Source organism: Anolis sagrei, chromosome 4, assembly GCF_037176765.1.
Source record: "Anolis sagrei isolate rAnoSag1 chromosome 4, rAnoSag1.mat, whole genome shotgun sequence".
Lineage (NCBI taxonomy): Eukaryota > Metazoa > Chordata > Lepidosauria > Squamata > Dactyloidae > Anolis > Anolis sagrei.
Window position 1 is genome coordinate 100,478,387 of NC_090024.1, and position 239,995 is coordinate 100,718,381.

Here is a 239,995-nt window from a genome sequence, read left to right on the forward strand (position 1 = left end):
ACTAGCCATCCCCTGCCACACGTTGCTGTGGCCCAGTCTGTGTATATGTGCTTTGTGTGTTTATATGTATGTGTATATATTTGTGTATATGTGTATATATGTGTGCTTGCACATATATGTGGTTTTGCGCATGTGTTGTAATTTTTTTTTGGCTTTTTAAGTCTCTTTCACTGTGTTTTCCAGTGTTTTTATGAGTGATGGTCACTCATTGGTCCGATACGTGTGTTGTGTTCAAATTTGGTGTCAATTCGTCCAATGGATTTTGAGTTATGTTAATTGCACAAACGAACATTTTTATTTATATAGTTACACACACACACAGAGAGAGAGGCTTGTTGTGGAAAGAAGGATTGTTGAGAAAGCTCCAGTAGAGATACCTTTTCCTCATGATAACTCTTTCAGGAGTGAATTTCCCTCCCGACGGGTCGATTTCTCTCACTTCCTGCGCTCTCACTCTTGTTTTTAACTATGAGTCGTTTGTAAATCAGGTGTTTGTAACTCAGAAACTGCCTGTGTTATGCTATGCTATGATGTCTTGCATTTCAAATATTACATATACTGCATATAAATCCACAATAACCCTCTGTCTGAAATGTGGCACAAATAGAGCCTGCCAGTCACCCAAATCAAAATACATATCTATAGATCCCACCACCTCTCTATGCAATTGTTTCCCATTCTGAATTGCTCCTACCAAAACCAGGGCTATCTTTAAACCAAATGAGGCATGATGCTACTTTACCTCAACTACTTCAGTATGATCTGGTTCTGGTAGACAGCTGTGCAGTTTGCCTGGTGTGTGTTATATCTGTTGTACATATACCTGACTATGGATGTTGCTATGGCTGATTGCTAAAAATGGCTACCTATTCCATGATGAAAAATTGGAATACCTCTCTAGTGGTTTTTTTCCATGGACTGTTTTTTCAGAGACTGTTGTCATTGAAATATAAGAAAAATATATGCATGAGACATGATCTGGGCCATCCGTGAATGGACTGCTCATGTCATACAAATTTATCATAAGATGAAACTGGAGAAAGTTTAAGCTTCTTGCATTCCTAAAAGTATGTTTGTAATTCCTTTAAATCCATTCATTCATGCAGCATTACAATGAAGTCACACCCTTTGAAGAGAGGGTTAAGTGTGTTTGAGTCACCTTTATATGCACAAAGAATACTCATAAATTTAAAGTGGCATGCCTTCAAATCTGTGCTCAATTTGACTGCTCTTGTTCTGGAACATATATGAAGAAATAGGGAATCAGGACATGGAAATGCGGAGGCTTATGTGAGTTCCTCCCCTGCTGACAAGCCCAACTTCTTTGAATATTCACAATCCATTGAAACAAACAAAAGAGTTGAAGGGGAGCTAATACCCTATCCACATTTCATTGAGATAGAGTTCTTTTATTCAGCAAAAAGTCTAAGTACATATATACATGATAAGTGTAAGCATTTTGCCTTTGGAAAATGTATGGAAGAAAAGCACATTGGTTGAGAAACTTTTTCAGTAAAAAAATAAAATTTCCCCATGTTGACGGACACTTTTGACAAGGACAAAAGATATCCAAATTGTGCTCTCAGAGGGCCCTTCCACACAGACTTATATCGCAGAATATCAAGGCAGAAAATCTCACAATATCTGCTTTGAACTAGAATAGCTGAGTCCGCATTCAGATAATGTGGGGTTTCCTGCCTTGATATTCTGGGATATAGGGCTTTGTGGAAGGGCCCTGAGACAAAGACAGATAATATAGATTAGACAACCTATATAAAGCAGCGGTTTGCAACATTGAAGCTTCAGCTGTTGTGAATTACAAATTCAAGAATCTCTAGCCAGCATGGCTGAGACCAGGGCCGTAGCCAGAAAAAAAATTCGGAGAGGGTTGAAAATTTCGGGGGGGGGGGGTTGAAAATTTCAGGGGGGGGGGGTTGAAAATTTCAGGGGGGGGAGTTGAAACTTGCCTCCTAGCTCACTCTGAAGCAAAGAGCACAGCAGGGGGCAGAGCAGCCTTCAATAGCCTGCAGCTCCGCCCGTCAACCACCTCCACCAAGTCTGGCCTCCTTAATGAAAGCATTCAACACCCCCCCCCCCCCACACACACACCAACTTGGTTGCTTCGCTACATCGGCTATTGCTGCAAGTAATTACAGTGTGAATAAATTGTCAATATTTGCTTGAGATAGTGCTTGCAGTTCTGGAGGGACTCTAATTTTTTGCGTTTCATAGACTTTGCATGGGGATTTGGTTAACCAGTTAAAATTAATGAGTAAACCAGGTTTTTTTTTTTAATCTGAAAAATTTCGAAGGGGGGCTGAACCCCTAACCCCCCCCCCCCCCCCCCCGGCTACAGGCCTGGCTGAGGCCAGTAGGTTTCCATAGCTGGCAAAGGATTCAAACCCTGGTCTCCAGAATCATAGTCCAAAGCTCAAACTATTACACCCCTCTGGCTCTCCTTGCAGCTAGAAATGCTGGCAAAAATGTTTCTAATAGGCCTGTGCGCAAATCAATTTTAGTCATTTTCCTTCAACCAATCCAGCTTCTTCAGCTTGGTTGGATGACCGTAAAGGCAAGGGCCCAGCCATCATGGTTTCCCATCCATAACGACCACATGGCAGCCAATCATGGCTCGTCCTCCCCTTTTTGGGACATGAAAGATGTTGCCACATACTCCTCCTTGCACAGGGTTTCCCTGTGAGCCCTGCCTGTTGAGCCAATTGGAATAGAAGAATGCTGTGACATGTTTTATGCAAGCTAAGTCTGCTTCCTTAACCCCAATGCTGAAACTCAGGCTCCCTTGAAGGGAAAAAAGGAAAGGGCCCCAGGAAGGATGTTTCCTTAACCTCATTGCTGAAACCCAGATTCCCTTGAAGGGAAGAAAGGAAAGGATCCCAGGAACGGAAATTGGCCGCATCCCGCCATATTTTCTGGCTGCAGAACGAAAACAGTTATCCAGCTTCCCACCCATTTTTGAGAGGCGCATGAAAACAGATATGAAGGTCTACCAAAATCCGGCCAGCAGAAACAGATCGAGGTTCAGCCAAAATGCAAATGCCTAGTTTCTACCAAGTATTGATTCAGGGGCTTAATACATGGATAGGGTTTTTATTTTATTTTTTGTCACAATAAAACTATTTTGCATCCTCTTAGTTTTGAGTGTCTCATATATATCATGTGGTAACAGTGACAATTAATATATTGTCGAAGGCTTTCATGGCCGGAATCACTGGGTTGTTGTAGGTTTTTTTGGGTTGTATGGCCATGTTCTAGAAGCATTCTCTTCTGACGTTTCACCTATATCTGTGGCAGGCATCCTCAGAGGCTGTGAGGTCTGTTGGAAACTAGGAAAATTGGGTTTATATATCTGTAGAAAGATATATAATTGGGTTTATATTTCTACAGATATATAAACCCAATTTTCCTAGTTTCCAACAGACCTCACAACCTCTGAGGATGCCTGCTACAGATGCAGGTGAAATGTCAGGAGAGAATGCTTCTAGAACATGGCCATACAGCCTCCAAAACCTACAAACAACCCAATGACAATTAAATCCATTTCACTTCCAGGCTGTACAACAATAAAATGTGGAAAACTGCAAAGCACTATATAAGAGTAATTAGAACAATTAATATTTACTTACTGACATCTCTGTGGAGTTCTGTGGTTTAGAAAGGCATTTAGGTAATTTAATTTTGAATTTTCTGAAAATGCTACATGTTCCCTGTAAATTTTGCATGAACAAAAATCATTCGTTTCTTAATAGTTTCTGCTAATGCTTCACAAGGCTTCAGAAGCTGCATACAGTATCACCAGGTGTCTTATGATTCAGTACGTGCAACACACTTTTCAAAGAAATTATTCCTATAAATAGAACTGTACTAACAGACTTTATGAATGTTTCATGAACATTATTTAACTCCCTCGCAATCAGCTGAACAGCAGCTTTTTGTAATTTATTTGGCTGCATCTGGGTACATAGAAAGCACACAATATGGTTTACCTTCCAGTCAGTACAGGAAAAAGTAACACATTCTTGTGAGCCAGAAGTCAGCCTTGTTCATGTTCAAGTGTTTTTTTTTTTCACAATTGAAAATGTTTCAGGAAATATCTGGCAGACTGAAATAATGGATGGCGGCTACCACCATTAAATGAACAGGATATTAAATCAAATGAACAATATATACAATGCATTTTTTCAGTGTTTTGTAGCATTAATTCCACAGAAGCCCTGAGCAGCCAACATCTTATTTCTATTTGTCAGATGGGAAACTGAGGTTTGCAGCTGCTGACTTGCTCAAGATTACCCTGTGATTTCCCATATTAACAAGAATTTGAATTCAAATAGTATGAAAGGCATTCATGGAGTGGCAGTGATGAGAACTAGTTACGATCATGGTGATTTGTTTTGGAAGTACAGTAGAGCCTCACTTATCCAACCTTCGCTCATCCAACGTTCTGTATTATCCAATGCAGTCTGCCCGCCGCCTGAATCCACAGCTGTTTCAATACATTGCAATGTTTTGGTGTTAAATTTGTAAATACAGAAATTATTACATAACGTGTACTGAACTGCTTTTTCTGTTGATTTGTTTTAAACCATGTTGTTTTGGTGCTAATTTGTAAAATCATAACATAATTTGACATTTAATAGGCTTTTCCTTAATCCTTCCTTATTATCCAACATTTTCGCTTATCCAACGTTCTTTATTATTTATTGTGTCAGGAGCAGACAAAACAGTTGTGTTGCATTTTTAACAAACAAACAAAACACAAAGTTTGCAAGCTTGGTAGTTGATTAAATGTCCCATTTATTTTGGATAAGCGAGACTACTATAATGGGGGGTTGTCCTTTTGCACAGTTATCTGCAATTATCGAAGGAAAAGAACAGAAATGTATCTGTTTTATTTTTTTTCTAAGATATGTTGTGTCTTGGACCTAGGGAAAAGGCTACATATTTATGAAAACAACATCAAAAATAATATAAACAAATAATCAAACAGGATCTTCTAGCTGAAAAAAGTGGAAAGACCATAGGAGGCCATCCTGCTGTTGGATCATAGACTAATTGAACCATGGAGTTGAAAAAGACCACATACATCATCCAGTACAACCCCATGTGATGCAGGAAACACAATTAAAGCACTCCTGACAGATAGACATCCAATCTCTCTTACATACCTCCAGAGATGGACGCTCCACTCTGCTCTTTGGATATCTAAACCCTATTGCTTGAAATGCTGGAAGTTGTTATGATGCTCGAAATTTGGAGCCTGAACAAAAACCTCATGGGGTGGACAGAATTAGTTTTTGGTGGAGGGGAACAGTGTCTTCTCTAGCTGAAGCTGCTTCTCCTTTTCAACATAACACACCTCCTCCAGGTTGTTGGTCTTAATTCAGATAAATAGGAAAAAGTCTCGAGCAGGGCAGAAGACCTTGTGTCTGCAGATAGCCAAATTCATGGGTGGACCTCAGGGCCAAACAAGGCCTTTAGAGAGCCTAAGCCCTTAAAAGATCCCATAGACATCTAACTCACAGACATCTATTAGTTAAGACAACTCATCCCCATAGACATCTAACTCAAGATATGTACATCAAGAAGCCATAAAATAAAATTATCTTTCAAAATGAAACAAAACCTAACAGGAAGACGGAAATAAATGTTTATTTTTGTATATCTTTGCTTTATATTTGAAACATGTTCTCCTCCTTCTCTTTAAGTGCAAAGTCTTTCATTGCAGGGGGCCTTTTCTTGTGGAGCCTAGTTCAGCTGCACCATTTGCAGTTTTGTACCATATGATCCATGGGGAATCTGTCAGTGAGAATCAAGAAGCCTTCAAAATCCCACTTAAGAGTGAATCACTGTCAATTTAAGGCAGGCTCCATCTACACTGCTTTATAATCCCGTTTCTGAATCCAGATTCCACTATGTAACAAAATTTGAAATAAAATCTGTTCTTGGTTTGAAAGTGTTATTTCCTATTTAAGTATGTAGTACTTACTTTGAAAGTAGGTGTTATACTCCAGCAACTTTGTTTTTGTGGCTGAGAGTAGTATTATTATTTCCTTCAGTCTGGGCACTTTGTTTGTAATTTTCCTTAATAAAACTAAAATAAAAATATATAATAAAATATATATTTAAACTTTTCTGCAGTTTAATAAACTTTCCTCCCGTGTTTTTATGATAGAACCAATTAGGAAATGACATTTATAACCCAGCAACAAAAAATATGTTATTTATTTATTTATTTACTTACTTTATTTGTATACCGCTCTTCTCAGCCCTTAGGCGACTCAGAGCGGTTTACAACAGTTTGGGTATACACACTACAAAATCATTAGGCATTTAAAAGCAATAGCATTACAAATCATTAAACATCAGCATCAATACATCAGTACATGTTACATAGGCCCCATCTACACTGTTATATAAAATCCGGACTATGGGCTTTGAACTGGATAATATGAGTCGACACTGCCAATTATTTTTACCAGTGGAACTCTCTGCCCTGGAGTGTGGTGGAGGCTTTCAACTGGATGATATACACAGGATTTTTAAAAATCCTGTGTATATTTAATCCTGTTTTAATGTTCATATATTTGCATATTTTAAATGGTTATGCTGATGCTTTTACCCTTTGGGGAGAGATAAAGCGGGGTATAAATATAATAATAATCCGAAAAGCCATAATTTGGACAGAACATTGATCTACATGCTGCAGAAGGCAGAACTTATTGAAACCGTGAACATTCTGCAAAAATACCTCTAATATCCTTGACCCTTGGGAAGAGCCTGATAATCAGACACAAATCCCAGCTTGGACCTATTATACATGTGTACTGTGTTATTATGTACAAATAAATCTATAATAATAAATAGTATAATATACTGGTAGTGTATTATATATATTGTTGTACAGTACTAGTGCAATACTTCTAATATATATTACATGCAATATTGCTAATAATGGGTTGTTGTAGGTTTTTCTGGGCTATATGGCCATGTTCTGGAGGCAATTTTTTCTCCTGACGTTTCGCCTGCATCTATGGCAAGCATCCTCAGAGGTAATGAGGTCTGTTGGAACTAGGAAAATGGGTTTATATATCTGTGGAATGACCAGGGTGAGACAAAGGACTTTTGTTTGCTGGGGCTAGCTGTGGATGTTTCAGCTGATCACCTTGATTTGCATTCAATGGCTTGGAAGCGCCTGGGGGGAATCTTTTGTTGCGAGTGATTTCATGTGCCTGTTTGTTTCCCCTCTGTTGTTTTGCTGCTGTAATTTTTGAGTTTTTTTAATACTGGTAGCCAGATTTTGTTCATTTTCATGGTTTCTTCCTTTCTGTTGAAATTGTCCACATGCTTGTGGATTTCAATGGCTCCTCTCTGTGTCTGACATGGTGGTTGTGAGAGTGGTCCAGCACTTCTGTGTTCTCAAATAATATGCTGTGTCCAGGTTGGTTCATCAGATGCTCTGCTATGGCTGATTTCTCTGGCTGGAGTAGTTTGCAGTGCCTTTCATGTTCCTTGATGCGTGTCTGGGCATCTGGGCATTGCTAATAATATTGAAGTATAGTAGTATAGTACAATATAATATATAATATTAATATTGTGCTATGCTAATAATGTAATATATTATATATACATATAATATTTTAATAATACTGTAATATAATACAATATAATACTAGTCATAGAATCATAGAATCATAGAGTTGGAAGAGACCTTGTGGGCCATCCAGTCCAACCCCCTGTTAAGAAGCAGGAAAATTGCATTCAAAGCACCCTTGACAGGTGGCCATCCAGTCTGTTTAAAAGCCTCCAAATTAGGAGCCTCCACCACACTATGGGGCAGAGAGTTCCGCTGCTGAACAGCTCTCATAGTCAGGAAGTTCTTCCTAATGTTCAGATGGAATCTCCATTCCTGCAGTTTGAAGCCATTGTTCCACATCTAGACTCCAGGGCAGCAGAAAAAAAAGCTTGCTCCCTACTCCCTATGACTTCCTCTCACATATTTAAACATGACCATCATGTCTCCTCTTAGCCTTCTCTTCTGAAGGCTTAACGTGCCCAGCTCTTTAAGCCGCTCCTCATAGGACATGTTCTTCAGACCCTTGATAATTTTAGTTGCCCTCCTCTGGTCACATTCCAGCTTGTCAACAACTCCCTTCAATTGTGGTACGTAGAATTGGACACAGTATTCCAGGGGTGGTCTGACCAAGGCAGAAAAGAGAGGTAGCATGATTTCCCAGGATAATAATAATAATAGATTGTCAAGAGATGTGCAGTCTTAGGCCCTTTCCACACAGCTGTATAAAATCCACATCCTCTGCTTTGTACTGGATTATATGGCAGTGTGGACTCAGATAATCCAGTTCAAAGCAGATAATGTGGATTATCTGTTTTGATATTCTGGACAGGGGGAGTGTGACTCTGTTGGTTCTCTTGGATATCTCAGCGGCTTTCGATACCATCGATCATGGTATCCTTCTGGGTCGCCTCTCTGGGATGGGTCTCGGCGGCACGGTTCTGTCGTGGCTCCGGTCCTTCCTGGAGGGACGATCCCAGATGGTGAAGCTGGGAGACGCCTGCTCGGATCCCTGGCCTTTGACTTGTGGGGTCCCACAAGGCTCTATTCTATCTCCCATGCTCTTTAACATCTACATGAAACCGCTGGGAGAGGTCATCCAGAGTTTTGGAGTTGGGTGCCATCTCTACGCAGATGACACACAACTCTACTACTCTTTTCCACCTAATTCCAAGGAGGCCTCTCGGGTGTTGGACGAGTGCCTGGCCGCTGTGACTATCTGGATGAGGACGAACAAGCTGAAGATCAATCCCGACAAGACAGAGATCCTCCTGGTCGATCGCAAACCGGATCGGGGTATAGGGTGGCTACCTGTGTTGGACGGGGTTATACTCCCCCTGAAGCCACAGGTCCGTAGCTTGGGAGTCCTCTTGGACTCCTCGCTCACTCTTGAGGCTCAGGTGTCGGCGGTGTCCGGGAGGGCTTTTGTACAACTGAGACTTGTGCGCCAGCTGCGTCCGTACCTCGCGAAGGCTGATCTGGCCGGGGTGGTCCATGCCTTGGTCACCTCTAGATTGGATTACTGCAATGCGCTCTACTTTGGGCTGCCCTTGAAAACGGCTCGGAAATTCCAACTGGTCCAATGGGCAGCGGCCAGGATGTTACCCGGGGCTCATTACAGAGAGAGGTCAACCCTCCTGTTTAAGGAGCTCCACTGGCTGCCGTTTATTTTCCGAGCCCAATTTAAGGTGCAGGTGCTTACCTACAAAGCCCTGAACGGTTTGGGACCACCCTACCTGCGTGACCGCATCTCCGTCTACGAACCCACACGCTCACTCCGGTCATCTGGAGAGGCCCTACTCGTGATTCCGCCCGCGTTGCAAGCGCGCTTGGTGGGGACGCGAGACAGGGCCTTTTCTGTGGTGGCCCCCCGACTTTGGAACGCCCTCCCGAAAGATCTCAGACAGGCCCCTACATTGGCAGTCTTCAGAAAGAATTTGAAAACCTGGCTGTTCCGACGTGTCTTTTCAGATTAGGAACCTCCAGCACCAAGTCCTAGAAGCACTTTAGTAGAACCAAGATCACCACACACTGCACACTGCACTTACTTTATAATCCTACATACCTCCTGCCACATCAGCACTTTTAATCCTGTACCCCTACTCTGGCTGGCCTAGTTTTAATAGTGTCTTGTTGTATTGTTACTGTTATTGTTTTTCTGCTTAACTGTTTTTAATTTGCTTTAGTTATTGTTTTGTTGTATTGTGTTTTGGGGCTTCGGCCTGTGTAAGCCGCATCGAATCCTTCGGGAGATGCTAGCGGGGTACAAATAAAGTAATAATAATAATAATAATAATAATAATAATAATAATAATTCTGTGTGGAAGGGGCCTTCACACGGTCTGTTAAAGAGTGCTGGTGGTGCCTCCACAAATTTCAACCCATAGTGCTGGATGGCCATTAAGAGTGGTGTGGAATCAATTGTACAACCGAAATTCAGCCTTTTTTTTACCTCAGTTCTTGTGGGTTTTTTCGGGCTATATGGCCATGTTCTAGAGGCATTTCTCCTGACGTTTCGCCTACTGGAATTTTTTAATACTTTTTTTACCTGTTTGGAAGTTAAGAGAAAGAGGAGGAGAGAAAGAGAGCAGCGGCTCGCGCGCCTCCCGCCTCGGGATTCCAAAGAGGCGCTGCTGGCTTGGGATTGGCTGTGGCGTCTGAGGGGGCGTGGCTTTCGCCACTCTCTCTCAGGGGGACTCCGGGGAACAGCGGCAACAGCAGCAGAAATAGGCAGGAGAAAGGAAGGGAGCCAAACAGCCCAAGCCCCTCTTTGGGCGGACGGACGGGACGGGGCGGGGGCGCGAGCCTGTGCGCGTGCCATCCCTCCCTGCTCAGGGAAACACAGGCAGGCACGCACGCGCACACCTTCCCCGTCTCGCGCGCGGGTCGAGTACCTCAAAAACTTGTGTGGGAGGAAGGACGGGAGAAGAAGCCATGCGGCGCTGAGGGAAAAGGAGAGAGAGGGCGAGCTCGCCTGAATGAGCGCCTGCGGAGCCCTTTGGCCGGAGGAGAAGGGGAGCCAGGCCGGGCGGGATGGCGAGGGTGGCGGAGAGAGGGGCAGAAGCAGCCGCCAGGCCCTGACGAGGGCCCGGGCCCCCTCCGCCCTCCCGCAGCCACAGCAGCAGCACTTTTCCTGAGGGGAGGAGGTCGCGCGCCAGCAGCAGCAGCCATGGACAGCTGCTTCTTCTTCGCGGAGGTGAGAGGAGCAGCAGGGGGCACGCGCCAGGCGACCATTGGCTGGGGCGGCTCTCCGTATCCGCGGGTTCAGCATCCACGGCTTGGAAACACCCCCTCCCCCCATAATTTATCCTTTCAAGAACTTTGATGTTTTGATAACTTTCCCAACATGTCTTTGACTTCCTGCCTCTACTACTGTAAAACTTACACTGAACTGGATTATATGGCAGTGTGGGCTCAGGTAACCCATTTCAAAGCAGATATTGGGCCCTTCCTCTATATCCCAGGATCTGATCCCAGGATTTCTGGGATTATTTGGCAGTGGGGACTCGTATAATCAAGGTCCCATTCACACATCAGAATAGAATCCCACATTCTATGCTTTGAACTGGGATATATGGCGGTGAGGACTCAGATAATCCGGTTCAAAGCAGATACTGGGTCATTTTGGACAGGCCCTCTATATCCCAGGATGTGATCCCAGGATTTCTGGGATTATTTGGCAGTGGAGACTCGTATAATCAAGGCCTCTTCCACACATCAGAATAGAATCCCACATTCTCTGCTTTGAACTGGGATATATGGCAGTGTGGACACAGATAAGCCACTTCAATGCAGATATTGGGCCCTTCCAGACAATCCTCTATTTCCTAGAATCTGATCCCAGGTTTTCTGTTTATCCCAGATTATTTGTCAGTGGGGACTCATATAATCAAGGTCCCATTCACACATCAGAATAAAATCCCACATTCTTCTTTGAATTGAGATATAGGGCAATGTGGACTCAGATAACCCATTTCTGGGTTATATGGTTGTGTGGAAGGGCCCCAAGTTTAAAGCAGAAAACCTGGGATCTGATCCTGGGATATAGGATTGTCTGGAAAGACCCATTGTGGATTTTTTTTTGTCATGTCAGGAGCGACCTGAGAAACTGCAAGTCGCCTCTGGTGTGAGAGAATTGGCCACATGCAAGGATGTTGCCCAAGGGACGCCTGGATGATTTTTGATGTTTTATCATCCTTGTGGGGGGCTTCTCTCATGTCCCTGCATGAGGAGCTGGAGCTGATAGAGGGAGCTCATCCGCTTCTTCCCAGATTCGAACCTGCAACCTGTTGGTCTTCAGTCCTGCCCGCACAGGGGTTTAACCCACTGCACCACCAGGGGCTCATTGTGGATTGATATTCTGGGTTATATGACTGTGTTGAAGGTCTTCAGTACCCACAACAAAAAGCAAATACAGGATCCTTCCACACAGCTATATAATCTATAATCTAGAATATCAAGGCAGAAAACCCCACAACATCTGCTTTGAACTGCATTATTTGAGTCCACACTGCCATATATCCCTGTTCAAAGCAGAAAATGAGGGATTTTGTTTATCTGTGTGGAAGGGGCCTTGATTATATGAGTCTCCACTGCCAGATAATCTGGGATAAACAGAAAACTTGGGATATGGAGGGCCTGTCTAGAAGGGCCCAGTATCTGCTTTGAAATGGGTTATCTGTGTCCACACGGCCATATAATCCAGTTTAGTGTGGGTTTTATACAGCTGTGTAGAAGGGGCCTACACTGCCATATGAAATCTAGATTATCTGCTTTGAACTCAATTATATGGCAGTGCAAACTCATATAATCCAGTTCAAAGCAGATTGTGTGGATTTTATTTATCGTGTCAGAAGTGAAATGAGAATACAGTTATAATGTATTTAAAAACAAAAACAAAGTTTAAAAACTTGGCATTATATTAAATGCCCTTTGACCAGTAGCTGGCCACTTGGAGTGCCTCTGGTGTTGATATAAGAAGACCCTCCATTGTGCATGTGGCAGGACTCAGGTTGCATTGCAGTAGGTGGTCTGTGGTTTGCTCTTCTTCACATCCACATGTGGATTCCGCTTTGTGGGCCCCATTCCTTAAGGTTGGCTCTGCACCTCGTGGTGCCAGAGTGCAGTCTGTTCAGCGCCTTCCAGGTTGCCCAATCTTCTGTGTGCCCAGGATGGAGTCTCATCTGGTATCAGCGATGGATTGTGTGAATTATTTGCTTTGATAATGTGAATTCTGTGTCAGTGTGAAAGGGGCCTCACTGCCCTGTCCACTCCTGCTTTAAAGACCTGGAGGTAGGGATCCGGAGCAACTTGTTGCCTCCCAAAAGGGCAATTTATCCAGAGAGAATAGCTGGCCTGAAAAGTTCACTCGCTCTGCACGCGATGAGAAGTTTGGAACAGGTTTTGAAGTAAGCAAGAAGTTTGGAGAATGAGCATCCCTATTGGCAGGTGACGCCCCCAGGCTTTGGAGGAAGGCAGCCCCCAAGCCTTTAAAGTGAACTGAAGTATGGGATGTGGATTCCCAAAGAGGCGGAGGAGTGTGATTTTGTGTGTGTGTGTGTCTTTCCTTTGTATATCCCCTTTGATCCTGAAGGTGAGCTGCCTTTTGTGTGGACCCGCCTCCATTGTGTGGCAGCACCTGGCATGTAAAGCCAGTAAGCCTTTCTTCTCGCTTTGTGTCCTTTCTGCTTCGGCCCACTAGGAGCACAACCAGAAGTGAAGCGCTGCCTTTGAAAACAAGGACCTGGAATGTCCTCTTGCAAAAGATTTCCTGTGGATTGGCACCGGCATGCCTCTCTGCAGGGGTCCCACAAAAGGGCCTCCTTAAATGCCAGCGGAGCAGAAGGAAGAAACAGATGTGTCCCTGGAGGTGGAGGAGAGAGCGAGGATTTATTTTCATTTTTGGTCCATTTCCTCTTTTGTCTTCGCTTGTCCGCTGTCTAATGCGGTCCAGATGTTGCCCCCTTTTTTCTATTGCGGCTTACAAGGAGCCGCCAAAAACATTGGTACGATCTACAATCCCGAAAACCCTGTACCGGAACCGTAGCATTTGTTTAAAACACTTTTCATGTGCATTGTGTATGGTTGTGAAATGAGAGACATTTTATTTGTTTTGTAAGTAATTCCTTAATACCTTTTGGAGATGTCAATCAAATAAATTCATTCTTGCGGAAATTGGGAATCGTGGGTTCCTTTGTTGCTGTTGTTTTGAAATGACTCACCTTGAAGCTCCGCTGACCAAAGCAAGAGAATTGTGCCCCTGTTTGAAACAAACTTTTAGTAGACTTTCTGTGCCAGAATGGTCTCTGAGTACTTAACTGTTCACAGGTATGCTACACTAAAAATGCCCTAAAACATTTAAGTTTGCCTGCTATTTAATGTAAAGTTGGGTTTGTGCATGTGTTTGCTTACTCTCAGTTAGGAATTATCTCTCAACAGAACCGGTTTACCCTGAGGGTTTGTGATCTTGTGGAAGTTTGAATTTTAACATCAAGATTTCAGAAGTGGAATTGAAAGCCTACTTGTTCTCAAGGTCACTTGTCTCTGGGATAGATGGTATGTGAATAATTCCTCCTTTGGTGTATGATTGGTTGTAAAGATGAGGTAGTGTAACTAGTGGAAATTTATAGCACTCTGTTAAGGTCTGAAGTAAACATTAGCTTTTTTGTTTCTAGCTGCCTGAAGGAGCCTTGCAGAGGTAGATATTCTTGAGCAATGTCTTTACAGCTGATTAAGTGTTCAATAAGTGGAGCATGTGACATTTTGTCAGTACTCTTTTCAGGTTTTATGGCTGTGGATGATTATGACTAAGGACAAGCTTATTGCAAGACTGGTTCTTGACTTGTGTGCCTGAGTTTGTGTGTGAGAGAGATTAAACAAATTTACTTCTAGAGCAGGCCTGACAACCTTTTTCCACCTGATTTTGACTTTTATGTTTGTACCTGAGTTTGTGTGTGTGTGTGTGTGTGTGTGAGAGAGAGAGAGAGAGAGAGAGAGAGAGGTTAAACAAATTTATTGCTAGAACAGGTGTGGTGACTTTGTTTCCGCTTCAAATGAAAGTCTTATTTTGAAAAGGTGTAAAATTAGAGGAAGAGCTTTTCTTTCAAGGAAGCAGCTTTGGGCACAACCAGGTATTGGGGGATGGGTTGGTCCTCCAAATCCTGGATTACAAACACTACTAGTCCTTGACAGAAAAGCCAATGGTGTGGGGCCTTGTGATCCCACAGCATTGGAAGGGCTAGGCATTAAGAAGTTAAGAAGGTGTGGGTGGGCAGGGAAGCTAAATAAATGGTATTGGTAAGGTAAAGGTTGATCCAAAATGATGGACAGCAATTTTAAAACAAATTCAGAAACAACAGTTTTGAATTTAGTCAGTACATGTAAGTTAATATTAAGATGATTTTTTTGATTTAAAACATATTATACGATCTGAAGAGAAAACATATTTAAGAAATAGACAAAGTATTTAAGGTATTATCAAAACCATTTTGGAGGTTGGATAAGTCCTGCTTAAAGGATGTAGACCCAGTGTTTCTGTCTAGTCCATGACAACAAGTTGTTTTTAAATTATTCTTGTTGTTAATTTAAAGCATTTTTTATGTTATCTTTCAACTAGTAATGTACCGGGCATTTCAGTTAACATCATACAATAAATGTGTGTCCTTTATTGAAGATTTTACATTTCATACCAAATAAGGCTATTTTAGTTTTCTTTGAACTTTGAACTGAATGGTATCTTTAGAAATGATATGGTATGTTCAGATATAGCTGGCAGGAGGTGTCTGAATTCAGAAAGCATGAGTGCTAAAAAAGTAAAGGTTTCCCCTGACATTAAGTCTAGTCGAATCCAACTCTGCTAGTTGATGCTCATCTCCATTTCTAAGGTGAAGAGCCGGTGTTGTCCGTAGACACCTCCAAGGTCGTGTGCCCAGCATGACTGCATGGAGCGCTGTTACCTTCCCACCGAAGCAGTACCTATTGATCTACTCACATTTGCATGTTTTCAAACTGCTAGGTTGGCAGAAGCTGGGCCTAACAGTGGGAGCTCACCCCACTCCCTGAATTTGAACCACTAACCTTTCATGTCTGTAGAAAGCTAGCATGCCAGGGGGAAAACATCCTCTCTAACATGCTGCTATTGTTGGTGTTGTTGTTTCATATCAAAAGCATTGCATAAATTTGCAACATGCTTACTTTCTAGGACAAAGGAGTACATAACATCCCACCTTTCTGAATGTGTAACATGCTTCTGTATGTGAGAAGATGAGATATATCCCTATACTGCTAGCTACTTTCTTGGCCTTCCTTGTTCAGAGTTCATTTATTATGGAACAACTGACTTTTGCATTTGAATAAGCAGGAGATTTTCCAGTTATTTGAACAACAGTTCTGTTTGAGTAGCTGAGTAGTTACAAAGATAAGGACAACTGTGGCCAGGTGAGACCGGATTCGTCACTTAAAGGTCCAGACTTTTGCAAACCTTGTCACCTTCAATACATGCCTTCAGTAAATCACCTGTTCTTCCATATGTCCCCAACCAGGAAAATTACAATTTTTCTCTCAATTTGGAGCAGTTGCAATTTGTATTTGTAACTACAAGTTTGTTATTATATTGTATATTTATTTATTTACTTACTTACTATTCTTGTATACCACTGTATCTCAAGCCCGAGGGCGACTCACAGCGGTTTCCAGACAGCAAACAACAAAGACAATAAAAACAGCAATAATTAATATACCATAACAGTTAGATTACACATTTCCATTACTAGCTAATAAACAAACATCAATACACAGTTATCACAAAACCCACCCCCGATCGCCTCATCATCCAAGCGTGATCCAAATTCGACGTCCATTGTTCCGTTCCTATGTTCAAATTACCAGAATTGCCCTGAATTACTCAAACGCCTGCACAAACATCCAGGTCTTCAACTTTCTACGGAATGTCATGAGAGATGGTGCCAGCCTAACATCTACAGGAAGGGTGTTCCACAGCCGAGGAGCCACCACCAAGAAGGCCCTATCTCTCGTCCCCGCCAACCGTGTTTGAGAGGCTGGCGGGATCGAGAGCAGGGCCTCCCTGGAAGATCTCAAAGTCCGGGTGGGTTCATAGGCCGAGATGCGGTCAGCTAGGTATCTTGGGCCGGAACCGTTTAGGGCTTTATAGGCCAGTACCAACACCTTGAATTGGGCCCGGTAGCAAATCGGCAGCCAGTGGAGCTGGTGCAACAGGGGGGTTGTGTGCTCCCTGCGCTCCGCTCCTGTTAGAATCATGGCTGCCGCGCGTTGGACTAGTTGCAGCTTCCGGGCCGTCTTCAGGGGCAGCCCCACGTAGAGAGCGTTGCAGTAGTCTAGGCGGGATGTGACAAGAGCGTGTACCACCGTGGCCAAGTCAGACTTCGCAAGATACGGGCGCAGCTGGCGCACGAGCCTGAGCTGTGCAAATTCTCCCCTGGTCACCGCCGAGACCTGGGACTGTATGTGTAGTGTACATATTTTTCAGGTGTGGTTTATCCTGAAATGAAAGATGTAGAGTAAATGCAAGATGAATTGAGAATTATGAAAGCGTATAGATGTTTAATCATTGCTTCACGCATTTCCAGTTGAGTCATCATGGCCTAAGGTTACAGGAAATGTCACCGTCTACCTGGCAGTTTCATCTCCACCCTTTCTTCCTTCCTTGCAAAACCCAACCTTTGCTTTTAAAAACCTAATTGTTTTTCAAGACATGCATCCCTACTCAAGACATGCATGGCCTACTCTAAGTTGTCCCTTTTGATTTCACTTTTTGTCTTCTACTACTATTTCTCTCTGCTCCCAGAATGTAGAATTTCCTTCTGTTGGGGTGGAGTGGGGATCTTCCTCTAACTTTTCACTGATGGACAAAGATCTATTTCTATAGGCAGGCTCCTTCACTCCTTCAGCTTTTATATGGCAGCGGCAGAAGGATTTTTTTTAATGAAGTGTGTGATCTTTTTAACTTTACTATACTATACTCTGAGAATTTCAAACAAGCAGACCCCAAGTTATGAGCAAGATAGGTTCTGTAGGTTTGTTCTTAAGTTGAATTTTTATGTAAATAGGAACAAATACATTTTGTAATGTAACTCCAGCTATCTGTTTATCTATTTTTGGATAGCACAGGGAAGGGTTAACATCCAAGTGGTGTTCATTTTGCTGTATGTGCCACTTCCTGTCCCTGTGATAATAGGATTTTGAAAAATTTGGCTTGTTGTGGAAACAAAGATTGATGAGAAAGTAATTTTTCTTTCAAATAAAAACATAGATGCTAAGATGTAAAGTAGTATGTTATTAACAAATGTGAAGTTATTTTAATGTTCAAAATGCTTTACAACAGCTATCTCAAAGTCCTGCAAAAAGGACCATATTTTTTCCCCTATATTACAGAGCAGGCACTAAAGTTGAGAGAACAAAGGCTTGCCTAAGGCCACAATCATGTTAATGACTGAGAACTGACCTGCAGTCTCCTAGGCCCACAACTCATGTTTGTTGACACTATGTCACACCATAACTGTCACATATGTTCACATTCCTGTCTTTTTGTCCCTCCGTGTGTGGGCACACATGCATTCACCCACCCACATGGCACAGTCTATTCAAAGATAATAACTTTTCTCAGCCATTTCAGTATGATGGATTCAAACATGTACTTCGACATCAAGAGACTTAAAAGTACACATCTTTCATTGAATTGTTCTCATAGTTCCTTACATGGTGCTCAGCAACTTAAAGGTGTAGGAGGAATAACATTACAGAGTTTTCTAAGATATTTTCTGCCTAATTTACTGTGTCCAAGCCTTGAAAAAAATCTCCTAGAATAGTGGTTCTCAACCTGTAGGTCCCCAGATGTTTTGGCCTACAACTCCCAGAAATCCTAGCCAGTTTACCATTTGTAAGGATTTCTGGGAGTTGAAGGCCAGAACATCTGGCGACCCACAGGTTGAGAACCACTGTCCCAGAACTTTCAGAGTTCCATAAAGTGAGGCTACTGGTGTGGCTGTTCCTAGTATTAAGAAGACATAAAAATAAAAGCTGAATCCTAGGAGTTCTTCTGTCTGTGATCTTTCATCTGAATCTGGGAGCCTTTGTACTCACTTATAGGGCAGGTGCTTGTAAGAGAGATATGGAGCTCAGGAATATTTTTGCACTAATGAAAATGACTCACCTGAGGCAAAGTGCGGTAGCCTTTCAAAGGTAAATGTTGATTTATGGTTTCTGAGTGTGACTTTGATGTCAGCTAAAATCTTTTGGCCTTCCAACACTTGCTGTTCATTTAAAGATCTTTCTACGTGTGGATAGTGCTTTGCCTTTGATCAGTATCCAAAGTCCTACTGCTGAGTATAAACATTTTTTGTTTCTTCAAACTAGAAGATAGCAAGGAAGGCACTGGATTTCAGAGCAGCACTGTCCAAACAGCGTAAATGCAGTTCCCTTAATGGTTACCTAAGAAGATGTCTTGTGTACATTTCATAAACATGTCACACACAAGAGTCAGTCTTGCTAACTGACTCTTGTGTGTAGGAATACTATCTTTAGCTTGGGAAGCTGACCCCAACATGGCTACTGATTCAGACTTTAGGAGCAAATAATTGCCTGCCTTGTATTGTCATCCTAGTGAATTCTATTAGGGCTTCAGAAGTAAAACACCAAACATTCAGTGTTTTATGTTGCTTTGATAAAGAAAAGACCAAGCACATCCTGTTCACAATTGATTTGCTGTTCTGTACCCCATACAACTTTTCCTAATTTCTTTCAGTAAGTTAAATAGCCCTGGCTTTATATGAGAGTCTTTTGGCAGCCTTAAACTCAGAGATTTAGAACACTTCTTTAAAAAGTACTTTAGGTACAACACTAATATGAAGTGCCTCTATTGAGAAACATTTTAGAAGTTATTTAAAATTGTTTCTGATTTCAGGAAAATGGCGACAGCTACAGCTACCTTTGCAAACATAAGCTGGTTTTCTTTGTCACTGTGTTGTTTTTGTAGATTTCACTAATGTGTTGTGAAAAAGTTAGCAATTTGGACACAGTGTGTCTTTGTAAACATTTCTTCACCAATTTAGTAACATACAGATGCATAAATATGGGAGGCAGGAACACAAGGTGCTGTTTCACACCACACTATGGTTCTGCTTTCGCTACCATGGCCATGTACTGGGGAGTCCTGGCTCCATAGTTTGGTGACACACACTATAGTTTTGTGGCAGAAAATTGTAAATGCCCTCCAGAAACTGAAAATCCCAGGATTCCAAAGGATATAGTCATAGCAATTGAAATGAAATCATAAGTGCTATGTAGTGTGAAAGAGTTCATCTTTTTCTTGCCCCTTCCATTGTCATAAAAATCTCATATACAACACTAGTTTATCACATAGAAATTAACATTCTCTGCTGCTGGTGCTTATTGATGAGAAAGGGGAGAGAGGGAACTTAAGATGTTGAAGACAGAGCTGGTCTCTGCTACAAGGTGAAGAGAAGAGTTCACAAGTTCTCTCACAACATACTGCTCCACCTGATGGGGTACAAAATAATGATGGGGTGCAATGACATATAGAAAGATATAGTCCTTCCAGTAAGCTGTTTAGGGCTTTGAGTGCCAGCAACAACTCTTATAAGTCATATCTGAGAAGCCATGTTAAAGTGCTTTTAGTTGCGAGTGTTTTGCAAAAGCTACTGTAGTGGCGATGGCTAGTCCTTTGTTCAGGCTGCTTAGTAGACTAACAAAGTAAGATTTCTGACAGCTGTTCATGAAATGATGCCTGCTGAACTTTGGCCCATCACTATCGTGTGATTCAGCAATTTCAGCCTCAGCAGTAAATTGTGTCATGGACCAGAGATTTCAATGTGTGCCTATCACTCAGTTCTGTTTTGAGGCAAGATTTGCTTATATTTATTTACCAGCAAGATTAGCCCAGTTATTGTCTCCTGGGACATGCTTTTAGTATTAGCCACTGTCTGGCAATTGTGTTTACATTTAAGTTGTTGGAGGTCCATGAATGTTTACAATTAGAAGCTAGTTAGTATTTTATTAGTATACATTTTATTTATTTGCAATGTTACAGACTGCTGTAGAACAACATTCACAGGGCAGTTTGCAACAAGAAACATAATTGACAATTCAGTAACAATGACAATGGTACAATTATTAATATACATGTTTAAAAAATCATAGAGGGCTGCTTAAAACTTGGCAGATGGCAAAACACTGGCATGATGTGCTCACATCCGTCTGCCCAATTATTAGTCTTGCATCTGTCTTCTGAATTAGCTGAGCTTTCCAGTAGCTTTCAAATGCAGCCTCTTGTAGAATGCAGAGCATTAATCCAAAGTGTGTTCGTCAGCACATAACCTGTCATCTTTGTGTGATTTTTAGCAGGCCTCAGCAATGAGACAAGACTTAGGTTGACTGTTTTAAGCACTTTTTCCATGTCAGAAGTGACTTGAGAAACAGCAAGTCGCTTCTGGCGTGAGAGAATTGGCCGTCCACATGGACGTTGCCTAGGAGACACACAGGTGTTTTACTATCGTGTGGGAGGCTTCTCTCATGTCCCTGCATGGGAAGCTGGAACTGACAGGAAGCTCACCCCATCTCACGGATTTGAACCACCAATCTTCAGGTCAGCAGTTCAGCCAGCACAAGGGTTTAACCCATTGCATCGCCGCAGCTCTGAAGCACTAAAAGAGCAACAATTGTAATACCATTTTCACTCGCATGATTCTATCCTGAGATTTGTAGCTGATGAAAACTTTGCTGTAGATCTAGAGTACTGGGCTGGATTTCTCATGGAGAGAAGTCTAAGTACCTCAAAAGATTACAAATTCCAGGTTTCTGAAGGATGAAGCCATATAATGTGAAATGGAATCAAACTGGTATAACTATAATTATTATGAGATATAGTCTGTCAATAGTAATAAATTCAAGCCTACCCAAATATGTGTATTTAACATGAAGTGCATTCCTACCTAATTCTGCAATATTTGTATAAATCTTGTAAAGTAAGTCCTTGAAATGTGCAAAATTTATGATGTAGAAATAATCTGTGGTGACCCTCTTAAAATTGTTTTGTACACAACACTTTTTACTTTTATTATTTGGATTTAGGGGAAAGCACAGAAAGTACTGGTATACAGTAATGATGAATATGCAAGTATTATATTCTATATAAACATATGATATTCTTGCACTCTTGTAACCTGCGGTGCATACACTGAATGTTGTGTGAGAAAAGCATGGAGAAATTTTTTTAAATGATTTTGGCTTATTATGGCATATATCCCAAATTTGGACCCTGAATCAAGCAAGACTGCCTCTTCTCTTAGTCTTTGAGGGCTACTTTGAAGATAGAGATATATCATAATCGCTTGTGGGAGTAACTGTCTACTGATTTACAAAGGTCAGAAAAACTTCCAAGTAGGGGGAAATTGCATCAGAATGAACACATCTATCTTGATCATCTGTTCAAGTGTCAGATGAAAAGCTTTGAAATGGATCTAAGACTAAAGGCTGGGACTCTCACTATATACTTTGCAACAACGAGCAGCAGGAACACCTGGTCATAGGACTTCCAAGATGTGTCTACTAGATTTACAGAAAAGATGATTACAAAGTGTGCTTGCCATTAGCTCCATTATTAGTAATCCCTTAGTTTTGAGAAGGTGTAATCACCGAGTTAATTTGTTTTGCCTTCCTAATGTGTAGTAAACTTTCTAGAACCTGTACAGAGATGTACCTTCATGGAGGACTTGCAGTGTTGTAATAAATTCACTGTCCCACTGACTTTGTTTTTAAAATGTCCTTAAACATTTAAATTAAGCATGTAATTCTGTTTCATTAATATGCAGTTTTATAACTAAAACATTTATTTTATGATAATCGTTGAGGAGCCGCTTTATGTATTTCTTGTTGATTGGAACAATTACAGGCTGAATTGGTTTTCTAATTCATGTAATGGTATGTATTGACAAAATATTATTTAAATAGTCTAGGAAAAAGCCAGTGTTGCAAGATGAAGGAGTTCAAGTGGGGACAAAGTAACAGCAGTAGGCCTAGAGTGTCATATTGGTTTTGTGGTTTTGTGATGAATTCCAGACCCACATATTTTAATAGTTTTTTTGGTGTTTTGTAACTAACCTTGATTATTTTCATTTTGAGCCTTAGAATGCATTTTATCTTAAGGAACATTCAGATGTCATGTCAACAAGCTACAGCCCTTGGGTTATGTTGTTCCTTGTTTGAAATCAGATGGAATGATGGAAAAGGAGGACTTTTCTTTTTTTCCATCCCCTCTCTTTGAGTTTTTGTGGATGCATGACAGTTGTATAGTTATTACAACAAAGTGGCACAGCTTTTCTTGAAATGTACTACTTAAAGGTTGTAGATAGGTGAAGTAGTAAGAGAATATTGGTGTCATTTCCAATGGGAGCCGTGAATCAAGGAGTGCATCTACACTGTAGAATTGATGCAGTTTGACACCACTTTAAGTGCCATGGATCAATCCTACGTAATCATGGGAGCTGTAGTTTTACAAGGCCTTGCATCTTCTTTGTCAAAGAATGATGGTGACTCACCAAGCAACTCCAATGATTCCATAGCACTAAGCCATGGCAGTTAAAGTGGTGTTAAACTGCATTAATTCTGTCATATATGTGCACCCAGAAAAAGCTAACTGAAATCGTTATCCTCATACATTGGAATTAATGCCCTGGATGCTCTAAAAAGCAATAGCATTGTGATGCCTCACTCTCTTCAAAGTAGCAATCTTATGCACCTCTACTTCTAGTCTGATTGCTGCACTATGTTAATGGTGCTTAATCTTGTCTGGCTTCAGAGGTAAATAGGTTAGGTTTTGGATGGAAGACCATGAGGTCTTCAAGTAGGATTAGGAAAGAATCCTCCCTGAAGCACTTGAGAGCCACTACGTGACAGATTTGACAGTACAGAGATGAACCCTTGGTATAAAGCTTCCTATGTAATCCAAGAATACAGTGCCATTTGTTTTTGTGGATTGAGGTCCACTAGCCATGTGAGTGAACAACAGTAGTTGCCCTTGATGTCCTTTCTAAATATTCAGCATGTGATTTGGCATGATTGTCTTGTGAGTTTTGCCACCATTGCTTCATATGATGCCAGTGGGTATGTTAAAATACACAATGTTGACATGTGATGAGCATTCCTACATGTTCCTGGGAACTGCAGTAGTGGATTTGCCTCAAACATGCCATTTTTAAAGTTTATTTCTCCAATTCCTTTTAAACTTCTTTTCAGATGTCTATATATTTATGTTACAATATCTGCAAACAAATATTTGGTATCTGAATATTTTGTATTTACATAGAAAAAAGGGGATAAATGGGGCATTTGAACCGAGGCAAGGAGAAATATATTTTGTGGCTTTTGTGTTGTTCCCCCCTACAGTGTACACAAGAAAGAATGCATTTTTAAAAATATGGGAATCACATTGTGCCATGAAATTCGAGCTCTGTTTATGGATAAACAAGAAAAGAGATGGGCTTCTTTTAATAGATAAAATTAAGTAGTTTAGCTGTGTTCTCCCCCCACCCCAGACTTTTTTTTGTTTCTAATACAGTATATTTTACTTGAAACAACAAGAAAACTTGGAGCAGATGACAGATTTTCTGGCCAGGGGACCCAGGAGAGAAAGATGGCTGCTTTGAATTTTTTAAAAGCTTCAGAACCATTGCTATTTTTAAAAAATAAATGTTTACAAAGAGATGGGGGAGTCATTTATTTACTTTTGCTTACTTAGGAGACATGGATTCAGGGGCTTCTCATACACCAGTGTTTCAGTTACTGGAGAAATCACAGCTCCTTTTGTGCTGTGCAGAAATGTATGTATTTGTGCCTTCCAGTTGCCAGTCGACTTATGGTGACCCTATGGATTTCATAGAGTTTTCTTAGCAAAGAATATTCAGCAGTGGTTTTGCCAGTTCCCTCCTCTGAAAAGTAGTAGAAACATAGCCATGGAAGCTAGTGAAGCAGATGTTACAACACCCTAAAAATCTTGTGTAAGTCATGCCAGTAATACATTTTTTAGCATTTCTGGCATTGAGAAAATGGAGGAGGCTATCTGGAAAAAATAGACATTCGTTTCTAATTTCAGTACTGTGTTCATAATAAATAATGCAATAACAGTTAAGCTGGTAAAGATGGGAATTCTAATTCTAACTCGTTCTGCTGTAGCTGTGCATGCCTGCCTATAACAGGCAATATATCTGCCTCCAGAATACTTAACAGAGCATGGGTGAATAGCAAAAGAGAGAGAGAGAGAGAGAGAGAGAGAGCGCACATAATCCTGCCTTACTATCTACCCCCAGCATGTTAAAACAATACACTGCATATATCTATAAGTTTGGCTACAAAAAAGGAAATAATCGGGAATAATGTTTGGCAAAAGAAAAGGTCATTTCTAGATGCATTTGGAATGAGCTCTTAAGTGGTCTTTAGAAGGCTAATTTTTTGTTTTGTTTTCTTATGCAAGGCCTACCCAAAAATAATTATCTGAAACCTCTTGAACTATTCTTTTTTGTTGTTGTGTCAGAACCTATATATTATTTCCATGTTTCTTTTCTGTTTCTGGTACTAAATATTCCTTTAAAGAAGTAAAACCCAGGAACACATTGACTTGATTAACTGTGATATACCTTTGCTTCTCTGGCTTTATGGAACAATGCAGAGTTTGTTCTCAGTTCTCCACCCTTCTGTCTTCTGCAACATGTAAAATTATAAAAATGAATGGTAAATCAGTTCTTTTTGAGGTTTGAGGCATGATGTAATTCTAATGGAGGTGGAAAATATTCATATCTTTTTAACCTGAGGAAATAGGTATACATTTCAGAGATCAACTTGGCATGAAGAACTTTTGCTTCTTTGCTTGCCTTATCTATGGATAGGAATAGACAATACCATGTCTATGGATAGGAAACTTCTTTAAATAATAGTTTATAAAATAGAGAAAAGGTATGATTTATACTAATGAAAATTTGAGGCCATTATGAAAGATGCTATTGGAAATATTTTTAAATAACTTTACATCTAAGAAATGGATATTCAGTTTTAAAAGAAATAATAAGATGGTTGCAGGTTTTCAAATATTACATTATAATTTAATGCCAGTTAACATTTTTGTACTAGATTTTTGAGACATTTTTAACATTTCCCCTATGAACTTTAATTTTCACATTTCCCTTAGTGAAATCTATGTTAGAAAGATGCCTCTTTGAGGAAAATAGTTGAAGCCTTCAGGGAGAAGGAGTAAGAAATATAGTAGGCTGCTAGAGTGTAAGAATGCTGGTGTGGAAATAGGGTTCAAAAGGTTCAAAAGAACCTGTTTGTATTCCTGTGTTTGGAACATTACTTTTAAGAAACTCAGGTTATAGAACCATTCTCTTTCAAATAAAGCCTGGCAGATTATTGAAACCACTACGTATCTTTACTGTTCAAGAACCAAATAAACAACATATTCTTGCTTCATTTCACCTGAAGAGTTTGTGTGTCTTCTTAAACGTTCTGGCAAGGAGGTGGCCTGTGAAACAATAGGTGACAGCAAAAGAAATCTTATTGAATATTTTGTGGCAGAAAAGAAAAATATAATATACAGTGATGCCATCCCACTGTCCTGCCTTGTGTATGAGGGTGTGTGTGTCTCTTCTCCCTCATGGCCTTGGCAGACCTATCTGTCAGTCATCCCGTCTTATTATTGCAGCAAGCATAGAAAATATCCCCTTTTGGTTCTTTCTCTTCTTTCTTTGAATCATGGCTATCCTGATGGGCCATTATGTAGGTAGCATCACAGATGTGGTCTGGTGAGAAGGTCCAATTAAGTCTAGTAGGAAAGACTTAAAAGGTGCAAATTGCTAGAAACTTTTATCTCCCTTCCCTTTTGATCCTTGGAAATTAATCAAGAGCACATTTTCAAGATGTCATGGCCCTTTGTGATGTATCTTACCAGTCCAATTTAACTAAACCAAGGTTGAGAATGGTGTAGCATCCATATGCTCTTGAGTTACAACTCTAGTCTGTCCTGAGTCAGTATACAAATTGTAGTTCAGCACTATCTAGAAGTCCAAACTGTTCCCACTTCTGAACTAAACCATGTCTTACAATTTTTAACCTTAAAATTGTGCTCAAAAAGTGTTTCCTGGTTCCTAAAACAAACTGGGAAAAGAACATGAATAAATCTCCTGGAATATTTGGAGGAGGGGGGATTAAATGAGAGGTTTAAACACAGTTGGGGAGGTATGTGGCCCTCAATTTCCCTGCTCCTCTTCCAAAACAACCGACACTTCTAGAATTCTGCCCAAAACCATGTAGCACATCATTGATGAGAAGCCTCCAGCTTGCTAGTCGAAGATGTCCCCTAAACATTTGTTATCCATATTGCAGATGTTGTCTACACTTAGTTCTGTTCAGAGTTGAGCCCAGAAAATTGTTGCATGGAACAGAGTTGTGATGTATAAATCAGAAGGTTGGCACACTTGGGCTTTCGCTTGAGAAGTCATACCTAGAACTTAATTGTGCTTTGTATCCTTGATGCGGAAATTTCTAAATTGGTAAGAAGTATATCGGGTCCTACACTGTTTGCTTTAACCCTGTTCCTTAGCCTCATCTACCTTTGGAATGTGCTTCTCTAAGGACACTTCCTAGCCTCAAGGGGAACTGAAGCAATTGCCACCTCCACTGTTCACTCTTTTTCTTGGATACTTGTGGTGTAGTGTTAGAATATAGAAAGACTTTAAAATTGCATAGTTTCAGTTGTGTGTATGTTCAAGTCATATCCAATTTACATTGACCCTAAGATGAACCTATCATGGGGTTTTGTTGACAAGATTTATGCAGAGATGGGTTTACCTTTGACTCCTTCTGAGATGGAGAGAGTCTGACATGTAGGCACCTTTTTCTGTTTGTTTGAATTAAAAGTGTAAAGTAAACTGAGGCTGGATCTACGCTGCTCTATAATCCAGTTTCAGAATACGGATTAACTGCATTGATCTGGATCTGAAACCTGATTGTAGGGCAGTGCAGATTCAGCCTGAAGCATTGAAAATTAACAGGAAAAGTGAACAGGTCTCGGCTTGAAATATAATATTGGAAGAAGCTTAGCTAAAGAACATCCATATGGAAACAAACATTAGATGGAAATGAGTTAAGTCATATGATGGAGCAATGTTTGGATTTTTTTACAGTGTGATAAAGATTGAAGTTTGTAGCTCAACTTCTTGAGATCACAGTGTATTTTAGAAAAAGACTTGTTCAGGTGTTGTTTCTGTGTCCATTGCAGATGTGCAAAATAAGATGAGATCTTGAAAAGTTCTGCAAAATGCAATTTTCAAAAGACAAAAATAATGTCTTTGTAGGAACTTTTTTTCAAAGTTATTGCTATTTAGAATATGTTGCTCCCTAGAGTGGAGCAGAAAGAAAAGTATAAAGAACTTGTAGGAACTTGAATGTATATCTGTACTTCACTGCCATGGGATCGTGTTTCTCGCACTTGTGATAGCTAAGGTGCTCTTTCCTCTTGCTTTATCCCCCCCCCCCCTTTGCCAAGAGATCAATGAATTTAAGATGTAGGCATTCTTCATTTTTATAAGTATAAATGTTAGTAAAGGAAGTATAAATTTTCTACTGCCAGCTTGTGCCGGAGTCACTTCTAGAAAAGTTTCCTTGCCGAAGTGCAGTGATATGTACAAACTTGCTTAGGACAGATGCCTCTGGGGATAGATGCTGCTGCATCATGTCTGCATTGGGAGTAATTGAACTAAGTCACTCCCTGTGCAAGTCTAATACAGGTCTAATCCAGCTGCCTTCTCCTCATAGAGGAGAATCCACCTCGTCCTTTGCTTCAGGCAGCAAAATGTTTTGGGCTAGTGAATAGTTCAGGAATAAGTACTTCAGAAATGTATGGCGGTAGTTTAATACCAATGTTTGTGGCAGAAAAGCCACCAAACAGTTGCTGTAAAAAAATACTTCAAGTTGCTGTTTTATAAAAGAGAGAGGATAGAATGAGTTTTGCTAAGATTTCAGTGTTTATTAATATAAAAATCATTAAACTCTTGGCTGAGTCAGTGTCTAGCATCCCATCTAAATTGGTTTTAGAGTAGGGCTGTTGAAAGAAGATGGTTTCATATTTGTTTTGTAAATTTTCACTTCAACTGTTCATGCACTTTTTCTATATGCAAATAAGCTGCTAGTATTCATATTTTGTAGCATGCAAAAAGCTCTGTTAACTGAAGGCCAAAGGGTCATGTAGCAGGGAACATGCAATTCTTCAGAGCGACTGCTAGTCAGAGCAGACAAAATTGGGATAGATAATGTCACCTAGTAAATGGAGTCTTAAAAGATTTTTTAACAAATGGTAACTCCCCAAATCTCATGGGCCATTGTCCACATATTTGCTGAGCTTCTGAAAATTTTATTCCAAAACCAGTAACTTTTCAATGGACTGCAGCTCATTCAGCAATCTTTGCTTGTGTGTTTACGTTTCTAGTTCTGTTCTGCGCTACCAAATATTCCCTGTTGAAAGAGAATGCCAAGTCATGATAAATCTTCTATCAGTGAAGTGTTAGAAATTAAAAGCAGAAGAATAGTAACCCCATTATCTGACATGCAATACCAATGACAGCCAAAGATTCTGACTGTGTGGAAACACACCTAAGATCTTGTGTTGAACTCAACCCCCACCTGATCCCACGTTTTCTCCTCTTCCCTGACTAACTGCTCTGTTTCCTGTCTACAGTATGTTGCCTTTATATGCCATCTGTTACCAATTAATTCAGTGGATTGGCCACACAAGGAAACAAACAACTTCAAATTACTGCAAGCATGCTTGTACACAGGCATGGGTTTAATGGTGTGTTAAGCATAAAATATGGATATGTTCTTGTCTTGTTGGTGTTTAACTTGAGTGAGTAGTCAAGTGCAGAAGAAATACATTCAAAATGCAGACCATAGTTTGACACTGCTGAGTTTTAGTGTAGGTCTGTAGTCACGGAATAGTAGGGGTTTTTTTTTTTTTCATGTCAGGAGCAACTTGAGAAACTACTAGTCGCTTTTGGTGTGAGAGAATTGGCCGTCTGCAAGGACGTTGTCCAGGGGACTTCCAAATGTTTGATATTTTACCATCCTTGTGGGAGGCTTCTCCCATGTCCCCACATGAGGAGCTGGAGCTGACAGAGGGAGCTCAACCCGCTGTCCCTGAATTTGAACTGCTGACCTATTGGTCAGTAGTCCTGCTGGCACAAGGGTTTAACCCATTCTGCCACAGGGGGCTTCAGGATAGTTGTGCTTTTTTCCGTGTCAGGAGCGACTTGAGAAACTGCAAGTCGCTTCTGGTGTGAGAGAATTGGCCGTCTGCAAGGACGTTGCCGAGGGGATGTTTTGATGTTTTACCATCTTTGTGGGAGTCTTTTCTCATGTCCCCGCATGGGGAGCTGGAGCTGACAGAGGGAGCTCATCCGCGCTCTCCCCGGATTCGAACCTGCAACCTGTCGGTCTTCAGTCTTGCCGGCACAAGGGTTTAACCCACTGCGCCACTGGGGCTCCTAGGATAGTCATAATAATCGGGTTATTAACACATATCTGTAAGAACAGCATCACAGGCACCTATTGAAATGAATGGAAAGTTGTTTCTTCACTTCAGTATTTAATCTTGCCTTTCACTTGACTATAAGTGAGCTGATAGGTTACAGCAAGGGTGGCCACTTCACAAAGAAGTGGGTTCTTCTGTGCCTTTGACAGACTTGTGAAAGAGGTAATGACAGCAAGTGGCACGTGGCCTCCTTTCTTGCCATTTGATGAAGTCTGTGTATGACTTCATATTGTTCTCATACTCAGTTTTGTTCCCCATAGCAAAGCCTTGTAACCTGCATATTTTGCTATTTCTCTGGTATAAAGCAATGCTTCTCAAAGTGATGCTGGTCCCTGAGCCAGAAAATAAATAATTGTAGTCATTGGGCATATTAGAAAGAAATTGCCAGACTTCTACATCAGATAGCCTGAGAAGAACTCGTACAAGGTCTGATTTTTATAAAATCAGTATGGGAGTGAAATGAATACTCAATTAATTGCCATCGTTAAATGGCATCTGCATCCCTTTTAGGACTTGGGTCTTTAGGTATGTGTGTACAAAAATTAATGTTGGCAATGGCCACTTCCTTTTTTTAAAAAAAAATCGCCCCCTTTTTATTACTATAATTGAAATGGGTTTTGCTGCCACTCCTGTGTTATAAATGAGCAAGACAGGAAGCCTGCATTACAATTGGTTTTCTGTGTTGGCTACATAAGGGTCTCTTTGTTATGAATGCTTTACTGATTTTTCTTCTTCAGCTTTCCAGAGACCTTTTAGCCCAGTTGTCTTTTGGTGCCGTTTTCACCATGTTGACATTAGATGCTCCTTTTGTGGCAACAGTCTGTCCCTGAATATACTGCAGTGCCTCCCTTAATCAAAAGTTCAGACCTCCTGCTTTTTCTTAGATTCTGATCAGTGTCATTTATCTGAGTGAGTTAGAAGCATTTCTAATTAGTTTTTTGTGTACTAATTAATAGCCAACCCATTGAAAAGAAAATTGTACCTATTAGAAAAAATTACAGCACCATGAAACTGTGAGATGGATCTTGTTTGTGGGAGGAAGAAAATAAAAGTAGGATTTATTTGGGCTCTGTATAACCATCATCTGTGATTATTGCAAGTTGAGGGATGTGAAAGTCTTATGTGAAACATGTTGAACTAGATATACTTTAGGCCAAAAAATCCAAATGAGTTTGCTAAAGACATTTTAATGCCAAAGGCTAGTCATAAAGCACTGGTGTTACGGCATGCAACACTCCCATGTTCGTCTCCGAAAGCGTTAGCGCTTATCTTCAATCTCTATGATTCATAAGCAGAATGATACTTGGAGTAAGTTCCTCAAGAACAAACACGCTGAAGAGAGAATTGTGTGTTGTGAAATCCTTCCTCCTTTCTTTTAGTTTCTCTTTGTTATGACGTTGGTGGGGGCAATAAATATTGGTATGGAAATCTACCTTACTGGCATGCTGTGTACATGTAGATCCCTGTTGTATTGTAGGCTCTGACAGGTGGCTGTCCTCTGAGAATCTTGTGGCAGCTTGCCAAATGTTGGGTGCACAAAAGTGACATGATTCAGCTGGATGAAAAATAGGTACTTGGAGAACTCGTGCCTTGATTCTACCTGGGATGTTGTTGCCTTTTTTTTGTTCCTCCTCCCATTTTCGTCTGTGCAGTCATGAAGTCAAATTGCATTAATACTGCATTGTAGATGCACCCTAAGTGGTTAATCATTAAGCCCACTATAGCTAATTTTATGATTTGAATGATCATTTAGTATGTTAGAACAAGTCTGATCTGATTCATAATGCTTAATGTCAGAAGATAGATCCTTTCTATACATTTTTAAACATTTACATAGAAAATCAGGCTTGAACCTGAATTGTCTGGATAGCGATGCTGATGCTTCACTTTAAAGAAATACACTGTTTCATTGATTCTAAGGGCCCTTCTACACACGGCCAAAGACCTGGAAGTAACAGAGATAAAAGTGTGTGTGTGTTGGGGGGGGGGGGTGTTGCTAAATGGTGTTTACGGTAGCCAAAGTGTGGGCGGAATTGGGTTAATACCAAAAAAGCATGTGTTAAAAAGGTGCAATTAAAACCTGATTTTGCAACCAAAATGTGCACCTTTGCATGTCTGTATATCCCTGCAGTCATGCAAAACACATTGTTTACTTCCCCTCCCCCTGTATGGACTGCTCTGGCGCATGTGCATGTTTTAAAAGCCTGAAACAGCTGTCAAAAAATGAAGACATGGACACACAGGTGGCTAAAAGAAGGCAGAATTGGAAAGCAATTAGAACTCTCTGCAACCATTCCTTTATTTAGATCTTTATATAATATTAAACATAGCTTGAATTAACAGTTGGGTGAAAAGAGAGAATAAGAAATCAGCTTGTGTTTACACTTGGATCATGTAAGATCCAGTGCATCTCAGAGAGATTTTTTAAAATATGGATGTCCCCGTCCACCCTCCATCTTGATCCACTTCAAAGGAAGGTGTGAGGATGGCAGGGGACCAATTCCCTGGGTTGACCGGTCTGTGAGTAGACTTGCTATCAGGTCCAAGGATTTTTTGCCCTACTTTTAAAACTCACATTTTGGTGCTGTCTGGAAGCACCCTTAAATACGTTTTTCCCATATAAACATCTGTAAAAATGGGGTGCATCTTAGAATTTCAGGTTCTTTTACTTCCCTGTGTATGTATGAGAGAGAGAGAGAAAGAGTGTGTGTGTGTGTGTGTGTATATATATATATATATATATAGAGAGAGAGAGAGATTTCTGTCAGCGTTATTAAAATTAGTGTGCATCTTGCAATTGATGGTGACTTAGAATCTAAGAAATATGGGTAGATAAAAAATTTAGAATAATCTTACATTAAATTTAGATTTTTCTTTTAAACCATGTTTTCCTTTCAATTCAATCATGAGGGAAACTCCTAAGAAAGGTAATTTTGTTTTTTAAAATAACATATACCTACCCATTTTGACAAGATTCCCTTCCTTCCTAATCAATATACAGACTCTGTTCCAATCAGCAGTCTGTCATGAGCCCTTTGATTTTGAAGGTGGTTGTCAAATAACCATTTTTTTTATTTCATTTATCTTGATAGCTGCCAGTACAGTTTTCTCCTTTGACTTGGCAGTAAGAATGACCTTGTAGCTTTGGATAACAGCCTTTGCCTAGAAGATCAATATGGACAATTTCATCCTGTTGATTTGCTTTGATCTCTGTGCAAGCAATGACATATTGTTGAACATAAGCCATACATTGACAGGGCGATGGGACCTGACAGGTAACATTACCAAGCACCTGGCAGTTCACAATCTAGAGTTAGTATGCTTAGCTTGTCTTGATGTTCATTGGGGTGCTCTGTGTGCTTTAGAAGCAAATAAGCATAAGATGAAAGCAACACGTGCATGTTTTCATGATCGTATGGAAGTATTACAAATGCATTTCATGAAATGCTCATTCATTATGTGTTTATTGGGGCTTCTGACACTTTAAAAGGTTTTAGGATAGTGTATGATGAAAAGACATACTTGTATTGAGAGATAAGGAAGGAAAAATAGGGAAGGCAAGTGTAATGATATAGCTTTTCCAGAAAAATAAAAACTGGGGAAATTTCCTGAAAAAATTTCAATGCTATAATCAATGTCCACTCTATCATTTTTGGTTTAAATATTATATTCAAACATATTCAAAGTTTGATGATGACATTATTTTATTGTAATATTTGAAGTATTGCAAGAGGAATAGCAGATACTACACTTACAACTACAACTGGGGGGAAAACCCAGAGAGAGCTGTACTTGATATATCCAATATTAACAGTTTAACTGTAGTACCTTCAGCTTTAATCTTTCTCTGCACTACTTATGAGTTGCATTTGAAGTTGAGAAAAAACTTGAGTCAATACAATTGATTGAACATTTTATTTCTCTAAAGAATGAATGTAATAAATAGTGCACTTTTTCACTATAACTATAAAAGTTTCTAAAATAGAGAGGAGAGGAAAATTGCCCTTTGCCTAGATCCAAGATAGTGGTGCAAACAACCCAAAAGATTGGAATAAGTAGATACCAAGGCAACAACTAATACCAACAACTTTATAGCGATAAATTAAACTTCTTAAGACCAGTCCTAAGGAACCCATATGTGGGAGACTACAACCCTTCAGATTGTCTGGATTACAGGGGGAAGTGGAACATAATAGACTTATTATAAGAAGAAACATGTGCAGAATTGACACGGATAGGAAATGCAGCAAGCTGTTCATCTGTATTCTCAGTGTAACCTCTCAGTCTCCTCATCTTCCTTTTGTTCTGGTTCATGTCCTAAAATGAATGGCTAATCATAGTAGGGTCATCTTAACTTATTTCCAAGTTTCTCTCATCTCTTTCTGAAGCTTGTTTAATTTGCTACACAAATTGTACCAAAGGTTAACTGGAAGTGCTTTATTAGGACAAAGAGGATGAAATGCCTTGTAGTAATTCTTCAGAACATTTTATTTGGTAGAACTTTGGAATTGGATCCTTATGTTGCTAATTGCAGATAAGTCATTTTCAAAAGTAACTGCATATATTTACCAGGCTACTATAGACAAAACCAATATGATTTGTCACACAATTAATACAGCATAATAAAGTGAAGACAACTTGTTTTATTTGAAAGGCTTTATAAACTCTGAAAGTAGATAATAGAACTTAGGGCTGATTTATGGGCCAATATTAAATGAAGAGACAAAAAACATGTCTTAATAATCTTTATGCATCCAAGGTAGTCAAGTTTGTGTCTGTTTAAAGCCTGATATGAATATTGTATGTATGTGCCTTCACAACACGTTTTGACTTATGGCAACCCCATAGGGATTTTGTACTATATATAAAATTCTATATATAAAATTCAACAAACACATATTAAAATTCAGTTCATAAAAGATATAGATCAAAACATTTCTGTAAAATACACATTAATCACACAGGACAGAGACCAAAATACATGATATGAGTTTAAAATGGACTACTGCAATGCGCTCTACGTGGGGCTGCCCTTGAAGACTGCTCGGAAACATCAGTTGGTCCAGCGGGCAGCGGCTAGGATGCTAACTGGGACTCATTATCAAGAGAGGTCTACCCCTCTGTTTAAGGAGCTCCACTGGCTGCCATTTATTTTCCGAGCCCAATTCAAGGTGCAGGTGCTTACCTACAAAGCCCTAAACGGTTTGGGACCACCCTACCTGCGCGACCGCATCTCCATCTACGAACCCACACGCTCACTTCGATCATCTGGGGAGGCCCTGCTCCTGATCCCACCCACGTCGCAAGCGTGTTTGGTGGAGACACGGGACAGGGCTTTCTCTGTGGCGGCCCCCGACTTTGGAACGCCCTTCCAAAAGATCTCCGACAGGCCCCTACCTTAGCAGTTTTCAGAAGGAATTTAAAAACTTGGCTGTTCCGCTGTGCCTTCTCAGAATAGGAATCCCCATCCCAAGCCTTAGTAGCACTTTAGCACAACTAATGTCGCTGCACACCGCACTTTCTATCCTACGTTCCTCCTACCATTTCAGCACTTTTAACCCCTGTACCCCATTGCGCCGGCCGAACCAGTTTTAATAATGTCTTGATGTATTGCCATTGTTGTTGTTTTGCTTAATTGTTTTGATTTGCTTTGTTTATTGTTGTGTTACGTTTTCTATTGTATTGTGTTTGAAGCTTCGGCCTGTGTAAGCCGCATCGAGTCCTTCGGGAGATGCTAGCGGGGTACAAATAAAGATAATAATAATAATAATAATAATAATAATATTCATTCTTTCAACTGACTGGATAGGCCTTCCGGAAGAGATAGGTTTTTTGGTGGTTCTGAAATTCTGACAGCTGATCTTAACGGTCAGAGCTCTTCCGGCAGGTCATTCCACAGCCAATGAAAAGGTCTGCTGGGTGACGGTGGCCAGTCAAATTCTGGCTGGTTGGAGTAGGAAGTTACTGGTGTTTTATGTTTTTAATGCTTTTTACAGGGTTTTTATAATGTGTGTTAATTGTGTTTAATTTTGTTTTAATTTTCCTTATGTTCATAATGTCATCGAATCATGCCAGTGTAAGCCTCTGTGAGACACCTTTGGGCTGAGAAAGCCAGCATAGAAATGCAATAAATAATAGATGCCCCCCAAGACCTAAATGTGTGGGGCTGACTGTATGGGAAAAGATGATCCTTTAAGTAACCTGGACCCAAACCATGTAGGGCTTTAAAGATCAAAATCAACACCTTGTACTTTGCCTGGAAATGAATCGGCAGCCAGTGGAGTCTAATACACTCACTCCTAGATATTCCTGTAACCAATCTGGCCTCTGTATTTTAAACAAATGGGAGCTTCCGAACTTGGTGCAAGGGTAGCCCAATGTAAATCGCATTGCAGAAATCCAGCCTTGAGGTTACCTGTGCATGTACTACCATCTTCAGCTCCTCCAAATCTAAGAAGGGGTGCAGCTGGCGGATAAGCCAAAACTGATAGTAAGCACTCCTGACATCACATCTGCCTGGGATGACATTTGGAGGGAAGGATCCAGGAGCACTCCCAAGCTGCGAACACAATCTTCAGGGGGAGTGTAACCCCTTCCAGAACTTGTTGAAACACTTCCATCCCCATATGAGGACCCTTGATGGCAAGCACCTCTGTTTTGTCTGGAATCAGTTTCAATTTGCTTTTTCTCATCCAGCCCATTACCTCCTCCAGGCATTTATTCAGAGGAGACATGCTATCCTTAGCTGATGCTGTTTTTGAAGGCACCGAGAAATATATTTGGGTGCCATCAGCATATTGATGACACCCCGCTACATGCAAAATTATTATGGAAAGCATCACAGTGAGCTACTGAAGGTTCTAACAATGGGTTTGAAGGGGAGGGCACCTGGATTAAGCCTCTCACCACTCTGAACAGCTCAGTTGGATATGAATCCACAGGCGCAATGCTTGCAGACAGGAAAGCTTTCTTCACTGTAAGTATTGCCACTTTATAGGTGTGAAGGTGCCCTCTATACCATGTCTTGTCACATAAAAGTTGAGTTTCCGGCATCTGCAGCCTAGTCATCGTCCTTCAAAGTACTAACTAGGGGATCTAGATTACAAGATCAGATGGGATCTGATTCTTTAGGGCTGGTCTGTACAATCCGTGGCCCTCCTGGTCTTATGGACTTCTGCTCCCAGAATTTCTAGCCATTGTACAAGCTGGCTAGGGCTTCTGGGAGTTGGAAGCCCAAACATCTGGAGGGACATGGTTGTGGAGATCTCCTTTAGGGTATTAAGGCCCTTAAGACAAAAGTTTGCTTTAAAAATGATGTAACCAGAAATATTTACCTCATGTTACATCAGTTTTCAAGCACACTTCCAAACTAACCAAGTGTTTTCAACCAAAATGCCACTGCGATTCATTCTTAGGTGTACAAAGGTTGAAATTGGTTGCAGATAGACTCCCCTCATGCAAACAGTTTCAGGTACTTAGTGACCAGTTTCTGTTCCTCTTCTGCCCAATTTTCCTCTTCCAGTGAATTGGTCAGCAAGGGATTACAGGTGACTGTCATGACTTTGTTCTTTTCATTCAAATAAGTAATGAATTATTGTCCTAGGCACATCTTTTGAAAGAACAGCATATGGTTTATTTTAGGGCAGAGGCCAAGGAGGTCAATGAGGGACCAATTCTTTTGGTTAATAGTGCTCCATTGTAGTGCTTAAGTCTTCTTTTACCTTGTTTGGTTGAGTGGGAAGTTGGTTTGAGCATATGTTTATTTATTATTTATTTAAAACATTTATATTCCGCCCTTCTCACCCCAAAGGGGACTCAGGGCGGAGCACAGCATATACACGGCAAACATCCAGTGCCGGGACACAAATTCACATACAATACATAAACAAAAACATTTATCAAAATATTAAAATACACAATTTAAGCCCGTCCTAGTCATCCGCGTCAAATCAATTGGCCTGGTCATCTTTCCTATTGCCGTTTTATTGCCCTGTCCCAAAAGCTTGGTCCCACAGCCAGGTTTTTACCATCCTTCTAAAGGACAGGAGGGAGGGGCCGACCTGATCTCACCAGGAAGGGAGTTCCATAGCCGGGGAGCAATCACCAAGAAGGCCCTGTCTCTGGTCCCCACTAATTGCGCCTGTGACAATGGTGGGACGGAAATCAGGGCCTCTCCGGAGGATCTTAATCTCCGCGATGGTTCATAGGGAGAGATGCGTTCAGACAGGTAATTGGGGCCGTTTAGGACTTTATAGGTCAAAGCCAGCACTTTGAATTCTGCCCAGTAGCAAACTGGCAGCCAGTGGAGCTGGCGTAACATGGGAGTTGTATGCTCCCTGTAAGCTGCCCCAGTTATTAACCTGGCTGCCTCTCGTTGGACTATTTGAAGCTTCCGAGTAGTCTTCAAAGGTAACCCCACGTAGAGTGCATTGTAGTAGTCTATCCTAGATGTTGATTCATAGAATGGCCTGGACTAAAAAGTTTATTTTCAGACTCTAATTGGCAGATACATCGGCTGACTCATCAGATAATTACTCAGTGAGTGCCTGTGTTGATAGGTCAGGGCACATTTTAATTGGCAAGGCTGCTAATTTGTGCTGCATTTTGTTTTAATAGAGAAAGAAAAAGCTATATGCTGGGTTTTTGCTTGATGAGTTTCATAAAGTTTTGAATCAACACATACTACCTTGATTTGGTTTTGATAAGGTGCCAATTTATTTACAGTCTGTTCTAATACTAAAATTCTTGTTCATAATTCTTGACAGCCGTGGCAAAAGGCATAGTGTTTAAATTTCTAGAATACTTTTAAATCCTGGTACATTTATCTTTGGGCCAATAGTTACTTATTTATTTCCCATTGTCCTAAGCAAGTGAAGAAATTTTCACAGTCGAAGTCTTACTGGGTTTCTGAAATGCCCTGCACTCCCCACTTGGCTTCTCATTGCCTTTTCTCAGAGGAGGAGCAGCAGGAGGAGGAAAGCAGCAGCTTGTAACTCTTTATTCTCCTCTCAGCAGGCAGCGTGCTTTATTTGCCATGAAACCTGGTTTCCATTGGTTCGCTATACAGCATGCTTCACACCAAAGTTACAGACATGGTGTTAATATGGAATGTGTCCGTCCTAATGCTTTCTGGAATTTCCTGCCGCTATTCCAAGAGTGCTGCTGTAAAGTGACTCTATTATTCTTCTCTGTTTCCAAGTGCTCTTGTAGTACAGCATGGATCCCGCTATCTCTGGCCCGTGCAGTTTGCTTCAGTTTTTTTCCCCCTGGGCTAGGATTTACATGGTTTATTGTGTCAATGGCAGTGAAAGGGACAGAGGGCGATTTTAATCTCTCCCAAGCATAGCATATGATGGTCACGTTAGCAGATTTTAACGTCTCAAAAAGTTGCTTTTTGAACTATAACTTTTGGACTACAATGACTTTTTTGCTATGTCATTGTGTAAAAATGAATTCTTGCCCTTTTGCAAACTTGATGGCAGTGTGCTCTCTAGGTACTTGGAGACAGGCATTATTAGAAAGGCTTTAAAAAAAAGAAATTAGTAAGTCCTTGTAGTATGCCATATTTATAGAACTAAGCAATCTGTGTTCTCCTGATTCCTAGGAATTTATTGAGGGCCTTAAATTGTGGCTTGCCTATTTAATACAAATGGTTAAAATAAAATCAATACAGGAGCGTGATGTAGAAAAATTACCTTATTATAATAGCCACAATACTTTGGTCATATGTGTATGAGAAAGGGAGTGAAAAATATATAGTTTATAAAGTATGAGAGACCTATTTCCTACAAGGTCTGAGACATATTGTTACATATGGCATGTGTCTGAAGGCTAGCCAGTTGGATTAAGGAATACAAGAAATCTTTCTGAACACTTTATTTATACTAGAAGTTAACAATCAAAAGTTCATGCTGGGTTTTTTAAAAAATTATTAAATGAAAACACAGTGCACCATTGTACCGCACAGACTGGTAAAACCTATAATCTGATTCTAAACCAGAAAGCAATTATCCATGCTTAACTAAATAAAAACGGTTTAAAGCATTAATATCTGACAAAATCTGCCTTTATCCCAGACATAACTAGTGGAAAATGTTACGAAGAACCTTGGAATGGGGAAGAACAACTGTGAAGCAACTGTAATAATTGTCATGGAAATGAATTCAGTCAAGATAGTGATATTAGTATTACTACTCCTTCCTACTGCTGTTTCTATTCACCAACTATGAAATATATTGTATGTGTAGTGCATGCTACTATTCTACCACATGGAGTTTTAAAAGGTTTCTGAAGCTTATTTTAATGGTATCAGTGCAGTGTATTTTTTAAAACTTTTCTTTGTTAAGGCTCATAACAATATAAAGGTAAAAGTAAAGGTTGTCCCTTAACATTAAGTCTAGTTGTGTTTGACTCTGGGGGGTGGTGCTCATCTCTATTTCTAAGCCGAAGACCCAGCATTATCTGTAGGACACCTCCAAGGTCATGTGGCTGTCATGACTGCATGGATCACCATTACCTTCCCACCAGAGCAGAACCTGTTGATCTATTCACATTTGCATGTTTTCATACTGCTAGGTTGGCAGAAGCTGGGGCTAACAGCGGGAGCTCACCCCGCTCCCTGAATATGAACTGTTGACCTTTTGGTCAGCAAGTTCAGCAGCTCAGCAGTTTAACCTGCTGTGCCACCAGGGGCTCCTTTCATATCTAGCACGAATAATCACTCCAGGAAGCCTTCTATAGCCTCCCATTTTGTTTGAGCCAGGAAACTATTATTACCAGCATTTGAGTATCCCACAATATTAAATCATGGTCTGAAATCAGTTTAATATTCTGACTTGATAATAGTAGTTTAAATGAAACTGTAAACCTCAATAAATTACAGAATTTCCAATTTGATTGCACATGTTGTTTAAAAGGCTTGTCCTGAGATGCAGCAATCTGATGTGTGAAAACATCATGCATTAATTTGTATCATAAGGAGCAATGCTACTCAAAGTGATTAAACCATTGCTGATTCCCAAACTATTGGCAGCCAGGCCCATACAAATTTTCAGAAACATTTTTAGCCAGTTAGGAACAAGTATGGTATGGAACCTTGACAGATTGGAAACAATCCTAGTTTCCATATTAGATAATTTACTGTATGTGTGCATATATTAAACTATCTTCATCTAGGCGGGAAACATGTAGACCTCAAAATGTCTTGGACCAGTTGATGTGAGTTGTAGCACAGTAGCCTGGGGGGCACAGGTGGGGCAGATGTATTACTTGGAGCCATGGACTACTTCTGTATTTTTCACATTTCTATCGTATCCAAGCAATCTGAAAGAGTAGGCTTCCAGATAGCAACTTTAAAGTTGCTACCATATAGCCATGAGTGGGGACTGAATGTTTAACTGCAGTAGGCCCTCGACATAGACTAGGGTTTGGTTCCAGGACCTCCCATGGATCCTGAAATCCCTGGATGCGCAAATCTCATTTCGTACAATGCCATAGTAAAATAGTGCCTTTTACATAAATTGATAAAAAAACTCAAGCAAGTGCTGGAGAAACGCTGAGGATCTATGAAATGGTGGGAGGATATAGCCATATACCTATACATCAGTGTAGTGCTTGACATTTGGCAAAATCAAGGCCTGCTTTTTGGATTTTTTTTCTTAATATGTTTCAAGTCATTGTTGGGTGAATCCATGGATGTAGAAAATGTGGGTAAAGAGGGCTTAAATGTATTTCATCCACATGTGCAAGAACAAATAATTGAAATAGTTTTCTTCTTGCTGTGGGAAAAACAAACAAACATTTTTTACAATAGTCTGGAAACCCTGTTGAGAAGAATATGGAACCACAGGGAATTTTATGCGATTATTTCTTGATATTTGTCATTTTGAAGTGTTGCCCAAATGATATTGTATGGATTAAAAAAAATAAAGGGATTAAAATGAAATAACAGGAAAAATGTTGTCTGCATAAGCAATAGTTTTTTGTGCACACTGCAGAGGAATATTTGGTTCTTGACCCTGGTACAAATAATTATGAATATTCTTTTAGTCTCTAGCTGTGAGCCTTGTGTGTGTTTACCTTTGGCAATGGCCAATTTGTGTAAAGTTAACGTGCAACCTTGAAGTCCCTTCTAGTATTCAGTCAATATAGCTTGATGATAGACCAGCCAATGTAGGACAGCTCTTCCTTTTGCCCGGGTTACATTTGCATGAGACATGGGTAGAGGCAGTGCCACTGCAAGTGTTAGCCACACAGAAGGGCAATGGAGGGAAAGGTCAACGGTGATTTGTGGTTAAGAGGGCAGAGGGGAACGATAACATAAAATCCCACAGGCTGATCTGCCTTCTTAACCATGGGTAAGGGATTGGTCCCATTACATCTGCTTTGGTATTGAGAGTGGGTGAGAGAGAAAGTCATTTCTGAAAATGGACCAAAAGATTTTCATTGACTATGTCATCGCGCAGGGGCATCATTTCAGAAAAATAAAATGCCATATGCTGATATTGAGCTGGATTAATGCTACCACCTCCCTTTATAGGAAAGCATCTGGTGATGATGGAAAGGGGAACAAAGCAAATGCAGGGCACAGATTGTTGTTGTTTTGTTACATTGGTTTTGCGATTTTGCAAAAATAATGGGGATGCTCTGATGCTGATTGGAATATGTTCACTAAACATTGAGCAAAATCTCCCTTCATGGTAGATTTATTTTTGGGGTCGGGATTAAGTTAATGAAGATAGCTTCAAACAGTTATCTACCTTCACATGAGTAACTAGTGTATCCAAATTTTGTTATGTATCCATATTTGATTCAAATGAGATGTTAGAAAAATAACACTTTCTCCATTATGACTTCCCACGGTCATTCTCGTTTATCAAAAATATGGTGACCAATTCCTACCAAGAATATTAGGAAAATCTGAAGAATTAAAATATAAAATATGCAGTTCCTTCTAAAGTCTGTATGACTTTCCCTCACCAATAATAAAGCACCCAGAATTGGAGGCTCACGTCATATTGCTTAATAACCTACAACAGAAAATTGATGAAATCCAAAGGCCAAACCAGTTCTCTACAAAAGCCCAATGTCTTTGTGAAACATTTTACCTTTATCAGTTGAGACACATTAAAATACATTTTATACAAGAAGAACAAATTAGAAGTTGATGTCTATAATTCCCATAAATTGCACCTATCCCTCCTCCTCACCCTTCTGTTTCAGACATAGTGGCTCCACGAACCTGCTCTGTTATTAGGAAGAGGACAGTCTCCGGTTTACCGTTAAATAGTGACGTTGTCATTCATTACTACATTTTTATCACAGTTCAAGCCAAGGTTGCTGTTGGATTGTCTGCTACAGTCACAAGCATTTTGAGGTCTGTCTCCAAGACTCTGAATGACTATTATTATTACAAATTGTAGACCCATATTTGCGAGAGGCACTGGGATCGCCCAAGGCTGATACTTCTCATTGTCTATTTACACTCCATATATATGTTAGTTCAGGTAAAATATAGCTCTTACTATAGATTGTGCCATGAATTTGCATGCCTTTTTCTCCTAGTAATTGTATTTTCCAGATTTTATCCAAAAATCTATTGCTATAACATCTAATGGACAAATTATTGCTTGTACCTCACCTTCAAGCTATAACTTGTAACCCAGTTCAGATTGTGGCTTTAATTCCTGATTTGGGAATTATGGGGTAGCTGTGAAGCATAATACATTGAGATACTCAAGCAAACTTTATCTGAAACAGGAACAGAAAGAAGAGGAAGCTCACATCATTGCTACATGTGAACCAGATGCTTCTTTCCAATCAATAAGAAAGTAAGCAAGTAAAGAAATAAATTTTAAATACTTATTATCTGAGTGTTTGATTTCCACCCCCACCCCTTCCCCTTTCAGCAGGCCGGTGTATTTGGGGCTGAAGGATTTCAGTCATTGACCAAATTAGTTGTTTACACATTCTGAGTGAACGAGGAACATGTATTTGTTCTCACATGGGGTTTCAGGTTTTTCTTTTCTTTTTAGTAAAATCTGTGTTTTGCTTCCCAGTGCAGAACACAAAGCCTGAAAAGGATTTAGTGATAACAATGTGAAGCTGGGGGGAAAGGCAACAGCTGTAGCTGACAGCCAGACGCTCAGCGTGAGCCAAAAACATTCTGACAAGGTTCCAAGGCTTATATTTGGTGAGACCAAACAGACAGAGGATTGAGTAGAAAAACTCAGCAAAGGAGAGCAGCAGAAATAAAATAAACTGCTAAACTCATTTGAGGAAAAGAAATCCACACTGAATTCAGTCATTTTTGTTAATGTTATTTGAACTTGAAGCTGCAAAGTTGGCAGAAGGGTTACAGTTTAGGGTGGGCATTTTGAGACTTCCATCCTGAGTTTTGTTGATTTCATTTATGAAAAGTGAAAAGTTCGCATTCAGGAAATGGTTGGTTTTGATTTTACTATTGTAGATGACAAAGGAAAGTATGGGGCTTCATCTAATTGCTAATTAGGATATCAGCTACATGAATAAATGAAACATATTTAATGCATTATATTTTGGAAACTGATGAATCAGTATTATTCACTGAGAAGGAAGGAAAGAAGTATATATTTAGGCTGCCTTGGGAAAATGATTGTATTTCAGAGGGTTGAAATATAATCTTTTTTTTTGTCATGTGGTGGCAAATACTTATGTTTACTATATTGTATCATTTTTGCTGTAACCATTTAAAAAAACAAAACCACGAGTGAAACATTGCTTGGCAAGACTAAAATGTAAAAGAGAAAGAGTGAGAGAGGTATAATGGTAGTTGTTATCAGTGAGACTTTTTAACGTGACGGTATCATGTTTTCAGATTTTAATGTGTAATGAAAATAAATGCTGTGCAGAGTTATGAGTTTTATTATAACACCCAGATTTGTGAGATTTTGGATAGGCCACCTGTTAGATTACTTAAAAGGGAAAACTTTTGCCCTTGCTTACATCTGTACAAAGTCAGTTGTTTTTATTTGGTCTACCCAGGAAACCAACATTTAAGCAATAAAGGAAAATATTCTGATGTATAAAGCTAGCAAATCATTACAGCTCCTGCATGAGGAAAAAACAGTCTACAAGTTTACTTTCTTGCTACTGGGAGAAAAGTTTTATCTGGAGGTTTGTTTAAAAGACCTACATCACAAATACCTTTGTGGGTTGTTTTTGCAAAAACAGAAGTGTCTCACAGTCTGCCAGGAGGTCATCATACAGTAACCATGTTTTCAAAGCTTGTATTAGTTTATAACGGGCTTCATTTTGTTATGAATTTGGCAAACAGCACACTATCCCACCGGAAACTTAAAGTAAAGGGTGTCCGGTGTTAAGTTCCTCAAAGAAAGTAAACATCCTTGTGTCTCTCCCCTTACCAAAAGACAAAGAATGATTATCTTCATGTACATATGAATGTGTATATTTTAATATCAGTAGGCTTTTAACATTCTATTTCTGGATATTCTTTGAACGGTAAATGATTAAACAAACAACAGATATTACAAATTACTGAAAATAGATTAGCTAGAATAGCACTGGTGGTACAATAAGACTACATTTTGCTGTGAAGCATTTTGAGACCCACATACATGCACCAGGCCATCTGATCTAATTTGGATTCCCCATTTGAACTGATGGAACATCCATAGTTACGACAGTGTATGACTCTATGTTACATGGCATGTTCAAATATACAACTGCAGGGCAAGCTATTTTTATGGCCTTCAACTCTTTAAATTCTCTTAACCACTTTTTTTCTGGTCAGATAAAAAAAATGAACTGCCTCACATGGATGCCCCAAGGGATAGTAATTCATCTCTTAAATGCAGGGACTCTCTATTGATTGATACTTAATTTTTTTCATTTTTTCAAAACCAGGAGTTCTGGTCTCTTCCAGGCTTGTTTGATTGTTAGGGAAATATGTTATTGACACACTTTATGGGCCCAAGGCAGAAAACATCCTACTGAAAACTTGTCACCCTAACACCTTTTCTGCGGGTGTCAGACCACAACTTTTAGTCTCTAAGAAGTTTCTGACCTGCTTAGATTGGGAAGATCAGAAGGTTTAGGGCTGGACTTCACTTCCCTCCATCAAGGATTGCATTTTCTGATGGTATAAACTGATTGAAACCACATGCTGATGGTAAATAGGATCAGATACCAAGGAGTGGCCCAAAGGGAGATGGACCACTCTTTCCTCACCCTTGTCTCCTCACACCCTTTCTTTTACTGTCTTTCTCTTTCCTTCTCTCTGTAGTGGATTGCCAAGGAGGAGAATAATCACTTTTGCACTTTGCTTTCTCTAAAGAGAGAAAGATAGACTTTGAATTAAGACCAAGGTGTTTTTTTAAAAAAAAAAAAAAGCTAGAGGATGCACACCCCTGGTTGTCCTCAGATGATACTGAGTTCCAGGCAGTGGGTTCCTTTTTGGATTGCTTTTTCTTCGTGCATGATTCTAGTGTTAGGGACATGTAGCTTGAGAGTATTTCCCTATACTTGCTGAATTAATGAATGGCAATTAAGGAATGCTACAGCACTGCATCCGTTGAAGAATGCGAAGTATCTAAAGAGAGAAAGATCATACATACACTCAGAGGACAGGAGATTGGAAGGTTTAAGAATCAGTCACTCTTCTTCCTGGTGCGTATATACACTTATGCCTGGTATGTGAAGACCACCCAATCTTCCAAAGGCATCTCCCCCAATAGTAGAGAACTTCGAAATGTACTCATGGGACACAGGGAGTGCACCATTCCTCCATTTCCCCTTCCTTTGTTTATTATCTCTGCTTCATTTTGGCATTTACATCCTGTTTAAACAGTCCTATTTCTTGCTCATATTTATGGCATAATCTCTCATTGGTCTATTTACATTTGCCTTGGCATGGAGCATGTGGATGCAATTTCAATACCAGTTGTTATTTACTATGCCCCAGTTATTAACTATACACCAGCAAAGAGTATATTGCTCCTAAAGGCAGCACTGTTATGTTCAGTATATAAATAATTTTACCTGCTGTCATGCAGCATACCCTGATTGTACCTCTGCCTTGGGTGATGTAAATATAGATAGCACACTAGAGTATAATACTGATGTAGATTCTTTTAAATGACATTTGTTCTCCATCTGGCTTCACAGTCTCTAAATATCTAGAACAGTCCTGTGGAAACTGTATAAACTAGTAAGTTTACAAACCAGGGTCTTAATCCGTGCTTGATATGTCTGAGAAAGTATAAAACTTGGATCCTGTGGTATATGCAAATCTTCTTTTATGTTGAACATCTATGAATTAGAACCTATTAGAATCAGATTTGTTTTTCAGGAGCGACTTCTGCAAGTCGCTTCTGGTATGAGAGAATTGGCCGTCTGCTAGGACATTGTCCAGGGGATGCCTGGATGTTTTGATGTTTTACCATCCTTGTGGGAGGCTTCTCTCATGTCTCCACATGGGGCGCTGGAGCTGACAGAGGGAGCTCATCTGTGCTCTCCCTGGAATCACATGAAAGAATTTATAGCATCTGTTTAGTGTTATTTAAATTAAATGAGTTGCAGTTATCTCTAAATTAATAACTGATTCATTAATGTCCCTTTGTACTTATGTTTGTTAAAAGCTATCAAGCCCAGGAGGGCTTTTGAAGTTGGGCCGGGGGAGGGGGGGGTGTTGAGAAAGAAAGTGAATGCATGTGTGTGGAGAGGAGATTTTAAATACAATTGTATTCCAATACAAAATTCATTTATTTCATATTGACCACTGCAGGCAATGTTATGCACAATATTTTTAAATATTGTCGTATTTTTGGATTGGGGATATTCCATTTGTATACTTATATGTGATATAAGCATACATATATAAGGTTCCTTCCACAAATCCATATAACCCAGAATATCCTAGCAGAAAATTCCGCAATATCTTTTTTGAACTGGGTTATCTGACTCCACACTGCCATATATTCCAATTCAAAGCAGAAAATGTGGGATTTTATTCAGCTGTGTGGAAGGGCTGTCAGGTCTTCTATCCCAGGATCAGATCCCAGGTTTTCTGTTTATCCCAGATTATCTAGCAGTGTAGACACATATAATACAGTTTAAAGTGGAAAACCTGGGATCAGATACTGGGATATAGGTTCTGTCTGAAAAGGCCCTGAGAGAATGCGACTTGGTCAAGGTGTAATGATTTGAATGCTGGATTAAAATGCTGAGAGATCAGAGTTCAGCCACCATTCCTCAATGGTGATCTCTCAGCATTTTAATTGGGCATTTAAATCACTACACCTTCTTGACTCACTACATTACTATTTACTTCCACCGAGCCATATAATCCAGGAAATCAAGGCAGAAAATCCACAATATCTGCTTTGAACTGGATTATTTGAGTCCACACTGCCATATAATCCAGTTCAATGTGGATTTTGCACAGCTGTGTGGAAGGGGCCTTAGTGCATTTCTATTTACTAAAAGCAAAAGAAGCCGGATTGAGTTCAAGGCTAGTCAATGGCTGTTGTTTGAGTTTAAGGGATGAGAAAGCTGGCAACCTTTTAATGAGAGGAACTGCAAAAAAAAAAAGTCAGTTGATCTTCAAGGACATTTTTAACTATGAGCATCTGCATCTTCTCTTGGGACTGAAACCAAAGTCTTGAGGGCCTCATCACTTTAGAGAATGAATCCACTTTAAATCTGGTTGCTGCTTCCTGCATAATTCTGGGGTTTGTAGTTTAGGGAGAAGGCTTTAACAGCCTTACTAAACTACAAGCCCCAGAATTGTGCAGGAGGCAGAAACCAGATTTTAAGTGGATTTATTCTCTAGTGTGATTAAGTAGTTAGTTTAGTAATGGGAAAGTTCTTCCTCAAAGGGTTTCCCCTAACTGGGATGAGCAAGCTATGGACTTCTGTTGTGATTGGAGAGAAGAGGACATTTAAAGATTTGGTGTAGAAATGAGCTCTGGCTTGCAGGAAGAAATGGTGTGGCATGAAACTTCCTGCTCTTCACATGGAGGTAAGCCATTGCGCTAGGACTTGCTCCTGAATCGGCATGCTTAGAAATCAGGGGTACTTGATATGTTTTGTGGCACAATGCCTACCTTGGAAAGATGTTTGGACTGGATGGCCCTTCTGGACTCTTCCAACTTTTTGATTCGAAGATAACGATAGACCTATAAACAAGTCAACCTTGTATATAAGTTGATGACAAGTTTTGAAGTCAAAATTATAGATTTTGTTATGGCCCATGGCTAAGACAAAGAGAGGAAAATGCCAGTACTGACTCAGAGGACCAGCCATCCTTGGTCACAGCAATTATCTCTACCTGGCATTCAAAAAGGCCAGAAATTATGTCATGGTGGAGAGATTAGAGGCAGTCGGTGCTTCTTTTAGCTTCTTCTGGGATGGATAAATCTCTTCCTTTTGCCACCTAAAAAAGGGAGTAGCTCATTTTTTATAAGAGTTAAGTCGCAGTACTTACATTGACCCATGGATAAGACCAATGGATAACCCACTTTTTGGGCTATTTTTTTAAAAAAAATATTTATACGTGTATGTATATGTTTGTGTGTGTGTGTGTGTGTGTGTGTATGCATCTGAACTTGACTAATATTTTTGCCCTCACCCGTGTATTTATGTAATTTTGCTGCAACTGATATAGAGAAGAAGAAAAAATAGAATACCCTGCTATATACTATCACTGAAGAAAAATGTTGAAGAATGAAGGGCATTTTTGGTCTTAAAAGTCAGAAAATGGAGGTCTGGGAACAGCTCTTGATAGCTTATTCTATAGAGCCTCCGGTTCGCAATGGGTTAAACCCTTGTGCAGGACTGCTGACCAAAAGGTTGGCAGTTCGAATCTGGGGAGCAGGATGAGCTCCTGTCTGCTAGCTCTAGCTTCCCATGGAGGGACATGAGAGAAGCCTGTCACAGCATAGTAAAACATCCAGATGTCCCCTGGGCAACATCCTGGCAAACGGCCAATTCTTTCACACCATAAGCGACTTGCAGTTTCTCAGGCCACTCCTGACATGAAAAAAGCTTATTCTATTGCCAAACAGTCAGTAAGCTTTCGGGACTCTTGATTCGGCAGGGAACTAGTTTCAGGCCCAGTGATCGCAGACATTGAAAAGAAAGGCTTTCAGGCAAAGATTAAGAATTGTACAGTGTTTGTGGGTGGTTTAGTTTTTTTATAGCTCTACTACTAAATTTCTTGGAATTATAACAAATGTTATTCAATAAGAGCATTTATATCACATGCATACATACATACATACATACATACATACACAAACACACACACTTGTCCAGGAGTAGATTCCTTTGAGAAGTTAATTAGACTGTTTTTTTCTAAATATTCATAGGGCTGTGTTGCATAAGCATAATGAAGCAAACATGTTTTAAAACTTTGCCTTATAACATTTTAAAGTGAAACATATATTTCTTTACTGCTTGGCCTGCTGCTCTTACTTATGATATACTGTACTGTAAATGGCTTGAATATAAGGCATTCCATTTACAGCAAATTGTAATTTAGTGTGTGCCATAAGGATTTTAGTGAATGCTGTTCTATATTAACCCCAGAGCAGCTGTCATATGCCAAGTGAAAAATAGTATTCACATTAGCAGGGATGGAGTGATAGCTCAGATTCTTAGGCATGAGCATCAGGTTAACAAGTATCAAGTATTCTTAGGCAGCAATTTCAGATGTTGGAATCTAAGCAGCTAGTTCCCTGGATTTTCTAGATAACTTATTTGTTTGGGGGGGGGGGGGTTCTCTTTAAAACTGAATAATTTAATGATTTTAGTATTTGGAATATGAAATTGTTCTGCAGTGCAAGAGTCAGGTTCCTTCCACACAGCTGAATAAAATCCAATATCTGCTTGAACTGGAATATATGGCAGTGTGGACTCAGGTAACCCAGTTCAAAGCAGATATTTTTGGATTTTCTGCTTTGATATTCTGGGTTATATGGCTGCGTGGAAGGGCCCTAAGATACAAAAACAGAGGTATGGCAGTGATTGGGATACAGCAATATTACAATATGTTGGAAATGTATTCTGCTTATATGGCGCCTGTTTTTTCAACCAGAATATTTGAAAAATACAGGGAGTTTTAATGCAGACTGGATAATTTTGAGTTATTTTCTGTGAATTCTAAACATTCTTGCTTCTTCACATGACTGTAACCAGAAACAAATGTTTTACCACGCTATGGTGAACATATTTACATTTAAGAGATTTGTGATTTTGTTATTTTATTGAGCAACTGAACAAACATCTGCAATGTGGTTAGTTGCATGGTAAGAAAGAGCAACACAATGATTAGGTTTTCACTTTAAAACAGCAAAATTAAAGTTTTGAACAAAGGACAGCAGTCTGTTTATTTTTAAATTAGCATTCTGTGCAATTTTTTTTGTACATATATACAAACATTCCATAGGAAAAGAGAGTCTACAGCTGAGGTTGCTGACAAATATGAATTAGTTCTTGTTGCTGGTAATTCATTCTTCCTTTGCAACCTTGAAATTAAGGCATGGTTTCTATTTTGCTATCTGTTTGTAGTCTTCAAGGCAGTGAAAGTCATCAAAGGAATAGTGAGTTTGTTTAGACTTAAAGTCTAGAGAAAACCAACATTTTATCCAAATCTGACCATAGAAAGTTTAATATGTATTTCAGGTACAAGTTTTTTGGATGCATGTTTTATTCATTTCACCAAAATCCTGTTTTATTATGGAAAACACAAACTATGCTCACAATGTGTGGACCAACTTTGGGATATATGAATTATTTTTATTATTGCTATTATTATTACTATTATCATTATAATCAACTGTGTTTATACATCACCTTTTTCCTTGTGAGGATTCAAGACAGCTAACTATCTATACTAGTCCAGTTCAAATAGTGCAACAAACAATTAAACAGTAACAATATGGTAAAAACAGAATTAAAATACAACAAACACACTAAAATGGCCTTTAAAACTCATGCCCCCCCTCCAATCTCGCCCATCCTCCCCAGAAGAAGAAGATGTGTGTGTGTGTGCCTTCAACTCATTTGTCACTGTATGGAGTTTCCATGAATATCATATGGTCTTCTTAGACAAGAAATAATCAGAGCTGTTTTTGCCAGTGCTTTCCTCTGAAAGTATACCCTACAGCACAATATTCCTTAGTGGCCAAGATACAACATGCCTTTTCATTAATGTCATTTTGGGTTCAACTTTTACATATACATGGTGGCAGGCTAATAGTTTGCTTCTATGCCAAATCCTCCTTTTGCCATCGCTAGAAGAAACCGTGATTTATATCAACTTGCTGCAGGTTTCACTCCATTTTTAAAAGGGTGTTTTAGAAGACCATTTGGGCAGGTTTTGGTTTTACCATGACCTCTGCTTTTTTTCTCTTTTATTATAGGGGAATATCAGTTCTGAGGAATGATTATTTAGACAGCATTTCCTTCCACTTCTCCTTCTTTCAACTTATTCTAATTAGAGTGAAAAATCTTTTTGCAGTAAGGGTCTTGCCATGTGCTGAAAGTCTGTCTGCCTGAAGTCCTTCCATTGTATAGCTGAACAATTTTGCCCCACAGCCCTTGATCCCTCCTCTCTTATTCTTTTTTTATCCTGGGATTTGAAAGATGCTTTATCTAAGAGTTTTGTTCCTTGACATCATTGTTAAAAGAGGCTTTGTATATATATGCACAACTGAGTAGTGTTTCTCAGAGTAAGACTCAACATTGTTGGGGCCTAAAGCCTGCAGAAGCTTTTCAGTCCAAGCCTACATTTACAGCCCTAGCTAAAGACCTGGAGTGGAATAGAGGAAAGGTACCAAATCCAGGTCAATGTGGAAGAAATATGTAATAATGATTGATTGAATGCTAGTGGAAGAATGAAGAAGAAGGAACAGCTCTTACAGGTGTGAACTGTCTTTTTAATGTGCTTCTACTTGAAAAATATCAAGGATCCACAGGCCTCTAGTTTGCATACATTGCCTTCTTTTAAATCTCTTGCAAGACATTTGTGGCCCTATTCTTCTGCAGTATCCAGGGTGATATCTCCCAGTTTCCCATTGCATTTCTTATTGGTTTATACAGTGTGTCTAGAGGCAGCTACACGTGGCAATTGTGGTGTTTATGCATTTGTCTTCAAGTCACCAGTCAACTTATGATTACCCCATGAATTTCATAGGGGTTTCTTAGGAAAGGAATACTTAGAAATAGTTTTGTCAATTCTTTTCTCTGAAATGTAGTCTAGGGTACAGGTAAAGGTCCAGTCATGTCTGACTTGGAGGGTTGGTGCTCATTTCCATGTCTAAGCTGAAGAGTTGGCAATGTCTGTAGACACTTCCAAGGTCATGTGCCTGGCGTGACTGCATGGAGTGCTGTTATGTTCCTGCCTGAGTGGTACCTATTGATCTACTCACGTTTGCATGATTGCTAGGTTGGCAGAAGCTGGGACTAAAAGAGGGAGCTCATGCTGCTCCTTGAATTCGATCCTTCGACCTTTTGGTCAGCAAGTTCAGCAGCTCTGTGGTTTAACCTACTGCACTACCGGGGGCTCCCAGAAATGTAGTCTACAACACGTAATATTCTTGGGTTGTCTCCCATCCTATTACTAGCAAAAGCGGACCCTGTTTAGCTTCCAAGATCAGGAAGGAACTGATTCCTTTAGAGGAGTTTTTGTTGTTTTGGGCCCAAAAGTTACAAATTAATTAATCGCGTATTACTTCCATAATGTGGAACTTTTGCCAGGTGCAACAGTTACTTCACTAAGATCTGAAAAATCTTGTATTACTTCAAGAGTTCTGAACCACATTACCATGCCTATTAGCTTTCCTGGACAAAATAAATACTTTCACCTTTCCTTCTGTTTTAGTAAATTTAAACTGATAAGACTAAGTGAGATTAAAAATTGCTTAAGGACACATTCAAGTCAACCACTTAAATATTTGATAACATTTTTCTTCCTTAAATAGTGTAACTTAATAGCAGCAATGACTTGACTAACGTGCAGTGGCAGCTAGTGACCCCCATGTGGAAGTCATATAAGTGACAAATCTTGTTTTTGTCTTTAAAAGGAATCATCCAAGGTGCTGAACCCAACCCTCCAGATACACTCAGTGACTTGCATAACTCCTTGTATTTAAACCCAGAATTGATTCTCATAGGAACCACTACTGCCAGCTTGGCTTCCAGAGTGAAGTTCTTACTTTCTAATGAGAAGAGGTTCGGCTGATCATAACCCTGAATGGGAAAGCAGGGATTGTGTTGAAGGAGGCATTTATCTCTTTTACAAGAGGAGAGCAGGACTGTAGGACTAACTTCATGAGGAAGTGTGTTTTTGACCTTGCCTCTTTGTGATAGAATTGCTTCCTTGAAGCCCTAAAAAGGAGAAAAGTCTTTTGTTTGGAGCAATGGATGGTCAGCAATTCAGAAAAAGTGCAGTGATCTAAAAATGATGGGGGGAAAGTCTGTGTTCTTTCCCCATTCATAGTACCTCAGAGCAAGAGGCAGCTGAGGTCCAGGTGCATGTGTTGTGCTCCAGGCAAAAATTACTTTTAAAAAAAAAGCCACTTGGCAAAAAAGGACCTGGCTGTGTCTCCCAGGCAGCAGCTGTCTCCTGGGAACAGAATTGGCCAGTCTTTGACAGGCAGCTACAAGTGTCAGTCAGCTTTATCCCTCCAGCTTCTACTGCTTTCCCTAGCAACCCTTCATCAGGCAAGGTTGTCTGAACTCAGAAGGAGAGTATTGAGCAGATGGAAACAATAACTCAGTCTATGGTTAAAAATTATCTGCACTCATGCATATGTAAAAGTGTACACGTAGAATGTGTGTGTTTGGCCTGATGTACTCTATAGGGCAAAGGAAACTGTATCGGCATTAAGAATGCTTGCTGATTAAGGTCAATTTGTATCAACATAGTCTTATTCCACTTGCAGTGCTTTAGGTGTGTGTGTGTCAGGGGCGACTTGAGAAACTGCAAGTCGCTTCTGGTACGAGAGAATTGGCCCTCTGCAAGGATGTTGCCCAGGGGACGCCCGGATGTTTTGATATTTTACCATACTTGTGGGAGGCTTCTCTGATGTCCCCGCATGGGGAGCTGGATCTGACAGAGGGAGTTCATCCACGCTCTTCCCTGATTCAAACCTCCAATCTGTCAGTCTTCAGTCCTGCTGGCACAAGGGTTTAATGCATTGCAATACCGGGGCTCCTAATGCTTATAGTAATATACATGATTCCCCTTAGAGAAATAGGGCGGCCTATAAATAATGATGATGATGGTGATGATGATTCCCATTCCCCCTCAAAATTGTAGGAAATAAATAGATTATTTATTTCCCCTTCATTTGTGGCTTCCCTGCTTCATATACATATACCCTCTCATATAACCACATATAGTTCTTCTGTTGCTTCTGCATTTATATGTGTTTTTATTTCATATCCATAAATATATTTTCATGCTCGCAGTGGGCATATCTTTGTACGTGCATAATTTCCTCCCTTGCCTCACCTTTTTCTTTCACCAGTCCCTGTCACACCACCATTAGTAACCTCTCCACAATCTTCACCTTTTGGTTTCAGTGGATAGGAATGATACGGCATCCTCAAGATGTCTCTGCCTCTTCCAAGGAGCCTTTGACCAAAGCTTGCTCCACACTGCAGCTAGCTGAATATTCATGTTATCACAGTTCAGAGGAGAACATTGGAGTGTGTGGTGTCTGAGTGACAAGACAATTCTCACATTTGACATTAATTTGAGATGGAAAGGTTCTTCAGACCTCTGCCATTTCATTTTCTTCTCCTACTTTGCATAAATCCAGTTTGTGTCTTTTGTATCCATATGTAGACCAGTGCATATGTACAGGTTCTTCTTAGCTGCTGTGTTGAGAATTTGATTCTCTGTAATAAGTAGATAGGTCTTAAGTGCATATATATCTTTTAAAACAATAACAGAGCCTATTACTGCTACTGCTACTACTACTGTCCCCAGTGGTGCAGTGGGTTAAAGCGCTGAGCTGCTGAACTTGCTATCCAAAAGGTCGTGGGTTTGAATGCGGGGAGTGGTGTGAGCTCCTGTTGTTAGCCCCAGCTTCTACCAACCTAGCAATTCAAAATCTTGCAAATACGAGTAGATCAATAGATACCACTCTGGCAGGAAGGTAACGGCGCTCCATGCAGTCATGCTGGCCACATGACCTTGGAGGTATCTACAAACAACGCCAGCTCTTCGGCTTAGAAATTGAGATGAGCACCAACCCACAGAGTTGGACACGACTGGACTTAATGTCAGGAGAAAACCTTTACCTTGCCTACTACTGTTACTACTACTACTACTACTACTACTACTAATAATAATAATAATATCTTCAGGTGGATTATTTCTGCCTGTACCCTTTAGATCTAAAATGTACCTTTTGAATTAGATATACCCTTTCAAACATAATAATCCTTGTTTTAGTTACCAGCTATCTTGGGACCTTGTAGCCAAGAGAAGGATATTCAACTCCCTCCAGTACTGATACTCAAACCTGGGTAGTTGCACCATCTCATCTCAAAATGACAAAGATGAACCTGGCTCTAGCTGAAGACCATATTTCATCATGTAATAGTTTGACTTCCCATTCCCCCCTCCCCATTTTGGGGTAAAAAAAAGGGAACAGTGACTATTACACAATGGTGACTATAACTCAGTGAGTAAAAAAAAACATTTGAGGGGCTTCTTTCATTGTGTAATAATAGTCAGTTTGAGGACACAGCTTTGCCGGCAGGTGATGCTTCTGCCACCCATGCAGATGCACCTTCCAAGGGGACAACTGCATGGGCGAGTGAAGCATCACCCACCTGCACAGGTGCTCCATTTGCGGGTGCAGCCGAGCAGGTGAGTGGGTGACATTTCACTCACATTGCACTTTCACATTGCCTACCATCACTTGACCTTGAGGCTGCCCCCTTACTAAAAAACGAAAGATGTCAGGATGGAGGAGTAAATTCATCCCCCTCCCCAACGCAACCACTCTCTTTCTCTTTTGATCGTGTGAGGTTTGACTTGGCGGGCAGCAGAATCAAGCTACACAGTGCCAAGACAATAGTTGCCCGGGCGAGTGAACTAAGGATGCAGTTGTCATGCGGGGAATGGCAAAACTCCATTTTTGCCTTCCCCAAAAGGGTTTTGTGACTATTATGTGATGAAATATGGTATACTACAAATACTTGTTAACAACTCACATTTTTCTTCGTAGTATTACTCATTCTTAATTTGTGCTTTGAGGTCTCTGTGGCTCTCACACAAAAGGACCATCTGTATCTTTTGTGTGAGTTTGCAAGTGACCACTTGAGGAATCACAGTTACTGGTATGCAACCTGTTCTTGTTGTTTTTTCCCTTATTTTATCTCCTCCAGTTCTCGTTCTTATTTTTTATTTGTTAGCATTTTTTTTTTTGTTTTCATTCCTCCGGGTGCCTTATTATCATTATTTATGACACCTGCTGGCAGCCCTCCTATAAGCCTATTAAGGAAACTATTTTTGCCTGAAACATAATTAAAAATAAGCAACCCGCTGAATCTGGTTTTGTAACAACTGACCTTGAGATCTGTGGAACAAATTAAAACTAAAATATAAATAAAGTTGTTCCAAATATTTGTTCACCTGGCAAACTCAGACAAGCATCTCAAAGGACAGACAATGGATCTTGAGAATTTCCAGAAATAATGTCAAGTAATTAAATCAGCTCTTTAGAGAAAATGATATGGAAAAGTGTTTGGAGTTGTTTGAAGTTAACAAGAACAAAACTCCATCAGGATGTTGACTCTGTTCTTTAGGCAGAGGGATGATAACAAAGTATATGTCCAACCTGTTGGATGCAAGTCACAGCATGCATAAGATATGCTGAAGGGCACTTATGTATTAAATTTACACCCAAAAGACAAACAAAGTCTACCTTTTCTTAACTGTTAAGATAATAGGTTTCTAAAAGAATGAGTTACAAATTAATACTTGATTTCCTAAAATGTTGTTACAGCAGTAGATATTGTACTAGTGGTATAGGGAAGAGAAAACAGCGAACAGCACAATCTCGTGTACCTTTTCAACACAGTGCATGGATATTTTCAAGATACCTGCCTCATTCACGAGAACTAGAAACTTCCAGTATTCCTTTAAAAGCATCCTGCCAATGTAAATTATTGTAAATAAAAATGACATTCTGTAAAGAGCAATCCACATGTTGGTGATCAGCATCCAAATAGCTCTCTTTATGTCCAGCTTTGTTTTCATTTAAATAGGGGATTGAATAATGGGATTTTGGCCTGCATAAGTAGGAGTACTGTGTCTGGATCCATGGAACTCATGCTACCCCTCTATTCTGCCTTGGTCAGGCCACACCTGGAATACTGTGTCCAATTCTGGACACCACAATTTAAGGGAAATGTTGACAAGCTGGAATGTGTCCAGAGGAGGGCGACTAACATGATCAAGGGTCTGCGGAACAAGCCCTATGAGAAGCGGTTTAAAGAGCTGGGTATATTTAGCCTGAAGAAGAGAAGGCCAAGAAGAGACCTGATAAGAGCCATGTATGAATATGTGAGAAGACGTCATAGGGAGGAGGGAACAAGCTTGTTTTCTGCTGCCCTGGAGACTTGGAACAATGGTTTCAAACTACGTACCGGAAAGGAGATTCCACCTGAACATTAGGAAGAACTTCGTAACTGTGAGAACTGTTCAGCAGTGGAACTCCCTGCCTTGGAGTGTGGTGGAGGCTCCTTCTTTGGAGGCTTTTAAACAGAGGCTGGATAGCCATCTGTCAGGGTTGTTTTGAATGTGATTTTCCTGCTTCTTGGCAGGGGGTTGGACTAAATGGCTCACGAGGTCTCTTCCAACTCTTATGATTCTATGATATATTTTTTCAAGTTACATTTGTTTTGTAACTGTGGGCAATATAAAGCTACACTTTCCTTGGTAGACAACAGTAGATTTGTCTTACTCTTGTGCTAAACCACATGCCCTGCTTTCTCCTTTACAGTTTTTAAAGAGTGGTTAAACAAGAAGTAGAGTATTCATTCTCAAGATGGAAAAAATTAAACATCTCTTGCCTCACTTGGGTTGCATGGAGGTGAAGTTATTGCTTTGCACCTTAATGAAGCAGGAGGCAGTTTTTATGAGGGCCTGCCAATTCCTTGCATTTGGAGAGTGCACACATTGTGCCATAAATCTGAAGGTCATTTGCAATTTTATATAACTTATCAACTATGTGACTCAATGAATTAGATTCAGCTGTTGTCGTGGTCATGCAGACACTTTTTATTTTCAGAAGGAAAAACTTTCAACTTCTTTTAAGATTATAACTTGAGTAGAAACATACCATATGATTGCTGAGAGACAATCTCTTACCTGTTCTATTGTTCCCCTTCACATACTTGATTTTGGCTATGTCTGTTGCATACAGGAAATACAACAAGAAAGCTAGTTAAGATTGCCGTTCACTTTGGCAAATAAGTAATACATTTAGTTATATTTGTATTTATATGTTTGTTTGCTTTTATTCCAGGGAGCACGGGTTTGGTTGCGAGAAAATGGCCAACATTATCCAAGTACTGTACTTTCCTGCGCAGAGGGAGTTGTTGTGTTCAGGACGGATTATGGTCAGGTAAATATATCACTTCAAAATACTTTCGAGTTACTGCTGTGGCATCATTCATCATGGCAAATACATATGTTGCTATATTAGTTTTTAGTAGTAGGTCAGTTTGAAGTATGTATTCTCACACTTCGGTGCTGTGATAGAATAATGAGTTCTCTATGAAAAAGAGATAATTAAAGGCTTTTGTAACTTTGAAATGTTCAGAAAAGAGCCTGCCTGTTGTATCTCTGCATGCTCTAGTTGTTCTGAACTGACTTTATTCTACTTCTTCTGTATCAAATGAGATGAGTTCACTCAGTCACTTCTACTGCAGACAAATTATCTGCCTTTAGAAGAGGCTGCCTGCTCTGCTTTTTATGGGTCACTGCTGTGAGATTGTTTCTTCCCAGTCAGAAGCACAGCAGTGATTCCTACTCTTACACCTCTTAATATGTATCTTCCAATTTCAATTCAGGCTTTACTATAAGAATTTATCCCATATGTTTCTAATTTCTGTGTTTTAGCTTTTGAGAAAGTTGATCCTGTAAATCAGAGTTTCTCATACTGTGCTCCTCCAGATGTTTTGGACTTCAGTTCCCACAATTCCTAACAGCTGGTAAGCTGCCTGGGATTTCTGGGAGCTGAAGTCCAAAACACCTGGAGAAGCACAGTTTGAGAAACACTGCTGTAAATGATATTAAACTACTTTTCAACTTTTAAGGCTTTCTAAAAACTAACTTTCTCCGTTTGTGATCTCGGTTTTTCTTTGAATATATTTCATCCATTTGCTATTTGCTAGTGACTGGAATTGTGGGACTGAACGTTGAAAACCGATAACAGGCAGCTGTTCCCATTGCTGAGGAAAGAACTATATCAGTGTCTTATCGCCCTTTCAGCGCTCTAGGAAGCTTGAATGTGTTTAATTTTTAATCTGTCACCACCTCTAGTTGTCTGCAAATAACTGCTCTTGGCCTGGTGTGGAATGGTCTGTATCTGGATGGTTAGGGATATGTTCTCCTTTAATCTTGTGCATTCTTTTGGGTGCACCAAATGGTAGCTTTGTGAAAATTAACCAGTAATGCTCATATTTATTTATTTATCATGTCAGAAGCAAATTGAAAATAGTTTTTTTTAATCATGTCAGAAGTGACTTGAGAAACTGCAAGTCGCTTCTGGTGTGAGAAAACTGGCTGTCTGCAGAGACGTTGCCCGGGGACACCAGAATATGTTTCCATCCTGTGGGAGGCTTCTCTCATGTCCCCGTATGGGAAGCTGGAGCTGACAGACAGGAGCTCACCCCCCGTCTTGCTGATTCGAACTGCCGACCTTCAGGTCAGCTGACACAAAGGTTGACCCCATTGTGCCACCACGGTTCCTAGAATACAGTTATAATGTATAGAAAAATCACAAACAAAATTAAAAAATTGACATTATGCTAAATTTCCTTTGACCAGAAGCTGGTCACTTTGAGTGCCCCTCGTGTTGCTGTAAGAAGGTCCTCCATTGTGTATGTGGCTGGGATCAGACTGCATTGTAATAAATGGTCTGTGGTTTGCTCTTCTCCACACTCACTCATGAATAATGCTCATGACAGCAGGGGAAGGTTTAACAGCTGGAGTCCAGCGCATGGGACAAGGAATAGGTTGAGTGCCAGTACTGCATTCTGTTCTGATTGACGGTACTATGTTCAGTAGAGAGCTGTTCAAACTCTAAGAAGTATTGTACTCATAGTCTTAGAATTTTCACAAGGATTATAAATTTGTATGGACTTAGACTTGAGACTGTTAATTACTTTGGCATTTTGGACATATTGATAATATAAAGGGGACATCATGGCTACTAAAATTCAGATCAGAAAATCAAAACCAGGATTTGTTGAATGAAAATACAAATAATCCTGATAGTAACTTGATAATTAAGGAATTATTTTTTCTTTACCATTACATATAAAAGTGGGGTATTGTTGTTATTAACATAAAGTATACCCATTTTCTTTCCAAGCAGGAAATTTGAGTATCATATTAGACTTATTCAACAATGACATCTCTGCTTTTCATGGCATGTTACTGACATGCATCTCTTATGAAAACAAAGAAAATGACATTTTGATTACTGCTTGCTGATCTGTTCTTTCAGTTGGGAGACTTCAGCATGCATGACTCCTTTTTAACTGTCAAAATGCCATAGCCTATTGAAGTATCAACCATTAAGTGCACTGAATGTTTTTTTTTTAATATATGTGTTTTGAATCTTAAATGATGATGCCTGATCAATGTTAAATGTCGGCTTGGAAATTACCTTTTTAAAGTGTAGGTGTATCTACTCAGAGGTAATACCCACTGAATTTAGCAGTGCTTCCTCCCAGGTAAATGACTGTAGGATTGTAGCTTTAGTCATTAATATTGTAATATACAAGCTGCCATTTTTAAATGTTATTTAATCTAGTCAACAAAACGTACCAAAGCAATTTGAAATATATTTTAAACACATTCAAGATAAATCTTAGAATCTTAGGGTCGGCTTTAGCACAGCAGGTTAATCACCAGCTGTAGCTGCTGTAAAACTTGCCAGCTGAAAGGTTGACAGTTTGAAGCCGGGTAAGTGTGAGCTCCTAACCTTCAGCTCAGCTCCATGCCCACCTTGCGGATCGAAAACAGCGATGTGAGTAGATAAATAGGAACCACATTAAGCTGGTGTTTCAAACAGAAAAAAGGAGCAAAATTTATGAACAAAGAAAGCTCTTTGGCAAGGAGATGGAATGACAGCAACCCCCGTGGCTGGAACCGTGCACAGTCTCCAAAGATGCCGAAAGATGTGGGGGGGGGGAGCTATATAAATACCTCTATCTGTTGTCTGTCTTGTCATTGTATAAATGGCACGGAATGTTTGCCATATATGTGTTCTGTAATCTGCCCTGATCCCCCTTCGGAGTGAGAAGAGCAGAATATAAATACTGTAAATAAACAATTTTTAAAAAGAAATATATCTTAAAATATGTTTAATTCAACGTGACTGCTTAGCAACATAATAATACAAATGAGTGGATAATACAAATCTTTAAAAAAAGCATACAAAGCCAAGTTAGTGGTTTGGATATCTCATAACTGACTTCTGTGTGTGTGTGTGTGCGTGCGTGCGTGCATATATATATATATATATATACAGTATATTCTGGCGTATAAGACTACTTTTTAACCCAAGAAAATCTTCTCAAAAGTCAGGGGTCGTCTTATACGTGGGTGTAGTTTTATGCATGGGAGTCGTCTTAACTCTATATTTTAACTGGAAAAGTTGGGGGTCGTCTTATACGCCCAGTCGTCTTATATGCCGGAATATACGGTATATATATATGTGTGTGTGTGTGTATATATATATATATATATATATATATATATATATACACGCACACACACACACACATATATATATAGAGAGAGAGAGAGAGAGAGAGAGAGTCCTAATTGCAAACATTAGAGTATATATATATAGAGTCCTAATTGCATATATATATATATATATATATATATATATATGCACGCACGCATGCACACACACACACACACACATATATATATATAGAGAGAGAGAGAGAGTCCTAATTGCAAAAAGGCTAGAATGGTGAGTGACTTTGGTATTGTGGTTCTTGTAATAAATAAGTTACTTTCTCATCCATTTCCAATATATTTCTCTCTTCTAATAAGGAAACTAAATACTGTTTTCTAATATTCAAAGACAAATCCTCCAATACTGCAAGTCTACACATATGCAGTCTATCTCAGACTGGAATACCCGGAAATGTGCCTTGTTGAGTCATTTGTTAGATCTGTTCAAAGTTATGCCAACTCCATTCCATAATTCATTTTCATAGGAAATGACAAATTATGCTCCTGGAATTCTGGTGTGCATATCACACATTCAATCCATGGATACAGTGGATTCTAGAACCTATTCAAGGCCACCTTCCATGGTTAATGTAATCACCTTCCTTACTTCAAACCTGTTCTAGAAATGTCAATGTAACTGTCTGCAGAGAGGAACCAGTTCCTATCAAAACAGTTCCAAACTGATCTCAGTGGTCAGTGTAGATGAGCTCTAGGAGATCAATTAAATTTAGACTGGAAGATAAGAAGCAACATGTTCAGTATTCTCTCCCTGAATTGATACTTCTCTCCAGAATATAACAGATGAACCAATAAATGCCACTTGCTAGATCCATTAAAAAGTTAGTACAAAAGTTAGTAGGGCCTTTTCGGCACTTTACGAGAGATTTAGTACTGCCCACCTATCTTAAAATATCCAACCTACTTCCCTGGACATGCCCAGCATTTTAAAATTTTAATTCTTACATTTGGCCCTGCCACAGGTTTTTAATTGCATCGTGTCATTATCGTATTGGTTTGCTTTGTTATGAGTTATTTATTGTTGTATTGCTGTTGTTATGTTTTATGATGTATTTGGGCTCGGCCTCTTGTAAGCCGCACCGAGTCCTGCGGGAGATGGTAGCGGGGTATAAATAAAGGTTTATTATTATTATTATTATTATTATTATTATTATTACATTGCTCGGAAGATATTGTTCCACACAATAGTTTATATATGTGTGATCCTTCACTGGTCTGTGTGTACACGTACACACACTAAGGCATATAGCCATGTGTAGAGAATAATTAGCTGTCTTGACACCTAATGTTTATGCTCAGTTTCCTCTTTTAATTTTTTTTTAAAACAGCCATATCAGAAAAAAGTAATCACTGTAACAGATTTTACCCATTCCAAGAATAAAAAACATCAATGTAACAAGACATGAAACAAAATAAAATAAATAAATGTGACATGGAAGAACTAGTAACCTCGCTTTGACTGACATGACCTCATTAGCATCTGTAACATCAAACTGTAGGATGCCTAATTGTGTATTCTAGTGGACTGAAGTGGTTGGGGGTGACTAAACCTTTCAGACCCCTCCCCCCCCCCCCAAGCACAGATGGTAAGTATAATGGGTAAAGGCTTTGTCATTCAGAGAGACATCCCTGAATTATCTTAACAAAGAAGTAATTCATGATGAGGCATTATGCCATAAAGTAGTAACCTCTGTTTTAAATAACAGATACCTATAGGTTGTTTTTTGGTCTGTCCTTTTAAAGAGAGGGTTCCTCCATTCCACTCTTTCAAACTTAAATGCTTCTACCCTGCCAGACTGAAATATATATTTCCTCATTCCCCCAAAATATATATTCTATAGAGTCTTCTGCCTTTCCTTTTTTGCTCACATTAATGGGAGAGAGTAAAACAAAATGCATTGTATATTCAGGAGAACTCAGTTATATTTTTTGAGAATTCATATTTGACGGGAGCTTATTCACAAAGACAAGTAGATGCATTAGGCTACTGTGAAGGCAAATCCTATGTGAATGAGAACTCTGAGAAAGAATATGGAGGTATTTTGTTGAAGAGCATTAGACAGCCACCTTGAGATTATTTATTTGAGATTATTTTTGGGGGGACGGGATGCTAATTCCAATTCTACAGTATATCTCTCTCCTATCTAGCTTGCAAAATTGCCAGGGTGAGAGAAAACTATGGATGGAGAGAAAGATTAAGTAGGATGCTGGATGTTAGCATAACAATTTCCACCATCAGTTTAGAGTTTCTACCTGGCCAAAAAGGCTCCAAAGATACAGTATAGTAAGCTGCTGTTTCATTTTGAGTTTTGTTTAAATAGGCTTCATAGATTATGCAAAATTGCTGGAAATAAGTGCAGAGGTTTCCCTTGTTTACAGTGATTGCAAGATTTATACTTCATTTCTAACTTTTCAAATTATCCTATAACAGATTGACCCTGAAGACCATGTTTTTTAATACTGACCTACAAATTATATCCATGCCATTTATTTATATGGCCACCGCCTTACCTTTAAAAAAAACTACATTTAACCCACAAAGACTTTTTGCATAATATGTGAATAGGTAAAGGTAAAGGTTGTCCTTTGACATTAAGTGCAGTCATGGCTGACTCTGAGGTGTGGTGCTCATCTCCATTTCTAAGCCGAAGAGCCGGTGTTGTCCATAGACACCTCCAAGGTCATGTGGCCAGCATGACTGCATGGAGCGCTGTTACCTTCCCACCAGAGCGGTACCTATCGATCTACTCACATTTGCATGTTTTTGAACTGCTAGGTTGGCAGAAGCTAGAGCTGACAGCGGAAGCTCATGCCGCTCCCTGGAATCAAACCTGCAACCTTTCAGTCAACAAGCTCAGCAGCTCAGCGCTTTAACCCACTGTGCCACCGGAATTATTCTATTCTTTGTGAATATAATAATAATAATAATAATAATAATAAAAGGTTGCATAATGGGTTAAATTGTTGAGCTGGTGAACTTGCTGACCGAAAGGTTGGCGGTTCAAATCCATGGGATGGGTGAGCTTCCACTGTTAGCCACAGTTCCTGCCGACCTAGCAGTTTGGAAACATGCAAATGTGAGTAGATCAATAAGTACTGCCTCAGCAGGAAGGTAAATGCCGCTCTATGCAGTCATGTTGGCCACATGACCTAGGAGGTGTCTACAGACTTAGAAATGAAGATGAGCATCACCCCCGCAGAGCCGGAGATTAAGGGGAAAGCCTTTACCTTTATCTATGTGTCAGTGTTTCATTGTTTTGAGGCACTGAATAGTTGCCTTGTGTCTGTATATGCTGGAATCTGCCCTAGGTCCCCTTGAGGAGATAGGGCGGAGTACAAATAAAGTGTAATTATTATTACGATATTATTAATGAAAAAACAATGCATTGCCCATACAGTAATATTTACAGGTAAATATGTAGAAAAGTCTTTCAAACCAATTATAAACATTTCATTTTGTGTTTTGTTACCAAATATTAGGTATACCTTTAGATAGATCACCAGTATATTTTACTTTAAAGATCTACCTAGTGCTGTAGTGAAACAGAGTTGACTATTGGAGTTAACTAGGCACTGCATCAAGCATGCATTTCACAATGGCCAAGAACATATGCTTCCTTTCAATCAGTGGGAGTAACCTTTTGTGGTTAATAGTACATTCTGGGCTTAATGGTTCAGAATAGCATTTAAAAGGGATAAAAAGGCCTGTTCATCACTTCCCAACCTGTGGAGTCATGACCTCTGAAGGGGTCATGGAGAATGAAGAAGACAAATTATATGTAGTGGTCTTTTTGTGTGAATCATCCCCCTTTCAGAAAGCAACTCCTTTGAACAGAATTTAGCCACTCTTTCAGATAATGTTGATACAGTTGAGCTTGAATTCATTTAACTTCATTTCTGTCTTATTGAATCCTAATGAACATCATACCGAGGCCACAGATATTGCAAGATAGTTTATTCACTACTGATCTTTCTATATATAGCTGCTCAAACAGCAGTGATCTTGAGCCTTTTCAGTCTTCGGACCCATTTAAAAAAATAACTTGTGACATACGCTTTCTGTTTTAAATCGTCCCTCTTCCAGTCCTTCTCCTTACCTTCATGTTTAAATGTGAGCACATCAGATAGGAGATATTAATAGTGGCACTGTGATTCATCTTGTATTTGTTGTTTTAAAAGGGGCTGTTTTAAAATGACTCCTGCTGTTTTGTGTTACAAATATGTATTATCTTTTACAAGTAACTTGCCTGCAAGCTAATCCAAACACCTTTATGACTCTAAAGAGGAATGGAAATGAAAAAAACCATAAATGTTCATGTTTCATATGACTCTTCTACCAAATTTAAACTGGAAGTTTTTATGGCCAGGTCTTCCTCTGCTTATATTGTAGTGCCAGGAAAGTTGATGAGACTATGTAAGTCAACACCCGCAGTGTAACCTTATCTATATTCAGAAGTAAGACCTAAAGTTTAGTGGGGGGTTACTCCAAGGTAAATAGCTTTAGGACTGCTGCTGAAGCGTTTTGCTAAGTTTGAACAGTTGTGTAGGCTTTTCCAAATTGAGATGGCTCGGTGATATACTGTTCTATTTAATATATTGTTTATCTTTCAAGACTAGCAGAAGCATTCATTGCTTACTAATAAACATTATTAAAACATTAGTTATCTTTGGAGCCCCCGGGGGCGAAGTAGTTTAAACCGCTGAGCTGCTGAACTTGCTGATTGAAAGGTCAGCGGTTCGAATTTGAGGAGCGGGGTGAGCTTCTGCTGTTAGCAGAATGCGAGTAGATCAATAGGTACCTCTCCAGCGGGAAGGTAACGGTGCTCCATGCAGTCATTCCAGCCACATGACCTTGGAGGCTTCTATGGACAACACTGGCTCTTCGGCTTTGAAATAGAGATGAGCACCACTTCCCAGAGTTGGACACAACTAGACTTAATGTCAAGGGAAAACCTTAATCTTTACCTAGTTCTCTATGTAGGTTTTCTGGAAAAGACACCTAGACCTATCTGTTCTGGTCTTGAGCATTTCCTTATTCTACAAAAAAGTCAGAATTGCTTTTGTGTCAAGATTAAAACAAATGTACGCAGACTGCAGTTTAAATACCATCTATAAGATTTAGGGCAAGTTGTAGTTTCTTCTGTCTAGCCCTTCCCTGTAACTCTCTGTAATGATTGTTATCATCTGTTTTAATGTTAAGCACAGTTACAAATTTCCTGTGAAACAGGGATCAAGCTGTTTAGTTTAGAGTCCTGAGTCACTGAAGCATATAGCTCACTTTAAACAGAGCAAAATTACAATGCCTTGCCATTTGCATAAGGTAGTATTTCTGGTATTGTTCAACTGACATGAGTTAATGTTTGGAGAAAATAAACAAACATCTGCATTAAGACTGAGAGGTGCATAGTGAAATGTACAGGACTTTTTCATGCAAAGCTATTAGTATGTGATGCTAAATGGCTCAGGAACAGAACAATGTTGGAATGGATGAATTACAACTTCCAGGAAACCTTGGTTGGTTATTTTCCATGTTGGCTGGATTTTTGGGTATTGTGGTTTAGAATATAACTTTTCCAAGATCTCTCATAAAAGTGGAGATTTTCTTTGTTCACATCACCATTTTTACATGAACTTGATTGAAATTGGTGTAGAGGGGTTTTGAGGAAATAATTCTTTAGGTTGAAGTGGTATATGGTCATGGTTAAGAACATAAAGAAAAAGGATCCTACAGTCAAAAATCCTGCAGGATGTTTAAAATCAGTATGTGCTTGCTTCTACACCATGCAGCTTGGCTTGCTGTAATGTATATCACAATTTTGTAAGGGAATCCGTATGGTAATTGTTAATAGAAATTCAACAAATCAGAGTGGGTAAAAAACAACAGGGAAGGAATCAGTATGGATGGGGAAACCCAATTCTTTATAGAAGCAAACCATTTTTTAAAAAAGAAATGGGAAACCTTTTCCAGGAGCTTCAGTATGATGAAGATTGTATTCTGTAACCGGTTGTTTGAGGAAACAGAAAATCCATGTAGGATCAGAAAGCCTTTCTTTGATTTCTTTGCAGCATATAGTATCTTGGAAGAGAGCAAGGCTAGTTGGCAGACAGAAGCAACCTTGTGTAGCAATAGGATTTTTTTTTTTTTAGAAACTGCAAGTCACTTCTGGTGTGTGAGAATTGGCTGTCCACAAGGACGTTGCCCAGGGGATGCCTGGATGTTTTGATGTGTTACCATCCTTGTGGGAGGCTTCTCTCATTTCCCCGCATGAGGAGCTGGAACTGGTAGAAGGAGCTCATCCATGCTCTCCTCAGATTCGAACCTGTGATCTGTTGGTCTTCAGTCCTGCCGGCATAGGGGTTTAACCCACTGCACCACTGGGGGCTCTGTTAGAAATAGGATGATGAATCCACAGTGGGATTTATTCAGAACTTTAAGGAACCTGTCCCACGTGCTGAAACATATCCCCACAGTATCCTCTAAAGTTCGGACTGAATTGCTGAGTACATTAACTGCCTCAGTGGCATGGGAATCATCATCCACCACTGTTGTCAAGTACCCCCCACTAGCAACATACCTGGTGGGAAAGGAGCATACATTGAATTTTATGTTGCAGCTCCTACTGGTAGCGCTATCTTCTTCTCACGTACCTCCAACTCCGAGCTCGTCTTTCATTTCATTGTTCCCCTTTTACCTTTATATCTCCTTTCCCATCCCAGAACTTTGTTTTGTTTGTCTACTAATCCCTCAGAACTACCTTTGTTAGGTCTTTCTGTCTAATGCATCACACAGTGGCATTTGTAGTCCAGTCAATCACTACCAGACACCTCAGATCTCTTAATGTGGGTCTCTGTGTGCCCTCAAGTTGTCTATTAACTTATGCAGACCTCATGAATTTCAGAGAGCTTTCTTAAGCAAGGAACACTCAGTTGGCTTGCCAGTTTCTTCCCCTAAAATACAGTTCACAATAAAGCAGGAATGCGGGATCTTTAATTGCCTGCTGCAAATATTTCAAGTGTGAGCTACTAAAAGGTGGTTGTTAAGGTGACCTGTAATTTATACTTGGAGGCACTATTCATTAGTGGCAACATAAGAAGCTCTCTCTTTCTTTTTCTGTTTGTGCCACTGCCCTTCAAAATAATCCTTGCTAGAAAGAACATATAACAGTAAATGTTCAATGCTGCTATACAGTTTTATTTACATTTTTAAATACGAGAGCAGGAGGTGGAATTAGTTGACAAAGGTCTATAGAACTGCAAAATAGTTTATAGCTGAGAGAAAAGGTTTTAGGTGAGATCATTAACTCATATTTTCAACAGAAAATTAGATGACTGTCACGTAAATTTTCCAAAATTCACAGCAAGGTCTGAACATAGGCTTTCATTGTTTTTCAAAATGACTTGGAACTTTGGAAACAACCACATTTGTTTCTGTTTTTCCCATTGTGAAGGATGTAATAATAAATTTACTCCAGGGAGAAGTGAGTGTCTCATTCAAGTGACCAAGTGTTTGTTTAAGGAAATGTTGGTAATGTGATTTTTATTTATTTTTTATTGAATTATGTACAACATATGAAATTTGTATGTTGGATAGGAAAAAGAGATTGAGACTATTGCAGTTCCTCCTCAGTGCCCTTTAGTACTATTTTAACATGGCAGCTAACTTCTTTTTTATTGCTTTAATTAAGTTCAAAAGGCCCTTTGAAGTGCTTGTGTTCTGGCTAAATATAAACTTTTAAAAGCCTGTATTAACAGGTTGCTCTTTTTTCCTTTCATTTTCATTGAATTTTGCACACAGATGGGAAAATATGATTTATGTGAGCAAACTGTCAAAAGCTAAACTCATTAATTGCAAGACATCATAATCTAGATGGAGGATTTGGTGTTTAAACCAAGCTGCTCATAGCTTTCATGACACAGTCAGGGAGGAAAGAGTGGTGACCTTCTGTGCCAAAATAGTGCTTCATGTTATTTTTGAAATGGTGAGAATGTATGATAATGTGGAATAAAATGGAACATTTTATATTAATCTTCTTGGATTGCAAAACATCTGTGCAAAATGTGGTGTTAAATACTGTGTAATCCAGGACAAAATTGGATTTCTGAAAAACTAATAGGATTTAGACAAATACTATTGCTCTCAAGTATTTGCTGCATCGTTAAGTGTAGGGCAGAGGTCTTGGTGAGGGCAGATTGGAGGAAATCCGCAACTGCCTGGTTGTCTACAGTGTGACTAGTTTAACAGAATATTGTATAGCATCAGCTATATATCCTGGTGGGGTTTTTTTATGTTAGGAGTGACTTGAGAAACTGCAAGTCGCTTCTGGTGTGAGAGAATTAGTTGTCCGCAAGGGCGTTGCCCAGGGGATGGCCAGATGTTATGATGTTTTACCATCTTTGTGGGAGACTTCTCTCATGTCCCCGCATGGGGAGCTGGAGCTGACAGAACATATGTGTGAGTTTTGCGGGCCCATACAGGCAATCCTGTAGGACCTGTAGGTTTGTTCTTAGGTTAAATTTATATGTAAGTTGGAACGGGTACATTTTTAAAGGTAACTCCAGCCAAATATATATAAACTTTGGATAGTATAGTGAATGGTTAACACCCTTGTGGTGTTTGCTTTCCTGTCTGTGCTTCTCTTCAGAAGATTTCACCTCACTTTCTGTCCCTGAAATAACTGGATTTTGAAAAAAATTGACTTATTGTGGAAACAAAGGTTGGTGGTAAAGTTTCAGTTGAGACACCTTTCCCCCATAACAACAATTTCAGGAGTGAATTTCTCTTCCAAGGTGTAGATTTCTTTTACCTCCTGTTGCCTCTCCCCAATTCTTAACTATGAGTCATTTGTAATTTGGATGTTTGTAACTCGGGAATGTCATGTACTTGAAAAATAGTGTGGAGAAATTATTCTTTTACCACTCCGCTTGAATTTTATGCTACTTGCAAAACTATAGTGCCAGGGGAAAATCTAGAATAGACCTCTTTCAACTTGAGTTTTTTCAGACCAAGTGGAGTATATATTGGACTGCTGGATTAGGACTGAGGAGACACAGCTTCAGATCCCCATTCAGCCACTGGGACCAGTCAGTCAATACCTCTCAGCCTGATCCCCTCCTTCACAAGTTTGTTTTGTGGACAAGAATGAGGTGGAAACCAAGGTTCCTCCCTTGATCTCTGTGGTGGAATGATGTGATAAAATTAAATAAATGTACATAGATATTGCTAGTAAGTAAATCTAGTGGAACATTTTGTGTGAAAATGTTTATTTTACTGTGATAGCTATGACATGACCCCAGTCTCAATCTGAAATGATATATAGTAGACCCTTGGTACCTGCTGAGATTTGATTACAGGATCCCCTTTGGATGCTAAATGCCATGGATGCTCAAATCTAATTATATACAGTGTACAGTGTCATATATGTGTGTGGGTGAATAAAATAGCAAAATCAGTGTTTGCCTTTTGGAGAAAAAATATTTTCAAGCAGTGGATAATGGAATCTGTGAGTGCATAATTCGTAGATGCAGAGGAAGACTGTACAATCTCCTATAACATTTTTACCACATGCTGGGTTGTGCTTGTATAGATCGGTTCTGTCGTATATAACCCTGAATTCAGTTCGGTTTCCGGGTACAAGCAGTAGGGATCAACAACCTAATCTCTTTTCCATGGAAGTGAGCTTCTTTTTATGTCACTCTCTGATCAAAAAGATCAACAGTTCTGTTTAATCATCTCCAGAATACAAGTGTGGTTTATTAGTTCTGTTTTCATAAAACAAATAATAGGTTTTGCTCACACTTTGTTCCTGCTCATTCCTCAAGTAGGTTTGATATGGCCTATCTAGAGATGGGAAGGCCTGGAAAACAGTGGAAAATGGGGGGGGGGGGGATGACATTTTTTCCCAATGCCATTTTTTTCCAGGAACAATTGAAAAGTGTATAGAATATTTTCTTTTCTAATGATAAATAATATATCTGTGACATGGTATTCAAACTATATAACATGAAGCCATTTATGAAAAATTTATGAGAACTTTTGTTTCTACATACTTTTTTCCAATTTTTCCAGAAGAAAGGCTTTGGAACAAAATTAGAAAAACCTATTTTCACCCTATTTTGTATTGGTTTTTTCCAAGACTTCCCATCTCTAGGCTTACTCTGAACTATCATCACAATGTTCATTTGTCTTAATTACCTACAAGACTTCTGAGGTCTTTCAGAAAAAGGAAATCAAATACAATGCTCAATTGAAGTGTCTTTCCCTATGCTAAACTCAGATCATTTGATATTTGACCTTTCTTTACCAGGATCTTTGCAGGATCTGGCCCAAACATATACCATTATAAACGTATGTACCTCCTCAGTTTATTCAGTCACATAAACACTGACAGTAGTCTCCTGAGAAATTGGCTCTCAAACCCTGGCATTACCCAGCCATCTTCTCATTTTTTTAGTTCTGGGAATGTATTTTAGGATTTGAGATTACAACCACAGAGTAATGTAAGCCTTTACCCCTTTCACAGATACTCACCTTAGTGACACTTATGTTTGGGCAGCTGCAAAAATAAGTACTTTGTCCTAACAACAAGATGTAAATATTTACATTTCACTCCTACTTCCTTGAATGTTTGATTGCTTTAATTAATTCACTAGAAGATGGAAAAATCTGAAGAGTGTACTTGTAGATTTGCTTTCTCTGCCTGATATTGAGGCACTGAGTCAGAAAAAAGAAGCAAAATAGTTCTCCAGTTGAATCTGCTTGTTGTTACCTGTTTGCTCTGTATCCTGACTTTTCCCTTCAGAGAAAAGACTCCCAGCTGTTTACAAGGTTACCTTTAAAAAATGCAGACAGAAAGACAAAGTGATACAATATTAAACATACTATAAATCTTCAAGTATAATATGTAATAAGTTAGCTAGGCAGTCTTGGAGGATGAATGAGAAATGGCAGTAGCTCTTTCCTTGCTGGAAAAGCAAAGACGAAAGAGGACTCCGCAGCTTCAGGTGCCTTTGGCAGTTGTCAAGATGCCAAAACTACAACACTGCTGGCGTAACAGATGTCACGCCTGCCTTAGATAATATTGTCTGAATTATATATATTGATTGATTGAAATGCTGGATAGAAATCTGTGGGACCAGGCATTGGGCTTCATATGTTTGCCCTTTTTACCCCAGATCCATCTAAGTTAAATTGACACCATCCTTTGTAGGGAAAATACCATAAATCTAGCAAGCTGTGGTCGGATTTCTGTGTATACTGACAGTAAGATTAAGGAAATTTTCTTCTGGAATTGAGAATACATAGTGTGGATTCGTACAAACATTTTATTTCACAAATATGGTTGGACCGTGGTGTGTTCCATGTGCATCTTGTGAAACTTACTATGAAAAGATTTCAGACATTACAAGGCAGAGGTAGAAAAGTGGTTTTCTGAATCAATCCAATTGTTTTAAATTCAGAGTATCTCTGGAAAAGGAAAAAATTCTGGAAGTCTCAAGGAGTTTCCCATTATTTTTGAGTGCACCTGATTATTCAAGAGTTAGACCCAGTCTCCTTGAAACATGTCAGGTTTCCCTCCCTCCCAACTCCCTTGTGTCCTTTCTCCTCTTTCTCCCACCAATCATGTGTCATATCTAATATTTCAGAAATTGATTTTCTGCCATTTCTACTTCCTCTTTCAAAAATTATTATTCAGGCGTTAGAGCCAGAGTGCTGAAATGTGTTAGTAGCATTGCACTATTAAAGCACCAGGATCATTTTGTTTTTGTGCTACTCTTTCCATCACTTGATCTCTTTTGAATCTGTGTGCTGTGTTGAATCTGTGTTGACATTACTATTTGGACAAAAATGGTCAGGGATCTCAATTTCAGGACAAGAACAACAGATACGTTTGCAATAAATCCAGCACACTTTTAAGAAAACTAAGGTTTCTTAACTCCTACTTAACAGTATCACATCTGTTATGGTTAAATAATTCCCCCTTTGAAATTACTGTCATCTAAGTGACTTGTACTAATTTTGAAATTATTACATCGTAAAAGAACTGTATCTGATTTGAGAGAACATGACTCAAATAAATTTTATTTTCTGGCATTTTGGACCTTTTCTTTCTATGCTTCCTTCTTTTGACAAATTTATTTAAATTAATGGTTTATTTAAGAAATAAAAGAAATGTAGTATTATATTGTAATGAGTTCATTAAGAGAAATAGAATAGAAAATTGGACTGGGATTTGGAAGCCGTGTAAGGCAGGCATGTAGCCGGGCTTCAGCCCCTCCCCCCCCCCCCGAAATTCTCATGGTGGTCCGCGAGAAGGCCTTACTGGTATATTATTTAAACTGTTATGTTTATTCATATCATGATCTGATCACCATGCTCAGTATAGCCCATATGCATGGGGGTATTGGGATAACGATACAAAAGGTTTGCTAGGGTAGACCCTCTTTCACTCAGACTCGCCCCCCCCCCCCGAATCAAACTCAGCTCCCCCCGAAACAAAATCCTGGCTACGGGCCTGGTGTAAGGGTTTGATTTTGGAGGCTGCCATGCCATCTGGTTCTGGCCTTTGATTCCAAGAATCCTGCAGTACGATTTGATATTTAATAAACCTGTGGGATGTTTATAGAAATGACAGGCTTTCTGATATGAAGCAGGCTTAAGGGGATAGGAAAGAAAAATCAAGGTAAAATAGAAGGATTAGAGAAAGGACCTAACTAGAAGGATGATAAAATTAATGCTTCCAATCTGACCCAGTATCCTAAATAATGTGTTAATCCTTTCCTCTTATTGGATCCTGATCTTGCAGATGTACTCTAAAGAGGATTTCTCAAGGGTAACCAAACCTTGGTTATCTGATGTGTTGAGAACGTCTCTTGGCATCTCTCTCTAGTTTTGTCTGCAGCTTGGCTTGTTTTGCTGTCTGCTTTAGCAATGATAATATTATTTTTTTTAAAGAACCGTAAACAAATCCGGTGTGATTTTGCACTGTTGGTTGCTTGAAAGCAAAAGAATAACAATAAAGGAAATACTTCTTTTCTGTAGAAAACATTGTGGCAGTTTTGAAAAAAATAATTGCAGTTGTATAGGAGTCCCCGGTGGTGTAGTGGGTTAAAGCGCTGAGCTGCTGAACTTATTGACCAAAAAGTTGCAGGTTCGAGTCCGGGAGCAGTGTGAGCTCCCGCTGTCAGCCCGAGCTTCTGCCAACCTAGCAGTTTGAAAACATGCAAACGTGAGTAGATCAATAGGTACTGCTCTGGCGGGAAGGTAAGGGCACTCCCTGCAGTCATGCCGGCCTTGGAGGTGGCTATGGACAATGCCAGCACTTTGGCTTAGAAATTGAGATGAGCACCACCCCCCAGAGTCAGACATGATTGGACTTAATGTCAGGGGAAAACCTTTACCTTTACTAGAATCATAGAGTTGGAAGAGACCTTGTGGGCCATCCAGTCCTACCCCCTACCAAGAAGGAGGAAAATCACATTATATTTCTTTAGATTCTGTTCAGATTTGACAGAGACCTATGATTTAGCACAGTGTTTCTCAGTCTATCTGATATGTGGGACAGCAATTCTTCCTTTTCAAATGTGCCCATTGGTTCCATTCCCCCCACCCCCACCCTATTTTTCAACATGTGAGAGACCAAGAGCCAATGGTTCAGGCACTTGCACCAATCCAAGGCCCATCATTTGAGTAGCAATGTCTAGCATGAGTGTAGAAAAGATGTGGCTGACTAACTGCTGGTGGATTGTAATTTTCAGTAGCCCTAGCCACCATAGCCAATGATAAGAGGAGTTAAAGTGGAACAAAATAAGAACGGCCATACGTTCTGCAGCACAGCTTTAGTATTACATGAGAGAGCCTCAAGAACCCTTTTTCCCATAAAATATTAAGTGCTTGTTTGTGGCCAACCATTGCAGCCAGCCTCTCAATTTTGAAATAAGAAAATGGGTTGCTGTAAGTTTTTTGGGCTGTATGGCCATGTTCCAGAAACATTCTCTCCTGGCATTTCACCTGCATCTATGACCTCACAACCTCTGAGAATGCCTGCCATAGATTCAGGCAAAACATCAGGAGAGAATGCTTCTGGAACATGGCCATACAACCTGAAAAAATGCACGAAGATCCTTTTGGAATATGCTTTATTCATAATATTTATGTTTTTATCTGTTAATTCCAACAGAATTTTCCTAGTTTCCATCAGACCTCATAACCTCTGAGGATGCCTGCCATAGATGCAGGCAAAACGTCAGGAGGGAATGCTTTTGGAACATGGCCATACAGCCCAAAAAACTTACAGCAACTCAGTGATTCCGGCCATGAAAGTCTTTGACAATACATAAACCAAGAAAAATTTCACCTTTTCTTGCTTTGACTGGGATTCTTTTTCTCTTTCCCTTCTTTAGAATATATCTGGAAGCTTTATCGTTTCATCAAAGAATACGAATGCTTACAGAGCAGTCAGAATAACCTAAATACTATGAGTCTAAACTAGGAGATCCCAGGGTGAATCAACATGCCTTTTAATTAGAATTGCCAATTTTCTCTAATGGCCCTGCCGTCATGTTTTCCAGAGTGACTTTGAATATAGAAATTAAAACTGATAATATTTTTCCTGTTCTGGGAGATGCCTGATAGATCGCTTCTGCTGCAGTTAAAGGTCAGTGTGGTTAGACAGTTTGGACCTTGAACTAAAACTTTGGTAGACCAGGGTTCCATTCACCGGAAAGAAACCTAATTGTTTGCTTTATCTTCCAAACATGGAAGAAACCCACTGGTGGTCCTTGGGCAAGTGACAGATTGTCAGCCTCAGAGGAAAATGGTGGCAGACCCCCCTCTGACAAAATCTGCCAAGGAAAACCAGTGATAGGGTCACCTTAAGGTCTCCATAAGTTAAAAATGACTGCAAGACAAAAAACAACAAGAGGGGGCAATTAAAAAGTTGTAATTATTAAGTTGTTCCTATTTATTTATTTTCAAATATTTGTACCCCTCCCTTCTCTACCCCCAAAGGAAAGCAGTTATGCTATTTAGAGTGAGTGTTTTTACTCCATGTTTGGAAGATAAAGCAAACAATTGGGTTCCCAGTGAGTCCATGAATTGGCCTCTTCAGTAAAAGCTTTGGAAGCTTGGAAGGTAACATGTTTAGTGAAAATTATGTTCTTTTTTAGATTTCTTATTGGAATATGTGACCTCTTTTTACTGCTTCAGGTAGTAGTGGGAAACACTGGTCTTGTTTTAGCATTTCTCTATCTTGGGTTTCAGTTACATGCATCCGTGGCTATAATCATGGTATTCTCTCTTGATAGATGTAAATTACTTAGGCAGAATCTTCAAGGCAAACTTTTGCTCCTTCCTCTTATAAAATTGCAATTGCTTTTGGGCAATTGCAAAAAAAGAGGGGAGTTAACATTGAATGATGTTATTTTAAAGAGTGCCTTGGTGAGTGTCTCACAACCTTTGCTCTTGTATTAGCCAGCAAGAAGGGATGCCTGATTTTAATCAGTTTCTTCTAGCTTTAAAGTGTTCTCAGTGTAACATGCTTGGATAATCTAACCATATTTCCTGTTGAACTTAAGTTTAACCCTTATTATTTCAAGGAATGCAGACAGGGGCTTTTAAGGGTTTCGGATTCCACAGATTTGTGGGGATAAAGGGTTCACATATAGCATATATATGTTTGAACCAGAGGGATTTGCCTTTGCTTTTTATTTTTTCTCCCATTTTGTGCTGATAATGCCTTTTTTATTTACAGCTGCTTTCTTGATCACATTCCCTGTGATCTCAGGGGCTTTCCTACGATGCTTTAGTTCATTTTCAACATCAGAAGTTACCCCAGCATAGTCTTTTCTTGTGATGTGTCTTTCATATTTCTGCTAGGTTAGCATTTTAGGGGTACATTTAACTCTGATGACTTAATAAGTCCTAGGATGCTGTTTTTCATTCATTTGATGAATCAGCTTTACATGGGGTCAGATAATTGATTGATCTAAGCCAGTAAAATCTATTTGAATTGGGAACGCCTTGGTGATTATCTCACAACTTTTGCTCTTGTGTTAGCCAGTAAGAAGGGGTTTGTTTTTGTTTTTTTTGTTTTTTTGTCGTGTCAAGAGGAACTTGAGAAACTGCAAGTCACTTCTGGTGTGAGAGAATTGGCTGTCTGCAAGGACGTTGCCCAGGGGACGCCCGGATGTTTTGATGTTTTACCATCCTTGTGGGAGGCTTCAGTCCTCCCGGTCTTCAATATATCTATAAGGCCAACAAGTGACCATCACTCATAAAAGCACTGAAAAACACAGCGGAAGGGATTTTAAAAGCCCAAAAAGCAAAAAGCTGCTACAGTGCATGCGCAAAAACGACTCCCCCTGGCAAACAAAACACACAATAGCATATCCGCACTCTCTTTTGGACTACAGCTCCCAGCATCCCCTAGACCAGCCCCTTTAGGAGAGGAGGATGATCCAAATGCACTGCTTCCAAGCTGCAAGTTTCCTTCTCCTTGGATTTCTTTGAGAGCATCCCAATACCTTCATATTTCCAATTTCCTATTCCTGGACTGCAACTCACAGCAATCCTCCAAATAGATAGACTAGATATAGATAGATTGGTAGGTAGGTAGACAGATCAATCAGGAGGACTGCTGGGAGTTGCAGTCCAAGAATAGTTAAGAGAAGGAGGAAAGGGGAGAAAGAGGAAAGGGAAAAGGGCGAGGAAGAGAAGGAAGGAAGGACAGAAGAAAAGAAACAAAGGGAAGGAAGGGGAGAAAAAAAGAAGGAAAGAAAAGGGAAGGGAAGGTTGGCCACAGCAACGTGTGATGGGTACAGCTAGTCAGTTATAGAACTTCAGTGCTTCACTAAACTACAAATGCCAGGAGTCCATATGATGCTGCTGTGGCAATTAACGTGAAATATGGTACGGTATTTTTGTAGTGTGAATGCCTTTCTTCATCTCGCAACAGGTTTACTTTGGACAAAACAAACAGTGAAGAGACAGTAAAACAGAAAATATAGTTTCAAAATGAGATATGGAAGAGTTTTAAAAAGTATTGTAGTGGTGGCTGTCAACCATAAATAACCCTGGCCTATATATTATCTACTAGATCGAAGATTTCCTTGCTATAGTATTATGAACCAATAAAAATATTTACAGGAGTATCCGGTACAATGTTTCATGATACATATGGAAGAGTGTTTGGGAAAACTGCCTGCTCTAATCAATATTTCTTTTGTATTCTATGTTGTGGTTACATATCCAGACAAAAGCTTATAGAGTTAGGTAAGATCTGCTCAACAGGAGACTCAATACGAATAATCTTTCTATAATCCAAACCATCTACCACATATGGAATGCAACATCATATCAGTAATGTGGCGTGGAGCACTGAAGTGTCATTTATAGTTTAATATAAACCGCAGAAAATTCACTCAGACTGAATGCAGTGTCTCCCTTATATATTTTCTCCATTATCATGTAGTCCTTATAAAAAAAACCCCCATCAGTGCAGAAAGAAAGAAATATTTCATGCATTTATTGTTAATTGACCATTGCTAAAGTTTATTGAAGAACATTGCATTATATTTTTAGTTGCCAAAAGTTGAAGCCATGACTTTTTTTTTTGTCTGCTGTAAACAATGCCCTGGTCGAATGAAACAGTAGATGTAGACACAGTAGAACTGTAATATCTCAGTGGACTCGGAGGTTGTAAGTTACCATTTTAGAGTTGGAGTGAACATATTGTATCATTAAGGCAATACCCTATTCTCTTGGTCGAAAACCTTTTAAGAATTTAGTATGACTTATCTTTGTGTTAGCTTTTATAAGACTGCACTCTTAGTGCAGCTTTGTCCTTTACATTCCTAAAGACTCTTGCCCAAATTTTTCAAAATACTCAACAGAGGGGATTTCACAAGCTCCCTGTGCCCATTAATATCAAGGAGATTATTTTCCCCCCAATGTGATCATTTTGACTCTAAGACTAAAAGCCTAGAATGTAGTCCTAAAGTCTCTGGGCCATAATCTCATCTCCGCCATCTGCCTCTTAAAATATATATTTGGCAAAAACAGTATAATTAAGAGCAGCTTTATCCATATGAGTTGTTCTATATATAATATATAGTATAGTGTTGCTATACGTTGAAAGATTGCATGTTGTAATGAGTTGAAGATTGTAGTAGTGTACATTGAAGATTGCATTGCCATCTGAGATGACCTGTAATGGTTCAACCGCACCCACCCTCTAGATTGCATTGCAAAATAGTAAAAAGTGAAGAAATAGACTGTTCTTCCAATGGCCAGAATAGCCCAGATGGCAAAGGTTCGGTGCTAGAATGAGTTGCTAAGAGAGTCTAAGGATCAATTAAGGCAGCGTTTCTCAACCTGGGAGTTAGGAACCCTGGGGGGTCGTGAAGAGGTGTCAGAGGAGAAGGAGATAGGGCCTTCTCGGTGGTGGCTCCTCGACTGTGGAACACCCTTCCCGTGGACATCAGACTGGCTCCTTCCCTGATGATATTCCGCAGGAAATTAAAGACTTGGTTGTTCAAGAAGGCGTTCGAACAAGAAGTGCAATGATTGGTAATGACTATAGGAATGGAACAACGGAAAATGATACTGGATTGTGGATTGGATGATGAGACGACGCGGAATGGCTGTCGTAGTAATGGTGATGTTTTTGATGATGTTTTTTGATGATGATGTTTTTTGTTAATGCTGGATTGTGGATTTTATATTGTGTCTTGAATTTTGAACCTTGTTCCTTCTATGTTGTACACCGCTGTGAGTCGCCCCCGGGCTAAGAACAGCGATATATAAGCAAAGTAAATAAATAAATAAACAAAGACAATCAGGAAACACAGTATTTTCACTACCTCTGAGGATGCTTGCCATAGATGCAGGTGAAACATCAGGAGAGAATGCCTCTAGAACATGGCCATATAGCCCAAAAAAACCTTACAGCAACACAGTATTTTCTGTTGGTCATGGGGTTTCTGTTTGAGAAGTTTTCCCCAATTCTGTCATTGGTGGGGTTCAGAATGCTCGGTGTACTACAAATTCCAGCAACCACAACTCCCAAATGTCAAGGTCTATTTTCCCCAAACCCCACCAGTGTTCACATTTGGGAATATTGAGTATTTGTGCCAAGTTTGGTCCAGATCCATCATTGTTTGAGTCCATTGTGCTCTTTGGAAATGCTTTACTTACTTACTTACTTACTCTGGATGTAGGTGAACTATAACTCCAAAACTCAAGGTCAATGTCCAGCAAACCCTTCCAATATTTTCTGTTGTTCATGGGAGTTCTGTTTGCCAAGTTTGGTTGAATTCCATTGATGGTGGAGTTCAGAATGCTCTTTGATTTTAGGCTAATTCTAAATCCCAGCAACTACAACTCCCAAATGACAAAATCAACCAAACCTCACCAGTATTCAAATTTGGGTGTATCGGGTATTTGTGCCAAATTTGGTCAAGTAAATGAAAATACATCCTGCATATCAGATATTTATGATTTATAACAGTAGCATTACAGTTTGTTACAGTTATGAAGTAGGAACAAAAAGAATTTTATGGTTAGGGGTCTCCACAACATGAGGAACTGTATTAAGGGGTTGCTGCATTAGGAAGGTTGTGAAACAATTAAGGAGTTGCTTTCCATATCTCTGCTCTTTCCAACTATGGACTGTAAGTATGGTCATCGGTGCCAGGTAATTCCGCTCCAAATGTGATGGGATCGGTTGTTCCTGTCTAATGGGAATGCAGCAAAATTACCTGGCCTCAGCAGATGTGACCCTCTTATGTTGTGTCCAGGGAATATTGGCTTTACCCTCTAAGTCAAATTAATCATCGCCAAGTTTCTTTCAGTTCCATGCAAAACACTCCCATTCTTTTTTCTGTGGAAACGTAAGTGAACAAGGAGACTGCTTTGGCATTGCTACGGTTTGGATTCTTGAAGAGGATATGCATTTACTTCTTCCCCTGTGAGCAACCAAGGAAATACCTCCGCTCCTTTCCCTTCCGGTTGAAATTGCTCTAAAAGCAGTTGCTTGCTTTTCTTCCCTTTTAGTGTCCCCGGGGGAGGGTTTTAACAAAGTTGCATGGAGCAATTCACTATTTTTGAAATTAAAAAGTGCTACCTTTTGAGAGTAGGTTTTCCCCTCCTTCGCCCTTTCTCCACAATCTTAAGAAAACTAGGAAGGGAACATGGACAACCATATAATAATGCCTGTAGTATGAAACGCAAGAGGAAGGCTGTTTTACCCATCACATTCACCAGATAAGAAAGACATGCTGAATATTGTGAAAACATTGCTGTATTTCTGTAGTTTTGTGAACTTGACACAATTAAATCGGCCTTTTCAGCTTGGTTCAGTTGAATCAGCAGAAATATCAGCTAATTCTTACATTTAGACATTCTTAAGGGTGAACTTTTTGCGGGATGGGCACAAGAAAAGTGTACCTCCAAGTTTAATTTAGAAACACTTCCTCAGCTTAAAGGGATTTTGGGAAGTTCTGATTTAGTCAGCAGTGTGTGGTGGCTGTGTTTGACCTTCTCAGTTGGCAGTTTGTAGTAAGGAAAATTGGTTCATTGTTCTACTCTTGGCAGAGCATAAAACGTTTCACATAGGAAATTCATATTTACAGGATGGTTGGTGGCAGTGACAAAACACACCTACTTTGATCAGTGACATGAAATTTGTTCATGTTATCTTACAAAAAAAGTTGTACTCCAGATTTTTATATTTTTCAGACTATATATCAAAACATATGCTTCCAAAGAAATACAATATGTAACTATGACAAAAGGCGTTTACCTTCTTTAAAGAGTATATTTCAAATGTCCTTCATATTCAGGATTGTGAAATGGTTTGAAATTCCTTTATAAGGAATGACAAGTATGTGGGAGAGGACGCACATAATACAAATCATTGGTAGCCATTATTTTATATATCGGGATGGGTAATTGCAAAGGGAGTGGGGAACCCTTCCCCTGCTTGTGCCCTAAATGGTGCTACAATGCCTGCAAAGGTGTTTAGTTTCTTTCTTTTCCCATCTTTTCTTCCTCCAACATCTACTTTCAAATATACATTAGTATAGGATGCAGTGGGTTAAACTGCTGACCTGCTGAACTTGCAGACTGAAAGGCCGATGGTTCGAATCCAGGAAGCGGGGTGAGTTCCTGCTGTTAGGTGCAGCCTCTGTCAAAGTAGCAATTCAAAAACATGCAAATATAGGTAGATCAATAGGTACCACCTTGGTGGGAAGATAACGACACTCCATGCAGTCATGTTGGCCACATGGCCTTGGAGGCTCTTTGGCTTAGAAATGGAGATGGGCACCCACCTCCCAGCGTCGGACACGACTAGACTTAATGTCAGGGGAAATTGTTACCTTTTATAGGATGGAGCTTAAGGAAAACTTACTTCGGGATGGACACATTTCATAGTCAAGTTACACATGTCAAGTCAACCATAGCAGAGTACTTGATGAACCAACCTGGACACAGCATACTATTTGAGGACATAGAAATACTGGACCACTCTAACAACTACCATGTCAGACTACACAGAGAAGCCACTGAAATCCACAAGCATGTGGATAATTTCAACAGAAGGGAAGAAACCATGAAAATGAACAAAAACTCTAAAATCATAACAGTAAAGAAAGAACAACACTAAAAAACAGGAAACTCCAGACAAGAAACAAGCAGGGACAGCTAATCACCTCTCAACAAAGGATTCCCCCAGGCAGTAAGAAGCCACACCTTAAAACTGCTAGGCCATTAAATGCTAGTCAAGGTAGCCAGTTTGAAACATTCACACCTACCTCCAACAGACAAGAGTTCTTTCTCCCACTCTGGGCTTTCCACAGAAATATAAATCCCATTTTCCTAGTTTCCAAGAGACCTCCCAACTTCTGAGGATGCCTGCCAAAGATGCAGGCGAAACGTCAGGAGAGAATGCTTCTGGAACATGGACATATAACCCAGATAACTCACAGCAATCCAGTGATTCCAGCAATAAAAGCCTTCGACAATACATTGACACATTTTATAATTTTAGTGTTGTTTTTAGTATTATAATTTATTGGTTTATGATTTTGATTTTAGTTATTTTTAATTGGACCTCATGCAGGTCAGTTTCTAAAACGGTAGTATATAAATACCTGCAAGAACAAAGGAAATATGAGAACCATAGAATGTTTTAAAAGCCCTTAATAGCCCTTAAATGTTATCACTTGCGGTGATAACATTTAATCTTTCACATGTTTTGCTCACTTGAGTACAGTAAAGTTTGGACTGCATACTTTTTGATAGATGATTTGCCTGCTTGATTAGCTTACCCTTCTAGATTAACCCGCATCTTGAATTTGCAAATACATCTCATCTCCATGAACCCTTTCTTAGGAAAACAGCAACATTCATACATAATACAAATCATTGGTAGCCATTATTTTATATATTGAGATGGGTATAAAAAGTATATGCTATTAGATTATCCATGATACCAATTCTTACACTAATATTTATGTTCCTACATTGCAAACTCCCTTTAAGTCTTTTTTTTTTCATTTGTGGGTATTGCATTGGATCTACTCGTATTAATCAGCAATGCTAGTGCTTAACTTCATCCTATGGGACTACAACATTGGACTCAATTTCCTAATATCATATTTCAATTTCTTCATTTTATCTGTTGTTTCTCATTTCTGAAGTGGCCAGTGGTTTGATCCATGACATCCACCATGAATCTGTTCACTGTTCATATAAAGCCTACCCCTTGAACCAAATGAAATCAATTTGTCTATTGCTGAACTTAAAGGATTATGCTGCATTTTTCCTTACTAGCTGACAACTGAATAGTCAGTAGTACCCTGCAAGTTCAGGCCTTTGAAATAAAATCATTCCTTTAGGAAAAGTAGCTTGATAATGAAAGATGGAAGTTGGAAAGGGGGAGGTGTGGACGGATGATAATAGACCTGTAAAGTGAGCAGTTGAGAAAGACATGTTGGGAAAAGGGACCAGCTCGGGATTAATTTAGGTTTTTTTTTAATGAAGAATGTTCAAATACAATAAATAATACACAAAAAGAATAATACAAAGTTAAAAGTCAAAATAGGAAGTACAAAAACAGTGAAAGATGAGAAAAAGAAAACAAAGGAAAATTACCATATATACACATTTGACTTCCAGTTTTCTGTACAATAAAATAAAACTTTAAAAATGCTCACCATGGGGCCCCCTAGTTAGAAAGTTTATTTTATTTTAAGGTACTTTTTAATTGTATTTTAATATTTATTTAAGTGTACGTTATGTTTTAAAACATTGAATCATTGACTGTATGTAAAGCCGTCTTGAGTCCCCTCTGGGGTGAGAAATGCGGGGTAGAAATGTTGTAAATAAATAAACAAACATAGTTTATGGCAGCCAAAAAAACTAAGTTTCTGGAGTATAGTACCTACTTTCAAAGTAAGTACCGCTCAATTAAACAGAAATAACACTTTCAAACCAGGAACAGATTTTTTTCCCCAAATTTTGTTACATAGTATAATCTGCATAAAATAGTTAAAGAAGGGAGCAGACCTATATTGTGGTTTGATGGTCCTCTTGTGAGTTTTTGAAGTCCTAGTCAGGAAGCAAACAAGCATCATGCATGATTAATGAGCTGTGTCCATCTTTGTAGACAAATCTCTTTTGCTGAAATTTCTAGATGAGATTTGCTATATATTAAAAAATACCGAAGAATAGAAATCCCCTGTTTTTCATGAGCTTATGTACTAGCTACAGCTGGTTTGAGCAATCTAATTGATTGATATGCCAGAGACATATTAACTGGAGATGACCAAGATGACCCAGTACAATATGACTGAAATAAGGAAGAACCATCTGTAAGACAGACATTTTTGAACTGGGCAATCTGTTGGCTTTAAATTATTGTGGCTGATACATCTCAGTAAAATAGAGCATTGTCTCAAAAACATTCTGGCCTTCCACACTGGCTTAGAAAAATGCCAGTGTGGGCTTGCCAGACCAGAAGAATGTGGGCTTGCCTGCAATAGAAAATGGGATTTAAAAGATGGTTAAAATTACAGAAATTGACAAATAAAAGTTAACTTAATTAAAAGTTAGCGTCTCAAAAGGTAACTTCTCAAAAGATTAGGAATCATTTTTTAAATTTAAATAGGTGTTTGTTATATACATATCAGGCCCGTAGCCAGAATTTTGTTTTGGGGGGAGCTGAATTTGATTCCGGAGGGGGGGGGGGTGAGTCTGAGCGAAAGAGGGTCTACCCTAGCAAACCTTTTGTATCGTTACCCCTATACCCCCATGCATATGGGATATATTGAGTATGGTGATCATATCATGATATGAATAAACAGTTTAAATAATGTACCAGTAAGGCTTTCTCGCGGACCACCATGAGAATTTCGGGGGGGGGGGGGCTGAAGCCCCCCAAGCCCCCCCCCCCCCGGCTACATGCCTGATACATATGTATTATATTGTGGTGAGAAGATGGCATTTTTTCATATAGACGTCTTTGAGCTAAAGGGTAGGAAGCCATGTTTATATTTTTTATGTGGGGATAGGAAGTATAGAGGATAGTGTAATTAGTACTTTTATTGTTTCATTATATTTTTAAGAAGAAAAAAATAAGAACATTTCTTATTACGTAAGAATTGCTGTTTTCCATTCTGGTTGTCTTCTTCATCCTCCTTTTCTTCTTTGGGAAAACACTTCTAGGCATAAAATGACAAAAAACGGATTTTAGACTTAACATCTTCTCACTGAGTCACTATATGTACTCATATATAAGTCAACCTCATGCATAAGTTCAGGGGGAGGTTTACGGTGGAAATACAGATTTTGATATGACCTCAGGATAAATTGAGGGCAATACTTTGCACTGGGTATCAAAGGATTAAAGGACAAAGCAAAGGAAAACAGTGCCAAAGAACCTCCAAAGATACAGCAGTCATAAATGTTAACACAAAGAGTGGGTAGATGAGAAGGGTGGGTGATTAGTTTTCACTGTGCAATGTGTGTGGGAGGCAACCAAGCAAGGACAGGGTTAAGAAAATGTGTATCCATTTCATGGAGAGGCAAAAGCACCAGTTTCGCCTCTGGGCCAACTGGTTATGACAGCTGCCATTTTTCTACCTGGGCATTCAAAAATATTTGAGGTTGCACTTTGGCAGAGAGTAGAGGGCATTCGTTTTCTTTTACATTCTCCCAGGATGGACTAAGCTCTTGTCTTTTGCCATCCTATTCACAGAAGTGGATTATTTCTTTTTTTCACAAGAGTTAATTACTGTACTTTCATTGAACCATAGATAACTTGACCCAAGAACATACATTTATTTACTTGACTACATGACTACAGCATAGTAATTCTCATGTGTATGACCTGTACCATTGCAGCCTAGAGATGCAAATTCATATGACTACCTTCATACAAAAAATATCCTTCCACATTTGAAATTCGTATATCTGGGGGAAAAAACAGATTAGAACCCTCTTCCTTTGTATGTGTTTGTGTGTATTTGTATGTGTATATATAAACACACACACATACTGTATATGTGTATATATGTATATATACTGTGTATACACACACCGTATATGTGTGTGTGTGGGGGGGGGGGCAGTGTATGTGTGTCTGTAGGAAGAGTCCCCAACTGTTTAAGTGTGCACCTATGCTGTAGAATTAATATAGTATAACACAACTTCAACTATCATACCTCATTTCTATTGAATCTTTGATGTTGTAGTTAACAAGATCTTCTCTGCCAAAAAGTGCTGGTGTCTCAGCAAACTACAGTTCCCAGGATTCCATAGCATCAAAGCATGGCAGTTAAAGTAATGTTAAATTGCATTAATTCTATAGTATAGATGCACCCTTAGCTTCTACCTCCAGTCTGAAGAGGTACAAGTAAGACAGGCATCTACTACCATAACAAGAATCAGGTTTTAACTGCAAACATTGTGTTCTGTTGTATTTTAATAGAACCGTTCTCTGCCATTTTTCACTAGATATGAAGTTCTCTGAGAACCCGGTCTAGTACTAACTATCCTTAAAGAGTGTTATCGGGCATGATTTAATTGCTTCAGCCTATAGCACACCTTTTACATACACAGAGCCTTTTGTCTCCAGCAGTATCTATGACTGTGCAAGGTTTTTGCAGTGTTCTTTATAGTCTGCCTCAAGAAAAACAGCCATAAGTAAGCTGAGAAATTAAAACAGCAAATGACGTATAGAGGCTAATGGTTTTCTTCATTCCCAAGGAACCTGTAGAAAAGCAATGTAGCCAAGGTGTGAAAATGGTTTCCTTCTCAGTACTGCAATATGCAAATCCTGCACAATATTTTTTTATTATTACCAGTGAGGGCAGAAACAATTCTGTTTTGCAGGAAATTGTGTTTTTGCTAGCCTGCCTTTTAGTGTTGGTATAGTTTTTCTAATCAAAAGAAAGCACACGAAAATATTATGGTTTACATTTTTTTAGGGAAGAAAAATGCATTTTGAAATTGCATATATTTATTTTTCCTCTTCAGTGAAGTTGCCCATAAGCCCATAAATTGCACTAGGGACTCCTGTAATTGATTAATGAATGCTTTATCCATATGAAACATTTATAAAAAGGAGGAGTTGGCTACATTTGCTTGGCTAGCTTTGAGGGCTCCTCCTATTATAAAGTGGTACCTACTACTGACAGCTAAGTAATCGTCCCATTATTGTACACTGCATGGATGTAGCATAGATAGAACACAAGCAAGAACCCTAAGAACATTCTGGCACTGTATAAAGTGTAATCTAATTGGTTTTATATGGCTGAGTTCTCAGGAGCAAGAGCCCAGTTTTCTACTCAGTCTCTCCAACTATTCAGATGGAAAGTTCTGCACAGCTGTGGCTATTGGTGTTCACTCATTTCTACCACCCACTGTGTGTCTAATTAGAAAAGGCTGAAAAATGCTAAAATTGGGAATAAATGGTCATTAATGTGAGAACTGGAAGTAGGAGCCAAATAAAAATTGGGGAGAGAGGACTGGATTCACATGGTATGTCACTAGCAGACTTCTGCTGAAATTTGATGACTTGTGAAGGATGTGACCTGAATGATGGAAGTTGCCGTCTTTCCATATGAAATGAAATTTCAGTGTACACTTTGGCAGAAGAAGGGGCCACCATATCTTGGTTCCTCCATTACATTGTGCACATGAATGTACCACACACGAGTAAGTGTATGTGTTTGTTTGATCTTCTCCTAGGTTATCTACTGATATGTGAGCAGAACAAAACTGCAGCCAATCTATGAATACTCTTGTTTACAAGGAACAACCCAGCTTGGGTGACTTTGGAAAACATATTGGCTAAGGAATGGAAAAACAGCTGCTATTCAGGACTTGATCTTAGATTACCATGCTGACATGTGTGTTAAAAAGACCTAAATGGATGAGTCCTGAGAAATGTGTGTGCTAATCTCTCTTACTATTGTCCACCAGAGTTCTCTGTGCAGAAGCAATAGAACCTGAGGGGCAAGAAGGTAGCATTGTGATCATATATTAGAATTTCATCCTCCTAATCAAGTGCTCTATATAATAGTTTACTGGTTTCAAATGTATGTACCTGAAATTTGGTGACTGTGCTGCTCGCCCTGCTGTTGAAAGACCTCCCTTCTCAAGCTAGCAGAGGTGGTTTTGAAGCTAATGTTGGAGTCTCCATAGATTATAGTGCTGTGAAAAAAAATCACATCCACACTAAGACTGCCCTGTGAGAGTGGTTCAAAACTTCAGGTCTATTATGACAGCCATGGGACTCCCCCAAGTGGTTATTTGTCTCTACTCATACTGCTGGATCTCCTTTTTTGGTGGAGCAATGTGAGAGTTGATGAACTTCTGCAGGTCTGTTGTCATGGACAGCATGGTGGTAGTTTACACTTACTGGAATTCAGAATCTGCAAGGTTCAAGCATCCATTAATAACTATCTGCCCCATTAGGTTTATGAATCTAGATGGATTTCTGGTTGGCTTCTGGGATGTGGAAATAGCCAAGCAATGTATATAATTGCTTCCAAGTATCTCCTCTCTCAGAGTGTAATCAACCCTATTCTGAGACCTTAAAGAGTGTTATCGGGTGTGCTTTAATTGCTTAAGCTTTATATATACAGAGCCTTGGTGATGATGCAACGCATAAAAGGCATGTTAAATGACGTTGACAGAAGAACTCAGAGTTCAGTAGCCATGCATATTAAGACCTATTCTATGGCAATACATGCAACAATGATAATTGTCTTTATTGTCTCTATTGACAATAGAGATATTGACTAGTTAGAAGGTGTCTAGAGGAGAGCACCTACAATAATCAAATGTCTGGAGACCATACCCTATGAGGAACGTCTTAAAGATCTTTTATTTAGCTCACATTATCTGGCTCAGTTTTCCATTAAGTAAACATGGAGTAAAATTAGGAAGGCATGAGAACTACAGGTATCTTTTTTTGCTTTTTCATTCTTCAGTTGCTCCCAGATATCCACATATCTTTTCCAGGGTGTCCTCAGCCCAAGAATGTTGCCCCATCTGGAAGGAACTGTAGATTATCAAGCATCAAGTTCAGCAGGGAAGAGGTTTGAATACCAGCTGTCCTTTCAAGGATGTTAGTTCAGTAGAAGAAAAGAGGGCCATACAATTTTTTCTAAAAATTACAACTTAGCAGCCAAGATTTCACCTCAGGCAAAAAATATCAGTAGCCCATTGAGCAAGACAGCATCTTATTTCCTCCCACTTGGGAATCTGCTTACAGTCTTCTTTCAGTTTAGATTCCAGCAGCTCAGGGAAGAACCAGTTAGATATTTAAAGCTAACCAGATGTTGGCTATCAAAAACTTGGTACATAAAAGTATCTTCCCTTCCTCCTGTATAGTTGACATTAATCTTCTAAATTGCAATGCCAGTGAAATAGTCACTCTCTGATTCTGAAGCTAAACTTTTGCTGTCCTTTCATTTCCTGGATTTGTGCAGCCTGACCAGATGAACTCCACTCTAGTATTCTGATTAGTGAATTTTGCATCAATTTCTATAGCAGCCTCCCCCCCCCCCCCCTCTCTCTCACACACACATATCCAAATGATTTTGCTTTCGGATCTTCTGGTTTTTAAAAACGTGTATATCATGTCACATTACAAGATCAGGGTCAATGTCATGACTTCCTTGTTAATTTGATAACCATGGTGTTCTCTGAACATTCATTTTGTCTGTTGTGCAAGAGGCTTCAGAATGAAAACTTGCTGTCATTAATCATGGAAAATTATAACCACTTGTACAGTTCCTAGATGATGTGGGTTGCAGTTTTGCTGTTTTGGAGGTATCTCTTGGACTGTTTCAGACCGAAGGAAGCCCTTTGACAAAGAAGTAAACACAACACTAAATGACAAGCTATGTGTGTATGGGGAAAATTAATATTTTCAAAAAGAAAAGAAAAATTAGGGTGGGGGAGTTGCATGCAGTCAGTGAGATGCACTTTTCTTTGTACCAATGTATACAATAAGAGGGGTAATGACAATTTCCACATTCCAATAACAGTAAGATATCCCAGTTCAGCTTGTATTATGTATGGGTTAGGGACGAGTGCAGTCATATGATGTGAATGCAGACCCTGCTCGACTCTCTGGGGTAGTAGTTCACAACTTGTGAGTCCCCAGGTTTTTTGGCCTACAACTCCCAGAAATCCCAACCAGTTTACCAGGGGTTGAAAGGGACCCACAGATTGAGAACTACTGCTATGGGAGAGGGAATAATGTTTTTAAAAAGGATTATAATCAAAACTAAGAACATCCAGTCAGTATTCTCTTCACCTCAATGCCTTTATATATATTTCCCACCAAAATCATTAACAGCTTTTTTTTTTGAGTAATTGACACAGCATTCAAAAATTCTCAGTCAAGCAAATATTGCTTAAGTACTTTAGCTCTTCTTTCTAGAAACCCTTTTATCACTGTATTAACTTATAGTCCAGTGGCTAATTGTGTTTTTAAATTCAGAGTTAAAAATACTTCTGGAACCATGCCACTCATTTATGAGCAATAGAACCACTCTGAGTAAAATATTTGGGTCAGTAGCTTATTCTTCTCCCTGACGATTGGAGTCAGAGTTATGCATTTGATTCTTCCACTTTCTGTACAAGAACATGAAATGCATAACTTATGTTAGCAATTATTGAATGTTCATGAATTCTTTAGTTTTCCAGTGATTGCAATCCTTAAATCGGAAGAAAACTTTCCAAATACTTTGGAAAAATGAGAAGTATTTTGAGAAATGTTTCATGTTATTAAAACCTTCTGTGTTAAAACAGTTCTCAATTTCTACAATGTAGAGTGTTACCAGTGAGTAAGTGCCAAGTTGTGTAGGCTCTGTGCTGAAAAACAGCAACTCATTTATAAACGTCGTATCTTTGAAACATACATAGGAGTAGGCATTTAAGAAGTGAATTGGGAATTACTTGAAGGTCACTGGAAATTACTTGCAGTGTCTCTGTGATGTATAAGGATCTCCTTTATGTAATGTGATGGTACATTTGACTGTCTTCGGTGTCTGCCAGGAGCCCCCGATGGTGCAGTGGGTTAAACCCCTATGCCGGCAGGACTGAAGACTGACAGGTCACAGGTTCGAATCCGGGGAGAGCATGTATGAGCTCTCTCTATCAGCTCCAGCTCCTCATGTGAGGACATGAGAGAAGCCTCCCACAAGGATGGTAATACATCAAAACATCCTGAGCATTGCAGACGGCCAATTCTCTCACCAGAAGCGGCTTGCAGTTTCTCAAGTCGCTCCTGACATGACAAAAATAATTGGTGTCTGCCAAATAAACAAACAGTGTAATTGAAAGATCAGGTGTTCATAGAATCATAGAATCAAAGAGTTGGAAGAGACCTCATGGGCCATCCAGTCCAACCCTGCCAAGAAGCAGGAATATTGCATTCAAATCACCCCTGACAGATGGCCATCCAGCCTCTGTTTAAAAGCTTCCAGAGAAGGAGCCTCCGCCACACTCTGGGTATTTTAAAAACCAAAGAAACACTTCTTCATTTAAGGTATAATTAGCCTGTAAAACATACTCTCTAAAATGTTAGAATGACCAAAAGTATGAATTGTGCTTTTTTAAAATAAATAAATAAATAGGAATTCCTCTAACCATGTGCACTGGCCATAAAAACTTCTTGTCAAGAAAGTGTATTCTTTGAAGTACTACATAAAAGTAGTAGTGATAGGGGTTAGCAATTCCAGTTGTGACTTGCTTTATAAACTTGCTTAAGGCATAAAACCAATAGACAGCAGACATTTGAGCAAGATGTTCCATTTTTAACCTGGCCCAACATATTGCTCTTTTACATTCCATGAGATCCATGTACCTTTTCTCTAACATGTAATTACAATCCTCTAGCAACATAGAGTCTTTAAGCCAACTCATGCCCTTGAAGAAATGCCAATACAATCACAGCCGCACCCAGATTCCCTTTTCTGCTGTCTGCCAGAACAGGGCACTTTGGGTAGCCAACGGAGGAGAGTAAGAAATAGTGGAAGAAGTAGGAGCTCTGGCAGTGGCAACAGCAAAGAAATTGTTTTGAGGAAAGCTTTACAAAGTAGGTATACCATTTTGCCCACTGCTTGATACAATTTCCTCAGAACACTTGCCTGGCAAATAGGGTGACCAAACCAAGTTTTGCACTTAATATTGATTTATAATGGTGGGCATCTAAACAGGTAAGACATATAATAATAATAATAATAATAATAATAATAATAATAATAATAATATAATCATAATAATAATCTTTATTTATACCCTGCCACCATCTCCCCAATGGGGACTTGGAGTGATATTTAATATTTCTTTGTTATTCCTCTAAACATTTTAATCGATCTGTTGTAGTTATTACTTCATTTCCGGATTTCTACATAGTGAGGTACCTCACAGAAGGTGATTGGTTGGTAGAAAATTGGGACCCATGGTCTACTCCTAAAATCACTCATTATAGAATTTCAAAGAAAGAATATTGGCTAAGTGTATTTTAGGCTTCCGTTACACTTAACACTGAATGGTGATACCCAACAATTTCCTGTTAATTTGCTTCAGTCTGAACTAGGAGCACTTTATGGAAATCACATTTGTGGGCATAATTTCAGATTTACTTATATAGTCAGCCCTCCATATTTGTAGATTTGATTATTTGCCGTTTTTCTTAAAATGTTCTGCTAGGAATCTCTGGGTCATGCAGTGTGAGAGCATTTCTCAAGGGATTTTTAGATGCTCCAGTGAGATTTTGTAGTTACCTTCCAGAAGAAGATTTGTGGGTTTTTTAAATTATTTTTGGCATTTTACTTTCCCAGTCATTCTGGGTCCTTAAGTCCAGTGAATGCATTAATATTGTCTTCTCTAGTTGTTTTATAAGATCTAGAGTTGTAATATGTGTAGAGGTGGTTTTGGTTGGTAGAGGCAGTGAATTACTCTTCAAAGTTCAGTTAAGACTCACAATTTAAAAAAATATGTACTTTGTATTTGAGTATAAGATTGTTTTTTGGAGCAAAAATGTGAAATATATTGAAAGAATCATCCATTTTTATTGGGCTTTTCTTTTTTTCTTTTTCAGGTATATACTTACAAACAGAGATCCATTACACACCAAAAAGTTACAACTATGCAGCCTACAAGCACAGAAGGCCTGGAAGACATGGCAGCACTGATAGACCTCCATGAGGGTGCCATAATGCACAACCTATTCCAGCGTTATCAGCAAGACAAAATTTATGTAAGTTGCACTAAACAACTTACATAAACAATGCTTAGTGAATATTTTGGAATATGGAATGAATACTTTGCATGGCTAATAATTTCTCCAGATTTGAACATTGTACATGAAGAAGGAGAGAAAGATGGTGTGTTGGACTAATTATAGTATTAATCCCAGTTAGAGTAAACTGTCAAAATGAATGAGATTGGTTGGTAAATTTAGTCTATTTTGAGTCTCTTATTGATATAATTAATAATGCATGTAATCATTGGATTTTAAAAACCAAAATAGTTGCTTCAAAGGTTGTATGTAAGTTGCATGGTCCGATACCAAGAAGTAGATGAAATATCCCACCTTCAAGCCATATGATGTCACACAGTCTTGCTTGCTCCCGGGTACGCAGCGAAGTCCCATATTTACTTGAGTCTAATGCAGCATCAAGTGTAATGAACATCCTTTAAAATTGCTGGGAAATGTAATGCGCCAGCAAATATTATTGTTTATTGCCTATTACCCTTTCAGCTGCATGCCACCCTAATACAACCTTACCTGCAGTATTGGCCTTGTTTCACCGTTGAATCTAATGTGCATCCTAATTTGGGTTATGTATTTTAGCCAAAAAGGTGTTGTTTGGACTTGAGTAAATATATTAAGTAACTAAAACTGGCAACTAAGTCTGTATTGGGTCAGTAATGGTTAATGAAAACATTTAGAAACACGTATGGGAGTCTTCATGCCTGTGCAAAAACCCTCTTTGGAAATTTGTAGTGCTATATCTCTTCAGCTGCAGTCCTGATTATCCCCTCTGGAACAGTTCCTGCTCCAACTTCCTCAGTATTTATTTTGTTTGCGATTACAACTACATCATGGAGAACTTCGTATATTAGCTACTAGGCTTATGCAATCTAGATAAACCTTGACCCATTTCATGTCCTGGCTTTTGGTGGGGACCTGGTCCGTTTTTTGGAAGCCTTCGAAAATCGGGAGGGCAGATATCTGTTTTTGCTCTGAGGGTGCCGAAAGATCCATTTGGAAAGAAGATCCCCAGAAAGATCCTGTGGAAAGAAGATCCCCAGATGGGCAGTCATTCTAAGTACTTCCTTTGCTTATAAAAAAGCTCATGCTGTGCATAAGTGCACCTACTGTAGAGCATGTTCCCATCAGGCCTGTGGGAACAGGGCTTTGTGTCTTAAACTCTTCTCTGGGAGTTGCCTATTAATATGGCCACTGTTTTAACATTACCACTCAAAACAGGCCTCTTTTCATGGCTTCTGCAGACATTATTTCACCCTTTTCAATAACATTGGCTTTGCCACCCACTGTACAGATGGATCACACTAATATTGATAAAACTGCACTCATTCACTGGAGAACCTCAGTACCACCAACTCTAGATCCAATCTGGCAGTACTTGAAATTACTGGCACTATGCAAATCCATGCAAGCTCTGTCTAAAGCCTCTGGTGCTTCCAATAAGCAAAATCAGCATTTCAGTTATTCTTTGGTTCATAAGAAGGAATCCAAGTCTGCTTATGTTCCTGTGGATGGCCCATTGTCTCATCAGAAGAGCCATAGCCATGTCTGCTCATGTACTTCTGATTTTTCCAAAGGATTTGGAAGTCCTAATGATGGCTAATACTGTTGAACTGACAGTGTTTATCTACTCCATTTCTTCCAGTTGGTGTTAGTTCTGACATTATGAGGTCAGCACTATCTGTGTTTACCTGTTCCTATTCTGGAATTCAAAGAGGAGGAGGAGGAATTATAGATTGATTTTTCTCTTAAAAGAGTCTCAAAGTGGCAAACAATGCTAAAAACATAGATCCCTTTTTTTCTCCTGGAGCTGAACCTGAGAACACATTTGAAGAGTGAATTCACACCTCTGCATTGCAGGGAAAAGGTGTTCTACTACTTCTAGCTATCATCTTACGCAGCCAGGTCAGCAGTTTGCCTAACACACTGCTTCTTAAACTATGGGCCATGACCCCAAATGGGGTCCCCATAGCATAATACAGGGGCTCAGAAAAATTGGGCAACAATAAAAGGTTTCTGAGTATCATCATGTGGCTGTTTTAGGCATTTACAGTAACCTGTTGTGCAGTGTTTACAGTGAATTCTGCAGAATATGCTTCAGCTGTACTTCATAAAAAGGATAGTCATCCTGTTTAGCAAGCCTTGCAAATACATCCCACCTGGGGTCACATAAACATTTCAAGGGGTCACAAGTGGAAAAGTTTAAGAAGCCCTGGCCTAGCACACTCATCAACACCATCCTCTTCTCCCACCTCTACCAATACAATGGCACGGCAATAACTATTGTGAATTATGATGGCACACTGAGAAGTTTGTGTCTTCATTTTCATTTTGGATGGTGTCCTTAAAGCTACACTGCCATCACTGCATTCATGTGACAGCTTTCAACAAACTCTGGTGGTGCCTTGACCAGGCGTGATTAAAGGAGACTGTTATTTGATATAGTTCATCTGCAGCAAAGCAAAAGAAATACAGCGAAATGGCCATTTGAAGGCTATAATTTTTGAGTATTCAAAAGCTCAAATCCAAAATTAGATTTGCCTGTGGTATGTTGGTTTTGTATCTTCTTTTATCAAAGAGATGGGAACATGTCCCCAAGTTTTGTAGAAATGATCCTTTCTTGGGACAGTTTGAGCTTACATGGAAAGTTTTGAGAAAGAAACCTTAAAACCACGTAAGTACATATGTGATGTAGCTAAAAGCAAGAGCATTTAAATTATGGTGTTGGAGTTGGCTTTGACTGGATTTGCCTCCCACACATCTCAGACAGTTAACTTTTTCTGGCAAATGTAAGCCAAAAAGAGGTCAAAACAGAATGAAAGGGGGCTATTTAAAAACGGTGAGGGAGAGCTAAAAATAAAACCATTAAATAAATACGTAAACTCACATGAATCCTCTGTGATTTAGTACTGAAAGCATTCCCATTAACACATGTGCTCTTTTCAGCATAACGAAATTTGTTCAGCGTTTTTTTCCCCTTCCAGAATGTGCTCTAAAGTAGTTAGATTTTATTTTGCTTGTGGGTATACTTCAAGGGCTTCCAAAAGCACGTGGTGGTGATTCACTTACCAGAAATTACTTAGTCCTCTCAGTCAGCATTAATATTATAGGTCAGTTTTCTCTTGTTTATGACATTTACTCAGTAGGGATATTATTTGGGAGAGATCATCTGGAGTTTCGGGGGTTCGGTGTTATCTGTATCCAGATGATGTCCAACTCTGTTACTCCTTTCCACCTGCTACTAAGGAGGTTGTTCAGGTCCTGAACTGGTGCTTGGCTGCTGTAATGGACTGGATGAGGGACAACAGATTGAAACTAAATCCAGACAAGACAGAGGTACTCCTGGTCAGTCGAAAGGCCGATCAGGGCATAGGGTTACAGCCTGTGCTTGACGGGGTCACACTCCCCCTGAAGGCGCAGGTTCGCAGCTTGGGAGTGATCCTGGACTCATCGCTGAGCCTGGAACCCCAGGTCTCGGCGGTGGTCAGGCGAGCTTTTGCACAATTAAAGCTTGTGCGCCAGCTGCGCCCATACCTTGGGAAGTCTGACTTGTCCACGGTGGTCCATGCTCTGGTTACATCCCGTCTAGACTACTGCACCGCTCTCTACGTGGGGTTGCCTCTGAAGGCTGCCCGGAAGCTTCAATTAGTCCAATGAGCGACAGCCAGATTGCTAACAGGAGCAGGGTACAGATATCATATGGCCCCTCTGTTACGCCAGCTCCACTGGCTGCCAATTAGCTTCCGAGCACAATTCAAAGTGCTGGTTTTGACCTATAAAGCTCTAAACGACTCCGGCCCAGTTTACCTGTCCGAACGGATTCTCCCCTATGAACCATCAAGGTTATTAAGATCTTCCGGAGGGGCCCTGCTCTCGGTCCCACCACCTTCGCAATCTCGTTTGGTGGGGACGAGGGACAGGGCCTTCTCGGTGGTGGCTCCTCGGCTTTGGAACTCCCTCCCACTAGAGATTAGATCTGCTCCCTCCCTCCTGACCTTCAGGAAACTAACAAAGACCTGGCTTTGGAACGTGGTATTTGAGGACTGAGTCTATAACCTTCGTCTACATGGAAGAAGGATGATGAACTGTGACTGTGACTGTATTGACGACTTGGCTTGTGTAATGTAATGATGATGTTTTTATTGTACTTATATTTTAATGTGTAATGATGATGCACTGTGTTGTTTTTGTATATTATTGTATATGAAAACATGTTGTGAAGCGGCCTGAGTCCCTCCTTGGAGGTGAGAAGACCGGTATATAAAACTTCTAAATAAATAAATAAATATTTTGCAATAGGTGAATGAGAAAACTTTTGAATAATTTAAATCTCCTCTGTCTTTCTTTTGATAGCAAATTAATCTCCTACATATCTTTGCATGCCTATTTTATGCTGCTGAGTTAGTTGAATTAACAAGTTTATAAGAAACTAAATGGACTGAACATCTGTATCATTCTTGTCTCTTAAGATGTATCCTAAGAACACAATAAGGGAGCCGCCTCTTAAACAACATTCAGTCCTGATTAATATCTTTGGATGGGACACCACCAATGAATACCAGTTGCTGCAGCCTTTATTTTAGAGCAGTGGTTCCCCAGATGATCAGTGGTTCCCCAACATGTGGGTCCCCAGATGTTTGGGCCTTCAACACCCAGAAATCCTTACAGTGGTAAACTGGTTGGGATTTCTTGGAGTTGTAGGGCAAAACACCTGGGGACACACAGGTTGAGAAGCACTGTTTTAGAGGAAAGTACTGGCAAAACCACCTCTGTGTATTCCTTGCCTAGGAAAATTCTGTGAAATCCATGGGGTTGCTGTCAGTTAACATGTAACTTGAAGGTGCATATGCATGAATACACACATCCATATTTTTCCCTAAGTTCTTGGCTTGGCTTAGCGAATTTGCCATTTGGCAGGTAAAACAAGGAAGAAAAGAAAGGCAACAGGGAGAGCAATGGCCAAGAGAAGGAGGAAAAGATTGTGGAAAAAAGAACTCAGGCAGTAAAACATCTTGGACCAGCCCTACATATTAACCCCCCCCCCCCCACTTTTGTGGTTAATTTTCTAGTAAATCACAATTTTATTTCAATGTTTTAGGAAGGAAGTGCTTTATTTTTTGATATCAAGAAACTACTGTGGAACTTACACTTGGAGCATTCAAATAATGTATTGGAACAGTTTTCATCAGATTTAATTGGCTCTGCAATTGCTTTATTTCATCATTTTGGTTCAGTAAGCTTCTCTAATAACACTTGATCCATCTAATTATAGCATACTTTTCTGTCTAGCTTTATTCTCAAGAGATCCATCAGGGAGCTAATGGCTGCGCATTAATGATCAATAAAACAATGAATTATTTTGCTCGCTCTTGGATTCTAGCCAGATGCCAGAAATACTTTAGAAATGCAGGTCAGTAGGTCTGTTTCCCTAAGCTGTTACATTTTTATAGAGTATCCAAGTTCTAGATATTAGTTTAATCATCTTATTGGTTTGGGTTTTAGCTACATCGTTGCTTCTTAATCTGTGCAGGACTGTCAGCCATGTTTGGCGCACTGGCTAACATTGTATATTTCTTTCCTATTCATGGTCAGGCAGCAGATTAGGGACCAACATTGGTCCACAGATAATCACTTTTAGTAACATTGAACTAAATGATAGCAATGTGGCTTCTTTGAAATTCCACATCTCCTTCTAAGCTATAGTTTAGGGCAGGGGTCCTCAAACTAAGGCCCGGGGCCCGGATGCGGCCCTCCAAGGTAATTTAACCGGCCCTTGCTCAGGGTCAACCTAAGTCTGAAATGACTTGAAAGCACACAACAACAACAACAACAACAACAACAACAACCTTATCTCATCAGCCAAAAGCAGGCCCACACTTCCCATTGAAATACTAATAAGTTTATATTTATTAAAATTGTTCTTCATTTTAATTATTGTATTGTTTTTACGTGTTTTTTGCATTACAAATAAGATATGTGCAATGTGAATAGGAATTCGTTCATTTTTTTTTCAAATTGTAATCCAGCCCTCCAATAGTTTGAGGGACTGTGCCCTGTCCTTCAGTTTAAAAAGTTTGAGGACCCCTGGTTTAGGGAAACCTGCAGTTTTACTACTGAATATCTCTCCTGCCCTCTCCTGTGGCCTGATATTTACAGGTCATCCCCAAGTTACAAACATGACAGGTTCTGTAGGTTTGTTCTTAAGTTGAACTTGTCTGTAAATTGGAACAGGTACATTTTAAAGTTGAACTCCAGCCATATCTATCTGACAGCAAAACAAACACCACAGGTATGTCAACTTCTCTATGCAATCCAAACATGATAGACAGACAGTTATTACAGGGACAGAAAGTGAGGTGAAATTTTCTGAACACTTTCTGTCCCTGTAATAACTGGATTTTGATTTAAAAAACAGGCTTGTTGTGAAAACAAGGATTGGTGATAAAGCTTCTGTCGAGACACCTTTTTCTCATGATAACTCTTCTGAGGGAAAACTTTCTCTCACTTCTTGTTGTCTCCCCCCGGCGCCCTCCCCCCAATTCTTTGCCTTAACTCTTTGAGTCTCTGTTGTTAGTATTTTAGGTGTCTAGTGCCGCATCAGATGGGTAACAGTAGGAGAGTCCCTATTATCTGACATTTTCGTTTATACAACGTTTTGTTGGCTCTTTTATATAGGATAAGCGAGAGTACTATATTTTTATTACATTGTACTGTCAGTAAATCACACTGTATCATGCTGGAAATAAAGAATGAGGTAACTTTTTCCAGTGTATATTTAACAACTCAAGAAGAGCAACTACTATAGGAATGGGCCCTAAATCTTTCAATCCAATTCTTTAGATTGTTTGCTCAGTTTGTTATGAGTCTGTATTCTACCATGTAAATCTATCTTGGCAAATTCTTCACTGAAATTAGGCTCAGCCAGGAGATATTGAAGGACTTGGAGTATTGACAAGAGTATAGTATGAGCCTTAATCTTTCTGATTTGCCAAAGTGTATGTAACTGCTATATTTCCCCCCAAATAAGACCGGGTCTTATACTGATTTTTGCTCCAAAAGATGCATTAGGGGATGTCTTATTTTTCATTTCTCAAGTGCGCACATTATTTATGTGTTGTGTTTTTACTCGGATTGATCGTTTGGCAATAAATTTCAAGTTCATCTGTTTACATAAGGTTTACCTCTTGTCCAAAGGCACCCACTTGGATATTTACAAACACTGAATTATAATGTGTGTTATCATTTATTTTAACTATTAATGCCAGTAATATTATTAATTTATATTTAATTATATTTCAATATTAAAAATAAAGAATAATATTGCTATTTCATAATTCAATATGCTTGTATGTGTTACAACAGGATGTACTACTGGTAAATTTGTCCGTCTGGCTAATGATCCTAATTGGGGTTTATTTTGGGGGTAGGGAATACATTATGAGCATTCTGAAAAAAATCATGCAAGGGCTATTTTCCAGTTAGGCCTTTTTTTTAGGGAAACAGGGTAATGAAAAGAAAAACCCACTATTCATATCCATAATAAGAACATGAAGAATGACTCATGTTAAGTAGGATTCCATCCAAAAACAGAATCTGAATCCAAATTTCAAATCCTAGTTGCCAGGTTAGTGTTGATTATAGTTAATGTTGAGATTAAAGGTAACTGGTTGCTAAGGAAACATAAATAGCTGAAGTTGAATCTGTGACAGTATTGTATGCTGGCAGTCTGCTGTGGGGATGGAATAAATCTGGCCCTGTTTAAGGTTCTGGCTACCTTTGCAACCTCTGACCACTTATGCCTCCCCGGTGTCATCTTTTTTTCTGACAAAAAGGGAGTAAATTGCATTCTCTGGAAATGAAGTGTGTTAATTTACTTGCTTCCTTTCAAACAATACATAGCAATTGTGTTTTTTTGTCAATCAGTCTCAGATGTTTGCACGGTCTTATAAACGTTCTCTCTCATTCTGAATTAAACAATTAGCCAAAAATACAGTAAATTTTCCCCACCAATCCAATTGTTGTTGTTATTTATTTTTATTTATGTCCTGCTTTCTTCTCTCCACAAGGAGATTCAAAGTGAATTAATCTAATCTGTTTCTGCTTCTATTAATACAACATTACATTTGGATTGGTGCTTGAGAAGTTACTTTTAGAGGTAAAGAATTATATTTTAGACTGTGTTACTACAGTGACCCTAATGTGAATCTATCACAAGGTTGTTGTTTTTTTGGGTAGGATTTGTTTAGAGGAGTTTTGCCATTTGCCTTCCTCTGAGAGAATAGGTTTACTTGCCAAGCAGTAATTCTAACCTCAGTCTCCAGAGTCATGGTCCAATAGTCAAACCATTGTACTGTTCTACCTTCATATTTTTAGATACTTACTTTAAAAAAATCTGAATATTGAAAGATTCTGGGCTGGTAGTCCAAAGAAACTCTCCAATAATCTGTATTGGTGTTTCAATACTTTCAATGAAGCGTAAATCATCAGAATAAGAAACATCATGAACCACTTCATGACATAGTCCTCTTTCCTTTTTTCGTGTAGCTGCATGACTGTAACTATCAAAGTAATTAAACAGTAACAAGTACTCTGCAAAAGGATGAAGCCATCCCTCAATATAATATGATGGAACGATACCATTGTTATTGGTATAGGAATTAATTACACATTACTTGTTATTTGCCAGTAGTTGTTTCCGGTGTTTGATCTAGATTACTTTTGTGTGAGGAATAAATTCCTTGCAACCTTTATTCAGGCCTTCTCTCCTCCATACATGCACACAAACAAACCCCCTTTTGCCCTTTTGCAGAAGCATGTCTTTGCAACCAGCTGCAGGCTAGAGCGATGGGAAAGAAAACACATTCCACTTGGAACAAAATTAAATTATCTTTTGTTTGCTTTTCAGTGAAGATTTTCAATATGTTGTGTGCGCTGTATTGGATGATGAGATTCAGCGAGCTCTTGTGTGAACATAAAGTGTGATTACAGGGTTTGACATTTTCATAACAGAAATGATATGACTGGGTAGAAGATTTCTTGGAACACATAATCACATTGACATGTTAAACTGTTGCTTTTGAGAAAAAATGTTTGGCCTCCAATGTTTAATGTATAATTTAGGATGAAACCTGAACCCAGTCCGTTTCAAATTAGCATGTAACAAGCTGAAGTGTAGACCATGCTGCCCACAATTTTGGTATATCATGGCTAGCAATGTATGTGCCCATCAATTATGACTGTTTAGGATAAGACAAAAAAAAAGCAGTGCGCTGAATTGTCCTGCTGCCTCGGGTCTTCTTTTGTGCTGACTTCTGTTCCTTTTGCTGACCTACTTGGCTTATATCATGAAGCCAAGGGAAGACAAAACAATACAGTAATCTTATGGTAAAGAGTCTGAATCGGAAGAGAGAGAGAGGGAAAGCTGGGAATTTCCGCACAATAAACCAGAGCTGCTTAAGCTAGTGCCAGATGTTGCCTTTTCTGCCTAATGGGCCACAGATTGGTAGAATATTTGTGCCCATTGGCGATAATCTTTTATTTCCTGGAAACTCTACAGAATCCGGCAGCTAATAACACATGGACCATCATTGGTCCATGGACCATTATTTTCAGCAGTGCTGCAACATTGCCGGCAGCACTGCAACAGAGTATGTTTTATCAATGGCAGTTATATATAATTGTTAGCTACAAATATGGTACCTCCATGTGCAGACGCAGTTTGATTCCAGGTGCTAGGAAGTAAACAATAGAGCATTTATATTACTTCTGGGTCTTGTTTTGTGATTTTCTCAGAGGACCAAAGTGCAGAATAAGATTTTAATTTTGTTCAGGCTGCCTCAAAAAGCAATTGGATAAATTGCTGGCCCTTTCCACCCCACCCTGTATCATATTACAACTTGTTTTGACCCTCTGCTTGGTTTCAAAAATAGCTTGCCACTTAGTATATGTGTCTGTGCGGTGGATGGTAGGAGGCTTTTGACAGAACAAGTTGAGTGGTTCTTGGGATTGTGGCCAAGGTTCTGGTCTTGATGAATCAGTGATCTGATCCAAGTAAGGCACTGAGTATGTCTTTGAAACCTTTTGGCAGATGCCAGAATCGAAACAAACCTATTACCATTATCTACAGTGTTTTAAACTTGCAGTCATTGGTGTTTTCAACACATGTGGCAAACGTCAGCTTTGAGTATATATGCCTATTTGAAATAGAACTTCTAAAGAGTTTCCAAAGTGAGTCACTTGTAACACAATACACAGAATCCTCTAAAAAGCTGAAGGAAAACAAGAGACTTACAAGTAACATCTTTTTATAGTCAGCAAACCACCTTCGTGAGTGGATAAATGGATTGGAAAACACAGGGCAGGGGGAAACAGTGTGAGTTCCTTTTGAAAGTGTGTGCTTCTAAAATGTATATACTATGAGGGGAAATGAAGATGACAGTGTGACTACATTCCTCATAATAGCTTTGTTGATGCAATTGTAAAAAATATGTCCTTCCCTTGAAATGGAAAACATTGTTATTTGTTTATTTATTTATTTATTTAATACATTTGTACCCTGTCCTTTTCACCCCCGAGGGGGGACTATTGTATTTCTTTAACAATGCAAATATAGTATGACCTCTACCCACTAAGTCCTCCAGGTGATCCTCCTACAGTGGGTATATCTCAGGGAATTTTCTAGGTCCTATTCATTTTAATAGGGTTCACTATTATCCACGATTCCATGGTAAGTTCAGGAATTTATCTCCCATCTATATAAATAAAAATGTAATGTTTATTTGTGGGGTTAACATAACTCAAAAACCAGTGGGTGAATTGACACCAAAATTAGACACAATATACCTATCAGGCCAACAAGTGACCATCACTCATAAAAACACTGAAAAACACAGCGGAAGAGACTTAAAAAGCTCAATAATAATAATAATAATAATAATAATAATAATAATAATAATTTACAATGCATGCACAAAACCACATATATACACATACACAAATATATACACACACATATACATACACAAAACACATATACACAGACTGGGGCACAGCAACGTGTGGCAGGGGACAGCTAGTTATATATACTGTAAACTATGTGGTTGGTGATCTTTTAGTTTCATATGTCTTACAAATAGAAGGATCATAGAACCCTTGCTTTTTTCAGTATGGCATGTGTAATATGGTGTAATGGTCGACGTTTTTGACTGGACTTGCAGGATTCTTGGAATTCACTATTATTATTATTATTATTATTATCTTTATTTGTACCCCGCTGACATCTCCCGAAGAACCCGAAGGACTTACAAAGGCCAAGGCCTCAATAAAACAGCAATACAACAATACACATAAACCATAAAGCAAATCATAAGATTAAAGCAATAACATTAAACAGTAAAAACAGTACACCATAGTACACACTATGTGATCTTGGGTCACTTTCTGTCATCACACTATGGTGAAGACATATGGAGTAGTAGGAAAGATATGAACTCGTTGAAAAAAAGGTACAATATAAATGTAACAAATCATCATCATAAATGTAAGGGGGAGCAGTATATCTAATACAGGATTAGGTGATACATTTGTCAAATGTGAAAATGAATGACTGTTCAATGTCTGTTTTGCTTTCTGAGTACTCATAATGTCAATCCCAACACTTCTGATAGAGTACATTGCAGAATTGAAGCACTTATGGTTCACTTTCAACTGTTTGTGATTGTTCCCAAGGAATCCTACCTAGTGTCGTTTGGTGAGATACTTGAGCTCTCCAATGGAGAAGTCTTTAATACCCCTTCCTAAATGACAAATCCCAGGATTCCACAGGATGTTCCCGTGTCAGTTGAAATGGAATGATAGCGCTATAATTATGTAGTGTGAAAAGGCTCCAGGACTGCTGGAGAGTTCACAGTACAACTGGAATCCTGTTGAGGTTCCAGTTGGATAAATAGGAGCAACTAAGTTATCTGGAAAAATAGTTATGTGTGGAGCTATTGTTAAATTCACAAAATAATAGTGATCAAGTATCTACCACAGCTATTGTGGTTTTCATGAGTGACTCCTCTTCACAATCTTGGCCAAGTTATGACAGCATGTGTTCTTAGCAGACATCTAACAACATGGAGGAATTTTGAGGAAGAAAATGAAAAATTCTGTTGTTTTTAAGAAAAAAGTGAGTATTTTCTTGCAGTTCTTTGGGACTTTTTTGCTGTGGCCAAAATCTCTTCAGATTTAACATTAAGCCTCAGAACCTTTGAACCACAGGTTTGTGTCCTGGGGGGAAACCACTAATATAAACACAGTGAAAAAATCAATCTCTTATCAAGACACTGTAATAATCAGATCTTTTTTTTCATGTGTTTTCATTTCATCAAGGGAGCATGTTCTTAAATGATTTAATACCTGCCTGGATCTTTTTGGCACAGAACTTTCAAGTCACGTATACTCTGTGTCTTGAAGGAAAGTATTTGCAGATTATTTAAAACTGTTACATTTCTATTTTGGGATGTTGATGGGACTGAGAACATTGATCATGCCTGATTCTTTTGTCAGATGTATATTGAACCTAAGAGGAAATTGGTGAACTGATAACTATTTAAAATTCATTTTAAGTTTTTTTAAAAGACTATACCTTGTCTAAGCAAGATAAGTTTGTTAAGTTTGGCATCTGTATATTATCTATTATCTATTGAATGCTTTCTGTGAGCCGCCCCGAGTCCCTTCAGGAAGATAGTGGCGGAATACAAATAAAGCTTTATTATTATTATTTGAAACACAACAAGATTAGGACACAGCAAACAAGATCACTATGCTAGTTGTTGTATTGGATCACATGTCAGACACTTCCCAAGTGTCTAGGATTATGTGATGTATCAGCGAATAATGCGTGCAGATCCCAGTAGGGTGGCCTTTTGCAGCTGATAGATAGTAATTTTGTCAGTGGTGATTGTGTTTAAGTGCAGACCAAGGTCTTTAGGCACTGCACCCAGTGTGCCAATCACCACCGGGACACCTTGACTGGCTTGTGCCAGAGTCTTTGCAGTTCGATCTTTAAATCCTCATATCGTGTCAGCATTTCCAGTTGTTTCCCTTCAATCCTGTTGTCAGCTGGGATTGTAACATCGACAATCCATACTTGGTTTTTTAAAACGATTGTGAGGTCAGGAGTATCGTGCTCCAAAACTCACAGTCTGAATTTGGAAGTTCCAAAGTAGCTTAATGTGTTCATTTTCTGTAACTTTGTCAGGCTTGTGATCCCACCAGTTCTTTGTCGCAGGCAGATGGTATTTGTGGCACAAGTTCCAATGAATTTGAGCAATGGTGTTATGCCTCTGCTTGTAGTCTTAGGACTTTTGATAACTATACATACATAAACAGTAAAATGTATTGCAACAAACAGTTTAAACTCTAAAAATGTGTATGTGTCTATGTGAGTACATAAAATTCATGTTACTAACACTTAGCTAACGTGTTGATTTAGTTATTTTATGTCCCACCTTTCTACCAACCTGAGATTTCATGGACAGTGTGACCCTGTTCATCACGAGCTGAATCCCTGTTCCCTGCCCTTCCTCTCAAATGTGTTTTGTATGGATTAAGCATCACTGGTATAGAAGAAAAACAGCTTACTTTGAGTTGGTTGGAAACCCTCATGGTGATACTGAACATCAAAACTTTGGAAACCTTTCCCAGTGGGTTCACATTATGTTAAATAGCATGAGGAGCGAAACTGAATACCTGGAGTTGTGCGGATACCATATTGTATAAATGCCAAATCATCAAATCCTGTGTCCTCATTCTTTTTCAGACTTACATTGGTTCCATAGTTGCCTCCGTAAACCCCTACAAAGCCATCCCTGGCCTCTACGACCGCACCACTGTGGAAGAATATAGCCGACACCACTTGGGAGAAATTTCACCTCATATTTTTGCTGTTGCCAATGAGTGCTACCGCTGCCTATGGAAACGCCATGACAACCAATGTGTTCTCATCAGGTACCTCACTGCTGCTTTAATTACTTCAGCCTTTGTTCTTGAATATTATTTTTTTGTGGAGATTGGGAGGGCAACACATTAGCAGAAATAAGGAAATAAATTAAGAGGGCATGTTTTCCTCCTTTCCCCTGTAACTCTGAAATTGTGATATATTTGAAAATGCTACCCTTAATAATTTCTCTCTTTTGAATGGCAAGAGTTCATTCAATGTATATATACTGTTGTCATATAATCTATCTGTTCAATTATCTATCTACACATCACATATTCTGTTTATGGCCTATTCACATAGACCTCATTTCACTCTGATTTCCCCACTAGGTTATGTCTTGTTGTGCTGCAAATTAATTTGTCCCCACTAGTCTTGAATGAGCATGTCCATCCAAAAATGGAAAGAAAGACCTTTAGAAAGCTTATAAATAAAAACATCAACAATTAAAGCTCTTGCCTGTGCTGGTTGGCTGAATCTGCTTGTCTGAACTTGATTGTTTCCGCTGTTGTTTCTCTAAACTGTATTTCCATTTAATGAGGCTAAAATAATGTCCAAGGTCATCTCTGGTGTTTGGTGGTGTTCTGAGTAGTGCGGCTTCAGTGATTGTGTATTACTAGCGATCAGAGATCCTCTCCTCCTGTGTTGCCTTCCTACTTCTCTTCCCAAGTGCCCTGCTATCACCTGATCTCAGTGTAGGCCCATATAGTTGAATTCAGCAAGGTTAAACTACACTACACTGACCATATAAATGCAGCTCCAAACTGCATTATCCAGACCATATCACATCACAAAGCCTCACATCACAATGACCAGTGCTAAAGGAGAGAGCAGTATAGTGCAAGCTCAGCTTTCGTGCTTGCCATTATTCTTCCTAGAAACTAATTTATCCCTGTTTTTGTTGGCTGGACAGGGTCTTTCCCTCAACTGCTAAATCCCTTTGTTATGCTGTGCTATCTGACTACAGAGTGTTCAAATTTGATTGTCTGGGAGCCTGAAGTGTATATTTATATAGCCAGTGTACGTTTCCAAACTTTTGTTCAAAGCTGCAAAACATTTTGAGGAACGAGTACTTTATAGAAGAGATGCAGGAAACCGGAGAGGGCATATTTAACCTTATGCTGTTCTTCCAGTGCTGCATCTGTGACTAGTATTTGTTAATGAAACCTGGCAATCTGTCATCTAGTTCCACTCTTAGGTTTTTAGGCTTCCAGCTGAGGAGACGCTGAACCGTTCAGTAGCCTTAACTGTATTCTTTTTGACTCTCTAAAAACTTACCATATGGTTCAACCTACAGGTTTATTTTGAAGTAGAGCTTCTTTTTTTACATTGATATTTTAATTAAAATATAATTAATATATGTATTACATCAATAGGGAATAGTATATACATACTTCAGTTGTAGGGCTTTAGCACAGCAGGTTAACCCCCAGCTGCAGTAAACCTTGCCAACCGAAAGCCCGGGTCAGGGTGAGCTCCTGGCTTTTAGCCCAGCTTTTGCCTACCTAGTAGTTTTGAAAACAGCAATGTGAGTAGACAAATAGGTATCCTTAAGTGAGAAGGTGTTCAAGGCACCCATAAGGAAATGCCAGAAAAAATGCCGGCAATTCAATCAAAGAAAAAGTTTATGATCAAAGCTCTTTGGCATGGAAAGTGGAGCGACAGCACCCCTCCTTCCCCCATGGCCGGAACCAAGCACAGCCTCCAAGATGCCAAAGATGGGAAAGCCTATATATACATCTCTATCTATCTAAAGCTGACTGCCTTGTCAGTGTATAATGGCATTGAATGTTTGCCGTATATGTGTGTTCTGAGTCCCCTTCGGGGTAAGAAGGGCAGAATAAAAATACTGTAACTAAATGTCTTTAAAGTGGAATATGAGAAAACAATTGTAGGGAAGGTAGTATTTTCTTTCTAATGTTTCTCAAAAAAGTCACTAGTCCATTGTACCATGGGCAGTTTATGGAAGCATACCAAAATATCGTATCTAAAGTAAAAAAGAGATTCTTTACAGGCATTCCCAAAGTTACAAATATTAGACTTACAAATGATTTATAGTCAAGAATGGGTGTAAGACGACAGAAAGTGAGAGAAATCTACCCGCCGAAAGAATTATAATGGGGGAAAAGTGAAGCTTCATCACTAATCCTTGTTTTCACAGCAAGCCATTTTTTTTTCAAAATCCAGTGATCACAGGGGCAGAAAGTGAGGTAAAATCGTCTAATCAGGGGCACAGACAGCAGGACAAACACCATGGGGGTGTTAACCCTTCCCTATTCTACCCAAGGCTAAAAAATATGTATTTCTGGCTGGAGTTAACAGTTTAAAAATTATCTAATCCAACTTACAAACAAATGTAACTTAAGAACAAATCTACAGACCTTATCCTGTTCACTACTTGGGGGCTGCCTGTAAATTGGGATTTATAGAATTTCTGGAAAGCATCTTCAATATTATGGCTTGTCTAGATTAAATTGGTCTTGTATCACTGAAGACATCTGTTAGATTTAGTGGCAATTTCTTATGGGTACTCCTCTATGTATTGTATTAGTGTCTATGGATCGGACTAAAAGGCTTTCACCTCAATAGACAGCAATGCATTGCGGGTTGGGGTGGTGGGGTAGTAATCACCAAACCAGAAGAATTGAGGCAAAGCAAGTTGCTGCAGAGAATAGGTGTAACTATAAGTAGGATGGATCCCTGGCAAAAAGAGATGGGTGTGGGACAAGATCCTTGGAACTGTCAGATTCGTGCAGTTTCTCATCACAGAGACAGCAGGAAATCCTTTCGACATTAGTCACGTTTTTGGCAATGTGTGATGAAAGCCGCTGCGCTGTGCCAAATACAGTAGGAACTGCATGTCTTTCAGCATTCTCTCATCTCTGTCCAGTGACAGTTATGATCATGGGTTGTACTCTTGGCTGTTATGAGTTCTAATAAAAATAGATAACTTGGAGTTTGTGTTGCTAGTGTGATTGGTTGCCTTCTCTTCTCACTCTGCTGCACACTGGAGGAGCTGGGGAAAGGGCCAAGTACACTGGCTGATTCTTACCTTCTTTTATTCTAAATGAAATTATTCTGGAACATAAGAGTATTAAATGTTGTTCTTGCACAGATTCTTCTTTTTTGTTCGTTCCTCTCATTTGGGCTGTATCAGGAATATTTGAAAACACTTTGAATTGATAGGATTTTTAAAAGGTTAATTCCATGCCTGTATGTTGGTTAAATGGAATCAATAAGAATACTATTATCCAAAACAGAATCCATCCCATTGCTGTTAGTGGGTAGGAATAATGCTGCTGTTGAAGGGTATCATGGCTGAAATCACTGGGTTGCTGGAAGTTTTCCGGGCTGTAAACTAGCATCAAACTAAGTTCTTTTAAAAGAATGATTTGTTGCTCCCACCCCTTTTAAAACTCCTTGGCTTTGTATCTGAAAATTTGGGTGTGAACAGCAGCATTATTGGGTTGCTGTGAGTTTTCTGGGCAGCGTGGCAATGTTCCAGAATTATTCCCTCCTGATGTTTCACCTACATCTGTAGCAGTCATCCTCAGAGGTTGTGAGGTCAGTTGGAAACTAGGCAACAGGTTTATATATCTGTGGAAGGTCCAGGGTGAGAGAAAGAACTCTTGTCTGCCTTTCAAGTTCCTTGATTCGTGTTTGGGCGCTGCTTTTGGCACTGCAGACTAACTCAACCAGAGATGTCAACCATAGCAGAGCACCTGATGGACCAACCTGGACACAGCATATTATCTGAGAACACAGAAATGCAGGATCACTCTACCAAACACTGTCAGACAGAGAAGTCATTGAAATCCACAAGCATTTGGACAATTTCAACAGAAAGAAGGCAATCATGAAAATGAACAAAATCTGGCTTCCAGAATTTAAAAAAGTCTAAAATCAGGACAGTAAATAAATAGGAATATTCAAAAAATAGAAATTCCTGACATGAAACAATCAGGGCCAGCTAGCATCTCCTAACATAGGATTCCCCCAGGCAAGAAGCAGCCAGGCGTTGAAACCTCAAGACCATTAAATGCTAATCAGTGTGGCCAATTGCAACATTCACACTTGCCTCAAGCAGACAGGAGTCTTTCTCTCATCCTGGACTTTCCAAAGATATATAAACCTCACATGCCTAGTTTTCAATAGACCTCATAACCTCTGAAGATGCCTGCCATAGACATGAATGAAACGTCAGGAGAGAATGCTTCTGGAACATGGCCATACAGCCCAGAAAACTCACAGCAATCCAATAATGCTGCTGTTCAAACCCAAGTTTTCAGATACAAAACCAACGAGTTTTAAAAGGGGTGGGAGCAACAAATAATTCTTTTAAAAGAACTTAGTTTGATGCTTGTTTTAATTTAGTTTTTTAGTGATTCCACTTAAACGACCAGGGCTGCGTTGCATGGGATCTTGTGTTTTCCAGTTTAGGAGGCAGAGACTGGATTCCATCGAATGGAAGCATTGTTTTTATAGTGGAATCATAGTGCTTTGAACAGTTCTGTGAGAAAGCCGTGGCTTACCTTGATCAGTATGCACCATTTTACCATTCTAAGGTGTTGTGAGGGATTACTGTACTAACTTTGTATTTGTCTTGTTTGTAGTTCATAAAGATAGTATGAAACTTTTTGAGCACTATTTTTGTAGTTTTGTTTTTTGAGGGCATCGCACGCCCTCTAGTGGATTGCCCAATTATTTCTTGATTTGTGTGGTCCCAGGAATCTGAATATAACATAGAGTGACTGTAATATATATGTTTTTTTCAACTAGAAAAAAATGGGGAGTGTTCCATAATAAATTCCTTTACACTTTAAACAGATAGATACTAATACAGTATTGATGGTCATGTGGGTTCTGTGTCGACAGTTTGGTCCAATTCTGTCATTGGTGGGGTTCAGAATGCTCTTTGATTGTAGGTGAACTATGAATCCCAGCAACTACAACTCCCAAATATCAAGGTCTCTTTGCCCAAACTCCACCCGTGTTCTCATTTGGGCATATAGAGAATTCATGCCAAGTTTGGTCCAGATCCATCATTGTTTGAGTCCACAGTGCTCTTTGGATGTAGGTGAACTACAACTCCAAAACTCAAGGTCAATGCCCACCAACACCTTCCAGTATTTTCTTTTGGTCATGGGAGTTCTGTGTGCCAAGTTTGGTTCAATTCCATCATTGGTGGAGGTCAGAATGCTATTTGATTGTACGTTAACTAGAAATCCCAGCAACCAGAACTCCCAAATTACAGAATCAACCCCCTCCCCGCAACCCCACCAGTACTCAGATCTGGGTGCATCGGGTATTTGTGCCAAAATTGGTCCATTGGATGAAAATATAGCCTGCATATCAGATATGTACATTACAAGTGATAACAGTAGCAAAATTACAGTTATGAAGTAGCAATAAAAATAAGGAACTGTATTAAGGAGTTGCAGCATTAAGGTTGGGAACCACTGCTCTAGGTCCTCCAGCACAGGTCTATGGTCAGCTTTTGGCAGAAGTTGAGCAGAGTCGCACTAAAGGATTTAAAAAGAAACCACATTAATGAAATCTGCTAATAATCACATCCTCAAAAGTTAAACTTGCAAATGTGGAGGGCCGACTTCAGTGATATATTTGTAAGTCAACTCTTATACAAATACTGATGATTCAGTGAGAAGGCTTGGATTTGGACTTACGGATAGGACCCAGGCCTCTGCATGTTGCTAAGATCTTTGAAACAAAGCCATTTTATGACAGAGCATACTGGCAGCTCTTCCTCTTGCTTATGAGAATTTTTTTATAGTTGCTACTAGCAACTCGAGGTGAAACCTGCAACCCCTCAAACAGAATATTACAGTTTTAATATTCTGGTATAAAACATGTAATATGAGGAAAATAAACCCCTCTCTCATTTCCGATTCTTTGTATGTAATGATTTCAAAGCAGCTGAGATTGTTGTGAATGTAGTCAAAGGAAAGACTGTGCCTGAGGTGTGAAATTCATCTACAATTGGATTTTTAGCTTTAGCATCTCCAGTTTAATAGACACATACATTGAGCTACCATTTGCACAAGCACCAAACTTCTGATGTAGAGATTTATTCAAGATGAAAGAAATCATTTGACAAATATGTCAGCTGTTAGACCTTTATATTTCATCTATTGTGGGAGATAATACAGCACAGAGACTGAACTGGAGTGTGTTTGAAATATATTGATCTGTTGCAAACCAGAAAGGTGCAGAAATACCAAGACTGAACATTCACATCGCACTTTGAAATTAGTTTCTCTACAGTTGGTTTCAGCAACTCAAAAGGAGGAAGGGAGCACGAGTCGTACATAATTTAGGCTTCTGTTTTATCACAAGGCCTGAGAAGGACATTCTCACCCTCAACCCCAGCTATATTACTACTGAGGCATTCAGTCCAACTCAAAACATTGTGTAGTCTTTTCCATTCTTGCAACTGTGGAAAATGTATTTTTTGGAAGGCAGCTGCCATCATATCCCAGTAAGTGTGATCTTTCATAGTCCAAAAAAAGTTCCCACTGCAGTCCCAAGAAGTAATTTTCCTTGGCCCTGTCCCTCCCTCAGTGCATCTCTGTACTGAGGACTGTTTGTGCTTGACAGTATGGTATAGTAATCACACAGAGATATATATTTGTGTTACCCTTTATTCTCAATGCCACTGGCTTTATCAAAATCAGTGCCTCACTCACTGTTTATTCTTGACAAAGACCTACCCTATTACTGGTCAAGCTTGGCCGTAACAGAACTACTCCATCCATAACATGTTGGGTGATGTGTCAATTCATATGGTATTACTCTACCAAACAAGATTAGTAGACAACTTGATCATTCATTATGCAAAGTCTTGGATTTCCATTGTTCCAGGCGAAACTGTATCATAGTTCCCGGAAACCATGTTTGTGATTTATTTTATCCCATTTATCAAGCCATTATTAACGCTAACATAATGTTTTGGTAAATCCATTAAGTGTGAACATAAGATTTACAAATTATTTTTCTGTTTAATTCACTTACTACAATGGACTCTTGTAGTAACTAACACACACACATATACATATATTTATATAAAGGTAAAGGTCTCCCCTGACATTAAGTCTAGTCGTGTCAAACTCTGGGGTGGTGGTGCTCATCTCAATTTCTAAGCCGAAGAGCCGTAGGCACCTCCAAGTCATGTGGCTGGCATGACTGCATGGAGCGCTATTACCTTCCCACAGAAGCGGTACCTATCTACTCACATTAGCATGTTTGTTTATTTTTACATAAAACAAGTTTAATATCCGGTAGGGGTGCACAGAGGTCATGGTGCATCCAACTGTTCAGGGGGGGCCAAGAAAAACACATGTATAGGGAGTCATGGCCGAGAGAATGAACAAAACCAGAAAGAAAGGGGGAAGGTAAATCACTTTACACCAAGCCAAAGGAGCTGAAGATTAATTTAGAGGGTGGGAGAGGGAAGGGGGAGGTAGGAAGATGGAGAGAGAGAAGTCAATACATATTTGCTGGAATAGGGAAAGGGGAACACATACATGTTTTACATGCTAGGTTGGCAGAAGCTGGGACTAACAGCGGGAGCTCACCCCACTCCCCAGATTTGAACTGCCAACCTTTCAGTCAGTAAGTTCAGCAGCTCAGCAGTTTAACTCGCTGTGCCACTAGGGACCCTACACACACATATATAACAGTTAACAGCATTTCAAAAGCATCCAAAATATGGCAACTACCAGTTACGTAACAAAAGTATTTCAATAAGAGTCAGTCACCAGCCTCTGGTAAGTTCTAATTTTTTAAAGATTTTTGGTATGAATCACTAATTAGTCTTATTATGCTTTTGTATTTCAGTGGTGAAAGTGGTGCCGGTAAAACAGAGAGCACTAAGTTGATCCTCAAGTTTTTGTCTGCTGTGAGCCAACATTCACTGGAACTCTCTCGTAAGGAGAAGACCTCTAGTGTTGAACAAGCAATTTTGGAGAGCAGGTATTGCCATGGATGTCCCATTTGCAGAGGACAAATTAACAATTAGGAAAACATGTTGATGTAAGATATGCCAAAGCAGATGATATCTTGCTTAGCAGTTAGGAAACAAAACTCTGCAGCACCTGGGAGTTGCAAATAGCCTAAAGCACTGCCCATCACTTTTGGTTTTCCAAATTAAACTGATAGTTTCTAAACGTAGACTATTTTTGTTTCCCTGATGTGTTTAACACACAAGTGTAGACTTCTGCATTTGCTAAACAGGTCATTTAAATCTCAAACACAAGATACCTGTTTCTGTTTTATTTTTTTCCATAGCTAGACAAGCCACAAAACCGGTCATGGAAGAACTGGTTTTCACAGTGGTCATCTCAATGGTTCTGGGAAGCTCATAACTAGGGCACAAAAAAAGTAATTCACTGCAACTGGTATTCAGAAGCACATTGTGTGATTAGATCTTTCAATTAGTGTAATATATGAATACAAACATACATATGACACAGCCAGATTATTCAGATGGCTTGGCTTGTTGGTGTAGGGAATGTCTGTGGTTATCCATTGATCATATAAGCCCCAAGTTATTTCTTTTTACCAACGTACTGATTATGGAACCTGTGATTTTGCTTACATGTTACATGTGTTTCCTTACATGTCCCTTACAGATGTTTTTCTTACATGCACGTAATTTAGGATTAATTTATTTTACATTGCTAGGTACATGAAATTAGATTTTCTTTATTCGAAGAAGTTTGCATTGTAATTGCAATTTTGATGAGTGAACATGGCAAAAAGAGAGGCATTAAGAGTGCTGTGGTGGTCGAATCTTTTCACAACATCCTTGTACAGTTTAATAATATACCCGTATATTTGAATATAATCCGACCCAAATATAAGCCGAGGCACTTAATTTTACCAGAAAAAATGGGAAAACTTATTGACTCAAGTATAAGCCAAGGGTGGGAAATGCATCAGCTACTGATAAATTTCAAAATAAAAATAGATACCAATAAAATTTCATTAAGCAGGTTAAATGTTTTTGAATATTTACATAAAACTGTAATTTAAGATAAGACTGTACAACTCTGATTAAACCATTATTTAACCTTCTTTAATGTAAATGTGCTTAAGTATCCTTCCAATAATTATAGAGCAAAATAATGGAAATATAATAATAACAATAATCGAGTAAAATAATAAATGTATTAATAAAAATAGAGAATAATAATAATAATAATGGAGCAAAATAATAATTGTAATAATAACAGCAACAAAACATAGTAAAAGAATACATAACTTTGATTCGAGTATAAGCTAAGGGGGGTTTTCAGCCTAGGAAAAGGGCTGAAAACTCTGCTTATACTCAAGTATATATGGTAACTGGTTGGCACTAGCTCTTTCCTTTTACTGGGTTGGGAGAATGTGAATACCAGAGGTGATGGGGACAAGTAGACAAATGGATGTGTTCAGATTTTAATTGTTAGTTTCTAGTGAAACTATTTATGGGTGGGATTACTGTTCCACCCTCTAAACTGTACCTTGATGAAATTTTATTTTAGTGCAATGTCTCAGACAGACTTCTCATCCATTATAAATCTTGATAAATGTGTATCTAATGTTCTAGAAGACTTCAGATGAGGCTGACCCTATTATTCTTTTCCCTCACAAGAGTCCCTTTCCCCTTTCTTGATCTCATACCCATTCCCCTTCTCCTCCCCTCCTCAATGCCTGCAATCTTTCATCTTCTATGTCCAATTCATACTTTTGGTGTGTATGTTAATTTTCCCACAGTCCAATTATGGAGGCATTTGGCAATTCAAAGACTGTTTACAACAACAATTCAAGCCGCTTTGGAAAATTTATTCAGCTAAACTTCTGTCAGAAGGGCAACATTCAGGGAGGTAAAATAGTAGATTGTATCCTTTGTTTTTTGTGAGTGTTTTGTAACTGCATGTATGTTTAGAAAGCAAAGGGAAATCTGTCTATATTTCTGTCAACATTCCAGTAGTTTGGATAATCCCTTCTATCCCTTTGTAACAGAATGCTGTGCCTAAAGAATAGTGTTTACTTTTTAAAAATCTAGGTATTGCTTTTTCTGACAATTGTAAAACAAATTTTTTGCCAAGCAAGTTTACCATGAAATGTATATGTATTGAGTTCCCCTACCTCATACCAGTAGAACCAGTTTATTCCTTGACTCATCTTTCTGTAACCTACAAAAGATTTATTAGAAAAGGTAAGAAAATATTTTTTTCCTAACATTTAAAAAAAATAAACAGTTTTGCCAAGAATATGAATTATACATCACTAAACATATTTTCTCTCCTAGAATCGAGTAGTAAGGCAAAACCCAGGAGAGAGAAATTATCACATATTCTATGCCCTGCTGGCAGGGATTGAGGGGGAAAAAAGAGGTGAGTGCTTTTTTTTTAACTGAATAATTTTTAAAGTCATTTCTCAGAGATGATTCTACCTCCCATTTATGGTCCCAGGCTTGTTAAATAACTCGATAATATGTGTATATGCATGTGTACAAAGAGAGAGAGTATAGTAAATATAGATAATGAACACACACACACACACACAAATAGAATAATATTCATTACTTTGGTTCCTACATACTAGTCTCTGTTTCTCACTCCCTTTTCAGTCTCAAAAATTATGTCCTCATAATAATAATAATAATAATAATAATAATAATAATAATAATAATCTTTATTTGTATCTCGCCATCTCTCCAAAGGGTCTTGGGGCAGCTAACAAAAGCACTCCAAAGTGCAGTATATAACATAACATGGTACATAAGTATAAAACAATAACACATAAAATTATAACAACAACCACTACCAACACAAATAACAAAAATTCAAATTGCTCAGTTTTAAAACACAGAACATCTGTAGATAAAACTACCTGCCAGCAACAATTCACAAATTAGAGGGCCAGAGTTTCAACCTCATATAGACCCATTACAGCCTACTCAAGGTCAAAGGTCTGTTTGAAAATCCACGTTTTAAGGCTGGATCAGAAGGATTGGAGGGTGACGGCTGACCTAATCTCTTTTGGGAGGGTATTCCGGAGCCAGGGAGCCACCACCCCCTCTCTCTCTTGTCCCCACCAACTGTGCTTGAAACAGTGGTGGGACTGAGAGATGGGCCTCCCCTGCAGAACTCAAAGCCCGCACTGATTCATAGAAAGAGATGTGAATATAGGTTGGACCTAAAACATATAGGGCTTTATAGATAATAACCTGCACCTTGAATTGAGCCCGGAAACTAGTCGGAAGCCAGTGGAGCTGCTTTAGTATGCTCCCTATAGCTAGCCCCAGTTAATAATCTGGCAGTTGACCTTTGGACTAGCTGCAGTTTCCAAACGTTCTTCAAAAGTAGCCACAAGTAGAGTGCGTTAAAGTAGTCCATTCTGGATGTAACTAAGGCGTGGACCACCGTGGCTAAGTCAGGCTTTTCAAGGTACGGTTGTAGCTGACACACACGTTTTCACTGTGCAAAGGCCCTCCTGGCCACCACTGACACCTGAGTTTCAAGTGTCAACAATGAATCCAGAAGGATGCCCAGACTGCGGACCTGTGACCTCAGGGGGAGTGTTACCCTCTCAAGCGCAGGCTATCCCTATCGGCCTCACGACTGACCAGAAGGACCTCTGTCTTGTCTGGATTAAGCTTCAGTTTGTTGGCCCTCATCCAGTCCATCACAGCTGTCAGACACTGAGCCAGGATCTGGGGAGCATCCTTGGAGTGAGGTAGAAAAGAGTAGTAGCGTTGTGTGTCATCGGCATAGAGATGACACACAATTCCACTTCTAGAAGAGGGAAATTCCTGCCAGTCCCAACAAACATGGCAAATGATAAAGGACTGTGTGAGGTATAGTCCAAAAGACTTGAGGATCAAACATTCCCCATCCCTAGCAGAAAATTTAAGTTGCAAAGTTTGCAGTCAGTCTACGTCTTTAAAAAGATGGGAGGAGGGAAGAAAGAGAGACACATAGCATCAGGCATTCCGGGATAATGGGGGAAGGACTTCTCTTTGCTTAACCTGTTTCTTGCCTATCTTTTTGCTCACTTAAAGTTATTGACTTGAGTGGATGTGGTTTAATATTAACACAGAGTCCTGTGTGGTTTCATTGTTTAGGGATTTTGTGTACATTTCTTGTTTATGCAGACATTTGTTATTATTAATATTATTACTGCCTAGTGAAATTATCCATTTGTTGAAATACTGATAAAAGTAATAAATATATGTCAGACAAAGTGACAGGCAGAGATGTTTTATGTTACCTCTCTTGTTTCTGTAAAGTAAGTTACCTTTCCATATTTTATATGCAATAACATGGCGCCATTGCTTTCTCCTGTATCTAGATGCATTTTACTTATCTGCACCAGAGAACTATCACTACCTGAACCAGTCTGGATGTGTAGCGGACAAGACAATCAATGACAAAGAAACTTTCAAAGAAGTCATTGTGAGTTTGGCGATGCCATTCTTTTCAGCATGGGATGCCTTAATCTCAATCCACCACACAGCATCTAGTGGAAGCTCCAGCACAGTCACAATCTGCCTTTCCTTCAGGAACTGTTAGGTACCACTTCTTGGATGCACTATGAGTGCCTCTGAAGAACAGCATCTTGTAGTTCACGCTTCCTTCCTCTCAGCCGGTTCCTTTAGGAAAAAGCTGGCAGAAGGAAGTATTGGCTGCCATTTCCACAAAGGACTTCCTTTCCCTTGAAGCTTCAGTTCCCCAAGGAATACAGAGACAAGACATGGCAGGAGCATAAGCAAAGGCACATATTCCAGGAATATGCTCCACCCCAGTTGACTTTTCCTGTTGTTCAGTTGCCTTCCTTAGGTCCTCTTTCTTTGTTTTATATCTGTAAACAATATTCAAAGTGAAGAAAACATAACATTTATATCTTAGAAGCTTCCAGGACTGCCAGTTCAACTGCTCTGTTTGGCTTAGAAGTACTGAAAAATAGACATGGACTTTGAGCAACTTTCACATTTTGTTATTTTGGAGTAGGGTGATCCCTTGTGAATACCAGAGATATAAATTGTCCCCTAGACTCACTGTAGTTGTCTATTCTTGCTGTAAATTAGACTTGGATAGTTTCCTTTCACAGGCATATTCCTGTTCCTGCCACGCACACATAAAAAGACAAAATATTTCCATTTTCTTCTGTAGTATCCTTCAAAATAGTAGCTGAAAGTCAAGTTGCGTTTCTTCCTGTTACCATTTTAAGATAGATTATAGGGGGAACAAGGAGCATTTTAGGGATTGTGGCGTTTGCCTTTGTGTGCTTTTGTGTATTTGCCATGTGCCCTGTGTTGTTTTCTGGCAAAATTGAATGAAATTCACAAAAAATAGGTTCATTCCCATCTTACTGGGAATGAACCTCTGTGTCTACAGCAGTATTGAGCAATATGGTATATAAACTGTGCCTTACAAATAGGTAATTTTATTAATTTAAATCTTCCTCACAACTCGTTCCCAATATTAGCACTGGTACTGGAACAAAGTTATACGCTTCTGATGCCATGCCAGATCTTAAGAAATGCATCCCTCTGATTTCCTGTGTCCTATGAATTATGTGAAATTGAGAAACAATGAGAGTATCCACTTATTACAATCTATAATAAGTTATATAGTTGTTGCTTCTGACTGTATCCCTAATTTACAGTTTAGGTGCAGTGTATTTTGTGGGAAAATGAAACTTGCAGAGACAGAAAATAAAAAGATATCGGGTCAAACAGTTCAGGCTCTCAATGACATTGTCTCTTTCCTTATAGACGGCTATGGAAGTGATGCAGTTCACCACTGAGGAGGTGCGGGATGTTCTTCGACTTCTTGCTGGCGTTTTGCACCTTGGCAACATTGAATTTATAACTGCTGGTGGTGCACAGGTGTCATACAAAACAGGTGGGAGAGATGGCTACTCATGAGAATCATTTCTTTCCTCCCTTTCTATATTAAAATTTGAATTACAATGCCATCTCCATAGCTGCAGCACCTGTAGTCATTGTTTCAGCTACCCACATCCAACAATATATGTATTTTCTAGAAGTTTTGTAGGATATCTAGGCAATATTTCTGCCAGAAATTATTATAAAGACGTAGCAAATTTTTAGAGGGTATACCTTTCTAGAAATTTTCTATATCTGGGATGACTATAGTAACTTTTGGCGTTGCTATTCATTTCAACAGGGTTTGATATTAGCATGATTTTCTATTTCTATGGTAAATTCAGGAAATGCATATTTGGTTCACAATGTATTAGCAACATGCAAAATACAGACTCGTTCTTCTTCAAATCCCTATATGCAATGTTCATAATTCGCAAAGATTGCCTTTGAAAATAAGGGTATATAATAAACTTGAATATGGCATTAGTTAAGAAATGCACTCAACTGAAGGGAAATAGAATTTGTGAAACATTAGCAGATGTTATGGCTGTCTATCATTTGATTTTTGCCCCATAAGTGACTTTAAGTTTTAGTTGGCATCACAGTTGCTGCTGCTGTGCTTTTGGGTATTTGCTTGTACTCATTTCTTTCAATTATCATTTTGGCTTGTTGCTAGCTCTGGGTAGAACCGCAGAGTTACTTGGGCTGGACTCAACGCAATTAACTGAAGCATTGACACAGCGATCAATGATACTCAGGGGAGAAGAAATATTAACACCTCTCAGCATACAGCAGGTAACGTCAAATTACTCTGGTTAATATATTTTTAATTATTTGTGGAATTCCAGATTTCTATCATTTCTATACTTGGCTTCTTGACTGTATTATAGCTTTCTGACTTCTAGAAAAGTATATATTACAGTGGGAGATCAGGCATGACTGAAGAAGCAGCAACCTTCATTTTCACAGAAGGTGTTAGGCTTGCTTATTACATCCTCAAAGCAACAGCACTAAGAGACAAATCAATTTGCAAAGAGGATTTTTCCCATAACAGATGCATCTCTTAGAGGTGGTTCATCTGATTGATGGGGCCTACACTACCATGGTAACTAAACAGTGAAAATGAGGCACTATTCTGTATCCATAATAAAAGTAAAAATATGTATGTGTGTGTGGCTGGGGTGCCCACTTTCATGGACAGGTTCCCCCTTCTACAAATAGCTATAACCCTCGCCTGTGAGGAGCCACTAAAGGCCCTCCCTCCAATGACATTGCAGATTATAGTGAGTTCCATGAACAAGTGCCAGTGTCCTCCACAAACACCATACTGCCCACCACCTGAGTAAAGGCTTTCATACAGGAACAATATCGTCCTAGATTTTATGTGTTTCTTCCACCACAGACATCTCAGTGCTTCCGACTCAATCCACTACCTTTCCCATAACTTTTTCCTTCTCTTTTCTGTGGAGCACAGCAAACAGAGTGGAATTGATCAACAATTGAGCATACTGTAGGGAGCTGGGGAACTGACTCAACATGATGGAAGTTGTAGTTCACCCTGCATCAAGATAGAGCTTTGTGGCCCCCATCAACCACAGACAGCCACAAAATTGGTTGAGACTCTTTGAGATATTCATTGAAAAACTTTAGCAAAATGTGCTACAGAATGTCTCACAAAAACTTTTCCATGTTTGTATGATAGAACCAATTAGGAAATGACATTTATCACCCAGGAACAAAAGCTGGTACATAGTGTTATCTGGCTTCCTTGCCTTTTGAACTTTCACTGCATCGGTAATCATTAGAATTCTATTCCTTTTCTCAATCTTTTTGTGCAGTGTAGGATACTTCCAAATATTTCAAGTTTTTGGATAAATGTTCAAATATTTGCTAAGATTACAAAATAAAGGTAGAAAATACGTTTTCTAACATCTTAATTGAGCAGCAGTTGGAAGGACAGAAGAACCTATGTTAAGGAAACAAAGGAAACATCAATATACATTTATATATTGCACTACGTTGTCAAGTCCTGTGTCCTGTGTTTTAAGTTGTACTGCAAGAAAGTCATCCCATTTAAAGGGCGTTTCCTGATGAAAATGTATTTCTGTGTTACCTCCTATCAGGCAGTAGATAGCAGAGATTCGGTAGCTATGGCACTTTATTCCCAGTGCTTTGCCTGGGTTATTAAAAAAATCAACAGCAGGATAAAAGGCAAAGATGACTTCAAGACCATTGGAATTTTAGACATCTTTGGATTTGAGAACTTTGAGGTATGTTCCAAACATTTTCCTTTGCTGATGTTATGATGGTAGGTTTTAAATGTAATTATAATTGTCTTTATTTTAGTTTAATTGTAGTTTAATTTTATATCCACACACAAATACTTGTTTTTTTATTTTTGTATTTGTATTAAATTGTTATAAGATTGTGTGGTTGCCTTGAGTCCCTGTGGGAAGAAAGATGGGATATAAATAAAGATGATGAGGATGATAATGATAATGTTTTGACTTTTGTCTGCTTGTTCTTGCACATTATGAGTCAGATTGTCATTTACTGAAAGTAGGATTTGTTTATACCTTGTCTTTTTCTAGGTTAATCGTTTTGAACAGTTTAATATTAACTATGCAAATGAAAAACTTCAGGAATACTTCAACAAGCACATTTTTTCATTAGAACAATTGGAATATAGTAGGTAAGATTTACAAGATTTGCATGTGCCTGTGTTTCCTGTCATAGTATTAAAATGTTTTTGTTTTTAATTTTGATACTCTACTCCTTTAACACATATCAGATTATCATTAAATCTCATTTAACTATTATTTTAAATTATCAGATTTATCCCAAGTTTATCTGTCAATTTACACAGGCAGGTAGTCCTTCTATTGAGGCCAGTGACAACTGGGTTTTTTTCTGTCATTTTTCTTTGAGGTCTCAGTGACTCGCAGATGTGGGTCATTCTGCACCTTGGTAGAAATCTTCAAAAGCTTCTAGCACTGCATTTTGGCAATAATACCAGCCCCTTACCCACATGCATATAAACCATATGTTCTCACTGAAAACCAATTCCTTTTCATCTATCATTGGCCAGTCTTCTAAAAATGACAAGAAATTAGAATACCATAATTTGCCACATAATATCCACAATTTATATCCCTTTCTTGTTGGAAAAATAAGGTGTGACTGTTATGAGATAAAAAAAATGTCTCTGAAAAACAAATCAAATCTGGCTGGGGCTGAGACTCTCCCTCTCTTACCTCCAAAAAGAGAGGACCCCATCGGTTGGTTCATTTGTTTTTTAGAGATTACCCCAGCAGCCTTTTCTCTTGGTGGGTGTCCTTTCCCTTCTGGCCACCCTGCACATAGGGCTGAGGGAGGGCCATCAAAGTGCCTCTTTACCAGTGTACTGGCTGGGCTTTACTCTCTCCTCTTCTGTCTCTGAGCAAAAGAAGCGCCTCTGGAAATGGGAACTGGGTAATGAGCACTTTCTTTTTCTCTGAGGTGGAAGAGGAGCCAGTGCTCTGGCATTTGGGGTAAGGCGGCACCTTGGATGTGCCCCCACCACCAAGGTGCATGCCTACTTCCACGTCACCCCACTAGCCTTGGCCCCTGGGTGCTCCCCACTCACCTCTCAGTAGTAAAAGAGGGAGAGTCACAATGCGATCATTAAGCAAGGAAAGGCTAGAAGCTAACTGGGGGATCTCAAAAGAGGGTTATGAATGCTAAGTGGTGGCTACTATCATGCTGTGAATTAAGTGATAACCTCAGGATTGGTGCAATGACTAATGTTTTATGTGCCATGTCCTGTCTATTCCAATGTTTTATAGTTTACTGGTTTTAATTCATAGTTTTTTGTTATTTTAGATCTGTGATATATTTTACATTTTATGTGAGACATTGCATTTTGCCATTTACTTTGTTGTGAATTGCTTTGAGTCCCCATCCCCGTCCCCGGGGTGAGAAAAGTGGCATAGAAATAAATAAATTCAACATCCCTAGAATTAATAAAATCTCTGTCTTTGGCTTTGATAGAGAAGGACTCTTATGGGAAGATATTGACTGGACAGATAATGGGGAGTGCTTGGATCTTATTGAAAAAGTAAGTTGCAGCACAAATATTGTATGTATTGGTTTTATTGTTAATGACATCAAAAGGCTTTTCACTGTAAATTTGAGACGGTGGTGATGATAGAAGAGGGAATGAGACAGCTGTATGTATTTTACAGTGTTGTGAAATCAAAAATATTGCCATACATGTTTTGTTTTATTCATTAAAATGTATTGTCCTTATGGAATGTGGAAGCTTTCCCTTTTTGAGCCTCTCGAACACTTTGGAAATAACACTTGTCTCCTATTAGAGGACCTATAAAGTATCCCCATTTATGCCTAGAGACATACATTATGTCAGAGATACTGCTGCTGACATTGGCAATATTTGTCCAACTCCACCCTATAGAGATTTCAAAGATTTTCAGGTGCACAGTTTGCAATGTGACACTAATCTGCTGTATCATTTTCCACCCCATCACTGACTACTGCAGACAGAGGAAAATGGCAGGACAGTAAATAATTTCATATCATATATTGGTAAATGCCATAGCAAAAACAAAAAGAGAAAATTGTGTTCTTGATGTTAGCCCTACCTTTGCTAAAGCATTTTGTTTCCTGTCGTAGTCACTGTGAATCGTACATTTGGTATCCCTGCGCTTGCGCAATACAACTTTTCGGAACCTTCTAGAAAGAAAAAGAAACTTCCAGCCCTCAGCTAGGCCCGCCCCTCCTCCTCCCGAGTATATATAGCCCGAGGGCGGTACTAGCCGTCAGTTCTCTTAATCCGCTTGTGACAGCTTTGAGAACCTTCTTGACTTTGCGATTCTCTATATCTTTTGACTCGGTTTTTTGGACTTTGGATTCTCTTTTTGACGATTCTTTTGCCTAAGCCCTCTGCTCGACGCTCGGTTGGACTGATTATAAGGTACTTGACCCGGATTGGACTTGACAAATCTCTTTAGTAGCTTCTCGCTATGGCTACTACCTCTTTTAAAAAGTGCACTAAGTGCCCAAATATCCTGCCGGATACAGATGGGCACACGCTGTGCCTTACTTGCCTGGGGGAGGCCCATTTGACCCAGTCTTGCGCCATATGCCTCTCTTTCACTCCTCAGACGAGGAAAAATAGAGTGTCCAGACTTCGGGCGGCACTCTACGAGAGGGCTCTCCTGCCCCCCTCTGCCCCAGCGCAAACCATCGAGCGGCCAGACTTACCTTTCTTGCCCGCATCCACCGGCTCGGCTAAGAAGAAGGCCAAGAGGCCTAGGCCTAAAGGACCTCAAGATGGCGGCCAGGCTCCAACACAAGGAAGAGCCTTGGAGGATAGAGCGGGAAGACCGCTCGAGGCCCGCCGCGCCATGGCGCCTTTGCCGGCCCCCGAGACTTCAACTGAAGCGGTGCGCCCTCTGCAGGCAGCCGAGACACTCCGGGTGACGCTCTCGACGTCGACCCCGCTGCCTGCGCATGCGCCCGCCATGGCGCCGGCCTCCCTGACTCCTCCTGCTATGCCGACACCGATGCTCTCGCCCCCGCCGCTGAGCCGGGCTCGAGAGTCTGTGGCACCTCCGGTGTCGGCGGCGGCTGCTGCGGAGCCCGAGTTGCTATTACCGCCGCCGGTTCTGCTCCAGGATGGAGCTCTCACAACCCCGCCCCCCTCGGGCTCGGGGGGGGCGGTCGAAGAGCCCTCCCATCGCGCCCATACCGCTGAGGGCGCTCCGAGAGGGGAGGACCCTGGAACAGAGGGAGCTCCTGATGCGCCGGTATCGGCGATGCCGCCTCAACTTTGGCAGAGACCTCCTTCGCGGCGCCGCAGCGCGAGGCCCCGGCAGTCGAGATCCCCATCCAGGAGGAGTGCGAGATCGCATAGACACCGACGCCGATCGGCTTCCAGGCGATCCCGTTCCTCTTCAACTTCCTCCTCTTCGTCTTCCTCCTCATCGACCTGCTCCAGGCGGAGCAGACGTTCCCGAGCCTCCAGGCGTTCCCGCTGGCACCGCTCATCCATGGCCCCTCCTCCCTGCCCGGGGTTTTGGCAGATGGGCCCTTCAGGCCAGTTGGTGTTTGTGCAGGCTCCCCCTCCTGCCTTGCCCACCACGACGTTCCCGGTAGCGACGATCTCCAGGGCACCACCTCCTCCAGCTGTTGGCCCTCCAGTGCCTAGTGCCCAGCCTTCCACTTCTCAGCATGACTCCGGGAGGGCTCCTCCGTGTGGAGCCTCTTTCGTGTTGAACTCTACTGACTTGAACTTACCTGGTGCATCCTGTGGGGCAACATCGTCGCACTCCACCTTGGCCTTGCCTGCTTGCAACCAAGGTGACTTATCTGGCACTGCTGCGACCACCCTGGCTTTCTCCCAGGGCAACCTGCAAGGTGATTCTACTCCTATAAGACCGGCAGGGGCTTTGCTGCCCGAGGGCCCTGATCAAAGGGCTCCTGACTTGGATGGCTCAGATACGGATCAAGATCCGGCTGACATTGTGAACCATGGGGAGGGGGAAAACACCTCATTTATTCACCCCGCGGAGGTCAATAAGTTTGCTGCACTCATTGATAGAATGATCAAGGCATTAAACATCCCCGCCCCCAAACCTCCCGAGCATGTGGAGGACCCGATGTTTCCTTCGGAGGAGCAGGTCATAACCCCTGCATCTCCCCTGCCCGTGCTTCCCTACCTCCTTAAACTAGCAAGGGTCTCCGACATGTCTCCGTCTCTGGTCCCAGCAATCCCCCGACGATTAGATTTGTTGTATAGAATTGATGTCTCGTCGGCCAAATGGGTTTCGGCACCTCCAAGACCTAATACGGTGGTCGCCGAGGTGGCAAAGACCAAGAGGCCTAAAAATTCACTCACGGCCCCCCCTGACAGAGAGGGTAAGAAAATCGATGCTCTAGGCAGGAAAGCACATCTCTCTGCTGGGTTGTTCACCCGGATGGCCCACTATGCCACATACGCTAGTGGTTATCAAACGTTCCTGTGGGGAAAAATGTTGGAGTACATCGAGCTGCTACCAGCTGACCAGCAGCGTTTTCCTAGAGCCATACATGGGGAAGCGCTTGTGCTGTCTAAGATGCAGAAGGATGCAGCCAAACATATGGCTGAGGCTGCAGGTAACCTATACTCCACTGCAACCTCACTGAGGAGACACGCGTGGTTGCGTGCGTCTAATTTGTCCGAGGAAGGGAAGGCCCTCGCGGAGGACCTTCCCTTCCACGAGGAGGGCCTTTTCAACCCACAGACGGATGACAGGCTAAAACAAAAACAAGACGTGAGACAAGCCGCAGGGAAATTCGGGTATGCTTGGCAACCCTACACTCAGCAACGCCAGAGGTGGAATTTACCTTCCTCTGGGTTCCGTAGAGGTTACGGAAATTCTTATGGTAATACCTTTAGAGGTAGGAGCAACAACTCCTCTTCCAGGTTCCAGGGGGGTCGGCGAACCCCCTATTTCCCCAGGTCCCGTAACCAGGGGTTCGGGAATAAGTCCAAGGCTCAACAGGGGCCAAAGAAGCGTCTTTGATGTAGGGGATTCTGTTACTGCTTTTGGGGAATGTGATCCAGTTTTGCCTGTTACAGTTAACCTCAACCCTGTTGTTCAATTTCCCCTACCTGCTGCCCCTCCAGTGTTTGGTGATAGATTGTTTCCATTCCGCCATTCATGGTCTGACATCACCACAGATGCTTGGGTGCTCTCTATTGTTACTCATGGTTATGAAATTGAATTTTCCGACTCACCTAGGGTGGGCCTTGTCCGATGCACAGCGCCATCGGCTCCTCTGTTACAAGAAGTACAAATGTTGTTGGAAAAAGGGGCCATTTCACCTCTGGATCCCTCTTTTTACAAATACTGTTTCTTTTCCCGTTACTTTCTGGTTTCGAAGCGCGGAGGTGGGCTGCGTCCCATCCTTGACCTGAGACACCTTAATAAACACATTCGGTCAAAGAAATTTAGAATGGTCACTCTTGCCTCCATTTTACCATTGCTGTCTAAAGGGGTGTGGTTTGCTACCATCGATTTAAAGGATGCGTATTTCCACATATCCATTGCACACCACCACCGGAGATTCCTCGCCTTCATGGTGGGAGACAAAGCTTACTGTTTCAATGTCCTCCCCTTTGGGTTGTCCACGGCCCCCCGAGTGTTCACAAAGTGTATGTCGGTGGTGGCCGCGTACTTACATACGAGAGGCGTTACGGTGTACCCCTATATTGACGACTGGCTGATTGTGTCGAGGTCGAGAGAGCAACTCCAGACTCAAATCTCTTGTGTTCTATCTCTTCTCCAGTTGCTCGGCTTGGTGGTCAACCTCGACAAGTCGTCCCTGTGTCCCTCTCAACGGATCAGTTTCATCGGTGCCATGCTGGATTCGGTCTCCCAGAAGGCCTTCCTGCCACCAGACCGCTTCAACAACCTGAGGGAGATAGTGCTACAGGTCATGCGCTCCCCGTCGGTGTCAGCCAAACAGATTCAGATCCTGTTGGGACACATGGCGTCCACCACGTCTGTTACCCCGTATGCCAGGCTGCGCATGCGGCCCCTCCAGTCATGGTTTGTCTCAACGTTCAACCCGCTTGTGGACAACCCTTCCATGCGGCTCACGCTGCCGGCAGCCGTTCGTCATTCCCTCTATTGCTGGCAGGATGCGCTGTGGGCCTGTGCGGGGCTACCTTTTCATCCACCATGTCCCACTCGGGTGATCACTACGGACTCCTCCCTCATGGGTTGGGGTGCCCATTCCGAGGGGCTCATCGCTCAAGGCGTGTGGGAAGGAGAAGAAAACACCCTTCACATAAACATGTTAGAGCTCCTCGCGGTCGAAAGGGCGCTACTTTCATTCGAAAAGGTCATAAGGGGCCAGATAGTACAAATCCTCACCGACAACACCACGGTGATGTACTATCTCAACAAACAGGGGGGCACCCACTCTCTTCCCTTGTTGTCTCTAACGATCCGAATTTGGGATTGGTGTCTGGATCGAGGAGTACATCTCTTAGTAACACATCTTCCGGGAGAGCAGAACTTGCTGGCGGACACGCTCAGCCGGAGTCCTCTAACACACCACGAATGGTCTCTTCACCACGAGGAGGTCCGGAGGCTCTTCCTGGCGTGGGGCACTCCGGAGGTGGATCTCTTTGCGACTCAGGCCAATTCGAAATGCGACCTGTTCTGCGCTCGGACCCAGGCCTCAATAGAATCAGGGTGTCTGGGGGATGCCTTCCTCCTAGACTGGTCGACTCGACTTGTGTACGCGTTTCCTCCCTTCCCCCTTCTTCTGAGGGTGGTGGCCAAGATCCAAAGGGAAAACGCACGGTGCATTTTAATAACCCCGTGGTGGCCTCGCCAACCCTGGTTTGCCCCACTCCATCAAATGGCGAGAGGAGTATTCTTCCGTTTTCCCGACAGGTTCGACCTCCTGACTTCGCAGAACGACCAAGTTCTGTACCCGGAAGTGGACAGACTGAAGCTCACAGCGTGGAGGATCCTTCCCCTTCCCTAGCTTCAGTTGGGACATTATCCTCTCCGGTGCTAGCAATCATTGATGCTGCACACAGGCCTTCGACGAAACGCTCTTACGTCTATAAATGGGCGAAGTTTAGCTCGTTTGTCCGCTCAAAGGGACTTGACCCCATCACTGTTCAGACTTCTGTAATTTTGGACTTCTTGGTGTCCCTAGCGGATTCGGGACTATCTCATTCTTCGTTAAAATGTTACCTGGCGGCGATTTCCTGGTTTAGAAGGAAATCGGGTTTGCCGTCATGTTTCATGGACCCTTTGGTCAGGACTTTTTTGCGTGGATTTGCTAACATCAGGCCTGCGGTGGCTCCGATCGCTCCCTCTTGGAGCTTAGAACTTGTGTTAAACTGTTTATCAAAACCCCCTTTTGAACCATTGGCTAGGGTCGACCTTTCATTTTTGTCATGGAAGACAGCCTTTTTGGTGGCAATTACATCTGCCAGACGCTCTAGCGAGCTATGTGCGCTACGAGTAGACCCACCCTATCTTAAGTTTCATGGTGATAGGGTGGTCTTACGTACAGATGTGGGGTTCCTTCCTAAGGTGGCTACTCGTTTTCACATATCTTAGGAGCTGGTGCTTCCGGGGTTCTTTCAAAACCCGACTACGCCTGCGGAGCGCGCTCTGCATTTAATTGATGTACGCAGAGCTCTCGCATTTTATGTGGATAGGACAGCTCCGTTGCGAAAGACTCCTAGATTATTCATAAAATATCGTAGTGATGCCATTGGTCTTCCTTTGTCTTCCCAGAGGTTTTCCTCTTGGATAGTTTCCGTTATTCGTTTATGTTACCGCCTGGCTGGCAAAGATCTGCCGTTGCAGATACGGGGTCACTCCACCAGGGCTGTGGCAACGTCAACAGCCTTTTTACGGGGAGTGTCTTTGGATGCCATCTGCCGGGCCGCTGTTTGGTCGTCCCCTTTGACCTTTGTGTCACATTATAAGGTGGACGCTGTTTCTCAAAGGGACATGGAATTTGGTAGAGCGGTACTGTCTTCGGCGGTGGCATGATCCCGCCTGCCAAGATGGATGCTCGCTAATCTACCAAATGTACGATTCACAGTGACTACGACAGGAAATTATAAGTTGCTTACCTGTAACTGTAGTTTCCTGAGTAGTCACCTGTGAATTCGTACATACCCGCCCTTCCTCCCCTCGAGTATCATGCCACGCCGTTTAGCTGTTTTTTGCGGCTAAGAGAACTGACGGCTAGTCCCGCCCTCGGGCTATATATACTCGGGAGGAGGAGGGGCGGGCCTAGCTGAGGGCTGGAAGTTTCTTTTTCTTTCTAGAAGGTTCCGAAAAGTTGTATTGCGCAAGCGCAGGGATACCAAATGTACGAATTCACAGGTGACTACTCAGGAAACTACAGTTACAGGTAAGCAACTTATAATTCAAGCAGTCCATTTATAGAGCCACTCCACTGTTATGGTTTTCAAAAAAGGATACTTCACAAACATAAATGGAAACTTGAAACAGTATAAGCTATCTTAACGCTGTGTTCTTGTGTCTTGATTTTAGAAACTTGGTTTATTAGCACTTATCAATGAAGAAAGCCATTTCCCTCAAGCGACAGACAGCACTTTGTTGTCAAAGTTACACATCCAGCACGCTGTAAGTAATATCCCTGTCATTTGTTTACTTGGGGATGGGATAGGATTTCATGTAGTTAGGACATTTCTTTGGACCTGCATTGGACATCTTCCCTAATATGCAGGTTGCAATGCTGCTGTCTATCAGCTTACATAATTCTATGGAATACAGTCAGCAATAGTTCAGAAGATAAGTTCAAAAATATTTTTATTAAAGCAGAAAATGTGCATATTAGGTAAATTTGTATACAAAATGCATAGATTAAAATGCACATTGTATTTTTCCTATTAAAAGCAAGTGCATGTAGATGCAGGAATGTCACAGATGGGCTTAGGAAAGCATACATGTGAATCTGGCATGGACTAGGAATAGACTGAGTCAGTGTTCTCTCGTCCTACTAATTAACTTTCAAATATGTACTTGCAAATTATGCTATTCAAAGTACAAACTATTCATAATTTCAAAGTACGAACTATTCATAGTTTGTACTTTGGAAGACCTGTAATTTCATCCAGGTAAGTAGGCCTTCCTCAGATCACAACTATTTCGTGTCCTCATTGTCCTTGTTACTGTGGTTGGAGCTAATGTCCAGTCTATTAGTTGTTGGCCAATTGTATGGTGAGCTTCTGCTATTTTAATCTCTAAAGTAGGACTTTGTAAAAGGAAATGTTCATAGACATTAGAAAATCTTTGCTTTGTGGATCAATACAGAGAAAATGAATATGTGGAATTTCAGTATTATAGGATTAATTAACCATAATAATGCTAGAGAAAGGCTTTGTTGGAAGCTGGTTTATTAGCGGTTTCTGACAGATTTTGAAATAGTATGTCTTCCTTCCCTCTGCATTCCCATATTGTAACCTAAATAGATTTATCTTTTTTATTCCATTTTATAAACAGAACAATCATTTTTATGTCAAACCAAGAGTTGCTGTACATAACTTCGGAGTGAAACACTATGCTGGGGAGGTAATTTCTCTTTTTTCATATACACTGAAATTTGGAGCAATAATGTTAAAGCAGTGAGTTTTCCGGGCTGTATGGCCATGTTCCAGAAGTATTCTCTCCTGATGTTTCACCCACATCTGTGGCAGGCATCCTCAGAGGTTGTGAGGTCTATTGGAAACTAGGCAGGTGAGGTCTATTGGAAACTAGGCAGGAGAGAATACTTCTGGAACATGGCCATACAGCCTGGAAAACGCACAGCAACCCAGTGATTCCGGCCACGAAAGCCTTTGGCAACACAATGTTAAAGCAGTAGTTCAGTTTTTGCCATGCAGCCACTTGCAAACTAACTGAGGCATTCAGTTTCTTCTTTGCTCTTTACAACAGTAGCTCTGTGGGCTGCTGTTACAAGAAGAGGGCTATTTATGAACCCAAGCCTGTTCTGTCTCTTTCTAAATAGGTCCATTATGATGTCAGAGGATTCTTAGAGAAAAACAGGGATACTTTCAGGGATGATCTCCTTAACTTGCTACGGGAAAGCAGGTATGTCATTATTTCATCCATGTCCTTGTTTTTGAAAGATGCTAAAAATAGTGGGTTCCAGCCATAATGTAACCTGGTACACAGAGCAATCTGTATTATCCAGTTCTAAAGAGAATACTGGAAGACATTATATGTTGAAAATACTGTATTTAGTGTGGGCTTATCATTCTGTGCAGTCATTTCCTGCCCTAAACTCTGGAATGGCTGATAAGTCTGTTACTGGTGTGGTCATTCATTTGCGCTAATAAATTTATGCTGAAGATCAGTAAAGATTTTCTTCCAACCCATAAAGTCTTTTAAAAACATGGTGCAATTCCACATGCTGTGAGATGCTGGGCATATGAGATAAGTAATTTTGCTCTCGTTAGGGAGGCACAAATGGACTGTCTAATTTAAGAGGTGAGCAAATTTGAAGGTACCAGTTATAGTATGCTGAAACTTGTTCTAATAAATTGTGGACATAGAGGAAGCTGATAACGAGATACTTTATTCTGAGGAATGTGTAAACTCTACATATTTATATTTTTCAGAATGTGTTGTAAAATCACTTGAAGTGAAATCACTTGAAGTGATGGTCCTAACATTCCAGCCTCAACACTTAACTGTAGATAGAGTTCTTAGTAGAAACAATCATTGCCTCAAGTATTACTTGTAAAGTCCTAACGGAGAGTCCATTTTGCAGATAAAATATCGGGCTGCTTCCAGGGAATCTGCAGAGCTTGCATGTTGTATTTTGTATCTACATCAGTATTAAACATAGAGGAACATGAAAATGGCATAGAAAATATTCTGCGGCAATTGGGAATGAGAATATACATGGAGACTCTGGCTGATATTTCCCTAATATTCATTGTTAATTATCCATTCTCCCAAATGCAACAGCTTTTCAGAGAAAAGCATATGCCAGACAATGAATACACACAAACTATTTTGCATAATTTGTAGAATAAGAGAGTATGGTAAAAAGTCCAGTATCACTGAGCATCCATAAATGCGGCATAAGAAGATTAAACAACATCATGAATTTTTCAGAGGAATACTGTTTGGTGTATAATAGAACCATACCTATTAGATTTTGTGGCTGATAGACAAAGCAATCTCAATAAAGTAGTGAAGAGTAAAGACGTTACACTGACAATAAAGATCTGCATAGTTAAAGCAGATTCTCTCTAGTAAACTATGGATACAAGAGCTGGACCATAAGGAAGGCTGGGCGAAGAAAGGTAGACACTTTTGAACTGTGATGCTGGAGGAAAATTCTGAGAGTGCCTTGGATCGTGAGAAGATCCAGCCAGTACATATTCCAGGAAATAATGCCTGACTGGTCACTGGAGGGAGGATATTAGAGGCAAATATGAAGTACTTTGTCCACATCATGAGGAGACAGGAAAGCTTGGAGAAGACAATGATGCTGGGGGAAATAGAAGAAAAAAGGAAGAGGGGCCGACCAAGGGCAAGATGGGGGATGTTATCCTTGAAGTGATTGGCTTGACCTCGAAGGAGCTGGGCGTGGCAACAACTAACAGGGAGGTCTGCCGTGGGCTGGTCCATGAGTTCATGAAGAGTCGGAAGTGACTGAACAAATAAACAACAAAAAGACAAATCAGTAGTAGCAGTATTGAAAATTATCAAGTCCACTTTCAGCTATGTTGTAGACAGTATTCAATGTTTGCCCCAAATCTGGATGAATGCTGTAAAACTAAGGTGCTCCTCTTTGCTGTTTGCAATGGCCCATTTAACACATGTTTAAATCTAGATATTTTAATTAAGAAATCACCCGCAAAAGCCCTGTGTTTACATATCCATGGGTCAGTGTGAATTTTATACATTAACTTATCCAAAAAGAAACAATCTCCTCTGAGCAGAGTGGCAAAAGGCAAGAGTTTTATGCATCCAGGAGAACTTAAAAGAAGTACTGCCCCCCTCTATTCTCTCTGTTGTATTGCTGCTCCTGGCCTTTTTTAATGCCTGGGTCGGAAATAGCAGTGCTGGCCAGATGCACATGGTCTCGTGAGATAGCATTGGTGCTTCCCCTCTCTATGAAATGACTCTCAACTTATCCACAGATCATAACAAAATCCATAACTTTGCCTCCCAAACCTGCCCTCGACATATACATGAGCATATATGGTACCTTATTTATTTTGTATCAAAAGCATTGCATAAATAAGTATAAAACTGATAAAATAAAGGAAGCACAAGTGGCTAAATAATTTTAGACCAAAAACAGGCAACAGTGACCACATTGTCTGTAGCTTTAAACAATTATTCCTCTGTGCATGAGGCAGGGCATAATGGACAAGCATACAGATGCGGAGTTGTTTTGTTCTGCTCCACAGTCGCACAAGCTAGAGGATTATTCTAGGTAGTGCCATTTTGCCAGGTTGTCTTTTGATCTGCCCACTCCACTTCTGAGTCTGTTCAGGGACTTCCAAGTTGCCCATTCTTGAGTTGCTCCTGGAGGAAGACCCTCCTAAAGGGCCATACAATTAGGATTTTCTGGTTTAGCTGCCCAGTGGGATACTCATGCTGTTGCTGGGAGAACATTAAGAGGAGTGGTGATTCTCATGAAGCTTTTCCTTGAGTTGAGTCTACTGGGGGGAGGCTGATAGTCATACAGTGGGTGGCTTTCACAGTGTTCAACCTTATTTCTCTCCCAGTTAGCAGTAACTTCCCATCACACATCGGAGGGAGGGGAGCAATGGCAGCTAGTTACCCAAAAGCATTGCTATATATGCTACCTTGCGTACTATCAACCCCACTCCTTCAGTGCTATACACCACTGGATGATAATAGTCTGGAAGTTTATGATTTTTCCTTGACAATTTGAAATTTAAAAACAAGGTACATATTCATTGTTTCATTGTTTTAAAATGCAAATGTGTGTGTGGGAGGTATAACACCCTTTATTGCTGGATTCAGCTTGCAGAGACTGCAAAAAATAGTCCACCACTCCTCTAACATTTGCAAGTTAATGTTCAAATGTATTGACAGATGTAAATTAGCATTTTAAAAAACCTGCCGTGTTTCTCCAGTGGGACATATTAAGAATAATAATATTTAGAGCCCCATTTCTTAATCCAGTGACACCTCCTGGTTAGAGTTTATGATGCATCCTTTACATTTAAATCAACGTAACCTTCTTAACTCCCATTTCAGCCTTGATTTCATATATGACCTCTTTGAACACGTTTCGAGCCGCAGCAGTCAAGACACTTTGAAAGGTGGAAGCAAACATCGAAAACCCACTGTCAGCTTACAATTCAAGGTTAGTTGCTTCTTCTGCTTAGCTCTTCATTGGGTTGGTAAGGAGATAATTGGTGTCTTTATTTCTGTATGAAATTCCCAACTATAGATAGGAGCCCCTGATGGCGCAAGAGGTTAAACTCTTGTGCTGGCAGGACTGCTGCCCGAAAGGTTGGTGGTTCAAATCCAGGGAGCAGGGTGAGTTCCTGCCTGTCCGCTCCAGCTTCCCATGAGAGAAGCCTCCCACAGGATGGTAACATATCCAGGCGCCCCCTGGGCAATATCCTTGCAGATAGCCAATTCTCTCATACCAGTTTCTCAAGTAACTCCTGACACACACAAAAGCCAAAACTATAGATAGAAATCTTTCAGAAAAATAAAATGTGGTTTTTCTCTGGGGTTTTCTGTCCCACTGAAAATAAATATTTCGTTATTTGTGGCCTTGCAATTTCGTTGGCTTTGGGGCTCATTAAAATGGTCCATTGATGTAATTTGCAGATCAGGCCACTAGGTGCTGCTACTGTGACTATTAGTAGCAGCTCACTGAGATAAGTTTGGGTTAGAAGTTTAATTCTGTCCCCTCCACACCCTTCTACTTTTTTGTTTTGTTCCAGGATTCACTACATTCCTTAATGGCAACACTAAGCACGTCTAACCCTTTCTTCGTTCGCTGCATCAAGCCCAACATGCATAAGGTAAGGTTTGAGATTGTTTTTGCCTGGGAGCTTGTTTGTTTGTTTTATGCCATATGTCTTGGGATTGATCAGTTTATCTATATGTGAAATGTCTTCACTGTTCATCATTGTTGCTGGGATCAATGGAGGAATGATTCATATTCTACCCTTTAGAACACTGAATAATTTCAAAGTCAGGCAAGTTTCGGAACTCCGGTTCTGTGCAATCTTTTATTGTTGGTTCCTTCACTCCTTTGAGTTCTGTAAAAGTTGTGTACTTTTAATAAAATCTTTTAAGATGACCCAAAGAATTCATAAATATCTGTTTCCATAATGATTAATCAAATTTTTTGTGCTTATAGTTTGTTATTATGTATTTATATTGCAGCTCTTCTTCCATTTGGAACTCAAGTTCATTGGTTTTGTGAGGCAGACCTAGAACTAGAACCCCACATAGAGTTTGCCCAATACTTCGATGCCTCAGGCAAACAGGTTTTTACTTCCTACAATTACAATTACAGAAGCTTCCCAGATTGACAATGCATACATTACTATTAGTACTGCCAAAGAGATAATATTCTCCAGAAGTTCCCAGGATGGCTTAGAAGATGCAAAGCAGGTCATATGGCACACACAGCTCTGTCTTCCCAAGAAAGAAAAGTGGTTGAGGTTGAGTGTATGGTTTCTGGGCTGTATCACCATATTCTAGAAGCATTTTCTCCTGATGTTTTGTCTGCATCTGTGGCTGGCACCTTCAGAGAATCTCTGTAGAAAAGTGGTTGAGGTACTCAGGGGGAAGAAATAGATTTTGATGGTGGTTGTCTGAGGCAGGTGCCTCCTCTGCCTAATAGCAAGTCTGTCTCTGCAGAGATACATCTCTAAACCTAAACATGAAACTTTCCTCCTGGAAAACAGCCTGAATGTAAGCAGTCAGATCTTTGTGGTTATTAACATAGGCATTTGTTAAAAATACTGCTTCTGCTGATTGCTATTTAATTTGTTCTAATTCAGGAACACCTAACAGCTTTCAGAAAACACTAAGAAATCTTGAAACTTCATTTGAAATTCACAGTTTTAGAATATAATCCAGCATTTTAGGACTGGTTTTATCATATTTTATGCACAGCATGCTACATTTACTCTCGGATCATTGATTTCATTCTATAGATACTGGTCACTAAGTTCAAGGAATCACTTCTGAAATGTATGAGTTTCAAAACATGACCGAACTGAAATAGAAATGCATGACCCATCATTTCAAGAAGTCATAACTTTCAAACTTGGACAGAATTCAGCTGGAATAGATTTAGTCAAATCAAAAGCACATCAAAGAGTTAAAGCCTGTAAGGATACTGGCACATTTCCAAAAAGTCATAAGAACCATAGGGTGAAGACAGGATGGTTGTTTTTTCAAGCTCTGAGTGGAAACATATTGGTACTATTTCTCAGTTCATGCAAGCTTGGGTGAAGTATCCTATTTCTTAGGGTGGGGTGCATATCTCTGCTGTTGACTCTGAAGTTGTCTTAAAGCTTTTTTATATTAAAAAGTATGAAAGCCAATTACAGAAGGAAGAAAAAGATCTCTGGAGGGTATAAGATTAATATATTTATCTATACTCTGCTTTTTAGATTCAGAATGGTCCCTAAAGATAGCTTATGGTCATAAAACATATTTAAAACTCAAATTGACTGATGTATTAAGATGTAGATTTCAGAAGATAAAGTTAAAGGTTTCCCCTGACATTAAGTCTAGTTGTGTCCAACTCTGGAGGGTGGTGCTAATCTCCATTTCTAAGCTAAAGAGCCAGTGTTGTCCATAGACGCCTCCAAGGTCATGTGACCAGCATACTGTGTAGAGTGCCATTACCTTCCCATCAGAGCGGTACCTATTGATCTACTCACATTTGCATGTTTTCAAACTGCTGGGTTGGCAGAAGCTGCGGCTAACAATGGGAGCTCACCTTGCTCCCCAAATTCAAACTGCCAACCTTTTGGTCAGCAAGTTCAGCAGCTCAGCAGTTTAACCCGCTGCATCACCGAGGGCAAATTAACACACAAAATATTCAACATTGTCCGGAAAGCATTAGGAGAAGGAACCATAGTGTATGTTATATTCCATGATTCTTCCAGAACCTGTCGTGCATGTCAAGCGTAAGTTCTTCCAGGGGTGAATTGGCAAACCAGCCTTAAAACTTGCATTTTCTTTAGTTAATGCAGGCCCGTAGCCAGGATTTTGATTCGGGGGGGGGGGGGTCTGAGTCTGAGTGAAAGAGGGTCTATGCTAGCAAACCTTTTGTATTGTTACCCCAATACCCCCATGCATATGGAATATATTGAGTATGGTGATCAGATCATGATATGAATAAACATGACAGTTTAAATAATGCACCAGTAAGGCCTTTTCGCCAACCGCCATGAGAATTTGCCCCCCCCCCCCCCGCGGCTACATGCCTGAGTTAATGTTGAATATATCTCATGATGTGTTTGATTTTGCTTGATAAAATAGCTCCAATTTAAAGCACACTTTACTATTCAGAAAAGCAGTTGTAAAGAGAATGGGAGGTTGTTGCATACTTCACTTTGACATACATTTTCTTGCATTCACTTGCACACACATTAAATATAGGCTGTGCCAACATTTGAAGTCTGGAGATTACTTTGTGGTCAAAGATAAAGAACACATACAAGGTGAGGCTGCATAACTTCCTTTTTTCAAAACTGAATAAAACCCATGCCTAAAGTTTTGTTTTACGTAGTTTTGTAGATCAAATTAGGTAGGTGACGTCCCCTAATTTCTGGCGTTTGTCATGACTCTTGCCAGCATATTAGGCGTTATGTTGGCAGTTTCTTCCTGGATGTTGGTCTTCAAATCTTGTAGGGTCCTTGGATGGTTCACATAAACACGGGATTTCAAAAAAAAAAACCCATAGAAAAAAAGATCACAAGGGGCCAAATCTGGAGAGCGGACCGGCCACTCCAAATCCGCTCGAAAAGTAGGCCTCAACGGCAAAAGCACGCTCCTCACTGTTCCAACGCACGATGGCGACTGAACTGTGTCAGGACAAAACTTTATACTCCCACCTCTCGAACGAGACCACAAGCACTCCGCTACGTCTTCAACCGACTGAATGGCATGCATTTTAAAAAAGGAAGTTATGCTGCCTCACCCTGTATGTATCCTCAAAAACAAATTAACATTTTCTAATATTTTTTTAAAGGCTCACCCTGTACCTTTCTAAAAGAGAATGTGAGCACTTAGAAAACAGAGACTATCCGTATTAAATAGAGAAAAGGGTTGGGGAATGTTTCTGACTATGCCACCATTGACTGTGTGACAGTGGGTGAATAAGCAGGACTTATGAACATATGGCTCATTTTGCAATTCTAACACACAGTGGGATAGAGGAGGTAGAAACTGGAGGCTCATTCCTGCTTCCTGGCACCTAGGCATTCAGCTGTGAACCATCCCAAAAGGTAGCTATAACACATGTTTCTCTATGTATCTCGGTGCCAGTTCAGGCTGCCTTCACTATAGGAGAAGCTTTCACAGGGTGCATGGCTTGGCAGAGACTTGGTAACAGGTGCAAGGTTTAATTGGATGGGAGCCATAGTGGGACAAGACATTCATCTGAGCAGCTCACACACTCAGGAGAAAATAGCTATAGATTAGGAATGAAGTCGTCTTGGACAGATCAGAATTTTATTTAAACTTTGAGATTTGGCTCAAGTTAGTAAACTCCTTTTCATAATGGGAAGAATGTTGTGTGTCTGGGTCTGCAAAAATGTGGGGAGGAAGAAGCTTGAATAATTGTCTAGACAAGGCCTGAGCAGTGACATTGTTGTCCTTCTCCTGTGTAACCAGTAAGTCAAGTGTAACTAATGACTAGACCCTGCCTTTCAAGATGTTGCCTGAGTGAGTCCAAAGGTTTTATGAGAAGCCAGATTCTTACCCACATGGGAGGTCACCCAGGGACAGTACAAGAATCTTTTTCATCTTTCCTCAAAAGAAGTACGAGAGTTGAATGAAAAGTAATGCCTCCACCTTCGTAACTCCTCAACAGATGGCAGTACTGGTATGCGGCAGGTACTGGCTTGTTCAGTAGACTCTCCTCTACAGTTCCATTTTGGCAGGAAGCCTTAGCATTGAATGGCTGTCTTGTTAAAGTGCAAAGTATGGAACCCTGTGCAGACGGTCGATCAATGTGACTTAAGCAACATGCAGTCATTGAATTCTTGACAGCAGAAGGTGCCACCCCAAAGGAGATTCATCAGAGAATGCATGCTGTTTATGGTGATTGTGTTGATGTGAGTACTGTGCATCGTTGGGCGAGTAAGTTTAAAGATGTTGAGGTGGGAACATCTGACTTGTGTGACAAACAAAGAGTTGGACATCCTGTGACAGCAACCACTGAGTTTCACAAGCAAAAGGTTGACAGATTGATTCAGGATGATCGTTGTATCACTCAAAGAGAAATTTCAAGCATAATCGGCATTTTACAGCCTGTTAACTTAGGGTACATAGCAGAAAGTTGCATCTCATGGAGGAAAAACACTACAAACATTCAAAGGGAAAAATAAGATCTGACTGTAATTCGTTTGACACTATCCTTTTAGCCCTGTTGAAAAGGAGACAGCACTACTGAAATTCAGAAGAGTCAGGCTTAAAATCAAATGCTTGTAGTACAAGCAATTTTATTTTCAAGCAAAGTAAATGTTTTAGTGTATACCCTATACCCTCTTGCTGGCAAAACTAAGTTGTCCTAAAGTTCTAGGATTGTGGATTAAATTCTGATCTCATTCTCCATGTTGACATGGTAACCGCTCAGGGAGATATGCAGGCCCTCAATGAATAGCTTGCTAATGAAGCACAACTAGAGGGCAGTTTATTCTCCTCCGAGCAAAAATATTTAGAGTTCCTCACTCCCAGGCTAGACTTTGTTTCAAGCCATCTTGCCCGTTTTATCTTGTAAGGTCTGTAAAGAATCTGTTGGCTTTAAAAGCTATTTACATTCTCCGCACTCATAAGAAAGATTAAGCCTCCTCGGCTCTTGGTGGGGGAATATCTAAAAGGGAGTGCTGCAGAGCCAACTCTAGCTAGGCATGATTTCCTCTGAGTAGCAGCAGGAATGAATTAAAACAAGCATAGCCAAAGATATCACATGAAAGCCTCAAAAGCAAACTGAAGAGAGCTCTGTTTGGTGTGCAAGTTTTAGTGCCTCTGAGTGCAGCTGCAGCGAGAAATGCAGAATTTTACTGACAATTAAAACAAAAAGAGGGAAGAACTCCAAAAAAGGTAAGCAAATCTCCTAAAAACAGATATATAGACAAATGTTTTAGGTGTTTCAACTGAAATCATGGTGAATAGTTGAGAGAACTTGGGTATTTAAGTAAGCATTTCTCTTGGCAGAATGTTCTCACTGTGTCCTGCATTACATGGTAGTAGAAACAGAGGTAAAATAAGCAAACTTCCCAGGGTTTCCTGGGTTTTCTGTGAAAACTTCCTCTTGGAATTGTTTTGCCAGAAAACAGACAAAGCTTTATTAAAACATTTCTTCTTTCAGTCAGTTTGGGGAAAGGTTTGGTGAAAGAAGGGAGAAAGTAGAAATTATCTCTCTTGTATGCCAAACTCTGTGTGTACACACACATACACATATTACTTGCAGGATGCTCTGTATAAAAATTGTACGAGGGAGTGCAAGCATGGAAAGTACAGAAGTTGAAAGAGGTTATCTTCTTTCTTAGGCAGGCACAGGCAAGTTCAAATGAATTTTTGCAATCCCTCTGGCAAAACCTGATGGTACACATTTGTTGAGTCTGGGATTCTGGACCCACTGGCAGACAGAGTGGTTTGCTATAAAAAGGAGAAAGAAAAATAAATAACACCAACAACTTGCTTGGCCTTACAAAAAGATAGAGGGTAACTTATGTGTGTATTTATTTATTTTTCAGGTCCAATCTTGACATCCTCCACATTAATTTGTGTGGGAGTTAAGCAGGACTGGGATTTTTAAAAACACATAAAATGGAGATTAAAATTATTCTTCAAGAATGCTTATTGAAGCACAAGTTTTAACTCAGGGCCCTTCCAGACAGTCCCTATATCCCAGGATCTGATCCTAGGTTTTTTGCTTTAAACTGGATTATATGAGTCTGAAAAAAGTAGATAAACAGAAAACCTGGCATCAGACCTTAGGATATAGGGCCTGCTTGGAAGGGCCCCCAGTGGCAGTTGTTACAGAATAACTGAATCACAAAAAATGATCTAGGGCATCTTAAAAATTCCCATGATATCTAAAATCACATGGGAGAAAATAGAAATGTGTCCTGTTGAAATCTTGAGTCTCCCCCACCTTTTTTTTTTAAAAGAAGACCATGTTGAATGTGTACTCCGCCTACTAGAAGTGGTCTAGATGTCTTAGTAATGGTAGCTCCATTTGGTTTGTCCTGCCACAGAGATCACCTTATACAAGAAGCAGACTGTTTTTATTCTGTTTTATAGTTGAAGAGTCATTTTATATGAAACATGGGATAGGATTTTCCTCTTTGTTCTTGCTATCACTGCTGTTGCTAAATACTATTGGATGGAGAAAAGAAATGCACACTTAAGTAACGCAGTACAGCACATTTTGTGTTTTCCTTCAATTCAAGCCAGTGCTCATGCTTTACATCTGTACATTTGGGTTCAGATGGTGAGTGCAAGCATTGAAAGGCATTTATGACTCTTTGTGTGTTTCTGAAATTGCATAGTCTTCATGAATACAATGTCATGAAATAATAGCTTACAGTAAAGCAGCTTCTTAAGTGAAAATAAATGGCAGTCCTATAAAAAATACAAAATTGCAAACATGAAGTTGAAATCTTGTGCATGGAGGGTTTGGAGGATGCAGAAAGTGGATCAGCAGATGTGAAGAATTGGACCCAGTGAGGCTCAGTTAAAGAAGAACAAAAGTAATATATATATATAGAGAGAGAGAGAGGGAGAGGGAGAGAGAGCGAGCTTAATTCAATGTCTTGTCTTGGAGTAGCTTGCTGTGTTTCCCCTCTCAACCACAGTCCTCCTTACCTGGTGTCATTGTAAGGCACTATGGAATATGAAAATACTGAGCAAATTAAACCAAAGACCAGAGGTCAACTCTATGCAGTTTACAAGCCCTCAAGCTGAATATGACCCATGACCTATCCAATAGATTCCCATTTGAGTTGCTTGAGATTGAAAAAACAAGAGGCCGGTGGTGGCTCATGGCTCCTACAACAGAGAGCAAGAAGCTGCCCAAGGTGCTGAATCTCTTTTAAGACAGAAAAAATGAGTTTTCAAAAGCAGGCAGTTCATATAGAGCAGTGGTTCTCAACCTGGGCTCCCCATATGTTTTTGGCCTACAGCTCCCAGAAATCCCAGCCAGTTTACGAGCTGTTAGGATTTCTGGGAGTTGAAGGCCAAAACATCTGGGGACCCACAGGTTGAGAACCACTGATATAGAAGAAAGCATCTAGGGAAAATGTGAAGAAAGGGAGAACATTCATGAAAATGCATGGAGTCTGTGACATTTGTTAGATGGCAAAAAATTGCAAGTGCTTAATAGCTACAAATATTAAATTATTACAAGTTAAATAGAAAGGCAGTGTATAACTTTCCAAAGTGGCGAAGACTGTGGACAGTGAGTCTGTTCCTTCTGCTGCCCAGAAGTCAACTGTTGATGGACAACTTTATGGCCCCCACTCTCCCCTCTTATGATTTGTCTACTTTTAAACCAGAATTGGATTGGAAAATCTTTCAAATAGAGGATTGTCTTTTCCAGAGTATGATCTGTGGCCATTCCATGACTTTTAAGGGATAGGAAAATATCTTGAGGAGCAAAACATCATCCAATTCCCAGAAGGGTAGCTCAATATGTCCTGTAGTTTCCGATGCTAACCCGTCATCACATTGAATGGGCAACAGGTACTTTTAAGGTCCCAGAAAGCACTGATCACATGGAATTTCCTAAGGAAATAGTTCTAATGAATGCTTTCATTGTAGACTTCTTCCTACAAAGGTGTAAAAGTTATACAATAGTTTAATGTTGATGTATCAATACTAAGATCTCCCCCACCTTTTGGCTTTGAAGTCTGCTATTGGTTTGGCATCTTCCAATTCAGAAGAAAAATCCCCCCTCCCCAAAATGTGCCATGATATGATTTTCCGTCACTGCAGATTATCAACAAGAATATTTTAGAGGTATGAAGGAGTGTGCTTGCCAAGAAGTAGAAGAGTAAGACAAACACTGCTGATCTCATAGGAATTCTGACAATGATATATCTGTGTTAAGCAATCCAGGGGAGTTTAATAAGTTACAATTGGTCTCTCCACCACTATATTACATTTCTCTGAAGTCCAGCCTGGAAATCAAGCCACATTTCTAAAAAAGGTTAGTACAACAGTGAAAAAATAAAGATAATAAAAGTAAATGTCTCATTAAATGAGTGGATTATTAAAAACACCATTGCATGAACACATTGTTTGAGGTATGAGGGTTGAATGAAAAGTAATGACTACACCTTCATTACTTGAGTTTGGATGGGAATATTTTAATAAATCAAATGCAGAAATAATCCTTAGAATGTGCTCTTTAACTACCACTATTCACTTATCCACATAATCACCAGACAATTGGACAAATTTCTGCCAACGATGAACAAGTTTTCTGAAGCCATCACAGAAGAAGTCGACAACCAGCGTCTCACAGTTCTCTCAATGTCTTCATCAGAAGCACAGTTATATCCCTGCAGATCTTCTTTCATTATCAGGAACAGATGGAAGTCAGACGGTGCTAAATCTGAACTGTATGGAGGATCTCTTACAGTGGTGAGATCCAGTCTCTGAAGTTTCAAGTCTGTGCACTTTCATTTCAGGCGTCAGCATCCAGGGTACCCATCATTCACAGATCTTCTGATAGCCAAGCAAAGCAATAATGTGACCCACACGTTCTTGTGAAATGCTGATTATGCTTGAAATTTCTCTCTGAGTGATATAATGATCATCCTGAATCAATCTGTCAACCTTTTGCTTGTGAAACTCGGTGGTTGCTGTCCCAGGATGTCCAACTCTTTGTTTGTCACGCAAGTCAGATGTTCCCATCTCAACATCTTTAAACTTACTTGTCCAATGGCGCACAGTACTCACATCAACACAATCAACATAAACAGCAATGGAACTGTAGAGGAGAGTCAACTGAACAAGCCAGTACCTGTCGCATACTAGTACTGCCATCTGTTGAGGAGTTGCGAAGGTGGAGGCATTACATTTCATTCAACCTGTGTGTGTGCGTGTACTCCAGAGCTTTCTCTGTCTCGCGGATTCAAACCACTGACCTTCAGGTCCGCAGTTCAGCCGGCACAACGGCTTAATCCATTGCACCACTGTAGCTCCCTATTGCTGTAGTGAGAGGAGGCCGTGGGGAGATTTGGAGAAGTTGCTCTCGGCTCTCTCGGATAAGGGGGAAATGTGAGTGTTTTCTCAAAAGGAGTGAATCTATTTTTTTCTTCCCCTAAGAGCCTAGAGCAGCCAGGTCTTCATGGTCTGAATTGCCTCTTCCTTTCCACCGGTAAGAGACTTAATCACCCCCTCCGCATAATGATAGTGGAAGACTGTTGGAGAATACCCTCCCGCGCTATCTACGAAAGGACTTCAATATGCAAGCCACACTTATGCGCATCTAAGTTGGTTATAAGATTTCAAGCATAGTTTTTCCAGTTTACACACCAAACATTTGTATGTGAATGTATATATCCAATTTTATGAATATATGATATGTTTTCAGTTGCCATGATTCATTCTCTAGTAGGGCTCCTGTGACCCTTGGAGGCTACATGACTCCATGAAATGCAACAGGTGCAGCTTTCCCCATTGCCCCAAATGGATGCAGTGAAAAGTGGCAGCTGTTCCATTCCTGGCTGTGGTACAACATAGAAACAATAGCAACTTTTCCTGACCGAGAGATGCAGTCATCATGAAAACGGCACATGTTGCACTTCTGCCAGTCATGAAGCTTTTGGTGGCACGTGAGCCTTGTCAGCAAACAAGAAAGCGTGTCAGCCCTAAATAAGTGAACATATAAACCTACGCTTGAAAGGGAGCAGAGTTTGCCACAGCTTCCCCAGAAAGTATGAACAGAAAATGGGTTTTCTTTTGTGCTGGTCCAGATTGTAGGAGCTATTGGGAAACTGGCCTTAAGTGCCATAGATTCTTTTATGTGTTTTCACTGTACATTCAACCAGTTCTAGGAAATGTGTCCATTTTCGTTGTTAAAAGATATCCTCATTCAGTTGTTTGTTCCGTTAATAGAGATTTGTGCGGGCAAATGATGCCCAAAAAGAAAGAAGAAATGAATTGAATTGAGAAAATACATAGCCATAACTCTGGGTTATATCTCAAATGACTCCGGTGAACATTAATGTGTAATAATGTCATTATGTTAACGGACGAACAAAGCCATCAAAGGTTCTTGGCTATTATCACTGCATGCCTATTTCACAATTTAAAGAAAACATGCAGCAAGTAATTATCTTTTAATATACTTAATTGTGATCAGCAGATTTCCAGGCCTGCAGCTTTTTAATGGTCTAATGGAAAGATAAAGCAAATGACTGAAAGCATTTCTCCACTTCCCAGAGAACCACTGATAAGTGCCAACTCTTGTGCGGTATCAGCTTTCGTAGATGAATAGCTGCCCCAGATTTAGCTGAAAGGAGAAGAGTACCCATGGAGAGTGTGCCAGCCACCACAATTTGTGCTTATTCCAGCTTTTAAAAAGCTTTTTATGCCCTCTAAGAATGGTATGATAAATCCCACCAGTCCAAGCCATCTATGTAAAGAAGCATTTTTAGATTCTGATCAAAAATGATTTGTAACGTACACATTAAAACTACTTTTTAACTGAAGAGGATCAAATGTGCTAAACATCCCGTTCTATGCATGAATTCATTGAAATGTATTCCCAAAAGTATGCCATACTTTTCAGGCCACAAATGGAAAGAGTTTGAGCATGTGGTTAGAGTGCTCCAAATTGTTTTCCAATACAGACTACTGATAAAAATAATATTTTTCTTAAGACTACCCTCTCAAAATTCCCAACAGTTTGCTGGTGGCCTCTACCTGTGGCTCAGGAGATCCCTTTAAACAGGTGCATATATTCTACTCAAGGACAATAAGATAGGAACTGCCAGTCCTTTGCTAAACTAGAGGTTAAATTACAATTGGGTTGCTGTGAGTTTTCCAGGCTGTATGGCCATGCTCCAAAAGCATTATCTCCTGATGTTTCGCCTACATCAGATGTTGAGGGACCTGCTGGAAACTAGGCAAGCGAGGTTTATATATCTGTGAAAATGTCCAGGGTGGGAGAAAGAACTCTTGTCTGCTTGAGGCAGGTGTGAATATTGCAAATGGCCACCTTGATTAGCATTTAATGGCCTTGCGGCTTCAATGCCTGGCTGATTGCTGTCCAGGGGAATCCTTTGTTGGAAGGTGCAACAATCAAAAAGCAAGGGAATTCAAGACTAGAATCAATGAGTGCCAGCAAACATCTCCCAACAAAGGATTCCTCCAGGCAGCAACCAGCCAGGTATTGAAGCTGCAAGGCCATTCAATGCTAATCAATGTGGCCATTTGCATCATTCACACCTGCCTCAAGCAGACACCCTGATCATTCCACAGATATAAAACCTCACTTGCCTAGTTTCCAACAAATCCCTCAACCTCTCTGGATGCCTGCCATAGATGTGAGTGAAATGTCAGGAGAGAATGCTTCTGGAATATGGCCATACAGCCCCGAAAACTCATAGCAACCCATTGATTCCGGCTATGAAAACCTTCGACAATACATTAAATTAGTTGGTTTTCTGCTGACTTGGCTGTGTTGTGCTTGCAACAAAATAGACATGAGACTTAGCAGACTAAAGCTTCACCCAACTCTTAGCACTGACTAGATGAAAGGATGGCATAAGAACACAGGTGGCTTGCAACTTTCCATAAATACTAAGAAGTTAGATCAGAGGAAACATCGAAAGCAAACCTTTGCTACTTCTTTGCTACTTCTGGGGAACACATTATTTAAATTTAGGCATAATACATTCCCTGCAAACCATGGTTAGCAGTTGAGGTGTTTGTCTCAGTAAATTATGCTTCTTCCTTCTTCCTGCTTCCTTGCAGATTTCTTCCCCCCCCCCCCCTTATTTACCATAAATGCTAGGGATGGTTAATGTTAATTTGGATCCTAACATATTCTGGATTTTAGATTAGGGTGTGCACAACTAACTAGGAGAGAAGCTGCTTGCTGCTACATATAGTTGACATCACTGCAAAATTAATGCTAATCCATGCAAACAGGGAAGACTTACCTTGGGAGGGATGGGGAAAGAAAATATATTTCCAAGTGATCTGATAGTGTCTTTCAAGATGCTAAATTACAAAGAGCACCATGCAACCCTTTTCCTATACACCTCAATGAAGGAAAATGTTGTTTTTTAGCACACAGGGATCAGTGTATTAACCCTATAAATGGGGTGTTTCATGAAGAGTTAAAGGGGATGTTGTTCCTGATTAGTATCAATGGTACCAAGGCAATTCTTAAGCCTATGCCATTCATGCTTTTGTGGGAATCTTGCTTTCTGTAAGGATGCCTCCAGAGTCTCATAAGCCAGTGTTTCTCAACTTGGGGGATGGGACCCCGGGGGGGGGTCGTGAGGGGGCATCAAAGGGGTCGCCAAAGACCATCAGAAAACACAATATTTTCTGTTGGTCATGGTGGTTAGGTGTGGGACGTTTGGCCCAATTCTATCTCTGATGGGGTTCAGAATGCTCTTTGATTGTAGGTTAACCTGAGGAACTGTATTAAGGGGTCGCGGCATTAGGAAGGTGGAGAAACACTGTTTTAGATGATTAGTTGATGTATGCAAACTTATCTGACTCACTTTTTGAAATACTGCCAATACACTGTTTCACTCACTAGGAGCTCCTGAACAATGCTCTTTCATAATGCTGTTGAATAGAAGCAGGCATCTTAGTTGGGGAACATTTTTGTTGTTTTGTATTTTATTTTATTTTGCTGTATTGTATCTTTGGGCTTGGCCTCATATTAGCTGCCCCGAGTCCCCTCTGTGGAGATAGAGGCGGGGTATAAATAAAGATGATGATGATGATGATGATGATGATTATTATTATTATTATTATTATTAAGTCCACAGTGCTCTTCGGATGTAGATGAACTACTACTCCAAAACTCAAGGTCAATACCCACCAAACTCTTCCAGTATTTTCTATTAGTCATGGGAGTTCTGTGTGCCAAGTTTGATTCAGTTCCATCATTTGTGGAGTTCAGAATGCTCTTTGATTATAGGTTAACTATAAATCCCAGAAGCTAAAACTACCAAATGACAAAATCAATACCCCCCCCCCCCCAAAAAAAACCCACAAGTATTCTATGTGGATATATCGGGTATTTGTGCCAAATTTGATCCAGTGAATGAAAATACTTCCTGCATATCAGATATTTACATTACAATTCATAATAGTAGCAAAACCTTGAAGGAGCTGGGGGTGATGACGGCTGACAGGGAGCTCTGGCTTGGGCTGGTCCAGGAGGTCACATAGAGTCGGAAGCAACTGAACGAATGAACAACAAAGCAAAATTATAATTATGAAGTAGCAACGAAAATAATGTTATGGTTGGAGGTAACCACAACATGAGGAACTATATTAAGGGGTTGCGGCATTAGGAAGGTTGAGAAACATTGCTCTAAGTCTACACCATGAAGGAAGTCCTCAGCTGTCCTAAGAAGATCAGCTGCATGGTGAAAACCAGCAGGTGGCAGCATCATTTGCTCCCGATCCTTGTGTGCATAAATAAATTGGATATGAGTTGAGAGATCAGGGTGGAACTAAGGAGCCCTGAATCACAATTAGGTTGTGAGAGTGGCAGGGTCACTAGGTTTCTCAGTCCCAACTCACAGAATCGGAATCTGGAATGAAAGAGGCTCTATGAGTTTACCAAGGGAATGGGAATAAATTTGGCCTTTGGATGTCACCTGACCTTTAGTTTCCTAGCAACACAAAGCGGCTCAGTGAAATATTTCCTAGATTTCCTAATTTACCCATATTAAATATTAGCTGTGTGCTGAGGCTGGCTAATTTCCTGTTACAGCTTCTTGGCCAAATCTACTAATAAGCCAAGGAGAAAGTTCAGAATAGTGTTTAATTGGTTCCTCACCCTTTTCCAAAACTTGCTGGAATTGTCAGGAATGTGTACCTGTTATTGTGCCAAGCGGCCAGTCTGTTTCTTTCACAGAGTTGTGTATATCTTGGACTTTTTTACCCTTTGAATTGCAGGACAATTTTAGCAAGAATGGGTGTTATCACAGAGAAGCATGTTTTCTTTCATCAAATTGGCTAATTTTTGTTAGTATTACTACAAATATTGGAGACCAGAAATGTGAGTGAAACTAGGGTAAAGTTGACACAGTTCTCGTAGTAGTTGGGAAATACACCTCCAGCTGGTACTTCTCTCCTGAGTCTAGTTCTGCACAATGTGTGGTCTGCCTAACCAAACAGACACTCAGTACATTTCCTGATTTCGTAGCCAGTCCAGATTACAAAAAGCGGGAGCTGGACCAGCACCCGAAAGCCCACAGAACATGGCTGATAGCTGCCAGTTGTATAAACAAAGTCAAGGGAGAAGCAAGTACTCAAGCTTTATTTATTTAAATGTTCAGTGTGTTCCAGAAACATCTATTCTTTCATCAAAGCCAGATTCCAAACAGATATAAACACATTTAAAACAGATAAGTGTATAAAAGTGATTGTCCCCAATATTTTTTAATAAACAGTTATCTGCAAATACTGGGGGGAAATATAAAGTCCCCAGACAGATATATTCCTGATAAATACTGCAAAAGTCTCATATATTTCTTGATATTGACAACCAGATGATTATGTATTCATTACAAACATGAAACACCTAAATTCTTTTTCACGAAAGAGAAAAGCAAATTACATGTTACTCTTATCACATTGCATACAGAAGTAAACAGTTCTGTTGCACATTAAACATTCTTCCCTGTACTCTTCTTGAAATTAATCAAGAGTTGTTCATTTTTGGTTCTAGTAATTGTCATAATAAATAAATATATATAATCAAGAGTTTATGCCTTCTTGAAAGAACAAAAAGCTATAAAACCTGCAAAAATTCACAATACCTCACTCCCCTCTCCTATATATATATATATATATATATATATATATATAGCCTTTAGATTAACCCCACTTTATCCGGAGAAGCAACTACTTTAAGGTCTACAAAGGCTGATACTCGAAATCCTCATTTAAACTAATAAGAGACCCGTTTCCATTAGAGATTCCTTTCTTCCAGTGTGTTAGGTTCCACCATTGCCCCGAACATTAACTCTAACATGACCATATCTCACAAAATATCTAATCAAAAGAGCTCCTGTTTTACTCAATTGGATGCTACATGGATGTGTGCAGCCCACCACCTTCATTTTGCTGAAGGTGTACAGTCCACCACCTTCATGATTAACTCCCTCTATTAGCTCCAGCTCCTCATGCAGGGACATGAGAGAAGCCTCCCACAAGGATGATAAAAACATCAAAACATCCGGGCGTCCCCTGGGCAACGTCCTTGCAGACGGCCAATTCTCTCACACCAGAAGCGACTTGAAGTTTCTCAAGTTGCTCCTGACATGACAAAATAAATAAATAAATGCTGGGCAAAGTGCAACCTAGAGGCTGCATACTGCCTCTTTCCAGTGTTTTGAGGTTCTTGATAGCCTCAGAATCCTCAAATCAACCTACCTCTGGGAATTGCTGTTCTTCAAAGCCTCCAGGTGCATCAGTTTATCCTTTGCAAATCCTTTTCATACCATTTAACATTAAAATAATATGTGTTTTATAATATCCCAAAGTGGTCAGGATTTTTTTTTTTTACTTCTCTGTAGCTCATCTGGCTTTAATTCATGCATTGAACATGCTCAATATGAGAAGTTCAAGACAGTGAGCGTTTGGAGGTGGCAATTTGAGTACAAAGGAATCTCCTTCACAGGTTGTTGTCTGTGTTTTGACAAATTTCGTAAGGCCAGGAAACTTCAGTACTGATAAATTGTAGAAATTTCTGGCATTTTGACAGGACATAATTCTCCAAGCAGTCATGCCATTCTGGTTGGTAAGGTCAAGTTTGACAAGTGTCCTTGTAGTTATTAGCCTTGTAGTTATTAGCCTTGCTAGGGATAACCTTGTCATCTTTAGACCACCTAGAACATAGGGAGTTTACAAGGCTATGCCGACTTTCATTTATCCTGACTTAGTGAGAAAAAAACTGTCATCATAGCACAGCCATTTGTGGATCACAGCCATAATACCATTTTTATACTTTCTATTCTTAAGGTATCAATTGCCTACCAATTTAGCCCCTGTTGGACATGTTAATAGATTAGTTTAATATTAGATATGTCATCTGTGCAGACAGAGTAATAAAAAGAGGAATTATTCTTGGTCTGTGTTGAAATTTTGATTTCAGCCCTGGTTCTAGCCACACATAATAATAGTGATGATGATAATGATGATGATAATCCGCCCTATCTCTCAGAGCAGATTCCAGGATATATAGACACAAAGGCAAACATTCAATGCCTAGAAACAACAGAACACAAATACACAAATAAAGGTAAAGGCTTCATCCCTTTTCATCTCTGGCTGTGGAGGTGGTGCTCATCTCCATTTCAAAGTCAAAGAGCCAGCGTTGTCTGTAGACACCTCCTGGGTCATATGACCAGCATGACTGCATGGGATGCTGTTTACTTGGCATTGCTGAGGTGGTACCTATTGATCTACTCATGTTTGCATATTTTCAAACTGCTAGATTGTCAGAAGCTGCTGGGGCTCACCCTTCCTGCAAATTGGAACTGTCAACCTTCTGGTCAACAAGTTCAGTTGCTCAGCAGTTTATCCCATTGAGCCACCACATCCATTATATTCCTAATGTAAGGATTGGAGTAGTTAATTTGAACAGGCTTGTTGGTCTCCACGAGGCACAAAAACTATTTTGTAGCTGAAGTTGAGGCAAGAACATTGATTAGTATTATATTACTTTAAATGCAAATGTACTATGTAGGAAAGCTTTGTGGCTTTTCAGTCTTTTCTGTGTTACTCATTGATAAGAATGATCTGTTGGCCACAAAATATTTTGAAAAGAGATCTTTATGTCTTGTGAATGGAAGATAAGGAGTAGAGTTTCAAAACAACAACAAGTCCTTCTTTGAATTGAATAAACTGCTGCATCATCAATTCAGTAACTATTTAGTTTAAAAATTCTATAGATGAAGACTGCGAAATATTTGTTGACTAAAGTTTAATGTAGGGTTTTGAATTGATGCGGGTAAGTTATATATCACTGGAGCCCGAACTTGAATATACATGAAAAAGAAATGTGGAGGCCTTTCTGGCCCTGGTGTGTATATGAAATCAATGTATAAATAAATGTTAAAAGAGTAATATTGCTAGGTGATGATCATTTAATTGGTTTACAGGTTATATATGTTTACAGAACAAGTGCACCTAGAACTGTATTCAAAACAAATGTGTATAGAAGAGAGAAACTGGAGAGTCTGGCAGAATAAAAAAGATCACTTGAAAAGTCTATCCATATGGTTTAAAGAATATCCCATTGCTAAGAGGTGTAAATGCCATAAAATCCCTTGACATTAGTTTGTATACAATGCAGAGAAGAGTGCATCTGTTCCTCTAAAACAGAGATATTGTGTTTGTGATGGCACACTTGTTCAGACCCGTGGCACAGACCTCCTGCCCATTGCCGTAAACAATGATCTGCCTGCCTTTTGGTCACCAGGAGTTAGGTGGGAGAGGACAGCTGTCTCTTAATTAGTGTTGCACAGCATGGTTTTGTCGAATGGGCAAATCTCTGACTAGCATGAAGCCTGATTGACTTTTCTTCAGCGGAAGACCACTGACTGATAACAATGAGGCAAAAAGGGGAGAGGCCAGATTGAGGCTTATCCAGCAGGGACTGTAGGCTTTAATTATGATGACCGGAGAAGAAATGGTAACAGCATTTTCACAGGTGGAGAGGAAGGCCTCTCCAGGTCTCCAGCTGGGATCTGTGCTCGGACTCCTGCTGCCAGTTTAGTGAGATTTGTCAGCCCTGAAGCTAAAGAAAAAGCTTTAAACCTTTTATTCCCCTCCATATCTTTATTACTTTGAACAGTGTCTGTTTCCCATGGGTAAAAAGGCATCCCGTGTGCCTTGCTCAATTTCGTGGTCCTGGCCTTTGTGCCCACACATGCACATGTCCAAAAATTAAGGTGGATTGAACACTGGCATATTGTATTTGAATCTTAAGCCTATTATAAGATGCTTAAAAATAAGAATCATAAGCCTGTTATAGGAAATTACAATTTCTATGCATATTGACAATTTGGAGGCTATATTTTGCTCCTTATATTTATTTATTTAGTTAGTTAGTTAGTTAGTTAGCTACAGCATTTATATTCCACCCTTCTCACCCTGCAGGGGACTCAGGGCAGATTACAATGTACATATACATGGCAAACATTCAGTGCCATAGACACACAACATATATAGCCAGATACACAGAGGCTATTTTACATTCCCGCCTCTGGCCACCAGGGGGAGCTGTCGCTTCCTCATTCTTTACATACTTCCTGGTTATTTTTTTATTGCCTCATAAATCAGTTAAATTAGCCTCCCCACAAAGTGGTACCCAATTTTCCTACTTGACAGATGCAACTGTCTTTCGGGCTGCAAAGGTCGTCAACAAGCTACACAATTTTGGTCGGGAGCTCACTCCGACCTGGTCTGGCTTAAAACTCATGACCTTTCGGTCAGTAGTGATCTTAATGCGGCTGACTCCCAGCCAGCTGAGCCACAGTCCCTGTAGCCTGTTTACAGTTACAGTGAAAGTGTGCATAACATGTTCAAAGTCATTGTTGTGCTCTGTAGTCTGACTGCGCTCCTTGCCTCAAAAGAAACCTCTGTTGATCTCCCTGTTTGTAGAGGTGAGCCTGCCATGGAATGGATCATGTCTCTTCTCCCCTTTTCTCTAAAGGAATGAACACTCCTTATCCACAAAATGGATAAGATTCATCCCTCTTCATTCATAAACTTTATATTAGGGGTCCTCAAACTAAGGCCCAGAGGCCAAATATTGCCCTCCAAGCTCATTTACCCGGCCCTCGCTCAGGGTCCTCCTAAATCTCTCAGGTGTTGTCCAAATCAATCTTCTATTATACTTCCATCTTTTATCTTTTGGTTTATGTTATTTTGTATTTTTACACAGCATTGAATGCTTGCCTCTCTGTATGTTGTAAGCCATCCTGAGTCTCCACTGGGGAGATAGGGCAGGATCGAAATAAAGTCTCAGACATTCTCATTCATTCCAGATATCTGCTTTTCCTGAGTGTGATAGTACTTGTGAAACTGAAGAACATAGTAGCATGCCAGACACTCAAGCTAGATCCCAGCAATTCCAATTCCAATGTTGACCACCATTGCTTCAAACATATTAGTGTGAACACATTGCACTATACCAAGGGTGCAAATCATGCAGACCTTCACATGTTGAACTGAAAGTTTCAGCAGCTGTATCCTGAACAACCAAATGGTAAAAAATGCTGGTAGCTGCAGTCCAGCAGTATCTTGAAGACCACATGATATCTCTACACTACTCCAAGAATATAACCATGAAATCACCCTTCTAGAAGTAGTTTGTCTGTAGAAAAACTTTCTTTCTTTCCTACCTACCTACTTTTTTGTTTTTGTTTTTTGGTTGTATCCAGAGTGACTTGAGAAACTGCAAGTCGCTTCTGGTGTGAGAAAATTGGTCGTCTGCAAGGACGTTGCCCAGGGGACGCTCGGACGAATTGATGTTTTTTTTTATCATCCTTGTGGGAGGCTTCTCTCATGTCCCCGCATGAGGAGCTGGAGCTGATAGAGGAAGCTCATCCGCCTCTCCCCGGATTCGAACCTGCGACCTGTCGGTCTTCAGTCCTGCAAGCACAGGGGTTTAACCCACTGCACCACCGGGGGCTCCTACCTACCTGCCTACCTGCCTACCTACCTTTGTAGCAACCTTTATTGGAGAAAGATGAAAAGTTTGGTCACTTTGAAATCCTCCTTTCAGTACTTCCTTTCTAAGTTCTGCATTGTCTTCCAGGTTATTATTTGGAACCCAGCAGCTCATGTACTGCCTATTAGCCCCTTATTTGTACTGTATATTTTCCATTTGTCATAAGCAAATGAGAAAGATTGTGACTCAGTAATTTACTTCATTGTCATCCAAATCTTTGTTTAGTGAAAGACTCCCTGGAGCCTCTTGGGCAAGCCATCAGTTTAGGCATAAATCAATACAATGACAATAGGAATATTGAATGACATAAATGCAAAATAGTTTTGCATATTGTTGTTGGTCTGGGAATGTGATGCAGACTATTCACAGGAATATAAAAGAAAGGTACCATCATAATTGTTTTAATTTCATTTCAGTTCTTACTAAATCATTTGTGTGTGTGTGTTTGCTGAGTTCTTTTTAAAGTGCTTGTTAATTGTTCTCCCAACATTTAAAGTAAGGTAAGGGAGAGTGATCTCAAATAGAGACTTTTTACAATGCTACTAGAGCTCTTGAACTTTTTTCTGGGAGTAAGAAAAACTTCTATCTCTTTGGTGTTGGTTTCCTAGTGTCTGGAGAAGAATACATTTTCAGAGCATATTTATGCCTTTTTAGTGTGGAAGAAGTCTTTTTTTCCATTTCTCTTGAGCCATTTCTTTCCTAGTTCTGTTTGGAAATGCTTCACTGTTAATTGTCTTATTTTGGAACATTGTTCTTAACTGTTTCCAGCTCTTTTTAATATTCCTAACCACATTAAACAGTTTTCGATGCCAATTGAACTTCTTTCTTCTTCTTCTTACACTATGCTTTCATTACAAAAAATGTTAATTTTTTATTCTTTGTTTTAAAAGCTCTTGGTATTGTTCTGTCTCAATATTAATGTGCTTTAGATGTCGAGCATAGAGTTAGTAATCAACTGTGTCAATCCCAAGACACCATAAAAAACAAACTAATTTCAGTACCAACAACAGAATATCTTATCTATCTATCTATCTATCTATCTATCTATCTATCTATCTATCTATCTATCGGCACCTATGATTCTAAGATGCACCCCATTTTTAGAAATGTTTATATGGGGGGAGGGGGAATGTGCATCTTACAAAAAAATAAATACAGTACTTTACATTTCAGCTGGAATATATACACTATAGAATTATACTTGGAAAGAATAAAATTTCAAAATAATGCCATTTTTCTCAAGATTTTTACGCTAGCATATTTTTTCTAGACTCTAGTTATTTTCTTAATGTGTGTTAAACCTTTGTGTTTTCTGAATTCTGTCCATTGCTTTCTCAGTTCTCACCAGTTTTTGTTAGTTTACATCAGACAAAATATGGTTCGTAGCCTCACCATTACTACACCGTTGGCTCGAAACCACGCAGAAACTAGAGCAACTGGTCTCACGAAACCCTCTTATAGTGCCAAGGCAACTGGGATGTCGGGAGGGGAGTGGTTGTCTATGCTGGAAATATTACTATTACCATATCAGCTCTAGATTTTAAGAATGGTTTTCTGTGGGCGAGCAGATGGCGACAACTGGGTGGCATACGTTCTGTATCAGACACTAGAGCTGATGTGGTCTATCTAATGTAATTTTTGGAGTCAGCACCCCAGAAAACCAAACCAAATATAAAGTTCACCAAAAACTGATTTTTAACCCTTTTCGTACTAATATTTTAGAGTGGTCCCTGGTCAAAGTGGTCCCTGATCAAAAAAAGGTTGGGAACCACTGCTATAAATAAACAGAAGAGAAGAGTTTGGGGTTGGAGATGGAGTGTCAATATGTCTGCCTTCGGAAGTTTTGCCCAGTAATTCCTGTTTTGACACCAACTTTACACTTCATCTGGCTCAAGGCACCTCAGACCAGATATCTATCAGCTTAAGAGCTTTTTGGTCTCAAGCACATAAGCTCCTAAGAACTTGAAGCCTTGAGCTACAAAGCCTTCTAGCAAATTTCCAGTTGCAAAAAGTGTATTGGAAATTACACAACTCTTGACTGTATTGGCTTTTTATTGTCTATAGTTGCAATCAAGTATGCATTTATCTAATTTCTACTTTATTGACAATTGCTTCTGAATGTTTTGTTGTGTTTTAAATGGGGACAGGGTCAAAACTAAGCTTCCTAGCATCTCCATTAATCAGCTTATTTCAGATTTTGCTTTCAAGCATTTAAGAAACGATTGAGGAAGATACAAATAATACCCTCTTACACCACCTTGCAGAAGTGTACACACGGCTTTCACGTTCTCCCATTTTATTTGCATTACAACCTGAAATGTTGTTTATTTCAACTTTCTGCCTCAGCTGAAAATATACTGCACTGGGTATCTTGGGTATATTAAGGGGTAACAATGACAACCAAATCAATTTCCACTCCAAATTGTAACAAAATAAAATATAGAAAAGTCAAAGGAGTAAATACACCTGTAAGGCACCATACTCTTTCCTTCTGCATATCAGTATACTTTATATGATCGTGTATAAATTGTAATAGTTGTGACAAAAATTAACCTCAAAACGTTCAGCTTATCAATGAGTGAGTGCTGAAAATGCTTTGTGCTCCCAGACATTTTGGGTACTTGAGGAGCAGAGCATCAGTAACTATTTTTAATAGGGACTTCCTCTATAAGCCCACTGAGGCTTGTCAGTCTCTCCGCAAGCCTTGGAGTAGCCCCTATTTAAAATGGCAACCTCAGCTCCACTCTGCTGCTAGTGCCCAAAATGGCAGGTGCACCCCCCCCCCCCCAAAAAAAAAAAACATGGTGAGGAACATTGAAATCATTCAGGATTTTTTTTTGCCTTAGCTCAGACATTAATCAGAATGGAGACTACAGTTATGTGGAATTAGAAAAGATCTTGAAGGTCATTGAATACTAAAGTTGAGATTTTTCATGCTATCCTATTTCTCATTTCTATGTATGGTTGTGAATGCTGAGCAATGAAGAATGCTCGTTGATTAAAAATCAACTCATTTGAAATGTGGTGCTTGTGAATATAGATACTATGGACTGCTAAAAGGACAAATAAATACATCCAAGAGCAGATCAAATCAGAACTCTCCTTAGAACCCAAGATGACTAAAGAGAGACTGTAATAAATTATTATTGTTTGATACATAGCAAGATTAGTACACAGCGAACAAGATGACTATGCTGGCTTTTGTATTTGATCACACATCAGACACTTCACAAGTGTCTAGGACTGTGTGATATATCAGCGAATAATGCGTGCAGCTCTGAGTAGAGTGGGCTTTTGCAGCTGACATATGATAATTTTGTTAGCGCCAATCGTTTTTTAAGTGCATGCCATGGTCTTTAGGTACTGCATCCAGTTTGCCGATCACCACTGGGACCACCTTTACTGGCTTGTGCCAGAGTCTTTGCTATTCGATCTTTCAATCCTCATATTGTGTAAGCTTTTCCAGTTGCTTCTTGTCAATTCTGTGGTCACCTGGAATTTTAGCATCGACGATCCATACTTGTTTTTTCCCCACAATTTTGATGTCAGTCTGAATTCAGAAGTCCCAGCATAGCTTGACATGTTCCATAACTTTTTCAGGCTTGTGATCCCACCAGTTCTTTGTCACTTGAATCTGGATTTCAAGTTTCCACAGCTGGTAGATCCATTTTTGATAATAACATTTTTAGGGTTTCGAACTATAATAGCAGTTCATGAGAGTTCGATTCTGTGATACTGAAAATCTCTGCTGCTTTTGAAGTTTTCCTTTCAGTTGCCATACAGGCCCATGCCCTGGTTGCTCAGCAGTGGGTCAGGGTTCCTGTAGCCCATTTGTCAACGGGTGTCCAGGAGAAGCACTTGCCATGGTCCTTATTATCCTGGGTGACGACTGAGCCATTATAGACAACTCTGGCTTGGTTGAACCTACAGGTAGTTTGCACTACTGCCAGCACAGCTCTAAACATCATAGAAGCAGTGAAGTCCCTCCCCCCCCCCCCCCCCCCGCCAACAACAAGGCAGCATCTGATGGGGATGGGGGATATTGTTGTTGTTGTTGTTGTTGTTGTTGTTGCTGCTGCTGCTGCTGCTGTTATATTCTAAAAAGACATGACTCATTAGAAAATACAATAGTGCTTGGTAAGGTAGAAGGCAGTAGAAAAAGTGGAAGACCACATTACGGTTGGATAGACTCAGTCAAGGATGACACAATCATGAATCTGCAAGACCTAAACAGAATAATTGATGACTTGGGGTCCCTTATTCATAGGGTTGCCATAAGTCAAAATTAGCTTGACAACAGTTAACAAGAACGATAATAGATTTATCCAATGGAAGTAAGCCATTGCCTTCCTTTAATGCTGACAGAGTTTTGCTTACCCAAGGTCACCTAATAGATTTCTATGGTTGAATGGTGATATAAACTCTGATCTTCTGATTCTTAGACCAACACTTAAACCACTGGCTGTCTAGGTCTGATCTACTCAGGACTAAATTATTTATTATTTTATTTATTTACGGCATTTTTATGCTGCCTTTCTCACCCCGAAGGGGACTCAGAGCAGCTTACAAGATATATTTTCATACAATATATTATATTATTAGCATAGTACAATATCCATATTATATATTACTATATTGCGCTATACCATTATATTGTAATATTACATGTAATGTTAATATATAATTATAATATTGTATTATTATTACTAGTATTACATTGTATTGCATTATAATATTATAAATATTATATGTATATACAATATACTATATTATATTATTAGTAAAGACAAAATGGAACTGTCTTCTGCTCCCCTCTGTCTTCACTCTGGCCAGGATTGAGGCTGTAGAGAGCTTTGAGATTAGGATAAAAACAATGAGAAGTAATGGCTTATGTGTATCTTCCCCCATTTTGGTTTGATTTTATCATAGTAGCTTATCACAGTCATGATTTGCTATGACACTCACATCATTTAGCAGTGGCTCAAGCTTGCCCTCCAGAACCAAAGTTGGAAAGTCTTCAAAATTCTTTGCATTGCTTAGAACCCCCCCCCCCCCATTTTTTGTAGCCTAGCTTCTTAGTCGTTAGGCAACCCCAGATACATATTTAGAGACTACCAAAAGACACTCTAGGTTCATGCCTTCTGCAGGATCATCCACTTCAATAAAACATACACAATCCAGACCACTTGTGTCCTTGAGTAAAGAGCATGGTGAGGAAAATACTGTGTCGGGAGAAAGTTCTTGGGCTGAATCACCCTACGATACAGAAAAGTAAACATTGACACTACCCTGCCAGACTTGGAAGAAGGCACCCCATTATCAGATGCTGAGACTTATCTGTGAACGAAATCGATCTATAAGACACTATATTGGATTGTAACTCCGTTGCATTGTACAACTGACTGATCGCCCCAGCAGTCATGCGGTAGGAGAAAATTCCAATCAGGAAGGAATAAATCTTCCAAATGACAAGTGATAGTCTGTGAGGAACACATTACAATATATGTTTCATATATTTATATCTTATGTTGTGGGACTCGGCGGCTAACTTCAGAGAGACAGTTAAAGAATGCAATACCAAGCCTCTAATTCCTGACTTTCCAGTTTGAGTGTATTAATAAGTTAATAACAGCCATTAGTATTTAAATTTTAAGTAGCTCCAGTGTATAAGTTCCTTTCTCCAAGGTGCACAGAGTTTGCTCTCTGCAGCAAGGAGCAGGAGAATCTGTTGCGCTTGCTTGCTTGTGCCTCTCATTTGTATGCTTTCCTGTCCAGCCCCCCCCCCCCTTTCATCAGATCTCATAGCCACACCACACTAATTATCCTCAGAAAGGGAGGGGTTGCCTTGGCAACTGAGTACTTTTTAAAGCACCAGGAATAGTGTTCATTATTGTTCAGTGTCTTTAGCCAGGCAGAGAAAAAGGTCAGTGTGGCAGTTGCTTTCCTTACGGATTTTGGCTTCCAGTGCTAAAAAGGACTCTGAAATGTGCCTGTAAAATGGTGAGTGCTAATGTAGATTTTTGATATTCTTGGTTCTTGAAATATACTTATTGTTTTGGGAGGAATGCGTGTTGGAAAGTATTGAAATGAAACTTGTACCATATAGTACAAAGCTTCATATGCAGTTTCACACACTCCCTTTTACCCTTCTTTGAAAGTTACAGTAAGTTTTGCAAAATACGTTTTGTTCTGTTTCAAATCTGAATGTATGCATTTTGCTGTCCTTCTGTAAAACTGCCTTTGTCCTCGATAGAGAGACGTGACTGTGGTGTCATAGTTCCGGACCTCCTCACCCCCTTACTCGGCATACATCGATGGCAGGGAATGCAATGCAATGCAATGCAGTATATTCGAATTGTGCTGTCATGAAACGATTTCAAAGGGAAGACGTGTACCTTAGGGATTTCTATCAGTTGTTAGAGAAATACTATTTCCATATATTTTGATTTGTACATTTTATGTCACATCATGTACAATGAAAAGATGATATAGAAATGGAAAGGAATGCTTTTTCAGAAAAGTGTATTGCTATGTTTGAAGCTGGCATATTTTAGAATATGGCTATACAGGGTGTTTTGAACGTTTATGCATCTTCATCCTGATCACAGAAAGCCTTTGTTGTGTGTCAAGAAAGTTTTATTGCTGCAAGAATGGTTTATTACTGCACGTGGGCATTTTTATGAGGTAGAACACATGAATAAGTTCATTTGGACTAAAAGCTCAGCTCCCATGGTGAAAGGTAGGTATGTATAACTTGACATCAGGTTACCACATGGCATTTATTGGAGACGCTGAAGCTGATTTCATGAAGTATAGCTTTGTTTTAGACAGGGTTTACAGTGCTAGGTCTGCTGCTCAGCTCACACTCCAACCTAAACCCATGTTGAAAGCCTTTTATGTGCCTTATGTATATATGTGTATGAACTGTTGACTTGCTTTCTGAGTTAGTATAGTTCTGATCTGTCACCAGATTTTCAGAACATGCTATGCTTGTCTTCCGTGCTATTCTAATAAAATATAATGTAATATAATATAACATATTGAATATACATATAATATTTATAATATTATTATAATGTAATGCAATATAATACTAATAATAATATATTATAATTATATATTTATATTACATGTAATATTACTAATAATATTACAATATAATGGTATAGTACTATATAGTAATATTTAATACTGATATTGTACTATGCTAATAATATATATATTGTGTGTGTGTGTGTGTGTGTGTGTGTGTGTGTGTGTATATATATATATATATATATATATATATATATATATATATATAGTAAGCCGCTCTGAGTCCCCTTTAGGGTGAGAAGGGCGACATATAAATGTCGTAAATAAATAACTAACTAAATAGGTTCTTATAACTGTTGGGCCAAACTTTAGAGTAGTGGGACTTTCTCACATTTGTCTTTTAAGGTGGAGCTGAAGAGGATACTTTGCTTTTCTCTTCAGTAACACTGAACATGGGTTATAAGGCATTCCTTTCTTCCAATCTCTCATGGGCGTATATGTGACTTCAAGTCACCTGTTGACTTACGTCAACTCCTTAAATTTCATAGAATTTTTGGTGAGCGGAGAATACTCAGAGGTAGTTTTACAAGTTCTTTCTACTGAAATATATCCTACAGCACCTGGGATTCCCATTCAAATACTAATCAAGGCTGCTTAGTTTCCAGTGTCAAATGGGATCTAGTCCTTTTAAAGGTATTTAGAGAAATGAACATATTTCCATTTTCAAAGCATTTAATTTCACTATAATAAACACTACTTAATGCTAGTTTTCAGATCGCAATTTTCAGAGGTTTATACTAACCAACAAATGTCTTACTATAGAGTTCACTGTGCAACTTTTAAAAAAAAGAATAGACAAAGAACAAGAGTTCTTTGTCCCACCCTGGTCATTCCACAGATATATAAACCCAATTTTCCTAGTTCCAACAGACCTCACAACCTCTGAGGATGCTTGCCATAGATGCAGGTGAAACGTCAGGAGAGAATCCCTCTAGAACATGGCCATATAGCCCGAAAAAACCTACAACAACCCAGACAAAGAACATTTTTCTTTAAATAAGCCAATTCTCAGCTATTCTTAAGGGAATTAAACTCATAGTTTGTGTCATTGCCATTTGCCTCTCAAGTAGGGTTTGATTACTATTAAGGAATACTAATCAAGGCATTTTATTTTTCCCAAGGCTTAAAATTTACTTTGAGAGATCATTACATTATATCCTTGCTTGTGTTTATTGTCCCTTTGGCTTATTACACTTGGAAGCTGATTTGCCAGCTTTCTGAGTTGGCCCTGCTTCTGGTATTTTTCTTACCAACTTTCTCCATGCCTCAGAAAATTCCACATTTTACATGTTTGTGTCTCAGCCTAATATTAAAGGTTCAAAACCCAGTTGGCAAATCTATACTGAAATCTCTTAAAGATATTCAATAGTCTGTAAACTATATTTTATCTTATTTTATACTCAATTTTATATTTTGAATTTGTGAAGATGTACCCGAGAATATATTCTGTACTTCACTTGTCACGTCTGATGGGCCCCATGTGACCCCATCTCATTTAAACTTCTTGGAAACTGAGTTTAAAACATCCCAACTCCGCAGGTTTGAGATTGGAACATAAGTGGTTTTACCTATGTAAGTCCTTTTACATATGTAAGACACCATGCAAGATGTATGCATTTTGAATATGGATTTGTAAACGAGAAGTAATATAAAATGAAAATTACTCTGTATTTAAGAATAATATAGCCAAGCTCATATGCTTCTGAATTATGAATTTCTGGCTCTCCCTAAATCACAGCTATGCAAATTTAGATGTATTAGTTCACTAGCACATGTTTCAGACTGCACGCATTTGCTTTTTAGATGCCTGACCAGTTTGATCAGAATGTGGTGCTGAACCAGCTGCGTTACTCTGGTATGCTAGAGACAGTGCGTATCCGAAGAGCTGGATTTCCAGTGCGGAGGCCATTTCAAGACTTTTATAAAAGGTAAACCTCCTATTGAAGAAAAGATAACAAAAATCAACCTCCCAAGTGAAGCATTCTTTTTAAAAAGAGAGAGAGAAAAAGCAAACACATTTTTGCTTGTTTATTTTTACAGATACAAAGTCCTGATGAGGAATTTGACTCTCCCAGAAGATTTGAAAGGAAAGTGTACCACCCTCCTTCAGCTATATGATAGCACAAACACTGAATGGCAGCTTGGAAAATCTAAGGTAAGATAAAAATTAATTGTTAATGTAAAACTAGGGAGCAGCTAAACGTCAAAAAAACCAAGATTATGGCAACAAGAATGATTGACAACTGGAAAATAGAGGGAGAAACCGTGGAGGCCGTGACAGACTTTGTATTTCTAGGTGCAAAGATTACTGCAGATGCAGACTGTAGCCAGGAAATCAGAAGACGCTTACTTCTTGGGAGGAGAGCAATGTCCAGTCTCGATAAAATAGTGAAGAGTAGAGACATCAGACTGGCAACAAAGATCCGCCTAGTCAAAGCCATGGTATTCCCTGTAGTAACCTACGGATGTGAAAGCTGGACCTTAGGGAAGGCTGAGCGAAGGAAGATCGATGCTTTTGAGCTGTGGTGTTGGAGGAAAGTGCTGAGAGTGCCTTGGACTGCGAGAAGATCCAACCAGTCCATCCTCCAGGAAATAAAGCCCGACTGCTCACTGGAGGGAAAGATACTAGAGACAAAGTTGAAGTACTTTGGCCACATCATGAGGAGACAGGAAAGCCTAGAGAAGACAATTATGCTGGGGAAAGTGGAAGGCAAAAGGAAGAGGGGCCGACCAAGGGCAAGATGGATGGATGGCATCCTTGAAGTGACTAGACTGACCTTGAAGGAGCTGGGGGTGGTAACGGCCGACAGGGAGCTCTGGCGTGGACTGGTCCATGAGGTCACGAAGAGTCGGAGACGACTGAACGAATGAACAAGGGAGCTGTTAAAGTACACTCTAGCAGCAGTGTCATTTGTGTATTAACACAGATAAAGCACTTAACCTTTCCAAGTTATTCTGCTTCGATTCCCAATTGAGAAAAATATTAGCACTTGATATAGTTGTATTTGTATTACTATTGTTTATTTTCAATTCTGTCCTGCATATTGAAAACACATTCTAAATTGACTGGCTATAAACATTGCCATTCCAAATGAAGAAACAAATAGTGTCTTAAACTAGGGAAAGTCTGTCTAGTCAGGATGTCGAAGTAAAATAGTCATATCCATCTGTCTGATCTTTGAAAATATCAAATCAATGGCAACCAGGTCAGCTATTGTTTTTGCCAAATGAGAAAACTCTTCTGTACAACCAATGGCCATTTAATTAATTTGTTGGTTGGTTAGTTTCTACATTTCTCCTTGTGCAAGATCCAGGGTGGCTTATAATCAATTAAAAATATTGTGTAGTTAAAAATAATTTATACATGGTGTATGTTGCAATAATAAGATGCAACAAAATTTGAAACATTTTTCTGTTCCTGGTTTGAAAGTGTTATTTCTTGTTTAATTATGTGGTACTTACTTTGAAATTAGTTGTTATACTCCAGAAACTTCATTTTTGTGACCACCACAAATTACGTTGAATTGGTTGAGTCTCTGAGATATTCATTGAAAAACTATAGCCAAAAGTTTTTGTAGTTTAATAAGCTTTTCCTATGTTTTTATGATAGAACCAGTTATAACCCAGGAACAAAAAAAATGTGTTGCATGTGACAACCTCCCTTCCCCCCCCCCCCAATATTTTATAATTTAGCAACAAACAGCAACCATATAAACCAATGAGGATGCAAGAAAGAGGAAGTTACTTGACAAACTTCATGCATACGATTTAGTCACTGACTTATGTGTCTTTACAACTTATTTTTGAATTGTCTATTGCAACTATCAGGACAGTAAATAAAGAACAACACTCAGAATTCCAGACAGGGAACAATCAGGACCAGCTAACACCTCCCAACAAAGGATTCCCCCAGGCAGGAAGCAGCCTGCTTTGACGCTGCAAGGCCATTCAGTACTAATCAGGGTGGCCAATTGCAACATTCACATATACCTTAAACAGATGAGAGTTCTTTCTCCCACCCTGGACATTCCACAGATACATAAACCTCACTTGTCTAGTTTCCAACAGACCTCACAACAGGCCTGCCATAGATGTGGGCAAAACATCAGGAAAGAATGTTCTGGAACATGGCTGTACAGCCCGGAAAACCCACAGCAATCTATTGCAACTATGTTGCCATAGAAATGTCTTTGTCCAAACTTGCAGGAATGTAGTAGTTGTGCATAACAGTGTATTTTTGCTTTTTCCATAAGTGTATTACCTGAGGTGGAAAATGTAGCCTTGGTGAATCTGACAGCCAATCAAAATGTCACATTTTCTGTCATAGGAGCGCAATTTCTCATTTGATCCATACAGGCTATTGTATATGTACATTTTATGATCTTAACTGATGCTACCAAAGCTTAGGTATTCAGTCATATTGCTTAAATCCTCAATAGTTCACTTACAAGTTGCTTTCCATTTGACTAAGGAAGTTTAGTAAAAGTTTCCCCTTGACATTATGTCCAGACGGGTCCGACTCTGGGTGGTGGTGCTCATTTCCATTTCTAAGCTGAAGAGCCGGCGTTGTCCGTAGACTCCTCCTAGGTCAGGTGGCCGGCATGACTGCATGGAGCACTGTTACCTTCCCTCCAAAGCGGTACCTATTGATCTACTTGCATTTGCATATTTTTGAACTGCTAATTTGAAAGAAGCTGGGGCTAACAATGGGAGCTTACCCCATCCCACGGATTCAAACCGCCACCTTCCGGTCAGCAAGTTCTGCAGCTTAGCAGTTTAACCTGCTTTGCCACATTAATGTAAAATCAATGAAGAAATCAATAATAATATTCCTCGTAGTTGTCCTTATATATCCCAGGATGATAAGTTATTCATCTTCTCTGTTTACATTGTTAATTTTCTTGTTGTTCAGACACTTTATTCTTAATTAATATGGCAATATAACATTCTCCAGATAATGACAATAGAATTAAATAAAGACTTTTTATAAGAATTATAGATAAGAGAGTTGGTTAAGATAATTTGTCACAAGAATGTGTGGTCTATCTGTCATGAACAAATCCCAACCGTTTAATCGATACACCACTTTTGCATGCTTAGGGTCTTAGACTATGCTAACATTTCTTCATAATGCAGGTTAGTAATGAACTTGGGCCTTGTTCTCAAACTTTATTTTTTGCTGAATGTGTGGACCTTTTCTACCATAACTTAACATGAATATAGCCTTTACACATCAGATTGATCATCCAGAGGCATAAGATTTAAAATCTTGATTAACTACCCAAGCCTAGAGTAGGTTGGAAAAAAATCTTGAGACGGTTCTGGAGGACCAAAAAAAACTTAATTTGTTGATTTTCTCACCTTTCTCCCAAAATTATTTGAATAAATACAAGTATTATTATCATATTAAAAAACGCTTTGCTTGAACTTCTTTCAAGGTGTTTCTTCGTGAATCCTTGGAGCACCAGCTGGAAAAACAGCGAGAGATAGAGGTTGACAAAGCAGCCATGATTATACGAGCGCATGTTTTGGGCTACATGGCACGGTATGTAACTAGAAATGGCCTTTACTATCAGGGAAGTAGACTCTGAGCAATGACTAACAAGAGACCTAAAGCCCATTGCAGATCGGGATCTCAGGCTTCCTCACGATTTCTGCCTGAAACACAACATTAAGAGTAGAATCAAATGGAGCTTTTTATGTTTTCACTTGCAATGAAAGCTACATCTGATGTCTATTTGATCTATTAGTCTAACTGTGGACTGTTAAACTGTATGAGTCCTTTCTAAAGAAATCACTATCTCATTGTGAAATAGAATCCATCTTCCTGTTCTATCACACAAGTCTATTCTTGAGGCCCAATCTTTTCCTAGTCAGTGAGCTGAAATGCCACATAATACATCATCTATTAAGCATTTTACATAGCTTTTGGTAATTCGGTATCGAATATTTTAACTCCAGTGATATATTGTTGATGATGGTTGTTGTTATTTAGCTTTTATACCTGATTGGTAGTTTGAATATCTACAATCCCTGCTTATTACACTGTGCTATGTTGTATTTTAACTGATATATCGTAATGTATGGTATTATTGCCATGCATTTTTATATGGATGATACAGTGCCTAGAGAATCAATTTTTAGGTAATTTGGGTAATTTTAGGTAATTAATAAACATGAAAAAATAAATGAAATGGAAGTTGGCGTCACATACCAGAAAGGACTGCGCATTGTGAGATTATTTATACCATTTTCCCCCATGGAGTCTGATACAATTTGAAATTATTGAGATGTCAATACCCTAAAAACATTTGGAAGTTAAGCAGGGTCCACTCTGGTAAGTCCTTGCATATGAGACCGCCAAGGAATACCAGGTGCAGCATAATATATTTAAGAGACAGGAACTGGCAAAACTATCTCTGAATGATTATTGTCTAAGAAAATCCTATGAATTTAATGGAGTCACCATAAGTGAATAGGTCACTTAAAAGCACACACATACATATAACAAGAGTTTTATACTATGATGTTTCCATAGTATAAAACATACATACATAATTGTTCATGATTTATTTCTGTAATAAAGAAGGAGTCAGTGTTGACATGGAGATTTTCCACATCAGTAAGAATAATAATTGGGTCAGCACATTACGCTTCGAGAAGAGCCATCATTGTAGTGCATTTATCTAAGCAACATCGATATCTTTCCCAGTTATGCTATCTGAATAGTTTGATTGTCATTTGTAAATCACTTATTTGTGGGTAATATCCTCTTATCTTTTCTCTCTCTGCCTTTCTCTTTTGGCATTAAGAGAAAGGGGGCTTTGGAGAATTGTAGCTGTAATGTATTTGCAGTGGCAGAAGTAAGAGATGATCCAATAGAACAAGCTATTTAGTTTGGTTTCCCCTGCTCCCCTAGGCAATAAAAGAACAAAAGTACTAGGTGACTGAATTATGACATTGTCATGCATTATGTACTAGAGTCTGAATAGTAGATCCCATCTGTTTACTCCACACAAGTCAATAGATGGCTGTTTAATAGCTGTTTGTGCAGTGAGGTCATTTCTTTTCATGTGTATATTAGCCTGACCTATATATCTTGGCCAATAGGTCACTAAAGAAAAAAATCTTTCTTAAGGATAAAGGTTATCCTGCTGTTAGGTTCCTTTTCTGGTTTCTTGGTATCTTGGTGAATTATAATGGATGCTAGTAGATAATAGTATGAAAATATGTTTCCTTAGTCAAAATATATATATTCCTCTTACAAAGATTCTAGAGTCTGAGTCCAGTCTTCTTAAGGGATCAGTAACATGTGGGGGGGGGGGGGTATGGATGCTAATATTGTTCTCATGCTTTCTTTCTGGAATCTTTAATACTTTCCAGTATGATGGATAGTTCGAATAGCTAGTTCATCATGCCTTCTCCACATAAACACATCTCTGTTTCATTTCAGAAAGCACTACAAAAAGGTCCTTCACTATGCAATCATCATACAGAAGAACTACAGAGCTTTTTATTTTAGGAGGCGATACCTACTCCTGAAAAAAGCAGCTACTACTTTTCAGAAGCAGCTTCGAGGCCAGATTGCACGTCGTATTTATAAACAGCTGCTAGAGCAGAAACGAGAGCAAGAAGAGGAAAAGAAGAGGAAGGAGGAAGAAGAAAGGTATGGAATTGATCCATTATTTGACTGTATCTGGTTAACAATGTAGTTTTCAGTCAAAATAGCACAAGTTTCTGCTAGTACGACTTGTAATTTTTTTTTAATTGTCCTTTTTAGAAAACGACAAAAGCAGGAAGCAGAACAGATTGCTCGGCAGGTAAGATCTGAGGACATTTTTATGCTCCCCCTTTTTTGGGTTTGAATCATTCAATGGGTGTAACATTTGTTTTGAGGGATCTCCTATGATGCAAAGATAACAAATTACAAAAAGTTAAATTGTTTGTATTTATTATTTGTTGGTGCTCTTTCTATACCTCTCCTTCTTTTCAAGATTTTAAGTAAGTAATAAGACTTAAGATCTTGCCTCTCAGATGTAGTTATGAATATTTACCTACTTATTTTCTCCTGACTTAGCAGTCGCACTGACTGAGAGATCTGTTCTGCTAGCCATCAAGGTTTATCAGGATAATGTTTCCAGCCCCAACCTCCAGCCTTCTGATAATCATGGGAGCAAGCTGGAAACATCATCGATGCCAATCAGAACAGACCTCAATTTTTCAGGATGTTGATTCCTGCTCAGATAGATTGAAGGGGATTTGAAGTCATGTCAAGTGTCACAATCATAAACATGAATACTGAAGACTCACAAATCTGTAAGACTTACTTATTAATTCATAACGGCTCAACAGGATATCAGCCCACTACTATAAAGTATAAAAGAAGTGGATTGCTGAAATGGGTGAGCTTTTCTGAATGAAAAACATGGAAAGGTTATTCTAGTAATTTAGCAAGTAATCTTGTGTTTCAAATGCAGGCAGAGGAAGGTAGACGGCAGCAGGAACTGGCAGCTCTTCAGAAAGCCCAGAAAGAGGAAGAGTTGAAACGAGACCTGGAGAAGCAGAAAGAAAACAAGCAAGTGGAAGAAATCCTGCGTCTGGAAAAAGAGATTGAAGACCTGCAGCGCATGAAGGAGCAGCAAGAACTGTCATTGACAGAGGCTTCGTTGCAGAGGTTGCAGCAACTCAGAGATGATGAGCTGAAGCGACTAGAGGATGAAGCCTGCCGAGCAGCACAGGAGTTCTTGGAATCCCTAAACTTTGATGAAATTGATGAATGTGTCCGAAACATTGAGAGGACGCTTTCTGTAGGCAGTGGCTTCTGTGAACTAAGCGAACTGACTGGGAATGCAGGCACTGAAAAGCCCAATTTTAACTTCAGCCAGCCATACCCTGAGGAAGAGGTTGATGAGGGCTTTGAAGCGGATGATGATGCTTTCAAGGATTCACCTAACCCAAGTGAGCATGGCCACTCTGATCAAAGGACAAGTGGCATCAGGACAAGTGATGACTCTTCAGAAGAAGACCCATACATGAATGACACAGTAGTGCCAACGAGTCCTGCTACTGGCAACACCACACTTATTCCTTCTAGCCATGACTCCATCAGTCTCCACAACTCCTCAAGTGGCGAATCCACATATTGCATGCCAGAAAATGTATCCTGTAGGTCCCAGAATCCCGCAGACCTAATCTGCCCAGATGGAGACTACGATTATGACCAAGATGACTACGAAGATGGTGCTATCACTTCTGGAAGCAGTGTGACCTTTTCTAACTCTCTCAGTAGTCAGTGGTCCCCTGACTACCGCTGTTCTGTGGGAACATACAACAGTTCTGGAGCGTACAGATTTAGTTCTGAGGGAGCCCAGTCTTCTGTGAGCATTACTTTTTCTTTACCATTTTGAAGATGACTAATAGTGATATTAACATGTCTTAGGTTACAGTTAATGTTGCCAAAGTTTGTGGAGTATGGTTCTTTTTGTCAAGGATTGTCTTAATTGATTTTTAACGTGTCAGGACCAGGCATGTAGCCGGGGGGGGGGGGGGGCTTGAGGGGCTTCAGCCCCCCCCCCCCCAAATTCTGATGGTGGTTCGTGAAAAGGCCTTACTGTTGCATTATTTAAACTGTTATGTTTATTCATATCATGATCTGATCACCATACTCAATATATCCCATATGCATGGGGGTATTGGGGTAATGATACAAAAGGTTTGCTAGGCTAGACCCTCTTTCACTCAGACTCAGCCCCCCCCCCAAAACTCAGCCCCCCCCCCAAAACCTCCCCTGAAAAAAATTTAGCCCCCCCCCCCCCCCCCGGAAACGAAATCCTGGCTACGGGCCTGGTCAGGACTGACTTGAGAAACTGCAAGTCGTTCTGGTGTGAGAGAATTGGCCATCTGTAAGGACATTGCCCGGAGGATGCCTGGATGTTTTACCATCCTGTGGGAGGCTTCTCTAATATCCCTGCATGAGAAGCTGGAGTCGACAAATGTGAGCTCACCCCACTCCCCAGATTTGAACTGCTGACCTTTTGGTCAGCAGTCCTGCTGACACAAGGGTTTAGCCCATTGCCCCATCAGGGGCTCCATCTTAATTAATTATCTTGATTGATTATCTTGATATTCCAATAATTCCTTTCCCATTTGCTCAGCCATCCTTCCCATCATTTCTAGTCTTTCAAGTGCACTATTAAGGGTATTTTTGCATATTTAAACTAATGGTTTTAGATGAGGGTTGCCGGTGTATTCCAAGTGTAGCTTCAGTTAACATTAGGATTTGGAAATTTTGTATATGCACATACTGTATGCACAACTGGGGAGAGAAGTGTCCCTTGCTTACTTTTGTAGTTAATGTGTGTTTGAAGCACCGATGAACCCACAGTGCAATTTAAAACATAATGGATGAAATCAAACTTCCCTATGTATGTTAAAGCAAATAATCCCTGAAACCTTTGAATGGTATTGAAAATAAACCTACAGAAGAGAAAAAGGGAAAAGGCTGAAGGTTTCACCAAAATAATCATTTGCTAATATTTATTTGTTCATAGTAATAGATTTTTGGTTTTGTATTGTAACTCAGAAATAGATTTCTATCCATTTCAACAAAGCTAACCAAATTTATTATATATATCATGTCAGAAGTGAAGTGAGGGTACAGTTGTAAAGTATTTAAAAACACAAAGTTAAAACCTTGGCATTATACTAAATGTCCTTTGACCAGTAGCTGGCCACTTGGAATGCCTGTGGTGTTGCTATAAGAAGGTCCTCCATTGTGCATGTGGCAGGGTTCAGGCTGCATTGTAATAGGTGGTTTGTGGTTTGCTCTTCTCCACACTCGCTTGTTGTGGACTCCACTTTGTAGCCCTGTTTCTTAAGGTTGGCCCTACATCTCGTGGTGCCAAAGCACAGTCAGTTCAGCATCTTCTGAGTCACCCAGTCTTCTATGTGCCCAGGAGGGAGTTTCTCATTTGATATCAGCCATGGATTGAGGTTCCAGGTTTTAGCCTGCCGCTTTTGAACTCTCACTTTCTGAGGTGTTCCTGCGAGTATCCAAATGACATCCTGTTATCTTACTTAAGTTTAGATAGATACCTTCTTTTACCATGACAGTAAATTATCATCTGGGAAGAAGGATATATTACAAAAGATACTCTGCAATTACACATAAAGTGAACTGCTTGGCTGTTTTTTTTAAAGTATAGAATTATTTTACTGACTATAAATGAAGTCGCATGTGAATCACAGATTAAGTTTTGGGGTTTGTTTGTTTTTTGTTTTTTTAGAAATAAAGGAAATAACTTTGGTAGATAGACAAAAATTGTATATGAAAATAATCTGTTTGCAAAATAAAACCTGCTGTTTGAAGATGATATTCTAGGATGAAAATTCAAGTTTTTTTTTAAAAAAAAGTTCACATGTTATTCCTGCCCTGCTCCACTTACTGGGATTGCCCCTGGGAGAGTGGAAGTAGGTTTCACACTCAAGTAATTCCTCCTGTAGTGTCTCCTGTTACTACAAGAGACATTACAGGAGATCCCTGTGCAGATCTTCTTAAAGAAGATAATGCTTGGAATAAAGACATAGTGTGATGAGCATATCCCAGGTTATGCTTTTTTTGGTCAGTTGATTCTTCAAGTTCTGTCAATTTTTATCTTCCAGTTTGAAGACAGCGAAGAAGACTTTGAGTCAAGGTTTGATACAGACGACGAACTTTCTTATCGGAGGGATTCAGTCTACAGCTGTGTCAGCCTGCCTTATTTCCATAGCTTTTTGTACATGAAAGGTATGAAATAATCCAAAGGGATTTAAAGGACCAAAATGAGGTGATCTTCTCCATTAGCTGAATAATAGTGGCCGGCAACTTTTGGGGGCGTTGGAAAGCCATTAAAAGCTATAATGATGCAGAATTATTTTAATGGTACTTGGAATTATGCCATTTTCCCAAGTAGAGTTCCTGTGACCATGGCCAATAAAACTGATACATGTTTTATCAGTTTTCTCTCATTTGTTTCCTGTGTTTTATGATGTCTGTTTTAAATTGTAAAAATTAAGGACCATGGCAACGCAAAAGTTTAGGCACGTGTAAGAAATACATCCAAAGAGAAGGTTGTTTCAGACCATTGATTCAGCTGGTATGAGATGTAAATGCTTATTAAGGGTATTTTTGCATATTTAAACATCTCAATAGATGGAAGCAAACAACTAGTGAGAAACCTTAGCCTTGGTCCATATGATAATTATATTGTGGCTTGGTTGAGATTCTGCCTGATTGTTGACTTTCCGTTTAACTATTTGTTATATGTAATTCTGTACTGTATTTCTCTTTTTAAAAATGTATTAGAATGGTGGATTCATTATCCCTTGTAACAGAATGAAAGCCCTCTGACAAGGCACTTGTCTACACTCAGGGCCCTGTTACTAAGATTGACATATAAGGGGAAAAATGAATCATTAGGGGTAGCGAATAAACTTGAGAGAAGTGTCTGAGTGATTTCTCAGATCCTAGTCAGGAGAGAGTGCAGCTTGAAATTCTCCTGCTTCAGCCAGTTGTGTTTGAACACAGTGAAGGTTTGTTTTTATTTGTGCTATAAGCAATATTTGCAGTTTTTAGTATTGACTCAATCACCTAAATCCTGTTAATTTGCGCTCCTAGGAACATGAGTGCTTCCTCGGAAAATTACACATCTCAACAAAAAAATCTTCGTGTCTTGGTCTTTCAGCTTGTTACTAGGGGTTATTTGGGAAACTCAGAAAATTGCAATTGGATAGATAGCATCAGCTCTAGTTTCTTAGATATGGTTATCATGACTTTCTATGGGCAGGAAAACAGCAACTGGTAGATGGCATATGTTCTGTTTTTCAAAAACTTAAACTAATAGCGGGAAACTAGTACCATTTTTGGAATCGGCAAGTCAAGTATACTCAGTAACAGGTCTAACATTTAAAGCACCAAAATATGTGTGTTGACCTGTGTTATTGGTGATTTCTTGTTTACGAATTTTCCTGAAATATAATTTGCTGCCTAAAACTAACATTTGGTATTTTACAATATAGAATGACAGATAAACAATAGATTTAAAAAAAAACAACAACATGTGTTTTATAACCTATTTCTCTTCCCTCACTTCCTGCCTTGACAGGTGGCTTGATAAATACATGGAAGCGCCGTTGGTGTGTCTTGAAAGATGAGACTTTCTTGTGGTTCCGCTCAAAACAGGAAGCTCTCAAACAAGGCTGGTTGCATAAAAAAGGTGGTGGATCATCTACGCTTTCCAGAAGAAACTGGAAAAGGCGCTGGTTTGTCCTCCGTCAGTCCAGGCTAATGTACTTTGAAAATGATAGTGAAGAAAAACTTAAAGGGACCCTTGAAATCCGGATGGCCAAGTAAGTGAGGCCTGCTTAATGTCTCCTATACATATATTGGCTAATGTAATCATTTCTCAAAAATATCTAAACTTCAAATAATTGTCCCTTCTCTCCTTTCCCAAAGCTATCTAAACTAGGAATAGGTAAATCCGTCCACCTCAGTTTTGGTCACATTCTCATTTTGCCACTTCTAGTTTGTTCTGTCCCAGTTGAGCATTGAATTAAAATATTTTTTTAACTGCATGGAAATTCATAAGTTTTCATGTTCATTTTTTAAAAATATGTATTTTACTAATGTTTTAATTTGGATGTCATTTTTTTCTTGAATAATTTTTTTGTTCTTTTTTCTTAATATTTTTGTGTTCAGTGTATGTGCTTTTGTGAATACTTACTCAAAATCACATATTATTTTGTCTATATTGTTGCAAAAGGGATCACAAACTAGGAAGTAGGAATCTTGGTGTCTAACTGCATATCCGGTTAAGACAGAGGTCTTCAAACTTTTTAAACAGAGGGCCAGGTCACAGTCCCTCAAACTGTTGGAGGGCCGGATTATAATTTGAAGAAAAAAATGAATGAATTCCTATGCACACTGCATATATCTTATTTGTAGTGCAAAAAAAAACCACTTAAAGCAATACAATAATTAAAATGATGAACAATTTTAACAAATATAAACTTATTAGTATTTCACTGGGAAGTGTGGGCCTGCTATTGGCTGATGAGATAGGATTGTTGTTAGTGTTGTGTGCTTTCAAGTCGTTTCAGACTTAGGTTGACCCTGAGCGAGGGCCGAGTAAATGAGCTTGGAGGGCTGTATCCGGCCCCCGGGCCTTAGTTTGAGGACCCCTGGGTTAAGGAAATGTGGATATGGTTTACTTTGTAATGAAAAACAAAGGCATTACCCATCCCTACTCAAAAGCAATGATATTGCCTTGCAATGTCGGGATCTTAATGGAGGAAGTGGAAAGGCCAGCCTTGGGAGCAGGCTGTTCCTCTTCTCAACTTGAGCTGTGAATTAGCTGGCAGCTGTGTTATCTGATGAGATAACAAGGATGAAGGACCATTAATCCAGGTATTTATGGGATATTCAAGAATCAATCTAGCTTAGCAGAGGAGTTTGTGTAATATCCTAAATAACTTTGCTCACAATTTATTCCTATTGCTTTATTCTCAAACATAATACAAGAAATGCCTTTCTGTATCAAGCCAAGGCTAACAGTTTGGTTAATTGAAGAAGGAGAGGTACTAATGGCCTGATAATTCAGCCCACACCAATTTGCTATCTCCACAACATTGGCATAAGCACGGTCCCTAGCTGCCATTGGTTTTGAAGGAAACTATTAGTTTGTAACAATGGGCAGGTCTTTATTGACTACTAAAGCAGGCACAACAGGGACTCCCTGAGCCACTTCAGCAGCAAGGAATCCCCACTGTCCACTTGTGCCAAAAATGGTTTGGCACCACCCAACTGCCACGTTTCTCCCCATCCTCCTTTGTAGGTCATACAACCCAATGGAAGGAAAGAGGACACCCAAACATAAGACGGGCACAGGAGAGGGTTAGAAGGGAGAAGCTGTCTCATGTCCCTATGTCACCTGAGCCTGGGAAGCATGGAGTGGCTGTTGAGACAGCTGCAGCCAGTTTCATTTGTCTAGACCAGTGGTTCCCAAACTTACCCACTGGAAATCAATTTTTCTAAATCTTCTCTTCTTTCTTTTATGCTTTCACCACCCCCTTACAGTAATTCATCGCCCCCCAAATGCACCTGTGGCCATTTCCGCCCCCTGCCCCCCCTTGGATCGCTGCAGCACCCACCAGGGGGCGGTAACGCCCACTTTGGGAATAACTGGTCTAGACTATCCCCAACTCGGGAGAGAAACAATTCTTGCTTTTCCCTAAGTTAGTTTAACCTGGAGCAAAAATGTATTAGGTGGATTTGCCCTGGGTTAATTTGGATTAATCCTGTGCGGTGTTTAGCTGATTGCTTTCCAAACCAACCTAAGTGGTCAGTATAGATGAGGCCAATGAGAATGTGTGTATCTTGTATATGCCATAAAGCCACGACCAGAGACTAAATTGGGCAGACTGGCAGTACCTCAGGACCCTATCTCACCTTCTCTCCTCCACTCCCAGACAAATGGCTTTCTTATCTCTTATTCTAGAAGAATGAAAGTAATTCCAAAACTTGTTCTTATGCTTTCTCATCCATGGATTAATAATAATAATAATAATAATAATAATAATAATAATAATAATAGGCACTGGGTGCAGTGCCTTAAGACATTGGCCTGCACTTAAACACAATAGGTGCTGACAAGATTACCATCTGCCAGCTGCAGAAGGTCACCTTACTGGGATCTGCATGCATCATTTGCCGATACATCACACAGTCCTAGACACTTGGAAAGTGTCCGACGTGTGATCCACTACAACAGCCAGCAGAGTGCCTGCTGTGGACTCATTTTGTTGTGTTTCTAATAATAATAATAATAATAATAACTTTATTTTTATGCGCCGCCACCATCTCCCCAAAGAGACTCGGGGTAGCTTACAAGGAGGCAAGGGGGATTTCAACCAACCACAGCTCAAAAATATTTGGAATGAAAAAAAAAATTGATTTTGCCATGCCCTGAGCATTACAATGATGTGTAGGCATGGCATAACCTTCCACCCATTTAACAGATCCTCAATCTCTCTCCAGCACTTATTTGAGTTGTTTGTCATTTTATATAAAGGACCGTTTTATTGTATATAACAGGACTTAAGCATCCATGGATTTTGGTATCAATGGAGAGTCCTTGAACCAAACCCCTGGGCATGCCGAGGGCCCACTAAATCATTAAAAACTTAGCCTTTTGTTGGCACTTTTTAAGCATTTGTGGAGTAGCACTAGCAGCTGACCCCAAACCACTGAATTTGCTTCTGAGTTAAAACGGGTGAACCTCAGTTATGGTGACTACTAATATTCTCCATTGATTTCTGTGAAATTGAAGTTCAGCTCCAATCCATTGCTATTTGAATCTGACCTTGCTTCTTTTCTCCTGGTTAGTGTGAGGTGTGTAGCCAGTTTAATCTATCTCAGAGACATAAATTATTCCAGCAGACGATAGCCAACACAGATCAATAGATGGAGAAAATTAAGATGGAAATGAAGCAGATCAATAGTAAAATGTTTGCATGGGTGTAAGAACTGGCCTGCATAGAAGCAGGGAAGCAGAGTAAATTGTTTCTTGGCATTAGAATTAGACTTCAGATGCTTAAAATGAAGCAAGATTATTTTTGAAACACCAGGATCCTGTTGGTATGGATTCACTGCACTTCACCCTTCCTTATCCATTACAGAGATATCATTGATAATACTAGCAAGGAAAATGGGATTGACATTGTCATGGAAGACAGAACTTATCACTTAATCGCTGAATCTCCAGAAGATGCAAGGTAATAAGATTCTCTTTTATGTTCTAAGTACATTTTACTTTTTTGTGCATTCAAGCTCCAACACCACTTGGCTAGAACTAAATTCATTTTATTATTATTAGGTCATTGCTGTATAATTTGCAGTAGAGATAATGCTGTTTACTTTTTTAAAAAACTGTCAGATAAAACAGAAGAGAAACAGGTTCTGAAAACATTCAGGATCTGAATGATATTGCTCAAGATCATTATTGAAGACACGCAAACATGTTAATGTTAGCCTGAAAGGGAGCCAATTTTTGTCAGAATCAACATGCTTTGTAGTTTTTCTGCTTCTCACTAAATCTTTACTCATGTTGTCAAAAAACATTTTTATAGTGAAGTAAAACAATCTATACACATTATAAAAGTGAAAATATGTATGTTTGTGTGGCTGGCGTGTCACTTACACAGACAAGCTCCAAAAACAGCTATAGCTCCCACTACTCTGGAGATACCAAAGGCGCTCCCTCCAATGACATTGCAGGTTATAGTGAGCACCAGGAACATGTACAACAGCCCTGCCAATGCCCTCCACAAACACCATATTGCCCACCACCCAAGTGAAGGCTTTCATATGGGGACAATTTCATCCTAGATTTTATGTGTTTCCTCCACCACAGACATCATAGTGTTTCTTCTTCTCTCCATTGTGTGGAATTTGCATGACCATGTCCACTGCCTTTCCCTTAACCCTTTCCTATCCTTTTCTATGGCACACAGCAAACAGAGGAATTGATCAACAACTGAACATACTAGAGAAGTTTGGGGAGAATTCACCATGATTTATAGGAGTTGTAGGTACTGGGATGTATAGTTCACCTGCAGTCTAAGAGCACTCTGAACTCCACCAAAGATGGACCTGGAATTAATTTGGCACACAGAGCTCTGTTCTGTTTAAGTTCTCTGAGTTTCCCCCCAGGTTTCTTAAAGAAATAAAAGAAATAAAACAGTATTATCTCTACTGAGAAATATACACTGGGTTTTCCCCTTCTTGTCATCATATCCAAAAATAGATCTGTTGAACTGCCAACCACATTTACTAGAGTTTAAGGTGACTTTTGTCCTTTGTTACATATACCTATCTTCTTTTCCAAAACATAAAGATAATCGCTTGCTTTCAAAATGTGTATAGTGTACACAATGCCTACTCTCCACCTTCACCTCTTGTCATTTTCTTTGTTTATCTTTCCATGAGATAACTGTCCTCCTGACACACCTTGTTTATAATGGGAACTAATTATTGTCCAGATATACTGGAATAAAAAAAATTCTTCTGCTAGAAACTGAACCGAGGAGTTGAGGGACATATCTGGTTAATGCTAAATCTCCTACTGTTCCTTTCTTTACCAGATAGTGGGGTCAAAGTTACAGTTAATTTAGTTTCCTCGTGTCAGCATCTCTCATTTCTCAATGACAGCTATGGAGGCTTTGCTGCCAGCAGAAGAAAGATTAAACACAGAACTAATTGTTGGCAGAACAACGGAAAAGTGGAGTTAAACATCCTGTTTGCCTGAGATGACCATCAGAGTTATCCCTTATGGATGTTTGCCATTCTTCCTCCTAGATTTTTGGTTGCCTAACCAGGAACAAAAGAGCAAATGTACTACTGAGTTGGAGCTCTGTGTCTCTTCTTTTTTTCTCACAAATATAAAGTGTTCATTTTCCATGGAGATGACTTCATAGTAGAAATGGGTGGAGATGCCATGTATTGTATTGAGTTGAGTTACATAGACTAAACTGTCGGTATGTCGTATGTATGTGACCTTTGGAATGTTCTCAAGGTACCGAAATGACATTTCATTAGTAGAATATTTATGTCATCAAAGACAGTTTCATTACTGAGACAGAAAAATGTCCCATGATACAAATAGTACAAGAGTTTCCCCTCTCACCTCATGCCTGCCTTTTTGAGCCTAGGCAATTTGTGATTATGAAACATACTTTGTTTTGAAAAGGTGAGCATTTACGCTTCTATAGATTTTTGGGGGTTGGAAAAGTAGCATACAAATAGTGTAAAATCATTTATTTTTGTGCTTGAGGACAGGAAATATTTTGGATTGTTGTAGGTTTTTTCGGGCTATATTGCCATGTTCTAGAGGCATTCTCTCCTGACGTTTCGCCTGCATCTATGGCAAGCATCCTCAGATGTAGCGAGGTCTGTTGGAACTAGGAAAATGGGTTTATATATCTGTGGAAAGACCAGGGTGGGACGTAGGACTCTTGTCTGCTGGAGCTAGGTGTGAATGTTTCAACTGACCACCTTGATTAGCATTTGATAGCCTGGAAGTGTCTGGAGCAATCCTTTGTTGAGAGGTGATTAGATGTCCCTGATTGTTTTCCCTCTGCTGTTTTGCTTTTTTAATTTTAGAGTTTTTTTATATTTTTCTACTTCACTAATGAAGTTGTTTTTCATTAGGTAAATATTTCTCAGAAGAAAAGTAATTTCTTGTGCCAGTATGAAAGCACTTTGCTAATGGATCTCTACTACATATTCTGATTCCAAAACTAGGCATGGGATGCTTTTCCCTCTCAATATCTTACATCAGCTAAACAGAGCTGGAGCCCCTGGTGGCGCAGTGGGTTAAACCCCTGTGCCGGCAGGACTGAAGACCGACAGAACGCAGATTCAAATCCGGGGAGAGGTGGGTGAGTTCCCTCTATCAGCTCCAGCTCCTCATGCGAGGACATGAGAGAAGCCTCCCAAAAGGATGATAAAAACATCAAATCATCTGGGCGTCCCCTGGGCAACGTCCTTGCAGACAGCCAATTTTCTCACACCAGAAGCTACTTGCAGTTTCTCAAGTCGCTCCTGACACAACCAAAAAAAAAGAAAAGCTAAACAGAGCATTCCCCTCAATGGGGAAAAAATCATATTTTTGGATAGGAAATTTCTTACCCTTGGTTGTGGTTTGAAAGAAAAAGAAAAAAAATATAGAAAAAGGATCAATTTGGGAATATTATTTATTAATTTGAAGGCAATGTCATGGAAAGACCACACTGTTGGTCTTTTTGCAACAATATATGAATGCAGGGGGGATGAAATGACCCCCCTTTAGCGCTTGGTGGCACAATGGGTTAAACTGCTGAGCTGCTGAATTTGCTGACTGAAAAGTTGGTGATTTGAATCCAGGGAGCAGGTTGAGCTCCCACTGTTAGCCTGGCAGTTTGAAAACATGCAAATTTGAGTAGATCAGTTGGTACCACTTCTGCGGGAAGGTAGAGGCGCCCCATGCAGTCATGGTGGCCACATTACGTTGGGGATGTCCATGGACAACGCTGGCTCTTCAGTTTAGAAATGGAGATGAGCACCACTCCCCAGAGTCGGATACGATTAAACTTAATGTCAGGGGAAATCTTTACCTTCACCTTTAGCACTTGAGAGTTAGGAGCGGAGGTCACACATAGCAAAGACTTACATCTGTAATTAAATCTTACCAGAGTGTAGGAGGGGGTGACCTCCCCCCTCTTTTTCCTGAAGTCATGCGGATGCCTTTGTTTACTTCACTAAATGCTCAATTGAAGCTCAATCACTTGAATGACTGCTGTGAAGTGCAGGGGAAAGGGAATGGGACACTGATCTGTGGTAGCTTGGGCTACTTCAATTTAGAATTGGCTCAGCTGTCCATACCAACCCAGAAATGCAGGGCTACACAGGAGTTTGAGGGAAATTCCTGGTTATTCCCCGACATCAGCTAATGCAGGGTAACTCAGATAACTGGTTTTACCACACATGTGCTGGAAATGCCTGGACGTCATGTGGATGTCCAGAAGTGACTTCTGACACAATTCATGATTTTGGGCCAGCGTGAACAGGTTCTATGTCAATTTACCACAGATTTAAAAAACAATACACCCACAAATAAAATGATTGCAAAAGCATCCAAAACATCTTTCAAATAGTTTTTAAAGGACAAACAGTTAAAACAGCCAAGCAGCCATTCCTGATCTTAAGGACTGAAGGCCATGCAAGACATATATTAGCAGTCATGCAAAAACTGTTCTGGCTTCCAGTTTGCTCAGAGCTCATTTCAAGGCAATGGTTTTAACCTACAAAGCCTCCTCCCATTCTCTGTGCTGCTAATTTAATTAGGAATATTGGCTTTAAAACTCCTGGAGCATGATTAGGAAACTCCTTCATGATGAAAGGGAGGACAAACAATTTAGGCTACTAATTTTCTTCCTCAAGTCAGATATCTTTGATTGCCTTCATCATTTCTTGGTTTGAAACCTTCACTGTTAAGTTTGTAAGAGCAGGGAAGATTAAATTAGAATATTTATTGTTAATTCCTGTGTTTTTTTCTAATTAGGAAGAACAGGAACTTTTTGAGATCAAAGCAGCACCCATTTCTATTGCATTTATTACTGTCATGGCGAAAATAATATTCTTATTGATGAATATAGTGGATGTATCTTTTTTGTCCTGTTGCTGAGAATGTATAAAACTGGCAAATTGGTTGTTAGCATTTTCCAAGAAAAGAATAACTAACTAACTTTAACTAAAGCTGGAATTTTTTGGAAGCCAGATTTCCAAATATAAGAATTAGTAGAGTAATTTGGATCAAGTATTTGGGGTGAAAACATATTGAATTACAACAGCCAATGGGTATGGTAACTGGTCATATTCAGATATTATAACCCGAAGCGGTAATGTTTCCAAGCTGTCAGTTTAAGATCCTTTTGTTCTAGGACTATCTTGAAATCTAGTATGGCTAGCCAAAGGTAAAATCAGGGAGAGCATGATAGCAAGGGTCATAGTCTGGTAACCACCCTTAAGTATGTGTCTATTACATTTTTTATGTCTATTACCTAGTATGTGTCTATTACCTAGTTATAATATGCTCTAGTCTATTGGTCCTTATTTATGTCTAGTCCTTCTTTATAAAAGCCATTTCTATCCTATTAACCAATAGCACATTGAATGGTAATGAACAAGTTGTATAGGAAGGAACGGTTGTTTTTATTTGTTGTGCCAGTTGGTACCCTTAGACCAGCCATGGGCAAACTTCAGCCCTCCAGGTGTTTTGAGCTTCGATTCCCACAATTTTTAACAGCCTACCGGTTGTTAGGAATGGGAGCTGAAGTCCAAAACACTTGAAGGGCCAAAGTTTACCCATGCCTGCCTTAGACGATCCTGATTCATCTGAACATTTAGCAGAAAACAGCCAACAATAGTGCTTTGTTCAACTCCTCTGATATTGGAAAATATGTCAAAAAAGTTAGTTATTATCTGTTTTCACCTTTGCCCAGAGATTAGCGTAAAGTACTTCAAACAGAAACTCCAATTGAAAGTTAATATTTAGCCAATTTAACTTAGACTACAATTGTTCTGTTCAGTGAATCCAAAGCCACTAAAAATGTGGTCACCCCCTTCGTGTGTGTTTGTGTGACTGCCTAATCTTTAGGAATCAATTGTCCTTTAAAACCTAATATATGTATTGAGGGGTGCCCTTGAGCAACTCTACTTCTCTCTTTTTCCCTCTGAGCTACCACAAAAGCAGAACCTGGAAAATTAATTTTAAGAAGAATGTCTATAGTGACATGATAAGGTTCCATGGCAAGATAATGCTTTTGATCCCAGAACCTCATCCTACCACTGCTCAATGGTGGATGGCTTCAGTATATTATTATATTCATTCTTCTTAAAAGTAGCTCTCCAAGGTCTGCACTTTGGGTTGTCACGAGAATGAAACAACCTCCATGTAAGCTGCCCCCAAGTTCCTTGAAGGACAAATGAAACTCAGAATATTGTTGTTCAGTGGAATCATACACAGAAATTGAATGGATCCGTTTTTAGCAGTTTCCTTCAACCAATCCGGCTTCTTCTGTTTGTTCGGGTGCCCTTAACAGCAAGGGCCCAGCCGTTACAGATTCCCGTCCATAACAGGACCATATGGTAGCCGATCTCAGCATCTCCTCCCCTGGCATCACAGTTTAGTCTTTTTGATTTTCCTTTATTTTTTATTCTTTTTATTTAGTGGGACTGACTGGGAGTTGAGAGCATGTGGGATGGGTGGGTGGGGTGCGTGCGCATTTGGGGGTTTGGGAGAGTCACCCTTTTAGCTTTTTTTCTTCTTCCTTTCCTTCAAATACTTCCAAAAGATATACATATATTAGCAATAAGAATATAACCATATAATAATCTGTGGTTATGGTTATTAGTAATTTTAGAAGAATTATTTAGTTCCCTCTTGCTTCTTTTCTTTTCATTAGAGTCAGTATTGGGGTAATTGGAGCCCCACTGGGTGTTAATTATATGTGCCTCTCCCTTTTTCTTCTTTTTTTCTTTTTATATCTTTCCCCATTCTATTTCTTTAGGGTTTATTTTAATGCAACCTTCTTTGATTATAAAGTAGATTGTTTGTGTTAAGAAAGAATTCAAAAAGAAATAGAGACAATGGATTAGTTACATATTTTTAATGCTGACTCTGTTTTTCTCTCTTGTTTCTGCAGTCAGTGGTTCAGCGTTTTGAGTCAAGTTCATGCTTCCACAGAACAGGAAATCAGAGAGATGCATGATGAACAAGCAAATCCACAGAATGCCGTGGTAAGGAAGGATTTTGAAGGCATCGTCTCATCCTCTGGGGCCTGTGTTTTTAGAACCAGAAGATCTACTTTGATAGTTATATTAACTATGCCGTGCTGTATTATCCATATAATATAATAGCAGTCTGATTGTTGGATCCCACTGCCCCATTTTTTTCAAGTTTGAGATGCCACTGTTCAATTGTCAATTTGTACTTTGCCATCATAGAAAGACAGCACCTACTTGACAAAGCAAACTCTGTCCTATGTGTTGTCAAAGGCTTTCATGGCCGAAACTCTTGTAGCCTGACATGGTGGTTGTTTGAGTGGTCCAGCATTTCTGTGTTCTCAAATAATATGCCGTGCCCAGGTTTTCTTAGACCCACTAAGAAAATCCAACAAATGCTATGTTCAACAGAGGACAAGAAGGATCCTCTCACCTCTACAGAAATCTACCATATACCGTGCAGCTGTGGACAAGTCTACATCGGGATCACCAAACGCAGCATTGCCCAAACATGAATTAAGGAACATGAAAGGCACTGCAGACTACTTCAACCAGAGAAGTCAGCCATAGCAGAGCACTTGATGAACCAGCCTGGACACAGTATAATATTTGAGAACACAGAATTGCTGGACCACTCTCACAACTACCATGTCAGACTACACAGAGAAGCCATTCAACTCCACAAGCATGTGGACAATTTCAACAGAAAGGTGTAAACTATAAAAATGAAAAATAAAATCTGGCTGCCAGTTTAAAAAAAAACTAAAATCAGGACAATAAAGAAAGCATAACACTCAAAATGCAGGGGAATTTCATACAAGAATCAATGAGGGCCAGCTAACACCTCCAAACAAAGGATTCCCCCAGGCAGCAATCGGCCAGACTTTGAAGCTGCAAGGCCATTCAGTGCTAGTCAAGGTGGCCTCGAGCAGACAAGTTATTTCTCCCACCCTGGACATTCCACAGATATATAAACCTCAGTTGCCTAGTTTCCAACAGACCTCACAACCTCTGAGAATGTCTGCCATAAATGTGGGTGAAACGTCAGGAGAGAATGCTTCTGGAACATGGCCATACTGCTCAGAAAACTCACAGCAACCCAAATGCCAATTCGCACAACTCAGTTCTATTTTGTTCCATCATGTGTGGAACTTAATAACATGGTAATATTCACATGATGGACAGGCAGGGTCTCTATACCTTTAGTGGATTAGATGGGTAGGCTGGGAGCTCTATTTTGAGGGAAGAGTACAGATATAGTCGACAGCAGATATGAATTGGTTTGTACATGCCATGAAGCTGGCCCAATTAGAAACAGTTTGTATAAAATAACAAACAATATATAGAGTGGTTTCAATGTTTACTCTGTTTATGCAGATATATGTACTGGATTTCAGGACTTAAAGCAGGGATGGGCAATTGCAACATGCCTAGGAACTGCTGTTCTTGTCTGGAGCAGTCTTGGGATGGCATGGATTTCCAGAAATGCAAACAAAGAAACAAAACATAAACAAGGGACTGGAAAAATAGATATATTTTGGTATGTGGAAGGAACCTGCAACCTATTATATAAAAGAAAATTGCCATTTCCAGAAGAGGCATTTCACCTTTGCGGAAGGGCAAAAAAAAATGCCAAACTTGATACTTTGAACTGCTCCAGGGCTACAAAAACTGTCTCGGAAGTTGCATTGTCCCTGGTGCAACACTTTGCCCTAAAGCCAACATCATACCATTGTTGTAATACCAGCAAGATGGCACTTGGTTGTCTTCCTTCTCCTCCACAGCCCTTGGTGCCCAAAGATGGCTTTCCTTATCTTGCAGAAAAAGTTTTAAAGTGCACAGGAAAGGAGAATTTCCCCATTTCTTATTTAGTTGGCAAAACTGCTTCTGTCAACAGATACACTCGTTTGGAATCTGGTTAGGATAATATTTCACCCTAAACAAGTCTTTTGCAATGGAAACGTGGGTCTCACAAAATTATTGTGGGCTGCCTTTGTTTTTTAGCATAAGGAGATGGTCTGAAAACTAGTCAGAATAAATCTGGCGGAAATCATCTAGGTTTTCTGCATGGCAGAGGGTTGGACTAGATGATCCGTGTAGTCTCCTCTAACTATGATTCTATGTTCAGGTGACAGTCATGGTTATCATTACTCTCATGTAATTCATGCTGAATCCACTGACGTTTACTGTTTCTATCATTGTTTCAATAGTATATGTAAGAATTAATTTCTAGTAGATGCATCCCTTTGGATTCAATAACACAGTGAATTTTCATTTTGACATAGGGAACGCTGGATGTTGGGCTGATTGATTCTGTCTGTGCATCTGACAATCCAGATCGGTAAGTAAAACTGCTGCTATTAGATGTGTTGGGGGGGGGTTGTATTTTTTATTGTATAATACATAGAAACATACCATCTTTGAAATTAACATTCAAAATACCAGTATTTTCCCCAATCCCACCACCACCACCACCCCATGAACAGTTAAATACCTTTTCTGTGTTTATTACAATTATTCGATCTTGAGAATAGTCTTATTTAACACTGTATATTTATCGTTCCCCTTTATTCTGTAAATGAGGCTCTTCCATTTTGTTTCCCATGTCCTTCTGCTTTGACCCGTTGTATAGTAACTTTTCCTTTTGCTAATATAATCTTGGAGAAGGTTATCGGCTAGATATTTGTACCAAGTTTTTGTATCCCATTTTTAGAGGTGTTGGTGATTTTAAAAAATCATATATTTTAATCAGAGAGTTCTCAAACCTTTGCAAATTGCCATTGCTTCAACTTCTCAAAACATCACACACACACATATATATATATATTTAAAAAAAAACAATGGCCAAGAGGGGGAAACTGGAGGAAGTCTTGAAATTTTGCATCAGTAGTTAGGATATTTATCTTTTAAATTTTACTCCTAGAGTGTCTGAACCAGTAAGGTTGATGCCATTTCTCCCTGAAAGGAACACAAGTAAATGGAAAAGAGAAACAGCAGTTTGGCTGCAGTATTGAAGCAATTTCCTTTACATTTCAGAAGTAATAGTCTGAATCGAAATTTTTAAGGGTTTCAAACATTTAAAAAGCACGGACGTCATGCCTTGATATCACGATATCTTTATAGTTCAGAATTGGCAAATGATGCTCACAATGTACTTATCATAACCCTCCTTAGATTTAGCCTTTTGAATTTGTCTGACTCCCTTCTAAAGCTTAACATATGAATCAATTTTGAAAATTAGTTGTTAGCACTGGCAGTTTTCCAGTCCTCCAAGAAAGAGTTTAATTTTAATACCTAATAGCATTTTAAAAACATCAACAGTTTTAAATACTTTGGAGCAATGACTTGTTAAATGTGTTGTTAAAGGCTTTCATGGCCGGAATCACTAGGTTTCTATGAGTTTTCCGGGCTGTATGGCCATGTTTAAGAAGCAGTCTCTCCTGACATTTCGTCCACATCTACACAGGCATCCTCAGAGGTTGTGAGGAATGTTGGAAATTAGGCAAGTAGGGATTTTATACCTGTAGAATGTCCAGGGTGGGAGAAAGAACTCTTGTCTGCTGGAGGCAAGTGTGAATGCTGCAATTGGCCAGGTTGATTAGCATTTAATGACCTTTCAGCTTCAAAACCTGGCTGCTTCCTGCCTGGGGAATCTTTTGTTAGCTGGCCCCAACTACACATACATGTTTAGTCAGACTGACATGTCAGACTACACAGAGAAGCCATTGAAATCCACAAGCCTGTGGACAATTTAAACAGAAAGGAGGAAATCATGGAAACAAACAAAATCTGACTACCAGTATTAAAAACTCTAAAATCAGGACAGTAAATAAAGAGCAACACTAAAAGAAACAGAGGAATTCCTGACAAGAATCAATCAGGGCCAGCTAACACCTCCCAACAAAGGATCCCCCAGGCAACAACCAGCCAGGCTTTGAAGCTACAAGGCCATTAAATGTTAATCAAGGTGGCCAATTGCAACATCCACACTTGCCTCAAGCAGACAAGAGTTATTTCTCCCACCTGGACATTCCACAGATATATAACCTCAGTTGCCTAATTTCCAACAGACCTCACAACCGCTGAGGATGCCTGATATAGATGTGGGTGAAATGTCAGTAGAAAATGCTTCTGGAACATGGCCAGACAGCCGGAAAAGACTTATTAAATGTTAATTTATTTATCAACCTTAGAACTTTGTCCATTGTAATCTCTATTTTATATTGTCCCTTAGATGCCCTCTCTGAACAGCATGATTCAGAACATTTCATCCTATGCAGTCAGCTACTAGCCATTAACCAACTTGTCCAAAGATACATATTACAACTGGAGTGAGATTTGAAAGTTGTCCAGGATGTTGTCCTCTCCTTTGGCCCCAATAATATCTATTGCAAACTCCTTGGTCAGGTGCCTAGAAACATGAATTGGAACCAACTCTTCATTAAGCATTTATTAACATCTAAATATAAGTTATTATAGGATGAGGCCAAGATGTCAAATGTCAGGATTTTAATAACAAGTCACTTAGGGTAAAATAATAAAGTGATTCAACACTTGCCAAAATATACAGTACAAACAAAGAGGAAGTGCTTATACTGAGAGCAAACACTGTAAGTCAGACTCACTTTGTTATTGATCCAAATAGTAGTCATGTTTACAATACAGGCATTTTCCTTTCTTTATATTCCCTGCATAGACCCAATTCATTTGTGATCATCACAGCAAATCGTGTTCTTCACTGCAACGCTGACACTCCAGAGGAGATGCACCACTGGATCACTTTGCTGCAGAGATCTAAAGGGGACACTCGTGTTGAGGGACAAGAGTTCATAGTCAGGGGTAAGGACATCTTGCAGAGAATTTTTTTAGTAGAATAGATTTTTTCCTTGCTGGTGTTTAATAATTTAAATAATTAATTCAGAAAATCATTGCCTAGGCTGTGTCTTATCTGTCCAAGGATTTTTAGATACTGTTAAGATAACACAAAAAGTAAATCCGCCTGTTTTAGAAGAACTAGTTCCAACAACACCACACTATAGTCAAGTGTGTCTCCTCATTGGTGCTTTCCCAGCAGGTTTTGGCAAGACTAGAGCTGACTATTAGCTAGAAATAGCTGGCAGGGAGGCTTTCCTGCACTTGATAGTGTCAGGTCTATTAGCATCAGAAATAATTTGACAGAAATTTATCCTGTCTCTTACTAAAACTTGTGTCATTAGATGAACTGTGGACAAGTCTCCCTGAAGAACAAACAGAGTTTTAGTGTTGAGTATTCTTCATCAGATCATTTTTCATGTTGCATTGGGTTTGAACCGATCCAAAAATTGCTGGTTAATCTGAATTTGGAAAGAAGAACATTTCTCAATGTTCTACCCCAACTCTCATCGACAAAAATGGAACCCCCGGTGGTGCAATGAGTTAAAACCCTTATGCTGACTGAAAGGTCAGTGGTACGAATCCAAGGAGTGGGGTGAGCTCTCATCTTCAGCTCCAGCTTCTCATGCAGGAACATGAGAGGAGCCTTCCATAGGAAGGTAAAACATTCGGGCATCTCCTGGGCAACATCCTTGCAGATAGCCAATTCTTTCACACCAGTAGCGACTTGCAGTTTCTTAAATCACTCCTGACACAAAAAAAATCAACAAAAAATATTTTTATATGTAGTAGCTATTCAAAAAAGTTGTTGCCAACTTCTCTATATGCCTCCTCCTCCTATTATTATTGTTATATATATAGCCCACATTCACCTCTTAAATGTGATTCAAAGCAGCGCAAACGCTAAGAACAATATCATTTAAACACTATAATACATAACTATTAAAATAGAATGAAATCTACTTGCTTGAAAGATAGCTTATTGATAACTACGAGCTAAGGGGAGATTAGCAATGGATGGAGAAATAGTTTAGTTAACACACTCTGTGTGTGTGTGTGCGTGTATCCACACACAGACACACTATTCCATTGCTTCATGTCATATACCTTCAAATCATTTCTAACATATGGCAATGATAAGGCAAGCCTTCCGTGGGATTTTCTTGGCAACATGTATTCAGAAGGTGCTTGTCTTTAAGGTAGAGAAAATGAGACTCGCTCAGGGACACCTGGTTGGTTTCCATGGCTGAGTGGAGTTTCCAAAGTCATGGTCCAACAATCAAACTAACACTCAGACATAGTCCAACACTGGCTTTATTGTGTGTGTGTGTGTGTGTGTGTGTGTGTGTGTGTGTGTATGCGTGTTTACATACATCACAACTTACCCTGCAAACTGTACATATATTCAGAAATGAATTATTTTTTATCTCAAGTTTTGGAAAATGAAAATCTCCAAAGCTATTTAGGGATTTTAAGATCTTTGGAAAGGCATGACCTTGTTAGAAATCACAACCTTTTGAAAAATGATGCAATAACCTCTTGGTAAAAGCATGACCTGTTAGAGACATAACCTTTTGGGGATATACATATATTATTCAGAGTTTCAAAAATGTTCTTTTAGTTGCCCAAAAACATCTACTCTCCCTTAAAATATATTTGCCTTTGAATCATGCTCTCAAGAGACAAAAATAAGTAGACTTCTTTAAAAGTAACATAGTTGGCTTACTAACAAACTTCATGTATTCAGCATACAAGTACTTTGTATATCAATCTAGTTAATAACAGGATTTGAAGTAGTTTCTCTGCGTGGGTACCACAGGGCATCTTTCTTAGAATCAATAGTCCAATTGTCTCTGTCTAGTCTGTAAATCCAATGGCATCTAATGGCTTCTGTACAGCATACTGTTCCTACTGAAGTCTAAAAGCATACAGTTCCTGCTGACGTCTGAAAGCAAACAGCTCCTACTGAAATCTGAAGCATACTGTTCTAAAAAATGGAGTCTGAGTCCTGAACAATCTCAGTTCTGATCACATGGTCTGCAGCCCCTCCCATAATAAAGAGTTAAGGTAAAATTGCATACCAATACACACATAAACAATACCGTAAGCAATCTGAATTATATACATAGCAAATAACTAGTGGAGGCTTGGGAAGGTTGCTATTTCCTACATCAAGTGCTTTGTATAAGAGATATTACGGCAAAACCTAATGCATGGTACTTGTCATGTTTAATATTGTTGTAAATACCACTTTTCTGGGTATATCTTTGAGAATATCACAACAACAGAAAATAAATCTGACATTGTTCCAGAAGAGATTCATGAAATGTAATTTCTTCTGATGACTAGGATGGCTGCACAAAGAGGTTAAGAATACGCCGAAGATGACTCTGCTGAAACTGAAGAAGCGGTGGTTTGTCCTGACGCACAATTCTTTGGATTATTACAAGAGCTCAGAGAAAAATGCCCTCAAGTTGGGCACCCTGGTGCTAAACAGCCTGTGCTCTGTTGTGCCCCCTGATGAGAAACTCTTTAAAGAGACAGGTAACTCACTTTTCGTGAGCTCTTTTCTCAATGATGCATCTAATATGACTATTATTAGTATGATGAATAATCTTAAACATACTTTGCAGCTCAAACAGTGGGCTCATTTCAGGCATATTTGCTAAAGCAAAATGGCAGGAAATAATTCTGTATGGAAGGTTTCATTAACTGGTACTCCATTTGTTCAATTTAAATTCACAGAATATTTGGATTTTCACTGTTATGATCTGCACAATGTAAAGATGTAACAGAATATAGAGAGTTGCTGCAATAATACAGTTACAAATCTGCACACTAAACTTTGCATTTCACAATAGATCAGATTTGTTAGCTATGGCTTGCGTAGAATTGTTAAAATTTGTTAAAATTTGGATAGTCCTGCTTCAAGAAGTGTCTACTAGTAGTCTAAACCTAATGAATGCTACATTTTCTTACTTTCTGTCACTGAAGGCTACTGGAATGTGACTGTGTATGGACGCAAGCATTGCTACCGCCTCTATACTAAGCTGCTTAATGAAGCTACCCGTTGGGCAAGTGCTATCCAGAACGTGATTGACACAAAAGCCCCAATTGACACTCCTACACAGCAGCTTATTCAAGACATCAAGGTGAGGCTATAGCCACCATATTCATTCCAGCCATTGAGAAAAATAACATAATTTTGTAAATGGTTCAGAAGTAGAGGTGAGAATGATTGCTTTTCCACCCAATTTGTCCCAAAAGCACAGTACCAGAGATGTTCATATTCTACCCTCCTTAAAATATAACCCACGTGGTTCTATGAAGAAGCACATAATACAATAGATACAGAACGCCCTCTGTATCCACAGTGAATTTTATCAAACTATGATTTCTTATGTAGACAAAACAACACCATGTATATACAAGGGCCAGATATCAGCAGGCTTAAGGAAATTCCATGGTTTAAAAGAAAAATATTGTTTACAAAACTAAACATTGGTGTGAGGAGGACTGTGGTAACACCAGAATGAAAACACCACAGGAAGGATTAGGTATGCGTAGTTGGCAGAGGATGCTTTCAGATTGTTGAGAAGAGGATAGGGATGAACTAAAATGAAAATGGGCTGAAATGAAATGATGTGTCCCAAAAGAGTTGGTCCCAGAATAACAAACACCACGGTAGCAACGATGGTGGTGGGCATAGTAATAGTAAGGAGGAGTAACAACATTCACATTTTTATCTTTCTGTCCTCCGATGGCATTATTTAAAATACAGTTTGAAAAGAAGCATGTCTCTGACAATGGTAGCAGCCCTCATTGATAATGCCCGGATAGCTCTGCCATATCCCAGCACTCTGACCTTCAACTGTTATCAGATTATGGTTATTGTTTTGTGTGACTTGCTTAAGGTCCCCCAGTGGGTATTCATGGCCAACTGAAGATTTGACCCCTGGTCTACAGAGTCAGAGCCCATTGTTCTCAAGCCACTTGTACTATGCTTCTTCTCCAAAAATGGTAGTATCTGTTACTATAGAGAAGCAACCATCGTGATCTGGTTATTTATAACAAAGATCCAGGAAGTGAAGCATTGATTCCTCTTTCTTTGTGGTTGTCTGTTTTGGGAATCATACCTATGATGTCAGGCTGCTGAATATACTTTCTTAATAATAATAATAATAATAATAATAACAACAACAACCTCACAATCTCTGAGGATGCCTGCCATAACCCTAACCTTTTCCATGTTTTTATGATAGAACCAATGCGGAAATGACATTTATAACCCAGGGGAAAAAATTGTGTTACATAGTGTTATAGGAGCTTTGTTGTGTCAGTTTTAATATTATAGTGTAAGCTATCATGGGGACAAATGCCCAACATTTACATAGGTATTCAGTGCAATTTACATAGTCAGTGCAGACTTTCCTGTGAAATATTTTCAAGCAGAATTTAAATACAAGACAGTTCTTCTTGGCAGGCTTATTGGAGCTGTATTTAAATAACTTGATTTCCTGCTGAACTTTCACTAGCATTTAATAGTGGATTATTTTCACACTTGCATTGCAAATAATTCTAATTTTTGCACATTTACACAGGAGAACTGCCTGAACCCTGAAGTGGTTGAACAGATATATAAGAGGAACCCTATTCTTCGTTACACACAACATCCACTGCATTCTCCATTGTTGCCTCTTCCATATGGAGACATCAACCTAAATTGTACGTCCATCATATATTTTACCTTGCTAGAGTCCCTTGTGTAGTCTTTTTATGATCTTGCTACTGTTCCTTAATAGTAGATGTAATTAAGAAAGTCCACTGATGTGCTCAGCTCAGAATAGCTCCCAGTAATTTCTTGGGTTTTAGAGTTTTTTCCAACATACTTTCTCATCCTATCCAGAATGTTCTAGGCAGGAATCAGCAAGTGCTTGGGGCCAGATTTAGATGCGAAGATTTTGAGTGCTAAACAAGGTTGAGGCTGTGAGGAAGCTTGTTGCCCAAGGTTGAAGAAGAGATTTTTTCTGTACATAAAATAAGTGGCTTTCCCAGTTTCAGATAAACACAGTTCTGTACAGGAACTAGAACTGGAAAAAATAATCAATTCCCAAATCTTTATCAAGCTAACTAGTTCAAACAAGACTTGCATGCAAAAAGTTTACTTTTTTCCAATTAAGAAAGCATGCTAAACATTTGTTCATCTTGAATTTTGTAATCATGGAAGGCTAAACTGTTCAGATATCGTACATCAAATACTTGCCTTACTTGAAAGCCAATGCTGGTGATTTAAGGGACACTTCCATGTTTCCATTCTCTAGTGCTCAAAGAAAAAGGCTACACTACTCTTCAGGATGAAGCTATCAAGATCTTTAATTCTCTGCAGCAACTGGAGTCCGTGTCAGATCCTATTCCTATCATTCAGGGCATTCTTCAGACGGGACATGATTTACGGCCACTTAGAGATGAGCTGTATTGTCAGCTCATCAAACAGACCAACAAGGTCCCTAACCCAGGGAGTGTGGGCAATCTGTACAGCTGGCAGATCCTCACATGCATGAGTTGCATGTTTCTTCCAAGCCGGGGTATTCTCAAGTACCTGAAATTCCACCTGAAAAGGTAAGCAGATGAATTAGTACGTGCAATATATTAGAATTCGTTTATTTGTGGAGCGAAAGCTCCCCAAAATATTTTTCTTGTCATGCTAGAAAGTGACAGAGGTGATCTGAGAAAGTTGGATGAGGAAAACGATAGGAAGAAGATATATTGCCTTGCTGTTCTTGTGCTCCTTTTCAGAAGCTAGTTTTATAATTCAGGCCAAAAGTCACAAAGGAGTTTCAGTATTGAATAGTTCATTTTTATTTTTAGTTTATTTATTAAAAATAGTTTATTTTTTATTTTTACAATACCATAGCATAGCATTATATCCAGTATACATAGGAAATAAAATTACATTACATTATGTGTAAAATCTTTTCAATTTTTTTTTCAAAAAACGATTAAAACATCAGACACCATTGTGACTTTTGGCCCTGTATTTAACTCACGGTGTAAAGGATATAGAAGGAAGAGAGTAAAGGAGCTGTAGTGAAGAGGTAAACAGAAAGAGGTAACAAAGGAGTGCAATACAGTAATAATAATACAGTTTATTTATATTCCATTCTTATCTCCCCGAGGGGACTGAGAGTGGATTACAACAAAAACAGATAGACAAACATTCAGTGCCTTTAATACAGTGAAATAACAATGACACTCAAATACACTGAACAAAGGTTAAGGGTTTACTTTTTCATCTCCGGCTTATGGAGGCAGTGTTCAACTCCGGCCATGGGGAGATGCTCTTTCTCCATTTCCAAGCCAAGAAGCCTGTTGTCCATAGGCACTTCCTGGTCATGTTTCTGGCATGGTTGCTTGGGCACCTTTTATACCTTCCCACCAAAGCAGTACCTATTGATCTACTCACTTTGCATGTTTTCGAACTGCTAGGTTGGCAGGAGCTAGGGCTAACAGCAGGAGCTCACCCTGACCTGTGGCTTCAAACTGCCAAAATTTAGGTCAGCAGATTCAACAGTTCAACGGTTTAACCCGTTGTGCCACCATGGCCCCTACTTCAGTAAAAGATGGGCTCTCCCTCTTTGGTGGTATAGGTCCTATTCTTATTATTACCCGTCTCTCCTTGCGGCTCAAGATGGGTGTACATAGTTAAAACAAAGAGATAAAATGCTATTAAAGGACATATAACAGGATAGAAATAAAATTCAAGTTAAAATTCATTGATAAAATGTTAATTAAAAATAAATAAAAATAATACAATAATTATAATTATAATAAATGAAAATAATATTACAGCACATTAATAATAATAATAATAATAATTTAATCTTGATTACTAGACTGTTCTGGGGGCAGCAGTGAGTTGAATGGACAGCAGTAGGACTCTCTCCAGAGAGTGTTTGGTAAAGAAAATTGCTGCCCTTGTTTGAATTCACATAAGTGTAATGTTATAAAATGTTCTTCATATTACCAATTTTAAAGGAACAGCACGAAGTTGACTCTCATGCTTGTCCCAACAGGGTGCACGACCAGTTTCCAGACACTGAAATGGAAAAATATGCTCTTTTCATTTATGAATCTCTTAAGAAAACTAAAGGCAGAGAGTTTGTACCTTCCCGGAGTGAAATTGGAGCTTTAATCAATAGACAGGAGATGACCTCCACAGTCTACTGTCATGGTGGTGGCTCCTGTAAGATCACCATTAACTCCCACACCACCGCTGGGGAGGTGAGATGATGCAGCAAGGGTTTGTTGTGATAAACTATGTGGGGCATGTCTCATATCTTTATTCCAAGATAGGTTTACATTTTTCGCCATATGGCATATATTTTTGGAAAATGTGTACAAATGTATTGTTGCAAAGGAAGCAGTTTGAGAACCAAGACTCAGAATTCCATTTTTCTTTGCACATCCTCTGAAATATTTCAGTGTTTCTCATATTGACAGACATCTTAAGCAATTGATGTAACTTCCAAATGTGCCAATTTGTGTTCCTAATAGTAATATCGAAATTGTGGGGTCTGTTGGATTGTGTCCTTTGGACCTAAACTCACCTTGATTACAATTTCTGTAAATGCATGTTCTTACCTTCTAAGGTCCAACAATACGTGTTCTGTCTCATTTTGGTTTTGTCTACTAGGTTGTGGAAAAGTTAATTCGAGGTCTGGCCATGGAAGACAGCAGAAATATGTTTGCCTTGTTTGAATACAATGGAACCACAGAAAAAGCCATTGAAAGCAGAACTATTGTGGCTGATGTCTTGGCAAAGTTTGAAAAGTGAGTGTGCCTTCCCTAATAAGTTAGCAATTAAAATCTTTAGCAGCAGCTTTCTGAATTTCCCTTCCTGGAATTAGTAGCATATCCCTCCCCCCCCCCCCCCCCCGCCCAGAAATGGATTAATGAAGTGCTTGTAAGCCTAGAGATGATTTCATCCCTCTTCACTGTGAGGGTTGTGTTCTGCTGTCCTGAAATTTCCTCTCTCGTGCCTTCCCAGTGGTCACCCACTCAATTTGGACTTTGTCTCCCTTGTAATGGTCCTAAGCCTGCTGAAATCATACTAAATGATGGCAGGGAAGACCCTTTCATTGAAGCTACAGAGGAAGTTTCTTTGGACAGTCCAGAAAGGGAACCAATATTCTCATTAGACTCTACTCTGGCTGTCACTCCTGTTACACCAACTACACTAATAGCATCCAGAATGGAGACAAAAATTATAGTGGCCCCTGTGGATTTTGATAGATTCAGGGAAGAGATTGAAGAAGAAGCAAATGGGGACCTGTTTGATATTAACGTGTCAGATCCAGAGAAATTTGGTGATGGCATGAATATTTACATGGCTTATAGAGTAACAACAAAGACATGTTTGTCTATGTTTCACCAAAATGAAAATTCTCTGTAAAAAGAAGTTTCAATGACTTTCTAGGCTTTCATAGCAAATTAGCATCCACATACCTGCATGTTGGATACATTGTGCCTCCAGCTCCAGAGAAAAGTATTGTAGGCATGACCAAGGTGAAAGTAGGCAAGGGTAGAGAAAAAAGAGCAGCATTAGAAAGCTATCTACAATGAATAGTAAAACACCCAACCTTGTAACAGGATCCTGGTTTAAGGCAGTTCTTGGAAAATTCTGAGCTGCCGAGAGAAATTAGCACCCAGGCTCTGAGTGGAGCAAAAATATTGAGGATGGTAAACAAGGCTACCGGCGCTGTCAACAAAATGACCATCAAGATGAATAAATCAGATGCATGATTTGAGGGAAAACAACAATTTGAATACTTCATAAACTTGATAGTAGTGTAGAAGCCTTGGTTTGTCACAGAAAAAAGCTTTCAGCCAACACAGCTGATTTTTACTAAAAAAAAAAAATACTGTAATGTTAGGGAACTCAGAAAACCACACTGCTTTGTCTCAGCTTGTTGAAATTGAGGAAAAGATAAATCAGTTACATCAAGAACCAGTGTTTGCTAACTTCTTTGTGTTCTCTGAGCTGCCCAGTGATTATATTTGCCTTCTTGGTGCAATTGGTATTTCTTCTAGACTTTTCTTCATTCAGATTTCTCTTGAATGATACTTCTCTAATGGTACCAGTCAAGGGTGCAAATGTAGAGGCAGAATTCCATGGTAGTCTCCCTTCCCAGGAATATTAAAAGTTTGTCAGGGCTAAGCTACTGATGTTAGTGCAAAAATTATTAGAATCACCCTGGCATTTCCCTTAGGGCAGTGGTTTTCAACCAATGGTCTGTAGACCATCAGTGGCTCACAAGAACGAAAATGTGGTCCGCGGCCTCACCGTTGCCTTGAAATCATGCAGCAACTAGAGTGACTGGTCTCACGAAACCCTCTTATAGTGCTGAGACAACGGGGATGTCAGGAAGGGAGAGGCTGACTATCCACGAAAAATTACTGCTACCACATCAGATCTAGATTATTAAAAATGGTTTTCTGTGGGCAAACAGATGGCGACTACTAGATGGCATACGTTCTGTATCAGAAACTACAGCTGATGTGGTCTATCCAATGCAATTTTCTGCATCAGCACCCCAAATAACCAAACTGAATCTAAAGTTGACCAAAAACTGATTTGTAACCCTTTTTGGTACTAATGTTGGAGAGTGGTCCCTGGTTAAAGTGGCCCCTGATGAAACCAAAATGTTTGGGAACCCCTGCTTTAGGGGAATAGACCATAAATTTGCTGGAACTCAACCATGTCCTGTACAAGTTTCTAGTCCTCATAGAGGAATGAAATAGGCCGATGAGCTATCTGGCAGGGGAAAATCCTTCCATCATTGGCCCTTTTATCTGCCTGTCTTTCTTTCCCTTCTATCACTTTACTTGTTAGACTGATTCTCGTCTTTTTCTGAGAACAAGCCCCTGAATCCTCAATTTTTGTTCCTTTCCTGTGAACATGGAGAAAGACAAGATGTCTGCCACAGACAGACAGACAGCTGGGTCCGGTTACCATTCCTGTCTAGATATGTAGTTCTTTAACAACTTCTAACCTTTAATTCTGAATTGCTTAAGCTCAGTCTTCTACTGCTAGCACTAGAAGTTTCTAATCTGCTGCTAATGCTGTTGTTGCTGCTTTACCTTTTTGGAATGCTTTTTCCTTTTTTTGGAAATTATCTCCCAACAAAATTCTTAGAAATTCTGGTTAAACATGAATGTGATTGTTGATTTAGTAATTTGGATTTTAGCCTTGTATTATTTCACATAGCTTTTTTTTTTTTTTTGTCGTGTCAGGAGTGACTTGAGAAACTGCAAGTCGCTTCTGGTGTGAGAGAATTGGCCGTCTGCAAGGACATTGCCCAGGGGACGCCCGGATGATTTGATGTTTTTTTATCATCCTTGTGGGAGGCTTCTCTCATGTCCCCATATGAGGAGCTGGAGCTGATAGAGGGAGCTCATCCGCCTCTCCCCGGATTCAAACCTGCAACCTGTCGGTCCTCAGTCCTGCTGGCACAGGGGTTTAACCCACTGCGCCACCGGGGGCTCCTTATTTCACATAGCTGAGGAAAGCTAACTATGAGAGCTGTTCAGCAGTGGAACTCTCTGCCCCAGAGTATAGTGGAATCTCCTTCTTTGGAGGCTTTTAAACAGAGGTTGGATGGCTATCTGTAGGGGTGCTTTGAATGTGATTTTCCTGCCTCTTGGCAGCGTGTTGGGACAGGATGACCCATGAGGTCTCTTCCAGCTCTATGATTCTATGATTCTAAGGTTCAAAATGCAATCCAAGCTACAGTTTTGTCAGATTCTTTAAACACTTCTGTTTTTTTCAGGCTCGGCGCTGCATCAGAGGGTGATCTTACAGCATGGAAATTTTACTTCAAGCTCTACTGCTTCCTAGATACAGAACATGTGCCAAAAGATAGTGTAGAATTTGCATTCATGTTTGAGCAGGTAAGAAAAAAGTAGCTTTGATTTCTTACTACACAGACATGTCATCAGATCAAACATTAAAGTGATTGAAAAAGCAGTTTCTTTGTGCCTGCTTCCAGCAATGGGGCTAAGACAAAATGGGAGTGTTATCCAAGGTTTTCCCTTCATGTTTGCTATTAATAGTGGCATGGCAGAAAAGAGACAAATCTGATTCCTGGAACATAAGCCATCAAGAGGTTCTTTCCATTTGATTTTTGTGAGATTAGTATGAGAGATTACTATCGGCATGCATCTAGGAGTCAAGTAATCCCTAGCCACTTCTGAAAGGTCTTTAAATATAGTAACAGTGGTAGTGACTTAACATAGAGTTTTCAAAGCACCCTATTTCAAGGAATAGGTTTTTTCCTGAAAATAGTCTGGGAAATGTTTGTGCATAGACAAGACTTGGATCATATTCCAAGTTGAGCTATCTACACAAGATATTGACCAGGCCTCATTGTCACTTTGTATGAAACGACTGACTGTGGTCCTATAAAACAACTAACCAGAATTCTATGAAATGCAGAACTAGGCAACGCGATATTAAGAATAGACTCATCATCACAGCTTGTAGGCAAGAGCAGCTAAACACACCACTGGCCTTTTGTCCATAGTATGTTTAGTGGAACTTCTGAATCCAGCAGGACCTGACACTCCACCTTGTCTCTACTAACAAGCCTGGCTTTAATTTCTTAGCTTGTGTGGGAATAAACAAGCCAGAATGCTAAGGCCTGTCAAGTTAGGACATCACCATAAAAAAATAATGGGTTAAAGATTCATGATTTGTTCAGCTCCCTTAGTCTGCTTTCACTAGGAATGTTTCACCTTCATTCACCAGCATGCAAGCTCATCCACAAGAAGACAATATGCTTTGGTCACTCAACTTACAATTTTAAAACCCAGTTCCTAAAACCCTGTCAGAAGAGCAGAGAACGTCATTGCAACCTCCTAAGGGAAAGGAGCACTGAAGCCTGGAAGCAGTTACTGTTATAATCATATCAGAACCCAGGCCAATGGTCTACCTCAATGTTTCTCAACCTGGGGGTCAGGACCCCTGGGGGGAATTGCGGGGAGGGTTTCAGAGGGGTCACCAAAGACCATCAGAAAACACATATTTCTGATGGTCTTAGAAACCCTAAGAGGGATATCTCTCTGCCTATCCCTCTCTTTCTTTTCAGTGTTGGTGGACTACAATTCCCAGAATTCAAAAACAACCCCCCCTCCCAACCCCATCAGTATTCAATGTTGGCTATGTAGGTAGTGTGCCAAGTTTGGTGCAGATCCATTGTGAGCTGGGTTCAGAGTGCTCTTTGATTGTAGGTGAACTATAAATCCCAGCAACTACAACTCTCGAATTTCAAGATTTATTTTCCCCAAACTCCACCAGTGGGCATATTGAGTATTCGTGCCAAGTTTGGTCCAGATCCATCATTGTTTGTGCTGTCCGGAGGTAGGTGAACCACAACTCCAAAACTCAAGGTCAGTGCCCACCAAACCCTTCCAGTATTTTCTCTTGGTCATGGGAGTTCTGTTTGCCAAATTTAGTTCAATTCCATCATTGGTGGAGTTCAGAATGCACTTTGATTGTACGTTAACTATAAATTCCAGAAACTACAACTCCCAAATGACAAAATCAGTCCGTCCCCACCCCCACCAGTATTGGGTACTTGTGCCAAATTTGGTTCAGTGAATGCAGATACATCCTGTGTATCGGATAGTTACATTACAATTCATAACAGTAGCAAAATTACAGTTATGAAGTAGTAACAAAATAATTTTATGGTTGGGGGTCACCACAATATGAGTATCTGGGTTAAGGTGTCACAGCATTAGGAGGGTTGAGAACCATTGGTCTACCTAGTCTTGTATCCTTGTTTTCCTATAGCAAAATCTCAAGTTCTTTTGGGAAACTCATAAGCACTTGCCTTGTCCTGTTCTTACCAGTCATTTCTTATTAGACATGCCTTTGAGGGTAGTGAAACTGAAAGAAGGGCTGGCCCCAAAGATCTTATCGATAGAACAGGAGCATAAACACAAGTCTTTTAGATAGCCAAGTCTAAGCAATATAGGGCTTTCTAGGTCACAGCCCCAGCACTTTGAATTATGATTTCCACCCTTTCCAAAATGAAAGCAGTAAGTTGCTGTAAAAGCATTTCTTCAGCTTTTTAAATCAAAGGTGTTAACTGATCACACCTCTGTAATCTGTGAAGTTTATATTCAGCATGCGTGGGATTTGGGTGGGAGGTTCTCGTCTAAGAGACAGCACATCCAACCCTTCTTTACTACTTGACTTGTTCTTTACTGAAGCATTGGCCTCTGGTTTGTGGGAAACTGTATGTACAAAATGTTGACTCTTTGGTATGAAAGGTCTCACTTTCAGATTGTATGTTTTTACTGTGCATTGAGTTACCTGTGTATTAAATATCCATTTTTTTCTGAACCTTGGACATAATAATTATTTTGGGGTAGATACTCCTCCTCCTTCATACCTAGGAAGAGCTTTCCACATATCTCCTTTTCAGATTGTAATAGTAATCCTTAAATTAGGTGCAGAAATTATGCCTCTCCTCTAGTGATCCAAGTAAGTGTACATTGCACTCCTCTTTGCCATTTTAACCTCTCATCTGTTCTGTGAAATAGGTCATTCTGGGAGGGAATGGCTAGCCTTAGGTTACCTAGCGTATTTCATAACTCACTGGGAAATTAAATCTGGATCCCCAAAATCCCAGTCCAGCAATCTAACTAATGTGCCATGAACCAAACGATTTCTCAGTTTCAGCTGGAAGTCCCTCAGCCATTTAAGAATATATTCCACATTTTTCAGAAGCATTTTCAAATATCTCATTTTCAAATTTCTTCTATTCATGAAGTTGTCTTGTTTTCATCTCTACCATATTTCAAGATTCTTAAATCTTGATAACTTAATCATTTTACTCTGAGCATCTTACATGTATAACTTCTGGGTCAACTTCTCTGACCTTATCTTTGCTAGGTCCAGCTTGCTGTCCCAGCTGGAGATATACCTAATATCTAAGCTCTGTGGTTAGCCAGTAATGTTATCAGTTGACAGTTTTTCTCCTGCTATTTCAAACAAATCTTTATTTTCTATTTTTGCAGAGCTTAGTTAGAGCTATATAAGATAATTTGTATTCCTTCCTTGTAGTAGCCACCTAGTAAATAGCAAGCTGAATAATGAATGTCTCCAGAGTTAATGAATATACTTCAGAATGGGGCAAGATCATAAATCTCTGGGAGAAACTAAATGGATTTGTTTGTGGAAATCCATCTCAGAATTAAATACCAGCAGGAGACACAGCTTCTCTGCTTATGCCTAATTGTAGTGGGCCATTTTCTTTTCAGTAATGTTTTGACCAGAAAGCTTCAATTAAAATTCTTTGCTCCCACTGAGAGCGATTTTATCCCCATATGTTGCTTGATTAATATGCAATATCAAATTACACTTGTTAGTATCACTCGGTGCAATGGGTTAAACCCTTGTGCCAGCTGAACTGCTGACCCGAAGGTCAGTGGTTTGAATCTGCAAGAAGGGGTGAGTTCCTGTTTGTCAGCTTCAGCTTCCCATGCGGGGACATGAGAGAATCCTCCCACTGGATGATGAAACATCCAGGCATCCCCTGGGCAACATCCCTGCAGACAGCCAATACTCTCACACCAGAAGCAACTTGCAGTTTCTCAAGTCGCTTCTGATATGATAAAAAAGGATGTTCATTTGTATATTTCTGATAAAATCTCTTTTATATCAGCTGTATTTGATTTCCTTTGGGGGCCCCTGGTGGCGCAGCGGGTTACACCACTGAGCTGCTGAACTTGCTGACCAAAAGGTTGGAAACTCCAATCTGGGGGGCAAGGTGAGCTCCCACTGTTAGCTCCAGCTTCTGCCAGTCAAGCAGTTTGAAAACATGCAAATGTGAGTAGATCAATAGGTACCACTCCAATGGTTAAGTAATGGCGCTCTATGCAGTCATGCTGGCCACATGACTTTGGAGGCATGTACAGACAACGGCTTAGAAATAGAGATGAGCACCACCTCCCAGAGTCGGACACGACTAAACCTAACGTCAGGGGAAACCTTTACCTACCTTTTATCTTGCTTTCCTTTTCCTGCTCTAATTTAATTCTGTACTTGTTCTGCCACATTACAGTCTGTTGAAATCATACATATAGAACTAACTGCCCACCACAGAAAGAAATGGACTGCAATCTTACATTAGTTTCCAGCACCTCAGCAGTAATATTAAAATCAAGATCAACCACTGATTTGAATTTCAAATCATTCCCGTTCTGGACATAACACTGAATCCTGGTTTAAACAGACCATGACTAAGGCAAGCAATTTAATATGGGACGCTCATTTCCAGCTTCCTAACACATCACTTGGCATTGGTTTATCTTAGGCCCCTTTTACACTGCCATATAAAATGCTTTGAACTGGATTAGACCATATAATCCAGTTCAAAGCAGATAATGTGGGTTATCAGCTTTGATAATCCGAATTATATGGCAGTGGAGAAGGGCTCTTAGTTGAAAACAATCACCATATCTTTTAAAAGAAGTAAATTCTGTAGTTTAACTGTGCGATATCCTTATATCTTAGTTCAGTTACTCATCAGTAGACTAAGAATATACTCCGTTGTTCAGACAATATATATACTAAAGATATATAAATATTCATACTATTCATAAGGATAGCTAGTTGCAGTAGTGGTTCATTTATTTATGTATTTACTTGTTTACATAATTTATATCCTCTTTTTTTCCTACACCGGGATTCAAGGCATTTACTTGCCACCTTTTCAGTTTCTTAGTAGTACCATCCAAACAATTACACTGGACATCTGTAAGTTCAGAATAGCCAAGCACTATCAGGATACAGAACAGTGAAACAATACTCTGGGGCTTTGAGGCCACTGTTGCAGGGTCATAGAAACACCAACCAAATTTGCATGGCCTTTTCAGATGGTAGGCAAACACCCCTTCTTTTGGGATTATTTCTGCAGTTATTAAGAGGAAGCCATTTCACCTAGAAAATAAGTGACTTGGATGCCCTCTGCTGGCTTTTGATATCTGAGGATTCATGTTTCACCAAAAGTAGTAGTCCAAGTAGACAGCTTGTCTGTATATATTTTGTGATGGTTATTTTTGTGGGAGGAAAATATTAGCTGTCGCAATCTAGTAGTTGTACTAGAATTTACAGAAATCATTTTAATACTATTTTTGAACATTCAGAATCGTTCACATCAATCAACTTGAGGGAGTCTCCTTACTACAACCCAGCAAGGCCAATATTCTTAATTCTGAATTGCCTGGAAAGTGGGATTCAAGCTGAGAGTTTTATCTAGGAGAGTGGTTCTCAAATTTCCAAATGCCGCAACCCTTTAATACAGTTTCTCATGTTATGTTGACCCCAACCATAAAATTATTTTGTTGCTACTTCTGTTTTAATTCTGTTAATTGTATATTGTTAGGCTACTGTTATGAATTATAATGTAAATATCTGATATGCAGGATGTATTTTCATTCACTGGACCAAATTTGGCACAAATACCCTATACGTCCACATTTGAATACTGGTGGGAGGACTGATTTTGTCATTTGGGAGTTGTAGTTGCTGGGATTTATAGTTCACCTACAATCAAAGAGCATTCTGAACTCCACCAATGATGGAATTGAACCAGATTTGGCACACAGAACTCCCATGATCAACAGAAAATACTGGAAGAATTTGGTGGGCATTGACCTTGAATTTTGGAGTTGCAGTTCACCTACACATCCAGAGAGCACTGTGGACTCAAACAATGATGGATCAGGACCAAACTCGGCATGAATACTCAATATGCCCAAATGTGAACACTGGTGGGGTTTGGGGGAAATAGACCTTGACATTTGGGAATTGTAATTGTTACTGGGATTTATAGTTCACCTACAATCAAAGAGCATTCTGAACCCCACCAATGATGGAATTGGGCCAAACTTCCCACACAGAACCCCCATGATTAACGGAAAATACTGTGTTTTCTGATGGTCTTTGGCTATCCATCTGACACCCCCTCATGGGTCCCCTAGGGGTTCCGACCCCCCTGGTTGAGAAATGCTGATCTAGAACAGTGGTTCTCAACCCGGGGTCTCCAGATGTTTTTGGCCTTCAACTCCCAGAAATCCTGACAGCTGGTAAACTGGCTGAGATTTTTGGGAGTTGTAGGCCAGAAACATCTGGGCACCCCAGATTGAGAACCACTGATCTAGAACCAGACAATGAGCTCATGATGCAGTCAAGAGTCAACGTGGGATTTGTGAGTCATGGTTTGCTTCTTAGCTTCACCAAGAAGATGGAATTCAAAATGTTACAGTGCAGGGACCTGTAAAAGTATTTCTTTTCTGTCCATTAGGCACATGAAGCAGTGATTCGAGGACATTATCCGGCTCCTGAAGAAACCCTCCAAGTCCTCGCTGCCCTACGGCTCCAGTATCTACAAGGAGACCATACTTCATCCAATATCACTGTGCCAGAAATGGAAGAAGTCTATCCTTTGCAGAGGCTGAAGTCCCGTATTATCCAGTCCACTAAAATATTTTCTCCAGCAGAAAGACTGGAAAGAAAGCGGAACAACTTCCTGGAAGGCACCCTGAGGCGGAGTTTCCGCAGCAGTTCCATCAGCAGACAGAAGATGGAAGAGGATCAAATGCTTGACATGTGGGTCAAAGAGGAGGTCTCCGCAGCCAGGACAAGTGTGCTTGATAAATGGAAGAAACTGCAGGGAATGACCCAAGAGCAAGCTATGGCTAAATACATGAGTATGATTAAGGAGTGGCCTGGATATGGGTCAACACTCTTTGATGTGGAGGTGAGCACCTAAACATTCTGCTGGTCTTTTTAATTGTGAACCAAAAGAGTGTACTATTGGTAGTACACAACATATTAAAATATCTTTTGGGACTCCATTGGGGAAGATGACTTATTTCCTGCTTTAAGGAGCCAAAGGGCCTTTGTGGCATTTCAGTTACTACTGTAATCGACACTCACATGTCCATTTATACCCACCCCACTAAAAATACAAAGACTTGAAGATTTATGTTGCTGTTGTTTATTAATGCCTAGACTATACACCATTCTCACACCAACAAATAAATACAATGTAAAAGTGCAACAGTACAAAAGTACAGATCTTTATACAGTGTGTGTGTGTATACACAGAGAGTATAAACAGTATATGCAGAGATATATAAGTGTATATACAGAGATGAGCAAAAGCTACAGTCCAACTTTTAATGGTCACATTTCTCACCACTATTCAAGTACTTGGTCCAAGTTTGAACATTCATATTGTATTGACTGGAGTTGTTCAGACTTGTCCAAATTTCCCCATCAACTAGGGTCATAAGAAGCAAATTAGATTGGCATCATCATTTCTTAATCCTTAATGACCCATGTGTTGCTAGAATCAAGAGTAGCTAGATGCCAGGGAAGGGGAAAGTAATATATCTGGGCACATTTTTGTGACTCCTAAATTCTATAGGATATAAGAGCAATGTGTTGTTGGAGGCTTTCATGGCCGGAATCGCTGGGTTGCTGTGTGAGTTTTCCAGGTTGTATGGTCATGTTGCAGAAGCATTCTCTCCTGATGTTTCGTCCACGTCTATGGCAGGCATCCTCAGAGGTTGTGAAGTCTGTTGGAAACTAGGTAAATGAGGTTTATATATTTGTGGTAAGTCCAGAGAGGGAGAAAGAACTCTTGTCTGCTTGAGACAAATGTGGATGTTGCAATTGGCCACCTTGATTAGCATCTAATGGCCTTGCAGCTTCAAAGCCTGGCTGCTTCCTGCCTGGGGGAATCCTTTGTTGTGTTAGCTGGCCCTGACTACTCTGACATGTGTAGTCAGATTGATATATCAGACTACATGGAGAAGCCACTGAAACTCACAAGCATGTGGACAATTTCAACAGAAATGCGGAAACCATGAAAATGAACAAAATTTGGCTGCCAGTATTTAAAAAAACTCTAAAATCAAGGACAGTAAATAAAGAACAACACTCTGAAAACAGGGGAAATCCAGACAGGAAACAATCAGGGCCAGCTAACACCATCCAACAAAGGATTACCCCCAGACAGGAAGCAGACAGACTTTTAAACTGCAAGGCTATTCAGTACTAATCAAGGTGGCCAACTGCAACATTCACACTTGCCTCAAGCAGACAAGAGTTCTTTCTCCCACCCTGGACATTCCACAGATATATAAACCTTACTTGCCTAGTTTCCAACAGACCTCACAACCTCTGAGGATGCCTGCCATAGATGTGGGCGAAACATCAGGAGATAATGCTTCTGGAACACAGCCATATAACCCCAAAAACTCACAGCAACCTATCTATATAGGAGCAATTTTGTCATTTTAGGTCCAGGAGAAGGTCTTTTTTCTAATATGAAACTACCTGGAGTTCACTTTTTGGTAGTAACAGGCTGGTTACTTCCAGCACATTGCACTACATCAAACAAATTTCTTGTGCTAAATGAGAAAAAAGTGGTAGGGGACAGTACATGCTTTAAAACTGGTTATATCTAAGCCAATTTAGAAGATCATAGCATCATTCGTAATTACAATTTCCTTGACATTATTTTATGCTCTTTTCCTTCCCCAGTGTAAAGAAGGGGGCTTCCCTCAAGAGCTCTGGTTGAGTGTTAGTGCTGATGCTGTTTCTGTTTACAAACGCGGAGAGGGCAGACCACTAGAAGTATTTCAGTATGAACATATCCTCTCCTTTGGTGCTCCCCTTGCTAATGTCTACAAGATTGTTGTGGATGAAAGAGAGCTACTTTTCGCAACCAGTGAGGTAAGAAACAAAACTGACATACACACCTATTTATTGCCGTCTTCTATTTCCTTTTACTTACTTAGTTCCTTATTATTAAAAGGAAGACTAAACGTAATCCCCTCTGTCTGCTCTCAGATATTTTTGTTGTTTGCCAAATTTCACAAGAGGATTAAATCCTTAAGTGTCAACTCTATGCATATTTTTGGACTCCTGTAGGTCTGAGTAGACTTCCAAGTAAACATGCATACAATTCAGCTGCTTATTATTATATATTTTCTTGCAGGTTTCAGTATCTAAAAGGGATAATGAACAATAGATGGGCAGCTGAATTATCTGACAAAAGATAATTCCACCATTATTATTATTATTATTATTATTATTATTATTATTATTATTATTATTTCATTTCTATCCTGCTTTTTCCCATGGGTAGGATTCAAAGTGGCATGCCAAGTTTATAAACACAAATACATATACATCAATGCATAAAATACATAATGAGCTAAAATACGCCAATTTAAAGAAATAACCCCATTTGAACACCCCATGTACGAAAAATTAATAACTTACAACAAATACCATTAAACAGATTTCCTTAACCTCCGACCACTGCGTTTATTTATAAAAAAAGTTATACAAACTCCTAAAACGCTCCATTTTTGTAAGGCCATGTCACACTTGCCAGGACCAATAAAGCATTCAGAACTATTACGAGCAGCTATGTGGCAGTGCCGATTATCATTCATCTGGGAAGGTCTGGCTCCACAAAAAGGTTTTAATTTGAGATCGAAAAGCCAGTAAAGAGGTGGCCAATCATGCCTCTCTAAGAAGGGAGTTTAAGAGTCGTGGAGCCACCACCGAAAAGGTCCTCTCTTTCCCACCAACCGCCCTTGCAACGGTGGTGGGACCAAGAGAAGGGCCTCTCCTGATAATCTCAGGTCTCGAGTGGGTTGATAGGAGGAGATACAGTCCCTCAAGTTGGCTGAGCCTGAACCGTTTAGGGCTTTACAGGCTAAAGCCAGCACCTTGAATTGTGCCTGGAAACAAATTTGAAGTCAGTGTAGCTGCTACGGGAGCGGAGTAGTTCTTTCTCTATATCCCACTCCTGTAAGCAGTCTGACAGGCACCGGTTCAGGGTCAGAATGGCATCCTTGGTTAAACCGCTAAGCTGCAGACTTGCTGATCGGAAGGTCGACAGTTTGAATCCTTGGACAGAGTGAGCTCCTGTTGTTAGGCCCAGCTTCTACCAACCTAACATGCAAATGTGAGTAGATCAACAGGTACCACTTCGGCAGGAAGGTAATGGCACTCCATGCAGTGATACATGACCATGGAGCTGTCTACTGACAACGCCAGCTCTTCGGCTCAGAAATTGAGATGAGCCCATGACTAATCTTAATGTCAAAGGGAAACCTTTACCTTTGATCTGTACAATAAAGACAAACCATTAATCTATTTTGCATTGCTTTTGTCTTGGTAGGTTGTGGACATTGCCAAACTGATGAAAGCTTATATCAGCATGATTGTGAAAAAACGTTACAGCACCTCTCGCTCAGTGAGTAGTCATGGAAGTCAAAGCAGCTCCAGGTGAATGAAGCAAGTCGAATCTGTCCAGTGAACCCATCACTGCCATCTCATCACTTTCTTCAGAAATGGAGACCGGAAGCATCTCTCAAGCTATAGACAAAATCTTGTTGCTAGGAGACATTCTGCAAGCATAAATAAATATATAATGTCTGTTTGCATGTTTCCATACTAAAAACCTTATTGGCTTCCAAAGCTTCAAGCCTTCCAAAGCTTTGTTACCTCTCGATAACATCCTGTATGCCTTACCTTTTAATACACTGCCTTTGGAGCAGTACGAAGTGCCTTAAAATATTTGTAAAACCAATTTGCATTGATCTGCATTGTATTATCAGAAAACGTGTATGTTTGTGTTTTTTTGTAAAAAAAAATTAAAATAAACCACTTAGCATATTGTAGGACAAGCAAATTCAGCCATCTTGCACTAACCAACTGGCTGGTTCATGCATGAGGAGGAAAAGAAGCGTATTTCTTGGAAGGCTGCAGGCAGCTTTCCTTACGGACTTTCTTGGCAATGTTGTATTTCCCTTCTTCCCCCGCCTCCTGCCATCATCGTTTCATATGTGTGCATGTATATGATCTGGGTTAACTCCTCTAACTTTATTCCATTTTTGCAACTTTCAGAAATTGAAAGGGAATAATAATGTGCAATGGTGTAAACAGTCTTTATGTACATTTGAATAGTCCAGAGCTATAGTAGTCTCAATTGTAGACTTTCTTTATAAGCCAGTTTTATTTACATTTGGGGGTGGGGGGAGTTCTATTATAACTTTTTTTGTATTTTCTTCTAGAGATGATTTTTTATCCTTTTGTTACATATGTATGTAACAAGCTTATGTTTCTCTATCCTGCTGTATTATAGATAACATATGTAGTTGAAGAAACTGTATTTATAGTCTGCCCTCCATATGGAAATGCCATTATCAGTACAATATTCAATCAGTTCCACTTTATAAGTTTGTTTATAAGTTCAGTTCAATATATAAGGTTTTTTAAAATATATTAAAATATTTCAAAAATATGCATCTGTTTTGTGTTTGTAGAATGCAGCTTGGAATTTACTAGTAACTTGAAAGCTGAATAACACTTTGCAAGAAAATTGTATATTCCTAGTTTGAAAGTGTTACTTCTTGTTGAATTGTGCAGTGCTTACATTTAACATCGTTGTTATACTCCAAAAATGTTGGTGTTTGTGGCTGCCACAAACTATATTGAATTGAATATGACTTGATGGGATATTGTTGTTCATTCGTTCAGTCATTTCCGACTCTTCGTGACCTCATGGACCAGCCCATGCCAGAGCTCCCTGTTGGCCGTCACCACCCTCAGCTCCTTCAAGGTCAAGCCAGTCACTTCAAGTATACCATCCATCCATCTTGCCCTTGGTCAGCCTCTCTTCCTTTTTCCTTCCATTTTCCCCAGCATCATTGTCTTTTCTAAGCTTTCCTTTCTTCTCATGATGTGGTCATCACATCATGATGGGATAAACATTGAAAAATTATAGGAAAATGTGCTGTAGGGTGTCTTGCAATAAGTTTTTGCAGTTTTATAAACTTTTTAAATGTTTTTATGATAGAACCAATTAGGAGATGACCTTTATAACACAGGAACAAAAATCATGTTACATGAAAGTTAAAGGTTTCCCCTTTACTTTAAGTCAAGTCGTGTCCGTCTCAAGGGGAGGTGTGCTCACCTCCATTTCTAAGCCGAAGAGCCGGCATTGTCTGTAGACACTTCCTAGGTCATGTGGCTGGCATGACTGCATGGAGCACTGTTACCTTCCCACTGAAGTGGTACCTATTGATCTACTCACATTTGCACTGTTTTCGAACTGCTAGGTTGGCAGAGACTCGTTGGAGGGAAGGATATTAAAGGCAAAGATGAAGTATTTTGACCACATAATGAGAATACAGGAAAGCTTGGAGAAGACAATTATGCTGGGAAAATGGAAGGAAAAGGAAGAGGGACTGACCAAGGGCAAGATGGACGGATGGTATCCTTGAAGTGACTGGCTTGACCTTGATGGAGCTGGGGATGGGCTGGTCCATGAGGTCATAAAGAGTCAGAAGTAACTGAACGAACAAACAACAACAGGTTGGCAGCAGCTGGGGCTAAGAGCGGGAGCTCACCCAGCTCCCTGAATTCAAATCGCCATCCTTTTGGTCAGCAAGTTCAGAAGCTCACCGGTTTAACCTACTGCGCTACCGGGGGCTCCCTGAAATGTAGTCTACAACACATAATATTCTTGGGTTGTCTCCCATCCTATTACTAGCAAAAGCTGACCCGGTTTAGCTTCCAAGATCAGGAAGGAACTGATTCCTTTAGAGGAGGTTTTGTTGTTTTGGGTTTTTTATTCTCTGAAAATGACCTTGTAGGAACAATGAACAACACTGGCTGGCCCAAATACTGTGACTCCTCAAAGCATTCTCCAACTCCAGCCAAGTTCCCCTTTTCAATCAGCACTTTGATTTTTTTCATGTTCCTGACATGAAACAATCAGGGCCAACTAGCACCTCCCAACAAAGGATTCCCCCAGGCTTTGAAGCTGCAACGTCATTCAGTGCTAATCAAGGTGGCTAATTGCAACATTCACACCTGCCTCAAGCATCAAGAATTCTTTCTCCCACCCTGGACTTTCCACAGATATCTAAACTTCACTTGCCTAGTTTGCAACAGACCTCACAACCTCTGAGGATTTCTGCCATAGATGTGGGTGAAACGTCATGAGAGAATGCTTCTGGAACATGGCCATACAGCTTGGAAAACTCACAGCAACCCAGAACTTTGTTCATCCAATGGGACCATGCCTCTAAAGAGGCTCTGTCTTTTCTGCCTAGCAACATATGACCACTTAGTCCAGGCATCTTGCCTTTCATGTCACAATGCTAGGGCTCTGGTCTCCCAGGGAACAGAGACATATACAGAAAGCTAGAGAGCCCTTTCAACTCACTTTTAGAGCAAGACTTGAAAGATTGTGACCATCTGTAGAGGTCTGCCCAGATCTTCTACACATTAAAGAAATAAAGGGGAAAGCAAGCTATCATTACCACTTTCTGATAAGCAATGAATGCCGGAATCGAAATAGATTAAAATATGTGCATTGAGTTGATGAACTATAGAATAGGAAAGAAAGAACAAGACTTACAAAGAAAGGAATTTATTCAGACTAGCCATTCCCTGCCACGCGTTGCTGTGGCCCAGTCTGTATATGTGCTTTGTGTGTGTATATGTGTGGGTATATATTTGTATATATGTGTGTATATATGTAGTTATGAGCATGTGTTGTAATGTATTTTTTTTTTGGCTTTTAAAGACTTTTCTGCTGTGTTTTTCAGTGTTTTATAAGTGATGGTCACTCGTTGGCCCGATACGTGTCTTGTGTCCAAATTTGGTGTCAATTTGTCCAGTGGTTTTTGAGTTATATTAATCCCACAAATGAACATTACATTTTTATTTATATAGATTGGAAAGTGAGTGATTACGTATTAGTATGAAGGAATGGGTAATGGAAATGAAAAGTCAAAGGAAGAATTATGGATATCTTAATCTAAAGCTTTGAACAATGGCTTCATACTTGAGGCTACTACAGTAAGACTCTGCTCTTAAAGACAAAGGGGATTTTTTTGCACTTTTTGTGTGTCGGATGTAAATTCTAAGAAATTACTCAAATGGAACACTCAAAATTCTTCCTCTAGCTATCTAATAGACCAGTGTAATCTTTCTGCAGTGGCCCAGTCTAAATATTGCAATGCTTCTACTTTAAAACTTCTCTCTGCAATGCAGTGGTTCCCAACCTGAGATCCGTAGACCACCAGTGGTCTGCATGAACTAAAATATGGTCCACAGCCTCACCATTACTACACCATTGCAACAAGAGTGACTGGTCTCGCAAAACCCTATTATAGTGCTGATGCTTATTAAATATGGTTTTCTGTGGGTGAGCAGATGGTGACTACTGGATGGCACATGTTCTGTATCAGAAACTAGAGCTGATGTGGTCTATCCAATGCAATTTTCTGAATCAGCAATTCAAATAACCAAACCAAATCTAAAGTTGACCAAAAATGGAACTGTAGCCCTTTTAGTACTAATATTGGAGAGTGGTCCCTGGTCAAGGTTGAGAACTACTGCCCTAAAGTCATATCAGCTTTCCACATCAATCAGGACATCGTTCTGCTGGCCTTCATGCAGAACACATCATCTGCATTCAAAAGCTTCTTTGTCTCAATGTCCATAAGTGGGAATCCCCTATTTACAGTGGGTGGAGGTAGGTACAAGATTTACCTACTCCCCAAAAGATTCTGAAACATGCACAGTACACGTGCAGGATTTACTGTAACTGCCATTACAGATATGCAAGCTGTCCATTCACCAACTGCTGCACTTTACTTACTTAGGTGATCCCTCGTTGTCCGAGTAGGATTCTCTCCCAAGATTGGTGTACTGGTGGTGGGTCCTTAGGTGACTGTGGAGCCCTATTCTTGACCTGCACGTTCTCCCACAGTGAGGGATTGGTTTCCAGGTGGAAGGCAGTCCCAGTCGGGGTTGGCTTGATGCGCCTTTCTCTTGGCACATTTCTTTCGCCCTCCACTCGTGTCTCTTCAAATTCTACAGCACTGCCGGTCACCGCTGACCTCAAGGGCCAGGGCTTCCCAGTTCTCAGTGTCTATGCCAGAGTTTTTAAGGTTGGCTTTGAGCCCTTCTTTAAATCTCTTTTCCTGCCCACTAACATTCTGTTTCCTGTTCTTGAGTTCAGAGTAGAGCAACTGCTTTGGGAAACGGTGGTCAGGCATCTGAACAACATGGCTGGTCCAGTAGAGTTGGTGGCAGAGTATCATCGCTTCAATGCTGGTGGTCTTTGCTTCTTCCAGCATGCTGACATTTGTCCGCTTGTCTTCCCAGGAGATTTGCAGGATTTTTCAGAGGCAGTGCTGTGTTGTGACTCAGCTGGAATCTCAGAGTGATAGTGTCAATGATTCTGATGAGGATGATGAGATTCAGATTCACAGTCAGGTGCAAAGTGATGTCCCTGTGATAGACGAGGAAGAACAGGGTGAACAAGGTACAGAAGTTCAGGTGTTTTTCACATCAAGAAATGACGTTGATAGTCAGTTGTTCTCAGCCAGATAATGAGCAAGAAAGCACTAACGAACAGATTGACCTTGATGAGGCTGGAGCTTTGAATCGAGCTGATCGTTCGGAATTTAAGGTTCGAAGGAGTGTGAGGATCGCTAGCAAGAGAGAGAGGGAGGCCAAGGGCCAGAGGAACACCTTCATGTTTTCCAAAGGGAATTTAACAGGCTGTTTGAAAATACCCCAGTGTCAGACAACTTCTCACTTCAGCCAAGGGGCTTGGGATTTTTCTTGTAGTTTTCATGTTCATGGCTTCAGGATTTTGTCATGTTCTCATGGGACTTTGCCTTGCTGGTGTCTCCGTGGATCCTGTTTTCAAGTGTTACTTTGTATTGAACTTTGGAACTATACTTTTGCTTTTTTGAACTTTTTATCTTATACTGTAATAAACCATAAAGACTATTGCCTGTGTGCTGTTTGGTGTCTTAAGCAAGGTGATTCTACTCTGAGGTGCGACACGCTGATGGAATTGTTCCTGGAGATGCATGTGACGTCTGTAGATAGTCCACATCTTGCAGGCATATAGCAGAGTTGGGAGGACAATAGCTTTATAAACCAGCACCTTGGTATCCCTACGGACGTCCCTGTCCTCAAACACTCTCAGCTTCATTCAGGAAAAATGCTGCACTCACAGAGCTCAGGCAATGTTGTATTTCAGTGTCAATGTTGACTTTGGTGGAGAGGTGGCTGCCAAGGTAGCAGAAATGGTCAACATTTTCTAATGTTACACCATTAAGCTGTATTTCTGGCATTGGAAAGGGATTGGCTGATGACTACTGGAAGAGCACTTTGGTCTTCTCGATGTTCAATGACAGGTCGTATGCTTCTGTGAAGGTGTTTAGAATGGCTTGTAGGTCTTCCTCTGAATGTGTACAGATGATATTGGCTTCAGCATATTGGAGCTCTCTAATGTTGTAATCTTGCTTTTGGCTTTCAGTCTGCTGAGGTTAAACAGCTTGCCATTTGTCCGATAGATGATTTCCACTCCGGTGGGAAGCTTCTCATCAACAAGATGAAGTACATTAGCGATGAAGATGGAAAATAAGGTTGGGGCGATAACACATCTCTGTTTGACACCTGATTCCACCTTAAATGGGTCACTTTGGGAGCTATTGCTGTCCAAGACTGTTGCCACTGTTGCTGCACTTAGTCCCGCAACAAAAGAACAAATCTCAAGATCTTTAACAGAATTTTAGTACAAGCTGAAAACATCTAAAATATGCACTTTGCTCACATAATCAAGATTTGGAGCAAGTGACAGTTGAAGGGGAAAAATGAATGCCCCTTGAAATCAAACCAATGGTTAAAAGGAAGACTTATCAAATGACAGCTATTTCAGCAAAAGGAAGAGAAAATGGATTGAATGTCTTAACCTCTGTAAAATCAGCTGTATGATTTAGAAGTATACTTCTAAATTTTGAATAAAATGTAGTAATGTTGATACTTTTAAAGGCTTAATTTGGGACTGCAACCTGGTGCAATGTTTCCGATTAAAAAAAAAAAACCTTCAGCATACGGGAGGCACACAATGGCTGTGTCCTAAAAAGACCTTACGAACTGGGATTGCCTTGACGTTTTCTGAGTCATAATGAAAAGTACCATTCAAAGGGTTTAATCAGTTTTCTATTAACAGTGGCTCACATGGAGATTATAGCACTTTAGAAAGAAAAACAAAAATAAGCGTCACAAAGTGGTGGACTCATATTTCTAGACAAGTACAATGCTATTTAGAGTCAACAATTTTAATATATGTTTTCATTTTTTAAAGAACAAGTTGCATTAAAACTAGGTAGATGAGGAATGTAATCACTTCCTCTGCCTTTGCCTCAAATTACCATATGGTAATTATATTTTTCCCTTAGTAATGTATTCACACACTTTACTCTCTGCATTTTCATGGCAGTACTAGTTTACTTGTAGCTGATGTCAAAAGGACGGAAATAATGTTGTGCCTAGCTGCAAGAATTTTCTTTGCACTGAGAGGAGGAGGATAATATTTATTTCTATTCTGTCTTTTTTCCCTAATTTGGAACTGAAAACAGTTTACAAGAAGTTTTTTTTTAAAAAAAATCACAAAATGAAAAAGCTGAAACAATATTTTAAAAAATTAAAACGAGATATATTTGTTGTGTCAGGAATGACTTGAGAAACTGCAAGTCGCTTCTGGTGTGAGAGAATTGGCCGTCTGCAAGGATGTTGCCTAGGGGACGCCCGGATGATTTAATGTTTTTATCATCCTTGTGGGAGGCTTCTCTTGTGTCCCCGCATGAAGAGCTGGAGTTGATAGAGGGAGCTCATCCGCCTCTCCCCGGATTCGAACCTGCAACCTGTCAGTCTTCAGTCCTGCCGGCACAGGGGTTTAACCCACTGCGCCACTGGGAGCTCGAAAACAAGATTAATACACATGTCATTAGACACACATGCACAGTAGCACAAAAATTGGCAGGATCCACAGCATTGTGTTGGTGAGAAGGGTCTTATGACCTCATAAGACTGGGCAAAATAAGCATCCGAGGACACTCAGGGGCTGCAGTAGTGCAGCGGGTTAAACTGCTCAGCTGCTGAACTTGCTGATCAGGAGGTCAGTGGTTCAAATCCACGGGACGGGGTGAGCTTCCATTGTAAGCCCCGGCTTTTGTCAACCTAGTAGTTCAAAAACATGCAAATGTGAGTAGATCAATCAGTACTGCTTTGTCGGGAAGGTAATGGCACTCCTTGCAGTCATTCTGGCCACATGATCTAGGAGGTATCTACGGACCACACCGGCTCTTTGGCTTAGAAATGGAGATGAGCACCACTCTCCAGAGTCGGACTTGACTAGACTTAATGTCCCACCCTGGTCATTCCACAGATATATGAACCCTTTTTCCTAGCTCAAACAGACCTCACTACCTCTGAGGATGCTTGCCATAGATGCAAGCGAAATGGCAGGAGAAAATGCCTTTAGAACATGGCCATATAGCTCGAAAAAACCTACAACAACCCAGTTTCAAATTATACTTTGCTTTACATTGGGGAATCTATTTAGATCTTTTACTTCTACTTCTGCTTGTTTCCTCAGCAGGAGTTTGTTTCTTTTAAATATCCAGGAAGTTGTTAGATCTTCAAATATAGATTCTTTTTTGAATACTCACTCTTGTGCAGATTATTTTGTTTCTTCTTGTTGAGAGTGGATGTGGTCGGCAGTCTGCAGGTAGGAAAAAACGGCACATGTCTCTTCAGCGACCCGCTTGCCCTGTGGACACCAAATTTCCCAGGTCTGTGGACCCTTGCCCTTGAGGGGTGGGGGTCTCTTAGACCATCGGCTGGTGTCCTGTGGGTTTAGCAGTCTATCAAGTCTTTCCCACCTCAGAGTGCCCGTTCTGCCGCCATGCCATCCATCCAGAAGTCCAAACTATGTGTGTTTATATGTTGGTTGGTTGGTTTGTACTACAAAATCTCCTTGATGGATCTGGACCAAATTTGGCACACATACCCTTCATAATTCAGCTTAAAATAGTTGGAGGGGTTTGCACGACACAACCCACCCCTTTCAGGTCAAGAGCTGAGGGAAGAAAAGGATCAAGATGGATTGGCTGTAGCTAGCTGAAAGATTGGCTTTTGGTAGGTAAACTGGTCCTTTGTGATGTCACTGAGAAAGAAAGTGAGTGTAGTATCATGGCTGCTGCTAGGCAACATGTGTATGAGGTGTAGGGTGTCAAGACTTGGGATGAGGATGAAGATGAAGGGCTTCTTCACCCAGCATCTGAGTCAGGAGCAAGCAGTGAGCAGCAGCCTGAGCAACATGACACTGAGGAATCTACCCTTGCAGAGCAGGACCAGGAGCCTCAGGGAAATAGGGACACAGAGTTAGGGCAGGATCAGGAGCTTCAGGAAACATACCAGCAGTTAAGCATTCCAGCTAGGCTGCAATTAAGAACGGATGCTATCCAACTGACAAGATTTAATCAGTAGGCTCAGAGGAGGGCCAGCCGGTGAGAGCACTTGTGAAAGTGGTATAAATAGCTGGAGGCTGGATCTGGTAGTTTGCTGGGAGCAATGTTGTAGCACTGCTATAGCTGGAATCAATGGTGGTGAACTTCTTGACCTTGGTGACTGGACTATGGCTTGAGTTGTTGAGATTGATTAGCATTAACCACTGGGAGAGGTCATCCGGAGTTTTGGAGTTGGGTGCCATCTCTACGCAGATGACACACAACTCTACTACTCTTTTCCACCTAATTCCAAGGAGGCCTCTCGGGTGTTGGGCGAGTGCCTGGCCGCTGTGTCTATCTGGATGAGGAGGAACAAGCTGAAGATCAATCCCGACAAGACAGAGGTCCTCCTGGCCGATCGCAAACCGGATCGGGGTATAGGGTGGCTACCTGTGTTGGACGGGGTTACACTCCCCCTGAAGCCACAGGTCCGCAGTTTGGGAGTCCTCTTGGACTCATTGCTCACGCTTGAGGTTCAGGCATTGGGGGTGTCTAGGAGGGCTTTTGCACAACTGAGACTTGTGCGCCAGCTGCGACCGTACCTCGCAAAGGCTGATCTGGCCGGGGTGGTCCACGCCTTGGTCACCTCTAGATTGGATTACTGCAATGCGCTCTACGTAGGGCTGCCCTTGAAAACGGCTCGGAAATTCCAACTGGTCCAATGGGCAGCAGCTAGGATGCTAACCGGGGCTCATTACAGAGAGAGGTCAACCCTCCTGTTTAAGGAGCTCCACTGGCTGCCGTTTATTTTCCAAGCCCAATTTAAGGTGCAGGTGCTTACCTACAAAGCCCTGAACGGTTTGGGACCACCCTACCTGCGTGACCGCATCTCCGTCTATGAACCCACACGTTCACTTCGGTCATCTGGAGAGGCCCTGCTCGTGATCCCGCCTGCGTCGCAAGCGCGCTTGGTGGGGACGCGAGACAGGGCCTTTTCTGTGGTGCCCCCCGACTTTGGAACGCCCTCCCAAAAGATCTTAGACAGGCCCCTACATTGGCAGTCTTCTGAAAGAATTTGAAAACCTGGCTGTTCCGATGTGCCTTCTCAGATTAGGAACCCCAATTACCAAGTCCTAGAAGCACTTTAGTAGAACTAAGATCACTGCACACCGCACACTGCACTTACTTTATAATCCTACATTCCTCCCGCCACTTCAGCACTTTTAATCCTGTACCCACTACTCCGGCCGGCCCAGTTTTAAAGTGTCTTGATGTATTGTTATTGTTGTTGTTTATTTTGCTTAACTGTTTTTAATTTGCTTTAGGTATTGTTTTGTTGTATTGTGTTTTGAGGCTTCGGCCTGTGTAAGCCGCATCAAGTCCTTCGGGAGATGCTAGCAGGGTACAAATAAAGTAATAATAATAATAATAATAATAATAATAATAATAATAATAAAGCTGTGGAAAGAACTCTTTTCCTGTCGTAGTCAACTACGAATTGCACACATGGTATTCCTGCGCCTGCGCAGTTCAACTTCGGAACCTTCTAGAATAGAAAAAATGACATTTATGACACTGCCTGGCCCCGCCCCCCCTCCCCCCTCCCCTCTCGAGTATATATAGCCCACGCGGGGCCAGGCCCCCTCAGTTCTCTTTATCCGCCAGCGATTCAACTAGAGAACCTTCTTCGTGATCGACTCATAGGTAGACTATTGGTTTTGACTCGGACTGGCCCTCGTTTATACTCTAATTCTCTGACCCGGACTGTACCTGACTTCTCCTCTTGTCTTCTGCCTGGCTATTTGACTCGGACTGTCTTCGACCTTCCTCTGGCCTGCTCCCTATCGGCTGTTTGACTGATCGCCTTTCTAAAACATCTATGGCGACCACATCTTTCAAGAGGTGCACTCAGTGCCCAAATACTCTCCCGGACACGGACGGGCACTCGCTGTGCTTAGCCTGTTTGGGAGAGGCCCATCTTGCTCAACCATGCAAGATTTGTCAGGCCTTCACGCCCCAGACCCGAAAGAACAGGGTCTCCAGGTTAAAGGCGGCGTTATATGAAAGGGCCCTCCTCCCGCCAGCGCCTCCGGCCCAAACCGCCAGGCCTTCCAACCTACCGGGCTCCAAATTGCCTCAACATGGCGGACTCGCCAAAAAGAAAGTTAAAAAGGCAAAGGAGGCTGTCCTCCAAGATGGCGCTCTGGCTTCTCCGAGTCCCCAAGGACCAGGCAAAAAGGCGGGAAGTGAGACAGCTCTTCACTCACCTCCGACTCGCCTCCCTCCCGCTCAGCAGCGCGGTGAGCGAGCGCCCCCTCTCGAGGCTGCGCGGCTCTCCTCTCTCCAGCCTTCGGGGTCGGCGCAGCCGCTCGGCGTGGGAAGCCTGCCGCCATCGGCGCTACCTGGGGAGGTAGCACTTGCGCTCACGCCTCCAGAGCCTCCCGAGAGCGATAGGCAGGCAATCCCGCCTCTGCCGATGCCTGCCCTTACTCCCCCGATGCCGGGAGACTCAGGGATGCAGGCAGGAGGAGCTGCCCCTCGCGATACCGAGGGCGCGCTCGGTGATCAGCTGCTTCCTCCGATGCCGGCTCCACCTCTGGGAGGGGGCGTGGCCTCGCCTCCAATGCAGATGGCTGGCCCCTCTTCCTCGATCTTTGGAGGAGCGGCGCTGCAACACTCCTCCCCTCCCTCGACATCGGCCGCTCTTGAGGGCGGGGGCGAGGAGAGAAGGGCTCAGCGTATCGAGCCGCCGCGGCGCGGCTCCCGGCGCTCGAGACGTGCGCGCTCCCCGTCTCGATCTTCAAGAGGATCTGGGCGACGCCGGCGCAGATCGCCCTCTTCATCCTCCTCATCATCCTCCTCCTCTTCAGGGTGCTCGAGAAGGAGACGTCGTTCGAGGTGGTCCCGGTCCCCCTCACGCAGGGGACACCGGATGCCTGCCCCAGCGCCCCCTCCCCTGCCTTATCAAGGTTTTTGGCAGCTGTCTTCAACGGGGCAATATGTGTTTGTCCCCACAATGGGGCCTCCTCAACCACCTTTCCCGATGTCGTCGACACCGGCCATGCCCCTTCCCATGCAAAGGATGATGGCGCCGGCTGCCCCTCCCCCTCCCCAGGGGCCTTTGACTGTGATGCCGGGCACCTCTCTACAGGGGGCGCATACCTTGAATGTGTCATCAGGTAGGGGAGCTAGCACTGTCCCTCCCTCCATTCATGACACCCCCCCCTCCCAATGTTGTGTGAGGGCGAGCTGCAGCTCACTGATGTCCAGCCAGATACCCTAGAGGGACAGGAGCCTGGACTTACAGTCGAGGACATTGACAACTATGACTCGGCCCCCGACTCTCCTGATCCGGCCCAAGCTGCGGGGACTATAGACGAGACTATGGACAGATCTCCTGATTTCAATAAGTTTGCTTCCCTCGTTAGCAGAATGATAAAGGCCCTGGACCTACCGGCCCCAAAGCCATCTGAACACGTGGAGGACCCGATGTTCCCCTCGGATGAGCAGAACATCGTGTCCCCCACTGCATTGCCTCCACTTCCTTACTTACTTAAATTGGCCAGGGTATCTGATGTAGCCCCCCCGCTAGTGGCGGCTGTACCCAGGAGGGTAGATGCCCTGTATAAGATTGATTTGTCATCCGCAAAATGGGTCTCCAACCCCCCCAGACCAAACACGGTGGTGGCTGAGGTCGCCAAAGCCAAACGACAGAAGGGCGCTTTGACTACTCCTCCTGATAGAGAGGGTAGAAAGGTAGACGCACTGGGAAGGAAGGCCCACCTTTCAGCGGGGTTGTTCACAAGGATGTCCCATTTTGCCACTTACATGAGCGGCTATCAAAAATTCCTGTGGGAACAAATCCTACCTTATTTGGACTCCTTGCCGCCAGATAGCCAACGCTTCCCTAAAGCCTTGCAGGAGGAAGCCGTCGTATTGGCACGCTTCCAAAAAGATTTCGCCAAGCACCTGGCCGAAGCAGCGGGCAATCTTTTTGCCATCGCCACTTCGATCAGAAGGCATGCTTGGCTTAGGGCAGCCAACCTCTCTGAGGAGGGTAAAGCCCTTGCAGAAGACCTCCCACTACATGTGGATGGGCTTTTCAATCCCGAAACAGACGAAAAGCTGAAAAGCAAACAAGAAGTTCGCCAAGCGGCGAGCAAGTTTGGCTATTCGTGGCAACCAAGCCCCCAATCAAAACCCAGATGGCAACAACAGCAGTCCTCTGGCTTCCGCAGGAATTACTCTAACTCTTTCGGGGGCCCCTACAGGAACCGCAATTCGGGCTTCTCTAGGTTCCAATCTGGCCGGAGAGCTCCCTATGGAGCCAGATCCAAATTCCAGTCTTTTCAAAACAAGCCTAGGGCCCAGCCCGCATCCAAGAAGCGGGTTTGACACGGGAGTGGAATCTGGGGCGACTCAGCCGGGGCCCGTTTGCTCCTTGGTCGCACCATCGCCCTGTTCGCCGGCTGAGGTCACAAGGGCACGTTGCCCGTCCCCACCATTGTTCTATGAGAGATTGGCCCCATTTTACGATGTTTGGGCGCAAATTACTTCTGATAAATGGGTTCTTTCTACTGTTAAGAATGGTTATAGGATTGAATTTGAGAATGTACCTCCTACTGGAGAGCCTATATCTACGCCTGTTTCTCTGCCCTTGTCAGAAGAAGTTCAAGCCTTGTTGGCCAAGGGGGCCATCTCTGCTGTTAGCCCTGTTATGTTCCAATACTGTTTTTTCTCTCGATATTTTTTGGTGAATAAACGAAGTGGGGGCTTCCGAGCCATTATGGATCTCAGATCCCTCAATAAACATATTCCCCCAAAGAGATTTAGAATGGTCACTTTGTCTATGATCATGCCGTTGTTATTCCAGGGCGCTTGGTTCGCTACGGTTGACTTGAAAGATGCCTATTTTCATATCTCTATTGTACCACATCACCGTAGATTTTTGGCGTTCATGATTGGTCATCAGGCCTACTGTTACAACGCCTTGCCATTCGGCCTTTCGACAGCGCCCAGGGTCTTCACGAAATGCATGTCTGTGGTTGCGGCCCACCTCCGCACCAGGGGAGTAACGGTGTACCCCTATATTGATGACTGGCTGGTTGTCGCCAGCTCCCCTGAGCAACTAGAACATCATGTTTCTATTATTTTGTCTTTGCTCCAGTCCCTGGGTCTGGTCATCAATCCGGAGAAGTCCTCTCTCATTCCTGCCAGACGGATTCAATTCATCGGGGCGCTGCTGGACTCTGTCTCTCAGAGGGCCTACCTTCCTCCAGACCGTTTCAGCAAATTGCAGGAGTTGGTCAGACATGCTGTCACTGCCCCCAGAATAACCGCGAAGCAGATTCAGGTCTTATTGGGGCACATGGCCTCAACCACGGCTGTCACTCCCTACGCTCGGCTGAAAATGCGGCCCCTCCAGTTTTGGTTTCTCTCAGTGTTCAATCCCCTTGGGGACCACCCGTCCACCACACTTTCCATCCCACCCAATATCAAACTCTCCCTTGCGGAGTGGATGGACGAGCGTTGGGTATGCCAGGGCCTCCCTTTCCAGCCCCCATCTCCTGTCAGGTCTATGACTACAGACTCGTCCCTGTCGGGTTGGGGGGCTCACTCTCAAGGTTTAATCGCCCAAGGGGTGTGGTCCGCAAACGAGGCAGGCATGCACATAAACGTACTCGAACTGCTCGCGGTGGACAGGGGTCTAAAGTCTTTCGAGAGAGTGCTGTCAGGGAAGGTCATCCAAGTACTCACCGACAACACCACGGTGATGTACTACCTGAACAAGCAAGGGGGCACTCACTCGGGACCCTTGTTAGACCTGTGTCTAGAGATATGGAATTGGTGCATCAGCAGGGGGATACATCTCGTGGTCACTCACCTTCCGGGGGTGGACAACGGTCTTGCGGATGTGCTGAGCAGGAGTCCCATGGCCCACCACGAGTGGTCCCTGAACGAGGAAGTATCGTCCGACCTGTTCAGGTTCTGGGGCGCACCGGAGGTGGATCTATTTGCAACGCCTCAGAACACCAAGTGTCGGCTGTTTTGCACCCGTTGCCATCCGATGCCACAGATAGGCTGCCTGGGAGATGCGTTCCTCCATCATTGGGGGGGCAGACTACTTTATGCATTTCCCCCCTTCCCTCTGTTACTCAGAGTGGTTGCGAAAATCAGGAGGGACAACGCTCACTGCGTCCTAGTGACGCCTTGGTGGCCCCGTCAGCCCTGGTTTGCCCCCCTTCTCCAGTTATCACGGAACAATTTTCTTCAGCTTCGTCACAGATCAGATCTGTTGACGTCTCAAAGGGGTCAGGTGCTGTATCCCGGGGTGCATCAGCTTGGGCTGACAGCATGGCTCGTGCTGCCGAACCATTGACTGTTTTTGCTGAACTATCTGGTCCGGTCCGCGCTATTATTGAGGCGGCGCATAGACCCTCGACAAAAAGATCATATCTATACAAGTGGGCTAAGTTTAAGAACTTTGTGGCACAAAGGGGTGTCACACCTGAGGAAGCATCTATCTCATTAATACTTGATTTTTTGGTTTCGTTGTTAGATGCGGGCCTTTCGGGCTCGTCTTTAAAATGTTATTTGGCCGCCATTTCTTGGTTTCGGCGGAAAGCGGGTCTTCCATCATGTTTTGGGGATCCAATGGTTAGAATTTTTCTGCGGGGTATTGCTAATACTAGGCCCTGTGTATCCCCTGTTTCCCCTTCCTGGAGTTTGGAGTTGGTGTTAACAGTTTTGATGAGGCCTCCTTTTGAGCCGCTAGCGACAATAGATTTATCTTATTTATCTTGGAAGGTGGCCTTTTTAGTGGCCATAACGTCGGCTAGGAGGGCCAGTGAATTGTGCGCTTTACGGGTTGATCCTCCTTATCTTAGATTTCACAAAGATAAGGTTGTATTGCGCACAGACATTGCTTTTCTCCCCAAAGTTTCCACAACATTTCACATGTCTCAGGAGATTGTTCTTCCCTCCTTTTTTCAGAAGCCTACAACGTCTCTGGAAAAGGGTTGGCATTGTTTAGATGTTCGTAGGGCATTGGCGTTTTATGTACAAAGGACATCTGAAATTAGGAAAACGCCAAGATTATTTATTAAATATCGTAAGGATACAAGGGGATTGCCGGTGTCCTCCCAGCGTTTTTCCTCCTGGGTGGTTTCCGCAATTCGGTTGTGCTACAAACTGTCTGGGAAAGATTTACCTCAACAGGTGAAGGGCCATTCAACCCGAGCGGTGTCAACATCTGTTGCTTTTATGAGAGGTGTGCCTTTGGACGCCATTTGCAGAGCTGCCATCTGGACGACGCCACTTTCCTTTGTGTCGCATTACAAGATGGATGTCGTGTCCAGGAGAGCAGCTGAGTTTGGGAGATCGGTTCTGTTTTCAGCGGTGGCATGACGCCCACCGTCCACGGTTAGTAGCTTGCTAGTCTACCATGTGTGCAATTCGTAGTTGACTACGACAGGAAATTATAAGTTGCTTACCTGTAACTGTAGTTTCCTGAGTAGTCACCTACGAATTTGCACAACCCGCCCTTCCTCCCCTCGAGTGTCATGCCCCCGTCTTCTGCTGTTTGGCGGAAGAGAACTGAGGGGGCCTGGCCCCGCGTGGGCTATATATACTCGAGAGGGGAGGGGGGAGGGGGGGCGGGGCCAGGCAGTGTCATAAATGTCATTTTTTCTATTCTAGAAGGTTCCGAAGTTGAACTGCGCAGGCGCAGGAATACCATGTGTGCAAATTCGTAGGTGACTACTCAGGAAACTACAGTTACAGGTAAGCAACTTATAAGTACTATTTGTATGCTTTGCCCTTGTTGGATCGATTGCTGTTTACGACTTTGGACTGCCTTTGACTATGCAATGGTGAATGGCTGCTTTAACAGAGATTCTGTGTACAGGTCTTTGACATAGGAAGCCCGATCACCATTGCCAGAGTGTAACATTGTGAGGTAGTTCTTCTCAGAGCTGGAGAAGGGAGAAAGTAGGTGAGCAGCAATCCCACCAATACCTGGGGAATGCCAGGTATTTAAAGCTAATGTTAAAATTAATGGATAAGACTAAATTAAAATTACAAGGATATATATGGCACAGTAAATCTGTCCTTTATCACTAATTACATAATAAATTAATTGGTTTATTCTTTGCAAAGTGATTGGATTTATCCTGCAAAATTTGAAAAAACGATTCATGCTCAAAGCTCCATCTCTTGGCATATAATTTAGTGTCTTTACAAAATATGAAGGCAGGCATGGAGAACTGTGGATCCCTCCAAATGTTGACTGCAAGGCCTAATATCTCTGATGTCACTGGGCAGGATGTGCCTCAGTTTTCATCTCTGAAATTGGGGGATGTGTAAACATGCTCCTCTTAAGTTAAAAGGCAGCTACTTGTCATGCATTTACTGGTAGAGAGGAATAAATCTTAATCCACATTTTAAAATAGTATTTACATTTTGGGCTCACACAAATAGTGTCATCCATTTTCACATTGTGAAGCAACATTTTTAATGTATTATTGAAGGCTTTCATGGCTGGAATCACTGGGTTGTTGTAGGTTTTTCAGGCTATATGGCCATGTTCTTGAGGCATTCTCTCCTGACGTTTTGCCTGCATCTATGGCAAGCATCCTCAGAGGATGCTTGCCATAGATGCAGGCAAAACGTCAGGAGAGAATGCCTCTAGAATATGGCCATATAGCCCGAAAAACCTACAACAACCCAACATTTTTAATGTTATATAGCAAGAGAAGCAGTAAGAGAAGCTCCTACTTCGCAAGCAAAAAAAAGTATCTCTGCCCCTGTATTTTTAATAAAGTTTGCATGTTTTGAACAGGAACATTCACTCAGATTTATCTTCCGTACTGTGTATATTAGTGTCCTGAGGGTAAATTTCTGGTTTATAGGTCACTGATTTTTAAAAGTAAGTTTGCATTGGGCAGAAGATGTTTTGTGTGTTATTTAGCAGCTTCTGCAGAGGAACAAAGCATTACAGACTAGAAAGTGAACTGAGACAGAACCTCGGAGCTAAATAAAAATAGGGGCCACTCTGACCATGTAAATAATAGCTCTCAAGAGGTAGCTCAGTGAGCTGGAACTGATTGCATATTCGCTTCATCATTCAGAGCAATGATTCATAATCTTACGGTTAAAATCAATGTTTTGATCATGAGTGGGGGTGGTTGAGAAATCACTCAAGACCATACAAAAGCCAGCATTTAGCATGGTGCCCTGTTAATTCCATGTATTAACAGCTCTCAATGTTTCCCTTGAGAATAACCCACAATATCTGCTTTGAACTGGAATACCTGAGTCCACGCTGCTATATATCCCAGTTTATTTATTTATTTATTTATTTACTTTGCTTATATACCGCTGTATCTCAAGCCCGAAGGCGACTCACAGCGGTTCACAAACAGTAAAAACAGTAGAAACAGCAGTGGTTCCATACAACATATAACAATTGACTTAACACATTATCCATAAATTACCAATAAGCAATTACAATGCACAATTATTACAAAAAACAACCGTACCCAATCTTCTCATCATCCAAGCGTAGTCCAGGTTCGTCGTCCATTGTTCCATTCCCAGATTGCACTAAATTACTCAAACGCCTGCACAAACATCCAGGTCTTCACCTTTTTGCGGAATACCATTAGAGATGGTGCTAGTCTAATGTCCGTAGGAAGGGCGTTCCACAGCCGAGGAGCCACCACCGAGAAGGCCCTATCTCTCGTCCCCGCCAGCCGAGCTTGAGAAGCAGGCGGGATCGAGAGCAGGGTCTCCCCGGAAGATCTCAAAGTCCTGGTGGGTTCATAGGCAGAGATGCAGTCAGATAGGTAGCTTGGGCCGGAACCGTTTAGGGCTTTAAAGGCCAACGCCAGCACTTTGAATTCAGCCCGGTAGCAGATCGGTAGCCAGTGGAGTTGGCGCAACAGGGGAGTGGTATGCTCCCTGCGCTCCGCTCCTGTTAAAATCATGGCTGCTGAGCGTTGGACTAGTTGGAGCTTCCGAGCTGTCTTCAAAGGCAACCCCACGTAGAGAGCGTTGCAGTAGTCTAAACGGGATGTAACCAGAGCGTGGACTACCGTGGCCAAGTCAGACTTCCTAAGGTACGGGCGCAGCTGGCGCACAAGCTTTAGCTGTGCAAATGCTCCCCTGGTCACCGCCGAAACCTGGGGTTCCAGGCTAAAAGCTGATAATGTGGGATTTTATTCAGCTGCGTGGAAGGGGCCCACTGTGTGCCCAGGAGGGAGTTTCTCATCTGGTCTCAGCCACTGATTTGAGGTTCCAGGTTTTCACCTGCCACTTTTGGACTCTTGCTTGCTGAGGTGTTCCTGTGAGTATCTCTGTAGATATTAGGAAGTTATTTCTTCATTTAATCATTGACATGCTGGCTGATATCTGAACAGAGGATGAGCCAGAGATGTCAATGCCTTGGTCCTTTCATTACTGGTCGCTATTTCCCAACAGATGTCAGGTGGTGCAATACCGGCTAAACAGTATAATTTCTCTAGTGGTGTAGGGCTTATTTATTTATTTATTTATTTACAGTATTTGTAGCATGCCTTTCTCAGCCCTAAGGCGACTCAAGGCGGCTTCCAGAATTGGCAGAATTTGATGCCATGCATTCATAAAAATACAATTAAAACATTCAGCATAATATTATTTAAAAAACCATATTAAAAACCATAGACATTCTGTGATAATGTGGCATGTCTCATTAAGAACCACATCCACTGTTTTAACTTGGTGAGGTGTATTCTACACTAGGCATGCATACTCAGCAGCAGAGTAGCAAAGTGCAAGGGCAAATGTCTCACTGTGTCTGGTTGTGATCCCCAGGTTGTGCTGGTCAGCTTTTGTATGATATTATTTCTAGTGCCCACTTTCTGCTTGATATTCATTCAAGCAGTGCTTCTTGTCAGTACGTGGTCCAGGGTGACTCTCAGGTATTTGGGGATGCTGCAATGCTCCAGTGGGATTCCTTCACAGGTAATCCTCAGAGCTCAAGGTGCTTGTCTGTACTAAAGATGAAAAGCACATGTCTGTGTTTTAGATGGATTAGGAATCAGCTGGTTTTGCTTGTAATAGACAGTTTATTTATCAGTGTCAGAAGCAAATTGAGAATACAGTTATAATGTATAAAAATCACAAAGTTAAAACCTTGGCATTATGCTAAATTTCCTTGGACCAGAAGTTGGCCACTTCAAGTGCCTCTGGTGTCACTGTATGAAGGTCCTCCATTGTGCATGTGGCAGGACTCATACTGCATCGTAGGCAGTAAGAGCACCTGAAGCAGTGATTCTTAACCTATGGGTCCCCAGATGTTTTGGCCTACAACTCCCAGAAATCCCAGCCAGTTTACCAGCTGTTAGGATTTCTGGGAGTTGAAGGCCAAAGCATCTGGGGACCCACAGGTTGAGAACCACTGACCTAAAGCTTCAGAGCTTCTGTTCAACCATTTGAAAGCTCCCTGCTTGAGTGGTGATGGCACGATCATCAGCATAGATGAGACTGGGTTGCTGTGAGTTTTCCGGGCTGTATGGCCATGTTCCAGAAGTGTTCTCTCCTGACGTTTCGCCCACATCTATGGCAGGCATCCTCAGAGGTTGAGAGGTCTGTTGGAAACTAGGCAAGTGGGGTTTACTTATCTGTGGAGTGTCCAGAGTGGGAGAAAGAACTCTTGTCTGCTTGAAGCAAATGTGAATATTGCAGTTGGCCACCTTGATTAGCATCTAACAGCCTTGCAGCATCAAAGCCTGGCTGCTTCCTGCCTGGGGATTTTTTGTTGGGAGCTGTTAGCTGGCCCTGGTTGTTTTCTGTCTGGAATTCCCCTAGTGTTTGTTTTTTTTAGCGTTCCTCTTTATTTACTGTCCTGATTTTAGAGGGTTTTTAAAAAAATACGTAGCCAGATTTTGTCCATTATGTTTTTCTCCTTCCTGTCGAAATTGTCCACATGCTTGTGAATTTCAGGGGCTTCTCTGTGTAGTCTGACAGGGTGGTTGTTAAGAGTGGTCCAGCATTTCTGTGTTCTCAAATAATATGCTGTGTCCAGGTTGGCTTCCCAAGTGCTCTGCCATGGCTGAATTCTTTTCTCCTGCTATACAGCCCAGAAAACTCTCAGCAACCCAGTGATTCTGGCCACGAAAGCCTTCGACAACATGTAGAATCATAAAGCTGGAAGAGACCTCATGGGCCATCCAGGACAATCGTGTTCAAAGCACCCCCAACAGATGGCCATCCAGCCTCTGCTTAAAATCCTCCATAGAAGGAGCCTCCATCACACTTTGGGGCAGAGAGTTCCACTGCTGAACAGCTCTCACAGTTAGGAAGTTCTTCCTAATGTTCAGGTGGAATCTCCTTTCCTGTAGTTTGAAGCCATTGTTCTGTGTCCTAGTCTCCAGGGCAGCAGAAAACAAGCTTGCTCCCTCCTCCCTATGACTTCCTCTCACATATTTATATTTACTTACTTAGGCAATCCCTCGTTGGCCGAGTCAGATAGTCTTCCAGGATCAGTATTCTTGTGGGTGTGGAGCCCTGTTCTTGACCTGCATCTTCTCCCACAGTGAGGGCATTGGTTTCCAGGTGGAAGGCGGTCTCGGTCAGAGTTGGCTTGACACACCTTCCTCTTGGCAAGTTTCCCTCTTTCACCCTCCATTCGTGCCTCTTCAAATTCTGCAGCACGGCTGGTCACAGCTGACCTCCAGCTGGAGCGGTCAAGGGCCAGGGCTTCCCAGTTCTCAGTGTCTATGCCAGAGTTTTAAGGTTGGCTTGAGCCCATCTTTCAATCTCTTTTCCTGTCCACCAACATTCTGTTTTCCGTTCTTGAGTTCGGAGTAGAGCAACTGCTTTGGGAGACGGTGCTCGGGCATCTGGACAATGTGGCCGGTCCAGCGGAGTTGATGGTGGAGGACCATCACTTCAGTGCTGGTGGTCTTTGTTTCTTCCAGCATGCTGACGTTTGTCCGCCTGTCTTCCCAAGAGATTTGCAGGCTATGATGTCTCCTCTGTTTAAAATCCTCCATTATCAAGGGATGTCTGCGCCCTACACCACTGGCGAAATTACACTGCTTAGCCGGTATCGCACCACCTGACATCCGCCGGGAGGTGGCAGCCAATAGTGAAAGGACCAAGGCAGTGACATCTCCAGCTCATCCCCTGTTTGGGTATCAGCCAGCACGTCAACGACTTAAATCCAGACATAGTTTTCTAAGATCTACAGAGACACTCGCTGGAACACCTCAGCAAGCAAGAGTCCAAAAGTGGCAGGCTCAAACCCAGAACCTCAATTCATGGCTGATACCAAATGAGAGACTTCCCCCTGGCACACAGAGGACTGGGCGACTTGGAAGGCGCTGAACAGACTGCACTCTGGCACCACAAGATGCAGAGCCAACCTTCAGAAATGGGGCTACAAAGTGGAATCCTCGACATGCGAGTGCGGAGAGGAGCAAACCACAGACCACCTGCTGCAATGCAACCTGAGCCCTGCCACATGCACAATGGAGGACCTTCTTGCAGCAACACCAGAAGCACTCCAAGTGGCCAGATACTGGTCAAAGGACATTTAATCAACTACCAAACTCACACATTTTGTATTTTCTCTGTTTGTT

At 40.4% G+C, this 239,995-nt stretch overlaps 1 protein-coding gene and 1 pseudogene across 1 annotated transcript; both read left to right on the plus strand.

Moving 5' to 3' along the window:
* Positions 1-10,153: 10,153 nt before the first annotated feature.
* Positions 10,154-218,345, plus strand: MYO10 (myosin X). Its single transcript, XM_067467535.1, has 41 exons — positions 10,154-10,784; positions 59,765-59,863; positions 95,862-96,020; positions 109,840-110,027; positions 117,871-118,005; positions 119,791-119,915; positions 120,222-120,235; positions 120,329-120,413; positions 122,374-122,477; positions 123,800-123,929; positions 124,590-124,708; positions 126,037-126,183; positions 126,505-126,605; positions 127,943-128,009; positions 134,995-135,087; positions 135,967-136,035; positions 136,472-136,554; positions 139,714-139,822; positions 140,415-140,495; positions 169,520-169,644; positions 169,757-169,871; positions 173,155-173,261; positions 175,170-175,382; positions 175,497-175,536; positions 176,194-177,093; positions 179,378-179,501; positions 180,859-181,102; positions 184,430-184,525; positions 190,994-191,087; positions 193,358-193,413; positions 195,769-195,911; positions 198,294-198,488; positions 198,939-199,096; positions 200,546-200,669; positions 201,266-201,563; positions 203,018-203,225; positions 203,638-203,774; positions 206,774-206,894; positions 213,320-213,775; positions 215,569-215,760; positions 217,223-218,345. Exons 1-41 carry the CDS (start codon positions 10,758-10,760, stop codon positions 217,331-217,333), a joined length of 6,192 nt encoding a protein of 2,063 aa, XP_067323636.1. The 5' UTR covers positions 10,154-10,757; the 3' UTR covers positions 217,334-218,345.
* Positions 203,898-206,431, plus strand: LOC132774508 (sorting nexin-2 pseudogene; annotated as a pseudogene).
* Positions 218,346-239,995: the final 21,650 nt, after the last annotated feature.

Bases quoted from the DNA above. Each gene is read 5' to 3' on its own strand.
- MYO10 (XM_067467535.1), top strand. From the start codon at position 10,758: ATGGACAGCTGCTTCTTCTTCGCGGAG. The intron at 96,021-109,839 runs GTAAGTTGCACT...ATTCTTTTTCAG, and splicing joins ATCAGCAAGACAAAATTTAT to ACTTACATTGGTTCCATAGT. The intron at 191,088-193,357 runs GTAAGGAAGGAT...ATTTTGACATAG, and splicing joins CAAATCCACAGAATGCCGTG to GGAACGCTGGATGTTGGGCT.